This window comes from Chrysemys picta, chromosome 9 (assembly GCF_011386835.1).
Source record: "Chrysemys picta bellii isolate R12L10 chromosome 9, ASM1138683v2, whole genome shotgun sequence".
NCBI lineage: Eukaryota > Metazoa > Chordata > Testudines > Emydidae > Chrysemys > Chrysemys picta.
Genome location: NC_088799.1, coordinates 3,595,260 through 3,841,295, shown reverse-complemented (window position 1 = coordinate 3,841,295; position 246,036 = coordinate 3,595,260). Strand labels below are relative to the sequence as shown.

Here is a 246,036-nt window from a genome sequence, read left to right as displayed (position 1 = left end):
CATCATGAATGGCCCACACTTTACATAATTACAATAGGCCCTCAGAGTTATATTTTATATTTCTAGTTTTAGATACAAGGGTGGTACATTTATACAAATCGGATGATCACACTCAGTAGATTATGAGCTTTGTAATGATACCTTACAAGAGACCTTTTGCATGAAGCATATCCCAGTTACGTTATATTCACTTATTACCATATTTTTCTAACACTATCTCAGTTGCATTATATTCACTTATTATCATGTTTTTATAAAACCATATAGACTGCACAACGTCACAGTTCTTTTGGGGGGGGGGGAGGTTGTCTCCAAGGCTCTCCATTTTCCTCACCTACAGGCCCTGCAACGTGTTGCTTTTCTTCTTTACACCCTGGCTCTGTACTACAGTGAAATCTTCCCGAGCCAAACCGTTCTGTCTAGAGAGGGTCATTAGAGACTGATGGGATGTTCTCCATCTTACTCAGTATCTGATGTCTTTGCAGCATCAGAGAGTTCAAGGCCAGAAAGAACCATCAGGCTGCTGGGGTGGTGAAGAAAGAGATAAGAACAGGATATAAAATCTATTTCCTGTAGTCTTCACTGGTGGCCTACACCCTAGGCATGTCCTCAGTGGTTGCATTTAATAACCTGTGTTGATTAATATCAGCCATCCTTTAAGGACTGTTCATCAAAAGCCCATGGAATATCGAATGCAAACCACAAACGTACCATACAAGTTGCAGCATCCTGTTTGCTTGGCATGCCACCAAAACCAGAAAGTGGGCGAGACCACTGGTCACACCAGAAGGGCTGTCAGCACCCAGGACTCTACAGATTCTTGAATTTTTTTATTCTGTGTTACCCTTAATGAATCCATTTCAACCCAAAATATAACAAACATGTTTTCAAATCTAACCACCTTGTCTGACTCCTGCCTGGGCAGCAGTTGAAGTTCCAAGCCAGGAATGAAGCAAATGTGTTTTATTTTTCTTCTCTGCATCCGTTACAGATTCTGCTCCCCCTTTAATTTGTTATGTCAGTTAGCATTGCCCTCCTCAAGGCAAGAACTTTCTATTCAGCCTGCAAGAGGAAATGTTGCAATGTTGGAAGAGGTGGGATGAGAAATCTTTGGCAATTGTTCTTAGGCGGGCATCATTGGCAACTTAGCACAATAATTTTTCACAAGAAAAAAAAAAACATCTTGCCTAGGAAACTGGGATCTTGCTGAGACGGTGTTAGGAAAATAAATATCTGCTTTTATTTCATGCTGTTCCCTTTCATACCAAGCGAACTTTCAAAGTAACCCCTGCCATTCCATTGCCAAGGTGCTTTTAAAGACACAAGCCCAGGTTTATTTGCTAAACTCCACCTCGTCGCGAATATTTTTAACTTGTTTTTGTTTCTAATTCAGACAGAGTTACTGGGCTTCAGAGCCTCCAAAATGTAGGTGGCTTGCTTGAATCCTCCCCAGGATTATTATTATTAACACTGGGTTTCTTGAGGACCTGTGTGAGGCAGGGCCTACGGTTACCTGAGACAGGTGTTCACATAGAAAAAGTATACCCACCACAATTGCTACGGACTTTCACCCATTTGCAGCCTAAAGACGTAACAGTGCTTGGAGACGCCCCCCCGGAGAGGATCCCACCGGATCAGGGTGCAGAGACTTTTCGAAGGGGCACTCTTGGGACGTTTGTACTGCAGCTACTCTTGCTTATTGTATGTAGATTTTGGCTCACTGACATCCATCTTCGGGGCACGTTACACTAAAATGACGAGGGAGAGGGCTGAAAGATTAAGGAGAGCGTTCCATAGCCTAGTGGAATGGAAAAACACAGAGCTATCGCCAGTGGGACTGTTTTGGCCACGGTTGAAGTTGATGGTAAACATCGATTCACTTCAATGGGGCCTAGACTCTTCCAAGCCATGACATTCAGATCCTGTTCTGATTTTACCCAACCCTGAGAGAGTTCAGATCTGGCATGTTGGCTCGACTTTTTAACAGGTCCGAGGGGAGAGAGGGGATGGGGGGGACAGTCACAAAGTCTGGACTTTGGTTTCATCCTATTTGTCCTTTGGATATTGTAACACCACTTGGGAAGCCATCCATGGCTCAGCTCAGTGCATTTCACTGTCAGGAAGCTTTTTCCTGATGTTCATCTCCTTTCTTATTGACGTCAGAGTGCTGATAGAGATGCCTCACGCAATGACCTAAATGCTGTACTTCACGATTTCAGTGCAAGAACTGGATACGTTTCAACCCGTTTCTGGAAACATGTGCCTTTTATGTGGTTTGTGTATTACACACTAACCTCAGCTCTCTTTCATGAGTTCAACAATTCAACTTTAATGAGTTCAAGGGAACTGCAAAAAAAATTATTTTTGTCAAGCTTTTTGTTTTCTAGCCCACTTTGGTTTCTAATGTCTGATTAGAATATTAATAACCCCCTCAGGGGAAAGAAGCGTAAGTAGCTTGCATACTGGGGTGGAGGGGGTAGCAGGTTCATTACACCTCCTCAGCCGGCAGCGTCATTAGGAGTGAGCCGTAACAGCACAGTTGCAAACTGGTGCGTCTGAGTGAAAATGGCCACAGGTGTTTCCTTTGGGACTTCTTTGTTTCTGATGCAGATTTGATCCTGGAATTTTAGCTGCTGCTTCAGAGACACCTATTAAATAAATGTGCACAAGTGTCTAGCACAATGTGGGTATAAATTAACGAGAGAGCGATGTTCAGTGATTGGAGCTGGGGCTGTTGGGTTTTCTTCCTGTCTTGCTGTGTGAACCTGGGCAAAATGCTTAGGGCCAGATTTTCAGAAGGGGCTTCTAAATACTGAGCCCCCTACACTCTGACGGGGGACAGTGGGAACCACAGGGGCTCAATATGGCTGCAAACCAGGCCCTGGGAATCGACAGCTGAACACCCAAAAACAGAGGCACCACTTTCTGCCTCGCTGTCCCCAGCTCTAAAACAGGGGTCACAATGAGTACCTCGGGCACCTCACAGGGTGTGGTATGGGTTTACCAAACAGAGTCCCTCTTTTCTGGTGACATGCGCTTCTATTCTGCAGCCCTTGCTGCCTGAACGTCCTTCAGCCGTTGACTGTTGAGATTTGATTTGGCATTTTCAGAAGGATGTGTAGATCATGCGACTCTCTGACACTGCTAGGTTGCCCTTCCTAGGCCCTGATATTTATGCCAGACTCTCGGAGCCCAACTCCTCCTTTCCTCTGGCCAGGCAGCACCTCAATGAGTATTCAACACTGGAGATTCGGTTCTGCTAAAGAGGAAAACATTTTTTGAATCTCACTAGCAGCCCAACGAAACCCTACCTGAGTTTGCAGGCTGTTTGCGACATTTGGCTCAGGACTGCGAATTTGGGGCTGTTATGGCTTCCGCCATCTGGCAGGTTTCGCTGCTCCCAGATGTGAAGCTTCAAAGGCAAGATCTGTATCCAAAGCGCTGGGGGGCTGTAGAACGGGGAATTGGTGCGGCTTGATAGGCCAGATACATGAGACAAAATGCTCTTCCTTTGCTGCCATGTTGCCTTGGTGTGTTCCCAGCACAGCATCGTCATTCTGATGCCATGGCGCAGAGGCCGATCGGCGTCCCCATGGGTGAGATTGCTTTTGCTGTGGTTTCCAGGCAGCAGAATGCGTGCGTCAGGGAACAGAATGTCCCCGCCACATTCCCAGCCTGCTAGCCTCGGGAAATGGAAGAGCCAGGGAGAAAAGCTGCAGGGATGGTTCCCATTCAAATCAATGGGTGTAGCCCAAACACCTGCTTCACCTCCCCACTGTGCAGTCAGACGATCCTTCCCTGAGGAAGAGGCGGGGGACCCACTCCTTCCCCCTTTCTCTTACAGGAATGATCTCCGTGTGAGTCACTCCCAGCACCGCGAGGACCTTGTTTCCCTGGAAACGGGGCCTTGCCCCAGCAGCTGCAGGGCTCAGCTCGGCTCTGACACAGCTTCCGGAGTAGGGCAGGGCACCTACGGACTAACCCATTCCGGGGCAAGGCTCGATGGCCCTTCAGTTGCACATGTGGCTGTTGATTAACTGCAGGAAGCCCTAAACGCAGAAGCAGAGGGAAGGTGGGACTGCAGTGGGTCCATTTCCCGCGTCCTAGATCTCTGCCCACCACCCTGGCTGGGTACCGCCGATGTGTCAGGCTTGAGGGAGCGATCAGCTCGCTGCTTGGGGATGCTCACAGTTTACTCTAGCACCAGGGCAGCTGTTGGTCCAAGATCTTGGAGTATTGACCAACGTGGTGACGGTTAGGATGGCTGGGGATTATTCTTGAAATCTCTGCTCAAGTGGCAGCCTTTGTGCTGTGAAAAACTGCCCCATTCCTGATTCCTCCTGTCTGATTTTCGATCTCCTGTATCACCCGACATTCCCAAAGACCTTTCACATTGATGCCTCCTTTCCCCCGCTCCCTTCCACCCGGGCCTGCTCATGCCACCCGTCCCGCTCCGACCTTTGGAACACACTCCCCTAAAGCCCTTCGCTTCAGCTGAGTGACACGTTGGGCGGTTAATGAACGGACACAGCTGTGTCAAAGCATCCAAACAATGAACACATTCCAAAATAGAATGCGCTCGTGGGGAACAGGCAAACCCTTAATGTGCCAGAGACAAAATCCAGAGAATGCTGGGCTGGATCGCTGGCTTTTCACGCCTCCCGCTAATTAAACCCTGTGTCTGTAGTAGCTCGCTTGTCCATTCCAGCCAGAGTCAGTGGCTTCCTACCAGCTTAATGGAGGCATTTCCATTGGGACCTCTTCCAATAATGACTGAAGTCCTCCCACATTACCTTTAATACAGACATACATAATTAAGTCCTTTCATTTGGGCAGGTTGGTTTGCTAAAGGCCCATGGCCCACCATCGAGTTAAAGGGGCAGTTTGTCCAGATTTTAACCTCGGCTGAGATTCTGTTACACTTAATCCTCCCTTGATGGCCTTTGCACCATGTTCTGAGTAATTTAAATGGTGTGGCTTAAATCTATTTAAAAAAGAAGGGGTGGAGTGCTCATCCTAGTCATTCCAGCTGAGAAACAAACCCAGGCCAGCCAAAATGCTTCGTTTAAGGATGGGTGAGACTCAGAGCACGCTGAGATTTGGTTTACTTACAAATCCAATTTTGGAGACTGGAATCCTGTTGTGGATTTGTCATTCTGCTAGCCATCTGCTGTCTATGGGCGAAGGGGGACGAGTCACTCTTGCAATGTTGCCAGCGCTCACCATTATATCGTGAATCTGACCATGTTTGGTATTTTTCAGAGATCCCCGTTGTCACAGGGTGACTGGCCCCTTTAAGAGATAGCGGGCTCCCGTGCACCTGTGTCTGATTCCCTGCTGCACACGTAGGCTTAAGGAAAGGCTCCTTAGCCCTATAAAGGGACAGCAGCAAGGGGAAGGCTGCGACCTAGGGATCTCTCTCTTAGCCCAGGGAGGTGAGGGAAAGAGCTGCAAGGTTCTCGAAGGAAGTGCCTGGGGAAGCTGTTGAGAGCCTAGAAACACAGGCCCAAGAAAGAGGGTTGTGCAGCCCCCGGGACCCCAGCGGAGAGACGGCAGGCCCGGCAGACTTTATTCTGAGTGAGGGTGGAAGGGTGGAATTTATTTCAAATGTTTTTGGACTTAATAAAGTAGAAAAGGCTGGGGAAATTTTGTCTCATACCTTATGCCCTGAGAGAAGAGGAAACTGAGGCAGGGCACTGCAGCGAGTGCGACAGGGCAGCCATACCCTTTTACACCCTACTCCTGGACTCTGTGAGTATGTGAGGCTTTCAGCTCTCATCTATGTAAAAGGAGCGAGTTTCTAGTCCTCACTGTTACAAACAAAAGCTTGGAAATGGGACCCACGTTTCCCCCAAGAGGCTCCAAAACCAAAAGGCAAGTAAAAAGGACCCCGAATGAATTACTGCTTAAAAATCTCAGAGTTGTCAAGCCAATCTCATGATTGTCGAGGGCCTGACTCATGACTTTGGAATAAGCAATTCTGCTTTGAACGATCCGTAGATGACCCGAAGCAAAAGATCTCATGACTCTTGACTAAGCTTGCATGACTCCAAATGACGTCAATAATACAATGATCCCAGGTGACAGGGCTGTGATCCAAAGACCACTAAAAGGAAACACTGGACTCGGTCTCGAGAGATCTGGGTTCAACGCATATTTGGAAAGAACTGCTTGTCTAGAAATGCCATATGATTATCCGAGCTTAACTCAGGGTGGAAGTCACCTCTGGGCACAGAGCTGGCACAGCACCTAGGCACTGATGCACGACTTCAGTGGTGCCTAGGGCCTTGTCCACACTGGCATGTTTCTGCGCAGTAAAGCAGCTTTCTGCATTGTAACTCCCGAGGTGTACACGCTGCCAAGCCGTGTAGTGCACAGAAACTGCACATTTGCAGCGCTGTAAAAAAACCACCCTGACGAGAGGCCTAGAGCTTCCTGTGCCGGGGGTACAACGCCGCGGTGCCAGTGTAGACACCCAGGTCGATTACAGTGCTGCGATTGGCCTCCGGGAGGTGTCCCACAATGCCTGTTCTCGCCACTCTGGTCATCGGTTTGAACTCTACTGCCCTGCCCTCAGGTGACCAACCATCATCCCCACCCCTCAAATTCCTTGGGAATGTTGAAAGTCCCCTTCCTGTTTGCTCGGTGACGCGTGCAGTGGTCTCGGTGCATCTTTCCAGGTGACCACCCCTGCTCCACGCACCAGGCGATCCCCCGCTTGGAGCAATGCTGAGCTGCTGGACCTCATCAGCATTGGGGAGAGGAGGCCGTCCAGTCCCAGCTGTGCTCCAGTCGTAGGAATTATGATACCTATGGCCAGATTTCTAGATGCATGACAGAAAGGGGCCGTGACCGGGACACACTGCAGTGCAGGGTCAAAGTGAAGGAGCTGCAGAACGCCTACCACAAGGTGCAGGAGGCAAACCGCCCCTCCGGTGCTGCGCCCACGAGCTGCCGGTTCTACAAAGAGCTGGACATGATATCGGTGGCGACCCCATGTCCGCTGCGAAGGCCACTGTGGATAGTTTGGTGGCTCATGTGCCAGTTGAGAGTGGACTGAGCCAGAAGAAGGAAATCTTGGGTGAGGAGCGGGAGGGGGACCCAGAGGCAGAGGACGACTCGGAGGTCAGAGATGCATGCAGCCGGGAGCTCTTGTCTACCCTTGAGGAGGCTAGCAAGTCACAGCTGTCGGATCTTGGCGAAGCACAAACAGGAGAGGAGGCCCGCGGTAAGTGGCTTTGATTTTGGGAATCGCTGAGGGGAGTTGTTGGGGGTAGGGGGGTTGCAGAAAGCAGGCTTGTATCTGTATGATGCACGTACCACCACATGCCTAGTCTGAGCGGCGGAACAGGCTGTTGATTGACTCCTTCACTTCACAGGCATCTGCCTCAGAGATCTCCAGGAAACTCTCATGGAGATACTGGGCAATCCGCTGCCGCAGGTTCTTTAGCAGAGCGGCTTTGTTTCTTGCCCCATTAAGGGTAACTTTCCCACGCCGTTGTGCGATCATGGGGGGGGGAGGGGGGGAACCATTGTTGCACTCAGGCGAGCTGCATAAGGGCCAGGGTGGAAGCCAGAGTTTTGGAGAAGACCCTCCCTTGATTCCCTGCTCACCCTCAGCAGCGAGATATCTTCCACAATGAACACAGCCTGTGGAAAATGTGGGGACAGGAATGATTATAAGCCCCCCCCCACCCCCAGTGCTGGCTCTCCCCAAGAGAGCCCAGTGTACAGTACGGTCCTGGAACACTGATTTCCCTTGCCCCTGCGGCTACTCACCATTTTGGGGGTCTTGTGGCTCATGTGTGCTTGCCTGGGGTCAGCCAGTTAGTGACAGGTATGTGAATAGTGGCTGTGTTTTAAATCAGTGGTCTGTGTGTTGCAAACAATACTGCTTCTGTAAAATGTTGCATTTTGGCTTCACAGATATGACCTTGGGAGCCCAGCCTCCCTCTTTGTTATCGCCGGCTGAACGGCTGCGCAGAATTAGGAAGCGGCCACGAAGAACTAAAATGGACTTTCTGCGTGACGTCATGATGCACTCCGCGGCCGGAAAACAAGAACTGAAGGAGTGGCGGGACAGCGAGAAAAGGGACAGAAAGGAGAACGCGGTGCACCAGAACGAAGCCACGGAGCGGCTCTTAACAGTTACGGAGTGCCACACGGACACGCTCCAGCACTACTAGCACTGCAAACCAAGCAGCTGTGCGCCCGCCCTCCCCTGCAGCCACTGTCGCAAAACTCTTTCCCATGTGCCCCCCAGACACCACCAACACACTCTTATCACCCTCCTGGCTCCAGTCTGTACCCGCAGCATTCCTCTCCTCCCCTGTTACAGTCCAGTCCTGCAGACTCCCAGTACCCCCTGCACTCAACACCCGTCCCTGTGCAGTTTAGTCCTGCTGAAGTACAATACCCGCTGCACTGTACTCCAAAGGAGAAGGTTGGATACGATCCCTGGACATACACAAATCTTTAACCGTTCTGGGACCCCACCTCCTCCTGGGACCCTTCATTCCCCCATACCCCACAGTGCTGATGTGTTGTTGTTGTTTTTTGTCTCTCTCCTCCAGTTGTTTTAATAAAATAATTGTTTTGATTTGAAAGCAATCTTTATTCCATTAATTGAAAGCAAACAGAGCCCTGCAAAGCAACAGGCAATTTTCTTAAACCTTCATAGTGCATCGTCTGCACCAATCACAGTCACCTCCTAGCATTACAAGCACTGCACTCTCGAGCATAGCAACAAATATTAGTGTCTTTCAGCTTCAAATTGCTGCCTCAAGGCACCCCTGATCCTTATGGCCCCGCGCTGCACCCCTCTAATAGCCCTGGTCTCTGGCTGCTCAAATTCAGCCTCCAGGCGCTGAGCTCAGCCATCCAACCCTGAGTGAAGCTTTCACCCTCCCCTTAACAAATATTATGGAGCGTACAGCACGTGGCTACAAGCACAGGAATATTGTCATTGGCCAGGTCCAGCCTCCCATATAGGCAGTGCCAGTGGGCCTTTAAACGGCCAAAAGCACACTCAGCAGTCATTCTGCCTTGCTCAGCCTGTTGTTGAACCGCTCCTTGCTGCTGCCAAAGTGCCCCATGTATGGCTTCATAAGCCACAGCATTAAGGGGTAGGCAGTGTCTCCCGGGATCACAATGGGCATTTTGACTTCCCCTACGCTGATCTTCTGGTCCGGGAAGAAAGTCCCTGCTTGCAGTTTCCTGAACAGGCCAGTGTTCCGAAAGATGTGTGCGTCATGCACCTTTCCGGAGCAGCCTGCGTTAATGTCTGTGAAATGCCCACGGTGATCCACAAGCGCCTGGAGAACCATACAGAAATACCCCTTCCAATTAACATTCTCGGAGGCTAGGTGGTCTGGTGCCAGAATTGGAATATGCGTCCCATCTATCGCCCCTCCGCAGTTAGGGAAGCCCATTTGTGCAAAGCTATCCACAACATCACGCACGTTGCCCAGGGTCACGGTCTTTCGGAGCAGGATGCGATTAATGCCCTGCACACTTCTGTCAACACGAGTCTAACAGTCGACTTTCCCACTCCGAACTGGCTAGCGACCGATCGGTAGCAGTCTGGAGTAGCCAGCTTCCACAGTGCAATCACCACACGCTTCTCCAATGGCAGGGCAGCTCTCAATCTCGTGTCCTTGCACCAGAGGGCTGGGGCGAGCTCATCACACAGTCCCGTGAATGTGGCTTTCCTCATCCAAAAGTTCTGCAGCCATTGCTCATCATCCCAGACGTGCATGACGATGTGATCCCACCATTCAAGTGTTTGTTTCCTGAGCCCAAAAGCAGCGTTCCACTGTGGTCAGCACCTTCGTGAATGCCACAAGCAATCTCGTGTCGTAGCTTCTACATGTGGCGAGATCAATGTTGAATTCCTCTTGCCTTTGTAGTTTAAGGAATAACGTCCACTCATGACGTGTTAGTGGGAGTGAGCAGCACATTGCTCAACAGTGCGGGATCCATTCCTGCAGACCGAAGAGGCAGAGCGCGCAGTACACAAACCATTAAAAGATGGCGCCAAATGCAGAGGGAAGCCCAGGGGTTGCTGGGGTGCAAAGCAATGCATCATGGGACATCGGGACAGGACCCAGGTTGCCCCACGACCCCCTCTGCCTTCCCACAACTCTTAGCGGCAGAAGAGGCAGAGATGCTCTGTGGGATAGCTGCCCAGAGTGCACCGCTCCGAATACTGCTGCAAGTGCCGCAAGTGTGAACACGCTATTGTCCAGGAAGCTGACAGTGTGAACACACAACAGCGGTTTCCCTTCAGCGCTCTGTGAGCGGTGCTGTAACTGCTGGCGCTGTAACTCTGCTAGGTCGTGTAGTGCATAAGAGATGCATAAGCCTTAGGCTGGCTTTCTTCACAGAAGTAAATTTCACCCTTAAAATTGTTTGGCTTGTAAACTGAATCTGGGGCTAGTTTCTGTTTATTTGCCCATGTGCAACATTCATTAACATCCCAGGAGTTATACTTCACATTTTTTTAAAAAACACAGGCGGTAAAAGATGGAAGGGGATTGGACTACATTGGATCATCTATATTTTTAACTGGCTAAGGGCTGTACATTTTAGGCTTCATCATAAAATATAATAATAGATTTCTGAGTAATTACATGGGGGGGAATATCTCATCCAAGTTTCATAAGATGTTCTGCATCCAAATCTGTGGTTTTAGAAAAATTTAATTGTCCAGGATTTAGAAAATGCCACAAGCTTTTGCTTGGTGTCAGAAAGGTTTGAGGCATCTCGATGAACTGCTCTCTGGTGTTTCTTTTCTCACACCACAGGATACTAGTGACTACCCCTGCAATCAGTGTCAGTCACTCACATCTCGTGTAGGAAAATAGGTCCTTGGGGAGAGCAGAAGGCTGACTGAGTCTTTGACTTCAGCAATGGAAGACAAGGAGTGTGATTTTCATAGTCTGTCCATAATCCACCCTGACATGTTCTGGTTCTGTGCAATAAGATTTCTGTAATTGCATGCTGGATTTACAGGAGGAACACTCCAGCTATAATTACCTCTATTATCCAAAATAGAGTCGCGTGCCAGTCTGAAAAAGTAAAGACGTTGCCTCAAGGAAAGAGATGAATGCATCTCGCTCTCTCTCACATACCACTTCCTACCTACTTACCTATTGTCATGAGAATCTGTATTTCATCCCCACAGCATATGAATACCGAGACTCCTGCTGCTAAGAAAGAGAAAAAGAAAACTGCTTTAATTGTAGCAATTCAAGTGATTATTCCTGATAGGCTCTCAGCAAAGGGAGTGCAGCAACTTAAAACCTTTCACCAGCAATGAGAATCAAATAAGACTCTCAGTGAGGCTTCACAGGGGCTGGAGAAAGTGCTATGCTAAAAGAAGGGTGTGTGTGACTGGAGAGCATTAGCACAGGGTTTTTTGAAGTTTCCATTCTGTACAGTGCTTTGTAAGACATCGACTCCATCCTGCATTCAGTTCCCCTCCAATACTACAATCCCCTATTTCATTCTGGAGGCCACCATCAAGAGCTCCCTGGGCCACAGATCGTCTGTTGACCATAGTTTGGGAACCAGTGGATTAGCTAACGCTGCAAAATTGATGAGACCGGTTCAGACTGAAGGGAGATTTCAGTGTGAATTTCCCACAGTGTGACAGGACAACCCTTCATATGAAATCCTTTGCTTTGTAGGTGCTGATGCATGCGGGGCATGTCGATAGTTTGCACTGGGCCCCAATCCTTCTCCCACTGAAGACACCAAGAGTTTTGCCATTGAACGTGTCCGCTGCAACGGGAGCAGGGTTGGAGTCCTCATCACCCTTCTGATTAGGAAACATTAGCAATATTAAGGGAACTATTCACTTGTCAGTGCTCCACTCAAACCCACAGGTCTCTGCCCCCCAAAAGATGGACATAAGAAATTCCGGGTCCTGTTCTGTAAGAAGGCATCTTTTGGACTGGAAATTGGGTAGCTGACAAAACAGGTAAGAAGCAGGATGGTATCTAGGGCTGCACTTTGGATTTAAATTTCATATTTTCTTTACCCCCCCCCCTTTTTTTTAGAGCAAATTCAGTCACACCAACAATATGCATATAATAGAGTGGTCTTGTACACGGGGATAATGAACTCTATATACATATATGATGTGTGTGCGTGCATGTGTGTGCCAGGTGTGCATGTGTATGGTTGTTCTTAAAAGTGGCTGTGAAGGGTTATGCATGTTATACCAGCATGGTGTCAATTTTCATACTGGTCCCATCTATCTCACTGAGCCAGACACCCAGGGAAAAAAATATGACGGTTTTCAACTAAGGGCAAGTAGTTACCTGATTGTTTCATACAAACATACGGGAGTTTCCCGGGAGACCACAGCAGTCGCGATGACGACTCTTGCCAGTTGGGATGGAGGTGCTGGGTGTTGCTTGCAGATTCCTTTGTCATGCTGGTTAAGTCTCAGGTGCAGGGGGAATAGCTGGGGTCCCTACCAACGCTGCGCTCTCTCTCCAGATACCCAGAAGGGAGCAGCAGAGTGGCCAGGAAAAGGGGGGAAGGGGCCCCATTGGTTAGCATGAGATCTTGAAGACCCAGATTCAATTTCGTGCACCTGTGTGACCTTGGGCAATTCACTTCGCCTCTCAGTGCCTCATTTCCCCATCTGTACAATGGGCTCCAGCCTGCCCTGCCGCACGGGGGCACTGCAAGGATAAATGCATTAAGAGAGTGGAAGGTACTCAGATACCACTGTGATGGAGGCCACATAAATACTTAGGGCAGATTAAAAAGCACCTGCATTCAGCACTCTTTTCTTCACTCCCTGGTTTTGCTAGTCCCTGGGGGTGAGGTGGGAGCTGCATGTATTTAGTAAGTGTCTTGTGATGGATCTTCATAAGTTTCCTGTTTTTACAGATGTTCTCGTTGATCCACACGGATACCAGCCAGTCTTGCAGGTGGGAAGAACCTACATGCTCCTGCAAGGTGCCCCTGAGCAGTAAATGTAGCCAGCCGGGTGCAGGCATGAGCAATATGCCCATCTTTAAACCCACTGTGTACAATGGTAGTTTTATCACTGTGCAGTTACACACACATACTCCATGCATGACAACACTCACAGTACTAAACTTCACTCTGCATTCCCCTGGCTTTGTGGTGCACTCCTTTGCTCCATCTCTGCTGTTTAGACTGTAAGCTTTTCAGGACATCTACCACACTTTTGGTTCTCTATAAATAGACTAAAAAGAATATTGTGGGTGGTAATCTGCAGGAATAACTTATATAGAACTTCTTTTCTCCAAGGATCCTCAAAGATTTGAGAACACGAATGCATCACACCTCCTAAGGCAGCTTGGATATCAATGCAGGAACAAGGGGTAAGCTGTGGACCAGACAAGATAAGGCACCTATTCAGCAAGGCACTGAAGCAGGTGGATTCTTGGTTTGCTGAATCAGGCTCTAAGGCCCAGAGCCTCACAGGTATTTAGGGGACTAACTCCATGGAAATCAATGGGCGTTGAGTGCCTGAATACCTTTGTGGATCTGGTCCGAAGCGACTTTTCAGTAGCAGAGCTGACATCCTGAGTTCTCACCACTCCTTGCCCAGAACCTAGAAAAAAACAGGCTAGCAGTAAATCCATGTTACAACTAGAAAATGGCCAGAAGAAATGGGGCTATGTTTGTATCCCCTTATAATTTAGCCACTATCATTTCAGGTTGTACTTTAGAAGGCTTCTTGATTGCAACTAGCAAAGCATCTATCTATCTATCTATCTATCTATCTATCTATCTATCTATCTATCTATCTATCTATCTATCTATCTATCTATCTATCTATCTATCCCCATCCACTCCCCTCTATCTATCTATCTATCTATCTATCTATCTATCTATCTATCCCCATCCACCCCCTCTATCTATCTATCTATCTATCTCCATCCACCCCCTGTATCTATCTATCTATCTATCTATCTATCTATCTATCTATCTATCCCCATCCACCCTATCTATCTATCTATCTATCTATCTATCTATCTATCTATCTATCTATCTATCTATCTATCTATCTATCTATCTATCCTCCTCTTTAAAGTAAGTTCTGTAAGCAAGAGGACAATTTCTCTTGCAGAGTTTTTCATGTTTTTCACAATCCACTCATTGGAAACAAGCAGCCAATTTAAAACAATATTGGAAGAACGGTTTGGACATGGAGAGGAATGTGATAGACTCTTAAAACAGTCGAGCTTGTTCAGTGACGTGACTCTTGGAATAAGAAGCTACAAGGGAAATAAAATTCGGGGCATTCTTGTTACCTCAAGAGAATCCACTCTGGCTCAGCTCATCTGGCATCTCAACAAGGGAATTAAGTTAACTGCTGTGCAGTAACATTGGCTGCTACTTTTCTTGAATGTGTAAGGGTCACCGTGACCCAGCGATGGGGTTATTCAAGGGCTTGTGTTCCAGAGCCCTCTTTGTCTGGTTCCAGACAGGCCTTCCTGTTGAGAAACACTAGTTCTTAAGACTCTAAGACAAACAACATTCCAGCAGTTACCCGAGGGATGCTGGAGAGATTTCACTATTTCATATTTCTGCTGCCATTTGATGGTTCTGGGAGTTACCTTCAGCGGCAGCACAAATCTGCCATGTGCACTGATTGTCTCTTAGTGGACGTATTTATTATGGCAGCATTGACTCTTGCAAAGTCTGAGCCGAAGAGGCCCAGTGCTGCAGGGGGGTTTACACAGGAAAGGGCTGACAAGCTGCCGTTGTTGGTCTGTATCTATATTGCAGTAGTGGCCTGGTCAGAGAACAGAACCCTGCTTTGCTTGGTGCTGTACATGATGAAAAGAAGGACCCTTGGGCGTTTGCAGTCCAGGTTTCCCTGTCATCTGGGGCTCAGCATCAGGGGCGGCTCTATGTATTTTGCCGCCCTAAGCACGGCAGTGAGGCAGGCTTCGGCGGCATGCCTGCGGGCGGTCCGCCGGTCCGGCCGCCAAATTGCCGCAGAAGCCGCGGGACCGGCGGACCTCCTGCAGGCATGCCGCCAAAGGCAGCCTGACTGCTGCCCTCACAGCGACCGGCACGCCGCCCCTCGCGGCTTGCTGCCTCAGGCACGCGCTTGCTGCCCTGGTGCCTGGAGCCGCCCCTGCCCAGCATAAATTGCAGGATGGACTGGGAGGATGTGGAGTTACCTAGAATCATTTCCTGGCACCACATGGATGCTAATGACTAAAGCAATAGGCCTTATTTTAAAAAACACACATCGAAGTCATCTCTTTGTAATGAAAATTAGAAATACAGCAAGGGTCTTCCTGCCAAGCAACTTGTAATCACAGCGACGCATGAAAATGACGGCTCTACTCTGCACACCAGGGACGGATGAGATTATAGATACAGGACCACATTCCGTACTGTGTATGGCCTGGGGCGCAGACCACGGAAGGGGGTGCAAAAGTGGCGTTGTGCCACCTACGTACCTGTTACATTCTGGCCTGCTCTCGGGACCGGTGCTGCCCCCTAGTGCTGCTTTAATTTATAGCATCTTCACCACAACTGCCTATGGGTTGCTCACCAGCCGTGAAATACCACAGCACAGAGTACTCTCGCTAGTCCTCTGTCAACCCCACTGAGGATGGAAGTGAAAGGCTGTGTACGATGTTCTCCACTGCATTTGTGCTGGGAGATCTGCCCCATTATGGCCCCTCTGCCCCACTGGAGTGGGGCAAAGGGGCTAGAAACTGGGTCATAGTGCACATGTGCGTGGGTATCTCTAAAATCTATATATGATTATTCATATGGTATCTACTGGTATTATACATATGCATGTGATAATTTTATAATATGTAAATGCTATTGTCTGCGTGTGTGTGTGTGTCTCTCTCTCTATGTAGAGACACACACACACTCATACATAGATCTATATGCCACCTCATACATGTAATCTGTAATATTAGCGTGATGGTGTGGTGTGGTATAAAGGTTTTCTCAGGTTCTGTGTAATTTGGTCTACCTGGTTCCGTGCCACTCCTCAGTAACACAGCCATGCCCCACTTACAGCACCCACCACTAACCTGTTCATTTTATTCCATGTAGATGTGGAACCGCGGTGGCTGGGTGCGTGAGATCAGCTGTTCCAGTGAGATCGCTGCCACTTTTCAGCCACATTCAGACTAGAACTGCCCTGTAACCAGGGTGTGAGGTTACAGCCATCTCAGTCATAGGACGTGTGGGGCCTTTTTCATGCATGTGCTGACTGACCACCTTTTAATATGGGTTCCGGTTTCTTTGTGTTTCAGTTCACTAGGACTGAGCCATTTAGATGCCCTGTGTGAGTGTCTTCTCCCTCTAAGAAGGCTGAGATGCTATTTCTCCAGCTTTCTTTGACTCTGGTCTTAATCGTGTACGTCACAGGCTCTTTGGACCCTTTTTATGCCTTGCATGAGAGGACACTCTGTCATTATTGTTTCCTTGTGCTCCCCTGTCTTAGAATCATAGACTATCAGGGTTGGAAGGGACCTCAGGAGACCATCTAGTCCAACCCCCTGCTCAAAGCAGGACCAATTCCCAACTAAATCATCCCAGCCAGGGCTTTGTCAAGCCGGGCCTTAAAAACCTCTAAGGAAGGAGATTCCACCACCTCCCTAGGGAACCCATTCCAGGGCTTCACCACCCTCCTAGTGAAATAGTGTTTCCTAATACCCAACCTAGACCTCCCCCACCGTCTGTATTCAGCTCTTGTCTTGTGTCATAGATTGTCAGCTCTCTGGGGCAGGGTGTTTCTGTACGTGACCTAGGTGCTCCGGAAATACAAATAATAAATAATAACAGAACTGGGAAAATAGGCCTTTTTGGGGATTAGATAAGACTCAGAACCAAAACTAGAGGGCGGATTTAGATTCAGCTCTTTCAATTCAATCCTGTATCCCTGAAGTGGTTTGGGTTCAAGGTTGTGGTTCTGGTCCATCTCTAGTTTAAATGCATTTGTTTTTAACTGGCTTTATTTGAAAGATGCGGCTTGAACACCGGGTTAGAAATGTTTGTTTCCAATGCCATTCTTTTTCCTTCCCTTAAGTTCTTGGATCTGCAGGTTCACTGAGCTGCCAGGCTGTGTCTGGCTGTGGGTACAGAATGTCTTGTAACAGTGCAGGCTGTGACACGCCGGAGTAATGGGGCATGGTGCATGCCGCCCAGGAAACTCAAGACAATGGGATGGATTAATACGCACCACTAGTTCCTTCCATTAAAATCCCCCAGATCTGTGTAGTTTAACCCTTAGATAGTGACATTTGTATCCACATTTCCGAGCACAAAGGAATTCCTAAAGAGGATGCCCCTGGCTGTTGGTTGATGGATATTTTGGGCGTTTCATATGCCCTCGGGCTGAAATTTGAGAATTATAGAGCAGGGCAAGACTAGAACTATTGGCCAACCCTTGGTAGCTACCGAGCAGCAGCGACTGCTGTGGACTGCAGCAGGAAGGATGGTGTTTTCCTTTCCATCCCCTGCTTCCACTACAGTAGGGAGTGCTGAGCGTCGCTAAACACTTCCCCTCTGCTGGTTAAGGAGCTGCATTGACAACTCCAAAGGTTGTCCCATTTCCTTTGGCCAGAAGGGTGATAGCAGTGATATGGGAACTCAAGCGTGAGGAGCATAGTGCGTGAGTGTAATGGGAAATGGGATGAAAATAGGGGTAGAAACCTATTCTATTGGGCTAATTTAGCTACAACTAATCAGGAAAGAGATCTTGGAGTCATCGTGGATAGTTCTCTGAAGACATCCACGCAGTGTGCAGCGGCCGTCAAAAAAGCAAACAGGATGTTAGGAATCATTAAAAAGGGGATAGAGAATAAGACGGAGAATATCTTATTGCCCTTATATAAATCCATGGTACGCCCACATCTCGAATACTGCGTACAGATGTGGTCTCTTCATCATGGAAGACACGAGTTTATAAGTAACAACGGTTGAATAATAGAATCATAGAATATCAGGGTTGGAAGGGACCTCAGGAGGTATCTAGTCCCACCCCCTGCTCAAAGCAGGACCAATTCCCAACTAAATCATCCCAGCCAGGGCTTTGTCAAGCCTGACCTTAAAAACCTCTAAGGAAGGAGAATCCACCACCTCCCTAGGTAACCCATTCCAGTGCTTCACCACCCTCCTAGTGAAATAGTTTTTCCTAATATCCAACCTAGACCTCCTCCACTGCAATTTGAGACCATTACTCCTTGTTCTGTCATCTGGTACCACTGAGAACAGTCTAGATCCATCCTCTTTGGAGCCCCCTTTCAGGTAGTTGAAAGCAGCTATCAAATCCCCCCTCATTCTTCTCTTCTGCAGACTAAACAATCCCAGTTCCCTCAGCCTCTCCTCATAAGTCATGTGCTCCAGCCCCCTAATCATTTTTGTTGCCCTCTGCTGGACTCTTTCCAATTTTTCCACATCCTTCTTGTAGTGTGGGGCCCAAAACTGGACCCGGTACTCCAGATGAGGCCTCACCAATGTTGAATAAAGGGGAGTGATCACATCCCTCGATCTGCTGGCAATGCCCCTACTTGTACAGCCCAAAATGCCGTTCGCCTTCTTGGCAACAGAGGCACACTGTTGACTCATATCCAGCTTCTCATCCACTGTAACCCCTAGGTTCTTTTCTGCAGAACTGCTGCCTAGCCACTCGGTCCCTAGTCTGTAGCAGTGCAGGTTGTTAGATGTTCCTAAAGTCCCTCATCCCCCTTTTGTTTTGGCTACCTTCTATCTATAAATGGCTGGGATTGATCTCCAGACTTGTTCTATTTTATTGTTCTCACCAAAGACAGGTGTGTGTGTCTAGGATTTAGGGACATTGGCAGGTTAGTTTCAGTCTCATGCTCTGGACCAGGCTTAATGTTCATGAGCCAATGAGATGTCTGTGGCCAGAGTCCACCCCACCTGGACATGGACTTTGGGAAGTTGGCAGACTAGGATTAAGGGATTGTTAGACTCCATCTTGGAAGCAATATGATACGAGTGATAAATGGCTATTGCTTCTGGATATGACTCCAACAAACCCCTCCAAAGTCACCCCAGGAGATCTGTGCACTGATACCGTGAGAAAAGATATCTATCTATCTATCTATCTATCTATCTATCTATCTATCTATCTATCTATCTATCTATCTCCATCCACCCCCTCTATCTATCTATCTATCTATCTATCTATCTATCTATCTATCTATCTATCTATCTATCTATCATTTTTTCTTTAGTATCCAGCACCATTATACTTGAGCATTTTATAGTAAGGAATATATTTGATACTAACTGCGAATTGTTGAGATTATTTTTTGTGATTCAACACTTTTGTTATCACTATGTGCCTCATGAAAGACTTTCAGCCCTGTAACAGACACATTTTTTATGATCCACTGGTATTTATATACCCTGTATAACTAAAATGGAAGGCATAGTTTACGTGCTTTTAGGACCCTGGATTTAAAGTGATACCAGAAAGGCTAATGACTCTTTGAACATCTATAGAGTGGTCTATAGATGCTCCAGAACGGGCTGTATATAAAGTTCGCATTAATGATACTCCTTATGGAAACCATTCAAGATGTCCCTCCTGACTCTGTTGGACTGCCCTGCTGCCCTTTTCCGATAATCCCCTGCTATCCTCTGGGCTTTCTGTGGTCCTAAACTGAACATATAAAGTTATTTTTATCTAAGGAAAAGGGTGTGAATAAATTCAGAGAATGTTTCTCAGCATGACCTTATGTTTATGATTCTTCCTCTAACTTGGCTGAAAGGATCAACCTCCCCTCCCCCAGCAGTAGCCTCTGAGCATCCCCTAGTGAAATACTTGCATTGACGAAAGTTTCCACCTGGAGCCAGTCATAAGTCATGTCGGGCAGTAAATGCCTGGAAGAGAGTGTGGACTTAGAGCTCAGAGGGCCAGCCCAGGGCTAGGAGCTGGAGCTCCTGGCTCTGACACTGACCCGCTGTGTGACCTTGGGCCAATCACTTCCCCGCTCTGCTCCCATCATTGTTCTCTCTTTTACTATTATTAAACATATGTGTTGTGGCGACAGCAAGAGGCCAAGCAGGGTGGAGCGAACACTGTACGAGGTGCTGTGCAAACTGGTCTGATTTGTGAGGGTTAGTTAATTAGAGTGGGGGTCAGCTTCCCAAGCCCCCTGGAAATTCAACAGGACTTGGGCACCTAATGTCTATAGGCTCCTTTGAAAACGCCCCCCCTTACTGTTTACATAAAGCTCTTTGAGATCCTTGGATGAAAGGACAACATATTGCCCATATTGCCAGCTGTGAGTGTATTTCTAAATGGGTAAAGGTACCTGAATTCTAAAGGGAGCCCTGGAACAAAGAACCAGACAGATCAATGATCTTTCATTGCCGCTGATCTAGAGAACACACGCACGGCACAATAGCTGACTGTGTCGTTATCGCAGGAGGAACAGCTGAGCTAGCCAGGAAGTTCCAGGACTGCTGGAGTTGGCTGGCCGAAGATTACCTGCACTGTAACATAGGCCAACAGCAGCCGGACTGCCGTTTGGCAAAGGCGGCCCATTTTATAGAGGCTGGAGAAAGCTGTATGTGACTCTTCACACAGTACAGTTTATACATGAGTGGAGAATTGACTTCTGCTAGGTGAAAATTATATTACGGATTGATTATAAGACAGGGCTGGAGTCCATGACCCAGGAGGGCCATTTCAGTCCTGTGTTCTGATGAAAACCCCGCCAGGACTGAAAACTACAATGTGCCATATGTTAGATAGGGGAGGCAATTGTCCCGCTCTCCTTGGCACTGGTGAGGTCACAGCTGGAGTATTTTGTCCAGTTCTGGTCACTGCACTTGAGGACAGATGTGGACAAATTGGAGAGAGTCCAAAGGAGAGCCACAAACATGAGTAAAGGTTTAGAAAACCTGACCTAGGAGGAAAGGTTAAAAAAACCTGGACCTGTTTAATCCTGAGAAAAGCAGACTGAAGGGAGAGCTGATAACAGTCTCCAAATGTGTTAAGGATTGTTATAAAGAGGATGGTGATCAATCGTTCTCCATGGCCAGGTAGGACAACGAGGTAGGTTAAATATTGGCAAAAACTTTCCAACTCTAAGGGCAGTTAACCTCCAGAACAGGCTTCCAAGGGAGGTTGTGGAATTCCCGTCATTGGAGGTTTTTAAGAACAAGACGAACAAACACCTGTCAGGGATGGTCTACGTTTACTTGGTCCTGCCTCAGCACAGGGAGCTGGACTTGATGACTTCTTGAGGTCCCTTCCAGACTGACATTCCTATGATTCTGTGAATGTGCCTGGGGATGCTTTTGTGTATCCACGAAGAGTGATTTAGAGCCGACTCCAGCAAGGTTCTGAGGCCCAGATCCCCAAACCCCAAACGGTGCTCGCAACTGCCACCGAGGTCACTGAAGATAAAGAGTGCTCGGGACGGGGCTTGTACTAAATGGCCTTCTGGTGTGGAAGAGACACAAGCTACACAGAAGAGATGTCAAAGCGCGGGGCTTTTTCTTGGGTCAGTTTGGGTCACAGGTAATGTGACCAGCATTCTTTCAGCCCATTGCCCTTCTTATTTTAATGTAAACACTTCCCACCTGTCCCAAATATGCATGCCCCTCTCCAAGACTTTCCAACATTGCTTACATTTGCGGAACTTTAGTCCCCGCTCCCTACGTTCACGTTCCCTGTGCTGCATCTGTTCCTTTCACAGCTGTGGCCCTCCTGTTCTGTCTGTCTGATCTCCCCCAGCCCCCCCCGCCAACACTTCCCCACCAAGATCAAAATACTCTGTTTTTATTTATTTACTCCGCAGCTGTCAGTGTTGTGTCTGGGTCAGTGCACTGCGGCTTGGAAAATCCTCAAAACTGGTAGTAACCAACATACACAGTCAACAAACATCCCCTGCTCCTTTGAAAACAATGGACCTGGGCAACGTAAGAGGAGACATTGTTGACGGCTGGTTTTAAACTTCTGCCTTTAATAACTCCGTGTCGTGGGACCATGTGTAGCTATGGGAGCCCAGAGACAAGGGTGACGGCCCGTTCAGAAATGCATCGCTCTTTCTAGTTTGATCTTGATATCCCATTCATTGCTGTGATACGGCAACACCTCTCATTCACGGTGTGATCTCAAGCAAGTAACTGAACTGTTTCCAGCCTCCATTTCCCCATCTGTACAATGGGGATAACGATACTTCCCTGTGCAAAATGCTTTGAGATCTACAGATGGAAAGTGCTACTAAGTAGAGCGATTCAATCTAATATTGTGCGGGAGGGGGAGAAAGATTAAACGACCTACAAAGGAAGGAACAGTGACAGTAGATGGCTTCTGAATGATGCCTTTGCCTTTACTTGCTGCTGCTTGCATTGAAATCGAAGACAAGATGCCCACTGACTTCAGTGGAGCAGGGTCAGACCCTAAATGAGGAATTTGGCCATGAGTTTAGTCAGAGGGCTCCACAGGGCCTGACTGAACCCAGAGATTTTAACTGGAATATGGGTCTTTCATTCTAAAAGGAAGATGATTGACTAGTGATGCTGGACTGCTCCCCCTGTCTGTAAAGATATTTTGGCACGAGAAGTAAAGAGGCGGAAGAAGACGGGTCTTGCACTTGAGGTTCCCTAGTTCAAACCTAGCCCCAGGGGGTAGTAACAAAACGTCTTTGGATGGTGGTGCGGTGCTCTGTGTGAATTGAGGTTGCAGGCTATGTCCGGTTTGCAACAGGCAGGCATCTGTCTGACTGCCCTTGCTAGGAGGGGAGGAGGATGGACTATTCTTTGACATTATTAATTATTATTTTTATTATTATTATTATTACATAGAGCAGAGTAGCCCTAGTCATGGAGCAGCCCCCCCATTGAGCTAGGCTCTCATTCATTTATTCTTTGACTATTCCTTTTTTTCTGGTCATGAATTATCTGCATACAGACTTGGATTTTCAGAGGTATTGTCATTATTTAAAATGACTAGACAAACCCTTTGCACAAACCTCTTTCAGCCCCTGGATTGCTTGCAAACTGTTCCGTTGGACTGTGTCTTTGATAACTCAATCTCTATGTGACATAGCTCAGGGGGGTTAGATAAGTGGTCTCGGAATTCAGAGGGTTGCAGGTTCGAATCTTGCTATGTCTGAGTAGCAGTCTCTGCCGTGGCCTCTTCTCTGTGTGACAGAGGGCTGGAAAACTGCACCTGTTGGGAATCTGAGGTTGGGCGGGCACAAGCCCTCCGGTCACTGCAGCTCAAACTAATTTCTCTAGAGCAGACCCCATTAAGAAGAGCTGTCCCCAATTGATAGGCTGAGAAGAACTACCAGGCTAATTAAGCCATTAGGCTGATGGTGCAAAAGGCACTGGAAGGAAGTAGGATAGAAGGAAGCAAGTCGCGCTTGAGGTAAGCAGAGAAAAGCGGCGGGATCCGTAGGAGGAAGGCTGTATCGTATATAAGGGTGGCAGAAGCCAATATTGTGAATAAACTGCACAGGTGTTTTACCAGCAAAAGGTCCCTGAGCTGTGTGTGGAGATGAAAAGAGGTAGGAATGAGTTGGCCCCACCACAATCCATTATTGGTCATGTGGAGGCTCACTCCCCTTATTTGGTCTATCACATGGCATCAGTGCTACTTGCTGGTTGGATGACTGAAACTCTTATCAACAGGAGGAGGGCCATCAAGGCATTTCCATGCAAACACTCTCCCTGCCAACGTATGTTCATGTGAGTACTCGCAAGGCTCTTGTTCTCTACAAAGAAAGGTGTTGCTTATATGGATGCTTGAGGGAAATGAATTAATGGGGTGCTGAGTGGGGTTTAAGGGAATGCGCTCACGGTTCATTAACGTTTTTGCAAGGTATTTGTCCAGCTCCAGCTGGCAGTCTGAGGGAAGAGGCCAAAGACTTCACAGGCATAGAAGGCCTGTCTAGTGGCTAGAGCATAGGACTGCAAGTCAGAACTCCAGGGATCTGCTCCTGAGTTGCCCACAGCTCCAAAATGAGTTGGTGGCAAAGTCACTTTACTTCTCTGTGTCTCCGTTCACTTACCTGTTTACTGACCTGGATGTAACAATACCTGCTTGATGATTTTTAGCAGCTGCAGTGTGATAGTAACACCCAAACAAGGTTAGGGGCCCGTTGTTCTAGGTCTCTCTCTCTCTCTCTCTCTCTCTCTCTCTCTCTCACACACACACACACACACACACACACACACACACACACACACACACACACACCCTCTACAACAGCCCCTGTCCCAGACACTCATAGATTCCAAGGCCAGAAGGGACGATAGTGAGAATCTACTCTGACCTCCTGCATAACACTCGCCATAGAACATCCCCAAAAGTTATTCCTGGAACAGATTTTTTTGGAAAAACATCCTGCTTGATTTTAAAATGATCAGTAATGGAGAATGCTGTGCGATCCTTGGTAAGTTGCTCCAATGGTTAATTACTTTCACGGTTAAAAATGTCTGCCTTATTTTTCAGTCTGAATTTATCTAGCTTCACTCGAGCCATTGGAGTGGGTTAGCCCTTTCTCTGCTAGATGGAGTAGAAGAGCTTACAATCTAAATAGACAAGACCATCAAAGAGTGGGCAGGTAAAGAGGTCTCTCAGCACACCAGCGGCCAAGCCAGGAATCAAACCCAGGCCTCCCACCCAGTCTAGTGGATAGGCCGCTTTTCCAAAGCTCTGAACAGATTTTAACCTCTGTGAAAGCAAAGACAATATCCCAGGCTTGCAAAATTTGACTGCCCCAATAATCTATGGTGAATCGGTTTGTTTGGGGGCAAATGAGTAAAATATCTTTATTTTTCCATTAGCATCAGTTGTGTAAATGACAGGCATGTGAATTTCTGTCCCCGCATTCTCCCCTGGCCCGTGGTTTGTTACAGTCCCCTATAACATCTTGTGAGTCCCTGGATTGGGAGCTCTCTGGGCCAGGAGCTGGCTTCTGGTTCCTTGTTCCTGCACCTAGCACAGTGGGGCGCTGATCTGCGACTGGTGCCCTTAGCACTGCAGTCATGCACATCAGACCTTTTCACCCAAGGAAAAACCACGAGGAGAAGTTACTTGCCTAAGGCCACTGGGAATGTGAGAGGCAGAGCTTGGATTAGAAATCAGGAATGAAGGGCTTGCAGTCTCTTGCTCAATCCACTAGGCCAAGCTGCTGGTTCTTACCCCATCACTTCCCATCCTCTATGCCATCCAAATGCAGACTCCTCAGAAAAGAGCTGCAATAGTCTCCCCGATGCAGCGTGCTCAGAAATGCTGGGATGTGCCCACTCCTAGTGGCAACACCAAAATGGTGCTTGTGCTTTCTTACACCAAAGGGCTGGATTTTCCCTGCACTGATTACGGCTCCTCCTACAGCTGAAGGCAGCATTCCCACGGCAAACCCTGTCTACACGGCTGTGTGATAAATCGCCTCTGCATTTCCAGGCAGAAATGTAACAAGCATTGTGTGAGCCAGGCAAGCAGCAGTCAAACCAGGCCTCCCCAGCCCTGGGAACCCTTGGGCTGGGCTCAGGGCCGGCTTTAAGCCGATTTGGCCAATTCCCCAGAATGGGGCCCACGCCTAAGAGGGCCCCGCAACGTCCGGGGCTGCCGGAGGAGCGGGGGGGGAAAAAAAACAAACCGCGTCCTGCTTCTCCCCCCTCCCTCCAGCGCTTGCGCCACCATACAGCTGATCAGTGCAAACCTGGGAGGGAGGAGTAAGGAGGAGGAATGTGGCATGCTTGGGGAAGACGCGGGGCCAGGGCAGGGATTTGGGGAGGGATCCGAGGGGGCTGGGCTGGGCTGGGGCGGGGCCAGGGTGGGAATTTGGGGAGGGATCCAATGGGGCAGGGAGGGGGCGGAGTCGGGGCAGGGCAGGGGCAGAGTTGGGGGGGGGGCGCAAGACAATTCGTGTCCTGGCATGGGGCCCCGCACCTGCTAAAGCCGGCCCTGGCTGGGCTGAGCGGAGCAGGCCCCGTCTTTGAGCCGTATTGGGGGGGGATCCCCCTCCCACTTAGTGTGACCAGAGGGCAAATGTAAAAAATCGGGGTGGGGGCTAATAGGCTCCTATTAAGAAAAAGCCCCCAAAATCGGGACTGTCCCTATAAAATCGAGACATCTCGTCACCCTACTCCCACTTGACCATGGAGGGAAAGTCCATGGTACAAAGGGGGTGGGGGTTGAGAGAGACCGGGAGGAGCGATTCCTTGCCCCCAAGAATAGCCAAGGGGTGGGCCCTTCTGAAATCATGAAGCCAGCTTTGCTGTCAAATAAGTAAACAGAGGCATAGTCACTGAGTGAGTTGGTGGCCCAGCTGGGCACAGAACCCAGGAGTCATGGCTCCCGGGCCAGGCTGTAACCCCTGACCACACTTCTTTAGAAGGGCATCACCCGAAGGGCTTGTACACACATTCTGAGGCTGCCCGAGCATCTCCTTTTAGCTGTGCGGGGATGAGCTCCTGTCACGGTGGAGGGAGGAGAGCGCAGCTCTGGAGAATGGCTGTAAAGGTAGCTGTTTACTGAAGCTGCAGGATGCCTGCTGTCTGGAAATCAATGCTGGGAATAGAAACACGGGACATAATTAGAACAGGGCATTCGATGGGGACATTCCCGTTTCAGGCACCAAACCAGGATTCCAGCAGCGCATTCACTTGCAACAGCCCCTGTGCTCCAGAAGAGAATGAACGGATCTGCAGGGTCGGAGGGGATGCACAGTGCACTAGGAAAACAACGCTCCCCACACGCTGACTGGGCCTTGGGCATCCGTCCCTGGCAGCTAAAGTGGCTTCCAACAGCATCCCCCAATATATAAAGTAACCCTTTCTTCCCTGCTGCTCTGCCTTGTCTCTGCCTTTCTGGACAGGCTTCCATTCCTCTTCCACATTTAGGTCAAGCCCTGCCTGGGTGTCTGAACCACATAACACGGGGGAGCCCTGCTAGGTCTGGTAGCCAAATTCCAACTGTGCTTCCGGTGATGGGACATATACAAATACTTCGTCCTGCCTTGAGAGCAGGGACAGGACTAGATAACCACTCGAGGGCCCTTCCGGTCCCTCTGATTCTGTGTGGGAGGAAAGGAAGTATTTTGTCAACCCCACCTCCTTCCCACTGGTGCGGTGGTTGCCTTTCTGAATGGCATCACACCAGAACATTTATCACCCTTTCTGCCCCACCCCTGCGCAAGGACAGTGCCTCCGGAAATGACATTGCTACAGTGATGCCAGAGTGGAGGCTTAGCCGGCTGGGGTAACTAGATGCCCTGGAATTGCAGGTTCAATTGATTCAATCCTTACGAGGTAGTTAAATTGAGTCCCAAGCCAGGCGGTCTTTCTGATGAGGTCTCCTATGAGGATATTAAAAATCCCATGGCATTTTTTGCAAAAGCACTTCTCCTAAGACAAAATCCTCCTCCTCCAGTGCAATTCATGGGTTTATCGCTGTCCTCCACCCCAGAGGTGGCTGCATGTCACACAGTAGAGTGTGAAGCACTTTTAAGATCCTTTAGAATGAAAGGCACTATAAAAATGTACAATATGATCTGAGTTAATGATACCAGAGTGTGAGGAATCGTATTCCACTATGCAGCAGAGGGGACAGAGAGATGAAATATTTACTTGGGCTGCATATGCCAGTTGGATAAAATAAGAACCGACATGAACATTCACCTAAGATGGGACTCCCACCTGGACCCCACACACCTTCTGAAGTCCACCCATGGCTGCTACCTTCTGGAAAAGGTGAGGGGAGAGGCCCAGCCCCTGTATCCACCAGCGGCTGCACAATGAGAGTGATTGCATTCACAGTGGCCTTTGCAAAAACCACACACAGACAAAGCCATGAGACAGTAAAACTGAAATTAAGCAGTTTGACCATGATTGGGTGACTCACTTTAATACTCAGCAAGTTAGAGTTCCTCACCCCAAACAGATACTTTTCTATCTCTGTTTAGACCTCATGGGACTTTTTGTTTTTCAGATGTGCCCCCAAGGGGAAAAATTCAGATTAAATAGTTTTAGGTTTTCTGTGTAGCCCATGTTTTGTGGCTAACAAGGTGGTGGGGAAACCCCACAACAACCGCTCTGGTTAGATCAATCTAATTTAATCCTGTGCAGCTGCATTTCCAATAGGCCCCTGGCTGTAATAGCTAGACTTTTTGCCTTGCACCTTCTATCACCACTTACAGCTGCAGTAAAGTGCGTGTTTATTACGCATGTATCAGGATGGTAGCATTTGACCCTCACCCAGCACAGGCGTCAGTGAGGACATTGGGTGCACTGCAAGGGGAATCAGCGTCCTGGATGCAGCTACTTCCATTGGCCAAAGATCCTAAATCCTCTGCCCCTTCCTTGCTACACCTGCCGTTCCGTGGAGTGCACACATTGGTGGCTGCCTCCCAGACCAGGTAGCTGGAACGCTGGGGGGGATGGGCTATCTAGTGCACAGCACATCTCACACTGAACCATCTGCTATCGGGTGCAAGGGAATGCAAACAGTAATCGTGTTAATGGCTCTGCTTTAAAACAGGTGCTCTAAGAGGGGGATATGACTCACTTAAAATTACACGCTTAGGCCCAGATCCTCAAAGGTGTTTAGGCACCTAATTCCCATAGGACCCATCCTGCTTCATTAGCGTTTAAACACTCCCTTTGCTCCAGGTGGTCATGGCAATAGAAGGTGCATGGTAAAGGGGAATTGGGGCCCCGAGGAATCGAGGTATCACAGCCATTGGCATGTTAGAAATGCATCTGGACTGGTTGAAATCTAGGGGAGTTAGGCGCATAAAAAGCGTTGAGGGTCTTGGCCTTCATGCCACCAACACTGAGGAGGGATGCTTGATTGCTGAACCATCCAGGTATAGGGGCTTGTGTGCACCCCCCTGGTTAGGGACCTCTGCTTACCCCACTGAGCTGTTTCCTCAGTGCCACACCAGTGCCGATTGGGTGTCAAATCCCACAGAATCCAAATGGTAGCGTTTTACTCCATTTGCACCGGTGTGACGGATGGAACAGTAATGGGGGCCTGGAGAATATCCATGCAGCACTAAAGAGCCAGCAGCTCTCTTGGACCTATCTGGCATGGGGAGGTCAGTCGGAAGCTAACCAAGCTCCCAGCAGGAGCAGGATTTCATGAGCGATCTGGAGGGATTCTTTGGAGGCTGTCTCTGCATTCGTTCTTCCGGAACCCTCATCTGGGGTCGTACAAACAATGGGTCCCACACCCTGGTACCAGGAGGGTAGTGTGATGGGGCAAGGCCAGATGGCTACAGTAAAGTAGTGAGGAATAGGTATGTTAGCCCCAGGCTAAACAAATCCCTGGTACCATGGTAACCAAATGGAAGTTGCTCCAAGTTAATCAAGACACCTGGGGCCAATTAAGATCCTTCTAGAAGGCAGTGGAGATAGCTACATTGATTGGGACACCTGAAGCCAATCAAAGGCTGGCTGGAACTAGTTAAAAGCCTCCCAGTTAGTCAGTGAGGCGTGGGTGTGAGGAGCTGGGAGCAAGAGGTGCAAGGAGCTGAGAGGGTGTGCTGCTGGAGGACTGAGGAATACAAGCATTATCAGACACCAGGAGGAAGGTCCTGTGGTGAGGATAAAGAAGGTGTTTGGAGGAGGCCAGGGAGTTGTAGCTGTCATGCAGCTGTTACAGGAGGCACTATAGACAGCTGCAATCCACAGGGCCCTGGGCTGGAACCCGGAGTAGAGGGTGGGCCCGGGTTCCCCCCAAACCTCCCAACTCCTGATCAGACAGAGGAGGAGTTGACCCAGAGTGTGGGTTCCATCAGAGGGGAAGATCCCTGAGGTGAGTAAATCCACCAATAAGCCGCAGGACCCACCAAGGTAGAGGAGGAACTTTGCCACAGTAGCTAGTGAATTGCTACCCTGGAGCTGAACTTTCCCACACTTGGGAATAGTGCAGATCCTCGTTCACGTCAGTCCCCGTCTATGTGGAATGGACTTCCTGAGCTCTTTCTCAGTGCTTCACATACCGAGCGCCTGCCCTTTGGCATGCGTGCATAACGAATGGAAAGAAAGGCGTGTGTCCTTTGCTAACTCCTCCCCTCTCCTCCGGGCCAAGCATTGGGCAGGGTTAAGGGCTCAGGCATTACCGGAGGCTGCAAGGCTGTGAGAGCACCTGGCTCACCAATAATCACCCCGGTCGTTACTAGTTCTGAGCCCGTTGACATTTCAAAGCCATTGGCCCAACCAGCCATTGGCAGCAGCACATGGCGACTAGCCTAGATTCAGAGACTCCTAGGCCAGCAGAGACCACTGTGAAGACCTAGTCTGACCTCCTGCAGAGCACAGGCCGGACAGCAACCCCAAAGTTATTCCCAGAGCAGGTCTTGTAGGAAAACATCCAATCTTGATTTAACATTGCCAGTGGTGGAGAATCCACCACAGCTCTTGATAAATTGTCCCACTGGTTAATTACTCTTGGTTAAAAAAAATCTGTCTTATTTCCCATCTGAATTTGTCTAGCTTCAACTTCCAGCCATTGGATCGTGGTAGACCTTTCTCTGCTAGATCGAAGAGCCTATTGTTAAATATTTGTTTCCTATGTGGGACTTACAGACACTGATCAAATCACCCCTTAACCTTCTCTTTGTTAAACTCCATAGATGGAGCTCCCTGAGTCCATGGCTATAAGATGTGTTTTCCAATCCTTTAATCATTCTCGTGGCTCTTCTCTGAACCCTTTGCAATTGATCACCATCCAGAACATAAGAACGGCCATACTGGGTCAGACCAAAGGTCCATCTAGCCCAGTATCCTGTCTACTGACAGTGACCAATGCCAGGTGCCCCAGAGGGAGTGAACCTAACAGGTAATGATCAAGTGATCTCTCTCCTGCCGTCCATCTCCACCCTCTGACAAACAGAGGCTAGGGACACCATTCCTTACCCATCCTGATTAATCCTTCTTGAGTTGTGGACACCAGAACTGGCCACAGGATTCCAGCAGCAGTTGCACCGGTGCCAAATAGAGAGGGGAAATAACCTCTCTACGCTTACTCGAAATTCCCGTTTATGCATCGAAGGATTGCATTAGCTCTTTTGGCCACAGAGCTGCACTAGGAGCTCAGGTTCAGATGCTTATCAACCTCCCCCAACCAAATCTTTTTCAGAGACGCTGTTGCCCTCTCCCAGCCTATTCCCCCACCCCATATACACACTAACTTCCCTATCAGGGAGTTGGCAGTGATCTGTGCTCCAACTCTTGTACATCCTGATCTCCCCCTAGGCAGCAGGATGCTTCCTGAAGAGTTACCACCGACTCCCACCCAGTGCACCCTCTGGCCAATCTCCAGTGTCTGGCTTAGAACCTGGAAGCCTCTACCCTAGCCTTGAGCTTCAGACATTAGGCACTGGAGACCGGTGACGTCTGGAGGTAGGTGATGGAGACGTGTGCCGGTGTCACTGGGAGCTAGGTTCTAGGCGATTACCATGTGTCGGGGTCAAAGCCAGGAAGGCAGCACCCACGCTGCCTGCCCAGAGGAGCCGCTACTGCAGTATGGCTGGGGCAAAAGTGACCTCTTCGCTGAACTTCCCTTCTGTCTGCAAAATGTGCAGGGAACGGCAAGATGGGCTAGCTGGGGACGAGCCTTAGAGCAGGTGCTATTCAGTGAGAAACAGCAGCAGGTTGCTAGACTCAGATACATTTTGATGACGGGATTTTTTTTAAGTGTCTTTATGGTACAATTGCAATCACAGCTCCTGATCTTTCCCCGTTGTCCTCCATATTCCTCCCTCTTCCCCTGCTCCCCCCCGGGTGCGTCATGTCTGATTTAGAAAACTTACTCAAACATTACTGCTCGCTCAAGAGCTGGCCAGAGAACCCGGCCACCCTCAAATCCTTCCTCTCAAAGGTGCGAGTATGAAACACTCCATTAGTAATCAGTCTCGCTTTCCAGTTCTCTTATCCACTTGCCCAATGTCCTAGTGTCTGGGTTTCCAGCACTGCTGCTGAATGTTTAAAAGTAACCTTCACCTTGTAATCACGGAAATTCACTACAGGTCCCCCCTGGCTCTGCTGGGAGGTACTTGGCCGTGCTCACAATTTTCCCTCACCATTTTCTGTCAAGGCCACATTTTTCCTGTCGATGGTAATTCACATGAAGAACTGTTAGGTCTTGCTCAGTATGACGCCTCCATCTTCTTGGCCGGTCATGAGACCAGAGACCATAAGGCTGTTTGTCCAGAAGAGGCCTAGCTGGTCCATCTTCAATCATGCTAACTGCATGCCCTACTCACTGAAGCTGCTGGGACTTCACTACATTTATTAGATTTGCATAGACCTCCTACCGTTCCCTGTTAGATCTTCTGCATCTCCCCTCTCCATACCCCCAGCACCAGGCCTGGGAAGAAGGTAGGGGAGTGAATAACCCCTGGAAAAGCAGGTGAAGCAGAGGTGTGGCTGGGCGGAAGGGGGGCAGAGGTGAGGGTTGCGAGGGACAACGTTGATGTGGGGGTTGGATGGTTGCATAATTAATTGCCAGGCCAGGGGAGGGCCCGGGGGCAGAGAATGAACGAATTAGACTGGTGGCGATTGGGGGGAAGCTGGAGGCTCCGCCCCACCAGGCTGGCATCAGAGCCCTGCAGTGAGGCCATAATCACCTTGCTCTGTGAGTGTTTGCATCACTGTAGATGTCCCATGCACCCTCCCAGAGGGGAGTTCAAAAAGCAAAAGACAGACCAAAAATCCTGATATCTTTTATTTAAAAAAATCCCATGATTTTTGGGGGCAATCTCAAGGTTTTGGGGTCTGACCTGTGATTTTTTTTTTAAACTTTTGGGGGTTGGTAACACTGGCATTAAATGTTGTTTCTGCTTTAAATGATGAAGAGCTATTCGTAACACAGGAAAAGCGTTGCTCTTCAGATGTATCGACATGAACATATTACGTGCTCACAACACAGGCAGGGAGCCAAGTTGTGCCCTTGAATAATACCAGTGCCCATGCATCCCACTTTGACTTGCCTTGTGGGGTCGTTCATTTACCATGGGCCCGAATGCAACGGTTCTATCTAACTCACTCAGCGCACCGGTATTCTCCGCAAGGAAACCCATTGCTGAAATCATTTCTCCAGCCTACCAGCTAAAACACAAACATCCTCGGCTCTTAAAAATCAATGAGGGCTGGAGCCAGCTTGACTCTGCAAAGGGCCTTGGCACAGATGATAGATTGATGAGCTGAGAACAAGATGCCAGCCACTTCCCCCATCATCTGTGGCTTTCCAGTCCAGGGAAAGGGACCCAGAGGCAGGGGTGATGGATACGCTCTGCGATAAGTGGTGGAGGGGGAGGGGAGAAATATGAGCTCCCAGAAGGAGTGGGGGAAGCAATGCCCTGTTAAACAGGTCACAGTTCAGACAGCGTAACCGCTTGACAGGCTTTTGGCAGCAGGTTGGGGTGGGAGCAGCGCCCGCGATCAAAATCCCTGTTATCGAATGCTACCCACAGGTACTGGGGAAGCACAGCCCACGCTTTGAAACTGATATTGTGTCTCTCCAGTTGCTTGCAAAGGATATGTCAAGAGGCAGCCAGAGGAAAGGGAGAGCGAGGGGAGATGTTATGGATAAATAACTCCTGCCCTTTGCTAAAGTTACAGTAACACCCCAGGGTAAACAGAAAGACTTCCAAATGCAATTGACTTCTCACCACCTCTGCTACGGGCTTCATGTTTTTTGCACTTCACTGATGCAGTAGGATGGTCAGTTTCATTTTCTAGATCCATTTTAAAAACACGGGTTTTGCAAGCAAAGCTAAAAAAAAATGCTGAGGAGCCCAGTGTTTCCAAATCCTGTGATTTTTCTTGGAAGACCCATAATATTTGGTGTTTTTCTTAAAGCCCCAGCTCTAGGAGGCATGTGATCAGGTGAGACTCTTTGTTTTCATTTAAAAAAAAAAAAAAGTTTCTTTCTAACCCTCATGGGTGCTAGAGAAAAGCTTGCAAATGTGAAGCAATTGTGCCCTAAAAGCTGAGAAACCAGAAAGTCGAGAGAGAGAGAGAGAGCTCGTGATCCATTAAAAAAAAAAATCTGATGAATTTTAAGCCAAACTGGTGATTTGGCAGGGGGGAGGGGCCTGACTCATGATTTTTGAAGGGTCGGGGTTGTCAGTAGTGCAGGGTGACATTGAAATAGTCTCGTCCGTTACAGGGGCCGTGGTCAGTTTCAAATGTAGGTTTGGCAATCGCAGAAGAAAATAAAAGCAGAAGCGTGAATACAAATAGAAATCTGTTCCTGGTAGGCTTGGATCTTTTAAGCTCAGTGACATGCAGCTGCAGTGTCGGTAACCAAAACACACTCGCCCTGCACTAGCAGACAACTAGACAGTGAAAGCGGCCGCCTAAGCCCTGAGCCTGCAAACACTGAGGTACATGACAACCCTACTCCCAGGAGTGCCTTATGCTAAGCATCTGCGCCAGTGCACGCAGGATCCAGACCCAAGTTTCCCCCTCTCAAGTGCAAAAATAAAGAGCAGGGGCCAGATTCGGTGCTGGGCCCCCTGAAAGACACAGGACAGAAGGTGCAGCCTGAGAGGAAGGAGGAAAAAGGTGGCTTTAAGTCATCTTTGCCCCCAGATTGTGAGCTGCAGCGGGAGACAAAATGGGCCCCGTCACAAGTTAGAGCAGCCCCGGGGGCTGCTCAAATTGAAGCAGTTTCCCCGCTACTGTACTGCCGTCCAAAATCTCCATTCCTGTCAGTGATTCCGGCATGTCCTACCTCCCAGTCCCAGTACGCCCCCTACAGAGTGGGGCAGCGTAGGGGCACTTACTTCAGTCCTACCCTGTTCCTGAATAGGGGGATTTCTCCCCCAATCCATTGAGGCACCTTTACACCCCCTGAGGGGCGCATAGGAGCCTGGGGGATAAAATCAGCCCCCATCCATGGTGATATGCAGATATTAGACCTATGGAAACCGTGCCCATGTAACATGAAAAACTGTTTGCACTCCCCATGTCTTTTCCAGGCAGCAGGGGTAAGAGGGTTTGAATAAGGAGTGTACTGTGTTTTCCCAGCGTGAATGAACACATCCGCTCCTCTATACAGGTAGGATCATTGTAAATCAAATATCTGAGGTTGCCCTACAAGCTGACAGATAAAGCTGTGGCAGGAATGAACCCTGATCATTTTGTGATCCCCCTGTCTCAGCCACTCAGTACTTCTGCAATTCGCTTTGACCGATGCGGATCCAAGTGCATCCCTGGCCTGTCTCCAGGGCTTTATCCCTGCATGATGAGAGAGCTGGCCAATATCAGACAGCTAATCTTCCAAAGGAGTGGAGAGGTGATGCTAACTCTCCTAGCAAATTCCATTAGTTCCTCTGGTGACAATGCTGAGAAAACTCAGTAATAACCAAATTGGATAGCAAAATGACCCAGAGGAAGTGGCTAGGGGGTATTTTCCTGGGAACAAGTGAACCATGAAGGAGAGATTTCAGAGTAGCACCCGTGTTAGTCTGTATCCGCAAAAAGAACAGGAGTACTTGTGGCACCTTAGTCTCTAAGGTGCCACAAGTACTCCTATGAAGGAGAGAGAATCTAAATCCACCTTTGTGAATTCCAAAAGCTACACATTGAAAGCTAACAGCATGTCACACAAGTCCCTCCGCTCCATTCCGCTTTTCAAATTGTGCTCAAAATACACATACGGAACCAGAGGGTCCCAGATCTTGCTTTTTTCTCCTCTCTTCCCTTTCACTCTCACGGTGTCCTCAGAACAATGACAGTGGGTGAAAATATCCCCATCCTAACCCCGTGCCTTGATGGGCTTGTTACACAGAAGGGTTTTTTCCATTCCCAAGAGGCAGGGTTGGCCTCGATTATCACTGTAATAAAGTTGATTACAAACCCCTGGGGCCCTCAAGCTTTGTTTTCTTTTGGGCTGGAACATGAAACGTGTCCCAGCCTGGATAGGCTCCTATGACCCATCCCAACTCTGTCCCAAATTTTGTCCTGCAAAACAGCCAAAGAAAACCCAGCAAAAGGATCTTCATCAGCCAAATGTTCTTGGTGTCCTCTCCCTAGTCTCATGGCACAGATATTGGGTCAGAAGAACGCAGCTCTAGGATATGAGCTAGTCTATCTTCCTTGCTTATCTTCCAAGAAAAATCACAGGACTTGGAAACACTGGGTTCCTCAGCATTCTTTTGTTTTGTTTTTTTTACTTTGCTTGCAAAACCTGTGTTTTTAAAATTGAAATAAATCCTTCTATATTTCAAAGGATTTGGGGCCACGATAAAGAGCCAGCGTTGTCCAACCTTTCCAGCACCGTAGGCCAGATGCTTGTTTTGGGGCACTTCCTTGGACCCCTCACAGAAACATAATTCGAGGCTCTGGACTCCGGATTTTAGGATTTGGCCATTAAGGGGATTAACAAGTACTAACGTTGCAGTCACAGATTAGCTCACCTCTTAGTGAGAAGGGCTGCGGAGATGCAGCAGCTGCTGCCACCTCTCCTGGCCAGGCCCGAGACAGCGGCATGGGCAGCCCCGTGGCCAGGGACCCGCTGCCTGCCACTCGCTAGGGTGCCTGCATCCCTGCCCCTTGGGAGAGCCCTGCCGGCATCCCGGTGCTGTGGACTGGGAGGGGACAAGAGGCCTGGGCATTTCCCCTGGCCCCAGGCGGGGCAGCTGGTGTCTGGACGCTGGGGCTTTTCATGGGGCCCGGCTTCCTCGGCACGCCTGGGCTGTGCCCTGTGCAGGGACTGGGACATGTCCCAGTGCGGCTGAAAATCATTCAGGGGCTGAACAGAATCATCCCTTGGACTCCCAGCTGGACCCCCTGAGCTAGGGGCTGAATCAGCAAGACATGGAGCACCCCAGAACTGGCCCCCACTAACAGTACTAAAAGGGTAGGGCCCAGATGCACAATGGTATTTTTAGGCTCCTAACTTCCACTGATTTCAGGGAGGCTCTGGGCCTAGATCCCTGGAACAATCTAGTTGCTTAGACAGCAGCTACAGTAGATTGTCTTATTACCATTGAACAGGGCTCAGGTGTGGTTCCTAAATGTCTGCAGCTGGTAGAACTAGCCCTCCAAACCTAGCCTCTCTCCCCTAGCTCCTGCAGCCTGGCAGTGAATCGCTGAGATCAGGTAAGTATTTCAAAGCAGTAGAAAGGAATATGGTGTCATTCTCAGAAATTAATAACATGCTTTTATGTGGGAACCTGACTGTTTTCCAGAGGGTTGTAAAGATCAAAGGTTTGAAATGGTGGATAATTGTAGGTGAGGGGAATAATGAACAGAAATGGTGTATGTGAAATAGAAATGTGGTGGCAGTACCAAACCCAGGCCTCAGATCTGAACCCCCTCGCTCAGCTTTAAGGAGTGGTTGATAGCCTGCCCGAGGTCTGGATCTTGTTAGCGAGCAAGCCTACAAATCCTAAAGTCCCACGTGTTCATGCTTGAAACGTGGCTCTAAAGCAAGAGACGTTAGTTTATGTGATCGGGAGCAAAATCTGGTGTGAGGAGAATAAACCAGCAGAGCTTCTGTAGGGAAAAGTTGTTCCCCTTCAATCTACTAGTTTTCTTTGTGTGTCAACAAAATAGTGAATAAAGTGGTAAAGGGCTGCCAGGCATTTGAAACTGGTGGAGAGACAGAAAAGGGTAAGAATAAACTGTTCTCAACAAAGCGACAGGCTGCCTGGGAGGTGAACTGGGTTCTGCACTGGATTTGGTGCTATTTAAGAGTGCTCTGAAAAAAAGATGAACTGTGAGGAAGGAAAATTTGCAGATAAGTTATTTAAGTTAGATGAGATGAAAGAAAACGGCAAGGGACTTCAAAGGGACCTGACCAAGCTAGTTAATGGGTAACATGACGAGCTGATGAAATTCAGAGTTGACAAATGAAAGGTAGAACACAGTGGAAAGGATGATAAGAAAAAAAAATACCCCACCCTCACACACACTTCTAAAGGAAGCGTGGGCACTCAAGAGAAAGACCTGGAGCCAGCTCCGTGCATATGTGTGCTGTGTGGTGGTCAGGAAAGCCAACAACCTGTCAGTATGAATAAAGAACGGGATAGGAAAATATAGTGGCAATATCATGCCATTACAGAAATGAGGGGCGGTCCCTGTCTGGAATACTGCGCCCACCCCGGAGATAGAGTGATGCATCAGAAATCGAAAGGGGCCAGAGACAAGTGCTGAAATGATTGGAAGCCTCGAAAGACTTCTGTATCAGGGTGACCTGAAAAGACTGGGCCAGTTTGGCTTATGGAGAGACAAATGAGAGGGATGTGATGAAGGTGTGAATGCTAATCAGCGGTCTAGAGAAGGGTGGGGGGAGAGTACTCCTGTTTGCCGTTTGTCTTATAGGTAAAAAGCATTACTTAAAGCTGGTCAAAGGAATCTTTTTTTTTTTTTTAAGATTCAAAATAATTAATTTGTGGAACTCTCTGCCACTAGATATTGAGTCTGAGATTTTAGTAGGAATAAAAAAGGCTCACACATTTTATTGGACAATGAGGATGATTAGCACAATTGTGGCAAGAACTATAAAACCTTAGAGACAAAGGGACATAAATTCATCTGCTGTCTCACACGAGCTAATCTCTTGGTTTAGAGGTAGGCTGAAATTTCTGCTCGAGGCTGATTATTCCACAACTGGCCAGCAGGGGGTGTCTTGCAATTTCCTCTGAAGCAGCTGTTCCTTGCCCCTTTAAGAGACGAGGTACTGGACTACAGAGACACTATTCTGCTGTGGAATGGCATTTCCCAAGAAATATTTTCTACTTCCGTGGTTCTTCTTTATGGTGCAGATTCACTGTTATCCCTGATGTATACTGCCCTTTTTACAAGCATCCGGGTGTTTTCCGGAATGACAAGATGTACGTATATACAGGTCACTTCACCCCCCACTGAAATGCAGCTGAATCTGGGGGGGGGGAATGTGGCAGTGGTTACAATGGCACTGGTGATGCTATGCAACTATTTGGGGCTCTGATTCAAAGGCAGGAAGCAATGACTGTATCCAGGTAACTCTCTCCTTGCTCTCTCTCCTTCCTGGCCCCAGCAGCCTCCATTTCCCATGTTTACAACATCTAGATCAAACTGTCCTGTCCTGATGTGCCATGAACCGCCATGGGCTGCCAGTTGGCCCTTCTTCGTGTAAAAGATACCTTGCTCCATCCCCTCACTGGTGGCTTACCCTTCACATGCCGACACAGGTTGGAAACAAGAAAGCCTTTAGTTAAGCAATTAGTTGCTGCCAACGCTGGCTCGGCCATGAGATAATTGAGTGCTTTTAAGTAACGTTTGGTTCTGAAATGTAGCAATTACCTCTGTAATTACTTGGACGTACCTTGAATGCTAACGATTTTTATGGCCACATGGAAGAGCGTTCCAGTTCCATGACTAAACCGACAGTGCTGGCGAACCGCGGCTAAGGGGAGCTGGGGAGGTGGAATATCTTTGTTAATGCCAGCCTAGACTGGGATCAAACTGGAGACTGACAACTGCAGCGTTCTCTATGTTGTGTCTAATCTTTGGGTGGCCCAGTCCACTGCTCAGCTCCCCATACTAATGCACATTAATATTTTAAAGTAGCTTTCGTGCAGTAGCAATCTCTGTTACCTGTATAAAGGCCAATCACCAGTAAGACTGCACAGTGAAGAGGACGGTATCTGAACTTAAATAGAACAGAGTTAGCCACTAGAGGGCAGCACAATTAAAAATATGAGCCAATCTGATTCCTTCCAGTGGTGGAGAGGGTTATAACGATTGACTTGTATGAGGGTAGCACCCGCTGAGATCGGAGTCCTGTTCTGCTGGGCGCTGTACAAACAGATAGTCACACACGCTCGCTGCCCCCCAGAACGTCCGGACTGACTGGCCGAGGCAGACAAAGGGTGGGTGAGAAAACAGAGGTGCAGAGAGAGGAAGGGACTTACTCGAGGTCCTCCAACCGGTCCGTGCCAGAGCTGGAAATATCATCCAGCCCCCTCCGGACTGCCTGTTGGATGCCCTCTGTACCATAGTGCCTCTCCTGATCCTGGACAGTGTTCACAAGCTCACTCACTAGTTCATTCTTTATATGTTGCCTGTTCTTCTCTCCCCGGCCCCGGACGTAATATAGAGTCCAAACTCAAGGACCCGATTTTGGTTACATGGGCTGCAGAATAAAGTCTAACATCACTTCATGAATGAAGACCTCTATAGATTGCCCATCCCTGTTCAGTCCTCCAGCTGTTCTCCGGCCCAATCCATCATACCCAGGGATGCAATGCCCCTTTTCTGTCTGTTTTCTAGACTAATCCATCCAACCAAGAGTTCTCGGGTTAAACATCCTTTCATGGCCTTTGCCAGCTTGTACAGGGTGCCATGACCACAGTAACTTTGTAATGTGAGTGACAAGGTCTTACCGATCTTCCAGTGTATGAATGGAGAGAAACTAGGGCCATGTCCCTCAAGAAGCAAAGGTTCTGATTTTAAAGCATACTTCTGGAGCCAAAGATGAGCCCAGAGCTGTCCTCCCCTGAGCACAAACCCATCAGGACAGCGCCTTAATGTTTGACACCGAAAACTACAGCTGCACTCTCAGCTCTGCCATGAGCACGCCGTCAGGACCAGGCTGTAGGAGAGGGAAATGGGGGATGCGGGGGTGGCGCAGGCCGACCTTCCTTTCTCCTGATCCTTTGAACAGCCATGCGTCAAATACGTCTTGCACCGTGTGTTGTGCCAATCGCCAGTATGCTGTAGGGGCGTCTGTTTCTTGTGCTAAAATATTTCAACTGGAGGTGAGGGTTGGTCTGGAGGCAAGAAAGCAAATACTTGCAAATGCTTGTACCGTAGTCCGATGGGTGGTGCAAATGCTGTAACAATTCCAGAGCATCAGTTATGTGTTAGGGGGTTTTTCTTCTAGACTGTTGGTAGAAAGCCCCTGAAACAGCATCAAGTTGTGACTCAGTGTTTTAACTTAATGTGGCATCAGCCCATGGGCGGGATGCTCCGGGATGCTCTGATACAATGCCATAACATTGTCGTGCAAGTGCCCTGGTGACACAATGTAGGGATTTGTCTTCCTGGAGAAATGAGCCAACTTAAAACAGCCTCTTTAATTACAAGCTATCAGCGCACTGGCCTCTGCGATAACAAAAGGCAACAGCAGAGGGTGGTGTTTAAATCCTGAAACCTCCCCTTGCTAACAGCCCATGGGGGAACCTGTGGCCTTGCTGGTTGCACATGGAAGAGGTTTTACATCTAAGTCTGCAGAAGATGTTCGGGTGGGTTTCCAGAAAGCCTGGATTTTCCCTGACTTTGTGCTCGGTGTGTTTGGTTTGCCATGAGCCTCCAATAAAGAACTGGAAAAAGGATCTCTGCTTCAGATGGTTAGAGAAGCCGGGGCATAGAGCGCTCCATCTGCTCTCAGGTTACCCATCATGGGCTGCAAACCCAGGGGATCTGCAAATCAGGTGAATAACATAGTTCACAAGAGCAGTCTCCTTGTGTCATGAAAACTCATTGCAGGAAAAGCAAGTGTGAGGCTAGGGATACCCAGTGTGCTAGGAACATGGATTTGTGCTCAGCAAATGTCTCATTAAATGTTAAATACATTGCCTGCCTGATGCTGGTTTTTCTGGGCTGCACAGTGCCTGCCAGTGCTCAGCCCCTCGGAGAGCCAGGCGGTAAGCTCCCCGTCCTTTAAACACCCAACTCTTTGGCTGTCCCCTCTCCCTGTACAGCGCTAACAAACAGTCGAGTCGGGAGAGGGGTTACACTATCCCAGCTGTAAAAGAAGTGAAAGGGAAGAGCAGGAATTGAAGCTTGTCCCTTGCTGAAAGAAACGTCCATTCACCAGATGGCAATAAGGGTGTGAGCTGCTTTCCCGGGGCATTCGAAACATGAGCAAGTACAGTAGCAAGTTGTCGGTGGTTTTTCATTTTTTTTTTCTTATTGCCCGAGGGAACAAATAACTCCATGCTGCTTAGCCCTTGGGCGGCCTGCTTCATAACTGCTCTACGTCAGTGGTAGCTGTGGGTTCCTAGCCCTGGTCTGACCCTGGCAGGGGAATGTAGCTGTGATCCACAGAGGGAGGAAGAGGATGGTGGGGTTAAGGAGGGAGGGGCAACTTTTGCTTGCTTCTCATGATCTAGGTGAACTCTAAGATGCTGTCCTTTCCTGCTGTGTGTTCTCTCTCTTGCTTTGCAACTCTCCAGTGTTTACCGTTGACAAGCTGCGAGCAGATGGACTGGCAAGAAGAGATCAATTTGACCCAAGAAGATGTCATTTGAGCAACAGCTGAGTCTTGTATTTCACCAGATGTCCCAGCTTTAACCCCTTAGCAACTTCAAGAAGCTCCATCTAAATGTTGTCAGTGGCTTAAAGACACTCAGTTACCGCAAGAAACCAGACCACAATGGCTACTGTTCAAACTTGCCTGATAAGCAAATATTTTAGTTTCCCAAATGCCTTGGCATAAGATCAGGAGAACCAGAGTGGGGCGGTGCATACACTTCCTCTGCCAGCCTGTATCAAAGCTCTGGAACTAGTATTCGCTGCCCTAAGGGCTAGTCCATGGTCCCTTTTCACTGTGTCTGTGTGTAACCACTTGATAGCATGGCTGGCTCAAAACCTAGCTGGTATCCACACATAGTCAATTAGTAATTATGGCAACTAACCACATGCCATCTTTCCCCAGCAACCTAAACTAATGCATGATCCTGTAAAGAGGTTGTTACATCAGGGAAGACAAGACCGCTGAGGAGTGTCCGGGGAAGTAGGGTGGTTGGTCGTCTTCCTTCCCAGCTGTCTCTGCATAGGGTATCCCGCAGTGCATTGCTCACATCCTGCTGGTTTAGCCTGTGCTGCCCCAAGCATGTCTTGTGCTGGGCTACTGTGGGATTGCTGGCCGGAGTTTTCCCAGAATGCAATGGCGGAGGAGGCCGGGTGATAGGTGTGGGTGGGCAAACCGGAGTGCGCTGTGAGGAAAGCTGCTTTATGGACACAACTCCACTGTATCTGTGGTGAGCTGCTCAGATGAGAGCGCGCCCTGGTTACCCACGCTTGGTTACGTTAACAGCACAGATGAGGTCTTGGGGCAATTAGCAGAGACACCTGCAGCCAGTGGGAGGAACTGAATCCTGAGGTGGTTGGCTTGGTCTAGTTAATACCATAAGAGTTGGCATTTGAGTTAAAAAGGGTGGTGATTTCATAGAGATGGGCCCGAGGCAGAGAGCCCCATAAAGTTCAGAGCTGGTCAAATCTGGTTTGTGGCCTCCTCTCTGCTTCCGAAAGGCTAATCCGAGCCATATGAAACTGTCGGCTCAGTCTGACGGGGCATGTGAGGAAACGTCCTCTGGGCTGGCCCAACCCAAGCTGCCCTGGGAGTCAGTGGTTCAAACGGACTCCAAAATGCCGTCCAAACTGCTGAGTCTATTCATCCGTCCACATGGCGATTGAGTGCAAAGCCCTACGTTGTCACCAGGGGCTCGTGTTCACTGGCGTGACTTGTGGAGCGGCGCCCCCTTCGGGTGAACTCAGCAAGGTTTCTCTGTAGATATCGGAAGGCCTTTGAGTTGGAGTCTTGTTTCTCTGTTTTCATAGCTACAGATTTCTATTTGCTGTAGGGCAGTTTCTGCCGTCCCTGCCCTCTCCCTACAGACCTGGACCACCCGTAAGAGAACACAGGCAGAGGCAAGCCGCAAAAAACCTGGCAGGGTGGGAGAACGTGCACGGCAGCTGCAAAACGCACCTGCAGAGTTGTGATCTACAAGGTCCTTCCATGGCCATGCCCCAGGGAGGGGTTGAGACAAGGGGATCTGTGGCTGCTTGGCTGGGCAAAGCACCCCTGCATAGAGCGGAGCAAGGGCTTGTCCTGTGGTCAGCTCCATGCTGAGAATAAAGCAATGCCAAAATGCACAGTGACTTTTTGGGGGGCCGGTGTGGTTAAAGGCCCCATGGGAAATGCAGCTCAGGCTCTGAGAAGCAGCAGCTAAAATATGTTGAGACTGAATCTGAAAGGCACAGTACAAACCAACCCAGTCCCTAAGCGTGGCATGCAATGAAGTCCCAGAGGAGGCTGCAGAAGGAGCACTGGACTTAGAAACGGGGCGCACAAAACAAATGCTGAGAAAAGAACCAGGGTGATTCTGCAACAACGGGGAGCAGTAGGAGCTGAACTGGGGAGACTGGGAATGCTGTGAACACCAGAATGGAGGGAACGTGCCCAGCAGAAGGCAAGCTGCCCGCCCTGCCTCCCAAGCGACAGACATTGCACTAATGGAGGATGTCCTGCAATGTGTAGAAGAAGAAGAAGAGATCAACGCAACCAAAGGGAGATCCAGGAGAAAAACCCCATGTTCCTTAAATTCAAGGCTCTAAGCAGGATCTCAGATCTTTCATCCTCCTCTTACCCGGCTGTAGGGCAGAGCCACAGTTAGCAAAAAGGAATCCACATACCGCTCTCGAGACTTACCAAACTCTACAAACGTTACTCTTGGAAAGTCCGCACCCTGCTAATAGTAGGTTCTTCAAACTGCCTTTGATTGCCCAAGAAAACCTGATTTCTTTAGCCTCAGTTAACCCATGGAACTCTTGGCCACAGGATTTGAATAAGGCCAAGAGCTTAGCAGGATTGACAACAAATAATTTGTACTGATATGAATTAGAGCTACAGCCACAGTAAAACTGGATGGTATGAGAGAATCCTAAGGGTTACAAATCCTTGTGCTTCAGGGCAAAAGACAATCTCGAACTGTTGGGGGGTGGGGAGTTTTGAGAACACTTGTCCCTGCTAGACAGGTTATTCCATAATTAGGCATCATTATGGGGCTGCCTTGTACCTTCCTCTGAAGCAGCTGTTGCATGCCACTGTTGGACCCAGATGTACCAGTTGGTTTAATGCAATGTGACAATTCCTCTCGTGGGACAAGCTTTGTGGAGACTAGACGTGTGTGCTCACTCCGACCACACACACACGCACACTATCTAGGCATTTATACGGCTCCCCGTTCTGTAGCATCTCTGAGTTCCTTTCTTGTGTGTTGAAGACCTTGGTATCTTTGTTTTGTTTTCCCACCAGAAATCTGACACCAAGCCATTTTTAAATCTCTCCCCATAAATCTTGGTATATCACTTCCTCTAAAACCAATAAATCCAGCACTATCACTTTCCAGCTCTAGCTTCTGTGAATCAGCTACACTGCTTGCTATCGTGTAAGGTTCCCAGAGAGACCCGAGGACGAGGGATAGCATCCGACGAGGGGCAGATTCCTGAATGGATGTCCTTTCCTATGGCAGTTACTATTTTAAATCACATTAATTCAAGGGAAACAATTGAAGTAATTCAGGGCCTGATTCTGCAGGGCGGTGACATCCCTCTGATGTCCGTGAGGGGCACTTAGCTCAGTGACCCCTGCCTCTGTAATGGGCTCTGTGGGGTTCAGATCTGCCCCTCTCATGCTGAAATGAGGGAGTGGAACAAAGCCCTCTTTGCAGGGGTTCTGCCAGTATCCTCTACGGCACGGGTAGGCATCCTATGGTACACGTGCCAAGGGTGGCACACGAGCTGATTTTCAGTGGCACTCACACTGCCCGGGTCCTGGCCACCGGTCCGGGGGGCTCTGCATTTTAATTTCATTTTAAATGAAGCTTCTTAAACATTTTAAAAACCTTATTTACTTTACATACAACAATAGTTTAGTTCTATATTCTAGACTTATAGAAAGAGACCTTCTAAAAACATTAAAATGTATGACTGGCACGTGAAACCTTAAACTAGAGTGAATAAAGGAAGACTTGGCACACCACTTCTGAAAGGTTGCCCGCCCCTGCTCTACGGGCACAGAGATTTTGGGGGCAACGAGCCAAGGTGCGAATCTACAGCGCACTCACCGGCCGCGCACCGTCTGGAGCCCGCTACCAAGCACTGGACGTTCCATAGCACACTTCAATGGAGTGCCGCTTCCGACAAATATTGAGGGCTAGGTATTCAGTGGGTGTCGGCCGGCATACATTGACTGCAATTAAATTGTGCCTGTTTACATCAGCTGAGGATCAGGCCCTTACTTTGCTGCAGGGTGTTGCTCTGTCACGAGGCTCTAAATGTAAGGCCCTAGGGGTACTCTCTTCCCTTCGTATCCATGTGAATTTGCTGCTTTTTGGACGGGCTTTCGAGGCGCAGGCCCTGGAAACTCCCAGGTTCAACAATGAGAGCTCAGCGCCAATGGCTGCAATGATGGCATTGCAGAAAATTTCCGCCTGAGTGTAGCTCAGACTGCCAAACTTTGGATGCCGGCATTTATACAAGCTGCCGAGCTGCTGTAGGACGTGTGTGCTGTTCACGCACAGGTCTCAGCTGGCTGCTACAGCAGGGTAAGCAAAGGGAGCTCTGAGGCTGAAAAGCATGTGTTTGCTATCCTGGGCGACTTGGCAGCCGTGTGTTTAGTGGTGCAAGCGCCCGTGTTTTTATTATCCTTAGTCCTGTCTTTTGAAGAGGAATTGCCTCTACAGTTACCCCTGCAAGGGGGAAAGCCTAACGACTGGTCCAACCCAATATCCCAGAGTCAAACACCTCTGTACATTAGGGATCGCCAACACCTGTGTCATGAGCCATATGTCCTCTGTGCCGATCGTACTTTTGCCCCAAACCCACCTCCTCTCCAATAGGTTCCCCCTCACCACCACCCGTTCTAGTCTCTTCATGTGCTGCTTCGTGAACTTTTCTTGGCTAGTTGATTGCATATCATTAAAAAGTGTGCTCAGCTAGACAAAGATACGGGCCATTTACCAGACAGACAGAGAGAGCCACCTTTGATCATTTTAAGCATTAAGACCAGTCTGCTTCGAATCCAGCCGATCGGATGAATCCAAGCCTCTGGTTCAAACACCTCCAATACGCTGACGTTGAAGCTAGACTCTAGATGCAAACTCTGCATCTCAGGGACCTTCCTAAAGTTGGGAAATTCATTCAGGATGAAAAGCGAGACATTGTGTGGAGTGTGTGTGTGTCTGTCTGTCTGTCTGTCTCTCTCTCTCTCTCTTTTAATATGTTAACTGATGTACATTATGGAATGTACCATAGGTGTTTTCCTTAATTGCTCAATGATACTTGGCTTTGATTTCTCCGAAGAACCTGCTGCAATCTATATTTCCTCTTTCATATGCCATTCAGGAGCCAGTCCAACTTTGTGGTGACATGTACAGTTGTGGAAGTTTTAAAATCCAGTGGATCTGGGCCAAAATTTTCCAAATGGACACCCGTTTTTGAGATCCGATTACTTTTGGGGTGCCCAACTTGAAATAGATTTTCTCCAGATTTTCAGAGGTGCTGAGTGCTTGCAGGTGTCCTAGAAAAATACACAGCTATCCTAAACCATTTCTTTTCATTAAATACACTGAACAGCTTAGCACATTAAGGTCTAATAGTTACTAAGCAACAGCGCTTAGTAATAAATAAAGGCTATTTTGTTGAAATAATAATTTTTGAGAGAATTTTTAGGCAATGGGCAATAAAAAATTTGAACTGGCTGGGCAAAAACAATTTTTTTTTATTGAAAGCTTTCATCTGATTGGCTGAAATTTAGTATTTAATAATAAAAAAACCCACTAAATTTGTCAGTTTCATTGAAATTGTGTCAAGATTTTTTTTATGGGGGAGACATCTTCCCTGACCAGCTCTGTTAGACAACACACTTGTATTTTGTAATTTTAAAATTATAGTTGTTAATAAAAAAAAAAAAACACTGGGCCAGGTTGTCCTCATGCACCTTGGTGCAAATGATGAGTGACTCCATGGAGTTACATTGAAGTAAGAAGGTGACGAGATGCAGTGTAACCTAGTGGATAGCACATTGGCCTGGGGCTCAGGAGGGTTGGGTTCTTGTCCCAGCTCTGCCAGTAGTCTCCTTGGTGACCTTGGGCAAGTCATGTCCCCACTCCGTGCCTCAGGTTCCCTATCTGTAAAATGGGGATAATGATACTGACCTCCTTTGTTAAGTGCTTTGGGATTGGCTGATGAGGACTGGATAATTTATCTACGGCTCCCTCTGGACTCAGTGAAGATCAGACCTTAAGTCAGAAGAGAATCAGGCCCTGGGAAACACCTGGGTCCCCATCCAGCGCTGTTCTCAGCCTTGCCCCCCCCCCCCCCCCCAGGGTTATCAATGGGCCAGGCAGGGAGGAAGTTACGGCTGCTGTGTTGCTTAGATCTTTAAAATTGCTGAAGGCTAAAAAAGGGATTGAGAAGCAGCCAATGCAGTGAAGATTGATTGGTTGGTTGCCTCGAGGGCTGGCTGGGGCTGTATTTCTTGTTCTTACCTTAACAAATTTCTACAGAATTGTAAATCTTAATATGCTTCCCGAACAGGAGACTTTATTTAACACCCCCCCCCCCCACTCCTTCTCTTTGACTCAACGCACTGGAATTCCTGTCGGCCCGGCTAGCGAGAGCGCACTGGAACAAAGGCTGTGTTGGATTTAGCCATAACTCATTTGTTACACCATGCACTAGATTGACCGTCCCTGCTCCTCTGCCAACTCAGCAAAGACACTGACCGCGTCTTGCTAGGGATATGTCGGCAGGGGTCGGCTCCGATTAACATCGCAGACAAAACACTGGCCCTGTGGACAGCGGGAGGGCTTGAACCAGAGGCCTCCGAAGGGACAGGTCAGATGATTCGCCTGCTAAGCCTGTCAGAAGCCAGCGTGAATTGGTCTAATACTTTCCATGTCTCGTGGCAGCTCCACCGCACCAGTCCGGCTATTGTGCATGCCCTCAGCTATTCCTGGGAATGGTGTGGGCCCACCGGGACCTGGCATGCGTGGCGGATGCCATACTGAAGATTGTGCTGCTTCGTCCCGGCCGGCGTCACCTTGCCTGCACTGTGGAGCAAAATGATTCTCTTTTCCCGCCCCCCCCCCCCAATCTGATACTAGACAGAACCACGTCTGTTTTGTCTCGTTATCAGACAATGAACAAACCGCTCCAAAAAAGGACTGTCCGGTTTAAAAGCGGATGAATGGCTTGTGCTAGCGCCGTGCGCTAAAAATAGCGGTGTGGCTCGGGCTGGTCTTCGGAGAACAACCCTGTCCAGGATCCTAGATGCTATTTTAGCGCTCGCCCTAGCTTGAGCAGAGCTAGGCCGTGTACATCTGAGCCGCAAAGTACACCTCCCAGCTGCAGTGTAGACCTGCACACAGACACAGGCCTGGCCTCAGAACATGCTGAAGTGACTCCTGGCATTTGAAGTTACAACGCTGACAAAATTAGAAATGGGAATTTAGCACCTAACTCATGTTGACTTCCATGGGGAGTTGGGCCCATTGTGGAATTTGGAAATCTCCTAAAGGGACACTGGTGAGATGCAAATAATTAAAACCTTGGATTTGTGCCTAGGGCACACAGGTTTCCATAGGAATTTAGTATGATGTATGTTGCTGTGTAATTGTTATGATTCTGGGGGTTTGGGTGCAGTTTTTTTTGTTTTGTTTTGTTTTTGTTTTGTTTTATTTGCTTTGCTGTGCAGTTAAGAATATAATAGGAGCTGGATGAAAAATGGGGAAAGATTTTGTGAAATAGTTCAAGCTGTTGCCATGTCAGAGGGTTCAAAATGAACACAATTTATGAAATTTTTAACTGAAATTGTTGAAATTATTGGAATTTTTACTTTACCAAAACCCACATTTTTCTTACTGAAAACTGAGGTTTTGGTAAATAACCAATGTTGATGATTTTTTTTTTATTGAAATCATTAATTTCAAACATGTCATGGACATCTTTTCAGAAGATGTTGATGAGTTTTTTTTTTGCCAAAAGTTTTGTTTTTGACAGATATTTTCACCCCCCTTTAACCCCCACCCCAAAAAAAACCCTCTTTGGAAAGAAATGTAACTTTCTGGAAGATGTGGCGATTTCTATTCTGAGAGGGGGATCAGCACGTCCTAGAAATGATCCCTTGCATTTTAAGGCCAGAAGAGAGCAGTGTGCTCATCTCATCTGATCTCCTGCATAACGGGGAATTGCGCATTAGATTTTTAAGGGTCTGTTTGCATGTTATTGGATTGTGAAACTAGACTGGCCAAATTTGCTTCTTTGTTCAGTTTTCTGAGCCAGGTGAAAATCCGCAGCTGAAACTGTGGTTTTTTTGTTTTTTGTTTTTTTCCTTTTGAACATTTTGATGAACAAATACACATCTACCCCAATATAACGCGACCCGATATAACACAAATTCAGATACAACGCGGTAATGCAGCCCTCTGGGGGGCAGGGCTGTGCACTCTGGTGGATCAAAGCAAGTTCGATATAACGCGGTTTCACCAATAACGCGGTAAGATTTTTTTGGCTCCCGAGGACAGCGTTCTATTGAGGTAGAGGTGTACATCCCACGATGCCGTAGTGCTTTTTAAACACGTTAGGCTGCATGCTACTTGGCAGGGTCCCCTTTAAACTGAAACCTTCCAATTTCAGGCAGGTTAACTTGCTAAACTGCATCTTTCCTTTCAGGACCATTGCAGTAGCTACAGGCAACAGAGAATTGGCCAAGCAAGTTCTTTTCACCTGTTGTCATCTTCCTCCTCCTCTCTTACCCCTCCGTCAGTGCAAGAGAGAAAGCTAAACTGTACTCTCAGACATGCCTCATTAATATGTTATGATTCTCCCCCCGCCCCCCCAGCTGTGATACGGCCTTAGGAGTGCAGCTACATGCTAACAGAGAGAGAGGCGTCCCTTGTATTGGGATAATTTATCACTCTCCTGTGTAAACTTGCTCCCTGTGAAACGCACCAGGCAGACTGGCCTAAGAGCTCTAGTCAATAATAAGGTATTAGATGCTTTCGAGCGCCCCCCCGATTCTGAGGCAGAAATAGATGCTCCTCTTCTCTGTCCCTTGGTGGCCGCTTCCAGGCCTCCATCCCTCCACATCTAACCCCTTCTCTTGTTTCCCTGTTCTCCAGTTTGCCAGGAGTTGCCAATGCAGGTGTCACTGCAGAACTTCCCGAGGGCTTTTGCCCTGAAGCTGTTCCATAGCTGTGCCCTGTCCTATCTATACATTGTTCCTCGCTCTCATTACCCGTTTGCTGCATGCTTCTCAGAGAGGTTTTGTGCCTGGCTGGAAGAAGGCAGCCCCCCAAACAGAGCTGCACCAGTGGCCGGCTGCTTAAGCTTAGGCTGGTCAATGTAGATAGCTCCTCCACTGAGCAGTGGGGTCTAGGCAGATCCAAGGTTTTATAGAAGCTATCCCCACCCCCATTGCTAACACAGTGGAGATAGAGTGAATTGGATTGTAGTCTATGCCTCCTTGCGCATCATCCACAGAACTCTTTATGAAGCGCCCAACTTGGGCCCGGTTACAGCTGTGCAATCCCTTTGATCGTAAGGGGGCAGGGGAGTGTCACTGAGGGCATAATTTGAAGACTGTGGGAGGCCTCGTTGGTCTGCAGAACTCAGAAGCTGTTGAGAAACCGACACATTAAACCCCAGGAATCAGAACTCTGTGACAGAGCCACTGTTCAAAGAAGAACCACGGTTTGAGTCTTCCCCTGCGGTTATGACCAACAAAAATTGACTAATCTTTTCAGTGCTCAGGGCTCCCTTTGAAGTCTTTGGACATAGCACTTTGCAGGAAGAGCTGCCAGCCTGCAAAATGTCCCTATCCTGCAAAAATGCCAACAAACTGTGACACCGCTCAAATTCTGAAATGCAGTTCCAGTACGGCCCATAAGCAGCCTCCATAAAAGTCCAAAGAGAGCTTCTGTCGGCTCGGAATTGGCCATCAGAAGTTGCCACAGTAAAACTGTCAGAAGTTGCCCCTGCTGGCTGCAGAAATGAAGATGTCAGATCCTGGAAGCTGATCCCTCAAAGACTGGAAAACCTGTCTCACTTCTGGCCTCATAGCAACTCTGGCAGCTCCGTTTTTTCTGTAGATAAGTTAGAAAGGCCTTCGATGCAAATAACTGTGTATACACGCACACATTTTTATATATCCTCTCAATTCCCCTTCAATTGTGCTTAAAAGGCTTAGTTCTTGCCTGAGAAGTGAAGTTGTAGGATCACAGTAACTAGAGGATAGCATCTGAAGAATTGGGTTTTTTACCCACAAAAGCTTATGCCCAAATAAATCTGTTAGTCTTTAAGGTGCCACCAGACTCGTTGTTGTTGTTGTTGTTTTTTTTTAGAGGATAGTAGGTATTTTCTATGTTAACTCATAGATTCACTCCCCCCTGCAAGACCAGTCTGGTGTCCTGAATAGAGGCTGCATCAGATGTTCAACCACATTTAGTATCAGAGGGGTAGCTGTGTTAGTCTGAATCTGTAAAAAGCAACAGAGGGTCCTGTGGCACCTTAGAGACTAACAGAGTAGTAGTATTTATTTGTATTGCAGCAGTGTCTAGAGCACATATTGGGGCCTTTTTTGCGCTTCATGCCACAAGTGGTAAAGAGACTGCACTGGCTTTAAGGAGTTCTCGGTCGACGCTAACAAGAAGTGGATGAAATGGGTGTCAGGGGGTCTAGATGGTGGAGAAGCAGACGGAGCTCATGGTAGAGATGTGCCAGAATTTTCTAAAAAAAATTTTTTTTTTTTCTTTTCAAAATTTCTAGTAGGAAAATTTTCAGATTTTCAATAGAAATTTTCAGTGTGTCAGAAAACCCAAACTGAACATTTTAACCAAAAATGTTTCAGGTTAGAATTTTTTTTTTTTTTTTTTTTGTGTTTATGTTTTTAAATGAAAAAACTGGAAAATTGTCCCTTTGAAATATTTAACATTTTCCATAGGGGAAAAAATTGGGAGGTCAAAAAGTCCTTGTTCTTTGTGCTTTGATGGAGAGATTTCAGCCAGATCTAGTGCCCGTTAATACAAGCAGGTTTCCGTGGAGACTAGCTATGCGCACAGCTGATGTCACCGCATTGTTGCTCAGCGCAGTTCCTCCCATGTCTCCATTCCTCTTTCAGCCAAAGCGGCTTTATTTTTGTCTAATGCCAGTTCAGTGGCAGGCTCTTCGTCAAGGGGGGTTGTGATGGCTCTTAAGTAGGGTGACCAGATGTCCCGATTTTATAGGGACAGTCCCGATATTTGGGGCTTTGTCTTTTATAGGCGCCATTCCCTATCCCGATTTTTCACACTTGCTCTCTGGTCACCCTACTCTTAAGGAGACTTCACCACTGCCGAGAAAGCAACTCCCCCCTCCTTCCCTCTTTCCACCCGCGTGTGCCTGCACTTACGTCTGTCAAGGGCACCAACAGGTGATGCCTTTCCCCTCTCCACCATGTCAAGGCTAGAAAAGGCTGCTGGGAGGGGAACGCTGACAAATAAGGCCCTATGTGGTGGCTGAGATCAATGACGCATTTTTTTATTTATACACACGCACGCACACACGCTCACGTGTATGTTGCAGTGACTTCAGGGGACTGGAGGGGACTTTCCAGAAGGATTAGCCGAACGGATCTCAAACAAGGTGACACAGTGAGCTTGTCGTGTGCTGCCTGATGCCTCGTGTAGGATGCTTTTTAGAAGAGCTTGCGTGGATAAAGAAAAATGTACAGTGCTCAGGCCAGAGCCTGGCCAAGCTCCCATTGACTTCAGTGGAGAACCCAAGCAGGGTTGGGTCCAATAATCTCTGTTGTCAGGGCATTTGTTGTTAGATATCATGGTCACGCCAGGATTGGGCCACCATTGTGCTGGGCCCCCAGGCTGAGGCCCTGCCCCTAAGATCTTGCGGTCAAAGAAGACAAGTGTGATGTACCCAGGGTGATGGAGGGGGGAGAGAGAGGCACTGACATATAGCCAGTTTTCACATGCACACGTACAGTAAGTGCCACCTGTCCCCATTTGCCCCTCAAGCCCTGGTTAACTGGCAGGCTTCTCATAGGCATCCTGGCAGAGCTAGGCCCTGAGGAGAGACTAGAAAGAAGGGAGGGGAAGGGCCTTTCTGCTCAGTTCAAGGAGGCCAATTCTGGAGTACGGGGCACTGGTGGGGAAGGCCCAGAGAGGTCTGTGTTTGCAGCTGGCAGACGGGCAGACCCCGCTAGGCAGTAGCCTTGCACTCAAGGGAATGCAAAGACTCTGGTTCTGGCCAGCCCCTGAGTGTGGGCAGGCAGGGGTGGAGGAAGCACAACTTGGGGGGAGGGGAGGGGAGCTTTCCATGTGCGTTCTCCCCCTCATGCACCAGTGCAGGGCCCAGCCACAAACAAGAGGGCTGCAAGGGTGCGCAGGAGTTTCAGGGGCAGCCTTAGCATCTGCCGGGCTAAACCTGCCAGGATCCCAGGTCTGATCATATGCTTTCTAGGTCCTCCCTTGTTTTCACAACAGCCACTTGTCTCCGTTCAGATGGGGCAAGTGAGCCCAGGCAGCCGGTATCTGCCGATATAAAATAATTCGGCAGGATGCTTCCATGCACCCTAACTCGACTAATGTGTCTGTCCATCCCGCTAGTTACTCGCCAAGGGTAAATGGCGACGTTGTGTAACAACCACACGCGCGGCTTAGTGGCTGCAAATGCATACAGGGCTCTGCAGCACCCCTTCAGCGCGTGGAGTACAGCGGTGGGGTGCCATGGAAGGAAAGAAGGGCATAGAGCAGGGAAAGGCTCTGCAAGTCATCGAGTTTAGAGAGGGAGCGTGGGCCAGTGGCTCGGCCCCTGGGGTAGCACTTCGGTAGGCCTGGGTTCTTTTCCTGGCTTGGCCGTTGACCTGCTGTGTAACATTGGCCAGGTCACTTCCTTTTCCACTGCTTCTCCTCTCACCTTTTGTCCATTCAGATTGTAAATTCTTTGGAATGGAAAGGGGGGAAGGGGTTTGTAAAATTTTCAAAGCGCCCAAGTGACTTAGGAGCCTAGGTCACATTGAAAATCAATGAGATTTAGATTCCTGAGGCACTGTTGTCCATTTTACCGAGGGCCAGCCTTACTGTGTGTTTGTACAGTATCTATCACAATGGGACCCTGATCCCACTGGGATCTTAATAATACTAGTAACTGGGGTGCAGGAGCCCCACGTTCTATTCCCAGCTCTCCCACTGGGGTTCTGGGTGATCTTGAGCAAGTCACTTCCCCTCTCTGTGCCCCAGTTTCCCCATCTGTGAAATGAAGAGAATGACTCTGACCCTGTTTGTAAATCATTTTGCGAGCTGCTGATAAAAAGAACTAGTTATACCAGAGCTGGGTGGTGGTATTAGTATTATTATTATATTACTACAGATAATAATAATGGTACCTAGTGATGGGCAGACTCAAAAATTCCTGGTTCCATGTGGCCAAGCATCCTCAACTTGTAAAGTGAGGTTGATGCATCTCCTGAGAACAGTCCCTTCTCCCCCTCTCTCCTTCTGAATTGAATTCAATTGAAGTATATTTTCTGGCATGACCCAGAAGTGGTGTGGGGAGGAAATGGAGCAACACATTTTAAAAGGTTCAGTTCAAATTTAGTCCTAACAAGTGGGGAAATCTTTTTAAAAGCTATCTTACCTGCCTTCAAAGGCTATTTCTCATGTGCAGTGTGTGCGCGCGCTCTCTCTCTCTCTGTTTTCATGGTAAGGATCTGAGTCACATGCCCATTGTGGCCGATGCCATCACCGCCATGCAATACATAACACGTTACTGGTCTATGATACCTAGCAATGTGTACCATATCCTGCATTCTGTGAGCTTCTCACATTTACTTTCCCTTCCACAGCCAGTATTTAGCAAACAGTTTTCTGTGCCGTGGTTACCAGCTGCCCTAGCTTAGGATCGCTGTGTAATTTACCTGCTTCTGCTTCTGCTTTTGCTGGTGGGAGGAATAGCTCAGTGGTTTGAACATTGGCTGGTTAAACCCAGGGTTGTGAGCTGAATCCTTGAGGGGGCCATTTAGGGATATGGGGCAAAAATCTGTCAGGGATGGTACTTGGTCCTGCTATGAAGTCAGGGGACTAGACTTGACTTAATGACCTTTCAAGGTCCCTTCCAGTTCAACAAGATAGGTATATCTCCATATTAGCTTAAAGGAGGTACCATGGACTCATCACTACTACCGCACCCCTTGGGAATTCAGTGTTTTCCTGGAATCCAACCACAACTGGGGCTAGCTAGGAAACAAGAATTCAGGTTTGGGGAAAATTTCAAGGTTTCAAAATCTGTTTTTGCTCCTCAGGGGAACAAAAAATGAGACCTTCCAAAAATGTCTTTTGGTGGCGGGGGAGGAATGCAAGACACAGGCTCTCGGGAAACCCAGGTTCAAGCCTCTTTTCTTCCCATGTGCCGGGTAAATGCTTTAAGCACCAGGCTATGGAGGCTGACTTGCGATTGCTGGCCCAATGAATATGTATATGAAGTGGAACAGTTCCAACAGGAGAGGCTGAGAGAGGCTGTCTCTAGGGCCTGGTGGGTAGGACACATGCTGGGTTGTGGAAGCCCCCAGTTCAAATCCTAATCTGCTTGATGCAGAGTGGGAGTAGCAGTGGGGGTTTTCTGTATCCCAGCTGATTAGCAGAGCTGCCAAACTATTGGCTATGGGGGGAGGGATATCTCTTTTCCCCCCACAACCCTGGTTTTGACCAGAAATTCCGTCCTGGACCTAAGAAACCTTCCAGACAAAAGTGTAATCAAAAGAGCTACATTTGTGCAAAAAGTTTGGTTTGGCGAATCAGCATTTTCCTATGGGGGAGGAGGAGGTCATTGAGAAATTCCCAACCAGCTCTAGTCATAAGAGGAGGGGCCCCACTGTGCTTTCAGCCCCTGTTAGCTCTCAGTTCTCAGTCTCTGGAAGTTCCATGCTGAAGGCTGCAGCGGGCTGGTGAGATCAGTAACTCTGGGGGGAGCGGAGGTGCTGGGGGACTGCGATGCTTCAGCATCTGGACCGTGAAAATGGGAATGCTGGTGCTCCCCTGTGGCATAGACGGGAAAACTCCCACCTACAGCTTGGTTGTCTGTCTTGTCCTGTCTCTGCCCACGTACGCAAATCATTTCCTGTTTCTTGTATCGCCCAAGGAATCAGTCTGGGTGGAAGTGGCGTAATACAAGAATAAAAGGCTACTTGGTGAACTGAAAGGCAACACATTTCATACAGATCAACGGAAAATAGTGGGGCTGGATTCTGATGCACTGACTCATGGCGAATAGGGCTTTATTCCATGAATAGCCAGTGGGGCCACTTGTGGGGCAGGGCACAGCATCCAGCCCAGCATGACTAGCCTGTGGAACTATATAGCCCGATGCAGGACACGAGGCGAATGGCTCAGAGTGCTTAAAAAATGTTTAAGGTGGAGTTAAGTGTGGGTTTCACTCTCTCCCATTGATGACTGATAAAAGCCCCATTGATTCCAGGAGATTGACACCAAGTTCTTCTGCAAACCTTGTTTGTGGCTTTCTGTAAGAATAGCCCCTGCAGTTACGCTAGCTGAGATAAGAAGAAACACGGGCCAGCTCCAGACTGACTGCAAGCTGGGGCCATCCCACCTCAGGGGTGATGGGTCGTGCACCCAGCAGTAAGGAGGCCTAAGGGAGAGCATGTGACCTGCTGTTGCACTTTTCCAGAGCTCAGCTCGTTAGACACCTAACTAAGTGGCCAGATATTTCAGCCGAGCACGCACGTTGAGATCTCTGGAAAGTCTGTGCGTGCTGAGTGCTTGGAAATCCGCCCTGAGCACTGGCCCAAAATCTCAAAAAGCCCAAGGAGAAAAGTGGAACTGGAAAAGCATAGAAGGCGGGGCGTAATGAGGTGCAAATTAAAACATGCCTGACCAGTGTGCCTTTCCTTCCTCCCAGCTGTCAGGTGTATCTCTGAGTCTTCGCTTTCACCTACAACTCAGACCACCTGGCACATCCCTTCTGAATGTGGCCCTGTGTATCTCTGATGCCTCTAGCCACCAAGCTGGCCTCTGTGCCGATGGCGCTGGCCTGAAGTCTCTGGGGAATCTATCTAGCTTTAGGGTGGAACCCCCTCAACTGGAGTATTGTGTCCAGTTCTGGGCGCCACATTTCAGGAAAGATGTGGACAAATTGGAGAAAGTCCGGAGAAGAGCAACAAAAATGATTCAAGGTCTAGAAAACATTGGGTTTGTTTAGTCTGGAAAAGAGAAGACCGAGAAGGGATATAATAGTTTTCAAGTACATAAAAGATTTTTACAAGGAGGGGGGAGAAAAATTGTTCTCCTTAATTGCTGAGGATAGGGCAAGAAGCAATGGGCTTAAATTGCAGCAAGGGAGGTTTAGGTTGGACATCAGGAAAAACTTCCTAACTGTCAGGATGGTTGAGCACTGGAATAAATTGCCTGGGGAGGTGGTGGAATCTCCATCATTGGAGATTTTTAAGAGCAGGTTAGACAAACACCTGTCAGGGATGGGCTAGATAATACTTAGTCCTGCCATGAGTGCAGGGGACTGGACTAGATGACCTCTTGAGATTCCTTCCAGTCCTATGATTCTATGATTGCACGGGAGGCAAACCCCACCCCTATGATCAGCATTTCCTCCCTTGCTGAGTTTCCCACCCTTCCGTAGGTCTTGGCATGGAAGGAGGCAATCTGGCCCCATGACCCTTTCCAGAAAAGCCCTTGTCTCCTTGGACCCCATTTCCTCCCCTTCCTCTTTTTGTTCAGTGTGGTATGAACCAGCTGATTCCCTTCTCCTGCCCCCGGAGCTGTATGCGTGATGCACCCAATCCTGCAGCCCCATGGTACTTCTCTAACTCAACTCATTGACTGCAAGGGCTGCAGGATCAGGCCCCCGTTTAAAGGCACGCTGGGATCCTCTGCGTCCAAGAAGAGCCAGGCAGTGTTGTTGGCATGGTACAGTGAGTCCGTTAGTAAAGCTGGCCCCTCCCCAGGGTCTCCATGGCTTTCCTCCCGCCAGGCCTGGCCAGAGGCTCCTATGGGTGTTTGTGTCGCTGTGAGGGGTGCTCTGAATCCGTCCCCCTGAGGGGGGACGGAAGGGACAGAGCAACCTGGAAGCAGGGACTCGGGACGCGCTGGCGAACGAACTCCGCGGTGATGAGGGCACCACAATCCTAGGCCCATGACAGCCTGCACGAGGAATGTGGTGAGAGCAACACAAACGAATTACCCAGGCTCCCTTTCATTTGCACTCGGGATGGGGGGGGAGTAGGTGGGGGGGGCACTGCAGCTGTTCCCCTTGACTGACAGATGGCAATCTTGCCCAGGCACCTCCACGTACCCTCCTCCCCTTCTTCTCATCTTTCACCCCCTGCTGTCACTGCACGTGTTCCCTGCATGACCCTCCTGGAAACAGCGGCCTTGGCAAAAGAGCCACTGAAGCCGTTACAGTCACTCTTCGGCGTGCGAAAAGGCCTGTTGGCCCCGGTGAAACCTGCCTCCCTCCAGAATTCACATTTACTGGCTCGGGTGTTTTTTAGACAAGCTCGTTAAAGAGGTTGGGAGGCTGCTGGACAGTAAAAGATACTGATGTAATTAACACCAGGCTGCCCGGGGGGCATGGAGTGTGTTTCTCCTGCTGGCGGCATGCTCCTTTAGCTGCTGCTCGGTGGCGTGTCACGGTTCTGCTTGCAGCACCGGCTGGAGAGCCGTGAGCAGCTGCCCTGGTTTGGGCATGTAGCCCCTCGGCTGGTCGCCTCTCCATGCATCCGTCCTCTCACTCTGTGACAGTGCAAGGTGCTCCAGGGCTGTCACGTGTCTCCTGTTGTGGCTCAGGGGGGCAAAGTTGCAGGATCAGAGAGTTGGTTTCTGGGGTTAGGGATAAAACAACCGCAGAAGATGCACAGATTACAGTGCCGTCACCAAAAGGCAGGGCAGCCTTCGGCCAAGGTTCCCTCTCCAAAGGGCCGCTTCTGATTTACGCTCCTGCTCCTGGCCCCCAGGGGTTGATTATGAGTTTGTATGAAGTGCACAGATTTATTTCCCCTTTGGTCTTTTGTGTCAGGTCTTCTGTAACTTTCTCTTTTCATCACTGAGATGTGGCTGGATTATGTGTCTGTCAGAGACTAACCCAAACCAAAGCCATGGATCTAAATGATCGTGAAGGTAGAGGGTGTTTGACGTCCCAGCCCAGATCTAAATTTTGCAAGTTCTCTCTCTCCCATCCAGCCCTGGTTTTACATCTGGCTCACCTGAGCCCTGGGTTACGAACACTCCCAAAGTCTGATCTGTTCAAAATCCAGAGCTGGGTTCCAAGTCCAATGCCTGTTTTTGTTTCACTTTAAAATCTAGCTCTGTATGTTACATTGTGGGGTGCAGAGTGATGTAGGGTGGGGGGGAAGACTTAACAAATCTTTGATAGTTAACCTTTTGTATTGCTGTCTGTGTCTGATTCTAAACTGGCTGTGGAGACCTCCTTGGCTGTAAGGTTCTGGAGGTTTACTTCCACCTACGTGCAAAAAGAGAGGGTGTCTCTCTTACAGGAACTCAGTCCTATTCAATGCAATTCACCCAGTGGGCAGAAAATCACCCACAGCCCAGAAGAAATGCTCAGCCTTGAGGTTTGTAGTTTTCAGCTGCCCCATTTTGGCTGTGTAATGTTTTGTAGATGGGTTAACTTTTGTCAGCAGAGTCTAGGTAAGGCAGTAGGGTTAGTGAGATTTTGTTTGGACTTTCCATGTCTTCAAATGTAACACAATACCAATGTTCTGTGTGCCCCCACAATGGCTGCACCACATAGAAGATAACAACCTACCATTGCTGCTAGCTAATGGGAGTTGCTCCTTTGGCACAAGTGATAGAGGTCCATTGTAGCTGTCTTTTTTTGTTGTTTACTATGCTGTTGAGCAGGTAGTGACTTCTTTGCTAATTGTGTTTCTTCTGGCACCCAGCGGAGGAGGATAAAGCAGCTGCATCTGTTGTCTTTGTGAACAGGTTTGGGGTTTTTTTAATAAATGTCAAGGCTGGAAAACCTTGCTGTGTGAGAGCAGGAGCCACCCCCCTGCCAGCCACAGGCTTGTGAGGGGGCTTTTGTCTAAGGTGAAAACCGATTCTTTAATTCTGGGGAGGAAACAACAATAATAATTAATAATAATAACCACCTGGAGGGAGCTTTAAGGGATTGCACCTAACATCCAAACACGGTGAAGGGGAAATACCACCCCCCCCCGCCCCCGGGGAGTTTACCGAAGCTGACAAGTGGGAAAATAGACTGGTGATATTCAGACCAACGGAAGGGAATACAAACCACTACAAACGAATCATTAAGCTGCCAGTGGTTACTGCACTCAAAGCTGCCTTTCCTTACTGCTACCCCCGAGTGTGTGGGTCACCCTAGCACTTACAGACCGGATACAGGGAAAAGTTCTTCCCTGCTTACGAGTTTGTATTTCACGCGGCGCAATGTCTGAGTTGTGCCCGTAGCCTTTCTTACACAGCATGTTTCTACAAACTGCTACAATGGCCACTGCTGACCCTGCTAAGCTGGTCTGTCTCCTTGCTTCCGTGTGTTCTTGCCATCTGCCTGGCGCATCCTTATGCTGTCTCTTGTCTTATTCATCCATCGTCAGCTCTTTGGGGGAGGGACCATCTTTTTGTTCTGTGTCCGAACAGAGCCTAGCACAATGAAGTCCTGGTCCATAAGTGATGCCACTAGGTGCTCCCAAAAGGCAAATAGTGTATAATAAGGATGAATAATACAAACCGCATTAAATCAAGCTTCACAACCCACCTAATGGTATAACGGTGTGAGCCACAAAGTCTGGATCCAGAGTCAGCTACAGAGTTTGAGTATTTGGACCCTCTGGGCTTAGGACGAGCAGTGAGATCTGGATCTAGATCCAGAATTTCCATGAAGTTCGTAGGATTTTTTTGGATCTGCTCCAAGAGGCATTTCCCAGGTCCTGCTAAGGCTGCGTAAAGGGAAATTTGCCTTGCTCTGTGGCAGAACCAATGCACTGCAACAGAGCCCAAGCTGCACCAACTCTGAAGCACCCTGAGTGGTATAGCATTGCCCTGTTGCATATGCTGAAGCACGCGCTGGTTCTTCTGTGGTCTGTGGACTGCTCGTGGTCCGCACGTCCTGGAGGCGGGCGGGAAAAAACATGCTGAGAACTCTGGGATGCTGAACCCATGAGATGAGATCTCTCCTCGTTTCTTTTAAGGAGTAGGCCGCAGGCTGGAGAAGCTCTGGAAGCCTCCATCATGGACGGTCCTCTCCAGTTGGGTCAGCTAGTCCCAGGGAAAAAAAAATCTAATTTAGCCCCTTTATCTCTTCACGAATCACCTGTGACAGACTGAGTTTTACAAATGTGTTTTGTTTGAAATTATTCATCAAAGCCTTTGTTGGGCAAACCCCAGCCTGCTGGTTACTCATAAACTGCTCGCCACAACTCTGGTTTTGAGTGTTCACTAGTCCGAAGCTGCTGCTAGAGAGGTATATGACTGGTCACCTACCTCACATGGGATTGTTTCTGCTCCCTGACTGCTTGACGCCCAAGTCGACAAAGTTTTTAGGATTGCCGCAAAAACACTTTCGGTATGAATGCATCACGGCATGAGTGTTTTGTGACCTTTCCTCTCTTCCCCCACTGGTTTTGCAAAAGAAAACCTAACTTACCAAATGCTCACTCAAAGAAAATGCTCAGGGGGTCTCAAATACCGTTGCACCAGAGCTGTGGCTTGATCATAGACTCCTAGACTTTAAGGTCAGAAGGGACCATTATGATCATCTAGTCTGACCTCCTGCACAACGCAGGCCACAGAATCTCACCCACTCGCTCCTGTAACAAACCCCTAATCTATGTCTGAGCTATTGAAGTCCTCAAATTGTGGTTTAAAGACCTCAAAGTGCAGAGAATCCTCCAGCAAGTGTTCACCATTATTATTTTTGCACGATTCCGCCTTGGACAGGATTTCAAAGCTCTCTAGGTAGCTAACAATGCAGAACAGGGTCGAGTTGGATTTACCAAAGTGCCTCTGCGGGTTGTTAGCACTGAACTCTGTGGTTTCTTCTTCTGAAACACCAGGGACTTGCCACAGCAGGAGACAAAATTGCAGACTAGCTGGATCTGTGTTGTGGTCTGCTCTGGGGCTGCCTGTGTTAGAAACATCACTCCATTTTGTTCATTCTCGGTTTTAAATTTTGAGGGAGTCTTTAGTGTTGTAACTACCTGTATTAACTTGGGGGAGGAGCTGCAGCTGGATGTCCTAGCCTGCTGTTACATACCCAGCTTTCCAGATGGTCTTGACTCAGCTTCCTGGAAGTCGTGTTCCTTTGCTCAAGGTCACACACAGTCAGCAACTCAGCTGGAGTTACGACAAACCACTTGCCTGGCTCCCCGTTCGAAGCTCTAATCACTAGACCTACAACCCCAATGCCAGAATTATTGGGAAAGATGCTGGTATGTGTAATTCAAAAAGACTTTCACCGGATACAGTTTTCAGAAGGTCTCTAGCTGAAAGGGTCCAAAGGGAACTTCCCTTTTCAAAATCAAACAGAGCAACTCTTTTCCCAGCCTGCTTTGGTTGCTTTAATGTCCCAACACAGGGATGTTTGGTCTGTACACAGGGCTTAATTTGGAAGGAAAGAGGTGCCGGGGCTCAAGCAATTTTTTTACTTTACTAGCTCACATGCCAACCCTAGAGGTGCCAGGGCTCAGCCCCGGCACAAAGTAAGCACCATCCGTACGTTTTCTAGAATTGGAATAGCTGTCCAGTCTAGACCTGCCACCTTGCTTGTGGTCTGTGCTTTCTTATAGTTATTTTTTTAAAGACTGAATCATGAAGTATTGGCCCTTTCAGGAAATAAATATACCCGCTACCTCTCTTTGATCCTTTTTCCCTCCTGTCACGTTCTGGGGTGCAACCAGACCAGTCAGGGGCTGCATCGCGCTTGTCCTGTAACCCTTGTTACATCGCAACTCCGCTCTGTTTTCCACCAGGCTTGGTTACTATTGGCCAAGTGGCCCCAACGCACCCCCAGTCCTGCATTTCCCCCAAACCATCTGTCCTGAAGTGTCCAGGCCCCTCCTGGGCCACGCAGGGAAATCCTAAGGTTTGTTTGCTCCTTTAAAGAGACAATACCCAGCAGCTTGCCATATTAACCAGAGTTAACAGTTACTTCCATTCAAGCACAGCACCGGATTGGTTTAGATTAAAAGTAAAAAGTTGGTTAAAGAAAGGATGTAGGGTAAGCGATGCCAAGTAAAAGAAATAAAGGTAGAGATGGTTACAAGCAAATAAAAGTGAAAACACACCTCTAAATACCAAAATTGATTCTAGCAAGGTGCGGTCTTGGTTTAAGATGGTTTCTCCCACCAATTGGTCTTCAAGCAGTCCAGCTAACTGTCTCTTAGTCAGGACTTTCCACAGGAGTATGAGGTGCTGGTTTCCCTTGTCGTCTCTGGAGAAAGACAAAGATGGAGTTTTTCTCTGCCCTTCTATATTCCCAAGGGAATTGGCTTTGTCCTAAAAGGCCTCCTTGGGGATTCAGTCTCCTGTGTCTCTCTGCAGTGCAGAAGCCATGTTAATTCCCTGTCTCTCAAGTTCAGACTCAAGATGACCCTTGATAGCTTTGTTTATGTGAACTGAGGTAACCCCCCATTCCTTTGTCTAGGACAGACTAACTGATCCCCTTTACCTAGGCTTGGCTGTCATGTTTAAGAGACAGTTCGAGTAACATCATGCACAGGGAATTCAGAACTTCACCTATAAGATTTACCCGTGCATTTTACAGTGATACAAAAGGCCTGGGCGTGTTAGCTTTCATGTGGTACCTCACAGGGCATGTTTTGTACAAATATTATTGCAGTGGTGTGCTGGGTGTTGGAACAAGGTGTACAGTGGGGGTGCTGAGAACCATTGAACCAAACTGTAAACCTGTGTATGCCGGAAACCACTTCAAGCCGGGGGGGGGTGGCCACACACCCAGCATCCCTAGTTCTAGCACTTTGGGGGGTGTCTAGAGCTGCCCCCCCCTTTACTGTCGTATCTGAACACCACAGAGTCTGTCATGTGTTTACCCTTGCAACGTCCCTCTGAGCTAGGGAAGGGTTTTTATCCCCATGGTAAGGTGGGGAGCTGAGCTGAGGTGACTTGCCAGAGGTCCCAAAGGAAGTCCATAGCAAAGCAGGGATCTGAATGCAGGTCGCCAGCTCCTCGGCTACTCTGTCCTTCCTCCCACCCTGCCATCGGCCTGTTTCCATATGCGGTACTGACTTCGGTTTTGACCCAACATCCTCTGCAGAGCAGAGCGAGGGCTTCACCTCCGCCCTCCGTGTCCTTTGTGCAGGGATCATAGCTCTGTATTTACTAGGTGGGATATTTTTATAATGTATCTAGGGCCCAAACTGCCAGGGTACCCTTTCTAGCGTTACGGAAGGCAGGATATGGATCCAAGCTGGACTTCTGAACATAGCATCTTTGCTTACTATTGGAGGGCCATTGGGCAGAGAGGGAAGACCCTGTGGCCAATCAGGACGGCTGCGGGATGGCAGCTAGCAGTATCTCGGTGACTGAATAGGAGACTCTGGGGGTTTATGTCATCACTATATTTCAGAAGTTACAGAATATGAAAGATATTGTTACCTAAGAGGCACGTTGCTGAGCCAACTTCTCTGGCCTAACGACACCTTCTTTTTAAAGGTTTTGATGTAATGCAAATTTAAAATAAAGACGGCCCAGTGGCTCGTACTTTACTAGTGATCAAACGAAGCGTGGATCCAAGCCAAACCCCAGACTTCACAGAGGGAGGACAGGGAAGCTTTGCAGCACGTGCAGATCCAAAACTGATCAAGGGAGGGGCCCGAGCTGCAAAGTTCAGGCTAGTTTAGGGTCTAGTAGCGTTTGAGGGTGTCTGGTTTTCTGTGCTGACTTATCTGCTTCACGATAAGCATGCGTTTTTCTGACCTAGTCCGTGCATACTGCTCATCTGTATCTTGCTGATGCATGCGCTAGCTATCCCCTCCATGCCAGTGGGCCCACTGGAAGCCAGACAGCTTGGTTAATAGCAGAGGGCATTCAGGGTCTCCGAAGCTGCCCCACCTTCTGCGAGTGCAGTTCACCCTATGCCTGTAGCTGCCGCACACTAAATATTTGGGAGCGCCTTCCATGCAAAATTGCAATTTTAACGCGCCGTATGTACAGGCTGGGGGTGTCCTACTGCCCTCTACTGGTCGGAGTGTCAAATTGGAGTACCTTTCGCCCTCTAGTGGCTGCAACCTATACAGGCTATAAGCCCTATTACTACTGCTACTACGGCCATGTCTACACTACAAGCTAGGGGTGTGATTCCGTTGCTGGTGCACGTGTCCTCGCACTAGTGCTCACTGATCTATCATGAATGTAAATAGCAGAATAGCTGCGGTGGTCTGGGTACTAGCAGTGGGGGCATGGCCGAGCCAGGCCGAGGACAGACCCACTCAGCGTGGCCAAGCTGGCACTTCTCTGTCCTTTCCCATGCTGCCGCTGCTGCCGTGCATGAGGACGTGTACGCGAGCCGGGGAATCACACCCCTAGCTCGTCGTGTAGACATTGCCTAAGGGAGATTTTAACTTCAATGTATTTTTGAAGCAGAAAGCCCTGAGGTGGAGCCTCGGTAGTGAGCGTAAAGCCAAGGAATTGTTAGTGCGAATTAGGAAAAACATGATTCCTTCTACCGGGGCAAGTCCACCCCCAGTGTTTTCCGGACTCCATAAGTCTAGTTAGTGACTCACTGGATATGAATGTTCAAGCATGTTGCCTTTTCCTAAGAAATAGACTCTTCTTAAATATGACCCGAAAAAAGGGTGGAGACTAAAATGAGGGTGAAGTTCACTGCGGTACAAGCAGAAAGTTTCACCACGCAGAAGGCAGGACAGCAGAGTGTTCCCTTGCTGCATGGGGGGAATGACTGGTTCTTTCACCTAAACTTTGCTTTGTGTTTGATTTTTAGAGAGATGATACCAAGTAGCTCAGACCCTACATTTAGACTGAAATTTTCAAAGGGTGGGTGCGTCCAAGGAAGCCTAAATATAAGTGGCCCAATTTTTCAGAAGAGCAGAGCGGATGTGGTGCTAGGAGACAGAGCCTTGTCGGAGCAGCTGCTGTTCACAGGATCTATAACACCAAAATCCTGACCTGGTCACTAAAGATCCTTTAGCTCCTTTTGGAAAAGGAAAGGTGTCAACGCTGGTGTAATTACTAAATTCACCCTGTGGTTTCAGCTGGGGAAGCTATTAGTCCCTTCCTAAAAATTATTGTGTGCACAATGGCTGCCACATTCCACCCCAGAGGTGGCTGCATTTCAATGGGGAATGAGTGATTCCCTTGTGTCTATGTACTCTGAATTATCTGGGGACCCTTGGATGAAAGTTGCTCTCTAAATACAACTTCTTATTGTAACACTCCCATGGGGTCATTTTAGTTGAAGTTTCCTTTCACCCAAAAAATCAAACACCAAGTCCTCTAAAGCTTCTAAATGAGAAGAGAAGGGACGTGTGTAATGTGCTATGATCGGAGAGACTCCCTTTGATTGATGTCGAACCTGCTTATTCTTGTACTCTAACCAGTGTGCTTGCAATGGCAGTCCCTGTGCTATCTCTAGCATAAATGGCAACCCTCGGCAGTCAGCACAGGCAACAGGCTACGGTATTGCTATTTGTTGGGAAGAATCAGCGTTTACAAGGAGACACGGGCTGCATTCCTCAAAGGAAAACCCGAAGGAAGTGTGGTCAGAGCAGAGAGCTGGGACTCCTTGATTCTATTTCCACCTCTGTCGCCAGGCTCACCGAGGGGGGGGGGGGTAAAGGGGGCAATTGCCTAGGGGCCCAGGGTGATTTAAAAGGGTCCGGGGGGCCCCAAGCAGGGCTAAGGCAGCTTCCTGCCCGCCCTCACTCCACGTCGCTCCCAGAAGTGGCCAGAACAGCCCTACGGCCCCTGGGGGAACAGGGGATTCTCCGGGTGCTGCCCCCGCCACAAGCACCGACTCCACAGCTGCCATTGGCCGGGAACTACAGCCAATGGGTGCTGCAGGGGCAGTGCCTGCTGGCAGCGGTGTGCAGAGACCCCCTGGGCCCCCCGCCTAGGAGCTGCTGCCAGAGGGGTGTTCTGGTCGCTTTTGAAAGCCACCTGAGATAAGCGCTGACCCCCCCCCAACTCCCTCCTGCACCCCAATGCCCTGCCCCAGCCTAGAGTCCACACCCAAACTCCTTCCCAGAGCCTGCACCCCTTCCTGCACCCCAATGCCCTGCCCCAGCCTAGAGCCCGCACCCAAACTCCCTCCCAGAGGCCACAGCCCTTCCTGCACCCCAACCCCCTGCCCCAGCCTAAAGCCTGCACCCAATCTCCATCCCAGAGCCCGCACCCAAACTCCCTGCCCCAGCCTGGTGAAAGTGAGTGAGGGTGAGGGAGAGCGAGAGACAGGGGAAGGGAGGATGGAATGATCGGGGGGGCCTCGGAGAAGGGGCAAGACAGGGGTGTGGCCTCAAGAAAGGGGCAGGGCAGGGGGTGGGGCAATGGTCTTTGAGTTTGTGCAATTAGACCGTTGGCAACCCTACCAGGCGGGCATGTGGAAGCTCTGGCTGCGCCGGAAAAACGTGCCCAGCAGCGTAGCTAGCAACTCGCTGGGCACCAGCAGGGCAGGCGCAGCACCGCCCACATGTCAGGCGGACCATGTCCGCGGGGGCGCGGCTTGTGCGTGCGTGGGAGACCATTGACTGTTCTGCCCTGGGGCCCGGAATTGCTGTCGGCGGGGCCTGTCTGTCGCTGACTCCCCGTATGACCTTTGGGAAAGCTGCTTCACTTTTCTGTGCCTCGGTTTCCCCATCAGTAACGTGCCTATAGTCAATCCAACCTAGTGTGTGACCTCACCGGTAGTTGCCCAGACCCCCTCCCAAGTGTAATTCCTCTTGCACAAAGTCCCACTGAGCTCCAAGGGTCTCTGTCCGGGCGTCAGTGATGGCGGGATGAAGCCGAGAGCAACGTGGTGTGAAACCGACTGGTAATTAATCAAGGTTTGTAAAGCGCTTTAAGGCCCTTGGGTGAACAGAGCTATATAAAGTGTTTTCTCCCCGCCCCATCCTCCTAACTATAATAAACATCATTTTGTGCTCATTAAATTCAGAAGCAGATAAGCGGCATGTCGTTACACCCATGGAAAATTAATTCCTGAATTTGTACATTTCCGGGAATCTGGAATTTCATGAATAACCAAGTGTGCCATCTCTTATCTCCCTTCCGGGGCCAGTTTGCTACAGATGGCTTTGGCCCGTCTCTCCTAGACCTGAGCACAGAATTCTTCACTATTACTAGGTTACTAATATTAAAACACTGGACTGCTAGTAGTTTTTAGCTTGTGCTGATACCCGTTGCAGCATGCGTTGCTCAGTTTGCTTGGCTGGGTGGTGGTATTCGAACTCCCTCAGTTACTGAAACCTAGAGGAAGTTGTCACAAAGATTTTGGAATTTACCAGCATACGACATATCGCTCATCAGCTTCTTTCACGTACGGTAGGAAATGGGTGATAATTCTGAGTGGGGAGCGACAGCCGATCAGCCCAGTGGTGCTGATAATGGGGTACTTCCCTCCCCTTTATCACCCCTCCCAGTCTCCTGGGTTCAGCTAACAAAAGTTTTATAAGGAAGAAACGTCCTGCTAGGTCCCCTTTCCAGGACCTGCAGGGATAACCCTCAGCCCCTTCATTAGTCACCTACTCTGTCTCTCCATTTCTAAGGCACCGACCTCCGTATTCTTTCTGTCTCCGAAATCAACAAAGCCCTAGGCTTTGCCCTCAGTTACACCGATTTAAAGGCAATTACTCCAGATTTACGCAGTCGCTGAGATGAGACCCCGTCCCTAACTAAATAAAAGCAAGTAAGTCAGGATTTAGGATCTGCCCAACCTCTGCTGTTCCTTCACCCGGGACGCTAGAGGCCATCTTCAGCAAGACTGGGCTGGGAGGACCAAACCACAGAGTGTCCTGTGAGGTCATGTGCATGGCAGATTCCAGAGAGGCATCATCAGGGTTGAAGCTGTTATGGGGCTGTGGGTTCACCGGGTACAGGAAGCATCTCGCTGAGACGAGCAGCATCCAGAGGGGTGGACTATGTGTGACTCATGGGACTGTGAAAGAGGTTGCCAGGTGTGTGGTGGAGTGTAACCGGCTGAGGGTGCAGACACCAGCTCCTGCTGCCGCCGTGGGGTGGAGGGGTGCAGAGAAGAGCAGCTATAGTGCAGCGTAAGCAGGATGAAAACCACAAGAGGCAGCCAGGTGACTCGCCAGAATCCCGAGGCAACATGACACATCAGGGTGGGAGAAGCAGGTGAGGGAGAAGCAGCTGCATCCCAGAGGCACTTAAGGCTGCTAATGAAAGGGGGGAGTGAAAGGTTAATGAGGTTATTCTGGGGTGCCCCAAGCTGGGCTGAGTTCATGGGGCCCCTCTTCCCGTAATGGACTTGTTTTAATCCAAGGTAACTCAGCTCTCACAAAGCTGGTCTACGTGAAGGGGATTTTTGTCCTATGCTCTGAGGCTAGAAGCTAGTGGAATGAACCCGATAGTCCCCAGGCAGACGCAGGGATCCTTGAACCCAGGGCTGTCAGCAGTAAAAACACAAGCCTCTACCACCTGAATGACAAGAGTCACGCAGCTGTCAGCGTAGCAGGCTGTTGTAGGGGCCAGCCACTAGAGGGAGACACGATTGCCAATGCTAAACCAGGGTAATGCCCTAGGCTGGGTATGGCACGCGGAATATACTGTGGTTTGATTTTTTTTTTTTCTCAGCTTAACACCTCGTCCTTCTGTTGCATTAGCCCGTGATGTTGTAGGACATCCTGGAAAAGATGGCGACGTGAGCTCCCCTGCGACTGTGTGAGCCACATGCAAGCAGGTTTGGCTCTCCCTTCGATCGGCTCATGGAAAGCGTAGGTGTTTGCTTTAGGCTAGGATGACAAGAGAAATACCTTTGTGAGGCGAGGCCTGGGTGGATTGGGGCGTGACGCACAGGAAGTCAGCGTTCAGGGATTTGTTCTCTGTGTGTGAGATCTAGTCATTTTAATTACACCCAGAGTGGTAACTAACTTTTCTTTTTAATGTTGAGTATTCATCACTGTTAATATATCTCCTTTCTTGGCTAAACTGATGAAGATTGCATCTGTAATTTTAGGGAGCCCGAGATTTATTGCATCAGTGTCTGACTGCAGGCTGGGAGTGCTGCGTAATGTATGACCGAACCGAGTGGAAATCAGATCGGCGTGTAGCCCGGGGCAGGATACCTGGCTTCAGAAAAAGATTGTGGTGAAAGGAATCTTTAAAACCAGGCTGGGGAAAATCTAGCCAATTCAAGGAAAGGTAGGGGAGGTGAAGACAGCAAGATGCAAAGGAGACAGGACTGCTGTGTTTTGTCTGATCCTGATACCCGGGAAGTCATTGGCAAAGCTCCCACTGGCTTCAAGGCGGGCACATGCATGTGCTCTTTTGTCTCGATTCATCTTTACCTGGCCAGTGTAAAGAGATCAGATTAATTTGAGCTCCCACACAGGGTCAGAATCTCTCCAGGGTGGTGCTGGTCTGATCTGTCCGAATTTCTGGATTAAGTCTCCAGGGGGTAGCAGCTTCTGCTAGGGGATGGCGTTTTGCAGGATCTAAATTGATTATGGCTCCAGGTTTGAATGCCTTGTCAATGCTATTCTCAGCCTAGCTCACGTGGGGGCCCCGCGGGATGTTTTTCTAAAAGATCTGCTCTAGGGATTATTGTGGGGCAGGTCTCTGGCCTGTGCCCTGCGGGAGGCCTCACTCGAGGATCACGATGGTCCCTTCTGGCCTTGCAATCTAGGACTATAAGATTCTGATCGCATTTACACTGGGCTAAACCAGGAGACACTCCAAATCACTCTACATCAGGAGTGGCACTGGTGTAAAAAGAATGCACGTGAGATGAGACCAGACCCACAGCGTGCCCCTCCCTCCCGCACTGTACAGAGAGCACTTCCTGCACCGGGATGCACCTTGCATTGATGTCTCGTGCTGCTGCAACAGGGTAATGCCCCAAATACCTAGTGGATCAAAACCACACAGCACAATCCCCCATGTTTCTGTTGGGCTCCTAGGAAAGGGTGCTGGGCATTTAGCGCAAATCAAAGCCCAGTTTCTGGTGAGGAGCAGGCACGTATCTTCAGGAGGGAGGCACAAGAACCGTGATGATTGCAACCAACTTTAGATTTAGTTAAGTTTGAAACTGAAAGCAGCATTGGGCGGGGGGATGGGGGGGGGAGAAAGGAGAAGATGATCCCAAGCAAAGCAAAACCAGAAATGGCTCCCCTTCACCGTAGCGTCTGTGCTTCATGTAATTGTCTTCAGAGCTATCCAGGCAGTGCTGTTATCCCCATTTTACAGGTGGGGAGCTGAGCCACACAGAGAGGAAGTCACCGAGGCAGTCTGTGGTAGAGCAGGGACTTGAACTCAGGACTCCTGGCTCATGCTCTAATCACTGGACCATCCTTGCCCTCTGAGCCTGCTTAGCAGAGATTCACACAGCTCTCGTCAGAGACAGGAAGGGTTTCTGTGGCTTGCCTGGGCACAGACTGGGAATCAGGAAACCTTGCTTCTACTCCCAGTTTTGCTGCTCGCTCACAGCATCAGTTCAGCCAGGTCACTTCCCCATCTGTAAAATGGGGCCGTGAGCCTCGGGCTCCTTTTGTAATGGCACTTGGTGATCTCCAGGTGAAACGCGTGAGGTGAGAACTCAGCACCAGGATTTCAAAAGTGCTCAGCCCCCACTGTGCACCCAGCTTACTTAGGGGTCCCCGGGCAAGTCTGATATTCCTACATAACTGGAATGATACTGTACACGTTTCGATGTTTTGAAACTAAATGTTTAGGTTGATTTGAAATGAAAAAATTTGCTTCTAATCAATGTTGTTTTTTTTAACTGAAAATGAAATGGTTTAAAGTCAATGTGAAACAAAAACAAAAATTATGAGACTTGAGCTGGCTTCCGATCTGTTGTGCTGAGCACATCCCAGGGTGACCCCGATTCCAGTGGATGGTCAGTGGGGCGCACAGGGGGTATCTATGCTGATCAGGGGATGGGGAGCCTAGTATTGTTTTGGCTCATTCATCCTTTGGCCGAGGGAGATTCCAATCCAAGAGTCACTGTCCCTTCTCTGTCTTGCCCCCGATGAATAAATAGCGTCCCTAAAGAATAAGGGCTAACGCTGCAGCGAACAAGAATGACAGAAGTTGTAGCAGGTGGCAGCACCTGTGCCCTATCTAATTCCAGCCCCATCTGCAATACATCCCAGCTGGAGAGAATGCAACAGAAATAGACTCTGAAAGTGACTCAGAGTCAGGGGGGGAAACAGTATGTGGTGACCCTGGCTTCAGAAACATAACCTGCTGCGGGGGAGGGCTAGTGTCTGTGGGGAAAACTTTGGCCCTTTCTGTCAAACAGCTGTGGGTGATTCCCCTTCAGAACTCATCCTTGCCCTCCCCAAAGCTGGCTGCTGGAGTCTAGAAAGGGACCAGCTAGAATCCCCATGTGCTGGAATTGCACAGCAGCTGTTGTGGTATTAGCGTTTGACATACTGGCTTGTTTCTGGACTAACTTTCAAGTGGCTTCTTCTTTAGAGAGGTGTGTGAGCTTCTCATACTGGAGTCCTTGTCAGATTCTCTTTTTTTCTCTCCTTTTTCTTTCCTTCCCATTTTCTGGTGCTTGTCTGAACTGTATCCCCAAATTTTTCGATGTTCATCTGTCAGTAAGACACCTGCAGGGTGGCCTATGAGTTTCCAGGGGTCAATGCTTGGAGAAATCTATTGCACGGCCTGCTGTCACATACCTAGGATGTGTCCCTGCGGCTGTGTTACTGGATGTGGAGGACGTATTGCAGTATGGTTCTGCCGAAGTAGTCTCATGAGGGAGAAGGGCAAGGGAATGAGAGAGGTTATTAGACTGTCACTTATGAAAAAAACTATAGACTCTTTGTTTATCTTAGGGATGAATAATGACAAAAGCAAACTACTCTAACTTCCAAACCCTCTTCCTTGTTTCTCTGAGTGGCTCGAGTCCGTGGTTGGAGTTCCCTCAACTCATTGCTTGTATCTTACAAACAGAACTTAAATCAACACAGACAATTGTGACAGCTGACACAACCCACAGAGAGCAGCTCGGCACAATGGCAATGACTTATTCCACCACCACCTCGGATCTGGGGCAGACAGAAGCCATGTGAAAGGAGTGAGTCATCATTATTTTTTTTCCCCATTCATCGCGGCTTTTGTCTGCTTGACAAAATGTCCTTTTGGTGTGTTATGGTCTTGACTTATTTTTTGTTCTTTGCTTCCTCGAATCAGGCCTGTCTCCCAATGACAACATCAACTCTCACCACCAAAGGACTAGAACCTGCATAAACCACCAGACCTCTGAAGAAGCGACTCTGTATCCTTGCCAGGAAACGTGTTCTGCAGGTTTATAACCCATGGTGTAGCTGGGGTTCCCCGAGGCTTTCTGCCCTCCTTAAAAGCCAGCAGGTGAGAACTCAGCAAAGGTAACCCCTTAGGTAACATCTTTAGGGATGGGCACACTGGTTCAGGTAGAAGAAGCAACAACCCAAACTGGACCTTTGCCCATTGTTTTTGGACATGACTCAATTTAAACTGGACTTTCAGCCATTTCACAAACCTAGAGCTGAACGTTCACCGGAACGGACACGTTAAAGTTCTGAGAAATTGGGTTAACTCTCTGCTGTGTTCCTGCACCGCTGCCCTCCTCCCAAGTCAGTAATTTGCACATCAGCTTATGTTGTGCCCCTGGACTGCTGGGCGCTTCAGGTCTCTGCGATTTATGCCATGCTTGGCCACAACCCAACCTGTTCCTTCAGCTCTGCCGACAGTGGGTTAGAAAATCGGAGCAGAGGGGATGAGTGTGGTGAGACCGTCCAGCCGCTTGACGTGGTTTAACTGTGTGTGTGGTTTTGACAAGGAGAGTAATTGGATATTCCTCCTCTGAGCTAACACTACAAGACGGGAGCAAAGGGCTGCAGTGTAGCAGGGGTGGGTTTTTGTTTTTTTCTTTTCTTCTTGCACTGTGCACAGTTCTGGTGCTGGCTCCTTCTGGATCAGAGCTATCCAGCGAAGCGGCAACTGGCTTCATAACCTCTTTCCCTTTGTGCTGAAACCCTAAACTGAGGTGCTCTTCAGCTACTCAGGGAATCTTCTAGGTTTCATCTTCGCCCGGGGGCGAGAAGTTGCCTATTGTACTTGCCTGTTATGATATGAACCATTCGCTTGGCATTCAGCTGGAGTCACTAAGGATCAGGCTGCATGGGATCTTCCTTTATCTCTCTCTCCCTTGTTCCACTGACTCAAGCTTATGATGAAAAGCTAATCTCCCTCTTTCTTCTCCTAATACGCTTTTTCTAAAGGGAATCTAGGGTGGGTGAAAGAGGCTGGATTGACATCCCTGGAACCTTAAACCCCATAGTTCTCCTAAGAACAGGTGCCCAGGCAGCAACGGTGTAAGAGTTTACGGGGAATCAACACAGAATTACTCCCTTTCTGCAGTTAGACTAGCCAGGCTATCATGTTAGTCGGGTAGATATCCATGCTCATGCTTGAGGACAGAAGCCAGCCGCTAACTCTTCCCAGCCCTGCACTCCCATAGCCAAGGGTAGCAGAGGGCACCAGTTCCTTTAAGAGAGGCACTGCCAGCCCACCTCTTCTGGAGGTTAGGCCCTTCAGGGGAGAGGGGTTTCTAGGAGATGCACTCTCCCCAGAGTGACTGAGCTGAACGCCCCCCGACCGCATAAGGCAGAAATCACATGGTGGCCAAGCTATAAAATGAGCCGCTCTTTGCTTAGGGGGAGAAGAGAGTGGGAGGAAGCGAAGCGTGCACACACTGCGGGGGAGAGAAGTACCATGGGAAGGGGCTGTGGGGAAGGGTCTGCAGGGAGGGTCAGATGGAGAAGGATGCTGAGGGAAAGTGAGGCAAGAAGGAAAAGGCCTGGGGCAATATAACACTGGTGGGCTGCAGGCCCTGTGTTTGGGGGTGAACTGTCATTTAGGGGCCTCACGCTGGATTGGCTGGAGGGCTAAACCCCAGCAAGGCCAGGGGGAGAGCCTAGGCTACCAGCGGGGGCAGAGGCAAACAGAGGTGTGGACACGTGACTACATACCAAGAGAGGAAGAACCCCTTACGGGGAATAACTTTCTTTGTGTAGATTGTAAAGCTGCTTCTGTGGCATCTGGAGATGGATACTGGATGTTCCTAAACTTTCTCTATCCTCCTCCCTAGCCTGCCTGTGTGCCCAGCCAGGCCTCGGAGTGGCTGTCTCTAGGGGCACCGAGAGAATTCAGTCTCTCCAGCAGTCCTGAGCCCTGCAAAAAAGGGGACTAACCGAGCTCTAGACGCCCGTCTATTGGGAACGGCATTAAGACGGGTAACCTAGCCCAGATTCCGTGGACCACTGCGGAGTGCTTTTTGTTCACTGCTGACCCAGACCGCAGCCTACAGATGAAAAGCTGGAATCAGTGTAGAGGAAAGAGGCCTTGGGTTCCACTGCTAATCTCTGTAGGCGGCACAGTCCCGTCCCGGCCGCTTTTTAGGGGATAAATGAAAAGTATAAAAATATTTGTTGCAAAATGAGTGAGGAGGAGGGTTGGGCTGATCTGAGCAGCAGAGCTCAGCAGTCACACGGAGCTCGTGTCAGGAAAGGGACCAGGATAACTTGCTGCTCAAGGGACTCTGGAGAAAGCGAGGTGATCTAGCTCCGTAAATTCAGCCTGGGATCTGGAAGGCATGCTGAGCGCCTCACCTTTCTGCCACCAGCACCACTGCCAACCACCACGTGGGACAGAGATGCTGTTTTGGTGGTGTAAAATGCTACATGAAATATGGCTCGCATCCCCTGCCGTAACGGTTCCGCTATACTGACAACCAAGACAAGAAAAAACAAGACCCTGTATTTTTGTCAGGAAAAGTGCACTTAGCAAGACAAGCTGTTGGTTCTTAGTCACTTTTCTAACCATTAGCCAAACTCTTGTGACAAAGGTTCTGAGCCTGCATAGTAGATGGTTGAAGTCTGTGCCTATGTCTCACTCCCAGGGGCTGCCTAGACCCCTTGATCATTCGGGAGGAAAGAAAGCAGGACCCATTATGCCGAAAACAATAGGCACTTACCATGAGGTTTGGCTCTGAAAAGTGACAGTAAAAATGCCATTGTGCAGTTCTGTGTTTTGTTGTTTCTAAATAGAAGTAGAAGGATTTTTTTTTCCTAACTGCTGGCCCTGCAGTCTCAGCCTGGGATCTGAAAGTCAAGCTGGCTTCTTTCTTCCTTATGTAGCATCACTAGTGATATACGTGTTTGCAGATGCTACTAGAGTCTCAATGATATCTGTACAATCAGATGCCTTCAAATGACACACTACTGGTATGGAACCGGTGTCGTCCTGCTGCCTTCAAAGGGGTTTGCATGGATGATTGGATCTTAATCCACAGTTCTGTTGAAGGAATAGAATCTAGCTAGCAATCCCATATCTATGTTGGCTGCACAGAGCTAACCGGAGTGAAAAGCAGTAGAGACTTGTTTTAGTCAGTGAAGTCAACTCTGAATGCATCTTCTGGTGATTGGAGGTGCCACTTTTCATTTGTCCCCTATTAAAATAGAACTGCCCTTTAATTTAAAATAGAATCCCCATTTGCTGTAATACCACTAAGGCTTATGTCTTCTGAAGATATTACGGCATGACAAACGCTTGATGCGTCTACGCATGAGAAAGCAATGGTCCCCCACGCATGCTCCCCGCTGCTTTTCTGAGTAGAATGCACTGGGAAGACGTATAATAGACGCACGGATGGCATTAAACACAGGTCAGGAAAGGGATTCTCCTGCAGCCGCTGCAGCACGGAAACAATTCCTAATAAAGGACACAACCTTTGGCCGGGTTGTATTTTTCTTCCCTGCTGTTGGCAGAGGTTGGTGTTTTTTATGCGAATGCTTTATCTGTGGCTGAATTTGCCTAGCTCCGGATTTGTTGACACTGGAAGAGGGTCAATATTTCTCTGCAAGAGGTGATGTAAGTGGCTGGCGAGCTGTTGACTCAAAGAGGAATTACTAATTTCTTAACAGCTTGTCAACAAATCTGTTTACACTTCAGCAACCAATGGATTTCTCGAGCTCTTCAAATATAAACTGAGAGCCTGTTTGTTTTACAGGGGCACTGTAAGGTTAAAAATGATCCGCCGCTTTCAGCCCAGGGTTATGTCAGTGCATACACTCACAGGCATTCGTGTGGCTAAGGGCACACTGCTGGTCAGTATAGTGAAAGGGTGCCCAAAGAAGGGGCACTGGCATGCGATATGCATACCCTCCTCTGGCTCCTTTGGGGGTGAGCCCTGGACACAACTCCCAGCCCTATCCCTGATCTCCGCCATCTTTCTAATAGTGTGGTGGGATATTTGTTTGCATTTAAAGCAGGAAATCCAGGGCTTCTACTGGAATTCCTGAGGAAAGGGTTGTTATCCCTCCCATTGGTTCATTTAAAAATGATTTTACTATTTATCCCATTAACTTTATAACTAACTTTGTCTATCTATGTAGGGATGGGACAGCTAAGGGGCATAGTAGAATGGGCTACACAGCTGCTTATCTTATGGTTGCTGGTTCAAATCCAGCCCCACTAGGTAGAAAGCTGTTAGTGTGTGGTGGCCTGGGAGAAATGGGCAGGTGGCCATTTTAGTCTAGTTCCATGTGTACTATGTGACAGACCCAGACCAGTGGGGTACAGGAGTCTGGTAGAGGGCAAATCTACTGGTCACTGGATGAGTAGTTTTCTGTTCCCTGAGTGACCAGAGCAGGGGCTGCACTAGAGTAATCAGGAACTTGCTAGAACCAGTTAAGGCAGGCAGGCTAATTAGGACACCTGGAGCCAATTAAGAAGAAGCTGCTAGAATCAATTAAGGCAGGCTAATCAAGGCACCTGGGTTTTAAAAGGAGCTCACTTCAGTTTGTGGTGTGAGTGTGAGGAGCTGGGAGCAAGAGGTGCAAGGAGCTGAGAGTGAGAGGGTGTGCTGCTGGAGGACTGAGGAGCACAAGCATTATCAGACACCAGGAGGAAGGTCCTGTGGTGAGAATAAGGAAGGTGTTTGGAGGAGGCCATGGGGAAGGAGCCCAGGGAGTTGTAGCTGTCATGCAGCTGTTACAGGAGGCACTATAGACAGCTGCAGTCCACAGGGCCCTGGACTGGAACCCGGAGTAGAGGGCGGGCCCGGGTTCCCCCCAAACCTCCCAATTGACCTGGACTGTGGGTTCTTCCAGAGGGGAAGGTCTCTGGGCTGTTCCCCAACCCACCTGGTGAATCTTTGCGGCAAGAAAATCCACCAATAAGCGCAGGACCCATCAAGATAGAGGAGGAACTTTGTCACAACAGGTATTCAGACTGTGCGCACACAATCCAAGTCAGGCCTGTCCCTCTTCACTAGCACTTCCATTCGTTATTTTCGTGTCCCCTCGGAGATACCAAGAAATGTCTTGGTGGAAATGCATCCATTCCATTCCTCCTTGCCCGGGCTCGCTCTTGATGGCTGTCTTTCTGGTTGGAAGGCAGGGTAGAATTGCACAAAGGCTGGCCGCGTTAGATGGCTTTTGCTCTGTTTTGTGTCTGCACTGCAAAATGCTGCGCATGCCTTTAAGCATTTACACTGCTTCGAAGCAACGGCGACCCAGCTCTGGTCAGCCTCTTCTCTTGCCTAATACATTCTGCAGTGCACTTCCTAACGTTAGCACGGAAATCATGCACAGAAAAGGTTTGCCCTCGGTGTGCGTTTGTTCTTTTTGTTACACTATAAATGTGTGTTGATTAAAGTCCCCTAGGGTAAGCTAGTTTGTAGCGCTGCAAAACTTGAGTAAAGTAAAAAATCTGCCCCAGTCTAACACCACCAAATAAATACAAATGTTTGCAATGCTCTGACATGCCCTCAGAGTCTAAAGAGAAAAGGTTCCTAACCCAGCCGGGCTCTAGGGGCAGTATTCATTTTAAAAATGATTTTTTTGCACATATGACTGTTGTTCTGCTGGCAGCCAATCTAGATTAACCCTTTTAAATGGTGATGAACATTTTTGTCAATTTCAATGACTAATTGCAAAAATCAAAATGTTTGCAAAATATCTGCCCCGCCAGCGTCCACACACATCCAGTGTGTCTGTGAAAGCCCTTTATTCATCCCCGCATTTGGCATTTACCAAGCAAACAAGGGAACATGGCATGCAGATACCCGTTTGAATGCACAAAAGTCTTGGTGAAAGGCATGCACCTGACAGTTCTGGGGCCTGAAATCCTAGTTTAGCTCCAGAACAAACACAACAAAGGCAGTAGCAGGTGGATTCTCCATCACTGACCAGTTTTAAATCAAGATGGGATGTTTTTCTAAAGGATCTGTGCTAGGAATTACTGTGACAATGTTCTATGGCCTGTGTGCCACAGGAGGCCAGACCCTGACTGCCATGGTCCCTTCTGGTCTTGGAATCTCTGAAACTATAAGGGTATGTCTGCACTGCAAAAAATCCCACCTGCCGAAGCAAGACTCAGAGCCTGGGGCTACAGACTCGGGGTCACACTAAAAATTGGACTGTTGACGTTCCCAGTCGGGCTGGCGTCCGGGCTCTAGAGCCTGGCGAGGGGGTTCTCAGAACTCAAGCAGGAACGTCTACGCTGGTATTTTTAGCGCCATAACACAAAACTGAGTCAGTAGACCCAGTCTCTGAGACTTATCGCCCTAGGGTTTGGTTTTGATTTGCAATGTAGACATACCCTGAGGCCCCGGCTGAGATGAGATGAGCCCCTTGTGCAAGGCGCTGCAAAACACACAGACCGTCCTCCTGCAGGAGCTTGCAGTCTAACCAGACAAGATGGATCGAGTTGGGAGAAAAGAAGCAGCGTCCCCATTTTGCAGATGGGGGACCTGTGGCAGAGAAGACCTCGGTAACTCTCCAAGGTCACACAAGGTATCTGTGGAAGAGCTGGGAAACAAAGCCAGATCTCCTGGATCCCAGTCCAGTGCCTTATCCACAAGCCCATCCTTCCTTTCTCATCTCCAAACCCAAGCTTCACTGCTAATGTACCTTAGGGCTGGTCCACACTAACCCCCCAGTTCGAACTAAGATACACAACTTCAGCTATGTTATTCACGTAGCTGAAATTGTGTAAGTACCTTAGTTCGAACTACTTACCGCGGGTCCACATGCGGCAGGCAGGCTCCCCCGTCAACTCTGCGTACTCCTCTCGCGGAGCAGGAGTACTGGTGTCAACAGCGAGCACTTCCGGGATCGATTTATCGTGTCTAGACAAGACGCGATAAATCGATCCCAGAAGATCGATTGCTTACCGCCGAACCCGGAGGTAAGTATAGACGTACCCTTAGTCCTGACCTGGTGCCTCTGCCCTGCTGGAATGCTGCGCCCCAGCAGCTCCCATTGACTCCATTGGGCTTCACGGCAGGATCAGGACCATAGTAATTTGGACCCAGAACAATTTCTGGTCCACCTTTCCCAATAGTTCATCCTCAGCTCAGTGAGTTCCAGCTTTATCCCCCACCGGCTGGAGTGGATCTGTGCTGTTACCTCCTTCAAGCTGTACTTGTCTGCCTTGAAATAATCCAATTCACATTTAGCTCCGTTCCATTCAAAATAACCTGCAGCTGCAATTTTTAAGGGTGGTTTTTAACTGAATTCCCTTCATCCCAGGGTGTGTGGGATTTCCCCCTGACGTTTCAAGAGCAGATGGGCAGTGGGAAATTCCTGCAAGTCCCCCAGTGTACAGTTGTTCGGTGGAGTCTTGAAACTTGTATTGTGCACTACCAGTGCATCAGATGTGACTTTGCACCTGTATTTGCGCAGCAAAAAACTTTAGCTTTCCTATATATCAATAACTGGCACAAGCTGTATAGTATTATACATGATAGTTATGGCATTCTACAAATCTTTGAACCCTTAGCATCTTCACGGTGGTCCTGTGCTGTGTGCAATGGCCACTCAGAGCTTCACATCAAGAGCCACCAAAGCAGAGCAAAAGCAGACTCTCCACTAACTTCTAGCAGTGCAGGGACTAAGACACACAGCAGAGCAGTACTTATTCCATTCTAGTTGTATATCGTGTGAGTACCTTTGAAATAATTGTATTGCTGAAATTGTTTTATACTGTAAAACATGTTTGGATGGTCAAATATTTGTTCCTAAAGAGAGAGCTCCTATTAAGAAAAACAAAGGAACAGAGAGGGGCGCTTCATTGAAATTTTTCAAGAGCGATCTGCGATTGATTCTTGCCTTTGTTCCCAGAATATGGGGAGGCTGCTTGTGTGAATTTTGAGCTTTTGGACTTACAGTTAGGAAATAATTTCTCATTCAAGAAAGCAAGCCTCATTCCTGAAGCTGTATCACTTACCATGTGCTGTAGAAGAGAGTTGTAGTTAAGGTTGTCTGAGCTTTTCCATTCCAAGTCCCCATTTCCAGTCATTCATAACTTTTTGAAACTTTCAGCTACTCTGCTGAAATTTCCCATGTTTGGTCTCTGCACTAACATGAATTTTCTTGGGAAGTTTGGGCCTCCGATGCTTAGCCATTTTAGACTAAAGGAATGGAGGTGGATAAATGCAGAACGCTTGCTACTACTCTTTTTAAACAATCTTAGCACTGCAGAAGCTGTGGATATAAACCTACATTTTACATAGGAAATGGTCTTCACTTCAGGCAAATGGCTTTCAGTGTTGCTATGAAAATTGGTTTTGATCCAGTAGAGAGCTATAACCCTTTGAAAACTCTCTCCATGCACAGTGTGAGTAGCTGGAATCCTTGTCTTAGGCCTTGTCTCTGATTGAAGGTAGGTTCTGGGAGCCTTTTCATTGACTTCAAAGAGTTTTGGATCAAACTCTACGTACCCATGGAATGAGGCAGGACTTCCAGCCTCGTTCCCTGTGCGCCTTGCCTTATTCTTGACGCCCTTTGCACATTTCTTGCCCAATGGAGAAGCTCCTATTTCTTTAATGGGCCAAATGGAATCCTGGCCCCATTCAAGTCAATGCATGTTTTACCATCGTCCAAGATTTCACTGCAGATCTGGGCAGCTCCAAGCACTGAGGTGCTCAGCGTCTGCATCATAGTTTTGGTCTTGAGGCTCATTCCTACTTCAGGGGGAGAGTTTGAATATTCGTCTTGCTTCCTGCCATCTATCATCGGAGCCCTGGTTGCTATAATCATTTTTGGCGGGTTTCTGAGAGTGTCAGTGTTCGTGCGGGTTAAATCTCCAGCAAACTATTTGCCGAGCAAATAAAATCCCCGGGTCTATTGATTATCTCTTCTGAGGCATTTGATCTATTTCTTTACAGCCAGCTCGTGCCCTCTGGTCCATAGGTGTGCGGTTCTCCCCAAGTCCCACTGGAGCTGTGTGTGCTTGTCTGCAGAGGTTTTCTAATAGCTAACCCCCGAAGCACTGTATGAGATACAGCCAATGCCCTTGAGGCATATAAAATCAGAACACCCTGCACAAATAGATATGTAGATTATTGACCAGTCCCTGCATCCCATGCCCAGAGTCTGGGTCACGCCCTCTTCTTCGGGCTTCAGTTTTATTTCTTCCACATCAAACAGCTACAGCACATCAGTCCTCCCTTCCCCTAACCCAGGGTCTTCTGCCAGGACCTGTCTGTTCCCTACAGGTTTCCATTCTAGAGGCCGCTTGCTTCAGGTCCTACTCTGCTCCAGGTCCTCCTACAGGAACCAACTTGCTCCTGGTAGCTGCCTCCTGGCTTTTATGATCACCTGATCCCTAGGTGATAGCTGATCTGTTACAGGTGAGGCCGGGCCCGGATCCTCTCGAAGGACCAGACACCTCTGTGGCAAGATATCTCGACTGTGACAGTCCAGAGGTGTTTGCCCATCCTTCCTTTTGCCCAGCCCAGGAGCTGTATTGGTGAGACCAGCGGGAAGGAACACAAGCCGACCCACTGCATCGTTCAACCCCCAAACTCTTTAGCTTTGGCCTTTGTGAGAAAGATGAGTCCGTTTCATCTGGTGCGGACCCCCCACCCCAACACTTCTCCCCAGTGTAAATGCAGGGAGGATAGGATCAAACAAAAGAGGCACGTTCCCAGCCTCTCTTCCCACCCCCAACGCCCCCCTCCACTGGGGAGACATTCGCAAGTTCAACAAACATATGAAATATTCATGAAAACTTGTGCAAAACTGCCATACCATCTCTTTAGCCATATCCCTGTCGGAGTTTAGGATTCAGGTGCTCAGATGTGACGGGGCCGAGGGCCAGATTAACAACTGAAGAGATTTCCCCATCTCTGTTTTTTGCTGAGGACGGGCATGTGAAATGGGAACGATGTTTTCCCACAGAGAAAATGTGATTTTTTTGTTCCTAGCACAGCATTTTTTCCTGTGTGCCTTGAAGCCTTAAGGTCACTGCACCCAGCATGCACCAGCTTCCAAGACCACAACCCCAGAGCACCCCTTGATTGAGTCTGGAATATCCTTGCCAGATAAGAGAGGAGCAATCCTGATAGAGTTGCTGAAGACATCCCACCTGCCCCAACCACGCTTCTTCCTGGCACAGGTCCTCTGTCCATTTCCATCTCCAGTCACTAGCGTTTTCAGAGATGTCTGTGCATCTTCTTCTAGGGTTGATCGACTCCCAAACTGCAAAGCTTTCCAGAGCCATCTGAAGCAGTCCAGTAATGTCCCACGACCCTGGGCAGAGCACAGGGCACTTTCAAATGACTAGAGCACTTCACATTTTTGTATAATCTCCTTAATGTGGGGGCACTTGGGAGATCTCAGATTGCAGGAGTTCAGGGTAATTTTAACTTGCTGGAGCACTTCAAGTTTCCACAGATCTGATTGTGGCACTTAAGCGAGGTCTGAAGCCTGCCAAGCCGAAGGCTGGATGTGAACGGAGCTGGAGAGTGTCTCGTTTGGCTTCCCAGTGGAATAGGTGTTCACAGCACAAAATCTGCCACCACACTTGGCGCGGATCAGCCACCTCATGGGCAGGCCCAGCAGAGGAGTCAAGGATTGAACCGGCCATGGAGGCTGAGCTCCCCTGCCGTCCCTATAGGTGTGGGTCAGAGTTTGAGGCTTGTTATGGGTCAGCGATGTGGGATGTAGCTGTTTGCGGGACAGCTATGATTTCATTATCCTGGGCTGCCACTCAGTTACCTCTTAGCAGCACTATGTGGACACGTGGTTTTAAGATGAGCTGCATGTCACTTAATATTGTTTTGGGAAAACTGACAATGTTAATATACCACAAACCTGCCATGTGTGTGTGTACACACACCTCTACCTCGATATGGAATTGGAGGAGGCCAAATCACTGTGTAGACCTCTGCACACTCTGGTTTCTGCGAGTGTTTGGGATCTGCACGGTGATTTGGCCACCAATCCTAAGCAACATGAAATGTGGACTTTTTGATCCCAAAAGAGCAGCTAACCGTCTGTAAATGGGTGGGCTCATTTCCCCAGCCCATGCACCACAGAACACTCTCCAGCCACGGGATTCCAGCCCCTTTGTCTTCACGGCTTCAGTCTTATTTCTTCAAAATAACACAAGTTTAGCCTATCCATCATGTGCCTTGCAGCCTGACCCAGGGTATTCTTCAGGGGCTGGCCTACCCTCCACAGGCTGTCTGCCTGGTGCCAACCCAAGCCCCTCTGCTCTGATCTCCTCCATAGCCCGCTTCTTGCTGAATTACACTCCACAGGCCTTCAGCTGAACGGGGTGCTTTCCCTTGATCAGGCTGCCGGGCCCAACTGAACTACTTGCTGTTTTTTTATGAGAACCAAGTGAGCAAACTATGGCCTGATCCCTGGCCACCAAGCATCAGCTGGAAGGCAACTGGTTAGCTACAGATGGGGCTGGGCCTAACTCCCCTTAAAGGGCCAGCCACCCTATGACACAGACCAGTCATGTCCTAGCCCAGGGGTCGGCAACCTTTCAGAAGTGCTGTGCCGAGTCTTCATTGATTCACTCCAATTTAAGGTTTCGCGTGCCAGTCATACATTTTAACATTTTTAGGTCTCTTTTTCTATAAGTCTAGAATATAGAACTAAACTATTGTCTGTAAAGTAAATAAGGTTTTTAAAATGTTTAAGAAGCTTCATTTAAAATTAAATTAAAATGCAGAGCCCCCCGGACCGGTGGCCAGGACCCGAGCAGTGTGAGTGTCACTGAAAGTCAGCTCGTGGGCCACCCTGTCCTAGAGTAACTGTCTGGGGCCACAGTTCAGGAAAGCATCCCTATGTAGGAGGACATGCAAGTCCCATTGGAACTGAAGCACGTGCGTAAGCACTTTCCTGAATCAGGGCCTAAACAGGCTCCAGAGAACTGGCATGCTGTGTCCAGGTTTGGAGCCCAGGGACTGGACACAGTTGAATGACTCTGGGTCTAGATACCGCTGCTCCTCTTTGCTCTGGCTCGTACTTCAGTTTAGGGCCTCTCTCAGCTGCAACAGCAGGAGAGGGACTGGCGCTGGCCCTACTGCCGCAGAAAGCTGGTGGGTGGGATGGGCAGTGCCCCAGCAGTCTCTCCCAAGAGACCCGTGTGTGTCAGAGAGCTGTTAATCCTGGTGCTGCCCCCGAAGGCACCAGATGGAGGGTGGGCCAGCCAGCCACCCCCTAGCAAATCCAGATACTGGGAGCAGCTAACCACCTCCTGAAGGTATCTAAAGGGGATGGGTAATATTGACTGCTGCCTTTTTGCTCTCACCAGATGCCCTCAAATATATGGGGAGGGAGATGCAAGGGGTGTTTGTGAAGGAGCCGGGGGCTCTTTGGAGGTGGATGGTCCTTGCTTTCATCTCCAAGGACCAGGAAGAAAAGCACCAGCTGGGTATGTTTTCTCCGGTCTCTGTCCCTGCACCGAAGGGACGGTGAGGACCGGACAGGGCCTTCACTTCGCTCTCCTGGGGCAGGAGTGGGGCAGGTCTTTCTCGCCTTCCAGAAGCCTTGAGGAGGGCGTGTACCCAGTGGTCCAGGCGTTTTCCTGGCAGCAAGCTGCATTCGGGGAACGCCTGAGCAGCATGAATACGGGCCAGGATGGCTGAAAATGGCAGATATTCAGGAAATGAATCATTTCCGTGGCCCATCCCTGAAAAATAATGCGGTTCAGTGTGCACAGCATGTACTGTTTGCCCAGAGATTAGCCTCCTGTGTGTGTGAATTCTTGCACGGGGAAGGTGCAATCTCATTAGGAAGCCTGAAGTCCAGGAGGTTTCACAAGTGATATGCTGCACCCATGACCTGTGGGCATTCCCACCATGCAGAGAAATGCTGCCTGAACACTGCCTTTTTTTGATACCTCTATCAAGATTGACACAGGAGAAGGAGCTGCAGCGGACCCGCCTAAGATGATCTAATTTAATTAATTAGAGCTGAACTGGATCATTATTTAATGAGATCTAAAACTAATTAATCTTCAGAGCCATGGTGCAAAAGACACTTTGTTGCTTTTAAAAAGATAATTAAGCAAGGCGTTTACCCTCCGCCTTTGGAGAGGAGATTTTCTTTCTTATCTATGACTTGTTTTTTCAAAGTGCTTTGGAATGAGGAGTTAATTGTCTTGTTGCTGTTTGTGTCTGGTGTAATTGTCTCCCTTTGAAAATGCAGTCTCTGTCCAAGAACTAAAGGTTGGTCTACAGGGGGAAATCAACCAGAAAAGCGATTGCATAATAAACGGTTCCAGAATAGCTCTCATGTGTAGACTCTATTCCAGAATAAAAGTTGTTTTCGTCCAGAATAAGCAGTCTGCTTTCGAAGTGCACGAATTATTCTGGAATAAATCACCTTTACTCCAGAATAATGTGTCCACATGGGAGTTACTCTGCAACAGCTATTCTGGTCAATTACTCTGTGTACACAAACAACAAGGAGTCAGGTGGCACCTTAAAGACTAACAGATTTATTTGGGCATAAGCTTTTGTGAGTAAAAACCTCACTTCACATGCCTTTAGCCTCATCTTGCTCTCTAAGAACAGCAGCATGTTCCCCGTAGTATTTAGTAGTTTGCCTCTGTATTAAAGATTTCAAAATATTATACTATCAGAGGGGTAGCCGTGTTAGTCTGTATCCACAAAAACAACGAGGACTCCGGTGGCACCTTAAAGACTAACAGATTTATTTGGACATAAGCTTTCGTGGGTAAAAGAACCCACTTCTTCAGATGCAACTACGTATTATAGTGATCCTGTGTGTGTACCACTGCCCTCCACTGGACAGAATGAGAACTGACCAACTGCGTGTCTCCTGCTTTGTACTGCGGAGTGCTAATGAAGACTCTCCTCCACATCTGTTGATACAGGCCTGTGGATTTGGAGTAAGAGGACCTGAGTTCTGTTCCCTGTTCGGCCCAAGTGGCCATGGCGTGTAGCTTAATGTTAAATAGTGCACCATTCGATAGGTATGAAATTGTTACAGTGGGTACAGTTTTCAAAGTGACTATGTGACTTAGGCACCTACATTCCTCTGACTTTCATCGGGACTGAGGTGCGTTTGAAAACGTTCCCCAATAACTACGAATCCGCAAACACCGTGCAGTAGCACGGCAGAGTTCTTGTGGACGTTTGATTCCAGTGTGTCGTTTTCAGCATCATTGGAAGGCGCTGTGATGTGTGCTGGCTTGGGGCTATTAAAAAGGTAACCTTTGGGGAAAAGGTTTAAAGTGGTTCTGTCTTTAAAATAACCCTCTTCTCCGATGTTAAACAGAAAGGGTTGGGGTTGCGTTCTGCCTCTCAGCTTGTGCAGTTCACGCATAACATTTTCTGTGCAATCGAGGGGTGCAAGAAATGTGGCATGAAGTGAGAGAGGGGACTGAGGAAGGGGGACAGTTCACCGGTTGGTCACACACGGGCTTGCAATTTCACAGTTTGCCTGTATGGGGGCAGGAGGGGAAAGAATTGGGGAACTATTAAGCAGGGATTTGAAACAAGGTGGGCTTAGCCGTTTCCTGAACAAGCTTCAGGGAATGACGTGTCGGGTGGTCTCTGAGACGCAGACTGGAATTGGCTGTATCCGTCCTTCCTGTGGAAGTCTGTTGCCCGGCAGTCACAGGGCGGTGGTATGTGTGCACGGGATTACACTCTTCCAGGGCAGCGAAGGCAGCCCGGGAGAGTCACTGAAGCATTCAAAGCCCAATTCTGGATGCTAGTGGGCCTGCGCATCTGGCGTATGGAGGTGCTCGAGGGAGCAGAGGGATTCCCTTATCGGCAGTTGCGGCTGCGTCTCCGCATTCCCAGGAGCTCAGCCCCTCTCCCCAGAGACCGGATCTTCTGCGTATTGCCACCTGTCAGCAGAGCTGGCTTTACTGATCCATCCAAGTCCTATCAGACGGACTGTAATCTGCAACTTCAGACCATGGCAGATGGGGCTCGGGGCTCATGGTAAAGGAGCCCTCTCTGCGGCTAATGGAAGAGGACTACAGACTCCTGCTTTCACCCCTCAATGACTTTCACTTTCTCCCTTCTTGGTTGGGACCTTCTTCCACAGGTCCCTGTGATACCGGACTCTGGCTTCTCTCACTGCATTCTCCTTCGGCTAGGGAGGCTCCATTCAGGATGCATATTTACAAACAGTGATGGGAGTCAGAGCTTTCAAGGGCAGAGGGAACCATCAATTCACCATACATGGGGAATCCTTGTCGAGCGGGTTTGTTTCCAGTGGGGTCCTGCAGGGATCGGTTCTTGGCCCTACGCTATTTAACGTTTTTATCACGGAAGCAGAGAGATCTAAATCACTTGGTTAAACTGAGCACAAGCAAACAATAAGCTTTTAAACATGGCCAAGTGTAAATGTCTGTATCTAGGAACACAGGTCGTTCTTATAGGATGGGAACTATCCTGGGGAGCAGTGACTCTGAAAAAGATTTGGGGGTCGGTGTATAATCAGCTGAACATGAGCTCCCAGGGTGATGCTGTAGCCAAAAGAGTTAATGTGATCCCGGGATGCATAAACAGGGGACTTCCAAATAGGAGCAAAGAGGTTATTTTACCTCTGTGTTTGGCACTGATGTGACGGCTGTTGGAATCCTGTGTCCAGTTCTGGTGCCCAGAATTCAGGAAGGACGTTGATAAATTGCAGAGGGTTCAGAGAAGAGCCACGAGAATGATTAAAGGATTAGAAACCCTGCCATATAGTGATAGACTGAAAGAGCTCAATCTATTTAGCTTAACAAAGAGAAGGTTAAGGGGTGAATTAATTACAGTCTATGCATATTTCAGAGGGGAACAAATATGTAATAATGGCTTCTTCAGTCTAGCAGAGAAAGCTCTAATATGAGCCAATGGCTGGAAATTGAAACTAGACCAGTTCAGACTGAAATGAGGTGTAACATTTTTACCTGTGAGAATAATTAACCACTGGAACAATTTACCCAGGGTCGCGGTGGATTCTCCATCACTGGCAATTTGTAAATCAAGATGCGATGTTTTTACTTAAAAGCTCGTCTCTAGGAATAATGCCGGGGAAGATCTCTGCATTGTGTTCTACAGGAGGTCAGACTAGAGCAGGGGTAGTCCATAGGCAGACAGGAGGTCAGATTAGACTAGTCTGACCTTTTGTGTGACACAGGCCATAGGATTCTGCCCAGTTACCCCTGCATTGAGCCCAATAATTTGTGTGGCTAAATCATCTCTTTGGGGCTTTGTCTCCATGGCCCTGCAGTTTGGACTACGGGGGTGTGAACAGCAGTGTGCTCCAAAGGGCGGCACTGTAATTCCTCCATGTGGACGCAAGCTAAAAGGTACCTAGTTCACGTTAACGTCGTCCTCTTTAAACAGGATGAAGGTAACCTGAACTAGGTACCTTTTTAGTTCACACCCGCCATGTCCCCCTGGGGGAGTTAGTGTGCTCTGTAACACACACACACACTCTCTCTCTCTCTCTCTCCCTCTCCCTCTCTCTCCCCAAACTGTGAGGCCCTGTAGGAAAGCCCCAAGAAAGGCTCCAGCCTTGATCTGAAGGCTTCTGGAGAAGGAGAATCCACTGCTTCCCTGGGGAGTTTGTTCCAATGGTTAATCCCCCTCACTGTTCAAAACATGGGCATTATTGCTAATTTTAATTTGTCTGGCTTTAATTTACAGCTATTAGATAGTATGTCCGTCTCTGCTAGACTAACGATCCCTTTCGTGTCCATGGTCCCTCCCCAGGAAGGTCCTTGTAGTTTGGAACCAGGGCAGGATTCTGCTCGTTATGGTCATTATCTTATAGATTCGATCTTCGTGGTGAGGGATCCGACGGCTGGCCCGAAATAGCAGGAATCTTGCCAAACCTGCTATTATGGCGAGATTTCTGCCGTCCCTGGCAGATGGTGTGAGAGGGAGAGGCAGGGCTGGAGGGAGGGCAGCTTCTGAACCTAAAATCTTGACTCAACCCTGGGTGGATCCAAAACTGGGAAGATGAGCCCAGATTGGGAGGTTTTGCCCTGCACACCTTCTCCTGAGAGAGTATGGGAGGAGGGCTGGCTTTTGGCCCATCTGTATCTACAAAGCTTTCCTTAGTAGGGGTTCCTTAGTAGGGGTTCCTGGGATAGCTCGCCTTGCAGAAAAACTGATATTTAAGAGTACAAAATGAATCGTGCCCTCCCTGCCAACCCCCACCCACCCTGATCTAGCTGAGAGCTTATCCCGTCTCTTCTCCAAAATGTTGACACTTCAAAAGCCCATGCTTGACCCTAGATACTGCCAGCCTGCAATGCGCTACCTCCTGCAGGAGGCAAATGAAAGGGGCTGTTACTGGGCAGTAATTGGACAAGATCCTGAATCAGGAGGTGTATCTAGAGTTGGCGTTAATCTTAATTTAAATTCATCTTTCGCCTTTCACTTCTGGGGTCTGTTTTACAGTCACGAATTAAGATCTGCTTAAAAGCCATCATTTTCCTGCCCCATGCTAACGCTGATCGGTTTGTTTCTTAGGAGCAACAAAGCGTGGCAAGGCATGTGGCTGCAATGGGAGAAATTCACTTCTAGGTGTGCAAGACCATCCAAGTGCTTAAGTGTACAGTTGGGAGAAAAAGGTATCACTCCCTACCCCCTATTCCTGTTAAGCTTCTGTTTGTAGACTTAATGCATGTTACGTGACATGGCCTCATTCACCTGTATGCTGTGGCCCTAGTATATCAGCAAATTCTGATAGGCACTGGAATATTATTATGCTATTCCCCTTTTTTCGCCTGAGCAATTTGGGGTTTAGTGGGTTGGTTGTTAGGAGGAGAAATTGATGTCACAGGCAGGTGTTTCTTTGATGCAACTCTGTTTATTTACAAAGAATGTACCAAGTCCTGTTTCCCTGAACACGAGAGGAATCCAATAAGAGGAGATAGTTTCTTGGCTCCCAGTCCCAAGCCTCTTTCAGCCAGCACTGTACCCAAAAAGCATGTTCTCTAGGCTTTTTTCCAGGGTCACATTGCCAGTGTTTGTTCTGGCTGTCTCCTTGGCTTTCTTTGCTCCTTCTGTGTCTCTCTGCCACTTCTCTCACACAAACAGCTCCTCCAACCAATGTGTTTTGCCAGGAGTTCCGTTGGGCCGCATGGTTCAGCTTTTACTCAGGCCTTGCTGGGTGCTTGTGTTTTGGATGGCGGTGCCTATTGTCTCAGCTGTCAGGATCCAGAAAGAGGCTTAATTGTTTCTTGCATTTATCCTCAATGAAGCCTAGTGGCTACGCCCACCAGTTTCAATGTGGTTTCATCCAAGCCCCTAGCATAACAATGCATATCGAGATTGGGAGCTTACAGTGCTAGGTGCTGTACAAACACATTGTAAGAGACGATCCCTGCCCTGAAGAGTTCGTAATCTAAATAGACAAGGCAGACAAAAGGTGGGAGAAAGAAAGGATTGTTCTCTCCATCTGACAAACGAGGAACAGAAAGATTAAGTAGTTTGCCCAACGTCACACACAATCTGTGGAAGAGATGAGAATTGAAGCCAGATCTCCTGAGTCCCTGCCCAGTGCTTTAACCCCGATCGCTAGGGTTGGTCAGGTAATTTAAAACAACAGTGAGTAATTTATTTAGTGACTGAGGAGGAGGGGAAAAACTCAGGTGAATAGACTTTAATGGAAATATTATTTAAACCAGTTCAAGGGATTCCACTAAAACATTGTCTCCTGGCCTGATCCTGAAAAAAGTTGAGCACCTCCTAGACTATGCAGAAACTTCTGAGCTCAGCACTTCACGGGGTGAGGCCATGTGCGACGATCTCAAACAGAAATGCCAAGTGTGTGTCTATAGAAACTAGTAATAGACCTTGTTCAAATTCCTCCTCCATTAATCTTCAGATTTATCTAGCGGCATAACATGACTTGAGGTCACCAGTGTTAAGATCAGCCAAAATCAATATCAATCTACATTGTTAATGTATCCGGAGCACCGTGCAGCTGTCCTTGCTATGTAGGGAGCATAATTTAATCTCCCCGTGCAGTATGTATTGAATTTATTACTTGGTGGCGTTCAGTGAATGCAGAGTAGTGGGTGGGGAAGATCTGGCTTTTGATTGTGAATTTGTACTACATGCATGAGTAAAGGCGCACGTCTGGTGTGCTGACTCCAAGCAAATGTCTCAGTTCAATCTGTAATCTTATGGCCCTCCTTCTGGTTTTCTTCTGTCTAGGCACTTATATTATTGATCTGATTGGATGCTGAGATTGGTTTGGTGGGAAAAGAGAGAGATCTGAGAAACAACGAGGAATGGAGATTCAATTCGAGTGATCTGATTCAAAATAATTAGCATTTAAGTTTATCTTTTCAAAGATGCCACACTGAATTCTAGACTCTGTCTGCGCAGCTCCCTGATCTGCCTTCCCCACAGGCAACCGATTGCAGAGTGTCCGTGTCAACCTCCCTGAGCCTGTGAAGATACTGCTTGCAGTGCTGATTCCTGTGCTGGGAGCGTTGCTCATTTCCCAATACTCTCTTCCCAGACTGACTGACAGATTGATACCTCCCAGGGCAGATACGGGGATGGAAAAGATCTGACTATATCCCGTGGTCTGGACTAGACAGGGGCATGAGTCCAAGCCCTAGGGGCGAAACCCTGGCCTTACTGAAGTCAGTGGCAGCTTTGCTAATGACGATAGTTTCACCTCCAGATGGTGTCTTGTTAGACTGCTGGGTTTTGTGGCATTTGAAATCCATTTCTCGATCCACAGTTTGCATCCCAAGCTCCCCTCGGTTGCAGGTGCCATCTCTCAGGGTGAGCTGGGGGCCAATCTTTATTCTCAGTTTAGAGCAGCGACCACACAGCGTTAAATGTTCAATGTAAAGACCCAAGGAAAAACAAAACCAGGCGGAAGCGTAAAGTTGCAAGTGCCACGTACGTTTGCAGTGACACCGACTGCCCTGCTTCACCCAAGGCAGCGGGAATTTGGCTGGTGGGATGTGGATTTTTCAAATGTACTCGACGTTGGTCTAACGCTGCTGCATTGAAATCAATGGGAGGGGTTAAAGTTGGGCCAACGCTGGGCAAGTGGTTTTACAAATCCCACTTTTAAATAGAATGTCGTCCTCCGTTCTTCTCTCTGAGATTATCCAGAGGAGAGTTGGGGGTAACTGTTCCCCTGCCCCGAGGGGTTCAGATCCTCACCCCCTCCTGCTCAATGTAATAGCTGAGGCCACCAGAAGAGTTGGTGAGAAAACACAGGCGGCAACATATTCAGTGTGCTGCTAACGCTCTGCACTACTCCCAAGCATAACCTGCCTGGATCTGCAGTTTGTTACCTGCTCACAACTCAACCACTCGCAAACCCGACTCTGGATTCCCCTGAACCTGGACAGTTATAGTTGCAAGTGGAAAACACACGAGACCCGGTGGTTTGGGTCCCCATCTAAGCGTGGTATAGTGGTGCTAGCTGAGTTTTGCTTCGAGGTTTTTTTATTCATTTGAACAATACACTCAAAGTAAAACATGAGGCGTGAACCACAAATGAACTGATGCCCAAAGAAGAGCTCACACAGCACTGTGACCTGAAACCACTGGCTTCCATCTCGCTCCGCTGGGCACGGTGCTAGAACTGGGTGATATTAGAGATTTATGAAGCTGGTTCAGGTGACTTTGACCCTCTTGCTTTTCTCTTGTCTGCCAAATTCCGTGAAATGGTTATTTTTCTCCAGTCGAAATAATGTAAAAATTCAAATGTCAACTTTAAAATGTCAAAATCCCTGTTTTTTGTCGCTTAAAATGGGCCCGTTTTCAGTTCGGAGCAGATTGTGATATCTTTGCTCATGCTCAGTGGCACCTCTTAGTGCATGTGTGATGCCACTTCACGGGAACCAGGTGGAGTAAAGTATTCACTGTGGGTAAAGGGTCTGGAGTGTGTGTGTGTGTGTGTGTGTGTGTGTGTGTGTGTGTGCGGCCTATTGCTGCCATTTCCAAAGAAGGGGGAATACAGAGTCCCTGAGTTAAACGACTGTCATATTCAGTCCTGTTTGCCTTAAAAATAACAATGTAGGAAATGTACCGCTGGGGCAGCAAGCAGTTTCCCTCTGGACTTGCACTTGAAATGGGAGGCCAAAGGATCCCAAGGGAAGCCAGCGAGTACTGAAATCTCTCAGATCTTTTTAACGGTTGGCATTGTGAAATATTGTTATGCATCTATAATTAGGGTGTGTAACAGATGGCTAACGCTTAGTTATAATTAACGTCTAATGCACAGGAAAATAACCCAATGCAGCCAGTGATTCACCAGCGCCGAAAATTTTAATTCCTTCTTTGCTGGGCTTAAGCCTCACTTGCAGAAAACTGGGACTGCAGGGGAATTCTATTGCATCACTAATTTCACAGGGACCCTACCCTGTATTAAAAGTTGTGTGTCCAAATGCTTCATTATTATGTATTAAATTATACTGTGCTGTATCACCTGCTTTAGTAGCTTGAAATCCTGTATTAAAGGGGTGCACACGTTGCGTTAGTAGCACACCAGCAGCATGTTACAAGCTGCTGTAGAACAGACGCAGTCTTGCTCTTCAGAACTGATTACGAATGCTTTAGGAGAAATGATTTAAGAAGAGACTTTAATGAGGTGCTTGTAGCATTCAGGTGGGGAAACATTTTATTTATAAAACTTTTCTAAGTATTTATTATAGGTAGTAATCACTTAACACAGGCGTCATCCCTGAGCCGTTAGCATCCCCATGACATTAGGCTCCAAAGGTTTCCAGTTCCTGGAAGTTGGGACACAGTTGCTGTGAGGTGGCACGTGGTGGTGAAGCATGAAGAGAGGTGTTTTGGTGAGACGTCACGAAGCTGCAATGCAATGCAGTGACTGGCATGGAAGTGGTTTTAGGGCCAGTGAAAAAAGCGTGAGAGGCAGGTTCTTCCCCCCCACCCCCAAAAGAATCTGGGAGCATCTCATAGAATCATCTAGTCCAACCCCCTGCTCAAAGCAGGACCAACCCCAACTAAATCATCCCAGCCAGGGCTTTGTCAAGCCAGGCCTTAAAAACCTCTAAGGAAGGAGATTCCACCACCTCCCTAGGTAACCCATCTCGGCAATCCCTGGATGGCTGATGCTAGAGAGCCTTGAATTATACTGTGCAAAGAACTTAACTTTTTTCTGCCTGTTCCCAAATTATTTACCCAAAAGCCTTTTCTTTTCTTACCATTTGGCCAGTTTGATAGATAGCAGAGATTCTCATGGATTGTTATAGACCACTTCACACCTCCGGAGAGAGATTGTCCTGTGGTCCCCTCCCGTTTCCCATCACTTAATATCCCTCAGTACCTACATCAACTGCTTTTATGGAAAAGTAAACATTAGCACGATCATTCATGTACATTCAGACTATTTTAGTGTGATTTAGTTGCAGGAAAGAGGTACCAGTACCATGTGTCCAGCCAGAATCTAAGCTGGTTCTTTGAGTGCTTGTCCATATATACTCCACGTTTGGTGCACGCGCACCCTGTGTGATTAATAGCGGAGCCTTTTGGCCAGGCGTGGCCGTGAGGGCAGCCTGCTGAATGCCCTGGCATCCCCCTTTCCAGAGCATGAAGGGCAGAGTGAGGCCAACCGACCTTCTGTCCCTTCTTCTTTCTCCGGGGCTGTGAAATGGAACTCAGCAGTGATCTTGTCACTTTCACACTGGCGATTAAAAGGGATAGTTCTGTGCATAGTTCCCTATCACTGGGGGTTAATAGTTAGCTTGGAATAGCTTTTTATAGTAGGTTTCTATTCTGGGTAGTTCTTTTTCTCTGTCATTTAGTTACTCACCCCTTATGGCTGAGCAAAAAATTGCCAGGGTTTAAATACAGCGCCTGACGCAAGGTGACTGCCCGTCGCCGAGGGGTACATGCTTGTTTGGTTTGGGCGAGGGGCATGTCACTGACAAGTGCTCTATTTATCCTTCTCTAAAAGAACTCCATACGCTGGGGGGGCTCATTTAAAGCTTTACCTGCTGGACCAGTGGATGCAGCCAGCCTCGGGTCCCGGTAAACAAGATCCACCCAGCTCCAAACAGTCCTCCACCAGAATTGCTCCAGTGACTGCGAGTGCTCTGATCCCCTCTAGGGCCTCAGCTCATAATAAGCGTTGTTGTGATGCTTCCAGTCCTAAACCCTCTTCGTCGGCAGAGAGGGATAGGGCGCCGCACTGCTTTTCTGAAGAGCAGGAGGACAGGTCTGCCTCTGAGGAACCTGGTGAAAGGAAGAGGCATAGATCACCTCAGCTTTCCTCTCACAAGGCCCAAGTTAGGTCCCTCTGGCACCTGAAAACCTTCCGGTCTCCATACACCAGTCCAGGCCAAGAGCATCCTCCAATGGTCTCCACTACTACCTCTATGGCACTGCCGGCAGGGTGCTTGGTAGAGACCTTGTCAGCACAGTCTTCTGCAGACCGAGCATCTCAAAATGATGGCTCATGGTGCAGATGGTTTCGACACCAAGATTCCTGGCACGGGGAAATTTAGCCATGTCTGCCTGCGCTGAGACACCGCTGTTATCCTCTGCAGTAAATGTACTCTCAGCACTACCGATAGTGGATATTTCTTTGGCAATTCACATTGCTTACAACTCTGATTCCTGGCCATACCGGGCACATCCATCAGGCTAAGAAGCGATTCTCCTCAGCATGTGCCTCCCCAAACAGCCTTGTGTGTCCCCGCCCATGCTCTGCCCCCAGGCCCCTTCCCTTCCTGCTTCCCGGGCTGTGCTGCAGGGGACTTTTCCCGCCCATGGCCGGGGCCCCAGGCTGGGGGCTAATGGGGGCTGGCCCGTGCTCCAGGGCTGGGGGAGGAAGGCCGCACCACCTGGGGAGAGATGTGGGGGGGCTGGTTGCCATGCCGGGAGTGGGGGTGGGGCAGGGCCTCGGGCAGAAGGGGTGGGCCGAGCCGGGGCTAGCCTCCCTGAGCCCAGGGTTCACCCGCCGCCCATGCTCCTCAGGCCACTCTAGACTTAGATCTCCCTCCACAGCAGGGTCCACCAACGGCCACTCCAAGGAGCAATTGTTGGTCCTCAACAACTGCAAGTCTTTCATGAAGAAATCCATCCGTCAGCTGGACTTGCTTCCATTTTGTCCCAAAGAAGCTGTGTTTCCTCACACCCCAATGACGACAGGGCTTTTCAAGACCTCCTTCTTCGGATAGTGGAGACCTTGAGATTCCAAATACAACAGCGCAGGAGAAATCCCATGTGCTAGAGCTCTTGTGCAACTCTATCCTGGGTAGGCTGGCTCTGCCGGCAGATGAGAGACGGTGAGAACCTGCACCGCTCCTATGGCAGATGCCTGCATCTATTCCTCTGACATCTGAAAGGACGGACAGACGGCACCAGGGGCCGTCTTTGGGATTTCGATACTTTTACGCTCATCCCAGAACTGGATCCCTTTTTCTAACCACTGCTCAGGAGAGGATGAAACAGCAAAGCTCTAAGGTGACATCGAAAGAAGAGCCCAAACGTCTGGGGTTTTTCCCCCAAAGGAAAAAGGAAGGAGCTGCTAGCGTCCATCTTAGACTTGCCAATTACTAGGCACTATGATTGTATCAATGGGCCATCCCCGACAAATTACCACAGGAGTAGAGAGAAATGAACATCCGCAATCACAGAGGCTCAGCCGTTGGAAATACCTACGCTTTCTAGGAGGAACTTCACATTTCCAGTACAGGGTCCTACCATTTGGGTTATCAATAGCACATCTGATCTGGTGCCACCATTCGAGAGATGGTGCATATGGAGTGCTACCCTGCCACCTCTTCTCTGAGAGGCAACTCGATAAGAACTGCCCGTTAAAGTCTGCAGAGCCGGGACCCTGGTTAGCTAAAGGGTTTGGGTGTCCCCTGAGAGTTAGGGATAATTGAGACTGAACTGCACGTGACTTATAAAATATATCTAATTATACCATTGTGGCAGCAGACACCAGATGGCTCTGTACAGAGAATGGCGCACATTCTTTTTCGTGGCATGTGAGCCGTGCCGTCTTTGAGGACATCCTGTACCGTTGCTGTTTTCTGGATGGCGTGACCTAGGGGGAAAATGTTGCAAACAGCAGGAGAGTTGCTCTCTGCTTTCATCTGTCTTACTAGAGTCGGTTCTTGGGGCGGAGTTGCTCCCTGGGAACAGGGCGTTGGTGTACAGGCTGAGATTCCTGCAAGAGGGAATTGTCTGCATGCCACTTGCGATCACCTATGTTCCATGGCTGTAAATAGACATGATTCTGTGTCACTGATTTCTTCTCCAATAGGAAACCAACCTGCAGGAGCTTGGTATCTGCCCCTGCGGGCACAAGAGGGGAGAGACGTTTTTTTAAGAAGGGCCAGAGTTGCAAAGTTTGGATCCGGATTTGAACTTCCCCCAGGGTGTATTGCATCTGGGTTTCTGGCTTGTCCCATTGCAGAAGTAGAATCTAGATCTGAACTTTGCTAAAGTAGGGGGGTGGGGGGGTTGATCGGTTCCCAGCCCTAGTAATTTAGACTTTGCTTATGTGTGGCCAGATTAGTGCAGGGAGTTGTGCATGATGGTTCCCTGCATCCTCCAAGAGCCAGGCACGGTGGTGACTTCAGCCCTCTAGGCTTTCACGCCAAGAGGGAAAAGTTTGTACTGGGGCGATAATTAATAGTCCAGCCTTAACATGTGCAGTGTTAACTTGCGTGGCAGCAGGTTAATGAGCCTCAGGCCTACACATTCAGTTATGGTTTATAATCACTGAACTCTGCCCTGCATCTCCAATGTTCTGCCTTTCATGTCTACGCTCCTTATTGTCCTGTCTTTTCATGGGCACTCTTAGAAGCCGGGAAAAGCCTCACAAGCCCAGTACGGGGAGGGTGTCCTGGATCTCAGTTGTACTGGCTCATCCCGTTTTGAAAACGTAGGGTCCCTGGGATCCCTTGTGGACACTAAACCGATCTGCTCCAGCCAGCAGAACATTCGTTATAAATATGTATTTATGAAACAAGGAATCTCTGGGCGATCGTGCATGCGTGACTTTCGGTAAGCGCTGGTGAAAGGTGCTTTCCCTGGATGCTCAGGTCTCAGCTTATCGACAGAGCAGGTACATCATGGGCAGAGACAGGTGTGTTCCCTGCCAAGGTGTGCCTCACCTCTGACCTGGAATTGCTCCTTGAGGGCCCTGAAAGGATGGCGGAATTACTATCGCCCTTTCTGGCTTTGGTGCCTCATGTGAGGCTCTCAGCAGGTGATGGTTGTGATGGTGATTTTATGGGTGTGAAGCTCTCTCCACAGAGACTCATCACCTTGCTTCATGGAGGCTGCTTCTCCAGCAATTCTGGCCTCAGGGCCACTCCTGCCATGGAGCACCTTAGAAAGACAAGGCAGGTGAGATAATATCTGTTATTGGACCAGCTTCTGTTGGCGAGAGAGACCAGCGACATGGCTCTGTGTAAGCTCAAAAGTCTCTCTCTCTCTCACCAACAAAAGCTGGTCCAATAAAAGATATCCTCTCACCCACCTTCTCTCTCTCTCATATCCTGGGACCAGCAGGGCTACAACAACACTTCCTACAAGGAGCTCCTCGGCAGGCGTCCGGCAGGTCCATTCCCATTCCCTGACACTGGTCTTTCACTGAAGCCAACTGTGCTCACCTCCTTGCAACCAGGTCTTCCTCAGAGGCCAGAAACGTCCCAGAAACCATTGCACTGACTACTAGGACGCCTACTATCAAGTGTCACAGGAATGGGGGAAGAGACGCAAAGGATGTTGGGACCAATCAGAGGAGGAAGAGGCTGAGCATGAGGGTGTGTTACCACAAAGAATGCAGGAAAACCCCCCAGGTGCTCCTGCCCCAGCTATCCGGCATCCGAAGCTTCTGGGGCTGCTGTGTTGGGACTGTACCAAGGTGATACAGGGAAGCCGCCTTCCAGGAGAGTATTGCCCCATGGGGTTGACAGCTCCAACCTGGGCCTGACCCTGCTGTGCAGCGATGCTGTATATATCTGTGGAGTGGTGTCAGCCAGAATGCCAGACATGCAGAATGTCAGCTGGAAAGGGAGGCCGTGCCCTCCACCTACACAACAACTTCCGTTCCTTTGATACACGATACACATGAGCTGCACTCACTGGGGTGGCCACCTGTCCCGCCAGGGGTGGGGCCGTCTCGCCTCCAGCACAACAGCCCCTGTTTTTACCCTGGGCCCATGGGCCCACCAAGGCTCAAAAATGTCCTTAAACAAAGCTGCTGCTGTAAGAAAGGGAATTTCCCTCCACGGAGTGGAATTAATTGCTCCCTGACCTACTACCAGCTGGGGATGCCTGCAGCCACTCCACCGCACCCCCAGAAGCTTTAGAGGGATAGACCCCTCTCTCTTAAGAGCGAGGTCTGCTCTAGGGATCTGAGTAGTGGACCGGGAACTAGCATCTCATGAGCTCAGCCTCTGACACTGTCACCCTCTGTGACCTTGGTCAAGTCACTTCCCTTTGCTGTGTCTTATTTTCCCCACCTGGAAAATTACGGCAGTGATGCTTCGCTGCCATACGCAGATGGTGTGGGGGTTAATTAGTTAATGGTCGTGACATGCTATGTGGAGAGGGACCCAAACCGGAATCCCAGATCCCCAAACTCTGTGAATATTGGGGGGGGGGATTGTGTCTGGATCTGAGCCGCTTCATTCAGTCCCCTCTCTATGAAATCAGTTTCACACCTGGAACTCCAGAACCTTCACCCCCTCGAGCTGAAGGGATGCCTGGAGATGAACCTCTCTAGCATCATTTACAGTAATTGCTAAGAGGTGCTGTGTGTCTGGCCCCAGGTTAGCAATGGGAGGCTGGCTTGGAGGCTCTCTCTCAGTGATGCTAATGGCGAGATTGCAGCATTCCTCAAGGCATACCCCCGTTTCAAGTCCATGTCATTTTCAGAGAGTTCCTTTAAAGCTGGGGAATATGCCCCCATTATGCTGTTGTGTGACTAGAAAAAGGGGATGAAGTTGGGAATGCCTCCAGAACAGGGGGCCTCCCAGCAGCACAGATGGTGGAATGGCTCTGTGCTGGGTCTCCAGCCAGCCCCCAACCTTGGGGTCAGAGAAATGGAGAAGGGGGCTTGGCTTGGCTATTCTCGCTATTTTCAGCTGCAAGAAATGGCCCCAGGGAAGGGAGCCCTTGACCCCCTGCTGACACTGGGGCCTGATGGTGGTAGGAAAATGGGAACTATGTTTTGTGAAAAGTATCAACATTTTTTTGGCGGGGGGGGGGATAGTTTTCAGTCCCCCACCCTAGAGCCTCCTTTTCCCCTTGTTCAGTGGCAAAAAGGCAGAGGGAAGACCCCCAAACTCAGAAAAACTGGAAAATATGTCCAGGATTTAATTGGAAAAATAGGAAAACAGGGGTGGGGTAGGAGGGAACCCACAATTTTCCACATAAGCAAACCCAGCTGTACTGTGGACTTGTCCCCCAAATCTGGAGGGTGGCTTCAAGCCAACATGCCTTTCCCCTCACCGAGAGCTGCAGTAGGTTCCCCTCAGCCACAGAGAGAGTCTGAGTGAATCAGGGCATAGAACCCAGGCGTCCTAATACCCAACGCTCTGTGGTAAGCACCGGAGAATTCAGCCTCCTTCCCTGTGCGATGAAATACTCCAGAGCTCACTTGAAACACGCTTTTATTCCAATCCAAACCCTCACGTGCACTTAGACAAAACATCTTAATCTCTGTGCACTAGGGGAGTGTGGGAGGAGGGAGAGCCCCACAGCTGTCTGTCTCTCCCAGACTCAAAAACAACAATGCTGGAGTGACACCCTGCATTCTAACCCACCTACACACATACCTCCTCCGCATACCCTTATGCCACCTAATTAATGTGAGACTCCAACTGCAAATCCGTCCCGCAGACAGATCTGCTATGCCCTGGCTTCCTTCGCGCTTCTCTAAGGCATGTGCACTCTGCCAGCGGGGAAGTATCATCCCATTGCCAGACTGTGTGACAACGGCCTCTGAGATGTTGTGACCAGCTGGGATATCGCAGGCTCTTCTACCCTCCAGCGATGCAGCCACTGAGTTTTACCCTCGTCACAATTGCCTCTTTAATTCCAGCCTGCCATGGTGAAATGTACCAGCCGCAAAATGGGCAGCTGCCCCGCATCTGAATTCTTTGCTCCCCAACATGATCCTTTTTCTCCCCTTCTACCCAACAGATTTTCTTCAAGGAAGGGTAAGTATGTTGGCTGGATGGCAGCACTGTGTGAATTCCACAAGCCGAGCAGCTCTGCCTTCAGGAACGAGGCCTTAGCTGTCAGAGGAGGGGGAAGGCCATGAAGAATCTCACCAGGTGGTCGAGGTACAGATCACAGTTGTCCGTAGTGGTGGCCTACACTTCCATCTTCCAGCCAGGACTGGAGTAGAAGCGTCCAAAGTGCGTGGGACAAACTGTTCCAGCCCTGTTCTGTAGGCGAAAAGGTTTGGCTAGATTGGAAGAAGCATCCAGATTTTGGCCATTGATCCCAAATTCACAAAACTCCGAACCTTTGGGAGTCTCCCCAGCTGTAGCCATGAGGGTTCGGAACATTCACGGCCCAGGCTGTAAGATGCATGGCACTTGTTCAAATCCCTAAGGAAAAGTCCCAGAAAGTTTCTAAAAGGGATGCAATCGCTAGTTGCTGTCTTTCAGATGAGATACAGAACCGTGTTCCTGGACCTTTTAAGATCTTGTCACACTTCTTACACTTATTCATCTTGCAATAGTGGGACTGTTTTCAGTGTGAATGACAGTTTAAGGACTATTTGATTGCATTCTGTCCATGTGGGATGGCCACCATCTTGGCCAACAGCAGAAGCATGAATCTCTACAGCTTTAGCTAAACTGCCAGGCTCGGTAGCTGAGACTGTAACAGACTCTCCTCCTCTGAGCAGGTCTTGTAGACAGCCTTATGTCTGACAGGGACAGAGCCCTTGACTTCAGTCTCTAGAATTAATTGCCAATCCCCTCTTGCTCCCCGAACGCCACATATTGCAATGTTAGCTGCCTGGACTTGGCCAGGGCTCAGGGCTGCAAGTTTACGGGATTCACAATTCACAGATGTTAGGAACTATCAGGCTGAGTGTGGGTGGAGACTGTCAAGTTTTAAATAGCTTCCCTGCCACCCTGGCACAGACAGCAAAGAAAATGTTTCCACATGACACACTTCCAACCAAAATTTCCTACGAGGAAAAATAAAAAGCCCAGTTCTCTGCCTCGGAAGAGGGCTCCTGGCCTTGGCTCATGAGGTTGGCATTTGTGCTGACATCAGCACCTTGCAGGTGCATTGTGGGTAGGTGAGTTGAGGGTCAGTTCCCCCCCACCCCCCGCTTGAAGATGCAATCCTGTTGGTGGATAGATACGTGGACGCTATTTTTTCCTGCTGGAATCCATTTTAATTTAGCTCCTGATTCATATTTCATTCATTCTCCAAAACCACAAAACCGGGATAGGTTTACAGCACGCACTATTTGAGTGAGGCACGGAGGGGGTGAAGCAGTGGCAACAGAGCAGGTTGTTTCCCTGGTACGTTTCCTGGTGGTGAAAAATAAAAGCTTGTTTTGTTTTTCTTGATGGGGATCAACCTGCTTTTTATCTTTTCCCTTATCAAGGTTAATTTCCTCCTGTGGACTTGACTTTGCTGTTGTTTCCAGCTGCTTGTAACAGCCTGGATTTATTCTTTAATTCCTTCCTGGGAAAGTTTTTTTGTTTGTTTGTTTGTTTTTTTTAAATATCCAAGTATATTGCAACTCTGTGTGGGAGAGTTATAAGAACTATAAAAACATACTGGGATTTTAAAAATTCCTTTTTTAAAAAAGGAAAAGAATCCTAGAGAAAAATTGAAAATTTGGTTTCATTTTTCTTTTGATGGGGTAAAGGAGCAAGAGTTCAGAGTTAAATTTAATTGAGGAATTTCCCTGGGTTTTTGGTCGTTCAGCTTTTGAAACCGTGACCACAACGGAAGGTTTAACTGCAGAGAGAGACTGACATGAAAATTCCCCTAGGCAACTCTGTAAACATGTTAGCCCCAGAGGTGGCCGTGAAAGCACTCAGAGCAAGATCCGATCTGAGCAGGTGCAGCACCTAGCGCAGGAAACTCTGGCCATTCGGAGGCAAAGTTGACCGACGAGTACAACGGTTTGCAAAATCCCAGAGCTGCCAAAATTAACCTCTGAGGTCACCATGGAAGGCAACCAATGGCCAGCGAGATCAGAAGTTCAGAGATGCCCGAGATGAGTTCTCGACAACAAGTGTGGCCGATGTGCACCAAAGATTATTAAGGATGTAGAGAGGAGGGGGAAATATCTCTGCAGAAGATGCCCAGCTGGTAAGGAGTGACTGTGATGCTCAGGGTCACTTGATGAATCCCATTGGCCAAGCCCCGGGAAGACCCCACCCATTTGCAAGTGTAAAATAAGTCTCTAAAGTTCTATCTCTTGTATCACTTGACCTTATTGCATTTAGCCTGCTGGCTTTATATATATTTATTGGTTTTGTTGTGTTTATCCCTGAAAAGGGAGCGGAGGAAATGAATTTTGAACCTACACCATACACCACCTTGCAATATTACCCTGATCCCTGCATGCAGCGGTGAGTTGGAGTGTGACATAAGTTTCTCCTATCGCAGATTTGATCCGAGTGCCTTGTGTAATTATTATCTTTTCTGCTAGCGTGCGGTGGCAGCTGGGCTGCATGGGGGAAAAATGTGCCACTCGCTTCATGCTCGGTGAAGCTGATTATTATTTTTGGCTTTCTAACTGGTTATTGTTTAATTATAGGCATCCGTTTAAAATATCTCCCTTTTCCCCTTTGGCTACAGAAAAGAGATCTGATAAATAATGTGAAAGCCAACAATATTTTTGCCTTGCGCTTGGGGTTAGACTATTACTGTACTTTGAGAAGTGTCAAAAGTCCTTTAATTGTACATAGATTTATTTTTTAAATGAAAAGGCTCCTGGACAGAACATAAGCATTAGTAGAATACCTCGAGTTCTGGGTATTTAAAAGACGAATCAAGTAAGTTGTGGAGGAGAGCCAAACTGTAGAAGTTTTTTGCTATCTTTCCGAGATAGTCATTTCCAAAGAATATTTTTGTGCGCTGCTTATTCGTGAACATTGTGGCTTAACAACAACTCTTATTTTTAGTGGTGTTAAGCTGTTTTTATAGCTTTCCAGATGATAAAAAAGCATGTCACAGAATGGGGTCTCAGTGTATCAGATTGTTTGTTTCTTCTAAGAGGCGCTTGCTATATTTAAACATGCAAATGACATGCAGACGGTATTTTTCCAGTCATAAAGCGAGGAGAGGTGAAGTCCTTTCATTGTGATCTCTTGTGGAGACACTCCTTGAAGGATAGCTTCTGTCTGGATTATGAGAGCCTGTTGGCCAGATACTCCAGGGTTAACTCATCCTTCAGCGCTTTGCCTAATGAAGGCTGCTTATGTTGCAGGGCTGTCTGTTTAAGTAAGTGCTTGGTTACTGTCACATAACCCAGGGGATTATAGAAGCTTTGTGATCTCTTTTTCATTAACAAGATTTGCCATAATGTTTTTCTCTTCCCCTACTCCACGCTGATACGTACCCAGGGCTTGCTCCATGTGATGAGCCCTGTGGGCAGTGTGGAAAACTGGCAGGGGGAGAGAGAGAGAGCGCCTGAGGTTTGGGGGAAGGAGGAGGGCTGGTGGTGAGAAATAGCAAGCACTCCTTGGCTGCGCTGCCTTCGTTGGGGAATGTGGAACATAGCAGGAGGGTATTGGTTTCCCCTGTGAAACCTTCCACAACAGAAGTTGTATTGCTCTTGAGACAAACTCCGCCAAATTCTGATCTCCATGAAATCTGTGCAATCCAACTGACCTCAATGAGGGTGTGCTTGGTGCGAAAGAAATACAGTGAGAGTACCGACACGGGGAGAAGATTTCTGAAGATCGCAAAGAGCTCTTTAATCTATCAGACAAAGGCAGAAGGAAATCCAGTGCCTGGAAGGCAAGGCTGACCAAATTCAGAGTAGAATCCAGGAGCAAATATTTAAAAGTGAGGGTAATTAATCTCCGGAACAACTTGCCTACAGATGTGGTGAATTATCCATCACTCAAAATCTTGAAATCGAGAATGGACATCTTTCTAAGATGTATGTTGTAGTTCAAGCAGAAATTCAGGGCTTCACTGAGTGAAGTTCTCTGGCCTGTGTATCCAGGAGGTCAGTCTGTCATAACGGCCCCTTCTGGCCTTAAAAATCACTTTAAAAGCAAATCCTTGGTCTGTAGCTTGTGGCCCAAGCTTTGCGCCTTATGGTCACACTGAATGTTTGCAGATAAGTGTATAAATAGTGTGGGAGGAGGATGCAGGGTGATTTGGGACTGGTAATGTGATATCAGGTCCACAGCTCAAGTCCAGCCCAGGTGAGTCATGCCCACAGGTCGTAACCATCTCATGGCTATTTGCATGGAACGAGAGGTGAGCTCGGTCCAGTTCCGAGTCTGCATTATAAAAGCCACCCCTACCATTGGCCTCTGTGTTGACAGGCTCAGCAGAGAAGCCAAGGTCTACATCTTTTTCCTTCTCGTTCCTCCACGAGGGGCAAGGCATGTTGACTGAACGCAGAGTGGGCACACTTATCTTGCTACTGCCTGAGCTGTGCTGATCCTGTGGGTCAGAGGACGTAACAGGATCTTTCATAGTGAAGCTGTTTGGGATTTTTCCAGTGGATGTTTTCTGTTGGAAAATGCTGCTTATGAAATTGAAATGTTTCACGGGAAGTAGCTGTTATTAAATGTTTCATTTGGATAAGGTCAAAGTGCTTCTTTTTGACCTTTCTAGGAGGATGATATTATTTATATAATACACAGGAGAAAATCAGAATGAGACAGTTGGAAGGAAGCATTTTAACTGCAGTGAAATAAGACGATGCTTCAGTATCGTTGTTTTGATATTTCCTAAATGAAATCCTGGGGAACTTTCGTTCTGATTTGTGACGAAGGGAAATTTCAGAATGTCAGAATTTCCCCCTGAATGGAAGTTCCAAGTTACAACTAGCTCTACTTCATGAACCCCCCCCCCCCAACCCTTTTTTAATAAACATATTTAGTGCTAAGTATGCAAATCCTGCTGCAGTTAGAGCCGTTTCTCACTTTGATTTAGGGCATTTTCTTAAACACGACCTCCTTGTTCCTGGGTGGTGGGGCGATTGTGGCACAGGTTGGTGAGGGGACATGTCAAAGGTCAGACAGTCAGTGGCAGAGCCTGGAATAGACCCACACGTCCTCTGATTGCCCAGGACAGCGCTGGCTCTCCTAGACCACTCTGCTTCCTGTCCTACCTTCCTGACGCTCTGGCGAATACCCATCTCACAACACTTCTGAGGCCATTTGCCACTTGCTAAATGCAGCAGGTGAAACCGAGAACACTCGTGGGTCACAATAGCAGAGATGAGCTGGGCTAGCTGCAGCAAATGGACCTCCGTTGATGAGCAGAATATATTGCTATGAGCACTTCAGTGCTCCGTGACCTGAGCTCATGGCCTGGATAAAGAAATGGACCCTTCGACTGGACTATTCCCTGTGCAATAGTGAAGACGTCCAAGGTAGAGCGTGTAAGTGGGTTGCAAAAGGAGCAGTTAGCAGAAGAGGCACGTGGCTAAATTGTTTCATGATTTCCCTTGAAAGGATAAGATCCCAATGGCTGGTTAACGTCAAAACCAATTAATTCAAACCATAAAATAAAAGCAAGGGTTCTATTTTTGTTATATTCCAAGAGAAGGTTTATAAAGAGTCTCTAAAGATAGTTCAGCTCTCTGACCCAGATCCAAGGTACTTAACCACATGCATAACTTTAAGCACATGATTAGTCTCAGTGAACTATCTACTCATTGTAGTCAATGGAACTACTTGTCCATAAAATTACATGTATTCTTAAGTACCTTCCTGGATCAGGACCTTAGATATACTAGTAACAGGTACGACAGAAAACCTACAATAGTTGTGAGTCATCAAATAATCTACTTCTCTAAAGTAGATGGGGGTTCCACCTTTCAAGAAGTGTCTGCCTAGCTGCAGTTGAAAGCTACTAATGTAAAACCAGGAAGGCACTGTAATTATGATCAAAGTCCCAATGCTTGGAGCTATATAATTAGTCCTTCTCTCCAAGCCACTTTTTTCAGCTTAAGTCTAGCTGGGGGAGTGATGTTTACAGATAAGTCACTCATGTTTTTGGAAATGACGGTCATTAGACTGTACTTTACCTAGAAACTCTGCTCCCTTTGGATTATGTTTTTCTTTGTAAGAGACGCACCTGTTAGGAGAAACAGATTAACATCCTGCCTGTCCTCACATCTGGCTCCCTCTTTGCTCATGTGAGTGCAAAATCTGTTGTCTCAAAGTTTCTGATTGCTGGCATTTCGTAGGTATATACTGGAGCAAACTCACCCTTGGTGTAATTCCATTAACATGAATGGACTCATCTACAAACTGCTCTTTCTTCTTTCATTTTAGGCCATATAAATCATACTGCTGATTGGCTTAGAGCCCACCCTTATAAAACTCTCACTATTGCTTGGGCTTGAGAAACAGTCCTTGAATCTCATTGATCACTTCTAACCCCTGTTGAGTCTATGTCAGAAATATGGTTTCTTAGGTTTGGTCACAGTATTTTTTGACCGAAAGACAGTTATATCTTGAATTTTTTTTTAAAAAGAGGTTAATGGAAAAATCTCCTCCCAAAAATGTGTTAGGGTGCATGGGAGAATGAGGAGGAAGAGTTTTAATAGCTTCTTTTAAATGAGTGACCATGACTTAGGTTCATGGATTTCAATTACTGGAGAGATGTGGTCTCAGCACAGGCCTGGTAACCAAAACTCCTGCGTTTCTTAGATTCATAGACGGGTCCGTTGTGATCATCTAGAACACAGTCCGGAAAATGTTCCCAAAATAATTCCTAGGGCAGAGTTTTTAGAAAAACACCCAGTCTTGAAATTGAGCTGGGATAGAGAATCCACCACGACCCTTGGTAAATTGTTCCAATGGTTAATTACTCTCACTGTCAAAAATGTGCACCTTCTTTCCAGTCGGAGTTTGTCTAGCTTCAACTTCCAGCCATTAAATCATGTTATACTTTTCTCTGCTGGACTGAAGAGCCCATTATTAAATGTGCCCCATGTAGGTGCTTATAGACTGTGATCAAGTCACCCATTAACCTTCTCTTTGTTAAGCTAAATAGATTGAGCTCCTTGAGTCTGTCCCTAGAAGGCAGGTTTTCTATTCCTTTAATCATTCTCATGGCTCTTCTCTGAACCCCCTGCAATTTATCAACATCCTTCTTGAATTGTGGGCATCAGAACTGGACAGTGTTCCAGCAACTTTTGCACCAGTGACAAATACAGAGGTGAAATAACCTCTCTGCTCCTACTTGAGTTTATGCATCCAAGGATGGCATTAGCTCTTTTGGCCACAGCGTCACTCCGGGATCTCATGTTCAGCTGATTATCCACTACGACCCCCAAATCTTTTACAGAGTCACTGTCTCCCAGGATAGAGTTCTGTAAGCATGGCCTACATTCTTTGTTCCCAGATGTACACATTTACATTTAGCCATATTAAAATGCATATTGTTTGCCTGCCCCAGTTTATCAAGAAATCCCGATCACTCCAAATCAGTGACCTGTCCTCTTCATTATTTACCACGCCCCCAATTTTTGTGTCATCTGCAAACTTTATTTAATTCTAATCATTACGTCATGTGTGTACGTGGACAAGTAGTTTAACTTCTTTGCTGTAGCTCCCTCACGCGTGGAATAAGAAAACAATGTTCCTATACGTGTTTGCCAAATAGAAGTGTTGTGAAAGTTAATGCTTATAAGGTACTTTGCAGGTGAAAAGCCCTATATGTAAGTGCTCATTATTATTCACCTGGGGTAATAAAACAGAGATTTCCATCTTTGTGTAGGAAGGAGGCCCATTTGGATCAAAAATGCAGGCCCCACCTTGTAATCAGGGACAGCCGAGAGTTATGCACAGCACAGAGATGTGTGCTGAGTCCCTGTCCAGTTGTGAATCAAAAGGAAAGTTATTCATTCAGTGGACCCATAGTCAGGGTCAGCCCTAGACCAAATGATGCCCCAGGCGAGAAGCGTCTTCAGTGCCCCTCCCCTCAATTTGTTAAACTTTTGAATATCTTATTTTGTATTGCATTTGTAGCCTGTTTCATGACTTTGAGGCACAATTTGCATGAATGATTTATCCTTGTCATATGAGACGATAAATTTGCTAACAACAAAAACAGCCCTCCGAGCCCGGTGCCCCCCAAGCCCGGCATCCCAAGCGGTCGCCTGCCCCTAAAACTGGCCCTGCCTGTACTAATTCTGGCACAAGTCACTCATATTTCTATTTAAGACAAGTTGAGTGATATGATGATGAACTGTTGTCAGAATAATATTTAAACATAGTATCTGAAAACAAAGTCAATCCCTCACGCTGGCAGACAGGGCTAATCGGGTTCCACAGATTTCTTGCTTGTAGACAGTGGTACTCCTTACTGCTCACCTTAGCATAAATACTACTCTGTGAGGGCAGAACAATCCTCTAACCCGTCTGGTATCCTGCTTGTGACAGTGGCCAAAACTTGCTGCTTGAACTGAAAGCACCAAACCCAAAGGAAGAAAACCACAGGGCTTGTAATTAATGTCTATCTGACAGCGCCTGCTAGGCACTAGGTGCTTTCCAAGCATGGAAGGAGGACGGTGCCTGCTCCTGATGACCAGGGTGATCAGACGTCCTGCTATTAGAGGCTTTGTCTTATATATGCGACTGTATCCCTCCCACGCCCGAAAAAAAGTGTCCTGATTTTTCACACTTGCTATGTGGTCACCCTACTGCTTAAGCCCCTGGCCAAAACTGCCAGTGACTTCAATCAGAGCTGGACTGAGCTTGCTCCACAGAGGTGAGGGGTGCAGGAGAGCTGGTTTTCCTGATCCTTCCCTCCTACTCCCCCCCCCATGGGAATTGCTTGAGTCTGAAGTCTTATGAGCCCTTGTCGTTTGTATTCTAGCCAGTGTAACTGTGGGGGCTGTTCTCCTTGGTAGAAGTCTTGAAGGTCTGGTCAAACATTCCCAGGGCACATCACCCACCGCTGCAGCCAGATTTGCATGAGAGTTCACTCTTGGTTGTTACACTCAGGTGAAGATTTGGCCATAGGTGTCACAACAGGAGCTGCTGGGTGGTGAAAACTTTTGAAATCAGGTCCTAACTCTTTTTAGATCCTTATACCAGTAAATTATTTGCCTTGATAATACCCTGTAGCAGAGAGTTCCACAGGTTAACTGTACACCGCATAAAGAATCCAGCGAAACCTGTTTCAGTTGGTCACTCTAAGAACTAATAAAAATCAGTGTGTTAGCTGAGATGACCTAACAAAGGGGGAACACAAATGAGTGACAGGACAACTTTAGGCTCCTGATGTCGATGTTTTCTTGTATAGGTTTCACTATTGTTTTTTAAATGTTGAAGTCCGTTCATTGAGTTACCCCCTTCTTCCTGTATTGTGAAAGTGCAACAGAACACAAGATAGGTCTTCTCTGTACCAGACATTATTGCTAGCCTTGCTTCTCTTGAGAAGAATAAATCTTTAAATAAGCTTGATCCTTTTTAATTTCTCTGTTTATAGAAACCCCGCTCTCTCTTCCTGTCCACCCACCCTGGTTTTGTATTGCCCTTCTCTGGACCTCTTCTCTCGATGTTAGGGAGACATTTTTGTGTGAAGGATACCACATACTTTTCATAGTCATTGCCAAAGTACTTCAAGTTTTTGCCTTAAAACCTCGCACAAACTGCCCAGAATGTAGTAAGAAGGTGCCAGTCTGCTTGGAGATCTCTCTTATGTTCCTAAAGGGATTAAAGTGGAACTGAATTGTGTGTTGTCTCTGTTTTTTCTGGTTCTAAAAGGGGATGGATGGAGAATTTATAAAGTCTTTGGGGTGGTCCTTTTTGCTCTGGGGAGAGAATCCTTGATTCACGGGATCCTCCCCCACCTTTCCACCTCCAGCAAGGCTGAAAAAATTAATGAATCAGACACTCAATGGCTCATCTATTTAGATGTGCTCATGATGTTCATGATAAATTCCATGAATATAATCCCTCATTTATTTAAGGGGGGAGGGATAGCTCAGTGGTTTGAGCATTGGCCTGCTTAACACAGGGTTGTGAGTTCAATCCTTGAGAGGGGGCCACTTAGGGATCTAGGACAAAATCAGTACTTGGTCCTGCTAGTGAAGACAGGGGGCTGGACTCAATGACCTTTCAGGGTCCTGTCTAGTTCTAGGAGATAGGATATCCCTGCTAATAGTTAACTTGCCATGTCCTCTTTCTGCAGCCACAATGATTTACAGCCCCAGATCAGTCTTTTTTAGCTGCAAATAAAAGAAAAAGCCCAGGTTTGGGCTGGATTTGTTGGATGACCACTGTGTGCAGTTTGGAGCAAGGTGGGGAATCCACACAAGTCCTGTTCTGTAAACATTTCTATTCGTATTAGGTTTTACAGCGGTTCTTCTCCTGGCCCCCCACCCACACCTTCCCTGTGTTCAATGTTATATTTGTATTCTTGGAAATACCCTCTCAGACCCTTCAGAACAGTGCAGGCCAGATTTACAAATGTATTTAGGCACCGAAAGGGGCGAATGGGCACCTGGTGCCATTTACAAAAGTGCCAATGTCTCTTAGGTGCCTAAGTCCCATTGGAAGCCAATGAGAGTTAGGTGCCTAACTCGCTTAACAGTTTTGTAAATCCTACTCGGCTTCTTTCTGCATTTTTAAGTGCCTAAATACCTCTCTACGTCTGGTCCCGTGCGCTCAGAATTTTAACAGGGGCTGCTGGGGACTGCACCGCTGCTACAATGGGGATCCCGAAAGGGAGTCTTTCCTTTAAGATGTGGCTCTTCAGGCTAGAAGAAATACGAGACATGGCCCAAATTACTGCCTGAATTCGCCAAAGCCAGGAGAAGAAAGCTGGGCCTGTAACATATCATAGAAGAAAACCAGCAGGTGTGTGACCTTGGACTCAGACTAAAATACCAGCAGAAAATGAACCTGGCTTTCCAGGGAAATAGAACATAGATGGGCCAAGTCACTTCAAAACATACTCAGGTGTAACGATGCCACACGAGGCAGGGTGTAGAATGACTGGCTCGTGTGTGGGTCTGCATGCTGCTTGCTTAGAAAGTGCCCGATGCTGCCTCTCTTACTGTGTGTTAGCAGTACCTTACTCTGCAAGTATTAGTGGGCAGTACTTGTGGAGGAAGGTACTCCACACCCTGGGGCAGAATTCAGCCCAGATTGATTGCCAGCACGGCACCAAATACTGGCTTGACTTCCTCCTGACTGACTGACAATGACAGCTGGTCAACGCTTTTCCCATTTAGATTTTTTTTTTTAAATGAATTTGTTTGTTTACATTAAAATGGCGATAGAAAAAGCCCCTGAAAAATTCTGATGCAAATGAAAATATTTTTAATGTACCAATTATAATAATAATTGCAACTGTTTTGGGGTGTTCTTTATCAGCTATAGTACACATCAACAAATTTGAAAAATGAGGAAGAAAAATATTCATTTTTCCCCCAGCTCCAATGATAAAGGGTTGTTAATACTCATCTTTTTTTCTGTTTACATCATTTACTTATGTAACTTCATGTATATTCTAAATACCTGATGGTATCACTGGCCTTCTTGCTATGACTTATAACAGACTCTAGCCCCTTGCATAGAGACGCAGGACTTCTCTGTTATTAGGTGCTTGACCCTCGCACGTGGTACTATATAACTATTGCTGATTCATGGTTAGTAAGTGGATTCGGTTAGGTCCCTTTACATATGAGGAGCAGCTGCCTGTAGGGAAAAACCCTGAACTAAATTGCAAGTGTTTAAATATTCTCATTCTAGACAGCAAAATAAGAATACTTTAATATTTAAAAAAACAAAACAAGTCTTCTCAGGGGGAAGGCTCCATCGGCCATGGGGATACAGCAATAGATGCCCTGGCACTAGCCACAAGCACGTTGAAGAACTGCACAAAATAGAAGTTGGCAACATGTAGCTAATCTGAACATCACACGTTTGAAATGTTCAGCTGTGTGTCATAGATCCTAGACAGCTAATGGTGATTCTCCTGTGGTGTAGGAAGCATGCTCCTGTGCTTTTGGAGCAGAAGGATCTGGGTCCCATCCCTGCTGAGTGGTGCGTAGCTTAGTGACCACCAGGAAGTCTTAGTTGCAGTATTGCCAGCCATAAGCATTCCCAAATCATGAGTCAAGCACTTAAGTCATGGGATCAGCTTATAAATCATAAGATTTAAAAAAAAATGTGGTGTTCTTTGCATTTGCCTTTTAACTTTTGAACCTTTTGGGTTCACTTTTGCAAGCTTTTCTCCAGCACCATGAGGCAAGAAACTAAATCAAAGCTGAGAATCTGGTGTATTCACATGATCCCAGGAGCTGGTGCTTTAAGAAAAGCACCAAATATCATGAAACTCACCATAAGATTGTGAGAGTTGGCAATACTCCAGGTGTCTACGGGTTCATTGTGATAGAGGGGTCCAGTCCTACAAACACATACTACCAGGCATAGTTGCAGCAGTGAAGGAATTGGAAGCCCTTCAGGTAGCATATAGCAGTACACTGACAGAGTTTGTAGCAGGTAGCTTGCTAATTAGTTCCTGAAAACCCTCCTGCTTTTACTCCTCTTTTATATTTTTGTCCTTCAGGAGCCTGCACCAAATGTAACAGAACATCTTATTTTCTGTTGTCACCTACCAACTAATGGGAATAATTTTATTTTGGTTGGTTTGTTTTTATCGTCCAAAGCACATTGGATTTCAGCTCATTGGGGTGGGGAGGGAAGTCAGCTAAGCGGAAGAAGCCAGCTCCCCTGCACAGAATAAAATGACAAGAAACAGAATCGAGACCTTGCATGTACCATCTGCTTTGCCGGTGTTTGTTTTGCATTTTAATAATGACACACCGGGAGGCAGGAAGCTATGTTTTACAACTTCCCTCTTCTACTGAGAGATGGGAATTTTCAGCATTATTTTTATAGCAATTCAGTGTGACCAGGCAAATGTGAGAGAGGCAGTTAAATAAACCTCCTGAACAATTTACGGAGCCAGGAATTTGTGTGACAAAATTCTGAAAAGCAGGTGCCTATGGGAGCCAAAGTCCTACCTGGCTCAGCTTACAATGTCAGAACGCTGTGAGCAGGGGACGGTATAAGCTGTATATGTGATGTTCTGTGTCTGGGGACTCTGTCCCTCTCTCCTAAGATTATATGTATGAGGCCAAATGCCCCGAGTCCATATATAATGTGACAGTGCCAAGAACCAAATGTAGCCAGCATGATTTCACCTGCCATGCTTCCTTCATGGCGTGGGTCCCCTCTTTATACTAGGGCATGATGTCATCTCTCCAGCCTGTCACTCTGGCCTTCTCATTGCCACTGAATTTAGAGAATGTCTGTCTTGCGTGACCTGGGATGATAACAACTCAGCACCTGCTGTCCAATGTGCTCCAGTATCTCGTGTCCTCACCAGCGTACAATCTGCAGAACTTCAAGCACTCGTATAAACACAGCCTGAGATTTGCTTCAGAAGGGGTCTAGTCGCGGCGGGGGAATTACTGTAAAAACGTTCCACACTGGGTGGAATGTATAAGTCACCTAGGGCAGTGGTTCTCCACGACCGGTCCGTGGACGGCGCCAGGCCCTGAGATCTCCCGGACACAGTTTAGGAAGGCAGCAAACCGGTCCCTGGTATCAAAAAAGTTGAGAAACACTTGCGTAGGGAGTTTCAGAGTAGTAGCCGTGTTAGTCTGTATCCGCAAAAAGAACAGGAGTACTTGTGGCACCTTATGCATCCGAAGAAGTGGGCTGTAGTCCACGAAAGCTTATGCTCTAATAAATTTGTTAGTCTCTAAGGTGCCACAAGTACTCCTGTTCTTTTTGCGTCGGGAGTGTCTCCTTGGAAAAACAGGGAAGACGCTGCCTGCAGATAATCCACTCTGGGTTTTGTACTGAGCTCAGTGTTGGCTGGGACAGGATCTGGGGGAATACACGGCAGGAGCAATCCGTTAAGCCCACACTGTTTCCCTGACAAGTGGCGTTCCCATCACCCGGGTCAGAAGAGAGTGCTAAGGTATACAACAGGATAAGGAGGCAGAAAGGAGCTTTGTGGCTCTAGCTCAGTGTCCGAATTGTTTCCCTTCAGGCTTTTGGATGAGTTTATTGCTTGTGAAAGGGCCTGACCAGAGGGACCTGGAGGCTGATCTTACTTGGCCAATGCACCGGTACACAGGCAGTAGCAGTCTAAGCGTCTCCCACAGGGACCTGCCAATGTGCAACACAGCCTCCTTGGCCTCCAGAGGACACATGAGCTGAGGCTGTGACTTGGGTGACCAAACAGCAAGTGTGAAAAATCGGGCTGGGTAATAGGACCCAAAAATCGGGATTGTCCCTATGAAATCGGGACATCCGGTCACCCTAGCTGTGACTGAACACATGTAGGTCAGGCACTAGGCGTAGTCCTCTGCATTAACCAGTGCAACGTCCTCTGCAGGCCAGCTCAGCTTGGTCTTGACCCTACAAACACTTACACAACGAAGCGCTCAGTTTTATGCACTCTGAGTAGTTCCAGGGATTTCAGGGTCTGGGTATGCTTTTGCAGGACCAGGTCACGAGTTGTAAGTAACTGCACAAAGTAAGAGGGGTGGGGCTTGGGCCTGGGCGTGGGCATGGAATGGGCTACACGCTGTATAGGGCATGTGAAATACTTTGGGAATTTCCTTCAAAAGATTCCATAGCAATGTCCAATTTTTAACAGTGCAGTGATTCCAGCAGAGCTTGTCTGTATAGATCAGTGGTTCTCAACCAGGATACGCGTACCCCAGGGGGTGCACAGAGGTCTTCAAGGCGGTACATCAATTCATCTAGAGATTGGCCTAGTTTTACAACAGCTCCATAAAAAGCACCAGTAAAGTCAGTTCAAACTAACATTTCGTGCAGACAATGATCTGTTTATACTGCTCTATATACGATACACTGAAATGTAAGTACAATATTTACAATTCAGTTGATTTATTTTATAATTATATGGTAAAATGAGAACGTAAGCATTTTTTCAGTAACAGTGGGTGCTGGGACACCTTTGTATTTTTGTCTGATTTTGTAAGCAAGTAGTTTTTACGTGAGGTGAAACTTGGGGGTACTCAACACAAACCAGACTCCTGAAAGGGGTACAGGAGTCTGGGAAGGTTGAGAGCCACTATATAGACTGAGTATGTGTTTGTGTACATTAAGCAGAGGATTACAAATACCTGATGTTGTCTTCTTAACTAGAAGCTATCTATTAACCATAGATCCAGGACATAAACTACACGTTAATCACGTGAGAATTCCTGGCTCTCACTCCTTTGCTGGGACCGGATTGTGCTTTCTGAGACGTTACATTTATACTACGTACATTGGTGTATACTGTGACTCTCCCTGCCCCAATACACCCATTATTTAACTGGGTGTGTTTTTTACTGCAAATAAATTTCCTCTTCCTTAACCCTGTTATTCTTTGGGATGAATATTTCATTGGTCTTTAGTCCGCAATAGCTGATAGTTCAGGCCCTACCACGCTCACAGCCATGAAAAACATGTCATGGACCATGAAATTTGGTCTCCCCCCTGAAATCTGGTCTTTTGTGTGCTTTTAGCCTATACTACACTGATTTAATGAGGGAAACCAGCGTTTCTCAAATTGGGGGTCCTGTCCCACAGGGGAGTTTCAGGGGATCACAAGGTTATTCTAGAGGGCTCGTGGTATTGCCACCCTTACTTCTCCACTGCCTTCGGAGCTGGGCAGCTGGAGAGCAGCGACTGTTGGCTGGGCGTCCAGCTCTGAAGGCAGCACCCTGCCAGCAGCAGCGCAGAAGAAAGGGTGGCAATACCATACTGTGCCACCCCTACTTCTGCGCTGCTGTTGGCGGCGGCTCTGCCTTCAGAGCTGGGCTCCCAGCCAGCAGCCGCCGCTCTCCAGCCGCCCAGCTCTGAAGGCAGCGCCACCACCAGCAGCAGTGCAGAAGTACGGGTAGCAGGACCACAACCCCCCCTACAACAACCTTGTGATCCTCCCCCCCCCCAACACAAACACACACACACACACACACACTCCAGGACCCCTACAATTACAACACCGTGAAATTTCAGATTTAAATAGCTGAAATCATGAAATTTACAATTTTTAAAATCCTATGACCAGGAAATTGACCAAAATGGACTGTGAATTTAGTAGGGCCCTGTTGATAGTTGCTCCCTTTTATCCACATTATCCTGTATTTTAAAAAAGACAGCAATAACCTCCCAGATCCAATGGGCAGCCCCTCAGGGCCGTGCCTATCCTGATTTGAACCAGACACTGTTGTAATTTAGCTGGAGGTGTCTGGTTCTCCCTTTTCTATCCACTTTCAAATGTCACCAGTCTCCACTGATGGAATTGCACAGTGTTAATGATGAGCCAGTTTCAAGTAACGTGACTATCTTGCTGAAGATCAGATGCAGTTGGCTGAATTGTCTTTACACTAAGTACAATAAATAGTTTCCTATTCTGCGTTGTGGTCTGTGTGTGTGTGAGAGAGAAAGACAGAGATAGATGAATGAAAACTGAGGAATGCTGATTGCTAGAAGAAAGCCTGGAAATGTTAACAGTACACCCACCACGAGTGCTGAATTCAATAGTCTGCTGTAAGTGCTGCAATCGGGTGACTGCTGTGCTCACAAAAAAGTGTCAACACTAATGACAGGAAAGCTTTAAAAGGGCTGAGGTTTTGTTCAGAAAAGCACCTGAAAGTTTGGGTTTTTAGCCAGACCCTATCAGACCTGTCAGGTTTGCAAATCTCGGCTCTTGAAATCAATGGACAATTGTGATGGTTGCATGTACAAAGTAGACATAAAATTGTACTCCCGGTTATTGGCAGGGCCCTATACTTTTGAAAATAGCCCAGGAAGTCTAGCCGTTGGTTTTTTTTAACTTTTACTATTTCCTGTTGCTCCAACGATCAGTTTAATAAGAAACACAATTGTTGTAATTTTTAAACGGTTCTAGGCATTTTAAAAAAAAAGCTAGCCCCCTTGACAATGTTTCTTTTGTAAATGGGTGAATTTTGTGTCAAAGCCATTCTGTGATCACAGAACACTGCCGCGTAGTAGAGATCTCTGAGGCTCCTCTCAGGCTTGCTGGCTGCTTCTAGGTGCACTTATTGAACTGTCTGGTGCAATCCATTATTAAAGACGGATCAGCAGGTTGCTTGTTGATGTGGAGTTAAGCGCTTGCCCAGAGGCATCGAAAGACGATTCCTTTTGATTTTAACTGTCGCTGTAAAAGAGTTGTGAATGCCATTGTTATGAGGAACATTAATGTGTGACAGCTCCTTATTAAGCAGTGATGTCCCAGGAAAAAGAATATCCACACATGGCCATATTCTGCATTGATTCCACCCTATGTTGGATAAATGCAAGACAGCCCAGAAGTCGCCCCACTGTATTTTAGAAATGTCACCAGGTAACTATGTTAATTGCAATGACTTGGGAGTCCATCTTGTCTCAGCTCTGTATCCATAAACCTTCTCTGCCTATCCAGACTGCAGCACAAACAGTTCTTCTACAATCAAGTCTAAATGCTCTTTCTGCTCCCTTGTTTGCAGTGTTATTGGAGCTGTTTTGGTCCCAGGATATGGGTGAGATATAAAGATATTGTCCCCCTCCTCTGCTAATGTCCTTCTTTCACCATTTCCCGGGGGAGAATAGGAAGGCAATTAATTTTCTTAGAGCTGTGGTGTAGTAACAGTTTGTTGGGCTACCTAGAAAGCGGCTGACCTATCCCAGGGCTTCCAGAACCAGAAAAGAAAAAAGTCTGTATGGGTCAGGGAAACAATGCAACATGGTGTTCAGTCACAGTGGGGCTAGATTGCCTTGATGGGAGCTGCTGGGTGCTTCTGAAAATCTGTCCTTTATTTAGGTGCCTAAATAGGCGCTGAGGTCATGTTAAAACCTGGTTCCTTTTGTGAGTGCTGGGCATTGAAAAATCTGACTCTGTGCTCTTGAGAAACCAGCCCAGTGGGTGCGTGTCAGGTCACCGGCCTTGGCGTGGCTAGGTGGCGCTGGTGCATACGTGTGTGTTGCTCTGCTAAAAGGCCTGTTTGGAGCAAGGTTCTGGGTGGAGGTTCCTGGCATGCTGCAGAGTGTTTTGCTTGCCTGCTCTGCTCTGCTAAGCACTGCAGGACGTCGTGGGAGAAGGCCTTTGTGCCTGCAGCAACACTGGGTCATTTCCAGGCAAACAGAGAGCTGGAGGTAGAGTCCTTGCATGATTAAGAACACAGCTTAGGTGCATTAATGGCTGCTACAGTTTAAATTCCTCTTACTTTTGTCTCTTGTGTGGCAAGCAGTGTTTCCTTCCAGTCTGCAGGAGTATGGTCATGATGTGGTTAGATTTAGGGCCCATTAGGGACCCAGTGCCAAGCAGAGGTTGAAGCTTTAGGAGTGCCTTTTCTTAGTTAATTTACAGAGAGATACAGTAATGCAAACTCATGCATTTGGATTTAATTTAGGGGAGAGCTCTGTGTAAGTCCATTTCATACTGTGCTGACTTTGCTTACCTGAAGTTATGTTGCAGTCTAAGCAACTGTTGGATTTAGTACCTGGCCTGATTGATATTTATACCCAATATGTGGCCATGTTGTGGCATTGCATTGGCTTGGGACTTAATTTACAATACTGTTTGCAGTACACTCTTTATTCCATATTTGTGGATATTACTAATGCTCTCCAGTATCACTGGGTACATTGCATACGTAGGACCAAATCCAGTGCCCCCAAGGGGCTTAATGGGAGTAGTGTGTGAGTAAGACCTGGGTAACACTGAGGAATTGGCTCATTGTCACTGTAATTGCTTCAAATGGGGAAATAACAGGTGGAGGCTAAACCTAACTAAAACAGACAAATATATGTGGCTCAAACAAAACGTCCTTCTGTTCTTTTTGATGTGTAGGACCATAGCTTCTAGGAGCCCCGGTTGTGGATGAAAACCCCCCTGTGCTAGGCACAAAAACAAACACAGAACAAAAAGATGGCAGCTGGGCTATAAAGCTTCTGTTGTTTGGGGAAACCCTGCATAACTCATGAGGATCTGTTTCCTTGGTGAGAAATGCAGGCCCCAAAAACTAATGGCAGTAACACAGGAGGGTCTGATAAAGGGGTTCTTATCCCTTTGTTCTATGGGCAAAGCTTTCAAGACTATAGCCAAAATGTTCTAAGTTGGGTGCCATATTCAGGGAGGTAGCAATGTAGGAAATTGTGTGTTCTTGGCATCTCTGAAACTTGGGCCATTTATTTAGGTGCTTGACTATGGATTTCAGTGCCCTTTTAGGAACTCTAGTTGAAAATATTAGCCTAGGGTACCAAACTGTGTATCTTGAAACAGGATCAGCATCCAGACAGCTCTTACAAGAACACAGACCGGGAGGGCAGTCCCCTGCTATCACAGGCAAGGCCCTCCTAGAATTCTGTTCGTATTAGATTTATAATCAATTTCTGCTAAAACCCTGGAGCCACAAACGCTCAGGTATTAAGGTGATGAATGGTCTAGAAACCTATGAATAAATAATTATAAAGAAAAGAGATCTGAAGCTCTAGTTAAGTGGTTTTTGTGATGTTGATGGACACTCCCCTCCTATTTGATCAGGAAAAGTTTGGGCTGTTGGGATGGCTTTAAAAGATGAAAAGGCTGATGACCAAGTTCCAGGTATCACTGGACATATATTTCAATGAGCAAATTTAGGACATAAACAGATAGAATGCAAGTTTCCAGTTTTGGTGGGGGGGTTTTTCTGGAATTTGGATAAAATTTAGGGTGGGATTTTTAAAAGCACTTATGTAAGTAACTTGGGAGTCCAAGTCCCATTTTCAGAGGTACCTATGTGCTTTGGAGTCTAAGTTCCACTGAAAGTCAAGTGCCCAGGTGACTTCTGAAAATGGGACATAGACTCCTCAGCACCTACCTAGGTGTTCATGAACATTTTACCCTTTGTGCTTCTGTTCTGCAATGTAAGGGAGATTTTTCAAACCAAATATTTTGCCTTTTTCTTTTGTTGGGAGTAGAAAGGTTAAAAAAACCCCAAGGATTTTATTTTGAGAGCACTGAATTTGAATTTTCCATTAACTTGAAGATTTTTTCCCCTGAGAATGTTGTGCAGATGAGAGCTTTTCCTGTGTTAATTAAAGTTCTCCCCATCTCCATCTGGACAGCATTATTAAACATCTTAACAACACACTTGAGGATAGGATCTATCAGAAAAGTGTGTGTGTTGGGGGGGGGGAGGTATTTAAATTGCAAAAAAAAAATTTATTTAATAAATAAAAGACTGGTGGGTAGGTTTTTCTCTTAAAGTCGAAAACTGGAAACCCTCTCTGTAACATTTAACTGCTAGAGTGGTGGCACTGAGACCAAGCTCTTATATAGCACTTTTCATCCAACCACTTTGCAAACATCATTATCATTGTTTTACAAATGGGGAAACTGAGGCACAGAGCGACATGACTTGCCCAACATCATCCAGCAGGCCGGCAGCAGAGATGCTGTTAGAACCCTGGTTACCTGATCCATAGGCCACTGCTCTAGCCACTCGGCAGCACTACCTCTACCAACTAAAGAAATGCCCATAATACCTAATGGGAGGAGGTCACGAGTGACAGTTCTCAGGGTGATTATGATGAAGCATGGAGGGCAGACGTCCGAGTCCTCTGTGGTTTGCTGGTGCCTTTATTATGGCGGTTCCATTCCACCTGCAGACATGGCTGTCCTTGGAAAGCAGAGGATGACTCCTTGCTCTCAGCCCTGGTGGATCCCTGTCTGAGGGGACCCTCGCTCAGGTTACTGTCACCTGGTTGCAGTCAGCAACAAGGTAACATGCACTAAGAGGGTGACATGAAGTGGAAAATGTCACGCCTCCTATGGGTACAGTAACACCCCAGATGACTGTAACTGAAAGATGCTGGTGAATAACAATAATTTTTCAGTTTGTGAATGTGTTCGTTCCGCAGCGGTTTTGGCTGTAGCTAGTTTCACTGTTTCTTTTGTACAGTCAGTTTCTTCTTTGCAGAAAGAATCCTGACCCACAGGAGAACAAAACGCCCCTTTCCTCCTCCTCTGAAAAAGGAATTAAAAAAGAAAATCAGGACATGCTATTAAAGATGGTTCTACCAGAAACCAGAATTGAAAAGGAGTCAGTGTCCCTTTAAGGGTCTCTGGCTCCTATCCTAGGCTGTGCATGATTGATTCTGTAGAGATGCCTTCCTGTGTTGCACGGATATTTTGCTTGTGTGTCTTGAGCCCAGTTCCTCTCTCCGGCTCTCCCCTGCCGTTGCCGCTCTCAACCCTGCTCTTGTTCTGTGTGCGCAGCGCTTGGTTCACCTTGAGGCCAAGGAGTTCCCACCGGATGATAAAACTCCTAGCCCTGTCCTGCTGCCCTTCCATGCTCTTCCCTGTGGCACAATCAGTTTCCCAGCCCCATAGTTCTTGTCCTTGTTCTGATTCCCCAGGTCTCATCTGGTTTGAGTCCCTCCCCCCAAATTCTTTGCTGTTGTCCGTGTGTTCTCTGGGATGATGGTAGTTGAGGATCTGGGAAAACCGAATCAGGCCCTAGCGACCCATTTTTTTTTGCTACGAAAACCTCCATTTTGTTGAGGATTGCTTGCCCTTCTCCATAGTCACATCCCCCCTACACCATGGCTACCTCAGTTTCCACCTGCAGGCATTTACAAAATAAAGGTCATGGGCCAGAATGTGGTGGGGGAGTCCCAAGGTATTTGGAGCAGATCCCTGAAGTTTGGCTGCTGATTGAAACTACTTGGATCTGAAATCTGGGCTGGAAACCTAAGTAAGAATAAATAATTGTGTGCCGTCCAGTAATGCCCATTGCTGCCGGGCCAGGAATCCCCAGACACAGTCTCTCTTGAGGTTCCATGAGTCAAGCTCCTGAAATTAGGGGAAGGTAGGGAAACAAGGGAAAAAAATGTGATCCAAGTTTGGGGTGGTTCCTTGTTTTACTCACATTGGTTCACTAGGCCTCAGTTCCGAGGCCTGTCAGGAAGTTTAGAAAACGACGAAGCATTTGGGGGTGGGGGGAAGGGGAGGAGATTCAGGAAGCGTCTGAGACCCAAAGTTAGGGTCCAAATCTCCGGCCTTTCACAGAATATGCAAGTGTTTGGATCCAAGGGTTTTGTATTGGCCTGTCTTGGAGATGGGGGACGATGGCAACGTTCAGATCTGAGCCTCCCCAAGCATTGGGGTGGAGGGCTGCTTGCACAGGGACCCATCCCTGATGCAATATGCCTGTTTGGTGATTGGTGGCCTTTAACAAGCTCTTCCAGTGTGTATATTGATGGATGTGTGTATGGGGGGGGGGAGGGTGAGCATGTCCCACAGAGTTAGGGGAATTCCAGATGACACCCTTGCCAGACGCTCTCGCTTGTCCCAGGCTGCCAATTCCACCTCCTTCTCTTCTTGCACAGCTGTGTGCTTCATTAAATAGCGATGTCTACAAATCACTGCAGTGTTAAAATGTAGAGCAGGGGGAATTCCAGCGCTCTGAATGCTGCCAAGTTCCTAGAGTTTTAGCAGCACACTCAGAAAGAACAAGGGCCCCCACCCCTTTCAAGAACTAAAAATATGACTATACCAAGATTTGGTCAATTATGTAGACTGCTTTTGAATTCTACCGTGGTTGTATCTTGTGCCTCTTCACGTACTTGAATGGATTTCCTCAGCTGTTGCAGGGAGAGGCCAGTGTTTGGATTAGAATCACGGAGGTCGAGCCTGAGACCACCAACTCATCTCACTGTTGACCAGCTTCTCTATTTGACCCCAGCCCTCAGGCTGTCGAAGGCTAATGCTTTAACCAGCCATGAGCATCTAGAGTGTTACGGACTAGGTGAAGTGTAAAGGATTAATGATTCAGGAAGGGCAGCCTATCTGGTTAAATCACTAGAGTGAGCCACAGGGGATTAGGGTTCAAATCCTTGTCCGGTGAGCTCCCTATGCAATCTCTATGGCCAAGATGGGCAGAAGTGGGTACCTACCCTGAAACACCTTAAAAGGGCCTGATTTTTCGAAAGTGCAGGGCACCCACTGCCTGAGAATCAGGGCCCTTTAAGGTGTCTCTAGTCAGGCATCCAAAATCACTGGTCACTTTTGAAAATGTCTGTCTCTGTACCTCAGTGCCCTGCCGGCAAAATGGGGGAACTATTACCCTACCTCACAGGAGGGCTGTGAGGACAACGTGATCTAAGGTTTGCAAGCTGCTCTGGTGCTGGGGGCCGGGTCAGTGGACATTTGTTTGGAGCTTGGCTCCTGATTTGTAAATGCGGGCAGGCTTTTTAAAAACAGCTTTCTGGCCCTTTTGTTTTCCTTGAGATGCTACAGCCTTTCTCATGTTATGTGAGCCCCTCCAGATGGACCCCAGCAGTACCAAGGGGCCTGGAAGAAAAAAAAATGTTTGTCTTGGGGGAGAAGAAGGAAGCAAGAGCCCGTAACCCAAACTTTCCAGTCTTCAAAAACAGTTTGCTTTAGGGTGGGATCTGCTCTAGTTCGTCCCTCCTTAGCATGAATTATAAGCCCCCCCCCATGAGACTCCTCCAGACTTCTATGCCATGGAGTTAAGGCTTATAAGCCAAGGCAATTTTGTGTCAAGAGTTCATACACTATTAGTGTTATCGGGAGAAAATTCCTATCCCTGCAAAAAGGCCTGATTTTCCAGAGATGCTGGTGTCAATGTGAATGCTACAGGTCAACACCTCTGAAAAACAGATCATTAAGGCTTACAGCTTTGGACTTCCCTAGGATTTCTTATTCACGTCTTAGAGACTAACACATTTATTAGAGCATAAGCTTTCGTGGACTACAGCCCACTTCTTCGGATGTATATGTAGTCCACGAAAGCTTATGCTCTAATAAATTTGTTAGTCTCTAAGGTGCCACAAGTACTCCTGTTCTTTTTGCGGATACAGACTAACACGGCTGCTACTCTGAAACTTATTCACGTCTGTTCTCCCCATACACTATAAACCCTACAGCTAGCCTGATGGCAGTTCAGATCTTCTCACCTGTACTGAAGAGGGAAAAGCAAATAACCCCAGGCACATGCCTTGCTGGGGTGGTGTTTTTGGTTTTTCAATATCATCTCTCAAGAACAGGGGTTCTCAAACTGGGGGTCAGGACTCCTCAGGGGGTCACGAGGTTATTACATGGGGGGTCGTGAGCTGTCAGCCTCCACCTCAAACTCTGCTTTGCCTCCAGCATTTATAATGGTGTTAAATATATAAAAACGTGTTTTTAATGTATGGGGGGGTCGCACTCGGAGGCTTGCTGTGTGAAAGGGGTCACCAGTACAAAAGTTTGAGATCCACTGCTCAAGAAGCAGATGGACTCAAGCATGGAGCTTTGTCTTTAGCTCCGCTCCAGACCCTCTCCTTATATAAATATGGCCCCAAGGCGGGGTGTGTCTGGTCTCAAACACAGGCCTTCTTTCTCTAGGTGTTGTGGGCATAGAAGGGTTCTCTCCTTTCAGAAGTGTAAGTAAAATAGGCTTTTGTGCTCCATTTCGTTAGTGATTTGTAAACAAGAACATATGCACTGAGTAACGCTCCTATGGTAGGAATATCAATCCTGCCACAGGTTTCAGAGTAGCAGCCGTGTTAGTCTGTATCCGCAAAAAGAAGAACAGGAGTACTTGTGGCACCTTAGAGACTAACAAATTTATTAGAGCATATGCATCCGAAGAAGTGGGCTGTAGTCCACGAAAGCTTATGCTCTAATACATTTGTTAGTCTCTAAGGTGCCACAAGTACTCCTGTTCTTCTTTTTAATCCTGCCACAGTCACCACAGCAGTTTTCTCCTCTGTCATCATTTCCCTGATATCAGAAATGTCATTTCTGAGTAAGAGAACATTGTGCCCTCTTTCTCCTCGGGTAGGAGAGGCAGAATCGTTGTGGGGGAATGAGTTGATGCTTGTAGGTTCTCTTGTCTCTTCCTGAAACTGCTAATGACTTGCGTGGTGGTAAACTAGTCACTTAAGGCTTGATTGTCACACATTCTGGGAATCCACAGGAACTGCAATTGTTTAAGTATCTGATTTTTCAGAAGTGCTAATCTGCTGTGCCTCACCTTACCATCTGTTTTTTTTTTTTTAATTCCTATCTGTTGGGAGGGTTAATATTTGCACAGCCCATTTAAGCTACTGAGAGCACAGGTGCTGTGTAAGTGCAAACTGTCGTCCGGTTTTAAAAAAAGAACGAGGAGTACTTGTGGCACCTTAGAGACTAACAAATTTATTTGAGCATAAGCTTTCGTGGGCTAGAACCCACTTCATCGGATGCCACAAGTACTCCTGTTTTTTGCGGATACAGACTAACACGGCTGCTACTCTGAAACCAGGTTTTAAGTGACCTGTCAGTCAGTTTCATAGCAAATTATGTTGTTTTCCCACCTACGGGATATCACACAATTCTGTCACACAATTCTTGTAAAATTATCAGAGAGAGGAAAGCATTGAATGCACATGAGGCTTTATATGTGAGGATCACTATGCATGTGTGAAAAGCCCCTGCAACTGTGATACAGAACCTCGTGTTGGGATTCCATCTGGTCTTGCAAGGTAAATAGGATTGGGTGGATCGGCGTTTTGGAGGGGTGGCACACAAGTAACACTAGCTGATGCTGGAAGCGATCCTGGTGATTCAGTAGGCTGAACTCCGAGTCAGTGTGTAAGCAATGCTTCGGCACAGTGCTAGGGAAAATTGTACTGATGGAGAGAGAGTGCCTCTTAGATGAGACATGGTCCTATTGATCACTGAAGATCCCCTGGAGCTTTTTATAAGAGTAGAGTTGTCAGCTCCAGTGTTCAAGCCAAATTACAACTTGGTGACTGTCTACATTCCCCGGTCTGTTGTAATTGGATCTGGTAATTCTCTGCTTACCGTCATATAATGTTACATTTAAACAGTCGCTGTGTTTTACCCTAGAGGTGTCTGCACTGCAGTGGTCAATGAAGTGAACCCAGTTTATAGTTTATGTGTCAGTATATGGTCCAATTGTACAAACATTTGCTACCAGGCTTCAGTCCCATTAAAGTCAATAGTCTGGTAGTAATGCCCAGCAGTAAGTCCTGTACGTGGCAGTGTTTGCAATGTCACACACTAAATATGTAATGCACTTTGGGATGCCGAGTGCTGCGTGAAAGTAACACAATCTAGTGACTGGAAGTAGCAACCCAACTCCCAGTCCTGAAAACGCTTACATGTGTGGTTAACTCTGTACACGCAATCTCACTGAAGTCAGAGAGACTTGCGTGTCTTAAACCTAAACATGCACGCTGGGGGCCTAAATGCGTGGAGTGAGATCAGATGGCTGGAGTTAATGCCCTGCTCTTTTTTTTTTTTTTTTGCAGGAAAACAAATTCATGCATTCCTGTAAACTATTCAATAGACGGAGGCTGCTCTGACGCCTAGCAGGCTAAAAGGGGTGGTGACGAGAGGTTAGGCACCAAATTTAGGGTTTGTTGAGGTGGGGGGAAAGGAAACACCCTAATATGTGCTATGACTTTTATTTTAAATGTAATCATTTCCTTGCAGCACAGTAACCTCGGTATTGTAGTGCACTGGAAGCAGGATGCTTTGAAAAGGCCTCAGCAAACAAATAGGAAGTAACTTGCCAATTGCCATTGTCCCAGCTGAGCGAAGAGCAATACTGACTGTTTCCCTCTTTAAACTCTTTGCAGATGTTAGCTAGTGAACCCGTCCAGCCCCCCTGTGAGGATGGGGGAGGGGTGGTTGTAATTGCACAAATAGGGAAACTGAGGCAGAGGCACTATTGTACAGAGGGGGAGTACAGAGCTTTTGTTTAAAAAGCTTTATATTGGAATTTAAAAGAAAGAAAGAATGGTACGTTTCTGTTGGTCTAGGGAAATGTAAAAGCTCTTTTGATTTGCACCACTTGAAAAGTGTGGACCCATAATCCGACAGGGCCCCTTGGCAAATAAATACACCCGGGATCACCCTGTGTGGGTCGAAAGGACTGAAACATGTGATGTCGTATGAATGTGGCTCATGGGAAGTCCTAGCACTAGAGGAGGGCCAGAGAGGCCTTAGGCTGCACAGAATGTGGACAGAATTGCATTCTCACAGCCAAGCTCATCTGATTGTACCCTCTGCCTGGGCATATATCAATGTAGGGTTGGCAACCTTTCAGAAGTGCTGTGCCAAGTCTGCATTTATTCACTCTGATTTAAGGTTGCGCGTGCCAGTCATACATTCGAATGTTTTTAGGTCTCTTTCTATAAGTCTATAATATAATAACTAAACTATTGTTGTATGTAAAGTAAATAAGGTTTTTAAAATGTTTAAGAAGCTTCATTTAAAATGAAATTAAAATGCAGAGCCCCCCCGACTGGTGGCCAGGACCCGGGCAGTGTGAGTGCCACTGAAAATCAGCTCGCGTGCCGCCTTTGGCACGTGTGCCATAGGTTGCCTATCCCTGATATATATCATGCCTTCCTAGGTGCTGGCCACTGGAGGTGGGATACAGAATCTGAAGGACCCAATTGCCTGATACTGGATGGAAATTCCCAGGTGTTTCTTCCCCTTCTCCTCCCCTCCCCCCAAACAACAACAATAACAACAAAACCACAGCCAGTGCAAATTCACTCCCCCAAGCAGCATAACTGAGGGTTTGTCACAGAAGGGCTGCTGAGAATGCCTGATTTTAGGGCAGAAACAAAAAACCACCTCTACAAAGTGGATTGCATTGCTGCTGATTGGGATGGTCTGCGCCTTTGCCTGTGTGCCTGAAGCTATGTTGGTTAGTTGCTAGCCATGTGGCCTAGGGCTGAGGTAGCTAGCACCCATGTGGAGCAAGTTGCAACTTGCAGGAGGACTCTGGGGCTGAGGCGTTCTTGATAGGAGGAAGACCTGCGGGGCGGGGCTCGGTGAGTAACTCTGAGCTGATGTGATTGGTCATAGTCACTTCCTAAGGGGTGAGCTCTTGGAAGTGAGTGTGTGTTAGCTGCTGGCCTGGGCGCGTGGTGGGTCAGTGGCAAACAGGTTTGTGCATGCAGGGAGCTTGGCAGAGCAGACAGTCTGGTGGGTTGATAATATGTATTGCCATTGATACGAGGTCAGGGATAGGTGCCCCAATTGTGAGCAGTGCCTAAGGGCAGGTGGGGCTTGTGGAATCCATAGGTCAAGGCTACGAAGGATCTGTTGCATGTAGCAAAGTGAGTGATTTCTTCTGCTTCCCCGTCGATCCTGAGCAGGGGCTCTGGGCACTGCTGAACACCTTGATCCATGGGATGAAGGGGTCAGGAAGTGTGGCAAGGGGAGCTCAGGGTTTAATGCTTATCATCCCTGTTTTCTTTGGCATCCCCAGGAGCGTGGGGTGTGGGTGCAGGGCTCGGGGAGAGGCAGGAGGCGCTGGAGCGGTAGCTGCAGAGTGGGTAGGCGAAGCAGGCAAGTGGAGGACTGTCACTCCTGTTTCTGCTCAGTGGGGCCCTCACCTGCCTGAGGCCTCTGGATCCTACTGTAATAAAGTGTGATGGGCTAAGTTATAGCAAGGTTTGCATAAGTGCTCTTGTCTTCCTCCTTCCCCACCTGACCCACAGAGCATGTGAGTCTGCTCTATCGCTCAGCCTCAGAGCCTGGTCCTTCAGATACAGCTGCAGAGACTTCTGCTCTGAGCTCTGGAGATCGCTGGTTCAATACTGGACAGTGGCTGTCCTGCTTTTTCCCTTTAGCATTTGGACAAATCTAAATAAAGGGACAGCTTTTTCAAAAGCTTGTGTGCTTCATCCAGTCTTCTCTTGGACCATGGGAGGCCAGGCTGTATCGAAACTATAAAGCAAAAGAGATTGCAGCCCATTTTATAAAGCCGTCTGTCCCCAAGTGCTCTCCTGAGGGGTTCTCGCTGTAACCCAGTCACAGTAATGGTTCTTAGTGGGCGTGATGGCTTTTACCAGAGCTCTCTTACCAGTTGTCCATAGGACCTTCACTTGAACGCCCCCTGCTAAACGGAAAGCCCATTGCTAGCAATTCAAGGTACTCTTGTGGGAAAGCTTTGCTGTCCTCAGTAGAGTTGGGGCTGCTTAAGAGTGTGATGAGTTTGACTCTGAGAGAGAGAGTGTGTGTGTGTACTTTTGCATATGAAAGTGTTGTATTTTCTGCCTTTTGGGTGCTATGCATTAATGTAATCTTTAAACACTGAATTTACTTGGGATTCTTTTTTTAACAAGAAAAATGAGATTAAAACAGCACTTTACATCTAATTTGAGCATGTGCGATCACAATGCTACAGTTGTATTGGGACCATAAGCTTATGCTCCCAATACTTCTGTTAGTCTTAAAGGTGCCACAGGACCCTCTGTTGCTTTTTACAGATTCAGACTAACACGGCTACCCCTCTGATAAATGCTACAGTTGAAATTGTGAATAGTTCTAAAGCAGGAAAAGGACATATGCTTTTAAACCAAAAAATGGAGGAAAGTTTTCTCAAAATCACTGCTTTTGGCCCAAGATCAAAGCTACAGTATAATCCATTTATTATTTACATAACAGTACTGCTTACGGGGCCCCGTTATACTAGGTCTTGTGCAGACACCTGTTAGAGGCAGTCCCTGTGCCAAAGAGCTTACACTGTAAATAGACAAGACAGACAGATGTAGGAGTGGAAACAGAGGCAAGTTAATTTGTCCAAGGTCACACTGCAGGTCAGTGACGGAGATGGGAACAGAACCCAGATCTCCTGGTTCCCAGCCCGGTACTCCGCCTCATTTAAGTGCAAAATATTGTGGTGATTTATGTGAGGATGACATAAAGTTTGCTTGTAAGATTCCATCCAATACAGAATTACAGGGAGAGGGTGGGTGGGTGGGGGATGTCTACCATAACATGAGAGGCGATCTAAGTCTCTCCCTTCTAAACATGTCCCCAGTATCAGGAGATGCAGATTGTACAGCTAAGAATGTTCCAGACATTTAGCGTGACTCCCTTTTTCTCACAATCGATTCAGTTTATGGGTTTCTGAGTAGTTTAATCGAGGATTCAACATAATCTATTTATTTATTGTAAGGTTTGTGGAAACTCCAGGCCATTTCTCCTGGACAGAGAGTTACTACCGATCCACCATGTCCCAGAGCTCGCAGACAAGAGAATTCCTGAGTCCAGAGGTTTTCCAGCAAATCTGGGAATTCCTGGAACAGTAAGTACCAGCGGACAGAGACTGCTGCAGACAGGCATTTGTGGGGCAAGCTGTCAGGGTGGCTCAGAGAATTGGTATTGTAGATTCCAGAGTCCTTTGTGTCTAGGTGACTGCTAGGGATCTAGCCAACTCCATGGTGACTCATGGTTACTGGGCGGCTGCTGGGGGCACTGAAGCGGGGTCTCAATTTGGTTCATGGTGGACAGATGCCCGTTTCACGAGTGGCTCGGTAGAGAGGCTGTGGACTGGCTGGACATGGGGACACGCTTTTCCCCCTAGGGGGGAGGCTGAGAGAACAGACATGGGACAGATGTTAGTCACATGGCCTAACGCACGACTGGGAGGTGCTCGGACGCTACGGTGCGGTATAAGAACCCGGAGAGAACAGAACTGGGCACTACGCACCCTCAGGAGGGCGGCCATGTCTCATCAGGTCAGGGTTGAGGCAGGTTGATGTGGGAAGTTTGGGGCAGTTGCTGGGCAGAGTTTACTTCAGTTCTTTCAGGGCGACGAGTAATACTAGCAGGAGCGGCCTCAGCTGTTTTAGCTGATCCAGGGTGGGAAATGTTTTCAGTGCCCCCCCCCAGTGGCCGAGGCCCCCCAGAAAGCTGAGCGGTGTGGTGATCTGGCTCCCCCTAGAAGTTGGGGCCTAGGGTAACTGCCCTGCAGGGCTGGTCTTAGGGAAAATGGTGCCCTGGGTGAACTTGTCCCCCTGCTGCATCCCCTGGGCTTCCATCCACCCCCCAGGCCCCGCTGTCTCCCTGGGTTCCCCCACTGCCTACCCCCTCTCCCTTCTGCAGCCTCACACCCTAGGCCTGCCCTGCTCCTGGCCTCTTGACTACGGCGCCCTGGGCAGTTGCTAGAGTTGACAACTCTGATTGAAGCTATTCCAGGAGATTTTTTTCCCCCCAACATGACTAATGTCATTATTTGTACTGTACCTATTAAAATCTCCCGGATTGCTTTCAGTTATCACTGGGAAATTGATGCCGATTCCGGTAGATTTCCGGCCAATCCGGGAGGGTTGGCAACACTAGCAGTTGCCCACCCATAATGATGGCTCTGCCACCCTGCTCATCTGCCCTGCCTATTAGATTTCTTGAAGTAAGGCCCCCCCCCCCATTGGTAACATCCACCTCTCCTCCCCTCTGACTCCTCCCCGCAATGTGTCTCCTAACGCCTAGGAGGGAAGGAAAAGTCTGGGAGATCAAGGGGTGAGATTTCAAGGAGTTCCTGGTCTCAGCCAGGTTGGGAATGATGAGAACGCCCCTTCCCCCCAGTATCGATCCTTTGGTCCTACCTGGCTCCAAGACGTGTGGAGGGGAGGGGAGGAAAAGTGAAGAGGTTTTAGTGAAACCTACCAGGGAGGTTTGGGTTGGGCTTGGGTTTCATTGGGATGGAGCTTCTAGGGAACGAGGGTGGATGGTGTCCCCTTCTTGACACCCACTGTTGGCTTTGAGGCATTCACCACCATGAGCTCCCTTATTCCCCCATACTCGGCGTAGGGGTTCTCGGTGCTACCAGCTGGCAGACGCTTGGCTGTTGGGTGAAATTCTGGCCCCACTGAAGTCAAATGGGAGTTTTGCTGTCGACTTCAGTGGAGTCGGGATTTCGGCCAATGTTTTTAATGACGCTCTTTTCTTCCTCTTAGGCCGATATGTTCAGTTCAGCCGATCAACTTGAACTTCATGGACGATACCTCAGACAATGGCCCTACAAACAAAATAGAGATTAGTATGGATTGTGTCCGGATGCAGGATGCGGATGGGAGCGACCCCATGTGGGTGAGTGTGCGTAAGCGTTTGCACTGGGCCCTGTCTATGCTGCGGCAATAGCCCTGGTTCTGAACGGCGATCTGACAGGCCTGTGGCTAACCCTTGCAGGTGCTCGCCCTGTGAAAGGCCTCGCTCCCCAGCACTGATCTCAGGAGCCGGCTCTCTGCACCTTGCCTGGTGGCCCTGCTGGTGGAGATGTTTGCATTTGTGTTCTGTGGTGCCTCTGCTTTGAAGCATTGCTGAGTGAGGGGGGAAGAGTCTGGGAGTGCAAACGGAAGGAAGGGCCGAGCAAAGCAGGTTTTGGAGGGATCGGAGAGGGAGCTCTCTGCAGCCGCTGGTTCTGGCCCTCCAGCCAAAGGCTTTCTTCCCTGCTTACAGCACACTTATGTGGGCTGAGGGTTTAAACACTGGTGGCTGCCGGTATCCTGACTACACTGACACTCCCACTGGTGCCTTCACCAAGGGAGCAAGAGTAAAGGGGCGACAGCAGGAATTCTTTAACAGGACAAGCAGGCTAGTGTAGAAAACTTGGGTCCCTAGCCTGGTTACTGCTCCTCCCCTTTCCCCATCTGTTCAGGCAAGAGTAAACGGCGAGTCTAATGAGATTTGGCCACCACTGTGTTTCACCCGCACGTTTGGCGGTGACATGCAGAGGAGGCCTTGGTGGTGGCTGGTTTATTTGCCTCTGGTGCTTTCTCCTGGCAAGTGTTCTGAGGGCTGATGGTTCCATGTGTCGCTTTACGGGCTGGAGAGGAGGGTTGTAGAGTTTGCTGGATGTGCCCAGCTCCTGCTTCTGCGGTAGTGCCATCTCTTCTCCTTGACTAGTAGGCTCTGTGCCAAAACTTTCCCCACGAGCAGTTTCTTTTTCGTTACGTTACAGCTCGGGTTTTTTCCCCCCTGGACTTATGATTATTGCTAGTGTCAGCAGAACCAGGTTCCCCACCCCCTGTATTCCACCCACAGAATCCGTAACAGTTAAGTCACCAGATCATTCGTGTTCTTTTAGGCTAATCTTACAGGTTTCTAGTGCCGCAGCAGTCCACCATAGTGGCCAATTCGCATCCTGGCAATGACTGTTGTGCTTGTAATTCAGAGGCATGAGTCAATGACCACAGGGGTTTCCAGGCCTTGTCCCAATGCTGGAAGGTAGAGGGATTGTCCCACCGGAGAGGGTATGTGTCACTCACAAAGCCCATCTGGGATGGAGATCCTGCCTCCACCACCCACGAGGGGGCAAAGTTTGGCTGTTTCCTTGAAAGGCTGCCCAGCTCTGGTAAAATGGTGCCCTTAGAAAGTTCCTCCAGTCTGAAAGACTCACCCTGTTCTGTGGGGATTCCCCGTCTATAAAATGGGAAAATTCGTTAGAACTAAGCTGAATCGCTTAAAAGCATCGGCTGTATCTTTGCCAGCTTCCCTCCCACGTCCGACTGGTTGAGTTCCTTGTGGCTTTGTTACAAAACCCCGCACAACTCTGCTTTCTATAAACGCTTGGTGCGGCGCTGCGTTAACGTGACACCGCCTTGAGTCCTTGTTCCAAGCTTCCCTCTCCTGTGTGATGGCTCTCTGCCGCCCTTTGGAAAATCCTGTCTCCTGCTGGCTAAAGAGCGTTGCAGTCCCTGTTCACAGTGCAGCAGAAAAAGGGGGGCCATGCAGCCTTCGCTAGGATCTGGTTTTCTTGTTTTTGGTGGCTTTGATCTCCACCCTTAAGGGCACATATTTTCCAAGCTTCACGCAGGGGCTGGGTTGTGTGATTTTTCATTAATGTTAATGAATGTCACGGGGATACATCACAGCATAGAGCTTTGTTGACAAGCTGCTTAATGTAATTCCGTGTAACTTGGTGCGTGGCTGTTGGTTCAAGCCCTTTAAGTGCTGCGTGCCCCTGTGTTAATTTATTAATGTACCAGAGCCTTCCAGTAAAGGAGAACAACTCCTTCGTTCAATCAAGTGCTATACAAAAGGCTTTACAAAGGAAAAAATGCATCTCAGACCTGTGCAAACAGCCTGGTTTTAAAATAGGGAACGTTCTTTCTCTCTCTCCCCCCCGTTAATTAGCAAACATCACTTGACGGGCGACAACGCCGCATTGCAGAGAACTTGGTGTTTGCTTTGCTGTTTCTGGGGCGCGCGGAGGCTGCAGCTTGCGCTGGCAGAGAATGTGTAGCCTCAGGGCAGGTGTTTGCCATTGTTGTGTTTAATCTGAAATACCTTCTAACCCTGTATCTCCTCTCTTCCTGTAGATAGCTGCAGGGCAGTAGTTCTCCTAGCACCTGTCTCTAGCGTAACCTCGGCCATGTCACTTGAAGACACGATGTGCTGTGTGCATCTGATCGGAGCGAAAGGGTTGAAGAGGGCAGATAAACACAAAGGAATGTAGTGGTGGTGGAGGTGCCATATGAGACTAAGCTTAAAACAGAGCGATCTTTAATATATTGTCTTATGGGAAGATAAAGGCCAGCTTTCTGGCTGCATCTAAGAGATTTAAACTGGGGCAAAGTAAATAGATAAGGGCTTATCCAAAGCCAACATCTTTCGTTGACTTTCCATGAGCTTCAGAGGAGTTCTTTCTTTCTTTCTTTTTCTTTCTTTCTTTCAGGTACCTGTAGCTTATTAATTTTGACTCCAATTAGAATTCTAAACGAGAAGCACCATCATAACACCAGGGTGCTTGGGTGTTGCGATAATTAAAACTCTCATTCCTTTACTCTAAGGCTTTCCGTCCAATTGATTTAATGTGGAGTTTTTAAACAGAGGATAGGAATCCCTGAGCTCAAAAAGGGCGGCGGGGAGGGCGGGAGAATACAGTACAATAACTGCCCAGAGTTCTGCTGCTTTGAAAGTGTCTGTCTCTAGTGCACGGGACTATTACGCTTCGATATTGTTTTAAGGAGAATGTCACCTCTGGACATGTTCGCTAAACAGACCCGCAGGCTGACTGTCCGCTCCAGGGCTTTCTGTGCTGTCGCTGTGTCCCAGCAGATGGGCAAAGACTATTCGCGTAGTTTAACAGAGCTGAGGGCTTTGCAGAAAGGTACAAGGCCCTGCCTAGGAGCATTGCTCATGTAAAGTATGCACATGGCACGAGGTGTTCGGGTGCTAGAGAGGGGGCATCGCAATCCGATCACATGGTTACTCGGGATAGGCATGTGCCACCTTTGCGGGGCAGTTACTCAAGAAATAAGTGACTCTTACAGTTTCACCAGAGAGGAAGGATGGTTCAGTGGTTAGGGCGCTGGCTGGAGTCCTGGGTTCATTTCCCGGCTGTGCCGTAGACTTCCTCTAGGACCCTGGGCAGGTTGCTTACTCTCTCTGGGCCTCAGCTCCGCAGTGTAAAATGGAGATTGCCGGACTTTCCTGGCATGCAGGGTGTTCGGGGGATAAATGCATTCAAGATTGCGAGGTACTCGGGTACTGTGGCTATGGGGCCGTAATAAGTACCTTCGATAGCCAGGGCATCCTGGAAATGCGGAGTTTTAAGGAGGGATTTAGATGAGAAGGGGGCTGGCTGCGCTGGTCCTGCAGAGATGCCGCACTTCGTACCTTTCTGAGCTTGAATGTGAGGTCTCCTCCCCACTATCCTGCTTCAAAACCAGCAGTAACTCCTCGGCTTAAGCAAGGTGTGCAGGAGTGCACGACCAAGCTCCCCCGAGACCGAGTCCTGCCCGGGGGGGGGGGGGGGGGGGCACATCGGGGAATGTTCTGGGGAGAGGATGTGGATTCCTAGGTGCTAAAGCCGGAAGAGACTATTATGATCATCCGGTCTGACCTGCATTACACAAGCCAGAGAATTTCACCCAGTGATTCCTGCATCCAACCCAGCACCTTGCGGCTGAACCATAGCAGATCTGTAGAGAACAGAATTACAGAGGGGGCAAAAATTCGGACCTGGACTTTCCCACAGCTGGGACGTGTTTGTGTCCCGTCTGCAAATGGAAAACCAGGGAGCAAGCCCTGTGTTGGTTTATGTCAGTCGGTTGCATTTGTAATCTAAAAAGGAAACAGAAAATGGAGAGAGATAAGGGGGGGGAAAAAATCCTCTGTTCTCGGTGGCAGCTGGCTGAAAAGGAAGCAACATCTTCTCCCACGGAACCCAGACCTCCCATTCTCCTGCTGTGTTTTACGGTAGAAATGCCCTGTCCTTGGCATGCTGTTTTCAGAGAGGCTGGTGACCGGGGCTCTGCTCAGATGAAAGGGAGCTGGAGGTGGCAGAGTGGGGAGCAGAACAGGATTTATGGGGTTGTGTGAAATAACCCAGGCAGCATCCCTTCCCTTTTCCCCCTTCTGTCTTGTGACTGGGTCCCCTACACGCCCCAAAGGGAATGTCCTCCTTTCCACTGTGTTTCTGAGACCGGTAACACAGTGGAGCCAAAGCTTGACTTCCCAAGAGGGTAGGAGTGGGCGGGGATAGGGGGACAGGGGATTCACACGCTGCCAGGCGCGGACGGCTCTGCGGACGGGTACTTTGGATTGCCCACGTGTTTCACACGTAGAGCAGAACGCTGTAGCCACAAGCTCCTTCCATCTCCTGGGTACTGTAGCTTGTGTTTCATCCGGACAAAGCCCGAGAGAACTGCTCTGGCGTCGTTACGTAATACTGTGCGTAGCAGGCGTGCTGGTGGTATCTCCTGTCAGCGGCTGCCTCAGTCTATTGCTAATGGCTAAGAGGGTCGTTCCGCTAGCCCGCATGTTAGAGACCCATCTCGCTTGGTGCTGAAGGCCCAGCTGGGATCTCTGCTGCTCGCTGCGGTGGCTGGGCTCCTCATTACAATAGCCCCTCATCCTGGCTGTACCTGGTCGCACCTGGCAGAGACATGAGAGTGCTCATCACAGGATGGTGTCTCTTGGATGTAATGTTGCTCCTCCCATCAATTGGCCAGCGGCGTGTTATCAATAGACACAGCCACATGACCAAATGCTTCTGAACTACAGCATCACGCGTGCTCTAGACCAGTGCCTCTCAACCTTTCCAGACTACTGTCCCCCTTTCAGGAGTCTGATTTGTCTTGAGTACCCCCCAAGTTTTACCTCACTTAAAAACTACTTGCTTACAAAATCAGACATAAAAATGCAAAGGGGTCCCAGCACACCGTCTCTGAAAAATGGCTGACTTGCTCAGTGTGACCACATAATTATAAAATAAATTAATTGGAATATACATATTGTCCGTACATTTCAGTGTATAGTATATAGAGCCATACAAACAAGTCATTGTCTGTATGAAATTTTAGTTTTTGTACTGACTTTGCTAGTGATTTTTATGGGGCCTGTTGTAAAACTAGGCAAATATCTAGGTGAGCTGATGTACCCCCCGGAAGACCTCTGTGTATCCCCAGGTTGAGAACCACTGCCCTAGACTGCTGGGGAGCTCTCCAGCGGCTGGTACACCATCCGTGTAATACCGGTCTCTCTCTGGAGAACTCCTCTAGAGAACTGTCTAGCACCCTGTTTAAGTCATCTTTCTTTGAAACAGTTCACTCTTAACCTGGAAAAACTACTGTTTCCACCCCCGCCCTTGAACTGGGAATTGGCCAGGGAGGGGGTCTCTCCTGAGGGCCCTGGTAAACTCTAGCCACTGGTAGCATGAGTGCTGTAGCTGGGGAAGGTGAGTTTATGACTCCCTCTCCCTCCGTGCACATACCTTCCCTGCATGCCCCTAAGCTAGCCTTCCTCCTTGCTGAACCAGTTCAGCAGAATGCCTTTCTCCCGGCAGTCTCCTTGGCCAGAGCTTTCTGAGCGGGTTCAAAAAACAATCCCTGTTTTTAAATCCATCTTTCAGCCTCTGTGGAAACCAGGCTTTATTGCTGGCCGAATGTTCTCTGCTGGGCATTTGTGCACACGTTGGCAGCAGAGGAGGTTTTCGCAGTTGCAGTAACTTGCATGGCGTAGTCCTCGAAGGTGTGCTGGTGCTGTACGTTCTACCATACCTGCCACAAAGGGTTCATCTATGCAGCAAGTAACTGCGCGGCAAGTCGAGGTGGGACTCCACAGCGCATCCGCTTCCTGCGCAGTAACATCCCACCTGGACATTGCTACAGGACAGTGAACGTCGCAGGGCTTTCAGTGCACTGTAGCATGGTCCACCCAGTGAGCTGGCGTGCGGAAGCTGGGGCATTGTAGATTCACACTCGGGCTTGCTGCGCAGTTACTCGCTGTCTAGACAAGCCCAAAGAGAACTGCTGCAAAACTCTCCTGGGATTTACCCTATAATAACAGGCCATCAGATCCACAGTCTTCACACAGTGGCCCATGCATCTTCCCTTCCCCTAATCTTGCCACCTGTTCACATGGACTGTGTTCCTGGCTAATTGCAATCCTGCATCACTGGTATAAGAGCAATCAGAAGACTGGTTAGCAAACTGATTGTAGGTGCAATGTGGGATTGTGGATGCTGCATGAGTAGGTTTGCAGCCATTAAAGAGGGGCGGGGGGATGTTTAAGTTATTGTTAGGTTTCAGGGTTAACACCCATTCATCTCAATGAGAGCAGTTAACCCCCCCTTCCCCAGAGATTGTTTCCCTCTCTGCAGACTCTCTCAGGCAGCAATAGAATCATAGATTTATAGATGATTAGGGTTAGAAGAGACCTCAGCAGGTCATCTAGTCCAGCCCCCTGCTCAAAGCAGGATCAACCCCTAAATCATCCCAGCCAGGGCTTTGTCAAGCCAGCCCTTAAAAACAACTAAGGAAGGAGATTCCACCACCTCCCTAGGTAACCCATTCCAGTGCTTCACCACCCTCCTAGTGAAATAGTGTTTCCTAATATCCAACCTAAACCTCCCCCACTGCAACTTGAGACCACTGCTCCTTGTTCTGCTTCACCACCCTCCTAGTGAAATAGTGTTTCATCAGTTCTTCTTCAGAAGGTTCCCTTAGGAACCCAAGAAGCTTGAAAGCTGAGAGTTTTGTGTTTAAGTTCTAACTCCTATAGTAATGGGGTCTGCCACAGGAGTCCCGGTATGCCATACTGCCACTTACTGGTGCAACCCAACCTGGGTTGATTTCTGAACTCAGCTGTTGATCAGTTTATGGCTTGCAGAAGCCCATATAATGATTATCAAGGCAAGGTAAAATGTACCTTTTCTATGCCAGTATAGGGACCACAGTCCAGGACCTGAATCCCCTTTTGTCACTTGCTGTACAGACAAGTAACAAAGAAGCCAGTCTCTGCCCTACATGTCAAGCAGGACTCAGGAGGCAACAGATACTTAACTTTAAACACATGAACAATCCCAGTGATCTTAGTTAAAGTTCAGCACATGCTTTAAGTGCTTTCCCGCGTAAGAACCTTAGCAAGTGAAAGACGGAAGGCAGCTGGCAGAGGTGTGAGATTGAAGGGCAAAGGGGAGGTGGCTGCATGCAAAGGGGTGGCTGCTTTCTTGGGGTAGTTGGCTGCATTCTAGGGGTAGCTGGCTAATACAAGACATACACCAATTGGAGCTAAGAGGCATGGACTTACAAACATGCCTCCTGATTTTGATTTTTTTTTTTTTAATTGCAATAGTTGACTCAGATGTGATGTGTGCTTCCAGAGGCAGCAATTGAAGCTGCTTTGTCACAAAAGGGCTGGGGATTGGAAGAGAAATGCATTATGTAGCAAGACCAGCATGCTGGGTAGATGAATCCAGATGGCTTGTGTGGTCCTCTTTTTCCATCCCTAAACATTCCGGGATTGACCGTGGAAGGATAGATGGGAAGCTTGCAGACCGTTCAGACATTTGATCAAACTTTTATTTGCACTGCTATCTGGGTTCATGCATGAAAGGGTTTCTGAGGCTTGCCAAGTTTTTATTCTTCTGCATGCAGATACATTTGTTTAGTGAAGGTTGAGATTATGCAAAAGTATTCCCGTAATGAGCAATCTTTTCCACTTATTTTATTCATCTGTGGTGCCTGTGACCTCCCCTGCAACTCCTGTCTTGTTTTCAGTTGTATTTGTGAGCACTCCCCATTCAGCCTTCGCATTTTAATATTACTGAGTGTTTATCTTCTGCAACGTATGTACCTCCAAACTCTGCTGCTCACCAGGTTTGAAATACCTATATTCCATGGGGCCGTAGGTTCAAATCCAGAAAGGATCAACTCAACCCCTTCTGAGGCAGATACATTGGATACTAAGAGTCTTTTCATGGACTCCAAAGCTTCCGTGGCGCTTTTGTTGTTGCTGTTAAAATATGTTTGCAAAGTTTCCTTTCCTCTCATTGATGTGTTAGCTGTCTGGCTGCTGCCCAGAGTCAGTTGCATTTCTGTTTGTAAAGAGCTTTGGGGACGAAGGGTGCTCCTTATGTGTAACAATATTATCACTTTCTGGAATTCTTATTGGTACACCTCTACCCCAATATAACGTGACCCGATAGAACACGAATTCGGATATAACGCGGTAAAGCAGCGCTCCGGGGCGGCGGGGCTGCACACTCCGGCAGATCAAAGTAAGTTTGATATAACGCGGGTTCACCTATAACCCAGTAAGATTTTTTTTTGGCTCCTGAGGACAGCGTTATATCGGGGTAGAGGTGTATTGGAAAAATTATCTTGAAAGTTTTATTCAGTATTGAATGGCTTTGGATTTGACGTGGACCTAAAATTATAATACTGGGTTCAGATAAAAATGTTACATCTGACTGCAAGCTCCTTGGGACTGGGACTGTCTTGTCTCTGTGCGTACCGACTGCACCTTGCACACCGTGTGCGCTTCTGGAGTGCAAACGATCATAAATAAAACTACCTCCACTTAGCCAAGAGCACCGTAGGTGTTCACAGTGCTTTATCCAGTTAGAGTAGCTGCCCTGAGGAGCTGAGAGTCTAATGCAGTTTCATAAAATGCAGTAGGATTAAACATCAAAGAGAGAAGGGAAAGAAGATGGTGGGAACACAGCATTCAAAGCAATCTCAGGCCTCCTCTTTGAGTAGGATGGGTTCAGAACATCCCTGGTGGATGTGGTTGGACAAGGTAATTTAGCTTTGCCAGTCTGGGGTCAGTGTGGGAACGGTGAGTTGAGTGCCCTAGCTGTCTTCTCTGGAGACTTGGCTTCAGATCCCCAGTTTGTGGGGATTGGAGGAGTTGCTGTTCTAAGGAACCTAACATCCTGCTTCTATGCAAATAGCCTACCACAAAAGAAGCAACCACCCTCCAAAAAACCTAATCTTCCTTGAGCAAGCAGGATAATCTCCAAAATTTTCCATGCTGCTGCATGTGTTACAAAGCAATAACACTTTCCATCTTCAGAAGGCTACACGAACATTAATTTAAAGTTATCTTGATCTGAAAGCAACATGCTCTGGGTGCTTTTGCTGCCAGTGTCTGGAAACTAGCAAAGAGGAAGCTTATACTGTTCATATAAAAAACTTAATATGCTGCTGTCTGTCCTGATTGGTACAATCCATTCCCAGTTGTGAAGATTGTTCCTGTTATTTCTCTTAAACCTTTTAACTGGGTTAGAGCCCTTAAGCAGTAAATACCTTAGTTGGCCTTAGGCAATTGAAGCTCAGACAAACCACTAAGTGTAGTAGTACACAAATATAAGTGGACCGCAGCCATCCTGTTTCTCCTATAGTTTGTTTTCATTCGTTCGTACTTACCTTGTAAATTCATGTGGGGCTGGGGTGACGAGCAGAATGCTTCCTCATCGCTAACCTGGAATTAGAATTCGCAACCCGCTTGCCCAAATCAGATTTCGTGTTCAAAAAGCGATATTGGCATGACCTGAGTATGGCCAGAGCATGAGATCAGGCTCCTAGCTTTGGGTCAGGGAATAGAAACAGGGCATCCAGCCTCTGTCCAGGATATGGGTTCATGGTGCAGTTGGTGTTTTATCCCTTTAGTCTATTCCATTGTGGTCCTGATCTCTAACCTACCCTGCACAATGCTGTCTGTTTCCTTTCTCCCAGGGATAGGCAGAGCTTTTTCCTTGCCACTTTGTAATGGAGACTCTGTTTTGAACCATTAGGATCTTTCTTGTGCCCCCTGAGGATGTTGAAGCAGGAGTGAGAAATGTATCCTACATGGCTAGCGCTCATGCTCCATGTCGTCTGTGCTCTGCCAGTTGTCACCTGCGCCTACTTTGGCTCCTGTACCACCTTCCACACGGTGCCCGGTGTGTGGCTTGACCTCCCTGAGCACTTCTGCAAGGCACCCTCCCTGCCTACGTTGAAGTTTTTCTTGGCAACCCACTCCAGCCATTCTGCCAGAAGTGAATCTAATTCACTTGTATTGTTCTTTTAATCTCTGTTTGAGGTACCCTTCCATCTGCTCTGAGTGTGAGATCCTTGGGGTGCAGGGATGCCTTGTGTCTGGCAAGCATCTCTCGCATATTGGTGGGGCCCTACCAAATTTACGATCCATTTTGGTTGATTTCACGGTCATAAGCTTTTAAAAATAGTAAATTTCATTATTTCTGCTATTTAAATGTGAAATTTCATGGTGTTGTAATTGTAGGGGTTCTGACCCAAAAAGGAGGGGTGTGTGTGTGTGTGTGTGGGGGGGAGTATTCTAGGGGGGGTTGTGGTCCTGCTACCCGTACTTCTGCACTGCTGCTGGTGGTGGCGCTGCCTTCAGAGCTGGGCGGCTGGAGAGCAGCAGCTGCTGGCTGGGAGCCCAGCTCTGAAGGCAGAGCTGCCACCAGCAGCAGCACAGAAGGAAGGATGGCGCGGTATGGTATTGCCACCCTTCCTTCTGCTCTGCTGCCTGCAGAGCTGGGCCCTCGGTCAACAGCCGCCGTCCTCTGGCAGCCCAGCGCCCAGAAGGGTGGCAATACCGTGACCCCCCCCCTAAAATACCTCCCCCTCCCCCCCGCAACCCTCTTTTGGGTCAGGACCCCCAGTTTGAGAAACTCTGGTCTCCCCCGTGAAATCTGTGTAGTATAGGGTAAAAGCACACACAGGACCAGATTTCATGGTCCATGATGTGTGAAATTTCATGGCTGTGAATTTGGTAGGGGCCTACCTATTGGGCTCTACTGTAAAAAGGCCCCTGGGCCCAATGTCCATCTCCCTGTACTAATGCAGGTTTTTTCTCTATATGGGACCTTACACCCCCCAAAAAGTTCATCTAAACATCCGCTTGTTTGCATGGTCAGTCATGTTCCGTTCTGCCTGTTGAGTGCTGCATTCTTTTCTCCGCTATTTCAGAAGGAGACCGCTAGGCTCGTCCTGCCACTACCGCACAACGGTGAATTTGGTAACTTTTAAATTAACCCGGGAGCAAATTTAAGACGGCAACGGCAGCGATGGTAAATCAGTCCGTGTCAGGAGTAGATTAAGGAGCGATTGTGGCCTGTACTAATTCAACCAGCTCTGAGGGACTCCTTCGTTTCTGAGCACCTGCAGTGAAATCTAAACGTCCAGACCTGCCTGTAGGAAAAGGCATTTTCCATTGATGGGCATATAAACGCATTCGCTTTAAAATATGGATTCGAACGCATTGCAGAAGATGAGTATGTGAACATCGCTGTCTGTTTTGCTATATGCTGTGTGACAAAGTTCCTCCTCTACCTTGGTGGGTCCTGCGCTTATTGGCGGATTTGGTTGCTTCACAGATTCACCCTGTGGGTCAGGAAACAGTCCAAAGACCTTCCCCTCTGGTAGAAGCTATAGTCCAGGTCAATTCCTCCTGTGTTCGATCAGGAGTTGGGAGGTATGGGGAGAACCCGGGCCCGCCCTCTACTCCGGGTTCCAGCCCAGGGCCCTGAGGACTGCAGCTGTTTAGAGTGCCTCCTGGTACAGTTGCACGACACCTACAACTCCCTGGGCTACTTCCCCATGGCCTCCTCCCAACACCTTCTTTGTCCTCACCACCGGACCTTCCTCCTGATGTCTGATAACGCTTGTACTTCTCCGTCCTCCAGCACTACGCCTACTCACTCTCAGCTTCTTGCACACCTCTTGCTCCCCGTTCCTCACACACACTTCCTCCCCCTGGCTTGACTGGAGTGAGCCCTTTTATAGCATCAGAGGGGCATTAATTAGTGTCAGGTGCTTCACTGCCTCACCTGACTCTTAGCAGGTTAATTGGAGTCAGGTGGTCTATTAGCCTGGAGCAGCCCCTGCTCTGGTCACTCAGGGAACAGAAAACTACTTATCCAGTGGCCAGTAGATCTCCCTTCTGCTACTCTGCTCTTCCCAACTGGTCTTGGTCTATCACAGCTGGTACACTAACAAGAGCTTCATCTCGCAAGACTAAAGGAATAAAGTAAAATGAAAAAGGACATTAACATGAAGTGGAATTTGTTAAATTAACGTAATTATGGGGAGAAAATGCAAAAAAACAACAAAAAAAAAATCTCCTGGGTTTGACGTTTCTCCTGGGAAGGCCTCCTGGTAAACAGTTGAACATAGGGATTGAACTTCGAATGTTGGTTTATAATAGTACCTACGGTGTCCTAGAGGTTTTCCTAATGGAGCTGAAGGCAGGGTCTCTGCACCGAGCAGCACGTGATTCAAGGACAGACCGAGGTCAGTGTAATCCAGGAGACAGAGTGCAGGTCTGGGATTTGAGACTGTTGTGGACTGTTGGCAAGGCACTTCTCCTCTCTGGGCCCGTGTCCCTTCTCATTTCTGTTGTCTCCTCTGTTTCGGTTGTTGTAAGTTCTCCAGTGCAGACGCTTGCTCTGACTAGATGAGGTTATACAGTGTCTGGCATGGTGGGGTCCTAGGCTGGGCACTGGGGTAACACAGCACATGAGAGGGGTCGAGGTGGTGTGTGGGCGAGTATTGGCAAAGTGAGGCTAAGTTAATATATTCATGCTCTTCCTGAAGCCATAGTGATAAAATACACTTCTTGGATGCCCTGTATTGCAACAGTCCCTAGAGAGGCTCTGGGCAGGGCCCCCTTGCTGTACTGAGACTTTACAATTTAAGGAGCGAACAGGAGACAATTGGTGGATACGATAATCAGATTGGGGGAACACCTGGTAACAGTGAGATGGTTCCAATTAGTGTAATAAGCACGAAAAACCCCATAGACTTCAGTGGAGCCAGGTTCAAGAGGAGAAAGGGACACTGCAGCTGGGAGCATGCGTCCCAGCATGGATAGATGGATGCTCTAGCTCCGCTCGCGCTAGCTCACTAAAAATCGCTGTGTAGCCAGGGTGCCCGGGCGGGGCTCGGGTTAGCTGGCTGAGTACAAACCCACCCGCCTTCTCCCCAGCTGCAGCCTAGACATACCCTAAGAGAGCTAAAATCATTGCAGCCGATGACGCTTTCTTTCTTTTTTGTATCGGATTGACAAATGATTGGTAGGTGGAAAGTTGGCCAAGCAGGAGGCACTGGTTTAAAAACGAATCCATTGGCAGAACTTTTAGATCAGCTGTGCATTTCCTGTAAGCAATTTGTAACTTATCCCACCCTCACTCTCCTGGCTTCCCCTTATCGTGTATAAGTGACACCCGTTCCCTGACTCGCTTATGTAAGAGAAAACCTGAACTTGTCAACAGTTACTCTTTATTTTTAATAAACCAAACCAAACTAAAGAACTTTCTCTAATCCGTCACCACCCTCCGCTCTTCCTCCTTCTCCTTTGTTTAGATTATCCTTTCTTTATCCTCAGCAAGAACCTGCATCTCATGGCACGACATATATCAGTGCCATTTGTTACGGCAGTCTTTTGTGTACATGAGGGAGGCTCTTGTGAGAGCGACTGGCGCGGCATAACTTCTCATGAGCAGAGTGGCTTGAATGGGAAAAATCTCAGCCTTGCAACTTTGCAATCATAGGGTTGTTTCCCTGTTCCCAAAGGGCCTGACATGTCATTCCATGTCTGCAGGGGGAGTGTGGTTTAATGGTTAGTGCAGGCTGGGGAGTCAGGTGACCTGGGTGCTCATCAGGCAAGTCCGTTAGCTTCTCCGTTTCCATTCTCCGCCATCTGCAAAATAATTGCCTACCTTTCAGCAACGCTGGATACTTAATGCATTAAATGTTTGCGGAGCACTTTGAAATCTTCAGATGAAAGATGTGACCGGGGGCCAAGTATGATTACTACAGGGGCAAAACTGCTACTGATGTCATGGAGGCTTTGCCTGGAGAATCGCTAGAGTTGGGCCCCAAAAGCCTATTTCAGCAAAAAATAGGGCTTATTTCCATACGCTAGCTCTCACTGCCCTTTTAAAAGTTCCATAGTCTTGTGGTGTTTTCTGTGCAGCGAAAGCCTGCCAAGATTTTCTGATCAGCTTGCTTGCAAAGATCTTTGCTCTCACCAAGGACTTGTTATCCTTTCAGTCATGATACACTAGTTAGAGCAGGGGTGGGCAAACTTTTTGGCCCGAGGGCCACATCGGGGAATAGAAATTGTATGGTGGGCCATGAATGCTCCCAAAATTGGGGTTGGGGTGTGGGAGGGGGTGCGGGCTCTGGGGTGAGGCTGGGGATGAGGAGTTTGGGGTGCAGGAGGGTGCTCTGGGCTGGGACAGAGGGGTTTGGCGGGCAGGAATAGGATCAGGGTTGGGGCATGGGGAGAGGCTATGGGGTGCAGGTTCCGAGCCACATGGTCTGGCCCCTGACCCAGCGCCCTGGCCGGAGCGGGGCTGAGCCGCGCGGTGTGGCTTGTGGGCCGGATTCAGCTCATGGACCGTGGTTTTCCCACCCCTGAGTTAGAGACTGCTTTAAAAGAATTTAGCATGGCAGTGCTTTGATTTATTTGCACAAAAATCAATAGGAATGTCAGAAATAGAATACAAGTAACCCTTTCTGTTGATTAAATTCTGGGTACTATCCAATGACGCCAATTACAGTTCGTATGTTGCATAGTTGTAGGTACTGTAGGTAACATAAGCCTGTGTGTCACTCAGGTATGGTTACTATTTAGTATGTCTGCCGTGGGCCCTGTGGTGTTCCCAGTGGGAGAAGGCTCCACTTCCAAGCCTTGTCACTGCAGAAAAGGGGCTGGAGGTTTTTTGATTGTGCAGGGAAATGGAAAGGAATGAAGACCTTGCGTAATCTTGGCTGCGTAATTGAGCCATTCTAGAGGAGTGTCTTGCTCCTTATTAAAAAGGGTTCAACAGCTGTAGGGCAGCCTCCTCCGGGGCTGTGCCTACCTTCCTAAACCAATATTGCAAATCTGTTGTGAAGGAACTGGTTTTGTTTCACAATTTTCCCCTCTGCCGTGTTATCTCCCAACACGATCCCATTAACACTCTAATTAGCCCTTGAGGCATTCTGTGGAGATACCAGGCTGTAACAGCTCAAATAGGCTGCGTGTGCAGATGTTTACCCAGGGTCAGAGGGCAGGCCTGTTGTGACAGCCAATTGGGGAAAGTGTACTTCTTTGGGGAGGGAAAGCCGAGAGATCCTGTGGGTGTCAACCAATTGCAGAGCTGCTTTGCTACCTTCAGTGAGTCTCAATTTTTCCTCTGCAATTTGCAAAAGTGATTGTGTGCGCGGCAGGTTGCCAGCAAAGTGCAGTTTGAGATTTTGTGAAGGGAGGAAGGAATGCGCTGCCTTTTTTGAATTTTAAAGACTCTGGGACATACGGCTTTAAAAGCAGTCTTGCCTATTACACCTACCCCTAACCTCTTAGTCCCCCTGCCAATTCTTGTGTCCATCCAACCCCATTTTCCTGTCATCCAATTGTGTTCTCTACCCTGTTGCTGTGAGGGAGAGACACATGCTTGGTGTACTGACTGTACACCAAGTTCTGTCAAGTGCACCAATGAATAAAATGGAGAGTGGCTTCCTCTAATCTCTTTGAACTGTAGCCATTGCCGGTCCTGATCCTACAACTTCTTGTGTGGGCCCAGCAGCCTGTCCACATGTGTAGCCCTACTGAAAAGAGTCTACTTGTGCACCAAAAGTTGCAGGATCAGAAGATGTTACTAGTAACACTAGAGGGTAAAGTGCTTTCTCCCAAAGGTGTCATCTTTCTGTAGTTGATTAGGTCTTTTTTTAAAAAACAACACACAACTTAAAGAAAAAAATCTTTGGGTTACTCATATTGCCTTAGCTCAGTGGTTTTCAACCTGTGGTCCATGGACCCCTTGGAGTCCGCAGACTATGCTTAAGATTTACAAAGGGGGCCACACCTCTTTTGAAAATTTTTAGGGGTCCGCAACCCATGCCTTAGATGGAGATATTTCTCTTGTGCTTTATGCTGTTTCTTTACTTTTTGCTCTTCAACTTGGCTTGAACAAGGAAAATAAATTGGTTGGCTTTGCTTCTGTTTCTAGTAAGTTTCACTTCTCAGTTTGCATTTGTATAGTAGGGTAGGGATATCCTTTCAAGAAAATTTTCACTGGGGAAGTAAACTTGTGAAAATATTTCATAACTTTTTAATTCCTCCGTCCCCCAACTATTTAATAGTGTCTCATTTTAAGCATTCAGCAGTTATCCAAAGGAGGTAACAAACCAATGTCGTTTCTTTTTTCCTTCCTTTAGCTAAACCTACATTTGTAAATGCTGCTGAGTTGAGCTGGTTTTACCATTCTCCTGAACAGCTTATCCACATGTTGATTTGTGAAATTAAGTGGGGAGGTGTGAGGAGTTTTCACTTTGATCTGCAGGAAGTTCAGGCTGAACCACCTAATAGGCGCACACACACAAACGCAAACACACCCCTGCTACAAGAACTTGCATAATCATTTAATTGTATTGTCATCAGGCTTCTGAGACATGTCTGTGACACTTGGCATTGTGGCTGAAAGCAGTGTCACTTTAGACTTCAGGAAGGGATAATGCTACAGTGAAGTCTGATTCTTAAACAACAACAAACGTGTTTTAGAATCCACTCCACACTATCTGGACAGCGGGGAAACAGGAGAACTTGAATGAAGAGTGTGACTTGGCTGATGTCACATATACATTCACATGCAGTACCAGGACTCTGGCTTTAGTAATGAAGCTGTGCAGTGTGCTATAAAGCTAGAAGCAGTGTACTTTGGATGTTGTGTTAAATCAAGGTCTCTTCTGAGTATGCGTTTGATGTCCGTCCAGGTAAAATGGCTTCAGATGCTTTCTAGAAAGACCAAGGAATGATGAGGTCAGTATTCCAGCTCAACTTTCAGAAGTGACTAGTGCGGGTTTTTGCGCCTAAATTTTGGGATGCCCAGACTGAGACCCCTTATAGGGTCCTGACTTTCAGAGGATGGATGATTGGCACTTCCTGAGAATTGTCTCACTTAAGGTGTCAAGTTGAACATCCAAAAACGGAAGTGCTAAAATCACATCACTTCTGAAAGCTTAGCTCAGCCTCTTGGGCACTTTGGGTTTCCCTACCCCCCTTCAAAAGAACAGATTAAACTGGAGCAAAACCCCAAAGTATTGAACAAGAATATTCTGACCTTAACACACACAACATCTCCCCTTGAAAATCCCTCTAGAAAGCTGTGGTCTGTAGATAAGCCCCTCGGTAGCATTCACTTTCCTTCAAAGGGGCTGCTAAGTATATTGCTGCATGGGAATCTAATCAGCGCTCATTTAGAGGCAAAATCTCCTCTCTCCCCCTTCCCCCCCCCGCCAGTTAGTTCTGCACAGCCAATAGGGGATACCGGAGGCTAAGCTGTATTCCATTCCGTCTCCTGCGTTGTCGTAAGAATGGTCCACTTGATTCAGATTCCAGAAGGTTTATTTCTAATGATAACATAAGAGGCAAAATGATCAAGCCTTGATCTTTCACTGCCTGGGGGCAGGGGGAGGGGGTACAAGCTGCCAGTTTAAGGGAGAGGGCGGGGGAGGGGGGCAAACATCCTGTAACCTGAGCGTATTTGATCTGAAGCAGTGAAACCATAAACATGAAATCCCCACCATGCTGTGTGTGAAACACTTTCCTGACTGCAGCCGTTCTGTCCCAAGGGAGCTAAGCATTTATGTCCCGTGGTTACAGTTTGAGGCCCTGACTCACCGTCATACTTGTGCATTCCATGTGACGCATCAGATTGCCTCATGCCACAGCGGTGTGTGTCTGCCTTTGTCACCTGCTGACTCTTACCTTCCCCACAAGCAGAGCGGAGAGGGGTGTATCCTGCTGTTCCTTTGTGACAGCTGTCCAGAGGAGACTTCTCCCCCAGTGCTGTCCGAGCCAGTGCATGTGTGGGGGACGCAGTGCTGACTAGCCAACGCCATATATTTGTGATAGGTTTCAGAGTAGCAGCCGTGTTAGTCTGTATCTGCAAAAAGAACAGGAGTACTTGTGGCACCTTAGAGACTAACACATTTATTTGAGCATAAGCTTTCGTGGGCTACAGCCCACTTCTTCGGATGCTGTAGCCCACGACAGCTTATGCTCAAATAAATGTGTTAGTCTCTAAGGTGCCTGCCACAAGTACTCCTGTTCTTTTTGCATATATTTGTGGTATATCTTATATGCCCAGAAGAACTGTAGATAGCTGTGGATACCGTACATTACCTCTAGGTAAATCTAGAGCTGACTATATCTAGGAGTTACTTCATTTACAACTGAAGTGCAGCTGTCTGTAGGGTGGAACATAGCTGCTGTTGAACAGCTCACAGGAACATGGAATAAATGATTCAGAACATTAGGGAACAAGGAGCGAATGGTTTGGGATCAACAGGGCTAGAATGAGGATGGTCTAGAATGACAGTCTGTGCCTGCGGCACCCCTCTGTTACTCCTGGACTCTTTCTCTTCCAAGAAAGACTTTGTCCCTCTTCAGTATTGCCAGGTTCTGAGAACACATCACATTTTGCTAATCTGCAAAGGGGTGTGTGGGTGGGGGTGGGGGGGGGCGGGCGGGGGGAACCATTTGCACCCTTATTCATATAAGTAATGAAGTACTTTTCAGTGTCTCTTACCTCCTTCTCTTTCCCCCCCCCGCCCCAAGATTGGAATTGGTGAGGCGTCTGAGGCTGGGTGATTCTCCCAAGGAGATGCACAGAATTAGTGGCAGAGTTGGGAATAGAAACAGTTTCCTACTCCAACCACTAGACAGTACTTAAGCGCTTAGTGCTTACCTAATGGTTAGCTCTCCTGTATCTGTTACTGAACTGTACTGGATACTTCAGACAAAGGATACAATCTCTCCGTAACCCATGGAGCCAGTCTTGCAGCCCTGTTTGGAATCCCTTACTCTCCTCGCATACACTCCTGGTGGTCGTTCTCTCAAGCCTTGAAGCATGAGGTTTGACTTCAGTTTGAGCAGTAGCGGCCTGGAGAGAAGTCATCAGTTGGCAGTAGGTCTATTAGTGACTCCTAGACATAAAAATCCAGGAGCACTGTAATTATATTTCAAAGGCAAGCAGTTCTGTCTCATCCGGACTCTTGTAAAAAAAAAGTGTGTTTATTTTCTCCCATCTGACACACCTTATAACTGCTCTTTCAAAAGCAGGCCAGATGAGTTTCCTTTTGTGTATTCTCCACACACAGCCCGTTCACGCCGTGGCTAGATGTCACGGTGACAGACTCCCTGTGTTCAAAGAGTGGCATTTTCAATCCGGCTGATTGTGGTGCACAACTCTGCTCCCATTAGGGCACGCTAAGGCCGAGCACCCTGGGATTGCCAAATGGGAACTTTGGAACCACCAGTCTGTGCAAGTCTACTGAGCTCCTGTTCCCCTGTTACTTACAAAATCAGGGTAATTTATCATTTTTTCTGAGCCAGGTGGCAGCAGGGTAACTTTCTGTCCATCTCGCCTCCCTCCCGCACAGACAGGCCCGGGAGGGCTGAGTGAGGATAACATAAGCCAGGCCATAAATTGCTATTTGTATTTTTTAAATATTTAATAAATCCTGCTGTACAGAGCATCCAGGTGCCTTCTGGCTTTTGCGTGCCCTTTAAATTATTTGAATAATATGCTTCCACTGCAGAGTAGCCAGATTTTAAGACTCTCCCATGGCCGTGCTCAGAACCAGGAGACGTTTTGGACGAGCTGCTTTTAAACATTTTTTTTATATTTGAGTTTGGAGTATTTTTATGGACTATTACACGTATGAATGGGGGGGAGGGGGAATATAGGGTACAAATGAGTTACCTAAAGCAATCGCAGATAAGGGGATGGTGTTTAGTTGGTGCACTACATCCACTCTGCCACTCTATTATCTGCAAATGCTTTTAGGTAATCTGTTTGCGTGTGTGTGTGACATAAACACACGCTGTGAGGTTTCTTAGTACTTCTGGGGGGAAGGATTTTAACACAGTGATCACAGGCCTGGCCATTTCTCTGCGTTACTCTTTGAGATCTGAAAATCTGGAGCCCCTCCTGAGTGTTTTGGGAGCAGGAGTGAAGAAATCTGTTTGAGAAGAAATCCCTGAAAATCTCATCAGTAAAGAAAAGCGCTGCTCTGAGAAGCTTCTCTTGAACGCGCCCATGTTTTCTTTTCTTTTCTTTTCTTTGAGCTTCCAATTTCATATAAAAGTGACAGGAGAAAGTTGGAGTTTCCTTTCTTCTCTCTTGTGTTTTCTCTTCCCCCCCCTTCCCTTTTTAGAGATTGGTGATAAGGAATTCTAACTACTTAATGAGATGGGAGAGGCCTCTCTCCATTGGAGTGGAGGACTCCAGGTGGCACTTTGACAGATTGGACAGGTAAAGCAAAAGAGCCCCACCTCCTGCTCCTTGCTGATAGTTGGGTATATAAGGGAAACTTAAATTATGCAGAGAAGCACACTCCGAGTCCTGTTATCTTCCAAGTAGAATCACATTTTTAGGGTCTCATAGGGGGTGGGGGGTATTTGTCAAAATCCTGGAGCCAGAAGAGAGGACAGCGGCATTGCTGAATCTGACTGCTAACATGTTGTACCTGGAAAACAATGCCCAGTCCCAGTATAGCGAGGTAAGGATTTTAGGGGGTTTGTTGGCAAACTTGTATTATCGCTTGGCCGCTACGGTGATCTTGGGGCTGGCTACAGAGCATGCATTTGATTTTGACTCTTCTTTCTCTAGCGAATGGCAGGCTTGCGGCTTGCAAGGCTAGGCGTGGGAATGAAAATGAAGTTTGTCCAGGCTTAAATTTGGGACAATAAACCCAGTAGTTCAGTGGGGGATTTATTAGAAGCAAAATAACTTTTTTCCTGGCAAAGTAAGGCAAAGCAGTAATGACATATTGTATTGAATACACACACACTTGTGTTCATGTGGCTGTATGAACAGTGCCTCTGTGTTGACTTAGTTCTGACTTATTCACTCTTCTTTGATTGCCAAAATTGACACTCGTTGTGAAAAGTGGATAATGTTTAGGGAACAACCTAAGTGCACTCTAAATATCCGAAGTTACCATCTAAAATCATAAATAAACAGAGGCTATCTGATGGGAAAACTTGCCAGAATCCCCACTGGTAACTGTCTTAACTTTGTACTCTTACAATTTTCTCTTCCAGTTTACACAAATGAAACATTTATATGATGAATCTATGTAAACAATGTATGTAGTGAGGATGCATTTAATTGTCACTAATGCCTTTGCTTATGCAAATTGAAATAGCTCAATAGGTGACATTTGGGCAGTTGATATAAGCATAAAAATAAAATCAGTTTAAATATTTAACTGATCCAGAGGGTGGAGGGGGCGAGTAATGCCACATACCGTGAGGCTTTGAGGAAGTTACCTGGGTTTGCAGCAATATTATCTTACATTCCATAGGGGAGAGCAGCTACGTTGACACTCATCAGAATGGGAAGGGAGGAAAAACCTCCGCGGAGGGTGTTGCAGATGAAAATGTTTGGCGCTGAGTGCCTCGGATATTAGACCTGCCGGCAGACAGAAGCTCAGTCATTTGGAAAAACAAAACAAAATCCAGTCTCAGGGCAGGGGTGATAGGCCAGGTGAGAGTTAAGGAAGAATGACAGTGTGTGTACACTCGGGGGTTCACGCACTTGGTGTGTGCAAATACATAAGGCAAGAAAAGGCGACTTGGGAAACACATTGGATTCAGTTTACAAAGTCTTCAATGATGCTCTTTCTAATAGAGGATAAACATACAGTGCCTAATATATTCTTATTCATTTCCTCCCCACATTAGATGACTGTCTGACCCATTGGATTATCATTTTGTGTTTCTTTCTAGGTTAATTATAAACTCTCGTTGCCTGTGCAGAGAGAACCTTTCCAAGATCATGTTTGCTTGGCATTGTTTGGGTCTTAACACTATCTGATCAACTTTCGCTGAATAGCAATGGTAGGGTTGCAGACTCCATACGGTTGACTTGCTGGCTCGTCTGTCAGAAGCTATGCACTCGCTGTTCTTGAACAGTTTAAATGCTGTTCATCATAGCTGTGGTCATCACAGGGTTTTAAAGGCTTCAGCTGTTTTTAGCTTTGAGCATAAAGCAATGAATTTTTGTCCACTGAAATGTTCCATGTCGTGGGGAGTCAAAACAGATGACCATGGATTTTAAACAGTGGGTTCGTTCTTTCTCCAATAGAAAATAATAAATCCGTGTGAGATAATTGGGGCTTTATTATTATTGCTTAATTTTTAAAATTCAGTTTCTGTAGTGTACAACCCCCACTGCTCTACATGATTTTTATAAAACTTTGAACTAGGCGCAATTTCCATTTAAAATGTAGGGAATTCGGGATGCTGGGTGATTCCTGGGGCGGGAGGGGAAGGAATCTGTAGGGACTGTTGAGATTTTAAGGAGCCAGGGGAGACTAGGTGTAGGAAAGCAAGGGGAATGTATATGGAAAACTAAACTGCCAGTAGTATTTTTGGCTAAAACTGGCCAACATTGTTTGAAGTTTATTTAAAAAAAAAAAAAAAAAGTCTTTAACTCATTTAAGGGGGGAGGGATAGCTCAGTGGTTTGAGCATTGGCCTGCTAAACCCAGGGTTGTGAGTTCAATCCTTGAGGGGGCCACTTGGTCCTGCTAGTGAAGGCAGGGGGCTGGACTCGATGACCTTTCAGGGTCCCTTCCAGTTTTGTGAGATAGGCATATCTCCATATAGTCTAACTGAGATTTTTTTTATTCCATTGCGTCTTTGACATTTCTGTGATTAGGGGTGAGTCTTCCCCCTCCTTTTATTCTTTTTAAGGACATGGGGTTTGTCTCCCTGTCCCAAAATGTCTCATTACAACCCTTCTTCCACTCACTGTTGCAACACTTATTGCATGTGTACTGCCCAGTAGCTAACTACTGAACTACTTCTGCCTTCTTCAGAGCACAAGGGAGTTGGGAGTGTCTCCTGTATACTCCAATTTGCAGCTGGAGAGCTAACTGTTGCATAAGACGTAATGAAGGGCAGTGTTGTACAAAGACCATTGTAATGGCTGTTAATTGAAAGCATCACTTAATAAGACATGGGGTGCCTTGGAGCAATCCTTCCTATAAATGTTGTAAAAAGACCATCTGACTTCCCCCAAACAAGTGAAGGCTTGTTAGGAAATGTTGCAGAGGGGACAGGGGAAGGGACGGGATGCGCTGTTAAATGAGTGTGACAGGTCAGTGAATCATAACCATCTAAGTTGGGAAATGAAAATGAAATGAAGATGGGTCACAGCATCCATCTATTCTGGCATCTCCAGATCCATTGTGTTTTCATTCCTTGGAGCATGAGGAGGAGAGGGGTAGAAGTGGTTGTAACAGAGAAGTGAAGCAACGTTCATAATGCTGAAAGAGGGAGAAGAGAATCGTTCTATATATAACTGGAGAACAAATTGCAGTTTTAAGAGGTGTCTGGGCAAATGACATCTCTGCGAGTATGTAAAGAACACTAGTCGTATGCACTTCACAGAGGGGTGCCTCTCGAATGTCAAACTCTCTGCCCTGAGAGCCCATTTGCAAACTGTGTATGTAGCACAAAACAGATTAGCCCAAGTTTCAGGGTCCTTCCTGCTAGCGTTGTGGCTGTGGTGGCAGCAGGAGGTGATCGAGGCAGAAGAAGCCAGTTGTGGGGACCAATTTCCAGAGTGGTGCAAAGCTCACGGTGCAGGTACCCTGGAAGACACTGAGCTGTTCGGTCAGTCGTTACTTTACTTGGTCAAAGCAAATTGAAGCGTTGCCACAAAAAAAATGTAGAGAAGGTGAAAATATCTTTGCAAAACTTTATATCGCGCTTTCATTGTATATTCCCGAAGATTTTTCTGCCCTTTGTGGGTGGTTCAAGGAAATATTTCACTTTATAATACGTGAGATCGCTTTCCTATAAGATCTTAGCTTAGTGTTTGGGTAGGAATGGGGAGCCAGACTCCCGACAGAAGCATTTCAAATGATCAAAGACTCCTGGTTTATGGCCTTCGTTGTGGCTAAACTAGTAATTTCCTTAGGTTTGAGAAATCAAATATATAAATAAACAAAACAACCGTCTGGAGACCGAATGCTATTAAGTGCTGTGTGTGATTCAGGGGTAGGGCTGCCTTTTCAAGAGGTTTCTCCTGCCCCCCAACTCCATCCCTCTGTGACTCTATCTGCTCCTAAAAGGCTATCTTTCGGGGTCCTGTCTGTAGCTAATAGTGGCTGGATGGGTCTCCAGAGCTAATGAGCTTCTAGGCCAGCTGGAGACATTGTTTTAGGGGAGCACAGGATGAGACAGTGACGCTCTACCAGATGGTGATATGGGCTCACCCTTTGATCTAGAATGTCCTTTTTTCTAAAGTCTGTTCGCAGTGGGGTTAATTTGTGGTCGAGATTCTGGTATGCAGTAAAACATAGTCACGGCTGATATCCCATTGCCCTGGCTCTTAAATGTTCAGCCAAGACGGTGAGGAGAACCTCAAAAGGACAAAGCCCCAGGAGTCGTCTTGAGCTCTCTTCCTTAGCTGTTTTCTTCAAGCTAGGTTTAAGACATAGTGGTTGCAGATATCAGTGCAGACGACAAAGACCTTTTTCTCCTGGTTCCTTGGCCCTTAGCCAAGCACTGCATGAACGGGGAAGGAAACTATCTTCAAAGGAAGCCACCTGGTCACTAACGCAGAAGATCCTTTATACTGGTGAGGCGCGGGAGGGAGGTATTGCTAAGAAACAACTTCGTCTGCACGGAGCGCTTTGTCATCTTGCTCTTTTTAGTTTTTTAAGGCTAGGTGCAAGGACCTGGTGCGTATTGTGCTAAGGTGGGGTGGGGTGAGTTTTACTGCACGATGCCAACTACAATACGAGCCGTCTCCCCTGGCCTCTCAGCCACCTCTTTATAAAGTTGTCCCGCGAGTGGTTAATTTCTGATTTTGCTGGGCCGTAGCCCAAGATCTGAATTCTCTGCTTCGAAAGCGGGAGGGGTAGGGAGAGGGGGTGTTTTTTTTAATTTTTCCCCCCCCTAAAATGTCCTGGGTGGATTAAATTTACTGGGACAGTCAGTCCCTTAAGTGGCACTTTCACTAAGGTAGCACTAGGCATTGCCCTAATATGCCCAACTATCAGCAGATCACCAGCAAGGGCAGGTTGTGTGGGGTGATGACACATTTGGTGTCTGGGGATGGTTGTGCCTCCATTTACCCCCTCAGCCTGGTGTAATTGCATTGCTGGGACTAAAGACCCCCTCCCGGGGTCAGGTTGATAGTCCATGGCTGCAAAGCAGCTCCCGATATGTACACAGGAAACCCCTTGTGACCATGCCTTCTCCGGCTTGATCTGTCCATCTGCTCCAAACCATGTGTTAGGCCCCCACAACCCTTATGAAGGCTGGGCATCTCTTTCCTATCCTATCAGGGGTTCATAAGTCCGGACAGAGTTACAGAGGCTTGTCCCTTGGTGCAGAGGAAAAGAGGTCTCTCCAGGCACGAGGGGTGGGTAAGCCCTGTTCCCCCTGTAGATCTCCCTGGAAGGAGATCAAGCACTCCCTGCTCTTTCCCTGTCCCTCCCTACATTGGTCTGGGGGAACAGGACCTGCCATTTATATCCCGCTTCCCCTTCCCAGCAGACCTTGGGGCTAGTCACATGATCTGGGAGGAAACCAAGCACAGGTGAGAGCTGGATCTGGTTCCATCTTAAAGGTCCAGCCACCCTTTTACAGGGTCTGCTAGTTTGTTTTGTTTTGTTTTGTTGCTGCCGTGCTCAAGGGACCTTGGTCCATGGCAGAGGTGCTGTGTGCCACCAGGGTACAGGTAAAAGTAGTGGCCCCTCATGCCCTACTCTACCCCATCTTCTAAATAAGGGATGAGGTTGTTGAATTAGCTCCAGTGCATGCCGAAGATGGGATTTGGGGCATAGATGGCCCAATGCTCTGTCACAAGTGGTGATGTCTGCAGTGTAAAATGCGCTCTTTCACAGCAAGAAGCTAACTTACGTACGTGTCACAGAGATGCAGGTAGAAAGAAGGAACTTGAGCATTTTCACTTTAATATATGAAAATGAAACACAACAGTGTTTTGTCCTTCTGGGCTTTTTTAATATTCACACTAACTTGTGAGTTTGCACAAACAAGTGAACATAAGAACGGCCACACTGGGTCAGGCCAATGGTCCATCTAGCCCAGTCTCCTGTCTGCTGACAGTGGCCAATGCCAGGTGCTCCAGAGGGAATAAACAGAACAGGCGATCACCAAGTGATCCATCCCCTGTCGCCCATTCCCACATAGTAACACCACATAGCTTTCAAAAAATCGTTTGTGTGCAGAGCTGCTGTCTCTGGAATGTTATACAGTGACACATGCCAACATGTAGAAGATCCGAATAAAATCTTTGCTTTTCTTTAAAATTCTGTTAGCGCCATTCTAGGAACAAGGAGAAAATGGGAGCAGGGAGCCCAACAGTGTGTCAGGGAACTGGAAGATCTTTTGAATTGTTGGCAAAGTGGCAGCTTGCTTCAACAAGCAATGAACATTGAAATGCCATATTGCAAAAGGCTGTAAAAAGGCTCCTCCAAAAATGGGAAAAGGGGCTGTCCTCACTGTAGAAACTTGGCATTTTATTGAATGGGATAAACTCCCAATTGACTTCAGTCTTTTGTTGGCAAGAAGGTGAGTGAGAAGTTATGCAAAGTCACTCCAGCTTGGGGCGAGTTGAAATCATCCGAAGTTTAGAAATTTTGACCAAAAACTGGCGAGGATTCTTCATGGCAAAAACCATTGCCATTTCAGCTGCCTTTATTCTAGAGCCAGCGGTTATTTTCATCCGGTCGGATTGGATGGTTTCCATCCTCCACATCCTTTCGCCATCCCCTGCAATCTCAGATTCCATGGAGACAAGCCCAGATACGTTGTCATGGAACTTCTTTAGGAGTGTTTCATTTTTTTTATTTTACTTTTGTCTTCTGTTTTAAGTCTAATAAAGTAACGGTCTTAAGCCAAGCGAAATTGCTTCCCCCTCTTCCCCGCCCCAGTATAGAGAAACAACAAAAGCAAGTATTGTCTATTGCACGTCTCTGTTTTCACACATGCCTTTTTTGCGGCAGCTCTCAGATTATGTTTACTTGGGGGTTTGGCTCTGATTACTATTATATTGTATAGGGGAAAACCAGCAACGCGAGGGTATCTGGAGGAAATGGACCTGCAAGAAGAAAGTGGTGGATGTAGATTGAATAAATATCTTATGTAAGCCATGTACTCTGACTTGTCATGTCTGTATTACTTCAATTATACTAAAGATGCAATTATATTTCATTACTGTGATGGATTAAGTGGAGCGGTGTTGTGTTGCTCAAGGGCAAATCTTACCTTTTTATTTACAAAACATTCCCACTAAAATTCTGGAAATGCTTCAGAAGGAAGCTCTCCCGCTGATGGATTTGTCTGAAGTCGCAAATAGAGGCCGTTAAGCCCACTATCCTTCTGGCACCCACCCCCAGCACCTTGGTTGGAATGTGCAGACCCTGCAATGAAATGCGCGACAGCTTGTCAACAGAGATTGTGTGAATCATCCGACAGGAGAGTAGCTGGGGATAATGCTCAAGTTCATCTTCCGAGGGCAAAAGCAAAGAGAGAAGCTCTTTATTTACCCAGCTCACCCTGGAATTAGCAATTTGTCGCTTTTGTTAATCAGACTCTAAATGGGGAAAAAGCACTATTCGGTGTGAATGTGGCAGTTCAAGTATTTTCTGAACTATAAACTGTCCAAAAACAGATCGACGTGTTTTGCATATGCTGCCATTACTGTGTTCCCATCTTAGCTCTGTCTTCTGTGTATTTTCCTCTGGCTGTTGTTCACCGAGGTTGCTCTCTTCAGAGTGACACAAGCTCAGCCATGTTTAGACATGTGGGTGGGTCTCTCTGGCTGAATAAACCTGCTGCTTTTGAAAACATTTCCTGTTTTGTTTTGGTTTCTTTAGTTATATTATTAAAGGATTTCTGAGAAATCTTCAAGTCGTTGGTCTCCCAAGCATGGCTTCCCATCATCCTTTTCTTTATTGAGCTGCAGTGAGATATTGCAGCTATGGGAGGGATTATGTAGCAGTTTTACAATAGGACAAACCGCATGGTGAGATTCTAATAAACAGGTAAAGTATGCAGAGTGCATTGTGGTGAACCTGACTTTGCCGTTTCCTCTTTGTCCCTTTCAGCTAAATCACAATGTGATCTCTAAAGGATATGCCAGTTTCTACATCGGGTCATAAAGAGGGAGTAAGTTTCTTTTATATAAAAAAAAAAAATAGTCACACTTTCCAATTTTGCCTCCATATTTGCTTTTCACACAAGTTGCTGCAAATACAGAGGTGATGTGATTTAAGTCAGCTTAAGGGCTATTGCTGCGAAGCAATGATGATCAAACAGGGAGCTGTTGTTTAGGCTAGGAATCGCAGGGAAAGTTCTCCGTTTCTTGCTGCTGGCAAGGTAAACTTTAGGCTTCTGTAACGAGATCTGGAGTCTAAGGCCATCTGCTTTTTTCCCTTCAGCTAATTTTATGTCCTAATCAACATGTGCTGGATTTTTGTTTTTTGTCTTTAAACTTGTGTGTGTGTGTGTGTGTGTGTGTGTTGCTCCCCAGAACTGCTGTTCCTGGAATCAACCCCTGCAAACACTCTTGGGCTTTCCCAACAGTGGCATAGATCTGAATCTCCCACCACTGCGGCTTCGCCAGGGGAGCAGTGATGTAGGCAGGACAGAGGTGATGCTGATGCACCGGTGAGAGCGCTAGGATTGGCAGGCTGAAGTGTGGTGCGTTTGGCACATTTCTGAGCTTCTGCTCAAACGTCACCTCTGTTTCACTTGGAAATGGGCCCGGGCGGCAAGGCTAGAGTGAGCTCAGTCCTAGGGTCTCGGAGGAGGCTATTACAGATGTAAGGGCCAGTTCTGGAGACCTGATGAAACTGGAGCGGATTCTAGCTTCCTCAGGCCTTATATTGGCTCAGGGCGGGGAGAGATGGAGGTCAAGCGTCTTTCCAAGGGGGAAAGTTTAGGAGGGGAGGTGAAGTAGTTCATGGTGGAGTGCTGTGTGGGGAGGAAAGGGATGGATTGTGTCTTGGTGGGTACAAGCCTCTTTTAGTTTTAATCCACATCTAGGAAGCATTGCAAAAAGTTCCGAGGGTCCCTCTGAGCAGAGTGGGTGGGGTGGGGAGCTGCAGACTGTACTTCTCAGAGCCCTGCCCAGTGTCTGGGTATATGATGGCTGCAGGGGGGAATTGCTGTAAATTGATAACATCGGCATTGAATGTAATAGCTAGAGAGAGTTTTGCGTGCGGTGTATCACTATGTACACTGTAAATTCTAGTTTGTTCTGCTCCCATTAACATGTTCAAGTCAGTTGTATTTAAAAAGTGAACTGATCTCTTTGCCATGTTGTCAGCTTAACAATGGCTGTCTTTGAAAACTGAGTAGTGATTTTGGGGTCTCCAACTTGAGAGGCTGTTTTAAGGGCCTGATTTTTCACAAAATACTGAGCAACTGCTGATTAACCATCAGACCCCTTGACCACCCTAAGGTGGGCACCCAAAATCAGTGATCACTGTAGAGAATCTCATCCCTCGTTTTTTCACCACCATACAACTAGCTTGCTGTTCTGCACTTCACGCGGTGTATGAAAATAGTTTGGTCAGTTTCACCAGCCATCATACAAATAAAAGTAAGTAGACTGAGTAGTTTTCTTTGGTAGCCGATGAATGTGAAAGAATTTTGTAAGGTGTCTCCTCTTGAGGAAATATACTGGTTAGGTGTGATCTCTAAAGCATTACTCACTTCCACTAGAGTGACAAGGTCTAATCCAGCCCCACAAACGCTAGTTCACATGAAGGAAGCCACTTAAAAAAAACACACACATGCACGCAAAAAACTAACTCATTGAGATCGTCCTGATAGTTTGCTCTGTTCAAGATTCTGGTGAAAATGTGACCATTTAAAATAAAGGGATACAGGTGAACATGGTACAGGTTGAAATTTCCTGAATAGTGCATATACAATTGCTCATGCAAAACTACACAAAAGTGGTTTGCGTGCACAGTTACTATAAATGCACGGAGTTATGGTAATTTCAGGTGCAAATGACCACTTGGTACCTTGGGCAAGTGTTTACTGCAATTGTATTCATACAATTATGAAAATTTGTGCTGTGTATTTGAATGCTAAATAGTCTTCTCTGTTTTACAAATAATACTAGAGATTATGCATGGGTTTTAATTTTGGGCGATAAAAGTGTGTGTGTGTGGCCAAAAACTTTTAATCTGGGTATCTACATTTAGGCTTCTCAAGTTGCATTAGGCTTTAAGCAACAGCAATTCACATTTTTGGCTTTTTTAAAGTGGTCCTGAGTTCATGTACCTCATTGTACTCTTTGGGTTGCAAACATTAAACGGGAATATTTAGTTTAGTGTCCATTGGAATTTTTAAAACAATAAATGAAAATCCTGGCGGATTTCTGCTGTTCAGTTTCTAAAAGGCTGGTTTTATCAAACTTTAAATTTAGGTCCAGATTTGGCCTGCTGACATCCATGTAACCTTGGAAGAGGCTTCAGTGCGCCTGACCAAGAAAAACAGGGCTTGTAGGCCCCTAACTTCAACTGGCCACAGCAAATGTGTCCTCAGAACCCTGCTTGTTTCTCTCACCAGCAGAAGTTGGTCCCATGAAAGATATTCCTTCACCCATCTTGTTCTTCAAAACCCAACATTTTGGGAAGACTGAGTAGCACCCAACTACTGTGACAGTGGGGGAATCATTTTAAAATGTGGCCAATTACAACTCGTTTTTATCCCTATGAGATAAGTTGAGCAAGTGGGGTGAACTCTACTAGTATGGACTAGCGTTTCGCCTTTTAAGGTCTTGTTCTCTGTGCTCAGGAAATAACCAGCCATCAAGAGTGGATGTGCCCTGCCTTCTTGCTCAGGTTTGAAAATATCTTGGCGGATGATGGAGCCAGGGCCAAGCCATTTTAACATTCTGTCCAGATCTTTGGGGTCTCGCACACTTTCTGTAACAACCCTTGTTGGTCCGGAGGGCCAGCCTGAACACTTGGCCAGTTACACTAGTAGGTGTGGTGTTCTCTTCGATTTAATCAATAGACCTTCACATTAGATTGTAATACTTTTTCCTTCCTTGCGGTGGGTAATTTTAAGTTGACCTGTTCTGTGTATCCTTCTGTAAATTGCCTTAGAAGCTAGTCTTCCTGGGTATTGTCTGTGTTTGCATCATGGTTCAGTGTTTAAAACAAAACGTATTCTTTGTTCAAATGCAGCCCATCCAACTAAACTACCTGTTTCTGATTCAAATATTAGCGGACTGGAAAGTCTAGAGCTTCACTGTGACCCATTTTGTATTTGTGTTTAAAGCGGATGGATTCTGGTTTAACCTAATATAATTGAGCCAAGATGCACTAGATTATAGATGAGTTTGTGAGCCAATTGTAATGCATGGTGCAATTACTGACCCTACTCCACTGTTGTCCTTGTGCCCCTTGGCCATGTTTTTTATGGCTACATCTACTACCTTTCTGTATGGATGAGACACAGACAGCCTGTCGGGCCTGACTAGTAATGTTCTCTCAACTTCATAAAATGACTGATTTTTTTTTTTTTTTTTAATTAATATGGAGCTATACCTATCTCATAGAACTGGAAGGGACCCTGAAAGGTCATCGAGTCCAGCCTCCTGCCTTCACTAGCAGGGCCAAGTACTGATTTTGCCCCAGATCCCTAAGTGGCCCCCTCAAGGATTGAACTCACAACCCTGGGTTTAGCAGGCCAATGCTCAAACCACTGAGCTATATGGTTACAGTCTATTTGAAAAAAAGAGTTCAAGAAATTAGGCAATTGTAATCAACTGTAGTAATTTTCCAGTCCATTCTGTCTCTCACTCAAATTTTGACAGAGTTCAATCAATTCCTCTTCTATTCAAATAACTTTTTCCATTGAAGAGAGTTTCCTTTTTTTTTTTTTTTTCTCCTGTCCAAACTTTTTGTCACTAGAAATTTTAGGCCGAGTTTTTCTAATATCAAACCATGATTTATGTTGCAGTTCTCTTGGCTGGCATTCGGCTGGCAAACCAGCCCCCAAACCATGATCATTGAAACCCATCAGCCTGTCTTTATTTTACCCCTGTTTTGAGATCTTAGCATTCAGTTATGGCTAGATCTGTTTGTGGGGTTTTTTTGGTTTTTGTTTTTGTTTTGCTTTTTAAAGTGAAAAACTGTCTCTACTTCTTGTCTCTTTGAATATCTATTTACTGACATTCTGTTGTCCAGCTGGTAATGTGAGAGCTTTAGAAGCGTCTGGCCTGCATTTCAGTTTCATTACCTTGTCTGAAGTCTGCTGGTGTTGAGGGATATTAGTTGGTCTGCTTTAAAACTGTGCAACCTGATGCTTTGGAAGATTTAGTATCCTGAGTACTTGTGTGAAGTATGTAGGAGTAGCAAAGTGACTTATAACTTAGGTTCACTTTGTTTTTCTACTATTTATTTTTAAAATGTAAATGGATTGTTGTTTTGATGTGTGTGTGGCTTAGCATGAAGGGGTGCAGCAGACAAGATGCAATGCTTTTAAAAATAAGTGGCCTGCATTTTGGGTGTGTCTGTTTTGGGGGGGACAAGGGGTACCCTGATGAAACCACCTTTCTAGATGATTTTTCAGAAGCCAAATGCTGAGCTCTTTCTGCCCAAGGAAGCCCCTTTTCAAGGACCAAGAACCCACTTAAATAATCTATTTTGTGCAGCACTCTTTCATTATCCGAGTGTAATGTTTTATTCTTTTAAAGGCTTTCACTAGTGCCTTACTGTTTTTCTGTGGTGATTACTGAAAATATATGATCTGTATAACGATATAAATGATCTATCTAATTCTGGAGATAATGTAATCTATACCCTAACATGGGCCACACTGTCAGGTTTGATAATCCTGGTTTTAGACTAGCTCTGTTATGTGAACCTGAGGCAGGTGGTAGAAGACCAAAAATGAAAAGCATTTCTCCCTTGGGCTGTGCTGGGTTAGATGGCACCTCGCTGCTGTCTGGCTGGCTGAAAAATGTTTGCAGAGTTCAACTGGATAAGTGTTAACCGTGGTGCAAAACTTAACTTGAGCTAAAAAGGAAAATGAACTAAAGCCCCAAAGAACTATGATCTTCAGTGTCAGGTGTTGACTTGGATCCCTTTGGAAAATCGTACCATGGGGTGCTTTCTCTTAGACCCCAGTTATACAAACATGTACATATGTTTACTCACATGAGTAGCCCTGTGAAACTACTCATGTGCATAAAGTTAGAACCATGCATAAGTACTTGAAGGATCAGGACTTTCAATTTGTTTGGCTTGGATTAATCAAAAGGCTGTGCGGGAATTTTAAAACGCAAACCAAATGCTATCTCCTCCCCCCCCCCCCACCCCACTCCCCTGCTTTCAAAGTGGAACAGATGGTTCTAGAGAGATGATCAAACTTGTATATTTTAAATAAGCCTTTCATGAATACTGTATGGTAAGTTGTACATAAAGAATATTCTCTTCTGTAAATATACCAGTGTAACAGGAGTGCTGTTTACTCATAAAAATTTTAAAATACAAACGTGCGCCTACTCACTCAATGAATCTGGTCCACTATCTCTAAAACCAACACCAAAGACTTGAGGTGTAGCTGCGGAGAAGTGTGCCAGAATTCTGGTTGGGAATCTTTATCATACCTGAACAATGGTAGCAAAATATACTTTCGTTAGTTGATAAGCAGGCAGATAAGTGTTTTTATGTATCTTAGTTTCAGATATTGGTGTCATTTCCCAATTGTATTTTGGCAGATTTTGTAGCTGAACTAAAGGAAGAGCTCTTTATTTTAGTTAGGCAAAATTTTGTTTGCCAGGATAAACTCATGAGAAGTCTAGGTACCCCCTACCACATATATGTACTAATAAGTGAGCATGTGCAATCCAGATAATGTTGCACTATTTTGCAAAATGTTGTTCATATGACTGACACACTGTACCTCAAAATAGCATCCTGTAACCCCCATATTAATCGTTCATGTATGGTTGTGATGTTTCATACAAAGCGTGCCACAAAAGGTCGTGATCTGCTGAAACCCGTTGTCCTGTCCAAATATGTACGCATTAGTGTGCATGAGGTTATGAGATTTTGCTTTGTGGTTGTTATTGAAATATGTGATAAGTTTGAGATTCTCTACTGCTAGGTGATAAACCACTTTATAGGAGGGTGTTAAATGGCCATTAATCAATAGGGGAGTTTTAATCAAGGGGTTTACAACTCAATGACAATTGAGCAAGCACCACACAATGGGGACGGCTTAACTCTATGATTCTGTTGCACCAGAAGAAGTGAGGTTTTTACCCACGAAAGCTTATGCCCAAATAAATCTGTTAGTCTTTAAGGTGCCACCAGACTCCTTGTTGTTTTTGTAGATACAGACTAACACGGCTACCCCCTGATGCTTGTTGCACCAGATCACACCGGGGGGTTGCTCAACCCTGTGACTCATTAAAGCCCACCAGGACATGTCTGGGCACGTGCTGTCCAGGCACATGGACTGAGGTTATAAAATAAGGGACAGTGGCATCATGCCTTGGCCTTTCTCTTCCCCCACCTACGCTGAAAGCAACAAGAACACCGAGAAGAAAAGACTTCAACTGAAGAGACTGGTCTGTGCTTAAGGGAGAAGCCTGTGTATTAAGAACTGTAACATCCAGTGGGGTGAGAAAATTGCTTGATCTCAATACTGCCTAGTGTAATAAGGTTTAAGATTTAGGCAGAGCACTTACCTTTTCTTTGGTAGCTATTTCTGACCTTTTGTGGCTACCACTTATAATCACTTAAAATCTCTCTCTCTGGGTAGTTAATAAACCGGTTTTATATTTTACCTAAAACTGTGTTTTGATTGAAGTGCTTGGGAAATCTGCTCAGGTTACAGAGGCTGGTGTGTGTCCCCTCTGCACATGGAGGGAGGGGCGGACTGGGTAATAAACTTACCCTGATCAGGCTTCTGACCAGGGCAAGACGGTACAGCTCTGGGGTGCAAGGCAGGGGAGCTGGGGAGAACTGGCTGGTGCCTTTCTCTGTGTGATTTGTGAGTGGCTCGGGGAGCATTCATGAAATCTAGCTGGGTGTGGGGCTCCACACGCTGTTGTGCTGAGTGATCACAGCACCTGGGGGGGTTTGCTGCTTGTCATTAGCAAAGCATTGTAAGAGACAGCCCAGGCTGGAGAATTAAGGGAGCACAATGGTACCCAGTTCCAGGTTGTACCCCGGGGATCCCATCACAATGGCATGGCCTCAGCTTAAGGCTAAAAGATTTTTTCCCCTTTATGAACTTTTTTTTTTTTTTAATATACAATTGTTATTTGTATTGCTGAGGCTGGAGCCCCATCATGCGAGGCGCTGTACGTGCAGAGTAAGCGACTATCCCTACTTAGATTATCATCTAAATAGAAAGAGAAGGATCACTGTGCCCATTTTACATGTGGGGAACTGAGGCACAGAGAGGCTAAGTGACTTGCCCAGTGTCACACAAGAAGTCTGTGGTGGAGCACAAACTTGAATCCAGGTTTCTAGAGTCCTAACCGCTGGACTGTCGTCCTTCTAGCTAGAGGTGATGGAAGTGATGTATGTTACACTGAAGGAGCATAATCCACTTTCATGGTAGTTCTATACCATTTTCAAAGTCTTAGGGCTGGTCTATACTGGGGGGGGGTCGAAATAAGACACGCAACTTCAGCTATGCTATTCGTGTAGCTGAAGTCGAAGTATCCTAGTTCGACTTACCTGGCCGTCCTCATGGCGGCAAGTCGACCGCCGTGGCTCCTCCGTCGACTCCGCTTACTCCTCCTGCCGAGGTGGAGTATGGGCGTTGATTCGGGGATCAATTTATTGCGTCTAGACGAGACGCGATAAATCGATCCCCGATAGATTGATTGGCAGGTAGTGTAGACGTGGCCTTAGTCTGACTCAAATTGAAATCCCTCCATCCAGCTAGATATTGGTGGAAACAGAGGCCAGTGACACAAGCCAAGTGGTGTAAGGTTATTCCTTCTTGTCATCTCCGTTACATACTCAACATACCATGGTTCCAGTATAGGGCTGTGGGTGGGGTCTTCTGTGTCCTGATGCATTTTTTAGTACTTGCACAAGTAATAAATGTGCTATTTGTAATATTGTATTAGTTTTGTCCTCTGACAAACTGATAAAGCTGCCTGTCTCTCATTCAGCAGGAGCTCTATTAATGTTCATAGTAGAGCATCTTCTGTAAACCAGAGTACTTTAAAGCCCGTTCTCTCCCCGGTCCCCAAAAAACTAATCCCAATCGTAGGACACTTCCAGATGTGACAGCTTCAAGCAAGATTTAAATTCACACATTCCTGAAGACCTGGCATCTGGATAGTTATAATGAGCCTTAGAAACCATTTAAATAGCAACTGAATAAAGGTCTGTTGTTGAAGAGGCATTTGAAATTCCACAATACATTCCTTCTTCAGAGTGAAAACACCAGTGCCAATTTGCTTGCCATTAGTCCTGGAATTACTGGCCCTGGTGCTTTATCTTCACTGTGGCTCAGGACTCTGTGTTGCCTGGAGTTTCTTGGCCAGTAATACTAGTTGTGGTGGTTTGAGTAAAATACTGATCTGAGTACTGATCTGTACTGAAACAAGCCTTCTAAGAAGCAAGGTTGTCTTATGGCCAATAGTGTGGATAGAGGTTAGTATTCTGCCTGGTCTCTGGAGTTTCCTGCCGTGTTCTCAGTCTGGCCCATTTCTGCAATTAGATTGGGCACCAAGGACGACACCTTTTTGAAGGTTTTCCCTGTGGCCGGGGAATGTTTGAACCACATATAATTTCTTGATCTATCGGTGAGAGGCAGGATGTCTCCGTGGCAAGGAGCTCTTTTTCAGGTCTGCATTTCCAGGGTGGGGTGGGGAGTAGCTCTGCTTAACATTCTAGTGGTAAAGCAATATAGGGGGAGAAATTATTTCCACCGTACTGCCGCTCACCCTATCCCCTATCGTGTGCTATTGCTGTCAGACGTAAAGAGATCCATTGTACTTCCCTAAAAACTGGCGGTGTTCTAAAGTTACAGAGTAGCTTTTTGGCAGAGGTGATACAGGCGCTGACAAAGACGAAGGTGAAAATGGTCAACTCTTCCATTCATTTATCAAAGCATTCCCAATTTCCACTGGGAAGAGAAGTAATAACTGGGCTACCGCTGGGGCTGGGCTGCAGACATTTTTTATCATGGACATTCTCCTGAAAAGTTTTGTTCTCTTGTGCGATTTCACACAAGCCTCTATATCTGAGCTCTGTTCAAGTTGGCTGATCTTTGACTATTAGAAGTGTTTGCACATTGAATCTAAAAGCTGTCTTCATTCTAAAAATGTGCTGATTGTTACTTAAGGCACCTCAAAAACTGTCTCACTGTTTTTTTTTTTTGTTACACTGCTTATTTTGGAAGTTTTTAAGAGGTTTACAAGTCTTTGCCATGTAAATATCAGACACAATGCAATAATATTTCGACAGTGGGCTTTCATTTAGTGAAATGTTACCATATTAGAATGAGCATCTTTACCCTCCCCTGACATGTTGGAAAACTGCCTCATTTTTACTGGGGTGGTGGGAGGGAGGAAGCATTATTCTTGCACAGAAATTAAGTGACCCTAATCAGAAGTACTTGTGGCACCTTAGAGACTTACAAATTTATTTGAGCATAAGCTTTCGTGGGCTAGAACCCACTTCATCAGATGCATAGACTGGTACATACAGTATGAAGATATATATATATATATATATATATATATATATATATATATATATATGCATACAGAGAACATGAAAAGGTGGGAGTTGCCATACCAGCTCTAAGAGGTTAATTAATTAAGATGAGCTATTACCAGCAGGAGGAAAAAAAACTTTTGTAGTGATAATCAAGATGGCCCATTTCAGAGAGTTGACAAGAAGGTGTGAGGATACTTAACATGGGGAAATAGATTCAATTTGTGTAATGAAGTGAGCATGAAAGCTTATGCTCAAATAAATTTGTTAGTCTCTATGGTGCCACAAGTACTCCTCATTCTTTTTGCTGATACAGACTAACACGGCTGCTACTCTGAAACCTGACCCTAATCAGTGCACCTAGTGTTTTGAATGCCTCCTAGTGGTGGTACTTATTATAGTACTACTTAGTAAAGGAAATGCCTTTTGGACCATACTGCCCAGAATCTCTAACCGGAAGTTGGGTTTTTCTGTGTTTGAAGATGGGAAAGATTATATGTCATGATTTAATAATGATACATTTTTACAAATTGTTTTTTGAATTCAGTGATACCGTCATTAAAACTTATGTAACAGTGTTGCTAGCCCAGACATAACAGCATTGTCTAAGTGCAGGAGAACCTTAAAATGAAACTGAATATAAACAGGAAATGAAAGTGACCAATCTAAATACACTGTGCCTAAGTGAAGTGCAAAAATCAATAGATTAGGTGGTGAAATCTGAAGTGTTAATAGTAAGTCAGGAATTTAAAAAGAGGGGAGGGACCTACAAACAATTTGAACCTGAGCCTTTTTGAGAACACAGATGCTAAAAATGTGATGCCTCAAACTTGACAAGTTAGTCTTTGAACTTTTTGTCACTTTCTTTCCTCTTTCTACATGAACAACATTCTTACTCCTGTTAGTGAGAAATGGGCATGTGGATCAATGGCAAAACTGGGCCCTGATCCTGGAAAGCTTTGAGCATGTGCTTTGCTTTTCACACATTGTCGTCTCATTGATTTCAACTTGTGCATGATTTCAACTTCTTCGCTGGGTCCGGGCCTTAAAGATTGTATCTAAATTCTAATGCAAAAACTTAAAAAAAAAAAAAAAAAATCCTTGTCTTTTAAAAATATACTTTGCATCGTTTCTCTATTAAGGGCTGGCTTTCACACATGCACAAATTACCTCTTTTTCTTTGTTCTCTTGAGTGCACAATGTCTGTAACTCCTTCCTGGCGAAGGAGGCATTTTATTACTGGAATTCAACTGAGCGTTAGCTCAGCCAGTGTACTCCTTCTCCCGGCTGGCTGCCCCTCTGATTGTTCTGTTGTCAGAAGGCGTGTGCCTCTGAAAGACTTATCTGATTCTTATCAAAGGGCTCGTGAGTGTCTCAGATACTGACCCCTGAATGCAAACAACTTTTCAAGCCTTTCGCCTGGGGCATGGCCTCCAACTGGGATACCAGAGGTTTAGTGCAGTCGGGTGTATGCCAGTGTCTTTTCTTTCCATGTCACCTGGACTGTGCAGCACCTGTCCAGGGGTGAGCAGGAAGGGCTGGAGGATTTGTAGGAGTCGGAGGGAAAGAAGGGGAGTCCAACAGCTGCTCGTGTCAGCGCTAGGATAAGTGTAAGGAGATTAATAGTTATTTAAAGAGCAGATGGGGACGTGGCATTCAGCTATGGAATGTGAATATATAAATGTAATGGAATGGATAGTCCACTGTTAACATTTAGACAGATGGCCCCTGGATTGAATGGAATGACGAGGATCCGTCGATTCCCTTAAGGAGTTCTTAAACTTTAATGGAATATTTATCTCTTTAATTGACATCTTGCCAACATCTTCAGTATCTGCACTCCATCCAGTATAGTTGTCCCCTCTGTTTTGGGTGCTTCTCTTCCTCATTACCTGCTAGGCAGCCTGGAATTATTATGAATAGTTTGGCTAAAAGGCTAGTTTCTCTCTTTCCCCTCCCCCCCGCCTGCCCCGCACCCCCTTTCCATTTGACGAGCTGCTCCAACAAACGCTTTTCATAAGAGCGTTCCTCTTTTGTCTCGTCTTCTCATTAGGAAGTGCGTCAGATGCTAATCTCCAGGAGATGTGAAGGGAAGGAGTCTACTTTTTTGAGCTCTAGGGGCCTTTATGTGTTTTTCAAAGAAACCGTATCAAAGTTAGATTAAATGGGGCTGGGTTTTCAAAAGAGTCTAAAGTAGGTAGGAGTCCAACTCCCATTGAAATTCAAGAACGGTTAGGTGCCTGGAAAAATTCTGGCCTGGATTGCTATCTACTTACTACCAATGTGGTACTTGACCCTTACATAGTGCTGCGTGTGTTCAAAATTCAGCACAAACATGGACATAGACTGAATTTCAACATCACCCTGTAAGGTAGCAATGTAAACTTTATTCACATTTTACAGATGGGAAAACTGAGGCAGCGAGGATACATGGCTAGCCCAAGGCTATACAGGAGGTCCTTGGTTCACCCAGGATTACTACTTAGAACATAATTATTGTTTTGTAGTAGAGTAGTGCCTGGAGGTCCAACCACAAGGGAGGCCCTGTTATGCTAGGCAGCACTGTACATCTAGTGAAGGATGCTAGACCATGCTGGCTCCCAACCCTGTGTGTTCGGTTCTCCAGACCATGCTTTACCAACCCCTTCTCCTCCATATCTCAACCTACTGATCACCCTTGAGAGCCTGAAAGAACACGTCGGCCTTACATAAGGGCCCTCAAAGTAACCAAGGCTGTTAGCCCAAGCTTGGGAGTGTAACTAAAGCCTGCTGTAACATATCAGTGTAGTCAATCCGCCTTGCAGATGAATCTGCTGAGTGCCAGTTGGTGCCTTTTTGTTTTCATTCTGCTCTTGGGGGATGGCTGAGTGCCCGAGAGGTTAGGGATTCTGTCTAGCAGAATACACTTGAAACAGAACCAAAGCCTTGCAAATGTTGGATGCTTCCGCCTAGCAAATGAGTTGTGATATGTTTTTCTGTATGGTTGTAACGTCCAGGGACGCCACCCTGCGAACCCTGACAAAGAGCTTAGAACCAGTGGAGAATAGACTTTCCCCAGTGAATCCATCCCAGATCTCCTTGCAGCCGTCCGCATACGGGGATGGGAGTGCTATGTGGATACCCATCACCAATGAAGCTTTTAATTATGCACCTCACTATCTAAAATCAGTGCTTTGACTTAAGGGGCTTTGCCACTTGGTGCATAATTTATGGTTGTCCTGGAACTGCTGTTTGGTAAGGCCATAGGTACCTCTATGAAGAAGAGGGTGGGGCACGATTAGCCTAAATGCAAGGGGGGAGAGGTAGGTTTGGAAAGAGACTCTGCCTCTTGCTCCCTTTGCCCCGGGGGAGAGAGATGAGTGCATTGCGGGAAAACAAGGCATGTGAGCTCGTGAGGGAAAAATTGATTCTGCCCCCTGTCTCCTCCACTGCCCCCTACTAACTGATTGTAGAACTGCCCGGACTTTCATTGTCTCCCTCCCCACCCCCACCCCCAATGTTGTGATCCCGGGGAGCTTTGGATAGGTAGGAAAAGTCCCTCTGATTGTGCCACATACAGACCCTCGAGGGGCTCCCCACCTTTTGTTAGTCACCAACGTAAAGCTAAGCGTCGTCTTGTCACCTCTCGCTGCTGTAGCGGTTCTCTTCCCATACCACTGATCTCCAGCCTCCCTGCTTGTCCTTCCTAGAATCATAGACTATCAGGGTTGGAAGGGACCTCAGGAGGTCATCTAGTCCAACCCCCTGCTCAAAGCAGGACCAGTCCCCAACTAAATCATCCCAGCCAGGGCTTTGTCAAGCCTGACCTTAAAAACCTCTAAGGAAGGAGATTCCACCACCTCCCTAGATAACCCATTCCAGTGCTTCACCACCCTCCTAGTGAAAACGTTTTCCCAATATCCAACCTAAACCTCCCCCATTGCAACTGGAGACCATTGTTCCTTGTCCTGTCATCTGGTACCACTGAGAACAGTCTAGAGCCATCCCCTTTGGAACCCCCTTTCAGGTAGTTGAAAGCAGCTATCAAATCCCCCCTCATTCTTCTCTTCTGCAGACTAAACAATCCCAGTTCCCTCAGCCTCTCCTCATAAGTCATGTGCTCCAGCCCCCTAATCATTTTTGTTGCCCTCCACTGGACTCTTTCCAATTTTTCCACATCTTTCTTGTAGTGTGGGGCCCAAAACTGGACACAGTACTCCAGTTGAGGCCTCACCGATGTTGAATAGAGGGGAACGATCACGTCCCTCGATCTGCTGGCAATGCCCCTACTTATACAGTCCAAAATGCCGTTCGCCTTCTTGGGAGCAAGGGCACACTGTCGACTCATATCCAGCTTCTTGTCCACCGTAACCCCTAGGTCCTTTTCTGCAGAACTGCTGTCTAGCCATTCGGTCCCTAGTCTGTAGCAGTGCATGGGATTCTTCCATCCTAAGTGCAGGACTCTGCACTTGTCCTTGTCCTTCCTGGCCAGGCCATGTCTAATTTCCAACTGGAAGCTCTTCAGGGCAGGAACTTACCGGTGTTGTCTGCCTGTTTAAATATCAGGCACTATACAAATACAGCTGCTCGCCCCTTCCTGTGCACTGCTGTTCCTTGGAATGAAAGGAAACTTGTATCCAGTAGCCAAGGGCTAATGCTCAGCGAGACACCTGCAGTAATTCCTTTCTGCCCTTCCCTGTCTGGTCAGTGGGCGATGTCTGTGACTAGCCATGGTGGGAATGAGAGACACAATGCAAACGTCTCAAGGGCCACACACTGTAGCACATTAATGAGTAGCTCCTTAATTGGTGACGCTCCATTGATTTCAATGGGATTACTTACTGAGTGAATGAATAAGGGTGGCCACTAAATTAGGGAGTGGAATGGTCTAGGGGTCAGAGTACAGGGTTATTGGGAGTTAGGAGATCCATAGATTTTTTTTTTTTTTTTTTTAAGGTCAGAAGGGACCATTAGATCATGTTGCCTGACAGCCTATATAACACAGGCCCTTAAATTTCACCTCGTTGCCCCGTATTGAGCCCAGTAACTTGGGTTGGACTAAAGCATCTCCTCCACAAAGCCATCCAGTCTCGATTTGAAGCCTCAAAAGAGGGAGAATCCACCACTTCCCGTGGTCGTTTGTTCCATTGGTTAATCCCCCTCATTGTTAAATCTATTAGATCTAGGTTCTCTTCCCAGGCTGGCTGTTGATATACCGTGTGACCAGGAGCAAGTCTCTTCTTGCTGCCTCAGTGTCCCCTTCTGTAAAATGGGCTAGCGCTTCGCAGGGCGGTGTTGGACATAACTAGCAAATGTTTGCAAAGCGCTCTCAGCTCCTTCGATGAAAAGTGCTAAGGAAATGCTACATATGTTAATGCAATTTCTAGCCTGCAAAAGGCAGCCTGACCCGTGTCTCCTGTTTGTAAGTGTACGCTAACGCTGTCAATATTCTCTCTCTGCAGCCGCAGTACACAAACCTGGGGCTGCTAAATAGCATGGACCAGCAGATTCAAAATGGCTCCTCCTCCACCAGCCCCTACAACACGGAGCACGCTCAGAACAGCGTCACGGCACCCTCGCCCTACGCCCAGCCCAGCTCCACTTTCGACGCCCTCTCGCCCTCCCCTGCCATCCCCTCGAACACAGACTACCCGGGACCTCACAGCTTCGACGTGTCATTTCAACAGTCCAGCACCGCCAAGTCAGCAACATGGACGGTAAGGCTGCAGAAAGGGACTCCCTCCTTCACTTGGGCCTAGAAGCCACTGGACGGGCTAGTAAAAAGCTATGGGTCTGTGATAAGGAGATAGCAGTGACTCGTGTCCAGTGTATAATTTTCTGCTCCCTTCCTCCCAAGATCTTAATCTGGCCATGTCCGTTAGGGATAAAAATCTCAGAGATTCCATGAAAACCCAAGGGATATGAAGTGCACCCAAGGTGCACAAAATGTGTTCCCTAAGTCTCCAGTTCAAAGAATAAGGGGCCTGGGCACTGAACCCTGGTTGACGTTCAGAACAGCAATCCAGTCCCGCAGATTGAAAATAAGGATTTTAGCCCAGGAAGAAGAAGGGGTTTAAATCTCCACTCGGCTTCCTCAATCAGTATGTTACAATCCGATTTAGTGTGCTAAGCATGGTGTTGAATGAACAGTGATGCCATGAGTGCTGGTTTGCAAACGATACTCTCCTTTCTGACTCTGGGTGTGGCTCTTTCTTTCTTATCCTACACTCATCTTCCAGGCAGGGATTGATCGCCAGTGTTGCCAATTCTCATTATTTCTGATGCATGTGGTGGTGGGTTTTTTTAAAACCCCAGCTCTTGGATTCATGTGATTATGCAAGATCCCCCCCCCCCCCCCCAAAAGAGGTTAGAAACGTACATATCTTTTAAGCTAATCTCGTGAATATTGAGGATCTAACTCATTATTTTTGAATTTTTGGGATTGGCAGTACTGGATCATTAGGGAAGTTCTGTGCCTGCAAAGAATCATATCTTTGTATTTAAATGGTTTTATGCAAGAGAGGCCATTGGACCATTTGGAGAGAAGACCTTTGCTTTCTTTGTGTCCAGTTATATTTTTAATTTGTAATTTAAGCTTTGAATCCTATATAACCCTTCTGGAAGAAAATGAATCTCTTTCATATATTCACATATTTAGATGTATTCTTTCAGGCTAATGATTTTAAACCTAGGCATCCAAGTTTAAAAGATTCACTGTTTTTTCTCTTTCATCTTAAACCCTCTTTGTGGTTGGTTTTTAACCCTTGTCAAAATCACCTTATATGTACACTCCCCATCTTTAAAACTCAAGCTAACTGGGTAAATTTTAAGATTCATTTTTTTGTTCCTATAAAATAACCTTTAAATTTAAGACCATTAAAAATGTACGTTGGGTTTTTTTGAATTGTAACATGATACATTTTTTAAATCAATGTTCTCCCACAGTGCTTGCAACTAAAACATGGTGGCCAGCATTCTGCTGTTGCAGGGGAGTTTAAAAAATTACATTGACCAGTTTATTTTCATTGTCCAAATAAAAAGAAATTAAGGTGGTGTGGGGACGGGGAGAGGGTGGAAATCGACAAGAAATTATTGCATATCTTGAACGTTTTCTGTTTGCCAACATCACTTCAGAGAGTGTCCAGTCTTCTTAAGGAAATCGAATTGATTTTGAAAGTCAAACGTAATAGTGTTCTTTCGAAAACCAAATAGTTGTTGTTGTGTGCCTACAGTGAAAGGGAGGCTGTAAAGAAAACCAAAGACCTCCTCCTTACCTGTTAGTAATCATGCCTTAGACAGTTGTAATTCAAATTCATATGAAAATCTGGATTTCTCTCTTTATACTGTGTAATTTTATTTTTCCAACTTAAGGAAATTGTGTTGGTCAGTTTTACTTTCCATTTCTCCAGCACAATGCTCCTGTTGCATTTTGGGTTGTGTTCACCATTTGGGGTGGGGATGGATATATATAATTTTTTTTTTAAAAGACATTTTTCACTACATATGGTACAGGGTTTTGTAAGAGAAAAGTTCGGCACCAAAACATTTGACGCTCTCCCCTTAGTTGTCTCTGGAAAGTGCTTTCATGCAATGGATTTGCAGTGCATTTAGAGCCCCGAATGCAGCAAAGCACATGAGTTGTCCCATGGATATCAAGGAGCTACTCGTGAGCTCAAAGTCAAGCATATGTTTTCAGTCCTTTGCTAGATCACATGCCCTGTATCTGTATCTCTAAATATGGTAGTAGCTGATAAATGCTGGGTTCAGTTCTGGTGCAGGGGGGCATGCAGGGGAAATTTGAATTACATGCTGGTGAAAAGTGAACAGGCCCGTAGACCAAATTCCTTTCTCCACACAACAGCATGGGGAGATGTCGCGCTGGCTTGCCCCACCAGTACGCTTCAGTGCTGCCCTGGAGGGGGCTGTGTGAGAGATGAAAAAGTAACTCAGATCTAAACATTAGATCACCCTAGCGACATCACTCAAGGCTGTGGAAAAACTGCACGCTGTACAACGTAGCTAGGTCGACCTGAGCTCCAGCGTAGACACGACTAGGTTGATGTAAGAATCCTTCCATCGACCCAGCTACCGCCTCTAGGAGGGGTGCATTAATACAATCAATGGGAAAAACCTTCTGTCAGTGTAGGTAGCATCTGCACTCCAGCGACACAGCTGCAGCCCAGAGTGTAGACTCTTTGTACATACGGGTACCACAGCGGCAGCATTGTAGCTGTGCGGGCTGGCTGTCGTGTAGACATACCCAGTTTTCATGGCCCACTCGACTTTGGCCTTTCTGCCAGGTAATGCCGATGAAATTAGTGCTAGTCGGTGGTGAGGTTTTTTTTTTCTTTTTTTCTTTGCCATGTCCACTGGGGACTGGCCTAAAACCAATACAGCTATTAAGCACTTGAGCAGTTATTTCCATCTTTAGAGCTCTGCCCTGTTACTAATTAATCCACCAACTCGTTTCACATGGGCCTTGGAATGGGTGGTAATATGCATCTGGCTGCTTCACGGCTGGGTGGGCGGGAGAGGATTGAAAGCTGTCTTAGTTGCTACTGCTTTAAGAAATAAGAATACACTCAAACATTGAGGAGAGAGGGTGGAGGATTGCCCCATCTCTTGACAAATGCAACGGGTATTAAGGTCTTGTTGGACTCTTTGTTGAGTAACTAATTTCTCCCCCCTCCCACCCCCAGGTGACTTCATGTGCTTTGATTAATGTCTGTCCTCTCCTTCCTTTCTAATGACAGCTTAGGAATTTACCTGACTGGAAAAGTTTTTTTTGCAGAACAATGACCTATTAAAAGCTTAATTATGAGAAGGTCCCACCCTTCTTAAGAACCCCAGAGTTTAAAGCACTGTTTCTGGCTTTCTCTTGCTGTTCCCAAGGGCAAAAACATGAAGAAAGGAAGCCAGGTTACTTACTGTATCACGCTCTTTCCCCTGCTTGGGAGTGGCTTAGCAGGGCTGACCCACCTTGCCCTATTGGGAACCAGTGTCTGTTGCCAGTGGATCTTCTTGTCCTGGCTGACAGAGCGCATCAAGGAACGGCCTCCTCTGAGGTTGTTCATGGCTGAGTCACGCTAGGTTTAGCTCATAGCTCTTGAAGGCTGCCAATTAGTTTCCCACATAGGAGTGGCTTTGTGAGGTATGGACATTTTGCCACTAGGCATTGGCCTGAGACCACCAATTTATTTTTCTTGGGCCAGTGAATACCTATCAGATGGTAACTAACATTTTGTCATTGTTGATCCAGCTGGAATGGAAGCAGTGACCTAGAAATGAAAGATGCAAAGGAGGGTGGATAAAGTAATGGGAGGGTTGACTTGCACTTCAGGTTCTGTGGTGGGTTTTTGATCCAAAGTTGATCAGAAATCCCAAAGAGAAGCAGCAGTTGCTGTTGGGTGAAACTTTCTTTTATTTCATATGTATGACAGGCAATGAGTCTTTTGAATTTTCTCTCTGCATTCTCTAATGATCGTACGGTAGGTATTCCAGTAAAACACATTGTCTAATCAAGTTCGTTTTTCCATTTGTACACAGTGTTTAATTAATTAAATTAATTACAAATTAAGACTGGATTGTAGAGGACTTGAGAAGAGTCTCTGAGTTTTGAATTCCTTGAGAACACAAGATAAGGTCAAGCAAATCTATTTTTAAAGGACAAAAATTAAAATCCTTTGAAGTTGTTTTTTTTTTTTAAACAGTGATCTCGAACCCAGAGCTTAAGTTAAATAAAAATCAACTGAAAGTCAAGCTATAAAAAGGAACAATGTCTTATTTTTATTTGGTAATGAGAAGTCAAGGGTGTATCATTAAGCTTGAGAGAGAGCCCTTACAATTAAGGTGAAGTCTATGCCATATGACTTGTCACTCATTGTGGGATACTTGCTCTCAGTGAATTCCCATATACCAGGGCTCAGAATGTCTCCTCCCATTTTTTGAAGCAGAAGAAAACAAGACATTTCAAAAGTGTTACACCTGGGATTGTTTTCTGCACACGGAAGAGTCATATGCATCTGACCCCACCCACTCAGATAAAAAACACACAGACTTTTTCCGTGAAAGATGTGGCAATCAGCTGTCACTAGCAGAACCAGTTGCGTGTAGAAAAGACTGATTGCAGTAGGAAAATAAAAATCTAAGCAAGAGATCAGGGTGAACTAAAGTTAACAGTATGGCCAAACTCAAACAATCAAAAATCACAAGCCAGGCCATTTTAAATTAGGGGATTGGTTTAATAAATCCTGAGATGTTTTGGGTTGTTTGTTGTATTTCCCCTTGGATTTCAAGTCTTGCAGGTAAACGTGCTTCACGTTTTCATGCTTTTTTCTGTAACCATGAGAGGTAGACAATTTCCTCTCGCCCTTCTTTTTAAAGAAAGCTGAGATTTTCATGAAGCCTCCTGATTCCCGAAGCTGGGGCTTCAAGAGAAACACCTACTATTGCAAGACTCATGGGAAAATCACAAGTGTGGCAACACAGAATTAATTATATTTCCCTCCAGTAGATTGGGTTTAGCAGAGATTTGTCCTTGCAACATTTCGTTACAGAATTCAGAACTCTGTGAACTTTGACTCTCAAGTTCGGGGCTGGATTGCAAGCTGCTTTTGTGTGCTCGTTAACTGTGCCTACAGATCTGCTCGCTGCACCTGCAGGTGATCAGCTATGCATATAAAGAACTATTTGCTAGTGCCGTTACTCATCTTGTTTGTGCACAATCACAGTAATTGCATCCAGTTCTAAAAATCAGACTTTGAAGGATCTGTTTGAAGCACACAATGCAATAGTTATTCCAATCCTCATGGAAAAAATGGGCCTGCAATATTAAGGTGGCTTCTTTAACTGGACCAATGGTTTCTTTATGTTAAATAAATCACTGGCCATCCCTTGCTAATCCGGGTTCTGCACAGCACATTAAAAATAGTAAATCCAATTTCATGCCAAACCCCCCCCCCGCCCCCCCAAACCTATATGCCAACAGTATGGTAAAGTAGCTAGAGGCCAGAAACTCCAGTGTTAAAAATGCATGCAAGGCCTTAACTCTGCCCGCACTTTTGAGTGTGTGTACATTGCAATAGCCTTTAATTACTTGATCACACGGTTATCTCAAAAACATTGTACCATTTTGTCTACGTTCGCCTCAGATACACATAATTACGGAACATCTTGGAGTCATCCTTTTTGAAGATATGAGATATGTTGTATGATGCTAAACGTGTACCTAAGGTTGAAAAAACCCACCCCCATGTTTGCTACTATCACAGTATATAAAAGGTGAGCGTTAAGAGTTCACATGCAGTCTTAACTTTTGATGTTCCTCGATCTTTGAGGGCTCAAATGTGCTAACTTACCCTTTTAGTAACAGAGTTTTTCCTCGGTTTCTGGTTTTCCAGTGTTTCCTGGGAATCGCCTAGATTTTTAGAGAGAGGAAATAAAGGAAGGGGGTCATGTTCTGGGACTTTGCAAGGTGGAAAAATGTCAAACCACTCATTGGCACCTGTTTGGGTAGGTTCCATACTACAGAACTACTCACATAGAGTATGTTAGTTAGAAGGTTCACATTGAAAAACTTTCTTTCTCTCTCCCCTCAGTCTGAAGGTTTGCACAGCTCCCAGAGTGAATCGCAGCACGTCCTCCATCTGTTTGCCTTTAAGGGGGCACCCTAGCTAATTCTTCCCCGTTCTTGGATGGGGGCACCTCCTCAGCCCAGTATGCTAGCCAGCTAAATGGTCAACGTGCGCGTGGACAGCCTTCCTTTAGCTCTTGCTGTAACAGCTACAGTAGGGAGAGAACGCCTCTTCAACATTCAAACAGAGCAAAACAAACCAGGGGAGCCATACCCGATGATGCATGAGCTTTCAGGCCATGGGAGAACATTGAAACGGGCCTTCATTGGCAAGGTTTTCTAACATGAGCAAAACCAAAACAGGCCGCGATAGGGAATGGGTGTCAATGGCAGTGATTACTCCTGTAAATGGAGGTCCCACAAATCTGCTTTCTAGATGGAAGCACTTCAGGAGCCTTGTTTACATTTGTTTTCCTTGGGGGCATGTTCGAGCCTGGCGGTAAGGCTGTAGGCATCTTTTGAGGCACTCACAGTTTGTCCTGTCTCTTTTTGAAGGGCTGATTTTTGCCAAGAAAGACAGGAAACCCTCCATGTAATTTTCTGAAGGAGGTGCCTCCTCACAGCAAGGAAACATTTTTGTGCTAGCTAATCTGGAAAGAACTAGTTTCCCCCGTAAAAACCAGTTCAGGAAGGGCCTGAAGATCAATTTTTGCATTTTGCACCATAAAGAGATCTGAACACATCCAGATTCTTATTCAGAATAATAAAAAAATAGTAACCAGGGCCTCATTCCCAGGGACATTCTGGATTGATTAGTAGTATCTTTCCATGTGGCTGGCTGTGGTTTTCAGAAACTTGCCTAATTTGGCATTTTATTTATTTTTCTCTTTCTCTCTATATATTTGTTTTGTCTTCCATCTTTTAAATACTCCAAGGATAGTGTGGTCACACAATTTGAACAATTATTTATAGTATAGTAATAAGTTTCTTTGCTGCTAATATTAATCTTTCATATTTGTATTAGGGTAGCGCCTCCCCTGAGAGCAGAGCCCCATTGCATTAAGCGGCTACCCAAGGAAAACTCCCTCCCACAAGGATCTTCCAGTCTGATAGACAAGATAGTGACTTGGCTAAGGTCACACATGCTGGTTGGTGTTAGAGCTGGGTATAGAACTTGGGTCTGTTGAGTCACTGCGCACCAGATAACGAATAATGTGCTCGCACCAAGAACGCTTTGGTTGCTAAACAAAATACAGAGCTTAGGCAAGTCCTTCCCCAGAAGGTTCACAGTCTCAGGTTGTGCACTGCATGTGGGTGGAGCACCACTGACTTCACTATGGACCACCAGTGCTCTGTGCAGCCCTTCCCATTCCAACGTTGCTAAAAAGCAAGTTCCAGAGTGGGCTACGGTTGGCGGGAGGGGGTATCTCTCTTGCCTGGCGATCCGCAGAATGAAAAAGCTGAGCCACCATTGGGTGGAATTGAAATTCTTTGCTTTCTTTTGTCAGCAAAAGTCTCATTCTGTGCCAGCTTTAATAAAAAAAAAATCCAAAGCTTTTTGGTTCTTAATGAGAATTCTCTGTGTCTAGGGCAGAAAGAAAAAGTGTCAATTAAACATAATTGTCACCAATGCAACCCGAAAAGCCCCACCTTTCAAGAGAAAAGAATAAAAAGAATCATAAGCCTGGATTAGGATCTTGTACTATATTTATAATATACATATAGTTAAAAAAAATTACCGTGTGAAAAGAAACACATGATTCAGACCTCCAGCACTATTGCCAGAGGAATTAACTTTACAAGGACCAGCCACAACCTGGAAAGGGGCCATCTTTCAAATCAAATCTGTGTGGGGCTTGTGGTTTCTGGGAGCTAGGTGAAGTAAGGGTTAAAAACATTGACAGAGAAGAATGTTGGCTGGATAATGGTTGGGTGGGCATCTGAAAAGTAGTGAGAGCAGGAAAAATTAGTAGCCCCCCCCTCCCCTTTTTTTCCCCTTCTGTTGTTCACTCTTGGTTAAAACTTGGCATATGAATAACAATACTTAGCACTTATGTAGTTCTTGCAATCTTCAAAGTGCTGTGCAAACATTACAGCACTAATCCTCGCAACACCCCTGCCTAGTGGGCATATCAGGCTTATAATCCCTGTTTTAGAGAGGGTGCAAGTGAGAAGCAGAAGATGAGCCAAATTTTCCAAATGTAGCCACTGAATTTTGATGCCTTGATTTTTTTTTTTCAGGGACTCAGCACGGGGGCTGACTTTGGGCTGATTTTCAGTTGGCTGAGTGCCCTCAGCGCTCACTGACTGGAGCAGTGAGCGGTCAGAGCTTCTGAAAATGAGGCCCTCGCCGTCCCAAGTTGGACAGTCAAAAATGTTGGCCATACAGACTTGCACGAGGTCCCGTGGTAAATTGGTGGTGCAGCGCAGGGGCTATGTCCCAATCAGACTCATCTGTGTCGTGTAGATCGGGGAGCGTTTTTAAAAATATAAATGTTAGCAACATCTCTCTTTCCTGGTGGTGTTGGCTCGTTGTACAGCTGCCACTTCCCTCCCTCCCGCCTTATTTCAAACATGTCCATTTTTAGTGTGTTTTTAAAATAAATAAATCAATAACATTAAACAGAACTAAAAAGCTTTGAGATTCAAAAATATAGGTCACGTCATTCTTGTGTAATTTAATACCTTAATATTTTGGGGTGGGAGGACAGTGTTTAAAATAAACCCTTGTTGCACCTGCAAAGTAGAAAGGGGGATGCTTGGGCAGAATATTTCCCTCTTTTAGCTCAGATGGAACATGTTGGATTATGTATCTGCCTATTTGGGTTATTTATAAAGTGCCAATTTTCCTTCTAATAGGCTGTAGACTGGGCTGCAGGTCCAGAATGCACTTAAGCACCTGCCTAAGTGTGTGTGAAGTCAGTTGGACTACTTGTGCTTAAAGTTAAGCTCCTCGTGCTGAACTGGGGTATAGGGAGTGATTTAGTTGAGCAGGTTGTGATGAGGGTAAATATTCTGCATAAAAGACTGTCCCAGATAAGGTGACCAGACAGCAAATGTGAAACCCGGGACACAGGCTGGGGGGGTAATAGGAGCCTATATAAGAAAAGGACCCCAAAATCGGGACTGTCCCTATAAAATCAGGACATCTGGTCACCCTAGCCCCAGATAGGGGGGTTTGTAAATAGAGGGAGCATGAACTTCCATGTCACAATAACTGCTTTTCTTAAGGTTTTTACTATGTAAGGAAGATGTGCAATGTCCGTATTTTCACATAGCATATTAGCTACCAAAAATAGCTTCCATTTCTAGAACTAAACCTGTTCAAAATGTGTTTTGATTTATTTTAAACTTCTTATTGATCTGAGAATGCATTTACTGTCCTATTACAAACAGGAAAATGTTTAAAAATAAAATTCAACACATTTTATATACCAGATTAACGAAATTGACCTGGAAGGAGCTGTTCTGCTGTCTGATACATACGGTGATACCAGGTGGTGGGTTTGTTTTTGTTTTCTAAGCTAGGAAGCTACGTACATCTGATACACAGGACCAGTTTGTAACTTTCTAATGCAATACAAAATGTCACATTTAGGTGAATGTGAAGTTGCATCACAGATAAAAATGAGGAAATACAGTTTCATGGCTGACCTTTCTTTTGCAACAGTATGATATTTTTTTTATTTTTTTAAGTGTGGCTTCAGTTTGAAAATCCTGGTTTTGTGTTAGTTTTTCTGCTACTGACTATGCATTTTTAAAAATTGAATGTGCTCTCTCTTTCTGAGGGAAATACTGAAGTTGTTGACCTAGTTCCTTTCAAATATTTAAAGCACATTTTGGTAATTTTTTTTAAAGAGGAAGATCAAAAATATCTTTAAAGTGTGTGTGTGTGTGTGTGTGTGTGTGTGTGTGTGTGTGTGTGTATGTGTGTGTGTGTATATATATATAAAAATCATGACTTTTGGTCTGGATTGATGAAGGCCAAAATGTCCTTGGTCTCCTGAGCCATATGAAATGTGCGATTTCCAGGGGAGAATTGTCCATATCGCTAGCCATACCGACTGAACAGAGTCCTCAGATCCAGCATGGGAGCCGAACTACCTCTTCAGCTCTGTTCTCCGCTGCTCCGCAGGCTGGCTCTGCTTTGTGGCAGTGTTGTCTAGTGGACACAGCTCTGGGCTGGGCCCAGGAGACCTGGATTCTATTCTTGGCTCCGCCACTGGCCTGCTGGATGACCTTGGGCAAGTCACTTTGCCTCACGGTGCCTCAGTTTCCTCATTTGTAAAATGGGACAATGATACTGACCTTTTTATAAAGGACTTTTGAGATCTACTGACAAAAAATGCTATAGAAGAACTAGATTTTTTTATTATTATTATTATTTGTTTATTTGTGGTTGCATTTCATTTCTCAGCGCCCCTAACTCATCACATTTACGTAGCAATAAAAATTCATTTAAAATATTTTTCAAGTTGATAAACAAGCCAATTGAAACTTTTTGGTTTTGAAGTTTCCAACCTCAAAATCAAAGTGTGCTTGGGTTTTGGCCCTGGCTTAGCTGGTAATGTAATGCTTCCTCCGCTGTATGTCTCGAGTGTCAACACTGTAAGGCACACCAGAGGGAAATCCTTATGCAGAAAGGGTTTGAGCGTCTGCTTGAATGAAAGCCGCTCTTCCCGTTTGTGTGGCTAGAGCGAGAGGGAGTGGGAGGGCCAGCAGAGCAGTCTGATGTAGAGTTGGTAGCACTCTTGCTCTAGCATCCCCGAGCCTGGGTGGCCATCGGTACCATTTCATCAGTCTCGAATTGGTCATCGCCCAGTTCCTTCCCCTGAGCGTGATCTAGTCTACCATGGAACTAGGACTCCAACTCTCCAGAGTTGGAATCGGAAGAGCAGCCCAAGCCAAGGTGGGTTGAAGTGCAAAGATACACAAAAAGAACAGGAGTACTTGTGACACCTTAGAGACTAACAAATTTATTAGAGCATAAGCTTTCCTGGGCTACTGCCCACTTCTTCGGATGCATATAGAATGGAACATTGTACACACACATACAGAGAGCATGAACAGGTGGGAGTTGTCTTACCAACTCTGAGAGGCCAATTAAGAGAGAAATTTTTTTGAAAAAGATACACAGTGGCAATGGCCGTAGGGTCTAGTCTGGAGGCCAGTCATTAAGGAGCAGGGAACCCTGGGGCGCTGGCTTCATGCCAATAGGAGAGAGAGGAGAAAAGTTCCCAAGAGATGCTCACCGGACACTGAACATGAAGTGACATGTTCATTAATCAGTTATGTGATGATATGTTTTATGATGAGTTTGTTCCCCATTCTTCCTACTGCAGACTGCTCAGGTTATTAATTCTGAGTCATCCATTTGCTGTCCTATCCCCAGTGTTCTTGAAGCATATCCGTGCAGGGCATTGCTAGATTTCTTCTTAGGCAGATTTTGCCTTGTTTAAAGGCTTCTCACTAAAGATCATCATTGCAGACTCCTACCTACAAAGGAGCCGTGGGTCCCTAGAATGGCTATATGGGGAAGGAGCGCTGGCCCAGATTTTTAAAGGCATTTAAACTTTTGAAATCAATGGGAGTTAGGCGCCTACTGACCTTTACAAATCTGGTCCATTGTAATTAGATGGCATATGTCACGTGTCAATTTCATGAATGTTAAACAGATACAGTAGAAGATCGTTACACCGTTCTTCAAGGAACCTGACGAAAATCAGTTGCTTTTAAAGCTGACATTCTCCTCTGGACAGTGACAGTGTAAAAATGGCAATTTCTTACCCCACCACAGCCCCTCAGTACAGTGAAAATATGCTGATTTCTGTGAGAGAAACAAGTTTTTATTGGTCTTCTGCTCCCGCTAGCCCGTCAGGGCCAAGAGGAGAAAGGCCTGGATTCTCCATCTTCTGGTGCAGCCTCACCAAACTTGTTCACTAAATTCCAATCAGTTACATAAGCCAAATCCAGTCAAGGAAATAGCATTGCATTGGTGTCATTTGCAGGCAAAATCAGCCCTCCTTCCCCCCCGCCCCCTCTGCCCCCCGAACCTTTCCTGTTGGTGATGCCTGAGGAGTAAAGAACCCATCTTGATGTGTGGATTCCAGGTTGCATTTGCAGGCCTGGCCATTAGCAAAACACGTCCACATAAGTGCCTTTGATGTGGAGTCATTGAGAGACCACAAACGTGTTACACCGTGATCCCATTGTTAGTGACTTAACAGTAGAACGGTACTCTCTTATGGAGGCATCTTCTACTAAAAGTGGAGCAGGATGGTGTTCTACATTTGGGGGCAGCTTATTAAAACAGGGCTAATAAAGAGTCTCTGTTGTGTAGGGTTTTCCTGTGCACTTTTAAACTTAGTGTGCATTGTGGTTTTCCATATTGGGTAGTGATGTGGTGTGCCTAACTAGAGATGTCTTTTTTTCAGAAAGTACCAAGTGTCGCCGTTCCCCAAAAATCAGCATCCTTTGAGGTGTCTTAAGCTGGCAAGGCAAAATCGCCTTTGAAAATCTAGGCCTATATTTTTGTCTCCTGCGTGACGCAATCTTAGTGTAATCTGCTCTCTGAGGAGCTAGCGCTTGTGGGCTTCCTAGAGAAGCACGGCTTAGCTTGTATATGAACTGTGACTGGCCTGGGCTGTCATTTGGCAATCTGCTTAGTGCTCACTTCCCTGCTCAGGTAAGACGCCTCTCCAATCTTCTGTGTAGGCGGCTGTATTCGGGGGGTTGGCTATCCTGGGAAAACAAGGGTGTAACCGTTAGCTCAGTCAGTTTTATCCACTGGTCATTCCAACCCAGTTACACCTTCTAGGGATCGTCCATCCCTCAAGCCTCGTTAGGGAGAGGCTCTTGCCTGACTTGTCACTGACTCACTTACCACTGTATGAGCTAATGTCTCACTTGTCCCAGTGAAATGTGTCATTAGGCAGCCCTGAAATATAACAGTAGCATTTTTATGGACCCCTGGCATTGTTGGGGCTGCAATGGGGAAAACATTGACTGCTGACCCTCCGCTCGCTTACATTTATCTATGGTAGTAGCTCTGATCCTAGCACATCTTAAATAACCAGGTGTGTTTTTGCTTGCACGGCTGCAGGTACGTTAGAGTTAATAACAATAAAAAAAAAATTAAACAACCTTTGAGTTTTGGCTGCAGGCAAAGTAGGTGAAACGATGTGTTTTGGAGATGAATGTTCTTGCAGGAGGCAAGATGTAGCTTGCAGAAGAACATCTGCAACCAATCCATTCTGTATGAGATGGGGCCAAGACTTGTTTGTCTCTCAGTACCTGTTCAAACATGCAGCACAGCAAAAATTTCTAAACTCACTGTGGAGGGTTGGCCAGCGCAGAGAGAGAGAAATCAAGCAGAAAGTTGACTAAATAGCTTTGATTTCTTCTTAAAACTTTTAGACGTGTTGTTAATTCCATTAGCAACTTTCAGTGCATAATAGAAGAGAGCTTGATTTTTTTTTTTTTTTTAAGTGCTCACATTGGTGGCCAGAAAGTATCTGGCCTGGCTAAGGTCAAATATAGTATTTCATCTTCTCGGCTCTCTATGAGCTGAGGGGTGAAAACATTATCTACTATCAGTTTAATGTCTACAAAGACCTATTTCTGAGGACTTTATTAGAGAGACAGTCTCTCCAGTGCCTAGATGAAAGGGACTGGGAGTCAGGATACTTGGGTTTTGTCACGGACTCTCTCCTGACGTGCTGAAACCCATCACAGTAGCATTTAACTTCAAAAAGGGGAACGACACAAAAACGAGAAAGCTAGTTAAACAGAATTAAAAGGAAGAGTCACAAGTGAAATGCCTGCAAGCTGCATCTAAACTAATTTAAAACACCATAATAGAAGCTCAAAATAAATGTATATCCTAATTTAAAAAAAAAAAGACCAAAAAAATAAAGCCACTGTGGCTAAACAACAGAGTAAAAGAGGCCATTAGATGCAAAAAGACATCCTTTAAAAATTGGAAGTCAAATCCTACTGAGAAAAATAGGGAGGAGCATAAACTCTGGCAAATCAAGTGTAAAAGTATAATTAGGCCAAAAAAGAATTTGAAGAGCGACTAGCAAAAGATAAGACACAAAAACTAACAGCAAAGTTTTCTTAAAGTACTTCAGAAGCAGGATGTCTGCCAAACAGTCAGTGGGACAACTGGACAATAGAGGTGCTAAGGGAGCACCCAAGGAAGACAAGGCTGTTGTGAAGAAGCTAAATTAAAATTTACATCAGTCTTCACTGCAGAGGCTGTGAGGGAGATTTCCACACCTTGAGCCATTCTTTTTAGGTGACAAATCTGAGGAAGTATCTCAGACTGAGGTGTCAGTAGAGGAGGTTTTTGGAACAAATTGAGAAATTAAACATTAATAAGTCACTAAGACAAGATGGTATTCACCCAAGAGTTCTGAAGGCACTCAAAAATGAAATTGCAATATGAAACTCATTTGTGGTATGTAACCTATGGCTTAAATCAGCCTCTAAACCAGATGACTGGAAGATAGCTAATGTAAAGCCGACTTTTAAAAAGAACTTCCGAAGTGATCCTGGCCATTACAGGCCAGTAAACCTAACTTCAGTATCAGGCAAAATGGCTGACTCTATAGTCCAGAACAAAAATATTAGACACACAGATGAACACGATATGTTGGGGAAGAGTCAACTTTGCTTTTGTAAACGGAAATCATGCCTCACCAATCTCTTAGAATTCTTTGAGCGTGTCAACAAGCATGTTGTTAAGGGTGATCTAGTCGCTGCATTGTACTTGGACTTTGAGAAAAGCCTTTGACAAGGTCCAACACCAAAGGCTTTTAAGCAAAATAAGCAGTCATGGGATAAGAGGAAACGTCTTCTCATTGTTCAGTAACTGGTTAAAAGATAAAAACAAAGGGTAGGAATAAATGAACTTTGCACAGTGGAGAGAGGTAAATAATGAGGTCCCACAAGCATGTGTACCGGGACTAGTGCTGTTCAGATGATCTGGAAAAGAGGTGGCAAAGTTTGCAGATGATACAAAATTATTCAAGATACTTAAGTCCAGAGCAGACTGCGAAGAGTTAAAGGGATCTCACAAACCTGGGAGACTGGGCAAGAAAATGGCAGATGAAATTCAGTGTTGATAAATAAATAAATAAATTAAATTAATTAATTAATGGAGATATCCCATCTCCTAGAACTGGAAGGGACCTTGAAAGGTCATTGAGTCCAGCCCCCTGCCTTCACTAGCAGGACCAAGTACTGATTTTTTTCCCCAGATCCCCAAGTGGCCCCCTCAAGGATTGAACTCTCAACCCTGGGTTTAGCAGGCCAATGCTCAAACCACTGAGCTATCCCTCCCCCCCCCAAGTGCAAAGTAATGCACATTGGAAAACATAACCCCAATGATGCATACAAAATGATGGGGTCTAAATTAGCTGTTAGCACTCAAGAAATGATCTTAAAGAAGCCAGGGATGGTTCTCTGAAAACAACTGCTCAGTGTGGCAGTCAAAAAAGCGAAGACTCTTAGGAACCATTAGGAACAGGGTAGGTAGAATAGTAAATATCGTTGTCAGTTAGGTGCATGTGCTCTCTCTGGATGCTGTCCCAGCCCTGTGCAGATAGTTGGTTCAGCAGACCTTGATACTATTACCCAGAGGGAACCACCAGCACGGTTCGGTGACAAAGGCAGTCGACCAAGTTTATTGCCCTCATGACACAGTCCAAGCGCCTTGGCTCTGTGGTTACAGGGACACTAACACATGAGTGTCCAGTGGCAAGGAATGGCTCATCAGCAGCGGGACTCTCTGCTGTCCCCAGGGCCGCACAAAGGGTTAAGGTGAGGCACCCCAATATTTATAGACTCGGACAAATAATTCTCGTACCATCTTACGTGTTTCACGACAGCTACTCGTTACCACCCCTTGTATCATGCTCCAGGTGTCTCGGGCACAACATCCCTATTCATTATTTCTAGCAGATCCTCTTAGGCGGTGGTAGGCCAGGATGTCCCTAGGCTAAAATTGTGGAGTGTGTTCTCACACATACCCAATATATGTTGCTTCCTAGGAGTGCCTGTGTTTTAGCCACACTAGCAACACTTTTGCCAAGGTCATATAGTGACCTTGTAAACATCTGCTTTAATACATGGCCTAACTTTAGTTCACAGCCTGTGGTTCAGGCCTAAGATCTTGCACCAGGCCCAGAGCTCCAGGCTACAAATATCATCATGCCATTAAATATCATAATGGTGCAGTCACATCTTGAATACTATGTGCAGTTCTGGTCTCCCCATCTCAAAAAATATATATCAGAATTGGAAAAAGTACAGAGAAGGACAACAATAATGATTAGGGGTATGGAACGGCTTCCATAAGAGGAGAGCTTAAGAAGACTGGGACAGTTCAGCTTGGAAAAGAGACAACTCGGGAAGATATGACAGAGGTCTATAAAATCATGACTGGTGTGGAGAAAGTGAGTAGGGAAGTATTTGCTCCTTCACATAACACTAGAACCAGGGACCACCCAATGAAACTAATAGGCAGCAGGTTTAAATCAAACAAAACAAAGTACTTCTTCACAACGCACAGTCAACCTGTGGAACTCGTTGCCAGGGGATGTTGTGAGGGCCAAAACTATAACTGGGCTGAAAAAAGAACGAGGTAAGTTCATGGAGGATAGGTTCATCAAAGGCTATTAGCCTAGATGATGAGGGACGCAGCCCCATATTCTAGGTGTCTTTACACCGCTGACTGCCAGAGGCTGGGTGTGGATGACGGGATGGATTACTCGAGAATTGCTGTGTTTTGTTCACTCCCACTGAAGCATCTGGCCACTGTTGGAGGACAGGATTCTGGGCTAGATGGACCATTGGTCCAACCCAGTATGGCCATTCTTGTAAATAACATTGGGCAAGTCTCCAAAACTCTAGGACATGGACTCCTAGTGAAATATACTTTCTCACATGCTACTGACCATGATCCAGTTTGGGCAGCAAGAACCAAATACAGAACGAATGCTCCGCAGCTGCAATTTAGAAAGAATATTAATCCACCTAGAATTATGTCCTTGAAACGTCTCTTGCCCGTGTAGCATGGAGCAGTCAGCTGAGACCGTAGCAAGACCTATAACAGATTCCCTTACATGCAATTTAAAATATTGACAAAACAGGCCCAGAAAATACACATGCAGTTGAACGCCTGACTCACACATGTAGTTACCATGATTGTGCATGTAAATCGGGGAGTTGTATATGCCATGGGTATTCGAATATGCCGTTATTTGACTTGAGGTACAGTTCAGAACTGAATCAGGATCTCCTGTCATTGGCAGACTGCGACAACTGATGCTCTGAACTCTGCCTTGTCTTAAACAGTGCTATCGGCGCAAAGACCAGTGTGCCGTCTGCTGGCTCGTTGTTGGGATGGAAAATATGTTCCCTAAGGCCTTCTTCTGCCTCCTAATCACTGGGGCTGTATTTGTGTGTACGGAGCTGAGGGGAATAAGCCAAGAGAGCTTCTGCGAAAAGGGGGAGAGCGTGGAAATGGGGCTTCTGAAATGCTACCGCTGGTCCTAGGAGAGGGCATACCTCTCAAGAGCCAGATACTGAGTTCTGCACCAGCCGAACAGATCCAACATACAATGCCCCTGTCGGTGTAAAGTTTTTCTCCTCCCCTCTCTCGCAGCCCCTCCTAGAGTGGGTGTGCTGGAATGGAGAATCTGACCCCCTGAGTTTGGGTTTCCTAGCACTGGATCCTGTAGCCTCCTGCAAAAGGCTTGTTCAGCCAAGCATGGGCGCTCTGCAAGTCCACGACGTGCAGGTGAGATAAAGAAATGCAGGTGTAAGAGCCGCTCCCCTCCTACGGCAGTGTGGCCAGGACTCGTCGGTAGTACACTTGCTGTGTTGGAATGAATGCACTCTTTTGTGCGCGCACATGCGTGCTCACGCCCACAGTCCCATGCATTTGTCGGCCTCTGCCATGCATCCTCTTGCAAAGGGTCTTCCTCAGTCCCCAGGAAGGTTTATATTTTCTTGCAAGCCACCAAAAGGCTCAAGAGAGCCCCTTGCTATGGCTTGAGAAGAGCATCAGTTACTGGACCTTGGTCCCTGTAGAGATGCTCAGGCTATTCCCCAGTGCGCATCTCCTGTGCTCCCTTACAGTGCTTTTCCTCCCTCCATGCCCTGTGTCTTCACAGCCCTGTTGCTGGGCCTTGAGCACGGCCTATCTGTGGGGAAATCGTTTTCGCAAAAGGGGTTCCAAAAGTGTGGGCCTTCCTGTTCGTTTGCTTTTTGGAGCCTCCCTTGCAAAAATGAGCACAGGGCGGCTTGAGCATGGAGCCTAGGGAGGCGTCTGCCACTCGCTAAAATTATGGGCTTTGTTCTCATTTCCCCCCCCCGGGTAAACCCTGCCCATCGCAGGCCTCCTCCGCACACCTACAGTGCATGCCAAAGCCTCATCTTTTACCTGAGCTTCGGCCGCTAATTTCTTTTCCAAATGCCATCATTTGATTCCCCCTCCAAATCCATGCTAGCGATTTGAAAAGGCCCCTTTTTTCCTTGCAAGGGGATTCCATTCAGAGCTGCCTGCAAAGCCCCTAGTCGAGAGTGTCTCTGCGCATGTGGGAATCTTGGCTCCACGAGCAGCTAATGTTGCGCAGCTGCAAACTGTTCCTGCAGGAGTGGATGTTCCATGCAGAAAATTAGCTTAGGGAGTCAAGACCACATTTTTCTTTGCTAATTAGAGGATTAAAGATGCAGGGGTTTGGAGCCAGCTGTCAGCATGCCACGGAAGAGAGCCTTTGATGGTTGCATCTGACTAGAGATTAAATAAATTGTGTTTTAAATAAAAAATACAGTAACTGTTTTAGATTAGCTGGGCCCCCCAAGAATAATTCATGCCCTCTAACGCCAGGCAGCTGGTATACTGTGGCCCCTAACCAGACTCTTTTTAATCATCTCATTGTTTCCTTGTGCTTCTCCCATTAGTTTGTACCCCCCGGATGTCTCGTCTGTCCTTTAAATTGTAAGCCCTTCGGAACAGGGACTGCTTTGAGTTCGAATGAGACCCCAAACCCGTTGATAGGCGTATTGCCATTCAATGATATTCATAACATGCAAGCTAAGAGACAGATAGAGGAATGCTCAGATCTCATGCATTCGGATATGACCGATTGCTTAGGGAGACAGGAGTCAGTTTTCCCTTATGTACAGCATTGCTTATAATTGTGCATTCTGTGTTTCATGGAGGCTTTGCACCTTCCTCTGAAGCACCGGGTGTGAGCCGTGCCAAAGGTAGGATATCGAAGGATATGAGCCAATTATTTGTGCTGGTATTGCAACTTCATGTCATCTTTGTTTATCTGTGTTCAGCGTGGGACCTCTTGGTGCCAGAAAGATGTTGATAAATTACTGGGAATACAGAGGAGAGCACAAAATGAAATTAAAATGCTGGAGGGATGTGATAACCATCCACAATTACAGCACACCTCCCTTAATTAGGATGTGGTTAATTGAGAAATCTGATTAAATGGGTCGTTTCCCAGGGAGCTGCCCCCCTCCCATCTTTGTTGTTCATTGGCAAGGGCTGCTGCTCATTTGGGAAAGTGATGCTGCTTTAAATGGGGTGATCCTTCCCCCCAACTGCCCAATTATGCACACCCTGGTCCTTCCCGAGCTTGCAATTTGCCTAGGGAGTGCCGGGACTCAGAAGTTACGCAGCTGTTTCCATCATCCCTCTGGTGGTTTTTCTTGGAAAGCAAATTTCAGATTTGCAGCCCTGGAGATTTGCACCAGAAACCTGCTTCAAAGAGTTTAACCCTCGTCCAATGGGGATAACTGAAAGACATCATGTGATCTATGGGACCAACTGAAACTATGTGAATGGCTAAAAATCAACATTCTGATTCCAACCAATGCCCAGATCAATGGGTTTTCTCAGATCATTCAGTAAATGATTTCAAGGGGTGAACGAATTTGGGGCTCTCTCTCTGTGCTCAGAGGCAAAGGCTCTGGCTGAATCGACATGTGTGCCGAGTTGATTTCCCCGCAAACAGACCCATGCAGACAGCCCCTTTCATCCCGATAGAATCCTATTGCATTCAGTAGGGTGATGCAGGAATCCGCCCATGGAGCTGGTACAATATGGGGCCTTAAATCTCACTTGTCTTCCTTCTGTGTGGCTTTCCATGTCCCAGTCGCAATGTTCTCCCCTGCTTCTCCTGGCTGTACAGTGTGGAGTAGGCCCGGGGCTGGGTAGGCTTCATGCCTTATCTCAGGGAGACAAGGAGATGGGGAACATGCCACGGACTGACTGGTCGGTCAGGGTATTTGAAGGAAGTTGGTTTTGAAGGAGTGGCTTGGTGGTCTGCCTAGCAGCTGCAGGGATGTGGCAGGTGGTGTGATTAAGGTTACGCGGTTCTTGAACATGGTTCTTTACAAACATGGTGTTTCCCACAGTGCCCAGGGAGCTGAGGCCGTAGTTCAGCAAGGTACTTAAGCAAGTGCGTAACTTTAAGCACGTGCATAATCCCTTTGAAGTCAGCGGGGCTGCTCCCGTGCTCGAAGCTCTGTGGTTGCTTGCGTACCGGGCTGAATCAGGTCTTGGCTGTGAAAGCAGTTTCCAGAGGAACCACATCGACGAAAGCTGACTCCGGGGCTGTACTTGGCTGGGTTCTTGTGGTAGGGGGAGCGTTTGGAGAAAATACTGTTGACAAGGCTATGCAGGTCTCAAAATACCGTTGACAAGGCTATGTAATCATGGTTACACTCCACATCCTAGTCCTGTTTTCTCACCGCCTGCCTCCCAGAGTTCTCTTCTGTAAATAATACTTTGCAGCGTTTAACCTGGGGGAGGGATAGCTCAGTGCTTTGAGCATTGGTCTGCCAAACCCAGGGTTGTGAGTTCAGTCCTTGAGGGGGCCATTTAAGGAACTGGGGTAAAAAAAAAAAAAAATCTGTCTGGGGATTGGTCCTGCTTTGAGCAGGGGGTTGGACTAGATGACCTTGTGAGGTCCCTTCCAACCCTGATATTCTATGATTCTATGGTCTCTGCAAGGTTAATAGCAATTAGAATCACAGCTGTTTTATTGACATCATTTGCATCCAAATCAATTGCTGCTCTCCTAGAACTCTTTGAGAGCTGTGGATAGCTCCCAGTGAGATTCCCCCCTCCCTTCAAAACAAACACCCAGTATTGGTCAGGTTAATGAGCCCAGGAATGTAGGTGCCCTGGCAGAAAGGGGTATATTCAGTTTTGATGCTGTGAGCATGTATCCAATTGGACCCCCTCCAGGATAGTAAAATTCTTGCTCCATTATAACGACCTCCCTCCATAGAGGACCCTTTTCAGGGGATCTCAAAGCAGGTTAGGAGCATTAAGCCTCACAAATGCAATGTGAGAGACGGGGTGTACAGATAAGGAAACTGGGGCATGGTTGATTTGTTTAACTGATTTGCTAGTCCTGGTTGCCGGTCTTCTTCCTCCCCCCGTTAGATACATCCTAGCCAGGGTAGCGTTATTGGCTGTCCCGCTGAATGATTGATGAAGCACTCTGTAAGTAGCAGGAAGAGGAGAGGATTTGCATAGCCATAATCCTGGAAATCGTGCATAATGTATCAGGAAACGGGACTGTCCCTGGCGGTTCATGTGGAGAAAACTTGTTGTTACCTGTACTTGGTTTCAAATGGAGAACAAGGTGCAACTCAGAAATTCAGTGAAAACCCAGCATCCCTTTGGCAGAGAAGTCATGCTTACCTTTCCTGTCCGGAGCAAGAAGATGCTGAGGATGAACCCTTTCTACAAAGGAGGTCCATAAATCTGTGCTGAAATACTACCCTATGGAATGCTTCAGATTTACAGGAGGAAATCGCCGCTCTCAGAGCAGGTGGGTGTGCACACTCGGGGCTTGCTGTTTCTGCAGTCAAAGCAAAGGAACAAGGTGCTCATGTGTGCACTGCCAGCGAAATAGAAGACGTGATGCTACTTGTAAGGTATGCACAAGACAAGACCAGAGGCGCCGTACAGCTTCACTACTGGCAAGAGCTCAGTTGGGACTTGCCTCTGCCCTGTGGCCTGCAGCATTTATGGAGAAATTGGGGACGCTGCTACTTGCTCCAAAGCTTTGCCTGATGGGAACTACCCTCCTCTTAGTTTTCGGGTTTGTGGGGGGGAGGAGAGGAGCGTTTGAAGTGAACAGGAAAATTACTCACCTTAATTATGCCTTTTCCTGGCCCTGCCACAGCCTTGAAAGCCTGACGGATTTAATTTTTTTTTCTTTTTCTCTGTGTGATTAATACTCTAGTTTATTAGAGCACGGAACTGGAGAGGAGTCTGCACGTTCCCCTCGGGTGGAATAAATGGGGGAAAAAAGAGAATTGAATGGATCAAGAGTGGGACTCGGGGATGCAGGGGGGATCACAGAACCTTCCCTTCTGGAACTTGGATCCTTTGGTGCTAATGAAACAGGAAATCGTTTCGTTGGCTGGTGTGATATCGGTGTGGACATAACAGCTCTCTGATGGTTCATCAGCAAGTTTTGCACATGGAACCTTCGGCCCCTGGCCCAGCACAGACCCCTGCCAATGAGCTAAAGGTGTAACTCCATTAGCTGGTCGTGTTAATAGTAGGCTGTAATCCTGTAGTGGACCAGCCACTAGAGGGCAATGTGAAACTCATGTTCAGTGTGTAACGTTGAGTTATGGGTATAATACCTGGTGCTTAACCCTGTCCTCGCTGCAGCCTATTCTGCTGAACGTTTTTTAGATTGCAAGTTTGTAGGCGCAGAGACTGTGGCTTCTTCTGTCTAGAAAGCCCCTAGTACGTTACGGGTGTGACTGTGTAAGTAACAGAACCACATTCTAGACAGTGTGGGGCAGGTTGGTGCATCTGTCTTTCAGTCTGGCTTGGGTTTGTGTATGCCAGAATCCCTTGGTTTATGACTCTACAGAAACCCGTACCTCTGTGTGATGCCACCTGATCAACAAACTAGGGCAGAGACTATGTAGGCCTGAGCTACTCTGTTTTGTCAAACACACAAATTCAAGCTCAGATGAGTTCATGTCCGCTTTTGAGAGGGAATGTCCTACCTCACCAATCCCCACCAGCCTCTGATGCTAGCTGGGGACAGCAAGCAGCCTGAGAATCCCCTGTTAGCAGCTTGCAGAAAGCGCTCCTGTCAGCGTCTCCCAGTGCCTGGCGCACTGTCACCACAGAGCTGGCGATGCTCCCTGTAGCATACGGCCAGGCTGAGGGTTTGCCACAGGCTTGCTTGAAAGCTGCTCCTCTGAACCAGTTACCGGAGAAGGGAAGAAACGAAACACGACAGAGGCGTTGATGTGTCCAGGATTCAAATGGTGGGCCGGGGGTGTGTAAATGACTCTGATTTGCCTGTTAAAGGGACCCAAAGATGGTGTTGATTACACCCACATTGACTCCCTCTAGACCCCACATGACCATCATGCGACTCAAACCAGCCTGTTCCTTCCCCAGCACCTCGGACTCAGGCCCACGAATCTAGGGAGAGCCTAAGTCCATCTAATTCCCCTCCCCGGGGCAGGGAGCAGAGGGAGAGGGCTGGGGCAGCAAGGAAAGCAGCTACCAGGGAGCGTTCGTGCAGGTAGCCCCCGAGCCTGCTTCTAACCGCCGCTGCCTTGCGCTTTTCTGCTGCGAGCTTCGTCGGACCAGGCTCCCTCATAGCCACCCCTTAGCTCTGTGGCTCCCAAACTTTTTAGGAAGGCGACCCACCAGCTGCAGTTTGTCTTTTCTTCATGACCCGCCTAGGCTCCAAAATCACAGACCAACGTTTTCCTCCCCCCGCCAAGGGGGCAGCGACCACCCGCAGCAGCATCCTCTGCCCCGGTACTGCTACTCTAATCCCAGCCAGGAGGGGAGGCCCAGATGGGGATGCGGGTTGCAGAGTGAGCCCGCCCGTGCATCAGCAGCAGCTCCCATCCCATGGGGCAGGGTCTGGCTCCCTGCTCCGGGCGTTACGGCCTCGGGTCGCAGCACCGCTCGGGTTTGGCCTGGCGCTGTTCTGTGTGCCAGGGCACAACGCTGCTCACTCCACTTTGGCTGTGGGGGCAGGTGTTCCACATTTCTGCTGCCATTGATGGATGTAGCCTGACTTCGCATTTAGCTCTTCTTATCCGTGGAACACGGACAGCCCGGATGTGGGACTAAAGCGAACCAGCCCTGCTACATGCAGTAGAACGTGGGGAGCTTGGCTGTAACATTCAACCCATCTGAGTGCCCTGCCTTCCAGTGTATTGCTGGGAACTACGTTGGGGTATCCCTGCAGGGCTGGGGTACCCTTGGGATCCTTGTCAAAACAAGATGGCATCTAGTGCTCCCTGGGACAATCTCACCGTTTTTAATAACCTGGCCTCCCCTCTGGCCTGGTCTCCCTCTATAATAGCAGTACTGTAATAGGAAACACGATAGCGATGCTTTACAAACAAGTCCCTTGAAGGCAGGTAAACACATTCAACAGCTAGGGAAGCTGTAGTGAGTGTCAGAGCCCGGCTTAGAATGGTGGGCTTCCTAGTTTCTTGTTTTCTCCTCCGCCCACTAGATCATTGGCTTAGTGTCGAGGCGTCAGAGAGAACTTGTGATTCAACTCCAGCTACAAACCCATTGCTCAAGCCAGCTTTGCAGGGGTCTGCAAGACTCAGTCTGTACTGCTGTCTTCTCTGCCGGGTGTTTCAAATAGGCACGTGGATTGATGTGGTCGTACAGAGCCTAGCACAATGCAGTCCTGGTCCAGGATCAGAGGCACCACAGCAATGCCAATAAATAACAGGAGTAATATATGTTCCATTCTATATGCATCCGAAGAAGTGGGCTGTAGTCCACGAAAGCTTATGCTCTAATAAATTTGTTAGTCTCTAAGGTGCCACAAGTACTCCTGTTCTTTTTGCGGATACAGACTAACACGGCTGCAACTCTGAAACCTGTCAATAAATAACAGTTAATCTTTCTATTGCACATGCGTTTAGTAGTCCTACAAGGGTGGATTTGTGGTTTGAGGATGGAACCTTTTTTTACCCGGTTTGGGACCAAACCAGCAAACCACGGTGGAGCTGGCAAAGTTGTGCATTGCATTGTTGAGTTGGCTTTGATCCCACATTCAGATCTGAAAGGTCAAGACTCAGAAGAATAGTAGAACCACACAAACTAACCCCAGATCCTTGCAGAGCTCCCAACACCCAGTGGCCAATAGGACCACTCAACTTTGCCTTAGCTTCGCTACTCTGAACACTCTCCCGAATCAGTGTGCACAGAAATAGGCAGTCGGTGGAAAGACTGTATTTGCTAGCTGTTTTCCTTCTGGTTATTTCTTGCTGCCTCTTTTACCCAGTGATTCGGAGTTGCTTTGCTTTTCACTTTCTCAATTTGTCAGCCTGATTTAACAACCACTTTTGTACCTTTAAGGAGGGGAAAAATACTTGCTCAGAAGCGTGATGTCAGGTTATTCAGACAGTGTTTCCTCAGGCTGGTTGGACTAGGGAGCTTGACTGGCATGATTCAGCACGCCTGGACAACTCAACCTGAAACAACCAAGATCTGGAAAAAAATAGGAAGCAAACACTGTCCTCTTCAGCGGAGCTTTAGATGATCCTGGAACGTTTATGCTTTCTCAGCTGCACTCAGTGAGAAGGGAATTTGAAATAGTTATCTCATGCCTGGCTTACAGCAGAGCCTGACCAAAACAATCTTGGATTTCAGGATTTTGAGAAGCTGGAATTCTGCGCCTGTTCTGTGCAGCATAGCTGTGAAAGCAATAGCGTGTGTGTGTGTGTGTGTGTGTGTGTGTGTGTGTGTTATAGGGAGTAAATCCCACTCTCACTGAAGACCACTGAAAGACTCCTATTCCCCTGATGGGAGTCAAATCCAGACTTTTCTAAACCAAGGCCCCAGTCCTGCAAATGCTCTCATGCTTAACTGTAATCACATTGGTAGCTCCACTGACTTCAAAGGAACTACACATATGCTTCAAGTTAAGCATGTGCTTAGTGTCTGCGGGATCAGGGCCTGAGTGACTTGTCTGTATCCTCATTAGCAGATACATCTCTCAGTGCAACTAAAACAGTTTGTATTTTAATGTAAAGAAATACGTATAGTTTTACTTGCAGCAACCTGGCCTCTCTATTGGATGGATTTGAACCAGTGATTGATCGATTGGGGGAGATGAAAGTATAAAGGGGAGACGAATAAGATGAGATTTAGAAGAAACCTCTCCCATCCCGCTCCTCCAGTTCCCCTCCAAAAGGTGCTACGTGTTCTAAAGCTTGATGTACAGATCGTCAGATGAAATTGAACTATTCATTAACTTTCAATAATGAAAATGCTTTTCTGGTCCAGTTCTTAAATGTTTTAATTAAATTCTCACGGTGCCAGGCCCATTCTGCCAAAACATTAGAACACACAGTTTTTATTTACCTATTTCACAGGGAATTTGTCTTTCTGGTTTTGTTTTTGGAGGTAGTGGGGGGGTGGTGGTGGTGGAAATGAAATGATTAAAATAATTAAAATTAACCAGAGAGCATTGTGCTAAAATCGAACGATTGTAAAACCTCACTTTTGTCAGCGTAGCAGCCAAGGTTCGTTACATTGTCATTATTTATTATTTGTATAGATGTAGCACCCAAAAGCCCTCGTCCTGGATCAGGACCGCAACGCCTGGAGTGCTGTATAAATCCAGCACAAACAGATGGTCCTTGCCCTGAAGAGCTGACAGTTTAAGTATATAATCTTTCAGTAGGGATACGCTGCACACTTAGGATTCTCAGTAAATCACTGCGTCTGTCACCGTAGTGTGAGAGTTGTTTTTAAACTAAAATGAAAATAAAGTAGCAAATGTATTAAAGTTACACCAAGAAGGATATTGATAAATTGGAGAGGGTTCAGAGAAGAACCATGAGAATAATTAAACGGTTAGAACATGCCGTATGCTGATAGACTACCGGAGCTCAATCTATTCATCTTAACAAAGAGAAGGTTAAGGGGTGACTTGATTATAATCTGTAGGGATCTACGTGGGGAACAAATATTTAATAATGGGCTCTTCACTCTAGCAGGGAAGGGTCTAACACGATCCAGTGGCTGGAAGTGGAAGCTGGACACATTCAGACTGGAAATAAGATGTACACTTGTAATAGTCCGAGTAATTAACCACTGGAACAAGTTACCAAGGGTCGTGATGCATTCTCCGTCACCGGCAATTTTTAAATCAAGATTGGATGTTTTGGGTTTTTGTTTTTTTTTTAAATATGGCCTACAAACTATTTGGGGCATGTTCTGTGGAGGTCCGACCCGATGATCACAATGGTCCCTGCTGGCCTTGGAATCTATGAATATGTGAAAGAAGGTATCTCTCACGTGCAAAGCAGTGTATTGCTGGCAGGTGCTCTGATACAGTGCTGGGAGCAGGGTAAGAACCCAGATAATCCTTCTGCTAAGGCACTAGTGCTCCGTGTGCTTTGCCGACCCTATTATGCGGAGTCAGGCTGGTGCATGTGACGGCCTGAAGGGAATTCAAAAGGCCCTTAATGATGTATTGCCATCCAGGGGTGCTCAACATAGTACCTGGCAGGATGAGTTAATGAAGCCTTGGCTGCCTGTAACTTAGAATGTATAAGCTGCTACACATGTCAGTTGAACCCGAAGGATGGGTGTTGCGAGGGAATTAATGGTAGGTCGCTAGTTCCTATTTCAGTAGGATTTGGGGCCTAACTCCTATAGGCTCCTTTGAAAATTATAGGCTCACTGGGCTGTTTTGAATAGAGATTTGCCCGTCTTTAATTCTCTTGGATTAGGAATGATAAATGAAATATCATGGCATGTTCAATATTAATTTCACTTTTCCAGTTACGCGGGAGCGGCACCGATTGGGAGTGGCCGGTGTGTGTAAAACACATTTCTAAATAAGGGAGGTGGGAAGGGAATGGTTATTAGTATTGGCTGCAGGAGGCTCAGTGCAGAGCAGCCTGGCAGCTAAGGGGGTGCTGTCAAATTGGGTTTTACTTTCCACTCTTGGTGCAATGTGCTCACTGCTTAGCTGCAGCATCTTGCGTTTGTGGTGCACGCTGAGAGGACAGCAGTTTCACTTAGGCCTGCAGTCCGTTTCCCTTCCGGGTTCACATTGGCACGCTGCTCCTGAGATTCCTGGGGGCTTGGAAAGTTCTCAGTCTTTGTGAAGTCTTGTTCTTACAGACCCTGACTTGTGGCTCCCTGTTGACCTGACCTTGTCTGTAAGATAACGTGAAAAATCAGCTCAGGGCTGTAACCCTGCGCTCAGATCCATGCACGCTGACCCTTGCTGACCAGTGCAGAGCTATACTGAAGTCGGTGAGACTTAACACTCTATCCTGTTTGGGCAGACCCTTGTTCAGATTCAAGGACTTCGGATGTTTTCAGTTGAGAGGTGGAATGATCTAATATACATCCTGTAAAAAACAAACAAACAAAACCCCTGTATATCCATATGATATAATCTGACTTCCTGAATAATACAGGCCACAAAATTTTACTCTGTGATTCCTGCATCCAGCCTATAACTTGTGGTTGAGCTAGCGTGTAATCTTCAGAAAGCCGTGTATGTTGGAGGTCAATCCAGTGGTTGAGTCCTCTTGATACCACTACCCCGAGTGGGCCAAGAGTTAGTGTTTTAGTTCATACTGTGTATGCAACTATAGATGCAAGAATATGTTGGAGGTACTTCTTACTTTTGGGGTAAATAAAAAACATCTCACTCTAGAAATCACTTAGTGCAATGAGATTCCTGTACTGTATTTAGTAACACCGGGTCAGATACTGCAGTCAATGGGCATTTTGTCTGTATAGAGAGGACTGCAGGACTGGCCCATTGTCTTCAGCTTTAAGTCACTGAGGACCCCCTCTTCTGCACAATTTTTCCCATGTGAAATGATGTATCCCATATATGTTGTTCTTTAGACAGTGGTTGTGCCCAAAATGTACTAAATTCTTTCCAGACTCAAAGGAGAATGCAGTTAAAAAGACAGAGCCAGCTAACATAGGGAAAATGGATGCAACATCCAAGCAAAATGACGGGGGTGAGGATAGATAGATTGTTTGTGGGAGGTTGAGTGGTTGCATGAAATTTTTTTTTAATTCAAATTTTAAAACTTTTAAAAAATAATTCCAAAAAAGGAGAGAAACGCATTCATGAAAAGGGAAAGAATTCAAATATGTAAACCAAAAAAAGGAAAACTTATGGCTTTCTCCAGCAATCATAACTTTGCATTAGTATGTTTGGGCAGTGTGACCTGTATTGAAGACTGTAGGGCTGTACAGAGTTGTGAAAATGTTCACACAGTTATTCGTAACGTATGTTTCAGGATTTTTGCACTGAAGTTTGTGAAAGGTCACATGTTCATACATTTCCCTGTGAGAATAGATCTTTACCAACATGATATTTTGCAATAAAAATGTTCAGAAGTTGGGCTTTTTTGCTTGAAAATAGAACCCTTTGAGTGTTCCTCTGTTTTTCATTCAAAAATAAACCCTGTTCTCAAGCCAGCTCCCTCAGGCTTTTGATGAATTCAGGCCTTGTTCACAAAATTGAAATGAAATGTAAAAATCCCAAATGTCAGTCTTTTGAATTTGATTGCAAATATTTATTAAAGGGTAAAATGGCATAATTCAGTTTCTATCACCATCACTTTTTTGACACAACTAAGCACACAAGTACTGCTAAAGCCAATATATTGTATCCAAAATGTTCAAAAACTTTAAAGAGCTTAAAGTTAGGAGTCTAAATCCGTATATAGACACCTAAAGAAGTGACCTGATCTTTTCCCCAAACGGGGAGCTCCCAACAGCTCCCATCAACTTCAGTTTGCTTGGAAACATTTCTGCTTTTCTACTGGTGTATGGGTCAGTGTCCCCCGGTCAGTCTTTGTGTTCGCTCTGCTTCCAGCACCACCCCATGTTGGTTTAGGATTGTGTTGGGGAAGCAGGTAGTATGTACATGGGAAGACTAGGGATGGACGTGTATTCAGTGCGGGGAGGAGAGGCAGATAAGGGTGTACAATGGGGTCGGTTCTCTATGCCCAGGAGGGGAGGGAGTGCCTTGCACAGGGCTGGAAGTTAATCTCCTTGCCCTTCGCCCTATTTGAAACAGTGGATGTGCAGAATAGAATCAGAGCTTTCTTCTAGCCGCTCCAGTATTCCATCTCCACTGACTCCAAGCACAAGTCCTGCTTGAATGAATTTATTCGAGCAAGAGCCAAGGACCGTAGCATACAGTTTAGGAGGTTCGGGGGGTTGAGTATTGCCAAGTCTTCCACTCTTTGACGTATAGTGGCAGATTGATCTTCCAGTGTTTTCACTCTTGGAGTTGAAGCAAGCAGAGAATCCTGCTGAGAGTATTTAATAATAATAGTAATTTAGTTGTGTGGATTCAGAGACTGAATTTCAGAAGGGCCGGCTGTTTGCTCTCTCCCGGTTGAGACCATCTGTGGACTGAAAACATACATAACCAAGGGAGTTCAGGATCCCCATCCAGTGAGCAGAGTGGCCCACTCCCATGGCAGCTAGCCTGCTGGTGCGCTTTCCAGCGATCCTGGGTACCACTGCGACGCGCGGTCTTCCAGTATCGAGAGACTCTGATCCCATTGTTTGTTCTGGATGCATCCTGCTTTTTTTTTTTTTTTCCCCTGGTTGCCTCCTGCAAGTGACTGCGAGGTGAAATATAATGAGTAAGAAATCCCAGCAGCTCCAAAGTGTCAGGCAGAGAAATGGGTGAAGGGTTAGCTGATCCCTCAGAGGGGGTGGGGGGGAACCCAACACACCCGACTCAGTTCTGAATTCTTGCCTGGAGGCTACAGTTCTCCATTCTCCTCCTCCTCCTCCCAGCCACCCCTCCCCATCCCCGTTTACCTAGGCAGGCCGGCTTTTTTTTTTTTTTTTTAATTTTATGAAAGCTTCCAAGGTGGAGCAGCTGCCATTGGAGTCCAGTCCAGCGTTAAGAGCATTTAGTGCTGTCGTGCCCTGAGGGAACAAAGAATTACTGTGACACATTCCTCCCTTCTTCTTCTTGTGGTTTGCAGTGTAAACGCTCCCCATCTCTCTCCTGTGGAGCTGCGTTCTTCCCCCGCCCCCACGCCAAGCCCCCCTTCATGGTTGCAGACAGCACAGATATGAGGCCCACCTGTCTGATGTCAACATCTTAGTGGGCGCGGCCGGGGGAAGAATGCGCCGCTCCCAGCCCCGTTCAGGTAATTAATCCCCGCAACTGACAGGTGGCAACAGGCGGCCTTTGGCTCCGGCTCTTGGGGAAAAGCGCTTGGAGGAAGGATTTTAATAGCTCATCAGTGCAATGCGTACATGTCTGGCAACCAGCAGTCTGCAGGGGGAGAGAGAAGAGTGGGGGGCGGGGGGAAGAGTGCTGTATAAAGGGAGTTACAATCGAGCTGAACTGCAAAGGAACCCTTTAGTTCAGAGACACCCCTCACATCCTGTGTGTCAATGCAAGGATGTGGGGTTTTCTCCACGTTCACGCAGACTCCGCAGCTGCCTGTGCAGTGAATACAACTGTGTATAGGCATTGCACAATGTCTTATCCCTGCACATTTTGAGGGGCAAAGGGTGATCTTCTGGCTGGACATTGCACAAGAGAGTCTTTTCTCTGTGCCTCAGTTTCCCCATATGCAAAACCGAGGGTGATGTGTTCCTCCTTTGCAAGTATGTTGTTAGGTTTCTTTCAGCGTGGTCTGCAAAGGGCATGGAAAATGCAAGAGATGGGCAGTGTTGGCTCTCCCTTGATGTGAGGAACCAAACCTCCAAAAGCACTGTCTTATTTTTCCTCACAAAGGGTCTGCTCGTGAGCACCCTCAGCTCCCATTAGCTTTCCTGGTTTCCGTGTCTGCTCAGCCCAAGCCTGGGATGCTCTCAAGGGTGTAGTGTGCGGGACAGATGGCCGCTGAGCAGCAACTTTGGCTTCAGTGTTTTGAATGCAGCCGGCGTCATTAGGAAGGGCAGGTTTAGTATAAAGCCCCGGTCTCCCTTCTCTCTCCGGAGAATGGAACTGGCTTTATACAGCCCTTTCTGTACCCAAAGCAGCAACAACATTGGCAGTCAAGTCAAGGATCTCCTGAGTTTATAGGATTGATCTTGCATGCTGAGTGTGAATTCTTCTGGGAAACCCAATGTGATTTCCCCCCCCCACCCCCCATTGGATCAGGCTCTGAATTCAGACTAGCTCACAAGCATCTTGTTCATACATCATCGGGGAATGGCAGATGTTATAAGTACTTGCCATCAACACAGACGTGGCTTTGGTCTCAGGTAATCTGTAGATTTTATTTTGAGTCAAGAGGAATTCCCCCCTCCACACCATTCTGATGTCAGAATTACTTTAAATTGGCTTTTCTTAAGCCATTTGCTTTTATTCCCTAGGAATCTGTTTGTGTAACCTTTGGCGTTGCTCCTTGGAACGCTTCTGCACATAGGAAATTAAGCTTCTAGCAGAGTGTGTTGCTAATGAACAAACAATAAAAAAAAAATTTTCATCTCAAACTGAAACCCAGTAACGAATACAAAAATGCATGAGTCCAAATTCTCTACGCACTGTGTTTTGACAGCTAGCAGAACAGAGAGACTCAGTTTCCCCTCTGATGACAGAGGACTTTCTATTTCTCGGACAGTATCTCAGCTGCAGTGTAGCGGTGGAAAACTTGCAGCCAAGCGGGGTCGTGAAATTGCAGTTTAAAATGAATCCCAAACTAAATGAGCTTTACTAAAAAATGAGTTGCTGGGGGAAGGTTGTAAGTTGTTTTTAACCATTGTTGTTCTGAGTGAAAGGGACTTGAAGATAGAGGATCTTATATTCCCTAGATGGCATCCTAGATTCCTTTCATAGTCATAACTATTCGGCATTAACAGCGGGCACTCCTGGTGTTGGGTGAGCCACTTTCTTATTTAGAAGCCTGCTGGGCCACAGGGACTTGACTAGCTTGGAAATTGAGACGGACATTAAAGAGGTACTTAAGATCACAAGTTTCATTGACAAAGGGAATAGTGTTTGATGTAATATACTTAGACTTCTGTAGGGCATTTGACTGGCACACTGTTTTGATTAAAAATCTAGACCGATGTAAAATGAACATGGCACACGTTAACTGGATGAAAAACTGGCTAACTGATAAAGTCTTCAAAATGTAAACATAAATGTAGAATCATCATGGACTGGGAGGGTTTCTAATGGGGTCCTGCAGGTATGGGTTCTTGCCCCTACATTACTCAGCATTTTTATCAATGAGCTGGAAGAAAACCTAAAATCGTCACCGATCGTTTGCGGACGACTGAAAAATTGTGGGAATGGTAAATAATGACGGGGACAGGTCACTGACACACAGCGATCTGGATCGCTTGGTAAGCTAGGCACAAGCAAACAACATGTTTTAATTCAGCTAAATGTAAATATGCACATGTAGGACAAAAAGTGGGCCATGCTTACAGAATGGGGGATTCGCTCCTGGGACGCAGTGACTGAAAAGGATTTGGGGGGGTGGATAATCAGCTAAACTTGAGCTCCCCACGCGACTGTGGTCAAAAGGGCTAATGGGAGCCATGGATGCATAAATGAGTAGGAGTAGAGAGGTTATTTCACCTCTGTATTTGGCACTGGTGCGATCTCTGCTGGAATCCTGTGTCCAGTTCTGGTGCCCACAGCTCAGGAAGGATGTTGATAAATTGCAGAGGGTTCAGAGAAGAGCCATGAGAATGATTAAAGGATTAGAAAGCCTGCCTTATTGAGATCCTGGAGTCTATCTCCTTAGTTTAACAAAGAGAAGGTTAAGGGGTGACTTGATCACAGTCTGTAAGTACCTACATGGGAGCCAAATGTTTCCTAATGAGTTCTTCAATGTATCAGAGAAAGGTATAGCACAATCCAATGGCTGGAAAGTTGAAGCTAGACAAATTCAGACTGGAAATAAGGTGTAAATGCTTAATAATGAGGATAATTAATCACTGGAACAATTTATCAAGAGTCCTGGTGGAGTCTCCATCTCTGGCCATCAAGGTTGAAATCAAGGCAGGATGCTTTCTCAAAGATCTGGGAGAGGAAATGTTTTGGTGAGGTTCTCTGGCCTGTGCTCTGCAGCAGGTCAGACTAGATGATCTCAGTAGTCCCTTCTGGCCTTGGAATCTATGAATTAAAGCAGCGTGTCAGGGATTTTGCTGCATCAGAGTTCTGCCTGGGAGTTCATTACTCAATGGAAAGCCCACGCGACTTGCGTTGCACAAACAGAGCAGATCCTTCCAAGAGACCCTTCCTTTACCTAGCTGAAAATGCTTCATTTGGGAGCTGAAAGGTTTTTCTTTAAACCTTTTGTTTACCCACCTTAAGGAGAAGGGGGCTTGTTGAGAAATCAGACAGGTGTCGGCTGATGTGAGCTGGCATGTGTAAGCATTGTGATACTGAATTACCAGTGGGGATGCCAAGAGTGTGTAATATAGTATGTCTGCTCAGGCAGGTGGTGAGGGCAGGGCTGGAGTCATTGGAATGTTTTTTCTTTTCCTTTAAAACGTATTATTAGTCAAAGAGCAGAATTTACTGTTGTTTTTAGCAATCTGAGTCTGCTTATTTGGACATGACACACAGTGCTTGAACCCCAAAGAAAAGGCTAAGCAAAGCTTATCTTTCTCTCTCAGCTGGGAACGTATAGCTGGGCTGTATTCCTAATGCATTTGTTTTAAGTAACTGTCTGCTCCATACGTCTAATAGAAATTCTCTCTGGCGTGTTCAGGATTAGCTCCCTGGACTGTGGTGTTGGTTCAGCTCTTGTTCCCATTAATGGATAATAACAGTTGTCGTGTTTCAAAATGACAGGCTGATGTATTGAGCAAAGCTAACTTACGGTATTCTCCTCCCAGTCAACTTCATTTTTATACTCTCACTGCATATCATGCCATTTTGATTACATAATCCGGGGGAGCCAGGATATTGACCTTGTAAAGTATCTGACCCAATTGGTCCAAACTTGCCAGTTTCCCCTTATTTCTACCACGATATTAATTTCTTCCAAAAAAACAACAGTGCCATTTAGGATGAAGGGCTGACTCTGGCTTAACTTTCTGGCTTCTGCCAGTTCTAGAAGAAAAGATTACAGTATGAAAAGTCTTATTGGGTTTTCTAGTCCATCTCTCAGCCCATGCTGAATTGTTCATAACTGGGCACGCACTGGTGCACTACCATTGGGATATTTATTCCCCTAGCAAATACAGCTATTGGAGCAAAGTCCAGATATTTCCTTTCTTGATTTCAGAGCCCATTACTCAGTTACATCTCTTTGTATCCCTTAAAAATAACTTCTCTCTCGCATGTTTACGCTCTTTTGTAGACTTCTATCCCCTTCATTGTCACTTAGGCAAGAATGGCATGCTTAGTTCTTTCCTCATAACCTAGTCCCAGGACCCATCTGGTAACTTTTCAGAACCACCTGTGACCTCTCCCCGAATTGCGTCTGACGAAGTGGGTATTCACCCACGGAAGCTTATGCTCCAATACGTCTGTTAGTCTTTAAGGTGCCACAGGACTCTCTGTTGCTCTCCCCAAATTGTCCATCTCTGTCTGGAGTTGAGTACACTGTTGATGTTGCAGCCTCAGTGATACTTCACCTCTGTATTGCAGCACGCAGTGGTGCTCTTGCATCGGTATATAGGTGCTTCAGAACAGCTTGGCCACGGCTTCAGTCCGTTCCGGCCATGCCTTATGCCTCGTGTACCAGGGATGTTACTGGGCAGTCGAGCAGTTCGACTGGAGTTCATGCACATTCTGCCGGAGAGGTCTTCCGTTTCATCCCAAATATACACATCTTTTGTGTGTGCACAGAGAGCTTCTGTCTCCAAGGTTTCACCGACACAAACCTCCTTTGAAAATATATTTCATATCTCTCTATTACATAGACACAGATAATATCACTGACCTGATTAGAAGTCACCGTGAACGAGCTGTTCCCGTCTCTTGTGCCAATAGAGAGTTAGGACTCAAATTACAAATGACCACGAAGGGTTTGGCAGGAACCAAAGCCCCAAGGGGCTTTATTTAATAGCTGACAGCAGGTACTTTATGGACAGATTTACACTGAGCTTACATGACTGTGGCCTCTCGGTGACTGTAGGCTGAAGGGCCGCTTTGCCCGAGATGGCTTTGAATGCTGTGGTTTGGCTGGGATTCCCAGAGTCCTATCCCTTGTGCTGCCCTGATGAGACTTGAACCACTGGCCAGCAAGGGAGCAGTAAGGCTGTTTCACCTTCCTGTCCTCTCCCCTTTGGTGCCCGCTTGCCTTTCTGCTGCGGATATTGCTCCTAGCCCCTCTTTGCAGTGCACTGATGATGCCTTGAACAAAGAACAGATTAGTCGACTATACGCTGGGAGCTGCATGTGGCGTATGAAGTGTCACGCGTGGCCCATTCCTGTGATGCGCTGAACTCCAGCCTGTGTCTGTCAGAGAGGAGTACACGGGTCCTTGTGAGACCAGGCCCCAGAATCTTCAGTATCGCTGCTTAAACAGGGGACCTCTCCTCTCCTGGGAGGAATGAATTTTTTTCCAAGTTTCCCTCACTCGTTCCATTAAATGAGATCTAACACTCCAGTCCACATCATGGAAGATAATGTGCATGGTCACACAGGTTAAGGTGTTATCTCCAGCGACCTGGCCAAGTTTCATTAGGGGAAGGTAGATTCTGTCTGCTTAATAATTTCCCCTGCGGTTTTATATGGATGCAATATTCTTCGTTTTTGTCCTAAATCATTGTGTTAAAAACCTACTGCATTTCTCCCCAGCGTTGGCTGCATTTCTTAGGCCAAAGTGATCCCTATGTGCATATACACACTGGGATTCTCCTGGGTGAAAATTGCTAAGATTTTGCTTTTGAAAAGTACAGCGGTCACTCAAAGAACCTGACTTGAAGGATCCTGCTCGTAATGTAATGTTACCCATTACACCTAGTTTGTACCTACCACAGATCAGCTGAAGTTCTTCTTCCTCCTTGTTGTTTCCCTCTCCAAACACTTCTAGACATCTAGCTGTTGTCCCCTACAGCACATGTTTTGTCCCTGTTATCGAACCATGCTGGGCTGTGCATGGTTTCAAAGCTGCCTAAGGGATTTGGACACTTAGTTTCCAATAGTGTTAGTTGGATCGTTAGTTGGCTTTGCAAACCTTAGCGACTTAATTTGATTCCATAAGTTCTGAGCTGCAGCGCACAGGTTCCACAGTAATGCACTGAATAACGTTCTGTTGCGTAACTTCCCGACATTTTAAAATGAGGCTGGCTCTTTTTTTAAAATTTTCCTTTCTTGGGGATATGGTAGCATTCAGACTAAAATAACAGTGAATTAACTGTGCAAGGAATTACTTTTTTAATAAAAAAGAATAAATAGGAAATTACAGGTTAAAAAGAAGCCTTTGATAAGCCCACTGTCTAGATTCGTGTTTCGCAACCTGTCTTTTTTTTTTTTTTTTTTTTAATTGTTTGGCACGTTCTCCATTTCCGCAGGCTGGGTAAATCCTTTGTGTGTTTAATCTCTAGCCTGCGGGCACATAAAACAGATTGCAAAACTCCGTCTTCACATTTTAGAAAATCTGAAAACTTAAAACATTTGTAGCACCTCGACTGCAGTGGTGTCAAACTCCCAGGCAGTGGGATGGCCTTGAGTCACTTCCCCTAACTCCCCAGTTCTTCTGACTCTGGTTTTCTTGCATGTTGCCATGAGTAACCTTTGAAACACACCTAATCCCCCGAATAGCAATTGCTAATCCCTTTGCTGCCACATGACCAGCCACCTACCCGTATGTGTGCCAGGCTCTCCTGTACCAGCAGGATGTGATGGCCAGCTGGCGTCGGTAACCTGTACATACCTGTTGCCTCCTTGTTTGAACAATTGGGAGCAGGTAGATGAGCTGTTGCCGTGAAAGACATTTTAAAGAAAACAACCACTTTGGGGCTTTTGCTCGCATTCCACTATAAGAAATTAATAGAAGTCAGTGGGAGAATGCCAGCAATTTCTGTGGTTCAAGTGGTTAGGGAGGCAGTTCTGTGCTTCATAAATTCCAAGGCCGGAAGGAACCATTGTGATCACGTAGTCTGACCTGCATAACACGGGCTGGAGAACTGCCCTGAAATAACTCCTGTCGGAACGAGAGCATTTCTTTACATAAATAATAATAATAAAACAAGCTCTAAACATCCCTGTGCATCATGAGGAGAAAAGGCCTCCAGAGCTAAGTGTGTGAGCCGCTGTTTTTCTGTACACATGGATTCAAATTGCCTTTAGGGGGGAGGGGGCGAGGAGGAGGGGATTGGGCGTCTCTGTGGAAGTATTTCAGGTAGCAGAGAAGACTGGACACTACCTTCAGGGAGAGAATCCAGCGAAAAAGAGTTTAGGCTGTGATCTAACGAAGCATTTAAGAACTTGCTTAAATCCATTGCTAATACATGGGTGCACATGTACTTTGCTGAAGCCCCGCTGAAGCCAAAGGGACCTATGTGCTGCGGTGCAGAGCTGCACTGGGGCCTTACTGCGGCAGGTACGCTGACGGAAGAGGGACTATAATAGTTTTATTTGTAGCTAACGCAGCTGGAGTCTGATGTATTCTTCATACACGTGCATCTTACTTTCAGGAGAGGGAGTTGTACTCTACTGATGAGGGCCCATGTCTTGGACTCTCTGCCCGAGTTCTGTTCTGGGTTCTGTTCCAGGCTGTGCTGGTGACTGTCTCTCTCTCTCTCTCTCTCTCTCTCTCTCTCTCTGGGCTAGTCGCTTCAATTCTCTATGCCTGACCTCCCGACGTGTAAAAAGACACCATACGTCTCTGCGGCGAGGGGTAGTTAGCGCTTTGAGGTCATAGAGGGGCTACGTAGGGTCACCGTTAGCACGCCCCTGAGAGAAATGCATATTGTATAAGTAACATAAAATAAATACTTTGGGATGGGCCCCACTTGCACAGTTCAGACTGGGATCTCCTTTTCAAATATCCACCGAGTTGTAGGTGTGTTTAGGTCCATGATTTCATGTCGGACCACTGGGGAGATAGGAAGCCCACTTGCAAAATGTGATGACGGTTCAGATCCGCATGCTGGTCTGGTTTTCAAATGCTCCCGTGGATCAGGGCTGCTCTGATGCCGGGTAGTTAGAATTGGGCCATCTCCATTTCTTTTGGCAGGTGCGGTGGCTGGGGGAGTTAAGATGCCTGATTACAGGCCAGGTCCAGTTCACATAGCAGTATAGTGGGTACCTGACCCATTGGGTGAGGGCAGTCAGAGGCGGTCGGACAGGATGCTGGCCACATGTACCGTTGGCTGTGAAACTGATGTACCTTGACCACGTCCGCCCGATGAGCCACAGGGAGCTTTGACTTGACACATCTTTTGTGTAAAATGCGTGGAGAGTAAATGAATAGAGTGGATCCACGGCCGATGCACCGTAGCAAACCGAGTAGCCCCCTGTGCACGGGCTTTACAGCTCACGTAATTCTGCATGGTTGGCTCTCTGCCCTCTTCCCCCAACTGCAAATACGGACGGATGTTTCTCTTGTCCCCCTTCCCGTCTAGTACTCGACCGAGCTGAAGAAGCTGTACTGCCAGATCGCCAAGACATGTCCCATCCAGGTCAAAGTCATGACCCCGCCGCCACAGGGCGCCATTATCCGCGCCATGCCCGTCTACAAGAAGGCCGAGCACGTCACTGAGGTGGTCAAACGCTGCCCGAACCACGAGCTGAGCCGGGAGTTCAACGAGGGTAAGGCGAGCGTCATGCGCCGGGCCAGCACCTGCCCTCAGCCACACACACACCCCCCCCCCCGTGCGCGGGCATCGCTGGGGTCGCGTGGATACGGCGTGGCCTGGTGGGATTCTAGGCCCAATGTTAGAGGGAAGGTTTGCTGAGTAACAAACCCAGGAGGGCCTGACGACCCTCCCTCCTTTCTGTGCAGTTCAGGGGTGGCCAACCTGTGGCTCCGGAGCCGCGTGCGGCTCCTCAGAGGTTAATCTGCGGCTCCTTGCACAGGCGCCGACTCCGGGGCTGGAGCTACAGATGCCAACTTTCCAGTGTGCTGGGGGGGGGTGCTCGCTGCTCAACCCTTGGCTCTGCCACAGGCCCTGCCCCTCCCCTCCACCCCTTCCCACCCCCTCCCCTGAGCCTGCAGTGCCCTCACTCCTCCCCCTTCCCCACAGAGCCTCCTGTGCATGCGAAACAGTTGATTGCAGCAGGCAGGAGATGCTGACCGGCGGGGCTGCCGGTGGGTGGGAGGCACTGGAGGGCAGGAGCTGATGCGTGGCTGCTGACGTATTCCTGTGGCTCTTTGGCAATGTCCATTGGTAAATTCTGGCTCCTTCTCAGGCTCAGGTTGGCCACCCCTGTGTAGTTGGAGGCCTCCCGCTAATGCAGCGGTACAGCCCTGGGAAGGCAGGGCTAAAATAAACTACAAGGCTGCCCATGCTGGGTCAGCATCTGACCTTGCACCACACTGGCGCAGACAACCTCCCCAGACTCGCTCCCTTTCCAAGAGGCAGCTGTTCTATGCAGGAATGATCTCTGTGCTACTGGGAAAGGGATCCGGTAACAGGATGCAATATCATCTTGAGTCTTTAATCCACGTCTCAGAGATGCAGGGGTGTTTGTCTCTAGGAGGGTAACACCAAGTGCTGTAGACCGTCCTCCTATTCGTTGAGCATTATCTGATCAGGATTAATTCGTTAACAATCCGTTGTTTCTTAATTTAATACTTATTCCTGCAATTACTAGTTTGCTAGCAGTCGTTATAAAGATGTCCCAGGTTTTTAACTTTTCCAAACTTAACATCTGTGTTGTCTCTTACCCAAGTTCACGTGGGTTCGAAAAGCATCTGATTTGGGGCCCAGATGTGTTGTTTATCTAGCACCCTAGCTGTGCATGGCAGCGGACCGAACCTGCCTTGGGGAGGTTACAATCTCCTAAACTACTAGACAAGGCAGTGCAGTGAGCCAGGGCTCTAGTTGTTTGGCAAGGGGGCTAGGGACAGGAAGAAGGGAGATAAGAGGACCGCCCAATGGGAGAGCATGCCGTTCAAAGACTGCTACGGATAGAATTTGTATTCCTTTCTTTTCTTTTCGCTTGTACCGTGTCTCGCCGTCAGGGCAGGAGTGGCAGGAGGCAGCCGTGTAATGTAGGGTATTGATTGGAAAGCAAGTAAAAGGAGTGGGGATTTGAAGGATTCCAGCTGCTTTGTGCACGGGCTTTTCAAAACCTTCATGGAGTGGCTTTCTGGAACAAGGCCCCAAATGTGGAGCTCTCAAAGGCAGGGCAATGCTTCCTCTCGAGCTAGGGTGACCAGATGTCCCGATTTTATAGGGACAGTCCCGATTTTTGGGTCTTTTTCTTATATAGGCTCCTATTCCCCCCCCCACCCCCATCCCGATTTTTCACATTTGCTGTCTGGTCACCCGATCTCGAGCGCCAGAGAAGGATGGTCCAGTGGTTAGTCTGCGAGCCTGGGGCTCAAGATACGCAGGTTCAAGTCCCTGCTCCGCTACATACTCCGTGGGCACGTCTGTCTTCCCTGCTTCCGTGAGGTGCGGTGAGAATAATAATCACATCCGTGGCCATGGGCGCCGGCTGAGTAAGGAAGATAGCGTGTCCTAGGCCTGTGGAAGATCACGCTCCCCTGGGCTTGAGCTTCCTTCACAGGAAATCTTTCCTTCTGCCTCCTCCCTCCATCTGCAGGGCAGATCGCCCCTCCCAGCCACTTGATCCGGGTGGAAGGAAACAGCCATGCTCAGTATGTGGAAGACCCCATCACCGGAAGGCAGAGTGTACTCGTACCCTATGAACCGCCGCAGGTAAGCGTGAGATCGGCGTTCTCCCCTGCCCTCTCTAACAAAGCCTGCCCCGCGCGGAAGGGAGGGGACTTCTGAAAAGCTCTTTGGTTTAGTTAAAGGAGAATTTAACTCTTTCTTCAGCCTGCTGATCTCCTCCTCCTCCTCACAGAGGGGTTTGAAGCAGGACCCGGCCAGGGTCTGAACTTCCCCACGCTCTGAGAAAGCCGAAATCCAGACCCAACCCTTGTGGTTTGCGGCCCGTCTTTGATATGATGTGATAAAAGTGTAGCTAGCGGGGGAAAGAGGAATACACAGCTCCTTCCATCTGCAGTCACCCCTTTATCACGGCTTTTCTGTGTCCAGGTCGGCACAGAGTTCACAACGGTGTTGTACAACTTCATGTGCAACAGCAGCTGTGTTGGTGGGATGAACCGCCGCCCGATCCTCATCATCGTAACGCTGGAAACAAGAGAGTGAGTAGCACGCAGCAGATCGGTAGCACTGGAGGGTGGAATGGGAGAGCATTGCCCTATGTTTGCCAGGCGACATTACTTCCCTGCTCCCATCCTGGTCAGGAGGGTTTTGTAGACTTCCTAAAAATGAGGGGGGGGGGGGCAGAATTATTTTCACCCCTATTTTACAGGGTGATCCAGAGATCAGGGCATCAGGCTGAGCTTCAGGAGAGCTGGTGTTTATTTCCAGCACGGACTTTGCATTACTCGCGGTGAGACCTTGGTGTGTCACGTCGCCTCTGTGGGCCCGTTTCTCCCATCTCTTAAATGGGTCTGGTGACGCTTGCCCACCTTTGCGAGCTGCTTTGCGATCTACAGGGGAAAAGCCCCGTCTGTGCCATGCAGCTTGGTGGAGGCAGTTGAAACGATTCCGCGTGTGTCTAGTTCTGAGATGCTCAAAGGTGGAAATTCCCGGCGGCTGCGTCGCGAACGCAAGCAGCCGTTCGGCGAGTGCGGTACTATTGCAGGGATTCGCAGAACAAGCTGAGATGCAGTGATCAGTGAGGGGATCCATTTGCGTGGTTAGTAACGTGTATGGGTGCACAAAGCAGGTAGCTGTTAGCCGGTCTCTAGTTCAGATGTGGGGCGTTCTGGTTGTGATCCAGGTCGGAGGAGGGAACGTTTGCCCCCTTGTGTTGAGTTTCAAGGTGCGAATGCATTGCTGGTCACCGCTGGGCCTGAATTAACGCCTCCCCTCTTTCTCCTCACTCTAGTGGACAAGTCCTAGGCCGCCGGTGTTTTGAAGCCCGCATTTGCGCTTGTCCGGGGAGGGACCGCAAAGCGGACGAGGACAGCATTAGAAAGCAGCAAGTCTCTGACAGCACAAAGAATGGCGACGGTACGAAGCGCCGTAAGTAGCTGGCACAGTGGGGGGGCTCGCAGCCTAAGCTGTCAGGGCATGGGGAGCACGCCAGCTTCGGTACCAGAGCAGCTAAGATTGGAGAAGACTGAACTGGAGGATGTGGGGTGGAAGAGCAATCACCGCTCTCTTAGAAAAGGCTCTTTGGAGGGTTTCTGCTTGAGCAGTGAATTAAAACCACTCAACGTTAATTGCTCTCAAACAGATTGCCTTGTTGGTACAGTGAGCGGGCCTGCGTTCCCACCAGCATTTCTGTCACTGGTAGCATGCAGATTCCCTCGCAGCACTGAAATCCTGTCTGTGGCGAATAGTGTTGCAGATATCCTCCTAAATATGGCACATGGTCTGGGGGTTGGTCTGCTACCCTTCCCCCGAAGGGGGACTGGACTCAAGTCTCCTGTTAAGCCCAGACATTAACCCAATCAGACAGCCCTGGTTTCCTGCGTGCGCAGTGTTTCCACTTAGCCAGGCCCCAGAATTTAGCTCGGAACAACAAGCTGTAGGGATTTACCTCATCAATAGATTCTACTTCTTTGCCACTCAGCCCATTCTCTTAAAGAGTTATGGGCAATATGGTAATGATTCACTGGGAGCTAGGCAGCCTGGAGATGCTTAGATTCATTGTATTGCGTGGAAAGTCCCGCTTCTTGTCCTGCGTGCAGTTAGTTGTGAATTTTCTATTTGCCCAACGCTCTCTTGTTGACTCATTTCCCATTTGTCAAGGCCATTCGTACAGTATCAAAGATATGAGAGTCAGCTCCGTACTTTCATAGCCACAAACAGATGCCTCAAGTCGCATTTACGCCCCGGCAGGTGCTGTTTAGCCAGCAACCTTTTTCAAACGTATGGGTCCTGAGCGCAGAGATCTCATTGAAAACCCAGCGGCAGTAGACATGCCGAATTCTAATCAGGCACTGTGGGGTTTTCCTTGCAGCGTTTCGGCAGAGCACGCATGGGATACAGATGACATCTATCAAAAAACGGCGCTCTCCAGATGACGAGCTCCTGTACTTACCGGTAAGCTTTGTACTGGTTTTGTTTTTGGCCCATGTTCCTCTAATTCCTTGGGCATCATCTAAATGAATTGAGGTAAATGAGCTGCTTATTTGGTTCTGAGTAAAATAACTACATCCATGATGCACAGTTATCAACCGATTATTGGCTTTAGGGGCGAGCAATAGCTTTTTCAAATCTGCACCTTAAATTCACCCTTCAAGCGAGCAATGCGCAAGACCCATTGCTTGAATTGTTTAAGAATGGCTTGGACAACGCACCCAAGAATGTACAAAGGGAACAGCCTGCAGTGGCGGGTGGGTGGACTGGATGGCCTAATAGATCTTTCTCCCCTCTCATTTCTGAGTTTATGAAATTCAAGTTCCTCCAGCAATAATGGACTGGACCCTTTTCTTTCTCTCCAAGATGGATGAGTTTTTGGCTTTTATGAGCATTATCAGCACTGCCGAGAAAGTGATCAAAATGGAATATGCTGTAATAAACACACGGCAGGAATAGAAGAGCAAAAAATGTCTTGTAATTGCCAATTGACTGGTTTTCTCAGTGAGTAATGTTGCCCCTGGCACTCAAAGCACAGTTCACTTAAAGGAAGAGATGGGCCCAAACCAATCTCTCAGATCCAAGCACCCCTATTCTTGGGGCATGTGATATTTAAATCCAGGCCGATCGAAATCTCATCTCAAGAGAATGTAACGTAGGATTTTCTCTAGCACCTACTGCTGCGTTATCTCAGAGTGCTAAACAGCTGGGTCTGAATTTTCCCGGTATATTCATATGGAGCCAAATGAAAGGCTTTGATCGAAACCACCCCCAGATGTTGAGTGTTCGTAATCCAGACCTGGATTGTGACGCTTCAGTCACAGCAGTTATACCCACTGCATATAACACGGAACGGCAGTTTTATACCCGGCATGTGTAGCCAGTGTATTTGCATCCTGCTCTGCTGTGGTTTGTTTGGCTTTAGCAGAAGCTCGTGGAGGTGGCTGGAAGTCCTACCCTGTGGCTTTGTAACTTTAGATCCAAGCGCTTTAGGTGTTACCTTATCCCCACTGTTCAGGTACGGGGCCGGGAGACGTATGAAATGCTGCTAAAGATCAAAGAATCCTTGGAGCTCATGCAGTACCTCCCACAGCACACGATTGAGACGTACAGACAACAGCAGCAGCAGCAGCACCAGCACTTGCTCCAGAAGCAGTGAGTATGGTCCCCAGCAGTGTGTTGGAGGGAGAGGAGGAGAGAGGGTTTCCCGGTTGTCCCCACACACTCAGCCACTGATGTGGCGGTGAAGAAATGCCGAATAACCTCTGTTTACCACCCTCTGGCAAAATCCTGCCCAATAGCAAGGCCTAGAGCAGCGTGACTCGTTGGTCAGACGCGGCAGGAGTAATCCGTCATCACTAGGGATGGACTCAAAACAAATCCCTGAGTCCAAACGTTTAGAGGAGCTGAGAGCTAGATCCCAACTCCGCAGCTTTCTCCTAGCTCAGTAATAGGGCAACGGAACCCTCCCTCCCACTCGGTCCAGTCCCTTGTTATCCCAGACGGTTTGCCTTTGACCTTACGAGACGCATGGCGAAGAACGGAATGCTTGCTTCTTAACTGGAATGCCCAGGCTGTGGCTCGAGAGTCTTGAAGTACTTTTTGTCCAGCCACTTCCATTAACCTGCCTGCAGACAGAAACGTACTGAGCTCAGCGATACGGGGTGTGGGCCGTACTCTGTGGCGAAGGGAAAATACTCCACAGCAGCAACTCACCCACCCTTGGAATCTATCTGTGAGCCGGGATTGTAAAGAACGTTTAGACCCGGCCGTTGTGCCCTCAATAAATTAGGTTTCAGAGTAGCAGCCGTGTTAGTCTGTATCTGCAAAAAGAACAGGAGTACTTGTGGCACCTTAGAGACTAACACATTTATTTGCTATCCTTGATGGACAGATGCTGTTCCTTAGTGGGAAATTAAAAGGGTGGGTTAAAAATTGCAGAAGTAAAAAAGGGAAGGGCAGAAGTGCTGTGTCCGGGGGGTGTTTAAGGCAATATTTAGCACACGCATCAGGCCCCTCGTTTAAGGATATCAAAGGATTCACGAGCATTAATTTGGTGACTACTTCTCTAACTTCAGAGAGAGAAGCTGTCATTCTCCCCAGTTTGCAGCTGGGGGAAACTGAGCCACCGCGAAGGCTCCGGCTTGCCCAGAGTCGTACTGAGTCAGTGACACAGCTGAGGATAGACCCCGGGTCTCGTGACTTGCACTGCTTGCTTGAGAACTAAAGCAGTCAGCAGAAAGGAGCAGTGTGTATTGTTTGCACCCACCCATGCAGTAGTCTTCATTCCTGCTAGTGTAGGTTCACCGGAGGCTGTGGGTGTTGCGTGACTAGAGGCAGCACGAGACCGAAGTACCTCGTAAGTCCCACTTGAGCCCATAGGGTACCTAGGCCTTGTCTTGGGGCTTATGTGGTGCCTAGGCCTTGTGCGTGCTCTCTGCACAGTGGCACATTTCACCCCATGTGTACAGAGGATGCACTCTGAGTGCCAGCCGTAGTGTTATAGGGACGTTAGCCAGGTCTTGGGCTGAAATGGATGGAACCCATAGGTCACTTGTGGGGCTTTCCTATCTACTTGGTGAGATTCCCATTACGTTTCAGCAGTCTGCATTGTGTGTTTGTCTGCGTCATAAAGGCTAGCTGTAGACACAGTCTGCTTGCACCCAGAGATACCTTTGTGGCTATAAAGATACCCCGGATACAGCTATTTCTATATAAAAATGGTTTTGTAAGCAGAAGAGGATTGACATAAATGACACCCTTCCTCTCAATGCTGACAGTGTTGCTTTGCCATAATTACTGTTTTTGTTCTTTCCGTATCAATGGGATGGGTTCCTGGCAGGCAAAGTTGGTATTTTTACCTTTAGAAACTGTCTGTGTGTGTGTGAGTCCATCCACTTAATTTAATGAAACTTCTTTCAGCACGTCTCCTGGCGCTGCTCCAGTTGTGTGTTCATTTCTCCGCTGCCAAGTGTGCCCAGATACTGTGGAGAAAGATTAAGAGCTTTTAAGAATGGAGGAGGAAAGTTATCCTTCAGCATTTGCACAATACTAACACAGTAATCGCTGAGCTCTCTTGCAAGGTGGCCTATAGTCTACTGAAAAGTGCATTAAAAATATCAACTTCTTAGGCTTGGTTGGCTTTCTGGTGGGAGTACTTCAGCAAACCAGCAGTACATCAGGTCAGCTGGATTCATTCCAGCACAAACAAGCAAGAACCAGAGACCTTTAGGGATAAAGAACCAACCTATGGGTTGGTGTCTGTTACCACCCGCCTACGGCTTGGGGGTAAAGGAGTTTCCAAGGTCTCAGCAAAGGGGTAATGAAGAGAGGAAATTCCGGAGACGTTGACTCAGTGACATGGTCTCGTCTATGAAGTAAGGTCAAAATGAGCGAATGCTGCTAATCTGGTAGGAGAGGTTTAGTCACTGCTTGTTTATCAGGGCAAGATAAACAGTGACTCATTTGTCGGGCTGCTTTTAAAGAAAAGGAAAATACTTCTGTGTATAGGGCTACACTTTCAAAAATGTGTGCCGAAGTTGCATGCACAGTTCGGAGATTAGAAGCGACAAATTACATCTGCAGTTACCCATGTGTATTGTGTGTCTGCCTCTGGTCCCATTGGTGCTTTGTGCAGCCACTGGGGCTTGCCTGCGTCTGATTGCGGGATCAGGGCCTTGATGTGCTGCCTGTAGCTGTGTGCGCATGGCTGTGCTCTGTAATCGAGTTTTAAGCAAAGAGAAACTGATTTCTTTCAAATGACCCTTTAGAACCATAGTTAAGAGCTGAACCCCTCCACCCCCCCGTCACATTAAAAGTTTCATCTTAATCGTTAAAGGGGTGTGGTTGAGGATTGGAAAAAGCAAAGGGGAAAACCACAACAGCAATATAGTAATTGTTTAAAAATCAATCAAATGGACCTGCTTGGAAAAATACTGTACGAACCTGCAGTTTTAATGCAAAAATGTCGGACTGCATTTGGTAGGTAGGAAATATAATTGTCTTAATATTTTGGGAGAGAGAGAAGACCAGCCTAATGGTGATCAAAAAGTATTGCATTTGACAAGGTAATCAGAAAATATTTCACTATAATCACATTTTGACAGATACCCTTCCCTCCCTTCCTCCCTCTCTCTCTCTGTCTCATATTGCATTCTGTCTACTCATTCTTTGATGCATGGTTTTCCCTAGTTTACTGGCATGCCAGATACCTTCATGATCATAGGTGGGGGTTTAGCAACAGTTTTCATCCTGCATATGCCACAGACAAAGCCTTGAGTGCATTTTCATAAGACCAATACATATTTTAATTTGGAAGATCAGTCTACCAGCCACACCAGTTTAAAACACAGACTTGCTGCATTACCAGGGAATCCTAGAACTTAGAGATGAGAAAGACCCTTCCACCAGTTGCTGTATAGAGCCTTCCAATATTCTAGCTGTAAATGCAATGAGATTTCCTGTTTCCCCCATGAGATTATTCCTCAGTCTGTAATAGACGTGACCAGAACACTTTCTCCAATTCAGCCAACATTTTTCGGTATTCAGTTTCGGTCCAGTACTTACTGTTCAGAAAGTGCAAACTGCCCTTAATTTGGCTTGGCCATAAATTGGTTAAAGCAATTTTACAAAGTGTTCCTGAAATTAGGAGCCATCTTATCACTGTTTCCCAGCAAAGTACTTCTGTAGTATCAACATGGCCGTAGCTTGCAGACCATCGACTGGCTTTCAGTCTACGTGAGCGAGCTCCTTGTTACCTGTGCTCCAGGGAATTCATTTTTCAAGTCCGCGTCAGTGAGGCAGAGCGATCCAAATGCTTGTGCTGATCAAACTGAGGCATGAATTTGCGAAACTGTGCTGTAGTCAGTAGGAAAATAACGATATCAGTGAAGTTTCCGTTCACACCTTGGTCTAGTTGCTCACCGTTAACGGTATGAAGGCTAATGGTCTGCCTGGCATGCTTTATATTGCTTTCGTGCATTGTAAGCTCCAGGCATTTGGATGGTGCTCTGACTGGAGGAATATCACAGGGAAAGGGAGCAAAAAAGTAGGGCTAAGTGGGAGGACGTAGTAGTATATTTTATTGTGCAGATGATAGAGTCCTCCCCTCCTTCCCCCCCACGCATACACCACATTTAAATAGTGTGGATCTCAGTGCTACCCTATGCATTATATTCCACTCCTGTGGCATAGAATAACCAGCCTTGGAAGAGTGGTGTTGGTGTGGTTGGTAGATTAAGCTAATGTAACCATCTTGCAATAAATTGGATTATTCTCCTGTCTGGTACCAGCCACTCTTTTAAAGTAAACAAAGTGTGGGGTGGTCTGCAGTTAGACCAGGGTTTTTCCCTGTTATGAGAGCTTTTCCCCACGCATGGCTCATGCTTGATCAGTGTGTTGCTGATCGGTAGCTGGAATCAACACCAAAGACGTATTTGTGCCCCATGATTTGGAAATTGAATTTCCGTGTCCATTAGTCGTGGCGCTTTTTTTTCTGTTACTATCGTTCTTGGGCACTCCTACAAGGGCTGTCCGGCATGCTGAACCTTCCTATCCGAGACCCTTGCATGCAGGCCCTGAGCCACGTGGGGTTTCTCTTCCTTCTAGTCCAGACTGTGATCATGAAGGTAGAAAGAAGGTGTTTCTCTTCTGGGTTGTTTATAAAGGTCCTAAGCCTTCATCTTCTCTTTTCTCTGGTTCGTCCTCTACAGTCTCCTTTCGGCCTGCTTCAGGAGTGAACTCTCGGACTCCAGGAGAGAGCTTCCCAAACAGAGCGATGCCATCTTAAAACATTCCATCCCCCCAAACCCATCAGTCTATCCATGAACCAAGCTGGGGTTTGTTGTCCAGCTCATGGGACTAGGAACTCTGTGGCGAATAACAACAAAAAAACCCCAGCTTGTTAGAAACAGAGAAAATAGTGAAAACAATCTCTTGAAGGGACTCAAACTTTGCAAGAATAAACAGTTCTGCAGATCTCTTAGCTATAGCGTTAGCATTGGGAGGTCTGAAACCACAATGGCGCCTTCCTCAATGTATTTTTTTTTTGTAATATGTTTGTTAAAACTCTCTACTGTTACTGTTGTTTGTGAAACTCGTGAGAGTTTCTCTGAGCAGGTCTCAATCGTAAAATGCCTCTTGTCTTTTTAAATTAAAGATGTTTTCACTCGGGGTGGTGGGACGGGGTTATGTTTAAGAATAAACAGCTGGGGATTGTGACCGTTGGTCAGGTAGTCCTTGTTTTAATGCTGGTCATGCAGTAGTAATGCAAGTAGTTAAAGTATTTTGTACTGCTGGACAGATGGAGGTGAAAAGCACATTAATTAGCATAGGCAAGAATTTTTTTTTCTTAGAAATATGACCTCCAACCTGGATCATTAATTGCCTCGCCGTGATCATAAAGGGTCTGTTCCACAGCCTGCTGAAGTCAATTGAAAGACTCACTGATTTTGTATCAACCCTACTGGGACCAGTCCAACTCCCACCGAACTCAAAAGGGTTTCTGAAGTTAACAGACTTCACTGGAGGTTGGACTGCGCCTATGGTGGCTTGTGAAGCCCTAATTCTTCTTAGAGGTGCTCGAATCAGTGTGGATCCCAGTCTAGGTACGCAAGGGTCTCATATGCTCAAGAGAGGAATCTTCTGAGTAGCAGTATCCACTGGGCTGCGTCTGCACAGTGATCTCCTGTTCCCACCAGCCAGGAGCATAAAGTGTGTCCACAACCTCCACCCCCGCACTGCCCATGGTAGCGAGACAGAGCTAATGCGTTCGCTTGCTACCCCCTGATGTTTCTTAGATTTAACTTATTTGATAGATTTCCGTCCTAATTATTCTTCTGCACTTTGTTTTCCAGTCTGGGTATTTAACAAAAAAATAAAAAGCTGACACGTTTTGGGGCTTAGCACCTTTCTCCGCTAATGGCCGACTCAAAGCCTTCAGGCTTCAAGCCATGTCCATCTTGTGATGGCTTAATACTTCTTGCTAATAACCACCGTTGTTCCTTATTCTGTCTTGGCAAGAGCCATGTGCAACTCCTTCTCGGCGAGGACTCTGAAATCCAGGGGTGTCCATCTCAAACTCTGCCTCTCAGAGCAATCTGTGAGGGTAACTTCTGGCCCAGAGGAGTGAAGTGCCACCTCAAAGAAGGATCTGACCCCTGTTATATCCTCCTGCCCCCTCCAGCCAGAAGGTGACACAGAGGACCAGTGTCAACAAGAAATCCATCAGTGTCAGGCAAGCTCTGGCACTGGAAGATGGTACAAGACAAGGCAGGACAGACCTGGCTCCTAGCACTGGTCCTTGGTCTCCCATGGGGACTTGCAGAAACATCAGCCCTCTTGGGAATGACCCACTAAACCTGCTTCCCAGGCCGAGGCGAGTGCTGCTGGCTTGGCCGCCCGCCTGGCACTGAACAAATGCTGCCTGGCATTGGCACCAGTGGCATCAGCACCATTCTCAAGATGAACTCTTTAGTTGCCATCACATAGGACAGGAGGGTCAGCGATCTCCAAGCTCTTGTGGTTGATCCTCCTTCCCCAGCATTCATCCGAGACACAGCAGTGCTGAGACCTCATCCTAAATTTATTTCAAAGGTTGTCTCAGGCTTTCGTTTTAAACCAATCCATCCACATGCCGGTTGTCTTTCTGAAAATCCATTCTGCTCTGAGAGCAAAGAAACTTCACACCTTTGGATGTTTCCAGAGCTTTATTCTATTACCTTGATAGAATAAAAACCCTTCTGGCTATTGTCTTATCTCTTCATTGCCATCTCTGGTGCAGTCAAAGGTCAAGCAGTCTCCTCCCAGAGACCATCCAAGTGGATCATGCTGTACCTATCAATCTGCTCCCAAACGTCTGACGTACCTCTCCCTCCCGATATTACGGCTCATTCCACTAGAGCTTAACCTGCAGCCTCTGCCTGCTTCGGGTATGTTCCCAGTTCTGAAATCGGTGAGGTTCCCAGATCCCACCACTTGGCGTCCTACCTCCTCAGGAATCCGAATTAGTGAGGAAACAGAGGGTTGCGGCCTCTCTGCTCCTTGGACCCTTAGCCTGGTGGATGGGCGTCATGAGGACGCCATGGTGCAGGCATGTCTCAGCAGACACAGCTATTCAAAAAAATCCCTATCTTGCACACTCGCCTCAAGTGGGATCCACACTGATAACTACATGTCCAAGAACCACAGTTACTATAAGGTAAGTAACCATTCTTTCATGTTGGTGAATGCTTCTTATTGACTTCAGTTGGACTGTGCATGTGAGTAAATGTTCACTAGTGTGAAGAAGGGTTTTGTGATCCATCAAGTCCAATATCCTGCCTTTGATAGGGGGTAATACTTCCCTGCCTGAAAGTAGCCCTGCCAACCATGCCATGCTTTGCAAGTGGAAACATTTCTTTCCTGACCCTTCCAGATGATCACTTAATGCCCTGAAATATGAGAGTTGATTACCTTGACAGTAGCTTGCAGAACTACAAATGTTGTTGGCCATATGCTTAGCTAGTCTCTTTTCAAAAAAAAAAGAAAAATCAGTTGCAGTATTTGACTTTGTGCCTTGTGCATCAGACTGTTCCAAGAAGTGTAATAGTCTGTTGATTGAAGTCCTTATGCCTTGATATTAAAATGCATTTCGTTGGCATTGGTATCAAATGGATTTTAATTCTCCTACTTACAATCTTCCTTGGGACTCATTAAACATCATTTTAAAATAAGAGCTTCATCCACAAGGCTTTTTAATACGTGTAAAGAAAAGAAAGGAATTTGGGGAAACAAAGCAATTGGTTATAAACAAATCTCCAAACGCCAGGTAGTCTACTGTGTGTTTCATACCAAGAACTGCTTTCTTGTGTTACCGAGGCTGTTGCTACATGGATGTGTGATGTTAATTTTCAATAAACTTTTGCATCTTGGTTTATCTTGGGATTTTTCTTTTTCTGTCTGCCTCTTAATTTTCTGGGTATCTTCTTACATGATAAAATAGTTGAGCTGAAGTGCTTATGGGCATAAACATAGGGAGCCTGATTGTCCTCTCACGCCTGGTTTGTACCTGCAACTCCACTGGCTTCAGGGAGTCAGGCCAGGGTAAATCAGGAGGAAGCGAGAGGAGGGTCGGCTCTGGGTGAGACGCTTCTGGGCGGTATTTTCAAAAGCGTTCAGCATTAGCCCAACTCTGCTCTCACTGAAGTGTGAGTAGGAGAAGCCTTAGATCCAGTGCTGAGTGCTTTTGAGACACCTGCCCAATAGATCCAGGCACTGTATTTTTTTAAAAGTAAAACCACTCTCAAACTTTACCAAATTCTCTTCTGATGACACTCCATTGACCTGAGAAGAGTTAGGCTGGTGAGAGCTTGTTACGTGGTGATTTGCATGTCTCTGGCTGCATAAACATCACAAGCAAGAGAACTGCTGCACCAGGCATCCACTCAGCCCTGTGTTGCTCATGTTATCCTGAGTCTGGCTAGCATAAGCACCCAAACGTGTACCTTCGCTAAACCCCCAAATGCAACCCCCTTCTGAACCTTAACAAGGCATCAAGCCAGACCTGAACTTGGTGGCTGGCCTGAACTTTTATAATGGTCGAACTGAAACCTCTGATATAAATCGCCAGCCCTGCCCTGAAAAGTTGGCTCTGAATTTCAAGGCTTGGAATCATTTCCCCTTGGGAGCTGATGTTAATGTTGTTTATTAACTAATGTTAGTTGTACGCATTTTGCACTGTCTCTTTTCCTTGGGTCTGTGAAGTTTATTTTGGATCTTGTCCTACGTTTGTGCTCCCAAAATACAAGGAGGTCCCTTCACGCCCTTCTGTAACTCCTATCACTGTGTAATTAGTCTGCACTTCCTCAGGCTCTGCATCCTGTTAACAGATGTCTTCTCCACCCAACGTAGCAAGTCTAAAAAGAGTAGGGCAGGTGGAGACTGCCTGTCTGTATGGAGGTAGGGCTTGGATGCTAAAGGTTTCAGTAGGTCATCCAGAAATTAGGGTCTTTTAGTTTAAAAGAAAAAAAAATCTTTATAGGCAGGAAATTTATGGTGAAGTCTGCAATTCCAGGTGGTCCATGAGATCACATATGCATTCACGACATCATTCACATAGAAGAAATGTCACTTCCCAGGAATCCAGTGTAATCAGGTAGAGAACAGATGAGTTGGTTTCCTGATGGGAAATAACAGGGAGAAAGTTCCCCCTCCCCACAGGTATTTCATAGATTCATAGATTATAGGACTGGAAGGGACCTCGAGAGGTCATCGAGTCCAGTCCCCTGCCCGCATGGCAGGACCAAATACTGTCTAGACCATCGCTGATAGTCATTTATCTAACCTACTCTTAAATATCTCCAGAGACGGAGATTCCACAACCTCCCTAGGCAATTTGTTCCAGTATTTAACCACCCTGACAGTTAGGAACTTTTTCCTAATGTCCAACCTAGACCTCCCTTGCTGCAGTTTAAACCCATTGTTTCTGGTTCTATCCTTAGAGGCTAAGGTGAACAAGTTCTCTCCCTCCTCCTTATGACACCCTTTTAGATACCTGAAAAATATTTCCTGATTGGAATGCAGCAAAGCAATCACTCAAGTCCTGTAGCTCTGCCAGGCAAGTAGCTGTGTTAGAAATCATCTTGTCTGGGAAGCTTGCCCGGTTCCCGAGCACCTTTGCCCCCAGCATGGTAGATCTCTGCCCAGCATACAGGGGGGAGAGCCTGGTCTCTTATGACAGCGTGACGTGCTGCCACTGCCAGTTGCACTGGCCTTAATGATCATTTTCTGCATATTCCAAATAATACCCAACTCCTGATGGAATGCCATGGCTGTAACTCAAGCCGGGGACTGGGCTCTGGCACTCTCTGAATCGTCCCCGATGAAATCCTGCCCCGCAAGCAGTCCAGGGTGGGGAGGGGAGAGATCTCACAAGCAACTCCCCCTGGGCAGGCCTATTACAGAAGCATCTGTTAATCCTGGCTGGAGTGAGGCTGTTTGCATTGGAGGATTTGGAGAGGGTTTGGTTGGTTACCTTCTAGGTTTGGTGCATGAGGAGGCTGCTGGTTTGAGTCTGGTTTGGAGACTTGTAATTTGAGGCTGATACTTTTTCAGAACAGCCTAAGGGATTTGGACCTCCGATTCCCATTAAAAGTAACAGCAGCTGCATATCCAAATCCCCTAAGCTGCTTTTAAAATCTCAGCGTCCATAGAGATCAGAAGCACCTACTGTCTCCGCGGGGAACTTCTGGTTGTAATTCACACCTGGAAATGGAGGGGCAGCCTGATTCTGTGAATCCTCAGCAACCCGTTTTTAAAAAGGCCAATGTAATAATTGTTCCCTCACTCGAAAACTGTCCCAGTGCCTGCAGCCGGCCGTCAGTAATGACTAGTGCTGGTCGAAATCACGTCGTCACTTTTTTTTTTAGCGAAAATGGATTTTTTAAAAAGGTTGGCTCAGTAGAATATTTTTATCTAAAATAAATAAAACAAATAAAACAAAAAAACTCGGAACATTTTTGGTAGACATTTTCTGGGTTTATTGAAAACCAAAAACTGAATTTGTAACCAAACAAACTCCCCCTCAAAACATTTCAGTTTGTTCTTCCAACAAACCCCCCCCCCCCAAAAAAAAACGCCACCTTTTTTCCTTGGGAAATTTGTGTTTTTTTTAATTATTTTTCAATATTTCCTACTGAAAAATAGATATTTTTCAACAAGCTGTCCTAGCGTCACCCCTGTGATACCTGTAATTTATATCAAAATAGAGCAGATAACCCTCCTCCCACGATACACACAAGACTTGGGTCAAGCTCCTATCTGCTCCATAAGCTTCAACACCCTTAACCTCTCCGTTACTTTGCAGGACTTCCATGCAATCGCAGTCGTCTTACGGCTCCAACTCCCCACCACTCAGCAAGATGAACAGCATGAACAAGCTGCCTTCCGTCAGCCAGCTGATCAACCCCCAGCAGCGCAATGCTCTAACCCCGACCGCCATCCCCGACGGCATGGGAACCAACAGTAAGGGGCTGGCTCTTTCTCTTGCTCGTCTGTTCTTGCTCCCCATTGACCTCCTGGTGTATTTGACGAGGGGGCTAGGAGTGGGATAAAATGGCCAGGTGATCTCTCTCCATGTCCCAGCACCCATCTCCGTTAGCCCCTGTCTGGCAATCACAGCGGAGTGGCCCAAGATTTCAGGTCCAGGTGGAACCATCTTCCCACTCAGAAGGGCAGTCCGTCCTCCCTCCAGTCGGGGGGTACATCTATACTGTCGTTGGGAGGCATAATTCCCAGCTTGGTCAGACAGACGCGTTAGCTCTGCCCGTCATAGCGTGGTACAAATGGCAGCACGGGCAACGGCTCGGGCTCGTCGACAGAGTCCAATCCTGCCCCACCACCTGGCTTGCTGCGACCACGCTACCCGGAGCATTGCTAATGCGTGTCTGTCTACGCGAGCTGGGAATCACACCTCCTAGCTGCTGCGTGCCGTGGACGTACCCTGTGGCATGTTTGTGGGGGTGGGGCAGAGGAGGCATGCACGGCTGCTTGCCCATACTGTCCCTGCTCTGCAGAGAGCAAGTTTCAGGCTTCAGGGCCGTTGATCCAGCTACGTAGACCCAATGCAAGTCGTGGAGCAAAGCCTGCTGCCCTCGAGGCAGTACAGGGGCACAGGGCTGGGCTTCCGGAGATCTGGGTTCCTCTCTCAGCTTTGTCGCTGACTGGCTGTCTCTCGCTGACGTCTCCATTTCCCCATCTGTGACGTACGTGTCCCGCTTCTGGAGTCACTTTGAAATCCCAGGGTAAAAAGTGCGGGGTGTTGCAGGCCTGCCTTGCTGCTGCAATAACCTCTTCTGCTTTTACCATTCAGTTGCCTCCCCGTTCCTTTTTTAAAGAGAAGGTGCAAACTTGTCTCCTTGGCATAGCTTTCCCTGGGTCCATGAAAAAACGCTTCCTAAGTTCAAAGAAGATCTGTGCTGTGGGCACCTCCGATTGCAGTCTATGGGGCAAAATCCCAACCACGGAGAGGTGCTGGGCAGCTCTGCCGATCCAGATGCAACTTAGGGCTGGGGTTTCAGAGGTGCAAGACTCCTTGTGACTTTCTTAGGGGGTTTCGTGTCTCTGAAAACCAGGGGGTTCGGTGTTTGTATTGGGTTGCCCCGCTGGCTTTGTCCTGTCCACTGTTCCGCTGCAAAGAAAACTGAGAAGCCTGCGGTTTGCTTAGGTTTCCATCCAGCATATTTGTGCCTGGAGTTGTTCCCTCTGCTGCCTTGCCTGGATTATCATCTACAGTTACACTAGTTAGGAGAGAAGAGTTGAGAGCTCTCCTGACCCAAGATAACCCCCCTGATACAGCACACTGGGGTGCTTTATGGTGGCTTTAAGACTCCCTCTGAAATACGTGGCATTTATGAGTCGGGGAGCTGCCCTTGAAGGCTCATTGGGTTGGAATTCTGATGTAACAATTCTCTCCCTTTGCTTGTTTCATCTAGTTCCCATGATGGGCACCCACATGGCAATGACCGGAGACATGAACGGTCTCAGCCCTACGCAGGCACTGCCTCCTTCGCTCTCGATGCCGTCAACGTCTCACTGCACCCCGCCACCCCCGTACCCCACAGACTGCAGCATCGTCAGGTGAGCGGGAGCAGGCCGGCGAGACCCAAACCCAAGGGGCATAACAAGGCCTTGTGCATCGGGGGTGAAGTGTATGGGCCACACGGTCACCTGGGCTCTCTCTCCTCCCCGTCTTTGGGGCTATCGGATTGATCCTCCCTGGGGAGGATGAGAGAGGAGCAGTTTCCATAGAACACATCCAAGGGGTAGGTGGTCCTTGGCGCACTGACCGGTAGCACCGTCCACGCCAGCGTTTCTGTGCTTCTCAGAGAGTAGTCGAATAACACTGACACCCCTCCCACTCGGAGGTAGGCTCAGCAAGTAGCATCATCCCCGTCACACGGGAAGGGAAATGGGGGTTACAACCTGGGGCCTACAAGGCTGATGAGAGGCCTCCATCCCCCTTGGAGTCGTCAGTAGTTGAGGTGCTTGGTGGGATCAATCGGACTGAGGGGATTTTTCTCATGGTCCCAAAATAAGTCTCTGTCAGGGCTGGGGCTAGAACCCAGGGGCTTCTGACAGAGTCCTGCTTCCTTCTTGGAGCCCAAACACGTTGGCTAATGCTTCCTTTAGCCGAACACTGACAGTTAGGCACGGATATGTTGTTTAGAGGCGCAGCTGTGTGTGTGTAATGCGTTTTAGCCCTGGATCTACTGAGCGAAGCCCTCTAGCCACACACTGCGTGTCTGCCGGGCAAGCTCTCCCCTTAGGGAAGTACCTCTGCTCGAACCCGGAAGGACTCCCCCTACGGGGGTTTGCTCTCCACCGCTTGTGCTGCTCCCTTACCTCTCTGCTCAGGTCACCACCTGCCACCGTGGCATCCTGGGAGGTCTGCTAGGCACTGGACTGAGAGCTGTCCAATAGCAGTGCTGTCTGGTGTCTACTGACCTCAGCCATGCTGGAGGAGGGGACCCCCCGGGGGAACGGCTCAGCCTCCCAGTGTCTAGCTGCTGCAAGGTGGTCGAGTCTTGGGTTATGCTATGGCTGGGCTATTGCAGCCAGGGTGATCCTTTTTCTCTCTCCTTCCCTTCCCTCCTCCCCTGCAGCTTCTTAGCGAGGTTGGGCTGCTCATCCTGCGTGGATTATTTCACGACCCAGGGGCTGACCACCATCTATCAAATTGAGCATTACTCCATGGATGTAAGTAACAGTCCCCCTTTCGTTTGTTCGCTCTCTCCACCCCATTGCTTGGGGCCGGGCGGGTCAGAAATCCAGACTCCATATTTATTCGAGAGATTTTTAAGGGCAGGTAGTTTTAATCCAGTCTATTGTGAACCAGAGAAGGTTTTTGAGGAGGCTGAGAGACCGAACCCAACCCCAGTGCAGTAGGATATTCGCTTTGCCTGGTGCAGAGTATTTTGGCCTCATGGTTGGCTCCAAACCCCACACCCATTAATTCTCCAGGTCTTGGTTTCCGTTTATAAGGGCTGGAAATACCTTGACTTACCTGCAAACGGATGATCTCGAAAACAAAACAAAAAAATAAGTGGCTGCCCATCCGTCGTCTGCATTTTTCCTCTCCCTGCCTCTGTTTCCCAGCCTGACTCTAATGATCTTGCCAGGTCGCTTACTGCTAAACTCTGGTCTGGTGCCACCTGATCTCCTTTTACCCCTCCAGTGTGGCTTCTTCTGCCAGGTTGCTTCCTCTTGTCCACTGCTGTTGCTCTCTGCTGGCAGGCTGCCCTCCCCTCTGTCGCTCCCCAGGGCTCAGCCAGGCTGGGGTGCTGTTGCTTTTCCAGGATGGGCCGCTCTTTCCCCTCCACGGCTGCAGCTAGAAGAGCTGATCCCAACTCCTTGGCTTACCCAAACAACCGTGACCTCATTGAGCAGCTGGTGCCAGGCTTACAAAGGGAGGCTGAGTCCGCCCCCGCTGTGGGCGAGCAAGAGAAGTGTCGGGATGTGTAGAGATGGCCGCGGACACCAGGCCCTCTAATTCACATACCCATACCGAACTTTGTGGTGGTTTGGACCCAGAGCACATTGAACAGCTGAATGGAACTGATCTTAGCCCAGAGGCCAGGCGGAGCCCAAACTGAACTCTTCCAGTGAGTCAGTGCCACAGAGCTCAGATCAGAGCATTCCCGGAGTTGGGTTTGGAGGATGGTGATGGGATAAGTGGCTCTGTCTGTTCCTGGGTGAGGATCAGTGTTTCTGTACAGCCCTGGAGCCTTAAAATCCCCCCGTTCTATTTAGGGCTGTGTATCCTGGTGATGGCCAGGACGCTGCCCTGCATAGTGACAGCCATTGAATAGCGCTTGGTTCCTGTTTGAAAACCAGTACAAAACCAGCTCCTTCTGTCTGGGGGGTGGATTTCTCAGTCTCCAGGACGGTGTGACAAGCTGCTTTGATCTCCTTTAACAGAGGCAGTTTTCAAGGCCAAGAGTTTCAAATATTGGAACGCAAAGTGAAGGTCCTAAATCCATTCTTCGGCTTACAGAGAAATGGTCAGATTCTCAGACATGCTGAGACCTCCCTGCCTCTCCCACGGCACGAGCAGCAGAGCTCCTGGAGGCTGTTCTGGGAGACCAGACTGAAGAGGGTTTAGCCCCTTTATGCCTTGGTGGCTAGGGCCCGAGCACTCGTTTGGTCTTGTCTCCTAGCGTTGTTTGTGTGGCCTCCACAAAAATCTGTTCAGGAAGAGCGATCCAGAGAACTGCCCGCTCTCTGCCTCTGGTAGTATTCTAACCCCTCGCGTCCTGGGCCATAGCACAGTGATCTCAGCAGGAGTGGTGGCTGGGCAGCCAGGAGGCCATTTCCCTGTATGTCCTGGGGAGGCAGGGTCTGTGTGTTGCACCTCAAGGATGGCTGGGTCCAATGAGCCGTTGCTAAAGGAGATACCTCTTTGCCTTCCAGGATTTGGTGAGCCTCAAGATCCCGGAGCAGTTCCGCCATGCCATCTGGAAAGGCATCCTGGACCACCGGCAGCTCCATGACTTCTCCTCCCCTCCTCACCTCCTGCGCACCCCCAGCGGCGCCTCCACCGTCAGCGTGGGCTCCAGCGAGACCCGGGGGGAGCGGGTCATCGACGCGGTCCGCTTCACGCTCCGCCAGACCATCTCCTTCCCACCCCGCGACGAGTGGAACGATTTCAATTTTGACATGGACGCTCGGCGCAACAAGCAGCAGCGCATCAAGGAGGAAGGGGAGTGAAGCCGCCATGGCTCTGCCACCCCCCCCACCCCACCCACGAACTACTCCACCCTTCCCGTGTCTTCCTCCACTCGGACTGTACGTGAGGAGAAGGGCAGAGGAACCTTACTCTAGCTAGCTTGCCCCTAATCCTGTCTCAGCCGCGTTCCTGGGCTCGCGGCCTCCATCGCGTAGCCAGGGAGAGAGAGGAGCGAGGTGGGAGGACGGGTGGGATGCGGTTAGTGTTTTTCTCCATTGCTGTTGGCTTTCCTTTGGGGAGAGGGGAGCGGGGTTTGTCTTTTGGCTTTTGAAACCTACGTGCACGGGCGCCCTGACCCACACCTCGTACTTCTCAGCCGCTCATTCTAATTAGTCTTTTTGTAATGCGAGAAATGTGCATTGATACAACAGAAAAATCAAGGGGGAGCCCCAGAATGCTGCACTTAAACGGCACTTTTCTGCGGAGCGGTGCGCGTCCTCCGTCCTCCAGAGAGGCAGCACGTGCACCCTGCTGAGCAGGCCCCGTGCTCAGGTGAGCATCCCACCTGCTAGCTACTTCCCCGTGCCTGTCCTTCCCCGGCGATTGATCAGGAGAAAATGCCCGCTGCGTCTCTGCCTCCGTTTCCCTGGTTCTGAATGTATGTGAGCTCTGTGCTCCCCGGAGCGCGCCTTTCACTCTCCCAGACAGCCTGCCCTCCTGTTGGGGTCTTTCCTTTAGCCGTTTTGCATTTGATTGTTAAGAGGCTTATGAACAAGGCTTAGGCGGGTTTGTATCTTGGCAGGCTGGGGTGAGGAGGACACAACGTTAAATCTCCAATTAAATTGCAAAGGAGTAAGTTAGAGGCTACAGGCCAATTTGTGTGGCCGAGCTACTGTAGGCCCAGACAATGCCTCGTTAAAGCTTCTTTAGGGTAGAAGGGTTTCCTTCCCAGGGAAGCACAGCCATCCTAGAGATGCCCAGCATAGATTGAACTCGGCTTCACTGCCCATAATTGCCTTGGAACACGTATTTCCAAGGCTTTGTGTGATGCCATGAGTGTTAACTGCTGCACAAAGTTGTGTTTACGTTTACAGCGTTAAAACCCAGCTGTTGACCTGTTGGTCCAGCAGCAGTTGTGTTGTTTGAGGCGAGGATACGAATTACAAATAACAGAAGCTGAACCCAATGGCTGTTTTCACCTGCGGATTGGCCAGTTGAATAGAGTCCGTTTCTAACACGGAGGAACACGTTTGAAATGAACAGCGCAGCTCCGTTAAAGCAGGCTGTCTTTTAGGGCAAGCCTCCATTGTGACAGGTCAGAATACCACAAAGGCAACTTCTGAATGAGTCGCTTGTTTTCCTGCCATACCACAACTCAGCGCAGTGCATTCAGTGCTGCGGTACTGCGTCCAAGCAGAGCTCAGATCTTCTTAACTTGCATGTCTGCTCGGGTCTTTCAGTGACTGCCCCTCAGTAACTCCCAAACACTGCCACGCTCTCCACATGTATTCTGAATAGCTCTGAAACCATAATGCGAGACGGTTACCCAGTAAGGTCTGTGTATAGATATTTTTTTTTGTATGTGTAATTTTTGTTCCCTGATTTTTACTTCCTCTTGGGTTACCGGGTCTTCCAGAACCACAATAAGGTGTGTGTTTGTTTTTGGTTTTTATATAGTGTAAGCATTTCCCAGTAAAATACTGATGTACCTTTATAACATGATGGCTATGGAACAGAGATACTGTTTGTATTTTCATACCGAGATTACTGTTACCTTGATGCAGTTGAAAGATGGGGGAACCTCAACCCTGTGATTGTTTTATTTTGTAACACTTCAAAGAGGAGAGTCCTAGATTTCAAAGTACTTAAAGCGCACAGCGTGCAAACTTGCTACAAAAACAGGGAATGGTTCTGCTCCTGATTCAGTGCAAGAACCGATTTGGTGGTGCACGGTTAACGGGAGGAAAGCATTGGCACAATTAGTTTGCAAAATCATGGGGGTAAAGTAGGTTTGTCCCTCTTCACCTCGGTGGTTTTGTGATTTACGTGGCAATATTCTTCTGAGCTGATGCAGGATTTTACAATAAAAGCCACTGATTGTAAAGCTACTGACCGAAAAGTGAATGTAGTAGACACTGAATTAGATTTCTCAGCCTCTGTGCAAAGAGGGGCCTTCAGCCCTGGTCTTTCAATTCAGCAGTGAGACTGAACTTTTCACCTGCGGCATCGTTAAAGAGGTAAATATATGCTGTGAAAAAAATCTTCTGTGCATCTCTCCTGTGTACCACTATAGAGCCCACTTTGGTATAATCCTGCATCTTCAAGAGAGTTTGAACTGCTGTCGCTTTTACCCTCCCCCGAATAGCTGTGATTTTTTTTGTTTTGTTTGTTTTGCTAGATCAAGCCTATGGGTTAATTGAGCTGATGATCTGCCAGTGCTTGTAGCAATGCTGGTGTTGCCTACACCAAAGGCTTGTGTGTGTTGGAACACCCTGTTGAAGCCTACGGGAAATAAAAGCTGAATTGAAAATGAGACTGAATTTCCAGACCGTTTTCGTCTTTCTCTTGCGCCTTCCCAGAGATGCTGGGTGGCGATGCATCCCCTTCACTGCCACGCCAGGCGATCACTTCCTTGAGTTTTCGAAACCACTGCTGCCCGGCCGAGTCCTGGGGACCCTTTCTATATTCATGGAATCACAGAGTTTAACGCCCAAAGGGACCAACCAGTTTGACCTCCTGTGTGTCACAGCCCCTTCAAATTTCACCCAGTAACCCCTGTATTGATCCAAATCATTTGTGGGATTAAATCATAACTCGCCATGGCTGGATGGAGAATCCCCCACTTCCTTTGACAGTTCGTACCCTCGCTGGTAACTGTGGGCCTTATTTCCCGTTTGGATTTGTCTGGCTGCAGCCTCCAGCCAGTGGTTTACTTGCGGAGAAAGGCAGAGCTGCACTGAAGAGCTCTCCAGGAGCTCTTTACACTCACTCCACTTTGGGATAAGCTAAGCGCCCAGAGCTCTTTAAGTCTCCCATTGTCGGGCATTTTCTGCGGCCCTGAGATCATTGTTGTGGCTCTTTGCTGCACCGTCTCCGATCTTTTAATGCCCTTTTTTCAAGAGTGGGCACCAGATCTGTGCTGCACACCAAACGTCTCCGCACTGGCAAAACAAGCAGGAACAGGAATGACGGCCTATATCTTTACTAGGAGGATTACACAGTTGGCTGCTTCTGCCGGCTGAGTGCATTGCATACCTAGGAGCTCCATCCTGCCCCCCCCCCAGCTCCCTGTGTGTCACCCCCCCCATTCCCCTCTATTTCCAGGACACTCACCCCCTCCCTCATGCCAGGGGCCCTGTGTGTCCTCCATTCCCCCCTTCTCTCCCATGCCAGGGTCCCCCTCCTCCCATCCAGTGTGGTGGCAACGGGAGCTGAGTAATTGAACAGCGACTGCCGATGGGCATGCAAGCAGATTGCTACGGCCACTCTCCCAGCCTCCCACCTCGCTCATCGGTTTGTCTCCCGCAGGAAGCTTCGGTGTTTGCAATCCAGCCACAATATTGAACAGAAGATTGGTATGTTTTGGCCAAGAATTCACTGAATGACTAGGCAGACACAAAATCCGACAGTTTTGTGGGACAAATGAGGTCTTTCAATGCACAGTTCAAATCACTCTTTTTTTTCAATCTACACTTTTTTTTTTAAATCCAGCTCGTATCTGCTTGAAAGAAGTGCCCTGTTCCTGCACAGTCTAACCCAGCAGGCTGTCTGTAATGATCACATCACTGTGCATACATTTCAAAGGAATGAGAGCTGTATTTTGTGTGCCTTGTATATATTTTCTTTCTGCACACGAGACGAACTCTTGTCTAGTTTTTTTGTGTGGGCGGTGGGTTTTTTTGATTACACTATGAACACTGATCTCCTGGGATCATGTTATTTCTGCTGTTTGGAGTGAGGTGGTGCAAGTCTTTAAAAAAACAAAACTTGCCACTCACCACAACATGCAATAAAATCTCCATGCAGAGAGAAATGTCTTTGTCTTGCTCTTCCATAGCTCTACTGGGACTTGCATGGAATGACTTGAGGCTGGTTCAATAGGCCACGGTACCAGAAGTCCTGTTAATCACTAATCCAGCACGGCCACTATAAGCGGTGGTGGTTCTCTCATGCTACCATCCCAGTGGTTCATTGACCTGGGACAGGGGAATCTGATGATGGACTGAGGGTAGCGCAGCCTTGTGCAAAGTTTGCCTTTCTGCTGAGGCTGACGCCCAAGGCGCTAGATGAATCACTCTAGGAATGGACCGAGACCCAGCAGGGTTAGCTGTCTTGGGCGATTACCAGCCTCTGCCGGACTTTGAGCAAGTGACTGGAATAGGACAGATGCAGGGCATCATCCCCTGAGCCATCCAGTCCCCAGAATTACCAGTGTGTCTGTGGGCTCCAGAAGTGGAAAGAGGCCGGCCGGTCCACTCGTATCCTCTCCGGACGTAGGCTTAGTCTGTGCTGGGGTTTGGCCTCTGTGTCAGCCACTGGTGCAAGCCCCTAATGTGGACGGGGTCAACTGCTATCGGCTGCATTTTACAGTGCCGCAGCTTTAGCCCTGTTTCAGTCGGGAATCCGCTTCGGCACTGCAAATAGTGGCTCTGCTTGTCTGCCAAGGGGGTCTCCGGGGGTTTCCTGAGCACATCAGCATTCGTTAGAGCTGGGGTGTTGGCAGAGCCTGGCTTTTAAATGTCTGGGTGTGTCTGCCATGAAACATGGTGAGATTGGTAAGTAAGGAAACTAATCCTTAGTCTGTCCTTGGGCCAGCATAATGCACGTACTGGCTCTGCAACTTTCCCCCGTGGTGCTTTGCCAGGGAGGGCGAGCCAAGCTTCTCCTTTTGAGTCCAGAGGCCTTTTGCATGGTGCTCAGGCAGGGGTGAATGGCTCACGCCTGACTGGGTGAGAACGCTACAGAGAGGGGTGCTCCTGCTCCACAGGCTAATTGTGCAGTGTTGTTTGTATTCTTGCAGAGCCTAGGAGCCCCGATCATGGAGCAGGGCCCCATTGTGCTAGGTGCTGTACAAATATAGAGCAAAGAGACTGTCCTGCCCCAAGGATCTTACAATCCTGGTATCAGCCAAGAGACAACAGGTGGCTATAGACGGGGGGGGGGGGGGGTGCAAGGAAACGGATTGCCCTGTCCAGCTGGCATCTCCCCGATGCCCTGCCGCTTGTTCACCTGAGTGCTTTGCCCGTCTTTGTCGTTACGGCGATGCCTCGCTTGCCTGGCCCATCCAGGTGAAGATCCAGCACGCCCGTCTCCCATGAGCATTCCTGCCCTCGCTCCCCCAAGGGGAGAGCAGTTCGTTCTGTCCTTTGGCCAAACGCCTTGATTTCCTTGTACACTCTGCTGTGGGATTATGTATGTTTAGCTCTTGAGAAATGTCAGTCTTCAGCTGTCGTGTAGGCACGACAACATGTTGCTTAGAATCCTAGAATATCAGGGTTGGAAGGGACCTCAGGAGGTATCTAGTCGAACCCCCTGCTCAAAGCAGGACCAATCCCCAGCTTCATGAGTTCCTTTCCCATGGCTCTCAAGGTCCCATGGCTCTCAAGGTTTCAGCCCCTCACACACAACTCTGCGTTGTTCCACTTCTCCAGGTGAAACCAGGAGCACTGGACCTGTGCTGCTGGGATTTGAACCCACAGCTCTAGGTCACCTAGGTGTGCCTACCCAGAGATTGTAAAACTAAGCCATCCCCTTCAGCGATTGGGAGTTGCTGGGCTCTATGTGCCGTAGCAGTTGTGATGCATTGGCTTCTAGTGCAGAGCCTAGGCCTGGCTCTGCAGTAGATGGAGCCCTTGGCTTTCTTCCATCCCAAAATGTCTGGGTCACAATCTCTAGCTTAGGGTGAGACCCCCCCTCGGTTCATAAAGCAAAGTCCTCTCGGGGAGCGGCTGGGTTGGGTGCAAAGCGTTATACCGGGCACATGGCCCATTTCCCATGGTTTCTATTGCCCATACTGCCGTAGATGTTCTCGTTGCATGTAGCAGTACGGCGGGCGAGGTTCTGCAGTCTAGTGTCTTGGAATCTGTTGCAGAGTCCAAAGCGCCAGTGCTCCTAGGGAGGAGGGAGCAGAGACGGCTGCTCACCCTGCTAGTGACCTGCAATCCACCTCCAATTTGGGGTTAGCAGCAAATGTGTAAACAAAATCTCTTCCTGAAATGGAGACAGCCAGAGAATGGAATCCACCCACACCAGGCACCTCCTGGTACATTATCCCCTACCTGCTTTTATTCAGTTGAGACCAAAGAAAGACAGAGGTGAGTCTGTGTGCGAACACCGGATGAGACACCCAGAGGTACATGTCTGGT

General features: G+C 47.3%; 1 protein-coding gene and 1 long non-coding RNA gene across 16 annotated transcripts; both read left to right on the top strand.

Moving 5' to 3' along the window:
• The first annotated feature begins 36,978 nt into the window (after window positions 1-36,978).
• On the top strand, window positions 36,979-95,649 carry LOC135973619 (uncharacterized). Its single transcript, XR_010590529.1, has 5 exons — window positions 36,979-37,086; window positions 73,878-74,001; window positions 74,118-74,294; window positions 91,720-91,820; window positions 93,412-95,649. It is a non-coding gene; the product is annotated as an uncharacterized LOC135973619 (long non-coding RNA).
• Window positions 95,650-103,467: 7,818 nt separating this feature from the next.
• On the top strand, window positions 103,468-242,204 carry TP63 (tumor protein p63). 15 transcript variants are annotated; one of them, XM_065557509.1, is made up of 14 exons: window positions 103,468-103,508; window positions 133,370-133,498; window positions 135,150-135,282; window positions 178,627-178,881; window positions 218,302-218,488; window positions 220,451-220,566; window positions 220,909-221,018; window positions 221,771-221,907; window positions 222,851-222,933; window positions 223,988-224,124; window positions 234,812-234,969; window positions 236,439-236,583; window positions 237,609-237,702; window positions 239,416-242,204. In XM_065557509.1, the coding sequence occupies exons 1-14, from the start codon at window positions 103,483-103,485 to the stop codon at window positions 239,710-239,712; spliced, it is 2,007 nt and encodes a 668-aa protein (XP_065413581.1). In that variant the 5' UTR covers window positions 103,468-103,482; the 3' UTR covers window positions 239,713-242,204. The 15 variants fall into 15 exon arrangements, with proteins under 15 accessions (XP_065413581.1, XP_042699800.1, XP_065413583.1 ...); XM_042843866.2 differs by lacking the exon at window positions 103,468-103,508 and adding an exon at window positions 105,664-105,776; XM_065557511.1 differs by lacking the exon at window positions 103,468-103,508 and adding an exon at window positions 120,916-120,934.
• Window positions 242,205-246,036: the final 3,832 nt, after the last annotated feature.

Excerpts from the sequence above, each read along its gene's own strand:
- TP63 (XM_065557507.1), top strand. The coding sequence starts at position 121,429 with ATGCTGCAGAGTGTTTTGCTTGCCTGCTCTGCTCTGCTAAGCACTGCA. Across the intron at positions 135,283-178,626 it reads ATGGGAGCGACCCCATGTGG|CCGCAGTACACAAACCTGGG; the intron begins GTGAGTGTGCGT and ends CTCTCTCTGCAG. Across the intron at positions 234,970-236,438 it reads CGACGGCATGGGAACCAACA|TTCCCATGATGGGCACCCAC; the intron begins GTAAGGGGCTGG and ends TGTTTCATCTAG.